The 288,358-nt window shown below is 42.0% G+C and overlaps 1 protein-coding gene across 10 annotated transcripts; it reads left to right on the top strand.

The window, feature by feature from the left end:
• Nucleotides 1–83,935: 83,935 nt before the first annotated feature.
• On the top strand, nt 83,936–206,241 carry LOC125451869 (DNA endonuclease RBBP8-like). Of its 10 annotated transcripts, XM_048529551.2 has the most exons (23): nt 83,938–84,210; nt 84,329–84,460; nt 122,977–123,114; nt 132,649–132,728; nt 138,098–138,284; nt 158,598–158,640; nt 167,909–168,004; nt 176,935–177,047; nt 177,154–177,229; nt 177,313–177,491; nt 178,004–178,111; nt 179,963–180,063; nt 180,723–180,847; nt 188,563–188,662; nt 188,787–189,380; nt 192,801–192,933; nt 195,013–195,092; nt 195,781–195,889; nt 199,775–199,888; nt 201,106–201,175; nt 202,195–202,291; nt 204,084–204,225; nt 205,798–206,241. In XM_048529551.2, exons 5-23 carry the CDS (start codon nt 138,164–138,166, stop codon nt 205,896–205,898), a joined length of 2,502 nt encoding a protein of 833 aa, XP_048385508.2. In that variant the 5' UTR covers nt 83,938–84,210; nt 84,329–84,460; nt 122,977–123,114; nt 132,649–132,728; nt 138,098–138,163; the 3' UTR covers nt 205,899–206,241. The 10 variants fall into 10 exon arrangements, with proteins under 10 accessions (XP_048385514.2, XP_048385508.2, XP_048385507.2 ...); XM_048529550.2 differs by lacking the exon at nt 132,649–132,728 and having other exon boundaries at nt 83,938–84,085; XM_048529549.2 differs by lacking the exon at nt 132,649–132,728.
• Nucleotides 206,242–288,358: the final 82,117 nt, after the last annotated feature.

Raw genomic sequence — 288,358 nt, 5'->3', positions numbered from 1 at the left:
CACCTTCCCCAGAATGTGCTCCAACTATCTACACGTAGGAAGCCCTCCCTCCTACACCAGCCCTGTAGCCAAGTGTTTGGCTGCACTCTGTCCTTATTTCTTATCTCGTTATCACGTGGCACTGCTAGTAATCCAGAGATAACTATCCTGTTTGTCCTGGGCTTCAGCTTCCAACCTAACTCCTTCAACTCTTTTTTCACATTCTCAGTCCTTTTTCTAACTATGTCATTGGTACCGATGTGTACCATGACCGCTGGTTGCTCACCCTCCCACTTAAGGATCTTGAAGACACGATCTGAGGCATCACAGGCCCTGGCACCTGGGAGGCAATGTAACATCCGTTCATCTCGCTCGCGTCCACAGAACCGCCTGTCTGTGCTGCTTACTATTGAATCACTCACTACAATTGCTCTCCTATTCTCCCCCTTCCCTTCTGTGCCACAGGGCCAGGATCAGTGCCAGAGACCTGTCCGCTATAGCCTTCCCCTGGTAGGTTGTCCCCCACAACAGTATCCAAAACGCTATACTTATTATTGAGGGGAACGACCACAGGGGATCCCTGCACTGTCTGCCTATTCCCTTTCCCCACCCTGACAGTCATCCAGCTACCTTTTTCCTGTACCTTGTGTGTGACCACTTCCTTATAACTCTTCTCTATCATCCCCTCAGCCTCCTGAATGATCTGGAATTCATCCAGCTCCTGCTCCAGTTCCAGTTCCCTAGTACGGTTTTTGAGGAGCTGGAACGGGTGCACTTCTCGCAGGTGAAGTCAGAGGGGACACCAGCAGTGACCCTGACCTCCCACATCTTGCAAGAGGAGCATGTAACTGCCCGAGCTTTCATTCCCTCTCCTCTAGATTTCCAGAAGAATAAGAAAGACCTTACCTTACTGACCCTCCACACAGTCTTTTTTCTGGCTAGATGAGGAGGATGGATGGGAGACACTACACGTGTAGTGCTTCGGGTTTAGCCAGTTCCCTGATATATCAGATCCTTCCTGGCTTGCGTTCTCTCCACACATCTGACACTGAAAACAAGAAGGCCGCTGCCGTGTGAGGTGGGTTTTTATACAGGCAAAATGAAAATAAAACAACCTTACCTTCCCATCGGCACCCTGACTTGCGCTGTTGCCGCTGGAAGCAACAAGGATACCTATCAATCTCACTCAAGTGTGATGGGGGTGGGTTTCAGTTTGCACATCTGTGCTTCATACAGTCTACAAGTGATAGCGTACAGCTGTTTTCAGTCTCAGGTCCAGTTATCATTATTGATATGCCTAAAACTTTTCAGAAAATGAGCTCAATCAGCCACAGAAAAACAAAATCCTGAATAAGGGAATAGAGGACCCAACAAGATCTCACATGATCTTACTTCATAGCAGAGAAGGCTTTAGAAGGCAAAGCCCTATTTCTGTTCTCACATAAGTATTTTATCTCACCCTACACAGAAAGGTAAAATGACATGGAACAGCTTCTAGTAGAAGATAAACCTAAAGTTTTCCTCAGGAGATCAGTGACCTGGGATAAATGTTTTGTCATGTTGTTAGTTACATTGTTTGGCATTCCATGACTATCAAGTTAGTCACAGGGGTGAGTATCACAGTACCATAAGGTAAACAGCCATGGTTGACAAAACATTACTTACTGACAACAAAAATAATGCGACATGTTTCAGGGCACATCCCATTTAACACTGAAGGTATGTTGCAAGTAAGTCTGCAAAACAGGGTAATACCACTTTCTAGAAAATCTTTAGATACTGCACAACAACAAAATAAAATACTCTTTCCTGAGTAGAAGGGCATGTACTTAACTCGATCTTATACAAACATCAGAAGTCACACAACACCAGGTTATTGTCGAACATGTTTATTTGAAATCACAAGCTTTCAAACCTCTGCCCCTTCATCAGGTGAAGTACAGAGAGGCGCAGATTTCATAGCAGAGAGAATAAAAGATCATATGAACACTATGAGTGGAGTATTGAAATACATTTCTTTCAGCGATCAAAAGTGTCAGACGGTGTGAGTAAAGTGTCAGCAGCTGAGTAGCAAGTGAAGGGATGATTTATTATTTGACTTATTGAGGTAGAGCGATAATTACAAAACTTAAAAATATGGTGGTGCTGGAGATAAACCAAACGATGAGAATGACATCAGTGATAATGGGAACTGCAGATGCTGGAGAATCCAAGATAACAAAGTGTGAAGCTGGATGAACACAGCAGGCCCAGCAGCATCTTAGGAGCACAAAAGCACACAGGAGCTTTTGTGCTCCCGAGATGCTGCTTGGCCTGCTGTGTTCATCCAGCTTCACACTGTCAATAAGCAAGTTATTGTTGATGATCCCTTCACTGGTAATCAAGAGTAGACTGACGGGACAAGAAATGTTGATGTTAGATTTGTCCTGCTTTTTAATGTATAAAACATACCTGGCAATTTCCACAATGTCAGACAGTCCATATCGTAGGTGCACTGGAACAGCTTGTTGGAATGTTGTCAGGACATTCCAGTGCACCTACGATATGGACTGTCTGACATTGTGGAAATTGCCAGGTATGTTTTATACATTAAAAAGCAGGACAAATCTAACATCGACATTTACCGACCCGTCAGTCTACTCTTGATCGGTGAAGGGATCATCAACAATAACTTGCTTATTGACAGTGTGAAGCTGGATGAACACAACAGGCCAAGCAGCATCTCGGGAGCACTAAAGCTCCTGTGTGCTTTTGTGCTCCTGAGATGCTTCTTTGCCTGCTGTGTTCATCCAGCTTCACACTTTGTTATCTTGATGAGAATGACATGATAGGTATGAGTCTCATGTCGAAGGTCTAACTAAAGTAAAAAGTAATCCAAAAATGAATAAAACTAATTAATGTGGAACAAGATTAGATTAGATTCCCTACAGTGTGGAAACAGGCCCTTCGGCCCAGCAAGTCCACACCGCCCCTTGAAGCATCCTACCCAGACCCATCCCCCTATAACCTACACACCCCTGAACACTATGGGCAATTTAGCATGGCCAATCCACCTAGCCTGCACATCTTTGGACTGTGTGAGGAAACCGGAGCATGATGGTGTCAAACAGGATAGTAAGGAAGATTTTACAGATACAGAACTGTGTGGTGGGGTTATATGTAGCATGACATGAACACAAGATCACATTTGTGGCCATTATCATTGGTATGGAACTTGGCTGTCAGTTTCTCCTTGGCAATTCTGTGTTGTTGTGTATCTCGAAGACCACCTTGGAGGTTACTTATCTGAAGATTGGAGGCTGAATGTTCTTGACCGGTAAAGTATTCCCCAATTGGGAGGGCACATTCCTCACTGGCAATTGTTACAAGGTGTCCATGCAACCATTCACAAGTTAGAGCAAGACTTCTTTTCGGCACAGGGCCTCCAACCAATGCTACACACCAAATAGTTTGATGACATTTTCTTCCTTTCGACTCATGGCGGGGAATCACTGAAACAACAAAACAACAATATCACCAAGTTTCACCCCACCATCAGACTTAGCATAGATTACTGTTCAGAATCAGTCTTATTCTTGGACATGTACATCTCTATCAAGGATGGACACCTGAGTATCTCACTCTACTGCAAGCCCACAGATAACCCCACGATCAAAAACAGAAGTTGCTGGAAAAGCCCAGCAAGTCTGGCAGCATCTGTGAAGAAAAGATCACAGTTAATGTTTCAGGTCCTGTGACCCAAGGAATGATCACCAGACCTGAAACATTACTCTGATTTTTTCTTCACAGATGCTGCCAGACTTGCTGAACCTTTTTAGCTACTTCTGTTTTTGTCCTTGATTTACAGCATCCGCAGTTCTTTCGGTTTTTATTTTGATAACCTCATAATGATGCACTTCTCTGGCCTCCACCCTAAACATCTTAAAGAAACTATACCCTATCGACAAGCCCTGCGTATACAGAGGATCTGCTCAAATGAGGACAATCGTGACAAACTCCTAAACATACTGAAAGACACCTTCGTAACAAGGGGATACAATGCACAACTCATCAATCACAAGTTCTGATGTGCCACAACAAAAAATTGCAATGACCTCCTCAGAAGACAGACACAGAACACGACTGATAGCATACCGTTTGTTGAACAGTACTTCTCTCAGTGGAGAAACTATGCCATGCTTCCTGCACCCTTCAACAGGTCATTGATGACCTTGAACATCTCGCCAAGATCATCCCTTCTCCTCTACTTCTCGCATTCAAACAACTGCCAAACCTTAAACAGACCATCGTTCGCAGCAAACTAGCCAGCCTTCAGGACAACATTGACCACAACCCACACTGCCCTGCCATGGGAACCTCTGCAAGACATGCCTGATCATTGACATGGATGCTACCATCACACGTGGGAACCACCCACCACGTACACAGCAGATACTCATGTGACTCAGCCAATGTTGTCTGTCTCATATGCTGCAGGAAAGGATGATCCGAGGCATGGTATATTGGTGAGATCATGCAGACACTACAACAATGGATGAATGGACACCACACAACAATCGCCAGACAGGGATGTTCCCTCCCAGTAGCAGAATATTTCAGTGGTCCAGGATATTCAGCCTCTGATCTTTGGAGAAGCATCCTCCAATGCAGTGTTTGAGATTCACAACAATGCAGAATCACTGAGCAGAAACTGATAGCCAGGTTCCGTACCCATGAAGATGGCCACAACTGTCACATTGGGTTCATGTCGCACTACAGGCAACCCTACCACACTGTCCTGTATCTGTGAAAATCTTCCTTACTGTCCTATCTGGAAACCATCACCTGGATAACTTGTTATGATCTCTCTACCTTAATTAGTTTGTACAGCTTTAGATTACTTTTTACTTTGGTTAGACCTTTAACATGTGACTCTTATACCTATCATGTTATTTCAGTTATTTGGTTTGTCTCCAGAACCACCTTATATTTTTTTTTGTAATTATCTCTTTACCTCATTTGATCAAATTATAAATCATTCCTTCACTAATTATTAAGCTGTTGACATTTTACTCACACCGTCCAACACTTTGATCACCTGCAGAGACTAATGATCCAATCTGTTGACATTTTATTCACACCATTTGTATGATTGTATGATCTCATTGCTATAAATTCTGTGCCTATGTGCTTCTCTGTACCCCATTTAATGAAGGGTCAGCATTTTAAAAGTGATTTCAAATTCATGGTGAATGTGAGGGCCTTAAGGAGTATAATGATACAGAGGGATCTTGAAGATCAGGTGCTTGCTTCTCTGAAAGTGGAGTCACAGGTAGACAGGGCAGTGAAGAAGGCTTTTGGCACACTGGCCTTCATCAGTCAGAGCATTGAGTACAGAAGTTGCGAAGTTAAGTTGCAGTTGAACAGGATGTTGGTGAGGCCGCACTTGGAGTATTGTGTTCAGTGTTGGTCACCTTGCTATAGGAAGGATTTTATTTAACTGGAAAAAGTGCATACAAAATTTGCAAGGATGTTGCCAGGACTCAAGGGCTGAGTTATAGGGAGAGGTTGGACAACTTAAGGCATCTTCTTTAGAGAGTAGGAGACTTAGGGGTGGATCTTATAGAAGGGTATTAGATTATGAGAGGTTTGGATAGGGTGAATGCACTCAGTCTTTTTGCCAGAGTTGATGAATCAAGGACTAGAGGGCATCAGTTTGAGGTAAGAGGAGAAAGAATACATGGGAACCTGGGGGGCCAACTTTTTTACACAGAGGATGGTACGTATATGGAATGAGCTGCCAGTGCAGGTGGCTGAGGTGGGTACACTAACAACACTTAAAAGTCATTTGGACAAATACATGGAATGGAAAGGTTTAGGGGGATGTGAGCCAAGTGCAGGGAAATGGGCTTAGCATGGATGGACATTTTGGGCAGCATGAACCAGGTTGGGCTGAAAGACCTGAATCTGTGCTGTAGGACTCCATGACTCTAAACCTGTTGGGCACTAACCTGGTGTCATGTGACCTCTGACCTTGTCCACTCCAGTCCAATACGGGCACCTCCACGTTATTTAGAAAGTTGGCAGCAGTTAGGAAACAGCTAAAAGAATATCTAAATTTATTCAAAGGTTGAGGAGGGTTAAAAACTGACCACAGTATGACACTGAACAAAGGTGTTAAACACTTCAGTTGTTATGCACCCAGGAAGATCCCTCAATAAAACAATTTGAGAATCAACTTACTGAAATGACAAGAATGGCAATCATTTGTCTAGTCATCGAGCCAACTGAGAGGTCTTTGGGTGTGATTACTGTACCCATGCCTAATGGTACTATTTATATTTATTTTGATCTTTCACAACTCAGTCAGTTGGTGGAGAGAGAAGTTCAGCCTTCATGCGTGATTGACAAAACTGTCCAAGAGCAGAGCTTTCAGAAAACACAATGCACGTAGTGGATTTGGAAAATGTCATTTGACAAGCAGTCAACATTGCTGATCACATGTATAAGTCTACTTGGAAGATCCTGTTCTAACAGATTGTCATTTGAAATTGTGACTACACCAGCAATCTTCCAAAGAACTATGAGAAACATTTCACAAGCCTTTGCAGAATCATATCGCAGATGAACGATATACTGTTCCATGAGGAAACAGTAGAAGAACATGGTCAGAAAATGCAAGTGGTAAGTAAATGTTTTGTAGGATGAAGGTCTCACATGCAATAATATTTGCAAATTCTCCATAAACTCCATTAATGTTTTGGGTCATATCGTTAATAGTAAAGTTATAACGATGGATCATCAGAAGATTGAAGCCATTACAGAATTGGGAGACCAGTCCAGAACTTTCAAAGATTCTTGAGTGTAGTGAGTTTTTTGCCTGAACTAGCAATCATTACAGAATACTTGAGATGTATTCCCAAGAAGTTATAAAAATGATGTTGGAACCCCCAAAAAGAGAAGGAATTTCAGAATTTTAGGAAAGATGTTGATGTCTGCAAAGGTTGCCACAGGTTTTGAAACTTAATTTCCAATTTGTTTTCATCATTCGATGGATGTAGGCTTCACCAGCAGCAATTATTGTCCATCCCTAATTGCTTGAGAGAAGGTGGTGGTGAGCTGCTGTTCTTTTGTGTGAGTATTAAGGTTGATAAGAAGAGAGTTCCCTTGACCCAGTGACATTGAAGGATAGGTAATATCTTTCTCAGTCAGGACGGTGAGTAGTTTGCAGGTGAACATGCATGTGATAACGTTCCTATGTGTAATTCAGAAAAGTAATTAGATTCTATAGATGTTTTAAAGAAATTACAAGCTTTCCCTGCTTCTGAATGAAAGGATATGACAATAGAAAATCATCTTTAAGCTTTCAGAGGGGTTACTTTTCATTGCATTCTGGCTTCAATGGATAGGCTAATAGAGTTCAATGAAGTAGACAGGTACAGGCTCATACAGAGCTTTAACATTAGCTCAGGCCAGATTGGGTGAGTGGTCTGCTCCTGTGCTATACATTTTATGTAACTTAGTTCCTCTTTGTTGTGACCTGTGTAATTGTGTATTGTACAATTCAATTAATTTAGCAAAGCTCAGCATCAAACTGGACTGTTTATGAACCAACTCTGCATGAAAATGTTGCCGCTCAGATTCATTTAAATCTTCCTCACTCAGCATCTTGATGGGTACCTAAAGGGTTTAGAAGGATATGGGCCAACTGCTGGCAAATGGGACTAAACAGTATTTTGTTGCTTTATTTATTTGGGCAGGTCAAGATTCATTCCCCCCAAAAATAGTTTGCATGCATGTGGACAATCCCAGAGTATAATACATTGAGCATAACAAACGTGCAATAAATGCAAAATTTTTCTCTATGAGTGGACTGTGCATGAGTAGGCTTTGTACAATAGTTAAAAGCCATGGAATCCCTTCTCAAATGTGTCTGTGCAACTTATTGCAATCTAAGGCATGAGAATACTTGGATAGGATTGAGTGACTTTTTGACTAAAGAACAGTCCTACTGGCCAGTAATTTGTGCAGTTCAAAGTAAATACCTGTACTTTTTCACAAGTTATAAACCTCTTTTTTTAAGTAAATGCAGCTGCAACTGAGAAGGAATGTCTTAGCTTTTAATATTTTGCAAACTTCGGTTTTCTGTGTTTAAAAACCATGATCCAGTCAACGTCCATTTACAATGTTATAGAGTTGTACAGCGTGGAAACGGCCCCATCAGTCCAACTTATCCATGCTGACCAGGCCTCTTAAACTGATCCCATTTTCTCGCATTTGAGCCCACATCCCTCTCCATCTTTCCTGTACCCATCTGGATGCCAAGTGGGGAACGATTTAAAACAGGCCTGAGGGGCAACATTTTCATGCAGAGTTGATTCATAACGTGTCTAGTTTGATACTGAGCTTTGCTAAATTATTTGAGTTCAGTCAAGATAGTGGACTATGGATGCTGTAACTGGGGTCAGCTTCCAATTGCTATCAGAATTCAGCCTTTTCTTTGATGATTAATGCATATAGGTACTGCTGCAATAGACAATAGACAATAGGTGCAGGAGTCGGCTATTCGGCCCTTCGAGCCAGCGCCACCATTCATTATGATCATGGCTGATCATTCACACTCAGTATCCCGTTCCTGCCTTATCCCCATAGCCCTTGATTCCACTATCTTTGAATTTTACACTGTCTTTGTTGTCCTTAATTTTCACAGATTTTGCATCCTTTCTTCTTGTTGCTAGCAAGAAGTGTTTGTTTTCTGTGATGATTTGAGGCATGGTTGGCTGAGAGCCAGGCATTATGGAGACAAACTGTACTGTGAAGCTCCATCGATTCTCACACCTGATTGCTGCCCAGTTACATCCCTACACAAGTGTGGCCATGAATCTGGCCAAATTAGTTTACTGTGGTGATGCTATCCACAATTGAATAGCCTAGTGAGACGCGCTTGGGCAAGGAACAGCTGAGATATCACAAATCTGTTGGAACTGGTGACAACCAAGGCAACATTCTAGTTTCAAAGAGGAGAGAAAATTCAAAGAAAAGAAAGGCTTCAGTTCTACTATAACACAGAATCAGAAATCTCTGCAGATTGTTATTTGAAAATGACTACTAATTACAATTTCCTTGGCCAACATGTGCAGCATGCCCCGTAGCCTGATATGACCATGCAGGTGGATGAACAGTAGAATTATGCTAAGAGCAAATGGTTTAACCCATCATTTGCACATGCGAAACAAAATAATTGTCTAAGAGCATATCACCACCTGCTGTAATATACGTCTGTTGTAATTTGCTCTGTTTACACTCATCCACCTTTCCCAGCTTCAGGAGCCTGGAGAAATACTTTTATTATTTGCAGTCTGTACTTAGAGGTAGTCATCAAGGTTGATTGTGGGTTGATGTGGAGGTTATTGTTGCTGGCCAAGCTCCCTACACCAACAGGTGCCAGGCACACTGAGCTGCTCTCCTGTAAAACATTGACCCTGTGATATGTGCACAAGCAATGATGGATTCTATTTACATGCACTGAAGACTACCGCTTCCCTTTGCACCCAGGTTGTACTGACAATAAAAATTTATAACTATATGTTACCTTCAGATTTGATCCAATCCTCCCTTCAATGCTAATAGCTTGAAGGTTTATTTAGTTGAAATAGCCTTAGCGTTGTGAATTGGATCACTGCTGGTAAATTAAACCCTGTCTGTAAACCTATCACGCAGCCTATTTATTAAAGGAATGAGTTGGCTGGGTGCCCAGCTCTGGGAATGTTCTTCTCATCCTCTGTAAACCTTGGACATTAGCAAACAAATGTTTCTGAAATATTAAAATAAATTGCAAATGCCAGGCAACCTTGAAAGTAAAATAGACTGAATGTTTTGTCCTGTTGAAAAACATATAACTGTGTTCTCCATAAATGTTTCTTTTTTAGAAAAATAATTGGTAGACAGTGTCCTTATAAAGCAAATATGGACACGTAGAAAGTCTCCGAATATTATGCAAACATTAGAGTGGAGCGGGGGAGGGAGAAAGGAGGGTTCATACTTGTTTGACACAGTTCAGTAGAACAAAGGTGAGGTGACGTTGCAAAAATGTTACGTGGAGTCAGAATAACCAGTTGTGGAAAAATACTAAGGATGATCAGAAATGGCATTCTGCTCCCCAAACACCCCACGCAGCCAAGGCTCAGTGGATTAGTTCACTTCTCAATTTAACATATAGACTATGAGTCCCCAATTCAATTCACTTACCCTGTGCTGAGTTAACTGGGGTGATGTTAGCAATGTTACAGCCAGCATCAACATCTCTGAGCTAGAGACAGCACAAAACAATCAAGATCTTCATGGTTCATCACTCTGGAATGACCTCCATTGGAAAATTTTCACATTGCAGTACAGTGAGAGAGGTATTTGGCTCAACTGTGAACCCCCAATGTTGGATAGCATGTGATAGTATGATTGTACAAGTGGGGCCTGTAGACCTGTATCCTAGCATCTTCAGTAATGGTAGTGGCGAGTAGGGAATAAGAAGAAGGATTAAACAAAGAATACGAGACCCTTTCCCTACATCTGTCATGAATTCATAAAGCACAGAGGAAAGCCATTCAACTGGCTGGGGCTATTTTCCCTGGAGCATCAGAGGCTGAAGTGACCACGTAGAGGCTTATAAGATCATGAGGAGCATCAATAGGATGAATTGCCAAAGTCTTCTTCCCAGGTTAGTGGAGTCCAAAGCTAGATGGTATAGCTTAAGGTGAGAGGGGAAAAGATTTAAAAGGACCTAAGGGGCAACTTTTTCATGCAGAGGGAGATGTGCATATGGAATAAGCTGCTCGAGGAAGTGGTGAAGGCTGGTACAATTTACAACATTTAAAAGGCATCTGGAAGGGTACATGAAGAGGAGGGGTTTAAGAGGGATATGGGCCAAACACTGACAAATGGGGCTAGATTAATTCAGGATATCTGGTTGGTATGGACAATTTGGGTTGGAGGGTCTGTTTCAGGGATTCAGGCTCCAGCATTATTTTCATAAAGGTGGAAAGTCTCTCGGTCTGCACGAAAATTACAGCCTAAGTTTCAGATACATTAACTTAGTTCAATGACATTCTATTTTGCTTGTATGAGTAAATATAGAGTACAAGGATCAATAATTTATATTGAAAAAGCTTAGAAATGCCAGTTACAATGCTCGAGAATCTAAATGGTCTTTATTACTTTATAAATCTTACTTTCAAATGCATGTTCTCTTCTGTTTCCATTCAAACTGGAAAATATATTTTTCTTAAGAGCCCAATTTTAAGATAACTCCAATATATTTTGTGCCAATATCAAATTAGACCTCATGTTGTAGGCTATTACTAGATTGTCAAATGTCATTGGTCAAGATCAAGATCTGCTCAAAATAACTGAGAAGTAGCTCAGCTGAATTAAAAAAAACAAGTCAAATATTACATAACAAGAACAGTTGTGGGAGAACAGATGATTTTCATTTATTCTTTTACAGGATATGGATGTCAATATCCAGGCCAGCAATTGTTGTCTGTTCCTAGCTGTCCCTAAGAGAGTGATAGTGAGCCACCTTTTTGATTTTTTGCAATCAATTTGATGCAACTGAACTCATTGTGCTGTTAGGAAGGGAGTTCCAGGATTCTGACTCAGTGACAATGAAAAAACAGCAACACAGTTCCAGGTCAGGAAGGCGCATGGCTTGGAGGTGGAGTTGAAGATGATATCCCCATGCATCTGCTGTTCTTGTCTCTCCTGGTGATAAAGACAGTGAGGCTGGAATGCACTATCAAAAGAACCATGCTGCTGTGCATTGTATAGATGGTACTGTGTATCATTGTAAAGAAAGTGAATCTTTGAAATGCTGGATAGGGTGCAATTCACATAAATAGTTTTGGCCTAGATGTTATTGTGCTTCTTGAGTGCTGTTGGAGCTACAGCCATCTAGCCAAGTAGAGAATATTCCATCACTCTTCTGATGTGTGCCTTGTAAATGGTGAACAGACTTTGGGGAGCCAGGAGATAAGTTACCTACCTCAGAATTACCAGCTTCTGAACTGTAATTATAATCGCAATATTTATATGACTTTTCCAGTTCAGTTGATGGTAATCACAACAATGTTGACAGTGGCAGAGAATGGTGGGGTGAGTTGGGGGGCAGGGGGAAGATGGGTTGGGACACAATGTTAATGCCATTAAAAGTCAAGGGCAAATGGTTAGATTTTCACATGTTGCAAATCACCAGTCCCCAGCACTGATGTATAATTGTTACATGTTATTTATCAGCCCAAGGTCTTGTTGAATTATGCACTGATTGATTCAGTGTGTAGGGAGTCACAAATGATGCTGAACGTTGCAGACATCCCCACTTCTGAACCTGTGATGGAGGGAAGATCATTGATGAAGCAGCTAAAAATGGTTGGGCCTTGGAAACTAACCTGAGGAACATCTACAGCAGCTTCAACAGCTGCAAACATCTTCATGTGTGCTAGGTATGACTCAAACCAGTGGAGCATTTCCTCTGATTCTCATTGACTTCAGTTTTGCATGGGTCCATGATGCGACACTCTGTCAAGTACAGTTACTCACACTTCATCTCAGAAGTTCAACTCTACTTCCATGTTTTCTTTTTTGTCTATTACAGAGGACGGGGTGGAATGTATTTCTCTAGTGAGTTGTTTAATTGTCCACAACTGTTCATGCCTGAGTGTTACATGATTGCAGAGCTTAGATGTGATCAATTGATTGTGGGAACACTTAACTCTACCTACACAGATCGTGTCCACTGTTTGACAACTAAATAGTCCTGTGTTGTAGCATTTTTAGATCTACATTTAACTTTTAGGCATGCCTGGTTCTGCTTCTGGCATGCCCTCCTGCATTCTTTATTGTCCCAGGCTTAATCTCCCAGTTTGATGCTAGTAGTACAGTGAGAAATATGCTGGGTCATGAAGATACAGATTGTGTTGGAATACAACTCTGCTGCTGCTGACTGCTCACATTGACCCATGGATACCAAGTTTTGAGTTTCTAGAACTGTTCTAAAAGTATTCCATTTCGCACAGTGGTAGAAGATATCCTTGATTTTAAGATGGAACTTCTGACCGATGTCTTTGTGTCCCATGGATTGATGAATAGATCAAGTAGGTTCATCCCTTTTGTTAGTTCCCTTACCAAATGTTGGAACAGTTTTATTGAGTTGTGAAAGCAATTTGATCATCAATAACAGTCAACAAGTGTTAACAAATTACCAAAATTTGTACTTTCAGTGATAAACATGGATCGTTGAAAATGATTCTGCAGCAGATACTTTAACCACATTTTGAATACAAACAAAGTGCCCTGCTACATACAAAGGTCAGTCCTTTGTGTCAGGGAAATGGATAAAGGTTACAATGCATTCATGTCTGTAAATATGTAAATAACAAGGGATTACGTTATCTTCCATCAACCTATTTTGTGTGCTTGTGCCGAGTCAACAATACAATAGCACAGAGACTAACAGAAACTGCTACTAAATTAATCCCAAGAAACCTCAAGACCAATTTTTGGACAATTTTCAACACGTGAAAAATTCTTCAATTTTGCCTTTGTTTCTGTTGTGCAATCTAGATTGGAAGGTCACAATGTCACAATAGGGGTCAATGAGTTAGCACAAAGATGAGGAGAAATTCCTTCAGTTAAATCGTTGTGAATCTTTGGAATTCTTTATGATAGAAAGTTGTAGATGGTCAGTCATTGGGTATATTGTTAGACGTCAATATATTTTTGTGTACTAAAGAGTTAGGTGTAAGGGGATTAGTGCAGGATGGTGATATTGAAGTAGAAGATCAGCAATGCCGTTATTAAACGTTGGAGCAGGCTCAAAGAGGCAGCTGATCCATCCCAGTTCCTAGTTCCTTGTGAATTTGAAGGCATGGCATTAGTTTTCATAAATATACTGATGATATCCACCAAGTACCTCACTAGCACCATCAACCCGTCCATTATTCTTAAATTACAAAGTAGCTGATTTGCCATCCTGCACTCGGTGGGAGACAGTTTCTTCCAATTAAACATTGAGAAGACTGAAGCCATTGTTTTTGGTGAAGGGACCAAAATCCATTCCCCAAGTCTCCACACCCTTTCCCTGTTAATAGTCAGAGTAAGCCACTGCTTTTGCAATTTTGATGTCACATGCCCAAACCCTAACCTTATTGCAAGCTGAGTACCTGATTTCTTATTTATGCCTATATCCATTCCCATAACATTGCTTGACTTCATGCTGTCTATACTCATCTGCTGCTGAGGCACATTTATGCCTTTAGATTAGATTAGATTAGGTTCCCTACAGTGTGGAAACAGGCCCTTCAGCCCAACAAGTCCACACCGCCCCTTGGAGCATCCCACCCAGACCCATCCCCCTATAACCCACACACCCCTGAATACTACAGGCAATTTAGCTTGGCCGATTCACCTAGCCTGCACATCTTTGGATTGTGGGAGGAAACCGGAGCACCCGAAGGAAACCCACACAGACACGGGGAGAATGTGCAAACTCCACACAGACAGTTACCCAAGGCTGGAATCGAACCCGGGTCCCTGGCGCTGTGAGGCTGCAGTGCTAACCACTGAGCCACTGTGCTGCTCAATGTCCCCTAGATCCATTTATTCCAAAGGTTTCCTGTCTAGTGTTCTCACGTTGTACCCTCGATGAACTTGAGTCATTCTAAATTTTTGCATTACGTTCTGCTTGCCTATGACCCCTATGTATGGCACTCAAACAAGCAACATCATGACATTAAAATTCTAATTTTTACTTTCAAATCGCTCTATGCCTTTGTCCGTCCTTATCTCTGAAAGCTCCTACAGCCATTCAAGATGTCTGCACTCCTCCAATTCTTGCCTTTTGTGTGTTGCTGATTATAATTGCTGCACTGTTGATCATCATGTCTTCCATTGTGTAGACCACAAGTTTTAGAATACCCTCTCTTCCCATCTCTGCTTTCTTCCTTTACGAAACTTCTTAAAAACTTTCCTTGTTGATCAGACATTTGCTTCTAATGAGCTAGATTTTAGCCATGAAGGTAGGTTGCTCCAGTTGTGAAAGTTTAACCTGTCTAGTGAGAAAGTAATTTGAATGGTGTGATTTTCATTTCAATGGACCAGGTGTGGGGTAGATTCGGGCCCCACCAAACACAGACTCAGTCAAGAGTTTCTGTAGGGGCTACTGAGTGCCATGAAAGATGGTTAAAAGTTCTGTTCTCTGTACTATTGACTCAGTTGTTTTATAAAATATTAGGCCCTCCAGCCCTCACTCTTCAGATCCCCTAATCCTCCCTTCCCCATCCACTTCCTATGTCTCAACATAGGCTAGTTGGATTGAGTGGCCTACTAAATGTTAGAATTTCTATTGAATGCAATGAACAGCGCAATCTTGTAAGGATTAATGTAATGAAACAGAGACATTTATAAGAATAAACTCTAGTTTATGCTACTATGTTAAAGTAATGGCATCCTTAGAGCCATTTGTTTTCCCAAGGCTTAATAAATAAAAGAGCAAATTTGCCATCAGTCTTACCAGACCAAGGGACTACTCTCCCATTAGAAAGACATGACTGATTTAACCAAAAGGTCTCCACCACAGGTGAGGAGAAGGGTCCTTCATGGTAAAGTCAGCTAGTATGGGAATTGAACCCACCCAGTTAGAAAACTAAAGATAACAAGGTGTGGAGCTGGATGAACACAGCACGCCAAGCAGTATCTTAGGAGCACAAAAGCTGATGTTTCGGGCCTAGACCCTTCGAAACATCAGTTTTTGTGCTTCTAAGATTCTGCTTGGCCTGCTGTGTTCACCCAGCTCCACACTTTGTATTCTCAGATTCTCCAGCATCTGCAGTTCCCATAATCTCTGTTAGTAAACTAGCTGTCAAGTCTACTGAGCTAACCAATCCCCAGTGCCTCGGGACCAGCCCGTGGAAGACCAAGCAAATATTTCTATTTAGTATTACATTCATTTTTGCTGATTTATCCCACATTTGGTGTGTACTGCAATTGGAAAAGACTGTTCTTGGCTCTGTTGCCACACTCATAAAACAGATCTTTGACAAGTACAGAAGAGCTCTCTCTGTAACAACAGGTACTTGAAATGTGTTGCAATTTATGGGTACCGGATTTCAATTTCTATGTGGCCTGAAAGCTCCATGCAACTATATTTATGCAGTTCAGGGGATAAAATTTGGATACACGTACTTTGTGAATTGGATTGTCATCTCCTACTGGTCAATAGTCTCAACACAGAACAGAGTGAGATTGTAGGAACTGGCGATGCTGGAGTATCTGAGATAACACAACGTAGAGCTGGATGAACACAGCAGGCGAAACAGCATCAGAGGAGCAGGAACGCTGACATTTTGGGCCTCGAACCTTCTTTAGAAATTTCTTCAGAAAGATCAGGAAATTTATGAATGGTAAACAAATTGTTTATTTTACATTTAATGACTTGCAAAAATATAAAATAGCGAATAATCACCTGTTTTACATCTTGCCTAACTTTGTTTTTGATTGAACTTAACTTAATTAGTACAATTACAAGCTCTGTTTAGCATTAAATATAAGCAACCTTAATTTTGTTCTCTCTCTCTATACAGCAAATATGGTTTTATGCTGATATCTAGCTTGAATTATAGGCTTGATTGAGAAGTCAGTATAACTAATTAAGTAGAACACACATAGATATTAAACACTTTTAAAGATAACGATTCATGTAGGAGAGAACCATGAAAATCTCCATCACAGCTAGCTAGAAAAGATGCACCGAAAATAGGGAAATTGTAGATGCGCATGTTATTATTTAAATAGTGTTCAACACAGACAACAGGAAACATTGAAAGAAATTTCTTATTACTATGAAGGAAGCCGCATGAGACATATTTGCATATCATACCTGGGTGTGAATGTAAAATATTAATTATTGATGAAATACTTGTGCCATCTAATTTATACTAATGGCAAAGGTCTTTATCACATGAATGCTATTAGAAACTGTGATAGGGCATGAAAAATGAAACATCATCACTGATAACACTTTAATAAAGGATTACTTTCAGATTGAATGAATAATGGAGAGATGAAAATAGTATAAAAATGAGTTAATAAAAGTTTACAACTTCATACAGAAATCTTTGATGTATAAATAAGGAATAACATTAAATGACACAGCAGCACATAAAAGTGGCAGTTGACATCCACATTTGCAAAGCAGGAGGTGTCCAAAAACATTGTTTTTAAAAAGACACTTTTACCAACATTTTATAAGTGTTAGAAATCCTTAGATATTACTTCTTGAAAATATTTTCTCCTGGTGGAGAAGATAACTTGCTCACTTGGGACTTTAAGGTAACACTTGGTTTTAAATATTAATGGATATTGTATTCTTAGATAAGACCATAAGTCATAGGAGCAGAAATTTGGCCATTCAACCCATCAAGTCTGCTCCACCGTTCAATTGTGACTGATTAGTTTCTCAAACAATTCCCCTGTTTTCTCCCTATAACCCTTGATCCCCTTGATAATCAAGAACCTATCTCCATTTTAAATATAGAACATAGAACATTACAGCACAGTACAGGCCCTTCAGCCCTTGATGTTGTGCCGACCTGTCATACCAATCTGAAGCCCATCTAACCAACACTATTCCATGTATGTCCATATGCTTATCCAATGACGACTTAAATGTACCTAAAGTTGGCGAATCTACTACCATCGCAGGCAAAGTGTTCCATTTCCTTACTACTCTCTGAGTAAAGAAGCTACCTCTGACATCTGTCCTATATCTTTCACTCCTCAATTTAAAGCTATGCCCCCTTGTGCTCGCCGTCACCATCCTAGGAAAAAGGCTCTCCCTATCCACCCTATCTAACCCTCTGATTATTTTACATGTTTCAATTAAGTCACCTCTCAACCTTCTTCTCTCTAATGAAAACAGCCTCAAGTCCCTCAGCCTTTCCTCGTAAGACCTTCCCTCCAGACCAGGCAACATCGTAGTAAATCTGCTCTGCACCCTTTCCAAAGCTTCCACATCCGTCTTATAATGCGGTGACCAGAACTGTACACAATACTCCAAGTGCGGCTGCACCAGAGTTTTGTACAGCTTCACCATAACCTCTTGGTTCCGGAACTTGATCCCTCTATTAATAAAAGCTAAAACACTGTATGCCTTCGTAACAGCCCTGTCAACCTGGGTGGCAATTTTCAAGGATCTGTGTACATGGACACTGAGATCTCTCTGCTCATCTACACTACAAAGAATCTTACCATTAGCCTAGTACTTTGCCTTCCGGTTACTCCTACCAAAGTACATCACCTCACTCTTGTCTGCATTAAACTTCATTTGCCACCTCTCAGCCCAGCTCTGCAGCTTATCTACGTCTCTCTGCAACCTACAGCATCCTTCATCACTATCCACAACTCCACCGACCTTAGTGTCATCTGCAAATTTACTAACCTATCCTTCTACACCCTCATCCAGGTTATTTATAAAAATGACAAACAGCAGTGGGCCAACACTGACCCTTGCGGTACACTGACCCTTGCGGTATACTCAATGACCTGGCCTCCACAGCCTTCTGTGGCAGTGAATTCCATAGACTCACTACTCTCTGGCTGAAGAAGTTTCTCCTTATCTCCGTTCTGAAAGGTCTTTCCTTTACTCTAAGGCCGTCCCTTCAGGTCCTAATCTCTCATACCTATGGAAACATCCTCCCTGCATCCACTCTGTCCAGGCCATTCAGTATTCTGTAAGTTCCAATCTGATCCTTCCTCATCTTTCTAAACTCTAGTACAGACCCAGAGTCCTCAAATGCTCCTCAAATGTTAAGCTTTTCATTCCTGGGACCATTCTCGTCAACCTCCTCTGAATCTGCTCCAGGTCTAGTACATCCTTCCTGAGATTTAGGGCCGAAAACTGTGCCATACTCCAAATGTGGCCTGACCAGAGCCTTATAGAGCCTCAGAAGTACATTCCTGTTTTTATATACAAGTCCTCTCAAAATAAATGCCAAAGTTGCATTTGCATTCCTAATTACTGACTCAACCAACAAGTTTACCTTGAGAGAATCCTGGACTAGAACTTCAAAATCTCTTTGCACTTCAGACTTCTGAATTTTCTCCTCATTTAGAAAATTGTCCGTGCTTCTATTCTTCTTCGTAAAGTGCATGACCTTGCACTTTCCCATGTTGCACTCTAGCTGTCACTTCTTTGCCCACTCTCCCAACCTGTCCAAATCCTTCTGCAGCTTCCCTGCATCCTCAATACTACCTGCCTGTCTACTTATCTTTGTATCATCTGCAAACTTAGCCAGAATGCCCTCAGTTCCTTCATGTAGATCATTAATGTAGTAAGTGAAAAATTATGGTCCCAACACTGACCCACGTGGAGCATCACTTATCAGCAGCTGCCATCCTGAGATGGATCTTTATACCCCCACTCTCTGCTTTCTGCCAGACAGCTAATCTTCTATTCATGCTAGTACCTTGCCTGTAACACCATGGGCCCTTATTTTACTCAGAAGCCTCCTGTGTGGTAGCTTGCTAAAAGCCTTCTTAATGTCCATGTAGATAACATCCATTGATTCTCCTTGGTCAAACCTGCTACTTACTTCCTCAAAGAATTCTAACAGATTTGTCATTTTTAGATATTATATTCTAGTCTATTCTTACATATTCCTTTTCAGCTGTTTCAGCCGCGGGAGTCCAGGAGGAAGCATGAGGGCAGCCTGGGAGGGTAAGCTTTTCGATTATAAAAGTCTTACCTCGCATGAATGTGGCGTTTCAGTTGTTTCAGTGGCGGGACCCTGGGGGAAATCACGAGGGCAGCCTGGGAAGGTAAGCTTCCACTCAATAAACTTGGGACTTAACTAATGCCTGACATACTACACGCATAGTGGAGATAACAGGTCAAGTGATGTGTTGTCGCTGTATCTTGTGGGAGCTAGCTGACCGCATTGAGAACGGCAGTGAGCACATCTGCAGCAAGTGTTGGCTGCTTGAGGAGCCCTGGCTCAAAGTTGATGAGCTGGTATCCGATCTCCAAACACTGTGGCACATCCGGGAGGGGGAGAAATACCTGGACGCTGTGTTCCAGGAGGCAGACACACCTGGTAGATTAACTAATGTTAATTCGATTGGCAGGCAGGGACAGCAGTGTGTGGCTGTGAGTGAGGCAGGTAGAGGGACCCTGCGTGGATGAGGAACACAGGAGCCGCAGCCCTTGACATTATCCCACAGGTATGAGGCAATTGCTCCCTGCATGGATGAGGAACAGGGCTGCAGGAAGGATGAGTCAACTGACCATGGCACCAGGAGGACATTCAAGTGAGAGGAGCAAAAAGACAGATTGTACTTGTCAGGGATTCCATCATCAGGGGGATAGACAGTATCCTTTGTGAGCAGGATAGAGAATCCCACATGGTGTGTTGCCTGCCTGGTGCCAGGGTGTGAGACATCTCCGACTGGCTTGAGAGGATACTAGAGATGGAGGGGGAGGATCCAGTTGCTGTGGTCCACGTAGGTACCAACAACATTGGCAGGACTCAGAAAAAGACCTGTTTCGGGATTATGAAAAGCTAGGAACAAAATTTTAAAAAAAACGGAACTTCAAGGGTCATAATCTCTGGATTGCTGCTCGAGCCACGTGCAAATTGGTATAGGGAGGTGAGGATCAGGGAAGTAAACACGTGGCTAAAAGAGTGGTGTGGGAAAGAGGGCTTCCTTTTCGTGGGGCGCTGGCATCAGTTCTGGGACAGCAGGGCTCTATACCACTGGGATGGACGCAACCTGATCAGGGCTGGGTCAAATGTTCTGGCAAAAAGTGTAAATAGGGTGGTTAATAGGATTTTAAACTAGTAAGTAGGGAGGAAGGGAGAAGTGAGCATAGAGGGAGAATAACAATTAACGTAAGTCAAAGCAGCAGGTCAGCAGGTGACAAGGAATCTTCAACTCCACTGAAAATTAGGAAAAGAGTTAAAGGGAAGGAGAACTCAAGAGCTGTTAGTAATGGAGGTAATAGGACCCAAAAGAAGGTGCAAAAACTGGCATAAGGGCACTTCATCTGAATGCTCAGAGCATTCGAAACAAGGTGGATGAGTTGACGGTGCAAATCGTGGCAAATGGTTAGGATGTAGTGGCCATTACAGAGACATGGTTACAGGATGGTCATGACTGGGAGTTAAATATCCAGGGGTATCAAACTGTTCGGAAGGACAGACAAGAAGGTAAGGGAGGTGGTGTTGTTCTGATTTTTAAGGATGATGTCAGGGCGGTAGTGAGAGATAGATTAGATTAGATTCTCTACAGTGTGGAAACAGGCCCTTTAGCCCAACAAGTCCACATTGCCTCTTGGAGCATCCCACCCAGACCCATCCCCCTAAACATGATGGGCAATTTAGCATGGCCAATCCACCTAGCCTGCACATCTTTGGACTTTGGGAGGAAACCGGAGTACGCGGAGAAAACCCACGCAGACACGGGGAGAATGTGCAAACTCCAAACAGACAGTTAACCGAGGCTGGATTTGAACCTGGGTCCCTGGTGCTGTGAGGCTGCAGTGCTAACCACTGAGCCACCGTGCTGCCCTTAATGGTTCTACTGAACAAAACATTGAATCCATTTGGGTGGAATTTAAGAATAGCAGGGAGAAGAAGTCACTGATAGGTATGGTCTACAGGCCGCCAAATAATGACATTGTGGTGGGGCTGGCAATAAACATAGAAATAGCTAATGCATGTAAAAATGGTACAGCAATTATCATGGAGGATTTTAATCGACATATCGATTGGACAAACCAGGTCGGTCATGGCAGCCTTGAGGAGAGGTTCACAGAATGCATCTGTGATAATTTCCTTGAACAATATATAATGGAACCTACGAGGGAGCGAGCAATCCTAGATCTAGTCCTCTGTATTGAGGCAGGAATAATTAATGATCTCACAGTGAGGGATCCTCTCGGAAGGTGCGATCACAGTATGGTCAAATTTAAAATATAGATGGAGCGTGACAAGGTTAAACCCAGTACCTATGTCCTGTGCTTAAACAAAGGAGACTATGAAGGAATGAGGAGGGAGTGAGCTAAGGTAGAATGGAGCAAAAACTTTATGGTGGGTTAATTAAGGAACAGTGGAGGACTTTCAAACAATTTTTCACAGTGTTCAGCAGAAGTATATTCCAGTGATAAGGAAGAACCGTAGGAAAATAGGGAGCCAGCCATGGATGTCTAAGGATATAAAGGAAAGTATCAGATAAAAAAAAAGCAAAGATTAGTGGGTAACTAATAGACTGGGAAATCTTTAAAGGCCAACAGAAAGACACAAAAAATGTTATAAAGAAAAGTAAGATAGATTATGAGAGTATAAAGTGTGAAGCTGGATGAACACAGCAGGCCAAGCAGCATCTCAGGAGCACAAAAACACACGTTTCGGGCCTAGACACTTGATCAGAGAGCTCTCTGATGAAGAGTCTAGGACCGAAACGTCAGCTTTTGTGCTCCTGAGACGCTGCTTGGCCTGCTGTGTTCGTCTAGCTTCACACTTTATTATCTTGGATTCTCCAGCATCAGCTGTTCCCATTATTTCTGATACAATTTTAACCTCACTGCGAAGCCTCTTCCAGGGATGCCTAACCTGAAGAAGTTACCCTCCCTCTCTGATGAAGGGTCTAGGCCTGAAACGTCAGCTTTTGTGCTCCTGAGATGCTGCTTGGCCTGCTGTATTCATCCAGCTCCACACTTTATTATCTTGGATTCTCCAGCATCTGCTGTTCCCATTATCTCTTATCCTAGATTATGAGAGTAAACTTGCTCAGAATATAAAACTGGCAGCAAAAGCTTCTATAAATATGTAAATCGTAAAAGAGCGGCGAAGGTAAACATTGGTCCTTTAGAGGATGAGAAGGCCAATTTAATAACTGGGAATGAGGAAATAGCTGAGGCATTAAACAGTTATTTCATGTCTGTCTTCACAGTGGAAAACACAAAAAACAGGCCAAAAACTAATGGCAAGAAGGTTATAGCAGGTGAGGGCCTAGAAACTATTGTTATCACTCGGGAGGCAGTGCTGGGCAAGCTAATGGGGCTAAAGGTAGACAAGTCTCCTGGCCCTGATGAAATGCATCACAGGGCACTAAAAGAGGTGATAAAGGAAATAGCAAATGCACTAGTAATTATTTACCAAAATTCACTGGGCTCTGGGGTGGTTCCTGCAGATTGGAAAACAGCCAATGTGACGCCACTGTTTAAAAAAGGAAGTAGGCAAAAAACAGGTAGCTCTATGCCATTAGCTTAACTTCGGTAATGGGGAAAATACTTGAATCTATCATTAAGGAAGAAATAGCAAGGCATCTGGATATAAATTGTCCCAATTGGAACACCCAGCATGGATTCATGAAGAGTAGATCATGTTTAACAAATTTGGTAGAATTCTTTGAGGACATTACTTACATGGTGGACATTGGGGAACCTGTGGATGTGGTGTATCTGGATTTCCAGAAGGCAATTGACAAGGTGCCACACCAAAGGCTGCTACATAAGATAAAGTTGCACGGTATTACAGGTAATGTATTGGCATGGATAGAGGATTGGTTGACCAGTAGAAAGCAAAGAGTAGGGGTAAATCAATTTTTTTCTGGTTGGCTGTCAGTGGCTAGTGGTGTGCCTCAGGGATCAGTGTTGGGACCTCAATTGTTTACAATTTACGTAGATGATTTGGAGTTGGAGACTAGGTGTGGTATGTCAAAATTTGCAGATGACTCTCAGGTGAGTGGTAGAGCAAAGTGTGTAGAAGACACTGAAAGTCTGCAGAGGGATATAGGTAGTTTAAGTGAGTGGGGCAAAGGTCTGGCAGATGGAGTACACTGTTGATAAGTGTGAGGTCATCCATTACGGTAGGAATAACAGCAAAATGGACTATGTTTTAAATGGTAAAAAATTGCAGCACACTGCTGTGCAGAGGGACTCAGGTGTCCTGTGCATGAATCGCTAAAAGTAGGATTGCAGGTGCAACAGGTAATTAAAAAGGCAAATGGAATTTTGTCTGCCATTGCAGGAGGGACAGAGTTTAAAATCAGGGAGGCTATGCTGCAGCTGTATAGGGTCCTGGTGAGGCCACACCTGTAGTACTGTGTGCAGTTTTGGTCTCCTTACTTGAGAGGGGATATACTAGCACTGGAGGGGGTGCAGAGGAGATTCACTCAGTTGATTCCAGAGTTGAGAGGGTTAGATTATGAGGAGAAACTGAGTAGACTGGGATTATACTCATTGGAATTTGGAAGAATGAGGGGAGATCTTATAGAAACATATAAAATTATGAAGGGAATAGATAAGGTGGAGGCAGGGAGGTTGTTTCCACTAGCAGGTGAAACTAGGACTAGAGGGCCTCACCTCAAAATAAAGGGAAGCTGATGTAGGACTGAGGTCAGGAGGAACTTCTTCCCCAAAGGGTTGTGAATCTGTGGAATTCCCTGCCCAGTGCAGCGGTTCAAGCTACCTCGCTGAATGTGTTTAAGGCAAGGCCAGATCAATTTTCGAACAGTAAAGGAATTAAGGGTTATGGTGTGTGGGCAGGTATATGGAGCTGAGTCTCAAAAAGATCAGCCATGATCTTATTTAAATGGCGGGGCAGGCTCAAGGAGCGAGATGGCCTACTCCTGCGTCTAGTTCTTATGCTCTTATGTTCTCATTATGTTGTGTGATGTCCCTGAATAGTTTGAAATCACAACAAACTGGATTCTATTATATTTGGTTTTAAATCTTTTGATAGCCTTTTACACAGCCATATTATTGTCCACTTAACTATTTAATTGTATTGTTAATTAATTTCCGCTCATAAAATTGTGAGATTAACAAATCAGACCCTTAAAATATCTGCAGCATTTATTGCATTGCTAAGGCTTAATCAAGTTAAGAGGTTATTTGGAGGATGGATAACACATTTAGGCAGCTTCTTTTCCTCAGGGATGGTTATGTAAATTTTACAGACACTTTGTGAAATTGGCTGAGTGGAACTCAGCAAATAGAAGTCATCCGGGAAATACTCTTTAAGGTGGATTTTAAAAAAAGCTTTAAGCTATAAATCACTTCAATTTGGAGTTGAAACTGAGGAGAAATGTGGGGTAAATCTTATATGCATCTATATCCAGAAGCAGTTCATGTTTAATGCAGTTTATATTGAAATGCCAACACCACCATGGCTAGTCATCAAGCTCCATGAATGAACCTCTCCTCGAATCACAAAGGGTTATTCTTCAGATATTTCAAGTTACTGTTGGAATATCGACCCTGAAATCAGATTTCACATCTGCAATGTATTCAACTTCAAACTCAGAAAGAATCTACTGAAACAATTCAGATTTAATCTTCCACAGGTCAATGTACTCCTCACAGATCATTGTGAATTCCACTTTGACCCTTTGCTACTGTGGTGTAAATTGCAGTTTACATTGTAATTTGGTTTAAACTATTGATCATTCAGTTGATTGAGGGTGATTCTTACCTGTTTTGACGAAATGTTGACGTTTTTAAGGACTTTTTCCCCACGGGATCCAAGGAGTTTTCTCTCTTGACATTATCAGACTCACCTCATTAACCACCCACGTGGCATCTGTCATATCTGCTTCCTGCTCCACTTTACCACATGCTGCTGCCCTAATAACATACCACTCAGCAGCTAACCAAAGAAACACCAACATCTATTGCATCTGCTCCCTCCTTAGAAAGGTGCTGTGCACTCAGGCAAGCTTTGCCACTCCCATAACTCCTCTGCTCAGTCAAGATTGTTTCTATAAGAAGTTGAAGAAGGGGAAGGTGGCACAACAATTCTCTAACAGTGCCTTAGAGGTCCTGGTTGAAGGCTTTGGGTAAATAAAATGAATACTCCTCCTGGAGGTCAGACAGAGGTCACACCACCAAATGCTAAAGCCAGATCTGAGATTGCTACATGATCAGCGTGGTCTCCATGTGTGGAGAAATGGCTGTCAGTGTTGTGAGAAAGTCAATGGCCTTTTTCTTCTGCAACTAGGTTGAGAACCCACCATCTTCTCTCTGCTATCTCACCGTCACTCTATTTCTGCTATTGCAACCACCTCTTGCAAAGGCACATGCTTTGCCACCTTCACTATTGAATGCAACACCCTTCCTTCGCTGCCCACACTCCCCCCCGCCCCACAACCCTCCCAACCTCCCATAGCACTAACGTTGCATGGCTCCTGCATAGCCTTTAAGGTTGCTCAGGGCACCTCAACATTATGGAGGGCCAGCCATTCTCAGTGCCTGTTGTAAAGGCACACACATGCACTTCATTGCCTTAACCATTTGTCCTCAGGACTAATGTTCCCTCTAAGTTACCCATAGTGCTCCAATATTCTGAACACAGTGATGGGGGCTTCAGTTCTGGAAGTTGCTGCCACAGACCAGACTCAGAGGCACATGCAACCCAGGAATGCTACGCAGGACCAAAGGAGTGATGGCAGTGGACAGAAATGTGTGAGCACATCAGGTACCCGTGCCTCACCAGGTCATAGGGTTGTTCAAGGAAGTACCCAGTTGGGAGGAGCAACCACACTCAGCCGTCTCAGAAATCTCCACTCCTGACACTCCAGAGGTGGCTGGGGCTTTCACCTCCACTCTGCCTATGCCCCCTGACCCTTGGATGCTCACACCAAGAAGGATCCCCTTGCCTAGGACAAGCAGATCATTTTCTTAAAATGAACTGTGGATGCTGGAAGTAGCCACATGGCGTGTACAAAAGCAGAAATTCGTGGAGAAACTCAGCCAGTCTGGCAGCATCTGTGGAGAGAAGGCAGAGTTAACGTTTCAGATCCAGTGGCCCTTTTTCAGAACTTTGGTATGTGTAGGCCTTCCAGACGTGGGTACCCCCGGACCATCCAACCAAACCTCCAGGTAAATGATTTTCCTGCCACGCAGAGTCCTTCCATACCAGTTGTGGAACCAAAGGGCACATGAAGTTGTCATGAGAGGATGTAAAGAAGAAAACATATTAAGGGCACTTTGGTGTTATGCGTAAAAATGCTCTATGCACAGTTTAGATTTTACATCTGGTTGTTTGTCTCCCTGTGTAGCTCAGAGTAAACCGTTCCAACATGAAGCATAGCCACACAGGACGTACAATAGATTCACGTCAGTGTTGAGAATCTGCCACAGCATCTGGAAGCCAGAGGAACAAAGTGTACATGAAGCAACAGGTCCAGGTGGCACCATTGGACCTCGTCCTCCGATACCCTTTTGTTTCCAAACGTGTGGCTGTCAATGAGTTGGTCTGCAGCGTCTGAGTCAGGGAGGTGTGCAGCAAGCAGGGACCAACGCATTGAGATGGACAGCGATTCGGGGCCCTGCCGGTCTGTGCTCTGCACCATGCATGGGTCTGTGTGTCACATTCTTTCCCTTTATGTTCCCTTAAAATAGGGGCCTTTATTCCTCCCTCCTTCACAGATCAGGATACTTACCCTGCCAATTCTGTGTGCAGTCACAGCCATTTCTTCCCCAATGTGCAATTTCGATTTCCAGCACAATGGAAGCTCATAGTAAGCATTGCTTGGCCACTGGCTCCAGTCTCTGCCTCTCTCTGCCAGTGATCCTTGAAACATCCAAATCCCTTTATTAGCAGCCATTTCTGTAAATCTATAGGTTTTGCTCATCCCAGATACCCATCCAAGCTGTCTGCGTGAGCCTGCACCTGGCAGGCTATGGCCAATCTTTAGGACTGGTATGGAAGGCTGCCCTTGATTTCCATTCCATGAACCTCTGACTGATGGGTGCATCTGTTGAGGACTAATCCTCTAAGACTTTGAGACATGACTTACAACTCACTGAACATACAGTGTGTTTGCCATTTAAGCTACTGGCTCATGACCCAGGTTGACATCACAGATGTTTGTATAGCAAGATGTCTGCTCCCTTGACTGAGGACTACTGTCCAGCAGTGCAATCAGCCTAGTTGTGTGACCATGCTAGTTGGCATGTCAAGGAAAGGTAAGCAGGGATGCTGCGATCATGCAGGCAGGTGCTAACCCTAAGATACAGCTTAGTCTAAGCCATGAACTGGGTGCTTGTTCCTGCACTTGAAGTGAGTTTAAAAGCCTCTCAATGCTAGCTATAGATGTGCAGATACAGGGTGAGACATATTTATCAAACTTTACACCTGTTTTTGTGTGTGTGTGTTTGATTTAAAATTTTCTTAAAATTCTCAGCATGAGTGAGTAACAAAATCTCCTCTTCTCTCACACAAATAAAGCCTTGTAAATGGCTCCTTAATGTTGACAAATGCTACGTTTTGATTGAAATATGATAACTGAGTATTATGAGTCCTGAAAGATCTTTGTTGCAGCTGACTGAAGAGTTAAAAGAGGGCAGTTGATTCCACCCAACCTACCTGCTCATAACAATGGTATAAACATTGGTACATATTGGTCTGGTAGAAAATCTGTTCCACGTACAATTGTCCATCGCACTGTCTGGGTAGTTTCTGGATTTATGTCCCTTTATCTGTGGACAAGTCTTTGACCTGACACACAGCTTCCTGCAAGGAGAATTGGTCTATGTCAGTAGTGGAATTGGACAAGGGGATGATCGTCACACCAAATGCATAGAGCATAATGACCCTGTTGAATGTCAATTCACTTTTAGCTTGCCAGGGCAATTAAATATACTATTTTTCAGAAATTAGGGACAGAGTGGGTGTTGTGTGGGAATTCAACTCAGGGTCATTCATTCTGCACCTGACATCATATTCAAACAAGTCAATAAGTGGGAGTGGTGTCACCAAGCAAAAGCAACCACATGATGCAAATTTTAGGTACAATTGCACCAGGGCATGAATGGCCTAATTGATAATCATAAAAGGGACTATTGCAAACCGCTCAAGAATCAGCCACATAATGTTTTCAAGTTTTTTTTTGTAGTTTCAGAAAAGAAAGAGTGTGATTTGAGTGCTCCATTTGGCACTACACCCTTTCATTAAACATGATGTCAACACACTAGTTTCCCATAACTTGGGAGGTGCTACATTCGGCAACTTGCCCACCATTTCGAATAAATCATTTGTGGATAATTGAACATTTCAACAATCCCATTAGCTGGAATATTGCACTGCCTATAATGTGGTTGGCATGAGAAAACAGGTGAGAGCGAGGAGTCCACTTTTTCACCTCTTTATTACATCTTATGGGGGGTACTCATGTGCATTGGAGGCAATATATCCCCTGTCCCTTTTCAAGTAGCCAACTTTTTATCTCCCACCTGGCCTCCAAAATGGGCTTTAACTTGTACTCCATTGGGCAATCCCTCCACAACTAAAAGCCGACCTTACCCATATCTAATGTGTATCTTTGATCTCTGTGGCACAAAAAACAGTGTTAACGTTTTGACTCACTTTTCTCCTTCACAGATGCTGCCAGACCTCCTGAACTTTTCCAGCAACTTTGTTTTTGTTCCTAACTTACAGTATCCGCAGTTCTTTTGATTTTTATTTGACCTCCGTGTGTCTGGCTATCAGTAGCATCTATTACTGAGTTCTGCTGCCACTGGGATGAACCACCAGCCAAACAAGTTGGTTGGTAGCTCGCTAGGACAGGCTTTTCACCCTCCAAGCTGTGGGAGTTTAGCTTGCTTTTTGTTTAGTCCACCAGTAGTGTGTTACCAAATCCGGTCAGTTGACGCCCGAACTTTTCTGATTGGGGAGATAATGGAGAGCGGTGTATCTCCCTGTGACATCCAGCCCATGGATCAGCACAGCTCTCACTGTCAACAAAGGTGGGCAGCTCTAACCCACCAGATACAAAGCAAAATTGCACAACTTTTGGATATAAGCCAGTCAGTATATATGAAGTACAATCTCTAGCTAGTAATGATGAAACATCAAGCAATCTGGGCTCTCTTTCTGAAGATCCACAAAACAAGTCCTGCCTCACAACATCTGTAGTCCTTGAATAGGATGACACCTGATGTCATTCATACAATGACAAAATATCACTGCTAACAAAACAGAAAGAATTATTCAATGCAATAATAAAACATCATAAGTATACAATAACTATAGTCCAGCTTTATTGTTTCTTCTGTGATCATCTCCACCCTGAACATGAAGCATGTCAATCTTGAGTGCAATGTGATTAAGATTTTAGGTATTAATGGCTACATTTATGGACATTCCTGATGAATATTTGTGAAAAATATTTTCAATGGTAATAAGATGGCCATTTATAAGATGTTTAATTAAGCTTATTGGCTTGATGGACAAACACTGAACTACCGCTGCTGGCAAAATGCCCCTCTGCTGGAATTGTTATATGAATACATTCAAGTGAAGCTCCTCACTATTTTACCAGCCTTCTTGTCTCTTACTCTGCCTCCTTGATAGTGGGGTTTGGCGTTGGGGCAGTAAAAATCTGTTCAAGGCTAATGTTCAACATTCAGCAATATAAATATAAGGCATGGACGATATAGAGGGCACTTTTGTTGCCTGGGACTTATGTGGTTTGCGTGTTATAGAAAAGGACCCTAGTGGATGGTGGTGAGGCAGTGGTGAGACTGGAGTGGGATCTGGCAGACGGTAGCGAGGATATGGCTGGCAGAGGGACGAGCGCAAGACCTGGTATTCGCTGCTAGATTGGTGGAGGCAATGGCACCTGAAGAGTAGTGACTTTGATGTTGCTTGGGTCTGCCACTGTTAATGGTGGAAGCCTTGTCTTGTCTTTTATTATTCTTCAACTATTGAAAACGACGCTGGAATCATGATGACAATGGAAGCTTTTCACTGCATTTTACTGTACTTTTTACTGTAAAATACACTTGATAATAAAATCATTTATTTATTCATTAAGTTGTTAGCCCTGCTTATTGTCTTAACCCTGTACTTGGATGGTATGCATTGCTTCAATATATAAAGGGTGATGAACAGAACTGTAGAATCATCAATGATCAGCCTCACCTCTGACTTTACACCAGTGAGAATCCCATTGATGACATAGCTGAGGATTGTTTGGCTGAGGGTACTGTTCTCCATAATTTGTAATGTCATGGTTAGACCAACTTTCAAATTTCACAATTCCAAAGAATTCCAAGGTTTATGAGACTTGTCTTTGCTTTACCCTTTATTCCTGGTAAATCTGTATTACAACAAGTTCTGTAGGTTTGTAAGGATTTGAAAGGGTTAATACTGAAGAGTCTGTTAAGCACCATCCAGCTTTATGATGTCACGTGGGAGGACACTTGAGGAGCTTGAAGAAGTAATGCCTATCCTCTAGATTTACTCATAGTCTCCACAGCAATGCCTTAGCACAATACTATAACATGTACATCTTGCGTAACTGTCAAATGTCTTTCCTCAGTCACACGAGACCAAGCATGGCTTGTAGATCCCAAACCTGAGAGAGGGTGGTCGCTTATAATAAGCAACAGTAGACAGAACTCATTCAACATGATGAGCAACAGTATGGATTCCTCATGTAATTTAGCCCTACAAAGGCCAATGTACCTTTTCTCAGAATCAGTGCTGAAAACTGAATTATTTGTGGAGGCAATGTCTGACCAGGCTTCTATACAGCTTCGTCTCTTTTATAATTTAAATCCCTTGAAATAAAAGCCAGCATTCCATTATCCTTTTTAATTACATTTGTGCCTGTGAATTCAGCTCTGAGTGATTTGTATATATGGATGCCTAATATCTTTGTACCTCCACTGCTTCCAGTCTTTCAGCGAAAAGACTATATTCTAATTTGTCTTTATCATATTTACAGTGCATGACCTCACAATGAACTCTATTTGCCAAAGTTTTCCTATGCACAATCTATCTACGTGCTGTTTTGCAACTTCCTGTTCCCATCCACATTTAATTTCTTAATTTCTATTCTGGGATTTAAACACAATTCCTGCGTCGCTACTCCAGTACCATAATCACGAGGCTACCCCTTCCTTTGACTTTATTTGACCCTAAGGCAGGATACTTTGGGACGCTTCTCAAGGTCACACTCAACCAATAGGATATGGATGGCATATTCTCTTCCTTAATGGACTTGAGTAAACCAGTTGAATTGCTACAGTAACACAGAAACATTGTGGATTTATTAAATTCTATTCCACAACTAATTATGGTTGAGTTAACCTCGTAACATTGAAATGTTAATCCAGTGCTGCAATCACTAGACCACTGTACCGCTAATATGAACTCTAGACAGTCAAAGAATGCTGTAGAGTGAAACAATAACTTGCATTTATACAGCACCTTTCAGCAAGCAAAAACATGGCAGCAGGCCACGAAGAAAGAAAAAATGCAGAAAGATCATCTAATATTTATATACAGTTGCTGTCTTCAGGATGTTTCAAAATGCTTTGCAACTCATAATGTACCTTTGATGTATAGTCACTGTTGAAATATAGGGAATGCTACAACTAATTTACAAGACCCTATAAACAACAATGTGATAATGAACAGATATTTTTTTTTTCATTTTGATTGAAAGATATTAGACTTGACACTGGCCTTTTTTCAAACTTCTGCTGAGGTTTCTTTCATATCAACCTGAAAGTACAGACAGGGCTTAAGTTTAACATTGCATCGGAAGGACAACACTTCTGACAAGGTGATATTGGAATGTTAGTCTAAAACAAGCCTAGAGCATACAGTCTTCCTGCTGAGATGGTGACAGTTGTTCCAATTGGATCACACTAATCCTGTATATTAGAACAGATGGCCAAAACCTTGATCAAAGAGGAATATTTTTAGGAGGATTTTCGAGGAGGAGAGAAATGAAACGCTTTAGGAAATTCTATGGCTGAGGATCTAAGGAAAATAACTTTAAGGCTGAAATGATTGAGTGAGAAGTGAAAGAATGCGAGGTTGCCCATGGTGCTACATTTGTGGAAGAAGTGAATAAATATTATTTAAATCAGAGAAGACTGCACAAAGCTACACAACCAAGGGATTTGTGAGTCCTCGTCCATGAATCACAAAATGCTAGCATTCATATTTGCAGGAAATAGAGAAAGTAAATGGAATGTTAGTCCAATTTTCAAACAGAATGGAGTATAAAAATAAGGAAGAGAAAGTGGGAACTGCACATGCTGAAGAATCCAAGATAACAAAGTGTGAAGCTAAATGAACACAGCAGGCTAAGCAGCATATCAGGAGCACAAAAGCTGACGTTTTGGGCCTAGACCCTTCATCAAAGCCTAGGCCCGAAACGTCAGCTTTTGTGCTCCTGAGATGCTGCTTGGCCTGCTATGTTCATCCAGCTTCACACTTTGTTAACAAAAATAAGGAAGGCTTGTTAAGAATATAGAGAAAGTAAGAACTGCCGATGCTGGAATCTGAGATAACACAGTGTGGAGCTGGAGGAATTTAGCAGGCCTGGCGGCATCAGAGGAACAGGAAAGTTGATGTTTCGAGTCGGGAATTTCTGAAGCAGGGTCCCGACCCAAAACATCAGCTTTCCTGCTCCCCTGATGCTGCCTGGCCTACTGTGTTCCTCCAGCTCCTCACTGTGTTATACAAAGCACTAGACAGATCACACCTGAAGTACCGTGAACAGCTTTCATTCCCAATTTGAAAAAAGAATTACTGACATGGGAGGTGGGCAAGAATTTGTTCACTGGGTTGATCCCTGGTATGGTGGGATTGTCTTATGAGGAGAAATTGAACAGTTTGGACCTGTACTCATTCGAGTTTAGAAGAATGTGAGCTTATAGAAATATTCAAGCTGCACAGGATACTTGACAGAATAGATGTGGAGAGGTTGCTTCCCCTTTGGGAGAATCTAGGATCAGAGGATGTGATCCCTGAAAAAGAGGTGCTCACTATTTCAGATATAATAAAAAAAGTTATTCTTTCATAGGTTAATGAATCTGTGGAATTCTTTACCAGAGCAGGATGTTGAGGATGATTCATTCAATATATTTAAGACTGAGACAGGTTTTTAATCAGTAAGGGAATCAAGGCAGGAAAGTGGAGTTGAAGATTATCAAATCAGCCATGAAGGCATAAAATGGCAGAATCAAATCAATGGGCTGAATGGTCTACTTATGCTCTTAATTCCTATATACTTATGATTGCAGTGGGTGTATCATTGCTGTACCAAGTATTTAAAATGAAATAAAGTATTAGTTGAAGAACCCTAAATTGTTTGTTAATTTTTGAAATCTGTTGATTTCAGTTGATTTGCTACAACAAAGTTTTAAAAAGTGAAATCTTGCCCATTGGTTTTCTTTTGGAATCACGAGAATTTCTTTTTGTTTTGAAATGTATTGCTGTGTAAGCGGAATTTGACAGGAGGAATAAAATGAGAAAGGATAGTGATGCTAATCAAGGTTTGAATGAAAATAAGGAATGTTGCAAAATTCAATTAATTTAGTTATGATTAAAAAATAAGAAAAGATCTGTTACTCCATGAGCAGTTTAATTCAAAACATCAAACAGTAGAAATGAGATAGAGGAAGAAATATGTGGATAATTAAATAGATGTGCAGAAAAAGCAAGTTCTAATGATAGATGAATTTACTTATCTAATCTGTGGCTGGGGTAGAAATATTGTAAATGGCAGAAAAGGAAGGTGTTTATATGTTCGTTCAAGTCTACTTTCTATCTCAATGAAGGTGAAATTAATCTTGGACAGCCACATAAAACAAGGATAAAACATTGGCAAGAACATAGTAGGTCTTCACAAAAGTGAGTCTAACGAAGGAATGCTAAAGCCTGGAAAAACCCAAAGAGAAAGTCTCTGAGAGGTAATATGCAGGCACAGCAAACTGTTAAGAAGGTAAGTGGAGTATTAGAAGAGAATTTGGGTACAAAAGTAGTGAAAGTTTGCTTGAATTTTATAAAAGCTTGGTTAAACTGCATCTTCAGTACTGCGTACATTTTTGGTCCCCTTATCTTGGGCAAGATATTATTGCCACTGATGGAGTGTAACAAAGGTTTATCAGACTTGTTCCCAGGATGGCTGGGTTATCCCACGAAGAGAGGTTGGGCAAATTGGAGCTGTATTGTCTCAGGATTCAATGAATCATCTCATTGAAACCTACAAGATATTTAAAGTTATGGACATAGTAAATGCAGATAAGGTGCTTCCCCTGGTTGGGAAGTCTAAAACCAGGGGGCACAGATCAAAAATAAGGGAGCTGCCACTTAGGTCAGAAACGAGGAAAGATCATTTACCCAGAGGGTTGTGAACCTTTGGAATTCCCCACCGTCGAGGGGAATGGAGTCCTTGAGTATATTTAAGGTCAAAATTGATAGATTTCCAATTACCAGTGGCTTACAGAATTATGGAAAAGGGGAGGTAAAGGGCATTGAGGTGTTTAATCAGAGATGATTACATTGAATGGCAGGGCAGGTTTGATGGGATGAATAGCCTATTTCCATTCTTATGTTCCTTGAAGAAAGATCTGTTGTTACATTTCTGAATGTTTCAAAGGACCATCACCAAAAATTTAATCAGTTTTAAACTAAATTGACTGTTTTCTCTTCTTGAGATAATAGGAACTGCTGATGCTGGAGAATCCAAAATGTGGAGCTGGATGAACACAGCAGGCCAAGCAGCATCTCAGGAGCACAAAAGCCGGTGTTTCGGGCCTAGAACCTTCATCAGAAATGGGGGAGGGGAAGAGGGCTCTGAAATAAATAGGGAGAGAGGGGAAGGCGGATCGAAGATGGATAGAGGGGAAGATAGGTGGAGAGGAGACAAACAAGTCAAAGAGACGGGGACTTTCCTTCCCAAGATCGTAAGACATGGTCTTACAGGTACAATCAGATGATATATTTGGCAAAATACCTGGTGTAGTCAAAAAACGATCCCTTATGCAGAAGTCCTGCCAAAAGTGGAGCAGATAGAACATAAACTTGCCTCCTTTTGTTTTGGAACTTAGGATCATGAGAATCTGGAACAATGTCAGTAGGTCTCAATTTTGCTTCACTTCTATGGTCCCTGTATATTTTGAATACCAATATTGAAAAGATAAGAGATAATGGGAACTGCAGATGCTGGAGAATCCAAGATAACAAAGTGTGGAGCTAGATGAACACAGCAGGCCAAGCAGCATCTCAGGAGCACAAAAGCTGATGTTTCGGGCCTAGACCCTTCATCAGAAAAGGGGATGGGGAGAGGGAACTGGAATAAATAGGGAGAGGGGGGAGGCGGACCGAAGATGGATAGAGGAGAAGATAGGTGGAGAGGAGAGTATAGGTGGGGAGGGGATAGGTCAGTCAGGGGAGGATGGACAGGTCAAGGAGGCGGGTTGAAGATGGTAGGTGGGAAATGGAGGTGCAGCTTGAGGTGGAAGGAGGGGTTAGGTGAGAGGAAGAACTGGTTAGGGAGGCGGGGAAGAGATGGGCTGGTTTTGTGATGCAGTGGGAGGAGGTGAGGGGCTGGGCTGGCTTTGGGATGCAGTGGGGGAGGGGGGGATTTTGAAGCTTGTGAAGTCCACATTGAATTTTCGAATGATGACTTGCCCATGAAAACCAACAGTAAATATTTCACTAATTTTGCCCATGGAGTTACAGTGATTTAGTGTGTCAGTCATGGTTTGATTTGCATTTGCGCTAGAATTACAAAATTCTGACTTCAAAGGCATGAGTGCAAGACTTAATGCAGTATGGTATAGAGGGCATGTTGCATGGTTGGTGGTGTTGTCTTTGGATGAGAAATTAAACCAAGACCCCATGTACCCATTCAAGTGAATGTGAAAGATTCAACGGCGCTATTTCCGAGAAGAGCAGGGCATTGTGCTGGTCAATATTTGTCCCTCAATCAGTGCTGCAAACACAGATTCTAGATCATATCATCATACCGTATTTGACCGACTGGGCTCTGGGTACCAATTGTTTGTAGCTGGTATTTGGGCAGTTTGCTGGCACTATCCTCATTTCTGCACTCAAACTAAAAGCCTCTCTAATTATCAGTAATCGAGGAAAGAGCACTAGAGAATCTTAACAAAACGAGGCACTTCTACTAAATAACAAGGTGCAGGTTATTCCTTAATAGCAGTAGGTAGAAATAGGATTAATTAGTTAGATATAATTACAACAATCAGGAGCAAAGTATGTCATATCTACCTCCATTGGAACTCCATATACGCTAACTGTTTCATACCCAAGGACTGTGTGGCATTATCCAGTTGAACACTGCTAATGTAACTTCAGCATTAACTCCTTCAGAAACATTACCTTATCCTACAGGTGTTTGTGTAAGTTTGCTTAGTGCAAACGCTTCTTAAAACAGTGACTACACCTCAGAAAATTATTTATTGGCAACAAAATACTTTGAGATGTCCAGTGAGTATGAAAAAATGTTGCATATTTGTGCGTTTTTGTTAACACGTTTATCACTGATCAGTTTACCTGTATTAATACAAGGTTTATAAATGGAGATTAGTCCAAGCTGTATATAGTATTAGGCAAGATAATAAAATGTGAGGCTGGATGAACACAGCAGGCCAAGCAGCATCTCAGGAGCACAAAAGCTGACGTTTCGGGCCTAGACCCTTCATCAGAGAGGGGGATGGGGGGAGGGAACTGGAATAATGATTTATTCCAGTTCCCTCCCCCCATCCCCCTCTCTGATGAAGGGTCTAGGCCCGAAACGTCAGCTTTTGTGCTCCTGAGATGCTGCTTGGCCTGCTGTGTTCATCCAGCCTCACATTTTATTATCTTGGAATCTCCAGCATCTGCAGTTCCCATTATCTCTTATAGTATTAGGCAATTGTGATTCATTTTCCCACCCTCTAATAAACCCTAGTCCATAATGTTGTCCTTTTAAAATAAATTGCTTATGTTTGCATGAATATAATCTCACAACGTTTTGGTTTTAAATGCAATTACATAAAACTGAATGTATCTGTGACTTTAAATTGAATTACCTGCAACAGTGTTTCATTTCTGTTCTGCCTTTAGTTGTACATTTTTTTGTTCTTCTAGGTGCATCCCAAACATTAGCAAGTACCCCCCACTCACTTGAGCTACTGCCTGAATACATGGTACTGATTGCTTCATTGCATCTCTCTTTACTCCCAGTGGGAAAATCACACCATGTCTACTGATCATCTTGGATAGACAGCATGACTCAACAGCCACAAGAGCACTGTGTGCTGCAATGCCAAGATGATCCATGATCACTCTGCCCACAATACTTAAAATGTTTTAGCATAGTACCTTGACTACATCAGTATATTGGCAACATTAAAAAAGCTTCAAATATAATTTCACATTCTTTCACAAATTGTAAATACAAACATAGCTCGGACATCTAACACAGAGGCACTTGAGACACAGTATAAGTTCCTTAGTGAGATTCCCATTAAAAATATGAGGCAGTGCAGTTGCTGTCAAGATACCTTTTTGAAAGCTAACTTCTCATAAACATTTGGCAGGTTTTGAAACATGCATCAAGCTTTGTGTCAGCCTGTGCTTGGCTCTTAGAGAGTGATTCACTTTAGTTAGATTATGAATAAAAAGGGAGTGTTGTGTGGTTCACTGAGGGAAGGGTTTAGCCACAGCTTTTCTGCAAACACTAGAAGTTCCATCATATATACAAATTACTAGGAGCATTGAAATAATTGTTGCTGTGACATTTCAAAATGTGCCTTTCCTTTCTGCAGAAAATAAAGTATGAGCACTGTGACGCTCTTGCGACACTGACGTGTGTGAAAATTGTTTTCCTCTTGTTGATATCATTTATCATAGATTTATTAGGAGGAATTTTGTGTAAATATTCAGATCTAGAAGTTGGTCTGTGGAACACCTATTTTCAGCTTCTCCTCAGATGATCTAGGCTCCATGGTGTTGTGCAGGACAATGTGCACATTTCCGGCTGGAATTGTACCTCCTGTGATATTAGGAAAGAATGTAATTCCTTTCCCCATCCAAGGAGTAGGAGTTACCCCCTTACAAGTAAGCGATTTGGTGGTCTCCGTACAAAGTTTAGTTTGCTCTGAGACACTCAGTGTAATTGTGTGCTGCTTTCAGTAACACCAGACCAAGCTACAAATAGGATATGTTTGCGTGTCCAGACATAAGCCCTCTTACTCTTGCCAAAAATAAATAAAACGACCTTTCCAATTTCTGTGGTTCTGGATTCCAGATGTTCATGCCTCAAATTTCCATTCCATTGCCTAATGTATTCCCACTGACCTACAGACTTCTGGGCAAACACATAGCTTGACACAAAGATATATGGAGGAGCATGTAATGGTGAGGAAGCAGGGAGGCTGCAGAAGGACTTGGACAGACTGGGACAATAGGCAAAGAAGTGGCAGATGGAAAGCAATGTTGGAAAGTGCGTGGTTATGCACTTTTGTTGGAAGAGTAGAGGCATAGACTATTTCTAAACAGGGGAAGGCTTCAAAAATCTGAAGCACAAAGGGGCTTGTGAGTCCTAGCTCAGAATTCTCTTATGGTTAGAATACAGATTCAGTTCACAGTTAGAAAGGCAAATGCAATGTTAATGTTCATTACAAGAGGACTAGAATATAAGAACAGAGATGTACTGCAGAGGCTGTATTAGGTTCTGGTCAGACTGTACTTGGAATATCGTGAGCAGTTTTGGACCTCATATCTAAAGAACAATGTGCTGGCATTGGAAGGGTCGGTGGTGGGGGGGGATCCATAGGAGTTTCACAAGAACAATTCCAGGGTTGAAAGGCTTGTCATACGAGAAGAGATTGACTACTGCAGATATGCATTCGGTGGAGTTTCAAAGGATCAGAGGGATCTGATTGATACAGAATACTGAGAGGCTTGGGCAAGTGGATGTGCAGAAGATGTTTTCGCCATGACCTGGGGGTGCAGATTGAAAGGTTGACCCTTTAGAACTGAGATTAGGAGGAATTTCTTCAGTCAGAAAATGATGAATCTGTGGAACTCATTGGCACAGAAGGAGGCCTAGTCAGCGAGTTTATTTAGGACAGAGATAAGCATGTTCTTGATTGGTAAAAGAGTCAATGGTTATGGGGAGGAGGCAGAAGAATGAGGTTGAGAAACATATCAACCATGATCGAATGGTAGAGCCGATTGGATGGGCTGAATGTCCAAATAGACCTAATATCTTTTGGTTTTTTAATGAAATCTTGACAATACAAACCTGAACCATTTATATTTAATCAAATCTAGAGGGGTCCTCATGCTTTGCCTGCAAAATTGGCCTGCTCAAGTTCAAATAGCTGACAAATACAAAGTCACCATTGTAAACATAGGCATGCGTCCAAAAATGGTTGTGGCTTAATTTCTTGGCATGCAATAGTGAAGATATTTTATCATGTAATCAGACCATTCACTACCATTTCAATTCCACATTAAGCCTTCTGATCAGAATTCAAAACCCAATTTCTAGACTGATCAGACAAACAAAAACTGCTGTCATCCTACAACTTTCTGTGCGATCTTCCAGCATTGGATTTTTCACATCTGATTCATTGTAGGACCCATCATAAGGAGTGGAGCAGAGAATCTGCTCAAATACATACCTTTTCCTTCAGCACTAGCTACTAACACCAGTAAATATCGTTTGAAATACTCCAGAACTGCTCGATGTGTTCATACAAGTAAATAGGTGAATGTTCAGTTGCTTAAGTTTGCACATGGGTAGAGTGAGACAGCCAAGTGAGTAAAGGGTTAAGGGACAGCTGGGTAGAGTCAGGGTGTTGGCATAGGGTAATAGGATGGCATGGCCTGCGTGTCAAGGTTGGGAGGTTTGACTTGTTAGGTTGGGGGAAGTTGAAATGTCAGGAAAGTTGCAAATCTGTGGGAGGAAGTTAGGGTTCCAGCCAGGGCAGTCAGGAAGGTGTCAGGCATGTCAGTTTTCTAGTCACTGCAGGAGTTAGAGCCAGGTTTAATTATATCAACGGTTGGAGACATTTTTGAAGACTTCTGTAGAAGTTGAATGGTCACTCCAGATCTTCCAGTCAGCCAAGAGTGACAAGTATAGGAATAGGAGCAAGGTCTTTATTCAATGTTTTACTGGCTAATTGTAAAGGAACAAGCCAACAGTAAAATTGATAAGAAGATTTATTTTAAAAATGCCTTCAGAAGAAAATAGCACTGGATGGCTTTCCTTGATAGCTGTTTCCAATATATTTACAATACCCAATTGTAAAAGTACATTACCCAAATCTTTATAATCAGAATTCTGTTTCAGCTCTAATGCATGTTATAATATAAAGCAAACATTATTAAAATATATTTTCTTAAACACACCAGTGATTGCACCAAAAGGTAGTCACCAGGGTCCTAGTGGGCTTCTCATTTATTAGAGCCATAGAATTGTAAAATGTAGGAACAGACCCTTTGGTCAAACTGGTCTGCGCCAGTCAGATGTCCGAAACTGGTTTAGTCCCATTTGCCAGCATTTGGCCCATATCCCTCTAAACCCTTCCTATTCCTATACCTGTTCAGATATCTTTTAAACGTCATAAATGCAGCAGCCTCCACCACTTCCTCTGGCAGCTCATGATGTACACGCACCACCCTCTGCATGAAAAAGTTGCACATCTGGTTATTTTAAATCTTTCCCCCCTCACCTTTATCCTATTCTCTCTAGTCTTAGACACCCCAAGCCCTTGGAAAATGACTATGACTATTCACCCTATCCATGCCCCCCATGATTTTATAAGCCTCTATGAGGTTATTCCTCAGCCTCTGATGCTTCAAGGGAACCACGCCCCAGCCTATTTGGCTTCTTCCTTTTGATCAAACTCTCCAGTTCCAACAACATCCTTGCAAATCTTCTCTGGAAAAAACAACTGGTAGGGAGTTGAAGCTGAGTCTCACTAAACCTCAGGTGAGGGTGTAGATTGAGAAGGCCCCTATCTGCTGACCTCAGCCACTGCAAGAATTGAGCCCATGCTGTTGGCATCACTCTATATGCCACCAGCTGTCCAGCTAATTCAGCTAAGTGACCCTATAATTACATCATGTATCAATTGAACAACTTGATTTTTACCTGACTTTTAAAATTGCAGTGCTAGACCAAACTCCAACAGTCAGGATACCAGCAAAATTGAAAATGTGGGAGAAAGAGATTAACAGAAAAATACTACCAAATCTTCACGTAAAGCTGAAAAATAAATCAATGGAGACTGGTTTGAAAGCAAAAACATATGCTTATTTGCCATTGAGATAACAGAGCCCACTAAAAGGAATAAATATTTTATCTTCCTACCAAATGCTTTATTGCACTTAATTTAGCCACCTCTCCACATACACATACAAAACATTGTCCTCTGTGATATTGTAAAGTGAAAATGGACAGAATGAAGCCAGCTCTTCAGATCTCTGAGATAAGTGTTTTAATGAGCACTTCAGATAAGTGCATCTTGGGTACTTCATCTTTTTCAGTGTAAACATCTTCAGCAGATTAATTGGAGTTAGCATTTGCAAGTTCTCTGAGCAGACAATTTCATAGCTAAGTGAAAGTGATAATTGTTTACCATCAAGTAAATTATGTCAAAACATTGTAACGACAATGTGAAAAGCACTGTAATCACAAGGTCTTCTTTATTTGAAATGTTTGTGTCTGCATACAATAGCACTAATCAAAAGGGTTCTGTGTCTTTGATTTTACATGCATCTAGAAGAATTTGCATTGATGTTCTATGGATTAGGTACAAATGTAAATGTGGTGAAAGCTCACAATGTTGTTGTTGTTGTCCAACAAAGGCATGATAAGAAAAAGAAAATTATTGAAATAAAAGATGATAATGCCCAAACATCTGATGAATCAGTTCAGCACTTTTCCAAAAAGTTTTTGTTATTTAGTTAGTTATCTGCTAAGGTTTACTCTTTAAAACAACCTTGATACATCATGCCCTGTCACAGAAAGGTACAAGATGCTTTGCTCTAAAGTATCCATATGTTGCTTTATTGTAGTGTGGAGAAACAATGAGCAGAAGTTATGTCTTCCTGCAGGAAGACAGGATTAAAATGCCTTAAGTATTCTCACATATCTCACAGCAGGCAGTCAAGAATGAAGTCAGTACAGGAGTGGGAACATGTTTACCATTCATTGGGCATTAGTAAGGGAATAAGTGGGAAGGAAAAGTAATGACAATGTCACACTTTGCTGGACTAGTGTGCTGGAAATTAAGCCTTGCTATTCTCAGATCCACCACAGAAGTTAAATGATTTATCAAGTTTTCAAAATTCCTCACTTCACTTGTCTTTTTAAACCTGGGTTAATAGAAAACACCACATTATCTTTCCCAGAATGTGAATATTCTTCATGTTAAATGGTTGAAACAAAACACTCCGTCAGACTAGAGATAACAAAGTGTGGAATTGGATGAACACAGCAGGCCTAGCAGCATCGTAGGAGCACAAAAGGCGACATTTAGGGTCGAGGCTTGTAGACAAAGCTCCTTGAATGCTCTCATCTACCTTCGTACTTCTTATGCACCTACAGCTGTGCCTACATTCAGTATCTTAATTGTAGTTAGAGCTACCACCTGATTTGTCATTTTGAGTTTCCTTTTCAGGCTCATTCTTATGAGCTTCAAATAGTCCCAATAGTTTCCCGTGCAACTTTCAGCATTCTGAATGTATTTGCCCTACTCTTACACTGGAAGCATCTGGGCTTCTCCTCTGATCTGAGGAGGGGACCCTGAGGCATTTCCAGCTATCCATGACAAAAACCGAAAGAACTGCGGATGCTGTAAATCAGGAACAAAAACAAAGCTGCTGGAAAAGTTCAGCAGGTCTATCATCATCTGTGAAAGAGAAAACAGAGTTAATGTTTCGGGTCTGGTGACCCTTCCTCAGAACTGATGGTGGCTGGGAAAACATCAGTTTCTCTTCCTTTCTTTACCTATTCTTTTCCCTGACTATGTGCCTTCCTGTCACTCTCTTAATTTCTATTCCACTTAAACTTGAAAAAAATATTTTTATGGATTAACTCATAATCATCAGTCATTATTAATGCCTGCCAACCTGCAACCGTTTGGTTCTCAACATGGGTTCTTAGGACAGAAGGTGGTGAGATTGCAAATTTCTCTCGAATAATCTCTTTGAGGGCTTCATTTATGGTTCAGCTTCTGAAACATGCATCTACCTGTCAAAATTATTTTGCTTAACCCTTTGGAATTCAATATAGTTTTGCCCAAGCTGTTTCCTTTAATTTCTTATATGCTTTAGGTACTCACTTCTATTTAGCCATTATAGTTTCATTTTTGTAGGGCCATAATCTTGAGAAAGCTCCTGTGACAGAGAAGCATTATTTTTGTCTGCTTTCCCCGTCAAATTATTCTGTACGAAGAGTGTCCAGACCTCTTTTGTTCACTCATTTGTATTGTTATTTTCTCAAAGGACATGAAGAATCCCTTCACATCCTTTTCCTCAAATTTTGGTATGGTCTGTCCAAACTTAAACACGCCCTTTGTGAACTTCAATTTATGACTCAGCTTTTCCCCATTAGAGAATGTATCAGCATCTGATAACTGTTGTGTCAACTTAAACTGATATTCATATTTTCATGTGCCTCTTCCTCTTTGCAGTTCCAATTCTAGTTTGCTCATTTCTTTTCATTTCCATTGCCATCTCCCTTCTTATATATTTTTGTCTTTTCTTTGTCCCTTTTAAGCAATCCCTAGCTTCCTCATTCCTCCTCAGCTCAAGTTGCTCCAATCATAATGTATATGTCCTGAATTGAATGTATTTCCACAAAGTCTGAGTGCCATGCTAGTACCTCAAATAAATTTGTCTTCCTAACTCTGTCAGGCAATGTTTCCTCCAGTTTAACCAAAAATGCAATCATCCTTTGATTTTTAAAGTTTCTTTTCTAAAGCACAAAGAATATCCTTTGCCGTTTCCAGTTATGTATCTACAATGAAAGTAGAAGAACTTAAGAGTTGGGTCAGGAGTAGGCAGTTCAGCCCCTCAAGTCTGTTGTCCTATTTAATAAAGTCATGGCCAATCTCATTTTGGCCTTAAATCCACTTTCTTGCCCAATCTCCATAGTCCTTTAATCTGTTACTAATTAAATACCTACCTCCTTCCTAATTTCTTTCAGTACCCCAGCATCCCACCACTATTCTCTTCCCAATTCAGACAATGATCAGCTAAATGTAAAAAGATATAGTATTTACAAGAAGGTTATGAAAAGATGCAACAGGAAGGGTGAAAATGGCATTGATGACTTTTCACATACATAATATATGGATTAGCAATATATATTTTCAGATGTAAAGTACCCAGAATTTCCTGAAATGACTTAACTACATGGGATAAGGGGTTGCTGCATTCATCAATCTGACTGGCTTATTAACAGCAGACTAGTTACCATGGCAGTACTTTAGATCCCCATTATATATTATAGTGGTGAAAGACTGAATGCCTAATTGCAGAAAAAGCAATGGCCAAAAAGCCATTGAAATCCTGAAACATGATCCAAGAATCAGCATAAATTAGCTGGGAAATTATATCAGCTAGAGTTGTACAATGAAGGTAATTACCAATAAGTATTGGGAATGTATCATTTATTGTCAGCATTGACATATTTGCCTCTGTATGAGAAGATTGTTTATTCAAGTCCCACTTCAGAAATCTTAGTTTGCCGGCTAGGCTGACACTTCAGAGCAGTAATGGAGAGTATTGCTGCCACTGTTTTGGTGAGGTATTCAACCAAGAACCTATTCTCCTTTCTGATAAACATACATGATCCTTGAAGTATCTAGCCAGTTTTCCAAGGTGTCTCAGCCAAAATTGACCACTCATGCAAAAGCACTAAAACAGATTCTCTGATTATTATTCTATTGCTATTTGGTGAACCTTGTGTAAAATCACCTGTTGCATTTCCTCACTTGGCAGGGTTATTATGTTCTGAAGTATTCAATTCAGCTGTAAAGCCAATGAATATCATGGGGTAATCAGGAGATGTTTCTATAAAGCAGTTTCTTTTGTCTTTGCTATTCATTGGAAGCAGCAATTTATCTAATTATTTTTTATTCTTTGAATGACTTTCCATGACATCAATTCTATGGAAAATTGTAAAATATCTTGGGTTCTTTTATTTTCATCAGTCGAGGACTATTAAAAATCTGTTATCTGTGACTATTCTGTTATTATCCTAACTAGCATTCAACTCAACAAAATGATCATCTGCATGTCAGATCTACTGGAATAATACAAATAAAACAAAGGAGATCATTAAAATGTGGGAACAAACTTCATGCCAGAGACGTATGGTTCACTTAAGTTTCAAAATGATCTATACAATAGAATTGTAGATTTGTTAATAATGGTAAAAAGATTGCATCAGATTGTCCAGGTGCATTCCTCACTATCAGCAGAGCGATATATAAAAGTACAATTTTAATAAACTGTGACAGCGGATGTATGAAAGTTTTATTATTCTTTTTCTCCAGCTTCTCCCTGGAAAAATGTATTGGCTATAGTGGGGAAAACAGTCCTGACTCAAGGAAGGAATAAAAGGGTTAAGTTTGAAGATCAAGCTCTATAACCAGTGTTCCCTTGAGTTTGGAGGTAGCAAGAGCTAAAGATGCTGGTGTCAGAGTCAATATAATGTGGACGCTGAAGGAACACACAGGTCAGGCAGCATCAGAGGAGCTGGAAAGTCAACATTTCGGGCCTAGGCCCTTCATCAGGACTGGGCTGATGAAGGGCCCTGAACAGTCCTGATGAAGGATCTAGGCCTGAAATGTTGACTCTCCTTCTCCTCTGATGCTGCCTGACCTGCCGTGTTCCTCCAGCTCCACACTGTATTGTCTATTCCCTGGAGTTCATAAGGTGAAGCAATGGTTAAAATGTTTACATTCCATCAAAACAAAAGGAAAATGAAAATATAATGACAGATCTGCTGTCACCTACAGAGATGCCTTAGTTCAACTGAGAGGAAGATGCATCTAATTGAAACTGAGGGAGATTTGAAGTGACAAAGGAGGAATTAAATCGCCTGCTGGGCTGGAGACAACTAAATGATTGTACAGAGATAATGGGAACTGCAGATGCTGGAGAATTCCAAGATAATAAAATGTGAGGCTGGATGAACACAGCAGGCCAAGCAGCATCTCAGGAGCACAAAAGCTGACGTTTCGGGCCTAGACCCTTCATCAGAGAGGGGGATGGGGAGAGGGAACTGGAATAAATAGGGAGAGAGGGGGAAGCGGACCGAAGATTCAGAGTAAAGAAGATAGGTGGAGAGAGTATAGGTGGGGAGTTAGGGAGGGGATAGGTCAGTCCAGGGAAGACGGACAGGTCAAGGAGGTGGGATGAGGTTAGTAGGTAGCTGGGGGTGCGGCTTGGGGTGGGAGGAAGGGATGGGTGAGAGGAAGAACCGGTTAGGGAGGCAGAGACAGGTTGGACTGGTTTTGGGATGCAGTGGGTGGGGGGGAAGAGCTGGGCTGGTTGTGTGGTGCAGTGGGGGGAGGGGATGAACTGGGCTGGTTTAGGGATGCAGTAGGGGAAGGGGAGATTTTGAAACTGGTGAAGTCCACATTGATACCATATGGCTGCAGGGTTCCCAGGCGGAATATGAGTTGCTGTTCCTGCAACCTTCGGGTGGCATCATTGTGGCAGTGCAGGAGGCCCATGATTGACATGTCATCTAGAGAATGGGAGGGGGAGTGGAAATGGTTTGCGACTGGGAGGTGCAGTTGTTTGTTGCGAACTGAGTGGAGGTGTTCTGCAAAGCGGTCCCCAAGCCTCCGCTTGGTTTCCCCAATGTAGAGGAAGCCGCACCGGGTACAGTGGATGCAGTATACCACATTGGCAGATGTGCAGGTGAACCTCTGCTTAATGTGGAATGTCATCTTGGGGCCTGGGATAGGGGTGAGGGAGGAGGTGTGGGGACAAGTGTAGCATTTCCTGCGGTTGCAGGGGAAGGTGCTGGGTGTGGTGGGGTTGGAGGGCAGTGTGGAGCGAACAAGGGAGTCACGGAGAGAGTGGTCTCTCCGGAAAGCAGACAGGGGAGGGGATGGAAAAATGTCTTGGGTGGTGGGGTCGGATTGTAAATGGCGGAAGTGTCGGAGGATGATGCGTTGTATCCGGAGGTTGGTAGGGTGGTGTGTGAGAACGAGGGGGATCCTCTTTGGGCGGTTATGGCGGGGGCGGGGTGTGAGGGGTGTGTTGCGGGAAATACGGGAGACGCGGTCAAGGGCGTTCTCGATCACTGTGGGGGGAAAGTTGCGGTCCTTAAAGAACTTGGACATCTGGGATGTGCGGGAGTGGAATGTCTTATCGTGGGAGCAGATGCGGCGGAGGCGGAGGAATTGGGAATAGGGGATGGAATTTTTGCAGGAGGGTGGGTGGGAGGAGGTGTATTCTAGGTAGCTGTGGGAGTCGGTGGGCTTGAAATAGACATCACTTACAAGCTGGTTGCCTGAGATGGAGACTGAGAGGTCCAGGAAGGTGAGGGATGTGCTGGAGTTGGCCCAGGTGAACTGAAGGTTGGGGTGGAAGGTGTTGGTGAAGTGGATGAACTGTTCGAGCTCCTCTGGGGAGCAAGAGGCGGCGCCGATACAGTCATCAATGTACCGGAGGAAGAGGTGGGGTTTGGGGCCTGTGTAGGAGCGGAAGAGGGACTGTTCCATGTAACCTACAAAGAGGCAGGCATAGCTGGGGCCCATGCGGGTGCCCATGGCCACCCCCTTAGTCTGTAGGAAGTGGGAGCAATGGAAAAAGAATCTGTTGAGGGTGAGGACGAGTTCTGCTAGGTGGATGAGAGTGTCGGTGGAGGGGGACTGGTCGGGCCTGCAGGACAGGAAGAAGCGGAGGGCCTTGAGGCCATCTCCATGCGGAATGCAGGTGTACAGGGACTGGACGTCCATGGTGAATATGAGGTGTTGGGGGCCAGGGAATTGGAAGTCCTGGAGGAGGTGGAGGGCGTGGGTGTTGTCACGGACGTAGGTGGGGAGTTCCTGGACCAAAGGGGAGAAAATGGAGTCCAGATAGGTGGAGATGAGTTCGGTGGGGCAGGAGCAGGCTGAAACGATGGGTTGACCAGGGCAGGCAGGTTTGTGGATTTTGGGAAGGAGATAGAAACGGGCCGTGCAGGGTTGGGGAACAATGAGGTTGGAGGCTGTGGGTGGGAGGTCCCCTGAGGTGATGAGGTCGTGAATGGTGTTGGAGATGATGGTTTGGTGCTCGGGTGTGGGGTCATGATCGAGGAGGCGGTAGGAGGTGGTGTCGGAGAGTTGGCGTCTGGCCTCGGCAATGTAGAGGTCAGTGTGCCATACTACCACTGCGCCACCCTTGTCTGCGGGTTTGATGGTGAGGTTGGGGTTAGAGCGGAGGGAGCGGAGGGCTGCCCGTTCTGCAGGGGAGAGGTTGGAGTGGGTGAGAGGAGTGGAGAGGTTGAGGCGGTTAATGTCTCGACGGCAGTTGGAGATGAAGAGGTCGAGGGAGGGTAGGAGGCCTGGGGGTGGTGTCCAGGAGGAGGACTTGTGTTGGAAGCGGGTGAAGGGGTCAGTGGAAGGAGGGTTAGGTTCCCGGTTGAAGAAGTAGGCATGGAGGCGAAGACGGCGGAAAAACTGCTCTATGTCCAACCGTGACTGGTATTCGTTGATGTGTGTTTGTAGGGGGACAAAGGTGAGCCCCTTGCTAAGGACTGACCGTTCGTCCTCAGTCAGTGGGAGGTCTGGGGGGATGGTGAAGATGCGGCAGGGCTCAGTGTGTCTGTCTCCTCTGGGGTTGCTGGCTGTGGAGGTTGTGGGCGGAGGGATGAGGTCGTCGACCGTGGGCAGGGTTCCGTCGGCGGTTGGAGGATCGGGGTGGGCGGCAGCAGCTGCGGTGAGGGTAGTGTGTGGGGTGTTGTACCTGGACGTGGAGGTGGTGACTGCTGCAGCGGTTCCGGAAGTTCTGTGGCCGGCGGAGGCGGATGTGACGTCATCGGTGGGGTCTCTGGCCGTGCCCTCATGGTCAATGACTCTTTGGTCCAGGAACTCCCCACCTACGTCCGTGACACCACCCACGCCCTCCACCTCCTCCAGGACTTCCAATTCCCTGGCCCCCAACACCTCATATTCACCATGGACATCCAGTCCCTGTACACCTGCATTCTGCATGGAGATGGCCTCAAGGCCCTCCGCTTCTTCCTGTCCTGCAGGCCCGACCAGTCCCCCTCCACCGACACTCTCATCCGCCTAGCAGAACTCGTCCTCACCCTCAACAGATTCTCTTTCCATTGCTCCCACTTCCTACAGACTAAGGGGGTGGCCATGGGCACCCGCATGGGCCCCAGCTATGCCTGCCTCTTTGTAGGTTACGTGGAACAGTCCCTCTTCCGCACCTACACAGGCCCCAAACCCCACCTCTTCCTCCGGTACATTGATGACTGTATCGGCGCCGCCTCTTGCTCCCCAGAGGAGCTCGAACAGTTCATCCACTTCACCAACACCTTCCACCCCAACCTTCAGTTCACCTGGGCCATCTCCAGCACATCCCTCACCTTCCTGGACCTCTCAGTCTCCATCTCAGGCAACCAGCTTGTAAGTGATGTCCATTTCAAGCCCACCGACTCCCACAGCTACCTAGAATACACCTCCTCCCACCCACCCTCCTGCAAAAATTCCATCCCCTATTCCCAATTCCTCCGCCTCCGCCGCATCTGCTCCCACGATAAGACATTCCACTCCCGCACATCCCAGATGTCCACGTTCTTTAAGGACCGCAACTTTCCCCCCACAGTGATCGAGAACGCCCTTGACCGCGTCTCCCGTATTTCCCGCAACACACACCTCACACCCCGCCCCCGCCACAACCGCCCCAAGAGGATCCCCCTCGTTCTCACACACCACCCTACCAACCTCCGGATACAACGCATCATCCTCCGACACTTCCGCCATTTACAATCCGACCCCACCACCCAAGACATTTTCCCATCCCCTCCCCTGTCTGCTTTCCGGAGAGACCACTCTCTCCGTGACTCCCTTGTTCGCTCCACACTGCCCTCCAACCCCACCACACCCGGAACCTTCCCCTGCAACCGCAGGAAATGCTACACTTGTCCCCACACCTCCTCCCTCACCCCTATCCCAGGCCCCAAGATGACATTCCACATTAAGCAGAGGTTCACCTGCACATCTGCCAATGTGGTATACTGCATCCACTGTACCCGGTGCGGCTTCCTCTACATTGGGGAAACCAAGCGGAGGCTTGGGGACTGCTTTGCAGAACACCTCCGCTCAGTTCGCAACAAACAACTGCACCTCCCAGTCGCAAACCATTTCCACTCCCCCTCCCATTCTCTTGATGACATGTCCATCATGGGCCTCCTGCACTGCCACAATGATGCCACCCGAAGGTTGCAGGAACAGCAACTCATATTCCGCCTGGGAACCCTGCAGCCATATGGTATCAATGTGGACTTCACCAGTTTCAAAATCTCCCCTTCCCCTACTGCATCCCTAAACCAGCGTAGTTCGTCCCCTCCCCCCACTGCACCACACAACCAGCCCAGCTCTTCCCCCCCACCCACTGCATCCCAAAACCAGTCCAACCTGTCTCTGCCTCCCTAACCGGTTCTTCCTCTCACCCATCCCTTCCTCCCACCCCAAGCCGCACCCCCAGCTACATACTAACCTTATCCCACCTCCTTGACCTGTCCGTCTTCCCTGGACTGACCTATCCCCTCCCTAACTCCCCACCTATACTCTCTCCACCTATCTTCTTAACTCTCCATCTTCGGTCCGCCTCCCCCTCTCTCCCTATTTATTCCAGAACTCTCACCCCATCCCCCTCTCTGATGAAGGGTCTAGGCCCGAAACGTCAGCTTTTGTGCTCCTGAGATGCTGCTTGGCCTGCTGTGTTCATCCAGCCTCACATTTTATTAAATGATTGTACAGTTAACACACTAGATTTTCTGTTCAACATTGATATTGAAGAAATTATTCCAGTTACAAATTAATTGTAAATGTTGATGGAAGCAGATTGCCTGAAAACAGAGATTTCACCTGAAACCTGGGATGGAGTTTGGTGGTGATGGTAATACCCCTGTTAAAATAGTGCACAGTTGAATATTGCATATGTATTTGTTATCTGTTGATCCTATAAAAGTAATTTCAGGGCTATTAGTTTAATGTTAACTATCATGACAGAAGTTAAATCTGTCAAATTTAAAACAATTTTATGAAGGGGAAAGAGTAAGTTTATATTAGAGGCAAGATTTTTTTGAATTAAACTACCACTTGTTCAACGGGTCAAACAGCCACAGTCCTCAACTGTGTGCTCAGACTGCAACACATCACTATGTTTCATACACAGTTATGCCCAGCACTGACACTCATAGGAAATTCTTCACAAAGAGAGGAAATGGTACTCTTTCTTTGGAGAAATGAGTGTTTAAGCTACTTCACTCCCAGCACTGATGCCCCGGAGAGATAAAACATGAGAAAAGACCTTCAGTTCCTCTTTTATATTGTTGTTCTTTGTGGTTTGCCCTCACTCACAGTGCTGTTCACAGCTTCAGTGCTGGCTCTGTCAATGCAACAGAAGTTATTAAAATACAAATGTGTTCATAAATGTTTACAATAGAAAATGTTATGAAGTTTTTGGGGATTTTTTTAACGTCATCATATTTGGACCTTCTGTGTTCTGTCTGCTTAATATATAGTGAGAAGGAAGCTGTGAAACATGATTATTATTGCACTTAGTCTGGTACATCAATCAGTCATTGTGAAAATGAAAACAGCATGGGAAGCAAACATATACCAAATCATAAATTACACCCCCTTTAAGTCATTGTAATTTCAGCCATAGAGTACTAAACTTCCTTTCTTGAATTTATTTTCCTTAATTCTTTGAGCAGGAAATTCTCATCTTGCCAAATATTTAATGGTTGGAAGGATTACTGAACAAGGAACTGTTATTCAACAGCAGTCTTTCAACAGGTTCTACAAGTGGTAAAATTCTCTGCAAAGCAAAATTCTCAGCAAAGTATTTCAGTTTGTTACTTCAGCTCAATATTTCTGTCACTCAGCCACCATTCTACATGTGTATTTTATTTTTCTGGAAATTCTATATTAATAATGCACTTTACATCCTTGAAAATTCTTGAATATCAACTAGTAGAATATGAATTATGTAAGTTGGTATTTTCACGACCTGGATTCAAATGATTATTTACTTTGATTATTGAAGAACTGAATATATTAAAGCCCAAGTGATGGCAAAGATCAGGAATACAGATAGACATACCTCATGATTGTTAATCTGTCCATTTTACAGAACAAGCAATCAAGCAGGTGAGAACCTGAATTTCTGATTTTGAATGTAAGTGGAAATTTTAAATTATCTTTAGTCACTATTTCTTCATTTCATTTCGCTTCCATTTATTCCCACGTTACATGGGGCCACCACAAAACAAGTCAATTATCTTCACATCAGCCATTGGAGTAATTGAATGGTTCTATAGCTGGCTGCCCTTCCTGCTGTTAACCCTTTCCACTTTACCAGGCTGATTGGTATTGACACACACTGGACTGCCTCCACCATGGCCTGGGTGTCTCTGAAGCCAATAATATATGAAATTAGCAGACACTTAGAAATACCTGGGCTAATCATGGACAATTGGTATGGAGTTATAAAAGGTTGGTATGTGACTGATTTAACTAATTGTTCAAATCACAGTAAGTACAATGAAGAAAATTACATAGAAAGCATCACAATCCAAAATATTACAAAGATGGCTTTAATCTTTTGGACTTTGAATAAAGGTATAGGCAAGTATATTGCTTCAAACGAAGTGACCATGGAAGAAAGGTGGCAGTTTTGTAAAACAAAAATTCAGAAGGAGCCATGTGTGATTTGTATCCATTTGAACAATGGGGAGGAAACTGGACATGTGGCATGTCCAGGGCATTTTTGCCCAGTGTGCTGCTTTTGATTTGTTTTTTCAACCAGGATCAGTAGTGTATGTTTTGGAGTATTCAGCATAGCAACACCTTCTTGATTAGCTCTTGACCAAGTGGCTGCAGCTTTGTGTTTGGACACTACACAAGAAACATTCGGTCTATCTTTCTCTCCCTCCTGGGAATTGAGAAAAAAAAAACTCCAAATCATTGGCTGCTTTCTCTCTCTGCAAATTCCCTTCTTGAAGTGGTCGAAAGGCAGACTGTGAAAGGGATACAAACAGTTTAATTAGTCTCCCTACAGTGTGGAAACAGGCCCTTTGGCCCAACAAGCCCACACTACCCCTTGGACCATCCCACCCAGACCCAACCCCTATAACGCACACACCCCTGAGCACTGCGGGCAATTTAGCATGGCCGATCCACCTAGCCTGCATATCTTTGGACTGTGGGAGGAAACCGGAGCACCCAGAGGAAACCCACACAGACACGGGGAGAATGTGCAAACTCTGCACAGACAGTTACCTGGGGCTGGAATCAAACCTGGATCCCTGGCGCCGTGCGGCTGCAGAGCTAACCACTGAGCCACCGTGCCACCCGTTCACAGCGAGATATTGACAGGTTAAGTAAGTGGGAAAAAGTTGGTAAACTAATGTGGGGAAAAATGAAGTCATTCATTTCAGAAGGGAGAACAAAATAACAGCGTATTATTTAAAAGGAGAAAAATCCTAAAAAGCTGCAACACAATGGGTCTTGGGAGTGCTTTTGCACAAAACAGAGAAAGCTAACACACAGGTACAGCAGGTGAACAATAGGGCTAATGGAATGTTAGTCCTTATTTCAACAGGTTTGGAGTGTAAGAGTAGGAAAATCTTACTACAACTGTACAAGGTACTACTAACCGTCCAGATACATCTGAGGTTTTCAGGAATTGAAGATCAATCTCAGGTCTTTGAGTACATTTAAGACTGAGATAGATAGGTTCTTGATTATCAAGAGAATCAAGGATTATGGGGGGAAAGCAGGAGAATGGGTTGAGGAACTTCTCAGTCATGCCTGAATGGCAGAGCAGACTCAATGGGCTGAATGGCCTAATTTCTGCTCCTATGTCTTAAGGTCTCATCTTCAGGATACCGCTGTGTACAATTCTGGACACCATACCTGCAGTACTGTAAGCAGTTTCAGTTCCATTATTCAAGGAAGGATATTATTCATTGGCAGCTGTTAGAGAAGGCCCTTAAAGATGCTCCCTTGTATGGAAGTATTGTCTCATAAGCAAAGGCTGAACAGTTCGGGGGTCTACTCAGGGGAGTTTAGAAGAATGAGGGGATCTCATTGAATCATATAGGATTCTTAAGGGTCCAAACAAGGTGATTTCTGAGAGGTGAATAATATGATAAATATTTTTTGAAGTTATTGCAGTAACATCTCCCAGATGATCTGTCCCTCAATTTACAGCCCCCAAGCCTTATTCATCACAAAGACCTCTGACACAGTTTGTCTAATGCAAAACAGGAATAACTGTTAATTGCTAATGAAACATACCTTACAAGACTCTAAGAATGGCAATGATAACTAACTACCTGCACTATTACCCTAAAGTTCTCTTTTCCCCTGAGCTGGCACTTAAGCCTGACAGACAACACAGAAGATAATAAAATGTGAGGCTGGATGAACACAGCAGGCCAAGCAGCATCCCAGGAGCACAAAAGCTGACGTTTCGGGCCTAGACCCTTCATCAGAGAAATGAAACAGCCTACTTGATCTGTTCTTGTTGTAAACACTTTAGTTTGGACCACAGCATTCCTTTACCTTTTAGTTAAGTACTACTTAACTAAACAAGGGCTATAACCCTGCCCATTCTAACATTTCCTTCCATAACTAACTTCTAATATTATTTTTTAAGACTTACTCAGAAAAGACCAGGGTTCTGTATAATTCTGTCTGATTCAGTCCAGTATCCCCTCACAGGAGGATCAACCTTGGAGACAGTGGGAATCAGCGTAGGTCAGGACTGCCTGCTGATCAGTCACAAAAAGCCAACGAGAAAGGGAGTTTAAACCTATGGCTCTCTGATGAAGGGTCCAGGCCCAAAACGCCAGCTTTTGTGCTCCTGAGATGCTGCTTGGCCTGCTGTGTTCATCCAGCCTCACATTTTATTATCTTGGAATTCTCCAGCATCTGCAGTTCCCATTATCTCTGAGACAACACAGAAGGTTGGTCATGACGGCAAAGATAGAATGAGAAAAATGAGGTAAGCTGTGTGTCTGGATTCAGAACATTTGAACGTCTGGTTAACAGTTCCAACCTTTGAATGTACTAAACCCCTCTGAGCAACTCTATCACAGTTTGGTGATGAAAGAGCTGAAACCTATGAAAGAGGTACTGAGTTGGGTTGGCTCCTCCTTGTGGGCAGTATCTCCCCAATCAGACAGTTGCAAAATGGCTCTTTGTCGGAAGTGACCTTCCAGTCTGACTTTGAGATAGCAAGAACTGCAGATGCTGGAGTCAGAGATAACACACTGTAGAGCTGAAGGAACACAACAGGCCAGGCAGCATCAGAGGAACAGGAAAGTTGATGTTTCATGTTGGTACCCTTCTGTTCCAGTCAGAGTTACCCTCGTTCTTCAAACAATGTCTCTCTGCTTCCCTTCCAGTCACATGATCAACATGAGCCTCCCTCTGCAGATGCTTTACTCCCAGCCTTGAAATGGCTGGTGAGCCCCAGGTGGACAGGAAAAAGTGCTTCAGTGATACCTTCAAGGCCTCATTGGTGAAGTGTGGCATTCCCGCGGCCACCTGGGAATCACTGCACCAAGACTATCCAAAGTGGAGGAGAAGCATCTGAGAAGGGTGAGCACCTTGGGACTCGTCGTCAGGAAAAAGTGAAAACCAGGCAAAAACAGCAAAAAGAATGCGTTGTCACGCCAACGCCCAACCCACTCTTTCCTGTGACCACTTTCTGCCAAAAGTTTAACAGAGCCTGTGGTAGCTGTATTGGTCTGTCCAGCCATCTACGAATTCGCCATGAGAGTGGAAAAGAGACATCCTCCTCTGCGAGGAGCTTCCAATGATGATAATGATGATCAACTGGGCAGTTACTGTGTGCCTCCTCGCTGGGAGCAATCCTTTCTTGGACCTCACTGCTCAAACTCTAGCCCTCAGCTCCTCACATACACTATGGGTTTGGCTTTACAACTCTAGCCCCTCAAGATTGTAACTTTCCTTAATTTTGTTTGCACCAGCTCCGAGGCCATAGGTTTAAACTCCCTTTCTCGTTGGCTTTTTGTGACTGATCAGCAGGCAGTCCTGACCTACGCTGATTCCCACTGTCTCCAAGGTTGATCCTCCTGTGGGGGGATACTGGACTGAATCATACAGAATTATACAGAACCCTGGTCTTTTCTGAGTAAGTCTTAAAAAATAATATTAGAAGTTAGTTATGGAAGGAAATGTTAGAATAGGCAGGGTTATAGCCCTTGTTTAGTTAAGTAGTACTTAACTAAAAGGTAAAGGAATGCTGTGGTCCAAACTAAAGTGTTTACAACAAGAACAGAGCAAGTAGGCTGTTTCATTTCTATGGATCATTTTAAACTCTATTTGTCTTATTTACTGTGTTTACATTTTTATTAAATAATAATTTGTGTTATTGTCAGAACTTAGGAGTATAATTTAGGAGGAGGAGGCCATTCAGCCTTTTGAGTCTGCTCCACCATTTGATAAGATAATGGTTGTTCTCGTCATGATCTCAACTCCAACCTTCTGGCTGCCTCATCGCCCTTGGCTTCCTTGTCTACTGAAAATCTAACGCAGGTTTAATTAAATTCAAAAATCAGCAAAGTCTCAATTTTCATGTGCATTTTATCAAGAGTTTCCCTCTGTGAGACCTAACAAGTTATCTCACAGGTATCTCATACCATTTTTCACTGCTCACCTCATTATGTCTGTGCACACATCATCCTTCATGGCATCACACTCACACCATCCTGCACTTGCCAGTGACAGAAATGCTCGCAAGTCCTGTTAACTTCCTGGATTCCCACTGGTGCCGTATTTAAAATGCAGCTATGCAGCAGATCAATCTCTGCCAGCCAATAACACCCTTCATAGGAAACAAGAAGTGAGAGGGAAATGAAAAAGAACAGCTTCTGAAGGTACATAGGTAGCTGACACGTCATTGCAAATAGAAGTACACATTGGTAAATATATTGTTACCTTACGTCATCAACAGCTGACTGATAGTCATTGTAACTGCAGCCACAGGAATGAAGAGATAACAAGGTGTGGAGCTAGATAAACACAGCAGGCCAAGCAGCATCTTGGGAGCAGGAAAGCTGACATTTCTGGCCTAGACGCTACATTTTATATTATGCCACCAACTTGGAGCAGTGTCTAAGGGTGCATTACTCTCTCTGTTGTGGCCAAGATAGCAGAACATCTTGTCATTGGTCAAAGTAAGAGCATCACTTGTTGGATATAGTTGAAAATTTTAACTTTTATTGAAGAATTAGAAAAGCGAAGAGAAAACACAAAAGAAACAAAAAGATGCATTTACTTCTTGGAGTGAATAGAAGTTGCTTGCCTTTCAAGCAGCAACAAATTTACAATCAATGAATAATCACTGCCTCCAGTTCACATTTCCTCTTACGAGGTATCAGTTTGCCCTATCAGCCGTGCTGTACCCAACGTTGCACAGCTCTATTGTGCTGAATGCAGTGTTCCTCCTGCTCAATGTTCTCACCTTCTATCTCAGAAGACAGTTACTCCTCTCTCAGCTCTTCAGCATTCATCACGTCCCTTCTTTGCCTACTCTAGTTGTGCAGAACACAGGATGCAAAGATTTAATGGTACCGCTCTGTACTACAAGCCTTCTCCCTCACTTCAGTCCATTCCAAGTGTTGGATTCTAACTCTCAAGAGGCCTATCATCTGCTCCATGATTCCTGATAGAAGAATAGGCTGCAATGTATCAACATTTGGCCTCAGTCAGGGGGTTGCACAATGGATTCCTCAACCGTGGTTGCAGAGGGTAGCCCTTGTCTCCTGGTAACCATCCTTGTGAGCAATCTTGAGATGAAGCAGGAGCATGAGATTTCTCAAGGATTTAGGCATTATGGTAGCCTCCAGGGTAATTGGTGCATACCTCTAAGTTGTGTTATCATTGATCATTGAAGACTTGTACATTTGTGGAATGAAAAGCATTTCTTTCGATGAAGCCTGCAGCCTTATGATATAGCCCTCTCAATGCAATGTGTGCGTAGTTTGTAATGCCTAACAACTGGGTGAAGCTGGTTATGTTGGAAAAGCCAACTGTCCAGGCTGCAGCATTGACATCATCATGGGAAAACAAAAAGTGGTGAGATCTGGAACAAATTGCATCAGTAACAGCCTTGATATATTTGTGGGTTGAGGGTTAAGGCACCCTACAGAGTTGATAGTGGATCCTTAGGAAGCACCCGGTTGTCTGAAGATATATTTCAGCCCTGACCTTGACTGCTACTGGGATAGGATGCCCATCACACCTCAGGTCACAGGGCCTGCTCCAGCAGATAGTACAGTTCTGTCACAGTGTCCTGGGACATCCTCAGTCTGTGTCAGCAATGCACCTTATTCATCTGTTCGTCATTAGATTCTATGCATCTTTGTAGTGCCATGGCCACAGCGATGATGACCCCAGCTGTAACTGGATCCATTTGTCATGGTCCCAATGAACTTTGTGCAGAATATCAGAATCAAATTCTTAGTATTGTGAGCAGGTGGCATTCGCACCTCATACAACAAGGAGGGCCGTGGATCTTTAAAATAGCAGACCTTATCATTCAGTATATACCTCGAAAATACAGTCAGAGATTGTGGTGGGATTAACAAAATTTTGTTTGCTTACTCCCTCTTTCACTTTCCAACATCACCCAAGGAAAGCTGTATTGCATTTAAGAGCATGTTAGCAAATGTTCACAGTTCAAAGTGAGAGGGAATCCGTTCCATGCCATCGTATTGCCTATAGGATCTTGGATTATCTATGTGAATTGCAGACCATTGGTGCCATTTTTAAGATTGCTAGTGAGCAATTTTACTTCTCAGGAATGATTATAATTAATCTGTAATGACCAATGACTCTTGGCCAGGACTTTTATCCCACTGTGGTGATTGGAACCAGGGCTGAGCAGATCTCATTAGCTATGAGATCCTTGATTGGAGTTGTTAACCTTGGCCAATCAAGGACCCCTGGCTGACAGACCTAATCAGGAGATTCAAAAGGTCTCCTCAGTATAGGGGCTGACTTTGAGCTGGTTTGTCAGAGCCCCGTATTGTGCACATGTAAATAAAGAGCGACTTGGTTACAGGATACTGGCCTCTGTGCAGTTATTTCACCCACACTGTACTTATCTCACATGCATGGTATTATGATTTCAGATGCCTTCCACCAGTAAATGGAAAGCATCTATTTGATGCAATTGCCTCTGAAGCTCTCATATTGCTCACAGATAGAGCCTGCATTCTCTGACAGGAAGCATATTTAGTCTGCCCACTCCAGGTGTTGTTGTAGCCATTTATTATTTCCATTGAGCATTTGCAATACAGATAATGGAAGGCCATACAGGCTGGGCTTCACAGTATGAGTCACATGCTCGTTCTTTAACCTTAGTAACCTTACAAGGTTCATGATCCTTTCTCCCTCGTACTCTCTGTTAACCCTATCATTTGTTTTAATGTTCCCACATTACCCTTTGAATCCAGTTTAGCCATGTCAACCATTTGAAACACCAACAATCTGAAGTGCATTATTTACGGCAGTGAGAAAACTAGAAAGATAAATATTAATACCTGGAACATAAGCTAGATAATGCATATAAAAGATATACCACTTATCACTCCTTCAATCTGTTATTCAAATATCAATTTAGTGACTGTGAAATTTAAACTAAATTCTTGATCACCGTTGCTGCTGGTGCCAAAATAGAGTTTGGGGAGACATTGGGAATTGAAACTTGTTTATTTAAAGTTTATTTTATTGATGGCTGATAGTTTTTAATTTGCTGATATTTTAGAACCAACTTTAATTTTATTGTTGATATTCCTGTTTTTCAGATTTGGTACAATTGGTATGACGTTTATGCATCATAGGAACATTGTATCAAGGTTGTAAACCTTGCAGCTGAATTCCCCCAGTGCTCCAAGTAACAAGATATAAAATATAGGGGAAAAGTTAGGCCATTTGGCCCATCAAATCTGCTCCACCAATGTATGCAAATGTATGCAACACTGAACTGCATCAGTGAGAATGATGGATTATGGTGTACCAAACACTACTCACGGTTTGTGACAGCATTGTGTTATTGAACAGTGCTAGAATATTGTGAGCCTCACATTTGAAATTGGAAATGGGCCAAATAGTTGAAAATGGGATTGAAACAGTTAGGTGGTTGTTTTTGACTGGCATAGATTCAAAGGGCCATTTTCTGTGCTGTAGACTCCTTGATTCTACAAAAGGGTACAGGAGGATATCAGTGGGGGGGGGGGGGTTGAATTCTGCAAGGTTTTGTGTGTCTTCAATCTCCTCTGCCATAACTGGATTTGAAGCTGTTGGTGGAAAAGAAACAGAATTATTGTTCTTGGTATTCTAGAGCAGTCTGTTATTTTACTGAGCTTCTGTGCGAAGTCTAGTGTTCATGGTAAAAATATTGAATGCATAACAACATTAAATTCAAAAATGCACTGAATGCAGAGACATTTCCCAACCGCCAGGCCAGCGTTAAAGCCAATTATGGCTATTGTTTCCTCTTCATGGGCTGTGAAATGCCGGATGTTGACGTGCTGGTCTCCAGGGGCTTGCTGTTTCCTGGAATTTTGATCGTTTTTCTTCTGCTGGTCGAATGAATAGAGGTAATTGGCTGCTGTTGTTTCCAGATCCAACAGAAACAGTTAGTCAGGATTCATTAAATGGTAGGTGAGAGGGAGCAAGAACATCATTTTTGAGGGTTCAGTGCAGTAGTACATATTACCTGTTTTAAGAAAGCTGACATGAGCACTGTCAATTTATTTTGGGATTAAAACACAGTGGCCTATGATAACTCAAAGTGCAGTGCTGTTTGTCTTGCTTGGAAGTATACAAGTGCTTCTCCATGATTCAGTCACCTGCCCTGTTTTTCATTTGAAAACATTTATTCATCTAAAGAGGTCATTAAACTTCTTTCAATATTTTTGATGCCAAAATGCCTAATTCTTTAATCACAGTTTTGCTTATCTCCATCTTAGCTCCTCTCCATCGTAAACCTTCAGCCGCGTCTTCATTATCTTCATTTTCCATTTTCCCGCCATTATTCCCAACTTCCATCAAGTAAAGTTCATCCTGCTTGTCCTGTTCTGACAAGAACCAAATCTCAGATGAGATTTATCCTGAGATGTACCCTGGTTGAATCAATGTGATGGATGCCTTGTCTGCAGATAAGTGTCCTGGTACAGTATTAGAATGAAAGGTATTGGTGCACTCCAAAATACAGAATTGTATTGTAAATATGAGATTTAAAAATTGGAGATAGGAACAAGCATAGGCCATTCAGTCCATCTAGCCTGCTCCTCCATTCAATACTTTAATGCCTTTTACCAACATTATCTCTATAATTAAACAATTATCAGCCTCTTACTTAAATATACTCAAAGACTAAACTTCTACAACCTTCTGTGAATGAGAATCCTAAAGAATTACCACCCTCTGAGGAAAGGGTTTCTCCTTACCTTGGTCCTAAATGGCTTCTCCCTTCTTATTAAACTTTGCCACCTGGTTGTGAGATTCCTCAAGCAAGGAATACAATAATTTGCTTCTACCCCATCTCTTCCTTTAGGTACTTTGCAGGCTTCAATGAGATTACCTCTTGATCGTCAAAACTCTAGAGAATACAGGCTTATTTGTCCAATCTTTCATCGTAGGACAGTCTTGCCATGCTGGGAACAAGTCTGCTGAACTTGTCTCTGACAAAAATATCTTTCCTGAGATAAGGAAACCAAAACTTCACAGTACTCTAGGTGTTGTCTAACGCAGTTCCTCTAGAACTGAAGACTCCTGTTCTTAAATCCTTTTGCAATAAATGCTCACATTCCATTAGCCTTGCTATTAAATTGTTGCTTATACAGCCAGTCTTCAGATTTACTGACAAAGAAACTCACCATTTAAGAAATATTGTGCACGTCTGTTTCCCCTACTGAAGGGGATAATCTCAGATTTTTCCACATTATCTTCCACTGACCATGTTCTGCACAGCAACTAAGACTGTTCGAATCCTCCTGAAAATGTTTTACATCTTTCACACAACACACATTCTTCTCGGCTTCATACCATCTGTAAATTTACAAGTAAGACATCTGGTCTTCATGTCCAACTCCTATACACATTCACATACATATAAAAGTGAGCAGCTGGGGGCCAAGTACTGATCCCTGTGTATTCTATTGGTCACACATCCGCCAATTAAAGAATGAACAGTTATTCCTACTCTATGTTTTCTGTCTGTTAGCCAATCCTTAATCCAGTAATTTCTATACCATGAGTTTTAATTTTGGTAATCAACCTTATATAGGGACCTTATCAAATATACCACATCACTTGTCTCCCTTTTATCAATTTTCTTGGTAACATCTTCAAATAACGCCAATAAACTTGTCAACCATGTTATTTTTTATTGCCAAATCCATGCTAATGATGCACAATCAGATCACTTTACTCCATGTGTCTGTGACATCCTTTATTGTAGATTGTAGCATTTTCTGTTCTACTACTGATGTAAAACTGAATGAATCTATAGTTTTCTATCTTCTTTATCCCTTGCTCCTTCCTTAAATAGTGGGGTGACATTGGCAAACTTCCAATCTGCAGAAATCATTTCAGAGCTGATGGAATTTTGGAAGATTGATGCCAATGCATCAACTATCCCTAAACCTACCTCCTCCAACAGTCTGTGTTGTAGTCAATCAAGTCTTAGGGAGTTATTAACTTTCAGCCCCATTAAATTCTCTTGTATAACCTTCTTACTAATATTAATTACCTTCAACTCCTCATTCTCCCAAATCAGTTGGACCTCGAATCTGCCTCTGAGACATTTCTTGTATCTTCCTTAGTGAAAACAGACACAAAGTAATCATTTAGCTTCTCTGTTAGCCCAATGTTCCCCATTATAAGTTTTCCTCACTGTTTTATATGGATGAATATTTGTCTTAGCCAAACTTTACATTAATATGCACCTACTAAGATTTTTACGAATATTATTTTGCTAGATTGGATGATTATTCTATTTTTCCTTCTTACATAGAACATAGAACAATACAGCGCAGAACAGGCCCTTTGGCCCTCGATGTTGCGCCAACCTGTGAACTAATCTACGCCCCTCCCCCTGCACTATCCCATCATCATCCATATGCTGATCCTCTTCTTATCTGTTTTCTTGGTCTCCTTTGATATATATTACATAGTTCATAATTTCTGGCAAATTTGTGAGCCGAATCTTTTATACAATCCCTAGTTTCCTTTGTTGGCTGATGTTTTTTGACTTTTTGAACTTGAAGGAATATAGTCATTGTAAGTTATGTTACAGTTCTTTAAAGGCTGTCCACTCCCAATGTACAGTCATTCTTTTTAATGTATTTTCTTCATATAGCTCAGCCAACTCATCCCTCTTGCTTTCATAATTTCCCAAATGTGCCTTGATGATATGGTGAGGCTGCTTTGTGTCTGATGCCAACATCATGGATAAGGGGTGTCAGTGGTCATTGCTTATGGAATATGATCTGAGAACTCAGTTGCTGCAGTCCACAATGGGCATCCAGAGGAGCAAGTGGTGAGCTGGTGTCACCAAGTACCCACTCTGGCTTTCACCTTGGGAACTGTCTAGTTTCTATCTAATGAGTAGGAAAATGGAAATCTGCATAATGATGAGGTAAGATTCGCTAACAATAGGATGTTAATGCACACAGATTAATGCAAATAGGTCTTCTGTTACACACTAGTAAGCTTCTCATCTTGCCATTCAACACTTGGTTGGGGAATTGGGCATTTTTCTCACAATGCTGAGAATCTAATTATTGCCAATCTCATCATATTTTCTCAACTTTCTATCCAATGCCTATGTTGTACAGGGTCTGTGAAGTTTTCTGCCTCATGCACTTAGTTTTCTGGAATTTTTGCCATTTCTCCATCTCACTACCTCTCCTCTTTTAAAACATTCCTTGAAACCTAACTCTTTGACAAGCTTTTATGCACTTTCCCTAAAGTCTCCTTATCTTCCTTGCAGTTAAATTTTATTTAGTTTTATTCCTATGGGAGAGCATTGGGATGTCCTACAATGTTAACAGTGTTGTATAAATTCAAGTTGTTTCCCTGAAGCTTTCTTGGAGTTATGGGGGTCTACCTCAGGCATAGGTCTTTCCACATGGTTCATGGTCCTGAGTGTGATACAAGTGCAAATGATTCTTCATTGCATTCCTCCCTTCCTTAACACATAGCAGCAAAACTTCCAAATCAGCCCTAGAGGAGTTAATTGCTCAACCTTTTGATTCTCAGTGACATTTCGTAGCCTACTTCCAAAAGTAAACTCAATCTTTTAATCACTTACTGCTCATCCTGAATATTCCAGCACTCCCTTAAAATTATCTCCTCATTCCTTCAGGAGGAACTTGCACATTGAACTTCTTGCTTTATATAATCTCAATGACACAATGGGTATCATTTTCCCTTCTCCTTGTTACTGACTTTCTGCTTCCTCTCCTTACCAAAGGGGAGAACACACAACTTCAGGAAGACTCAGAGATTCAGGGGTCCACCTGCAGTCATCACCCATTGACCACTGCAGGGTAGCTGCGCTCAGCATTGTCAGAGTGGCACAGCACATGGGCATTAATGTTGGTGGGTCTCTCATGTACTTAGTGACAGCTTTGGGCACTGACCTGTCAATTGGAACATAAAACTCACTCGGTATGATTTGATGGCACCGCTCACTCAATGACATGACAAACACAATGTAGATAATGAACATTTTCCCCATGCCAGAGTCATAGAGCTGTACACATCTACTCCAAAACTTTAAAGCTGTACAGCATGGAAACAGGCCATTTGGTCCCACATGTCCATGCCAACCAGATATCATAAATTAACCTCGTACCATTTGCCAGCATTCGGCCCATATCCCCCTAAGCCCTTCCTATTCACATATCCAAACAGATGCCTTTCAAATGTTGCCATTGTACCATCCTCCACCACTTCCTCTGACAGTTCATTTCACACACATCTACTCTTTGCATGAAAAAGCTTCCTCTTAGGTCCATTTTAAATCTTTCCCCTATCACCTTGATCCTATGCCCTCTAGTTTTGGTCTCCCTTATCTTGGGAAAAGGACCTTGGCTATTCACCCTATCTATTCCCTCATTTTTTTATAAACTTCTATAAGGTCACACACCGGCCTCCGATTCTCCAGGGAAAATAACTCAGCCTATTCAACCTTTCCTGATAGCTCAAACTCTCCAAACCTGGCAACATTCTTGTAAATCTTTTTGAACCCTTTCAAGTTTCACAACATCCTTCCTATGGCAGGGAGACCAGAATTGTACGCAGTATTCCAAAAGTGGCCAAACCAACACCCTGCATAGCCACAACATGACCTCCCAACTCCTAACTCATAACTGGAATTCATAAGTGTTCTGTATTTTTTTTTATCTGCCATGAATCTCTTAAAAGTGGTAGAGTAGCAGTGAAGGTTGGAGCCCAAGGAGTCCTCTGAGAATGATAAGCGCGCATAATGATTTATGAAGAAACACCTACATTTTCGCATCTCATATCATCTGTGAGAAAGAAGAACTGATAGTAATAGGGACAGCAGTGAAGGTTTGCTTTCAGAAGGTGCAGTGCACTGCTCAGCAACTGAGCTCAGTGCAGGAAATGAGCAGCTTGCTTCCAGTTCTGCTGAAAATCTGAGGTTGTGCTGCTTTGGAGTAGCACAAAGTGGAATGGGAAAGATTTACGCAAGGAAATTCAGTTGTGGGTTAATGTTATTCATGTCATTACATACATTTTTATTGAAATTAATCATTTTATTTGAACTCTTCATTGCCCTACTTTGAAATACTTTAAAACATCCCTGATTTCAAGTAAGTTGCGTGCTCAGTTTGGAGAATGAGGGAAGGTATGAATGTGATGATTGCACATTTGATTGTAATAATAAACTGCATTATATGTAAGAAGGTGTGTGAGACTTGGGTTTTGGGGATTGGATTTGTGACTGTTGTACGAGGGGGAGTAATAAGATTTAAGATTTCAGTGATAGTGTCACATTATCAGGTTAGCTGAAGCATGCTTGTATGAGGTTGTTGCAAATTTCTCTGGCAGTTGGTGAGTGGCTGCAGACATCAGGGTCACATCTCATACATCTTCAGTGCTACACATGAACCTCAAAAGTCTGCACAGATGGAACAAAATTAGCAGGAATGCTGCCTATCTTCCTTGATCATTTCTCAGTCAGCAAGTCAGCAAACTACCAGTCTCACCACATCACCACACCTGATCTCAATCCAACTCATTCAGTCTTTCAACATTTTACTTTGGGACCAAGGGATACCTTTGGCTTGTATGCCTCTGCCAGATTGCTTTGCATGCAGCATATCTGCTCCTATGTGCTTTGAAAGTGAAAGCTTACTTTGACTCCACACCTTTTGTGAGACAACGTTCTCCCAAATGAGGATAATTAAGTCTTGCCATTATATAGATTTAATATGACTAGCAGCCTCAAACCACAATGCAAACCTCAAAGCCCTGGCAGTTAATGCAGAGTCACAGATTTCACACTGGGACTTGCTGAGTTGAGGACAAAATGAATAGTTACATCTACATGACTTAAGCATCATATAGCACTAAAAAAACTGTTTATTCAATATATTCTTTTGGGTAGATCCTACTTTGCATTTAAATTCAAGAAATGATGACAAAACATACAGCTAACTGCTGATGAATCCATTTCATTGGTGATGCACATTACAGAACATTTTTAGGTGTTGATATTATCTCTCTTTGATTCTACAATTTTTGAAAATCCAGAAGATCATTTTGAATGAATTGATATGGATTGGAGTTTTCACTGGTGCGCATTCAAGTCATCTTCAAATATTTGAATAAAACAAACTCATAGAACTATGGATGCTGGAAGAGTCACCAGCTTTACAATTGAAACATTAACACTGTTTTTCTCTTTACAGATGCTGGCGGACCTGCTGTATTTCTCCAGGGCTTGCTATTTCTGTTTCAAACATTTGCACCCTGTTTTCTAACTTGTATGTCAGTAAAAACGGAGATCTAACACAATTCCCCCAGGGGACTCCAGAATGGCCATCTGTTGGCATGGATGAAACCCCATCATGTCCTATTCTGTGGTCCCTGTTGATTTGGCAGTGCCTGATCCAATTTAATAACAACTCTTAATTTCACAGCAGTGAAGGGTGAGGAAGAGCATTACATGAGAAACTTTGCTGGAAACTTTTAAGAAATCCTTATTGTCATGTCAACATTGACTTTAGAAAAAAAATGAGACATCCAGTGGTTGGGAAAAGCATGGTATGAATTTAAATTCTTTCTCTTTTAATAAGGAAGTTAGTAAACATGATAGAATTTTACACCGATCATACTTTCACTGTTGCTGTTACTGATACAATCCTTTTTTCAGACTTATTTAATTGATTGAATTTAAATACCCAGCTGCTATGCTAAGCTCATGTCTCTAACATATTAGCTCAGACCTCTGGGAGATTAAGCCGATAATGTCTTTATTATGCTCTGTGCCCTGCTTGGGTGGCAGCAATCTGATTTATATTCTGCCCAATATTCCTCTACACTGAAGTTAACTTCTATTGGTTCCTCAAACTGCAAGCCCAGATGACAATTTCATGGCTTGCTTTCATAGCTTAAATGTTGAGTAAAGAAACAATCCATGCCTGAATGCTTAAAAATATGCATTTGCTCTGCCTACAACCCCCTCCTTCAGCCAGCCTGCTTCTTTCATCAGTTACCTGATATAATTTAGTTGTTTTAATAACTGAAGCAAATCAGTCACTTGGAGTGACTACATTGGTAGGAACTGAATAGAAGACCCTGATTAAAGCACAGACGTGCCATTTGCTCTGGGAATATTTCATTTATTTTCATGTCTCTGGTTTGAGGCTTTGACCCAGTTTACAATGGGAAGTCTAACACTCTGGACTTGCTCATTATTAATTTTTCGGTGTTTTCTTGCTTATTGCTTAGCTAAGAAAATTGTCTCAGGATTTCTACATTCTTTATCAAATTTGTTCAGCCCTTCACCTCCTGTCCTAAATCAACATAGTTACATGTGACAGATTTGAAAAAGAATAGGCAACTATTTACAATAGTGATATCCATCCAACAGAAATGTATCTGTCTGTATGTTTTTTTTTAATCTTATTCGCTTTTGTCCTGACTGCGGAACAATATAACAAAGAACTATTCAGCTTGATAGCTGGACTGTAGTTCAGGTGCTTCCATAAAACAATGCAGGTTGTGCTTTCTTTGAGATCCATTTTTTAAGCATAAAAACCCCTATCTCCTTAGATATTAATTCTAAAGTTTTCACTTTTAAGAACAATCCCTGGAGTGAAACACTTATGTGTACGGCTGTGCATGCTTGATGCATAAAGAAATTAACCAGATAGTTTATTGATTTGCATTCTCATGTACTGTGAACTTCTGGCTCTTTTCAAAGCAGAGTTGCAACACCTCCTGGTGGATGACATGTTTAATAACATGCTTAAAAGCAGCAACACTTCATTTTGCCAAGCACAAATTTTGTGTTTCACATTTTGTAACATGTGATTCATGGCGGCAAACTAACACTGCACTACAGGGGAGTGTGACCCTCAACCGAACATATGTTAACAAAGTCATATACTAAATGTTACATGGTCAAATGGAAGACCATCTTCATTGCACAACCTATTCATGTGAAATGGCACACCTAAGCTGTACATGTCTGCTTTGCTGAACTGAAAAATTTAAAGTATGTTTGTGTAAGACCATAAGATCATAAGAAATAGAAACAGGACTAGACTGTTCGGCACCTAAAGCCTGCTCTGCCATTCAACAGAATCATGGCTGATCTAACGCTCCTCATGTTGACTTTCCTGCATTTTCCTGAAAGGCCTTGATTCCCCTACTGCTCAAGAAGCTATCTTACCCTTAAATATACACAAGGACTCTGTGTATATACGCAGCTCTCTGTGGTGAGGAGTTCCAAAGACTTAAACCTCTCAGAGAGAATAAATTCCTCCTTGTCTCAGTCTTAAAGTAGCACCCCTTAGTTTTTAATTCTTGTAGCCCTTTAATCAAATACAATTTTTTTTATCAGGTCAATATGTCATTTCTTCTAGTTGCCAAAGGAATTAATTTTGCGGTACACATTCCATTGTTTGTATTAGAAGTGGAGATACTATTTTCTGATCTAATAGTGCCTCAGGGCCGTATTTGCATTTCTGTCCATCTTCATTTAAAGCTTACATCCGAAATACCTTGGTATGCAAGATGAGTCCCATTTTTGTCAGCTCTCCTTCACTGTAGAAGAGTGCACTGCCACCTCTTGCACGTTGCTTCGCAAATCATCTGCTAGTAGCTTTGAAGAACAATATATTATTAGGTGTCTCCAGAACAACTCACCTTTCAGGCTTCCTCATGGGACATCTTCCCAAGAAGGCAATTTGAAGGTTGTGCTTGTATAGAACAAGTGACTGATAACGAAACTTGCCAGCAGAAACACTTTTATCCCAGTGTGAAGGTGAAACCATGTAGAGGATATAAAAAATTAGTTGTCTACCAGGCTTCCCAAGGATCTAAGGCATTATAGAAGGGGCCAACAAACTTCTGCATGTTGACCAAATATATGAATGAATATGAAGAGGTATCACTTTGTAAATGTTCAGACAATCCCTGAACTTAGCTTGGAATCCTGCAGCTTATTCTGGGAGCAACCCATTATTTCATTTTCTGTGAATTTTCACTCTGTGAAACACTAGAGAGACAAGCCTGATAGAAATTTTTTGATAAAGTGATGAAAACAAAGTTTTGGAGATGGAAGATGGAACTGAAGAGTTGGTATTGTGGAGTTAAGTAGAAACCTACAATTTTCATACACTTTATAGAGCAGGGACCACGTATAGAAATGCTGGATGATCACACCCTTCCTTAATATGAGGACCTTGAAGCTGATTGTAAAACTGTCACCCTGCTTGAAATTAGTTCAGTCAGTGCAGATCAGTCATCACAGGACAAGCATTGCATTTTCCAGATCAACATGACTCAGTCTTACAACAAATAATGACAAGGTCATGAGTGTTCAGGCATGTTAGTTTTCTGAGTCATGTTTGTGGAAAGTTATTCAGCAATGTATAGACACTGTCACATTGCTGAAATCCTGGCTAGAATACATCATGGAAGGGAAATCAGTTGGGTCCTCCTGCTGGCTGAAACTCTTCACAACAGACCAATGAAAATTAGCAAGGCGAAACAAAATATTAGTTTTAACAGAGTGTCATCGAGTCATACAGCATGGAAACAGACCTTTTGGTCCAACTGATCTGTCGACCAGATTTCCTAAACTAAACTTGTCTCATTTGCCTGCATTTGGCCCATATCCCTCAAAACCTTTCCTATTCATACTCCGGTCTAAATGTCATTTACATGTTCTAACTGTATCTGCATGTATCACTTCGTCTGGCAGTTTACTTGACATGCAAAAACCCTGTGTGTGACAAGGTTGCCCTCCAGGTCTCTCTTAAATCCTTCTCCTCTCAACTAAAAAAAAATGCCCCCTAGTTTTGAAGTCCCCCACCTTCAGGAAGCAACCTTTGTTATTCACTGTATCTATGGCCCCCCATGGTTTTATAAACCCCTATAAGGTCACCCCCCAACCTCCTAAGCTCCAGTGAAAAAAATCCCAACTTATCCAATCTTTCCTCATAAGTCAAACCCTCCAGTCCCAGCAACATCCTGGTATGTCTTTTCTGAACGCTGTCCAGTTTAATAATATTCTTCCTTTAGCAGAGTGACCAGAACTGCACACAATACAAAAAATGCCTTCAACAGTGTCCTGTACAACCGCAACATGATGTCCCTACTCCTATTAGCAATAGATGAGCAAAGAAGACAAGTGTGCTAAACGCCTTCTTAACAATACTGTCTACTTGTGATGTAACTATCAAAGTACTATGCACCTGAACCTTTAGATTTCTTTGCTCACCAACATTATCTAGGCCCCTACTTTTAATTGTATAAATCCTGCCCTTTTTGTCTAATGACATTTAGACGGGAGTATGAATAGGAAAGGTTTTGAGGGATATGGACTAAAATACAATTCAAATTAAACTTCATCTGACAGATTGACGTTCTGAGGAAGGGTTATTGGACTGGAAATATTAACTCTGATTTCTCTCCATAGATGCTGCCAGGCCTGCTAAGATTTTCATGCAATTTCTGTTTTTGTTTCTGATTTCCAGCATCTACAGTTCTTTTGGTTCTTTATTTATATATTCAGATTTATAATGACATTTACGTTAACAACTAACCCACCACTTGCCAAGGTCTCTGACTTCACAAATAGGGGATTTCACAATTCTTCCAAAATGGGCCCTGCTCTGACTTAGACAATTGGCATGTCTTTTGCTTAAGGACTTCTATTAACTTTTATTCAAATCTCTATTTGATTAACCTTTATTCTAATTTTTCATAAGTCATCTCTCTGCTGCTGAATAACTTTACCTCTCAAATGTCTTTCATGAAGGATGTACTGTGTGAATTCAATAGCTAGTCCATAAAACCATAGGAAATAAGAACAGGAAAGGGCCATTTGGCCCCTCAAGCCTACTCTGCCAATCAAGATTTGTGGCTGATCTGACATTCTTCACATCCACTTTCCTGTGTCAATAAGTTTAAAAGACTCAGAACCCTCTCAGAGATGAAGTTCCTCCTCGTCTCTATTTTATATTGATGTTCCTTTATTCTGACACCATGCCTTCTGGTCCTAGGCTCTCCCATGAGGGGAAACACCTTCTCAAAACATGGGCAGAATCTCTCAAATTCCCTTTGCAAAGGAACTCCTCTCTGCTAAGTCAAGTACTTGCCCTATAACACTCGAAGGATATTTATTCTTGTGCATGTCCATCATAGCAATCGGTTTTTGTTGAAACAAGTGCTTTCTCCCTCGTAATTTTCAGGGTTTTCACGCCATATAATTTTTTTTTAAACATGTCCTGAATCTGTGAGTTGTATGCAGATTACCTCCATTTTGTGCAAGCAATTTATTATTCAAAACTGTTGATACACCAATTTTGAAAAATGTGAGCTCTTCATTTCAACTTGTTGAGTAGGTTGGATGCCTTCATTAACCCTCTGAGAATGTCTTTCTGGTGAATTCAATGTTTTCACATCCTTTATCATGGTAGAGGGCTGCTGCTCACTTTGCATTAGCTCTGACACCGGCACTGAGAAGTCTTCTTCGAAAGACAAATGACTGACGTGTTGCACTCGAATATGTGTCCTCTTATCATTCATCATTTGAAACCGGTAGGATCTCATTGATTAACTAGTACCTCATTTTCTGCATGGGAACCGTGCAGCCCTCTGGACTCATTATTGAGTTTAATAAATTGAGCTCTCTCATGTCCTTACCCCTACCCCCACACTCCAGGCCTTGTTATCACATCGTCGGCTATTACAAAAAACTCATTAGCAGCCACTAACAGACTCTGTTAATAGTTATTCACCCTCATAGTCAGATCATTATCCACTCCTTTGTCTGTCCAATTGTTCTTTCTCTTTAGGCTCTTTCCCTACCTTTCTCCCTTCCCCCAATCTATCTTCTGCATATGAACCGACATTTTCCCAGCTACCATCTGTTCTGAGGAAGGGTCACTTGACCCGAAATGTTGATTCTGATTTCTGTCCACAGATGCTGTCAAATATGCTGAGATTTTCCAGCAAATTTTGTTTTTGTTTCTGATTTACAGCATCCACTGTTCTTTCAGTTTTTATTTAAGGCCCCAATGCTGTTCCTGTGCTTACATCAAATATTTAGCAATTCTACAACATATAAATGTTGATGGCTTTATTGTTTTCAATCTTGCATCAAAACCTGGATATTTTAATTCTCTTAATTCTCTGATCTTAAAAGCCCCTTCAAAATTTAACCTCGTACATTAAGCATGTTGCAGTACTATCTTTGTCAGCGAATCTTCTGAGCTCGGTGTCATTGAGATGCTGTATGATATTCTGACTACTAAAAGCTTTAATGTCAAAAATGGCATTGGCATAGTATTATACTTCTTCTCAGCTTCAAGTTCTATTAAATACAAAAACTGTTTCTTTGCATTGCTTGCTAAGGGTTTCCTGCCATTTTATCACATTGAGTGCAAGTACAATGCTCAATAACATTTTGACTGACTGAACTGGCCAAGTCCTGCAGTACATGCTAGATTAGACCTGCACCTGGTGGTGAGGGAAATAACAAGGGAGGTCAAACATATTTGACCGCATCCTCAATGGATTACCTATGTTAAATATGTCTGTCCACGGCAGTATCAGCAGTAGTGGTCACCACAACATCTTTGTGGATACAAAGCCATATCTTCATATCAAGGATATCCTCCATTTTGTTGGGTGGCATTATCACTGTGCTGAATGAGTCAGACTTCAAACAAATCTAGTAGCTCCAGACTGGACTTACATATTTCACTGTCAACCAGTAGCAGCAATACAACTGTATTCAACCATGATCTGTATTCTTATGGCCCAGTATATCTTTCTCTCTAACCATTACCAACCAGCCAATCAACAGTGGTTCAACAAAGACTGTGCAGGGGTGCACCAGACGCCGTACAAGGTACCTAAAATTGAGATTTCAACTTGGTGAATCTGCAACATAACTATTTGTATTTAAAGGAGTGAGAGCAAATGCAATGGATTTAAGTGATCACTCAATAAACAAAGCAGTGCTAAGCTTTAAAGGCCTGTCATATCCAATCATGAATGGTGGAAGACAATTAATCAATGCACTAGTACAGCAAGTTCCACAAATACCCCAATCCTCAGTGACGGGGGAGCCCTGCACATTCATGCATTCCAAACATTTCCTGTCCTGTTGGGGTTGGTTGGCTCGCCGAGCTGGTTCATCGTTATTCTGCATCGTTATTCTTCATTACCCTAAGCTCCAGCAGGGTAATGAAACATTTGCAGACCGACAATGAACCAGTTTGGTGAGCCAAACAACCATAACACCCACAACCCGAGCTACAAATCTACTCCAAAACCTTAGATTTCCTGTCCTATAAATGTCTGGCCATCATACTGCAGGTGGCAGATCATCCACTAAGCTGTTGAATAACATCAAAATTGAAGAAACACAGGCACTTTTCATTGGAGTTTTGAATGTCTGAACTCTACTGGACAGAATCAACCCAAGACCTGAGAAGAGAATGTCTCTTATTTTCAATGGCCTAGCATGATATTGTATTGATACAGCATGAAGAGTGCGAAAAGTCTCAAGGAAGATGGAGGCAGTTATGCTTTTGTTTTGGAAGGGAGCCATAGAGACAGGTCACAATATACGTGGTGTGGCACTTGAGATGAGATCATCTCTAACGAAAAACATCACTATATTTCTTATCAAGATCAAAAAGTCCCTTAGGAAGCTGCACTTTCCATTGGCTCAAATATGTCATTTGACAATCATCAATGCCTATAAAATAGCTCTGAGCATCCCTGAATAGATTAAAGAGCAAGATATCAGGATTTGGATTGACTCATTAAGTCTATGTTTCTAAATGATAAGTTTATGGCTCTGGGAAACTTCAATGCCCAAATGCGTGAAAGTCAGAACTAAGGGGAAAGCAGTTCTTGGTAAACACAGGGATGGCAAACCCAACAACAAAGACCCTGTCATTCTTGAGCAAAGATGCTAATCACTATTCTTGTGTTACTACAATTATCGGAGATGCTGATGTGCAAGAATACTTTGATGCATCCAAAGAGAAAACAGTAGTGCTTGACTAACTAAAACATGTGGGTCAGCGGGGTCCACAGGATATACAAATCCCAGTGTAATGTGACATACAGAGTATTGGACAGACTACAGACTAATCACAGCAATTTTCAACTTCTGAATTACTCTAATTCAGCTGTTTGAACAGACTGCTGGATGAACCAATTGCTTTGTTCATACCATTATGAACAGATTTATCACCTTGGCAGAAACAAAGCTTTCTCTGCTCATTGTGGGCTTTCCCTAGGGTATAGCACTATCCACAAAGATCAAGGTGTAGGATGCTCTTTTTACCACCTCCGTCCTTTATGACTGTGAGCACTCGAGTGATATGTTAAATTTGACTCTTTAATGTTCACAACACACAAATGTCAAGCATTGTGATCATTTTGAGCAAGAAAGAACCTAACAAATGCTGTTGATGCTTCAAGGTATTGCTACCACTAAATCTCCCACTATCAACATCCTGGGAGTACTATTGATCAGAAACTGAACTGGACCACTTATATATACTCTGTGTCTAAGAGGTGGCTAAAGGCTGGGAATTCTGAGGTACACAATTCACTGTCTATCTCCCTAAAACTTGTCCACTAGAGCACAAGTCAAAAATATGATGGACCACTCTTCACTTGCTGGGATGACTACTGCTTGAATAACATGAATGGCACCCCAACTGAAACTTTCAACAGTCGCTCCCTTTACTATCAACGCATAGTGGCAGAAGTGTGCACCATCTACCAGATGGCCTGCATCAACTCATCAAGACATCCTCAACAGTAACTTCCAAACCCATGCCCACTTCAACCGAGAAGGTAAAGGACAGCAGATACATGGGAACACTACCACCTACAAGTTCATCTGCAAGCCCATCACCATTCTGACTTGGAGCTCTATCATCGTTCCTTCAATGTCACTTAGTCACAATCCTGGAATTTCCTTTCTAACAGCACAAGGGGCATCCCTATACTCTTAAAGAATGAAACAGTTTGAGAAGACCACTCAATGCCACCTTCTCAAGGGCAATGAGGCGTTGGCAATGAGCTTTGGCCTTGCCAGCATCTCCCACATACCATGAACAAATTTTTAAAAAAGACCAACCTATAAATACAGTTGGAAAAATTTCACAGGCGTGTTCTTCAATCTTCAGTACCCTCTGGCAAAACTGATTATAACTCTAGAAAGTGTAGGCTAAGACCAGTCAACAAGTACTGAGGAAATGCTCCTGAAAACCCAGCCACACTGGGTAGGACATGGTATCAACATGGAAGATGAGTATATTCCAAGAGAACTGCTGCATGAAGAACTAGCCACTGGTAAAATAAACCAAGGTTGGCCCTGCAAGTGCCATAAAGTCATGTTTAAGGGAAATCTGATGTGGTGCAGCTTCAAGGTTAATGGGCTGAAAAAAATCTGCATGAGAAGGAGCTAATTGGAGAACTTTGGCCTATGGGCATTTGTCACTTTTGAAGAGGATTGATGCCAATATCTCATTGCTGTACCTGATCAATGTCCTTAAATAGCATTGCTCCATGTTGCAACATATTGAATTGAATAAGCTTTATTGTCACAATACTCGAATGGGTACAGTAAATATTTACAAGTTATCACTTACAGTGTTATCTGAGGCACAAGTTAGCTAGGTATAGATACTCAAGCACTTGGTATAAAATAGAAAAAAAAATGAACAAAATGTCAAGCTTAAGGACTACATGACCACCTCTGTGTTCATTGCTGATAAGCTAGCACATACACTGTCTTTCTCAAGTTTGACGTGCAACCATCTGAGGAATATGTTATACCTGAGAAGATAAATGGAACGGAATGAAATTCCACAGCATATGACACAGAGTGGGATTCACCAGACTTGTTCCTGGGATGGTAGTACTATGAAGAGAGATTGGGTAAATGGATTTGTATTCTCTAGAGTTTCAAGAATTGAGGCCTCATTGAAATCTACAAAAGACTAAAGGGATGGAAAGTATAGATGCAGTTAAGACATTTTCTCTGACTGGAGAATCTAAAGCCAGTGCACAATGCAAGAAGAAGGAGAATGGCAATTAATTTCAAGATGAAGCAAATTTCTTCTAATTAGAGCACTGCGAATCTTTGGAGTTCTCTATCACAGAGGTCTATGAAAACTTGCTTCTGGTATATTTATGGTAGACATTTATTGCTGACTTAGAAAGGCATTTGGAAAGGCAAGGACTGATTAGGAATAGTCAGTATGGCTTTGCGTGTGGGAAATTGTGTCTCACAAACTTGATTGAGTTTTTTTGAAGAGCTGTGCAAGAAGATAGATGAAGGCAGGGCTTTGGATGTTATCTACATGGACTTCAGCAAGGCCTTCACACAATTTCACATGATACACTGGTTAGTAAGGATAGCTCACGTGGGATTCAGGGAGAGGCAACAATTGGATACAAAATCGGCTTGGCAGTAGGAGACAGAGGGTGATGGTAGAGGGTTGTTGTTCAGACTGGAGGCCTGTGACCAGCAGTGTGCCGCAAGAAGTGGTGCTGGGTCCCCTGTTGTTCATCATTTATAAGATCGATTTGGATGAGAATAGAGGAGGCATGGTTAGAAATTTTGCGGATGACATCAAAATTGAAAGTGTGGTCGGCAGTAAAGAATGTTAACTAAGAGTTAATGGGATCTTGATCAAGTGGGCCAGAGGGCCAAGGAATGGCAGATGGAGTTTAAAGCAGATAAATGTGGAGTGTTACATTTTGGAAAGACAAACCAGGGCAGGACTTCCACAGTGGCATTGCCCTGGACAGTGTTGTTGAACAGAGACCGAGGGCTTCAGGTGGTGTCACGGGTAGACAGGGTGGTGAAGGAAGTGTTTGACACGCTTGCCTTCACTGGTCAGAGCATTGAATACCAGAGTTGGAATGTCATATTATGACTGTACAAGACAATGGTAAGACCACATTTGGAGTACTACATACAATTTTGGTTGCCCTGCAGTGGGAAGGCTGTTATTAAATTGGACAGGGTACAAAAAAGATTCACAAAGATGTTACCGAAACTGGAAGCTTTGAGTTATAAGAAGAGGCTGGATAAGTTGGGACTTTTTTTTTCCCTGGAACATAGAAGGCTGAGGGATGACTTTATACAGGTTTATAAAATCATGAAGGGCATGGATATGGTGAATAGCGAAAGCTTTTTCCACAAGGTAGGGGAATCTAAAACTAGAGGCCTATAGGTTTAAGGTGAGGGGGGAAGATTTAAAAGAGACCTGAGGGGCAACTTTTGCAAACAGAGGGTGGTGCATATATGGAACAAACTGCTAGAGGAAGTAATAGAGGCGAGTACAATTACAACATTTGAAAGTCTTTTGAACAAGTACTTGACGAAGAAATGTTTAGAGGGACTTGGGTCAAATGCTGGCATCATTCATGTGAGCATGGAGTCAATAAAAGGTATTGAATAGTTTGATCAGCAATCATCACATTGAATGGTGGGGCAAGTTCGACAGGCTGAATGACCTACTTCTGTTTTCTTATGACACGATTCCAGCATTGACACCGGGTTTAAGTCCAACAGCAACTTACCCTGTTCAAGTGATATTCATAAAGTCAGGAAGCGTCTATTTAGGATCCCTGTAGCTGAGATGCCTGACCTTCCAACAACAACAGCTGTCTTCCCAAGCGTCAGGTCTGACTGCAAACAGTGGAAAATTTGCCGATTGATTTAAGCTTTGCTACAGCTCCTTGATACCACACTCCACCAAATGCAGCCTTGATGTCAAGGGCTGTCACTCTCCGTTCACCTCTGGAATTCAGCTCTTTTGTCCATGTTTGAACCAATCTTGTAATGAGGGCAGGAACTGAGTGGCCCTGGTGGAACTCAAACAGTGTGTCACTGAGCAGATGCTGCTTGATGGTACTATGAGTGATACTTTCCGTTGCTTTACTGATGATCAAAAGTAGGTTAATGGGATGGTAATTGGCTGGTTGAATTTGATCTGCTTTTTGTGTACCATACACATCTGCACACTTTTCTACATTTTCAGGTCGGTGCCAATGTTGTAGCTGTACTTGAAGAGCTAAGTAGGGAAGTGTTAATTTTAGAGCACAAGTATTATAGCCGGAACGTTATCAAGGCCTGAAGCCTTTGCAGTATCCAGTGCCTCCAACTGTTTCTTGATATTATGTGGAGTGAAGTGAATTGGCTGAAGACTAGTATCTGCGCTGATGTGGACCCCAAGAGGAGGCTGAGATGGATCATCCACTCAGCACTGCTGGCTGAAGATTGCTGCAATTGTTTTAGCCTTATCTCTTGCACTGATGAACTGGTGTCTTCCATCATTAAGGATGGGAATATTTGTGGAGTCTCCTCCTCCAGTCAGTTTTTAATTCACCATCATCATTGGTGGACTGCCGAGCTTAGATCTGGTCCATCTGTTGTGGGACGGCTTACCTCATTTGCTGCTAATATAGTCCGGCCTGCATATAATCCTGTTTGGTAGGTTCACCAGGTTGACACCTCATTTTTAGGTATGCCTGGTGTTGCTCTTGTCATGGCTTCCTACACTCTCCATTGAGCCAGGGTTGATACCCTGGCTGAATGCTAATGATTGAGTGGGGCATATGCCAAGCCATAAGATTGCAGATTATGCTGGAATACAATTATTTTGCTGTTGATGGCCCACATATTCTCAAAGGTGCCCAGTCTTAAGTTGCCAGACTGGTCCCACTTATAACAGTGATAATGCCACACAACATGATAGAGGGTAAGCAGGACCTCATAGGACTATGTGGTGGTCAGTCTTACCAATACTGTCATGGACAGATGCATTTGCAGCCAATCGATCGGAAAGAATGACGTCATGTATCTTTTCCCTCACCACCTGTGGCAGACTCATTCTAGCAGTTACATTATTTTGGATGTGACCAGCTCAATCAGTAGTGTTGCTGCTGAATCCTTAGTGACGGAGGGCAGTATGTGGTAACTAGCTGCAAGTTTCCTTGCCCATGTTTTACCTGCTGCCCTAAGACTTCATGATATCCAGAGTCAATGTTGAGGGCTCCGAGGTCAACTCTATCCCAACTGTATACCACTGCGCCACCACCTCTGTTGGGTCTGTCCTGCTGGTGAAACAGGACATATGTGATGATATTGCCTGGGACATTTACCACATATGACTATGTCAGGCTGTTGCTTGACTAGTTTGTGAGACAGCTCTCCCACTTTTGGTACTTGTCCCAGCTGTTAGTCATTGGAACTTTGCAGTGGCACTAAGGCTTGGTTTTGCTGTTATCGGTGCCTGGGCCAGTGCCAGATGGCCCGTCCCTTTTTACTTCATGGTTGAGAATTCATAACAATTGTTACAACCGAGTGGCTTGTTAGGCCATTTCAGAGGGCAGTTGAGAGTCAACCACATTTCCACAGTTCTGGAGTCACAAGTAGGCCAGACCAGGTGAGAATGACAGAATTCCTTCCCTGAATGTGATTACTGAGCCAGACGGGTTATTTTTCAACAATTGGCAGTGGGTTCATAGACATCAAAAGATTCTTAAAGTTTCAGGTTTTTGTTTATAACATTCAAATTCTGCTGTCTGCCGTGGTAGGATCTGAACCTGTTCTTCAGTACATTAGCTGTGTTTCTGGATTAATTATCTCGTAGTAATATCACTCATTGCCTCACATCCATCAGGTCACTTCAATTTTCCTGAGAGAAAGGATGTAGTCCAACATATTTTTTCTAACATGTAATGTCCAATATCCTGGTCCAATAAGGGCTTTGGATAGCAGATTAACATAACTGCATAATTTACTCCGCTTTATGTATGAGTTACATAGCAGTCCTCACTTTTAAATATGCCGCCATCACAATGAACAACTGTCCTACAGCTGCCAAACAAACCATCATCTCATGTCAGAGTCTACTCTGCAGGACTGTTTACTGTAACACAATGATAATTGATTTTATTGATCTACACTGCTACCTAATTACAACTTTCCATCTCAGATTAATATGAGGTTGCTTCAAAGCACAAGGAACACATTCTAATTTTGTTTTCTTTTACTTCATCAGCTGTTGAGTTAGGGACCTGTCAGCAAATATTCGCATTTACATTTGTGTCTCCCATGGTTCAAATCTTATCATACTCGGCTGTGGAATCATAGGCTGTACCAGAGAGTTAGTCAGAGCCCTTGGCTAAGCTTTCATAACAGAAATGAAGGGTTGGTGCACTTTTAGAGATCTGTGTTACAGATAAGGTGTTAAAATTAGTCCTTGTCTATCATTATGAGCGAGCTTAAAATATTCCACATTGTTATTTCAAAAAACAGCAGATTTTATATACTGGCTAGCGGTTACCTCTTAAACCAACATGTAATAATGGGAAAGGTTATCATTTTGCTTCGGGAAATTGCTGTGTTCAAATTGTGTGCAACGTTCATTACATTTCTATGCTTCAAAAGTGCTCAGTTGGCTGTAAAATGGAATTGGGATGATGTTGCGAAAGATGGAACCCATGATGTGGAGGTGCTGGTGTTGGAGAGGGGTGGGCAACGTCAGAAGTCACACTACATCGGGTCATCAGACTGCACCTGACGAAGAGGCCGAGCTCCAAAAACATGTGGGATTCCAAATAAACCTGTTGGCCTATACCTGCTGTCATGTGACTTCTGATGTTGTGAAAGATATTATAGAAATTGAAGTAATTTCCTTTTTTCTTTGAATTCATTTGCTTAAACAAACTGAAATTTGAATAGGAATGTAGTTATCTATCTGCCAAGATTTTCTATTTAGTAAAATATGGTTTTTGCTACAGTCATTTGTTGTTGAGGATTATTAATCATTTCCATAGAAATACACTAATTACGAGGAAAGAGAAAACCATGTCAAGTTGTGAGTTGATGCATGATGTTATAACTAGTTTTCGCCAGGAGGTGGTGCTGATTCAGCTTTGATTTTACAGAACTGCAAATTTCTCCAAGTTGTGCAAGTGCTCGTGTTAGACTGGGTTGGAGAAAATCAAGAGTCACACAACACTAGGTTACAGTACAACAGGTTTGTTTGAAATCACAAACTTTCAAAGCTCAGCCACTTCATCAGAAGTGGGAGAGAAGAGCACGCAAACACAGAATTTATAGGCAGATGCATCAAGGGCAGAGAGATCAAAAGATCATACAACTGGTATGCGTGAAGTTTTGAGTAAGAGGTCCTGCAGGAGACCATGAGTGTTGGGTGACAGGAGTGAAGTGCCAACTGCTGAATAGCAAGTGAAAGGATAACCCAAAACCTGATTAAATGGGGTGGAGAGATAATTTCAAAACATTAAAAATAAGCCAAGCTGAAACTGATAGCCAAGGTCTGTACCCATGAAGACAACGTCAACTGTGATCTTGGGTTCATGTTGTGTCACATGCGACCCCATCACACAGCTCAGCATCTGTAAAAACCTTCCTTACTGTGCTGTTTTGACACCATCACCTTAATAACTTATTATGATCGCTCTACCTTGATTAGTTTGTTCAGTTTTGATTTACTTATTACTTTGGTCAGACCATTGGCGTGCGATTCTTACACCTCTCATGCTGTTCCAGTCATTTAGTTTGTCTCCCGTACCACCTTATTTTTAATTTGTTTAAAAATTCCAGTCATTTTCGATATCATTTTGTTTATACAACGTTATGTAACATTCGATCGGCCTTGGACTAGCATAACGTTTCCAGAACATGTTTGACTACGTTAGATAATCTGATGTTGGAAGGAGGGTTGACCATTTGTCAAGCTCTGATAGGCGGGCCCTCCCATATTGGGGCGGGGACCCAGCAGATAGGCGGGGTCAATTCCAAATAAGCCGGGCATGTGGGCGGGCCTCTCGATGGGCTGATCACCCCACACTAATTGGCGGGGCCTTATAGCGGGGCGTTGCCTTTCCTACCGACGGGCGGTGACTTCAGTCACGTGCTGGTCCTTATTGATTGACAGCTCCCTGCCATTGGGGCGGGGCCACGTCGACGTGCGGCGTTTTCCGTACGGACGGGCGGCGCCCTAAATGGGTGGAACCGCGCCCACTGCTTCTTCGCAATGGTTGAGATCGATGTCACTCACGGGGATTTTTTTCCCCCCCACCCATTTCCGGCAGCGCAGCCTGCCGTTGGGCTTATTCCCGCGTCATTTCGAAGTTTGTGTTTGAATCGGGAGTTGATCCTGGCTCGAGCTGCGGAGTCGCTCGCTCAGTGACGGCCGAGTTCCTCTCCTGTGCGGCGAGACTGAGGTGACGAGCACTGTCGTGAGTGTGAGAATACGGGGGCGGATACAGGAGAGGGCGGCCTAGAATTCTCCAGAAAACCTGGAGAAGGGAAAAGGTGGAGAAGTTGCTGGTTAAAACGGAGGCAATAAGTGAGTGAATCAGGAATGAAGAGAGTGAGGGGTGGGAACACGCAGATAGCTTTTCCAATAAGCTCCTTTACGGTGTGTTTACATCGGTGTCTAATCGGTGGTCTGGTACATTCTTCAGGTTTACCGTGAGTGCTGCCGGTCCTCACCGGACGCCTCAGAACTGTCCTGGTGCGGGAGGCGGCCATTCAGTCCATCGTGCCACGGCTGGCCCAATGAGTTGCTGCAGCGGGGCCTAGGATTCAGGCAAGACGTTCGTACTTGATTTCATAAGATCCACGTTTATTGTCGCCGTTTGCACTTTCCTCCAGTGCTCAGCTGAAGTGTTTAGAGCAATATTGAAAGCCTGGGTTTATTTTTGGAGGATGAATTCAATTTGTAAAGTCAAGTGCAATCTAACTGCATTGCATTACTGGTTTTATTGCGGAACGTGCATCTATAAGCATGATGCTCAAAAATGTGTGCTACTTAGTGGTTTTGTTTTGGAGTAAAATTTTGTTCCATCAGAATGAACATTGCAGGGAGGCAGTGCTCTGCATTAGATCATGCAGCTGTGATTTCTGCTTTGCCACCAGTGTTCTAATGAGGCTACTTCTATACAGCAAGCAATCTTTGGTAGTTTCCACAATGGACTCACTTTGCCTCTGTTCTTGAACACAGTAGTGATGGCAGCATCGCTACGATTGGCAGGGGTTTCTTCTTTGTCCCAGATTTTTGATGGAGATGACAGGTAAGCTCTGCCCCTCCCAAGTCAAAAAATTCTGTTCGAATCCCATCTACTACTGCAGCTTTTCCATTCTTCATATGTCTCATGACCACTTTAATTTCTTCCACATTAGGTGGGAGTCCAGGACCGTCTTTGGGGAGTTTGTGGGATTTCCTCAAACACATCCTCCTTGATTGTATCGAAGTTTATATGTTCTTTGAACTATTCTGTCTGTCGGAGGCTTATGTATTTTGTGTCTCAGAAGTGTTCCATCTGTACTTCGTAGCAGTTTGACACCTTGGTGTACAGTCATTACATTGTTGTAGTGGCACTGAAGAAACCTGGGTGCTGTGCTTGTCAGCAAGGAGTTGCATTTACTTAGCTTTCTCAATCCTCCATTGGTGGTTCTTTGTAATTCTGTCTTTTGCTGTTTGAGATCCCTTCTTTGCCTTGCTGGTGATGTTTTGCCAGGCATAGAGAGCTTACCCCTTGATGATGAGATCTTGGATGATGTGGTTACTCTCATCAAACTATTCTTGACGTTTCCTGATCTTGCAGCCGATAGTTTATTTCACAACATGAGGTGATAGCTGTCTTCAGCTCTTTCTAGATTTCCACAATTCCATTGAAATGAGCTCTTTGGTGATTTTTGTTGAAGACATTATTGGAAATTTGCTAGTCTGTTTGGCTGTTGAAGGCTTACAATGTTAAATATTTTAATAAACTGTTTCTTTGTCTTCAGCTGTTTTCTGGTGGCTTATGATGGATGTGGAGGAATGTATAAGCCGGTGGTGCAGATGGCTGCTTGAAGGACCAATCATCAGCTTGGTAATGACGATGTCCCGTTGTCATCATTCAGTCCCAAGACCATAGTCGATCGTAAGCCAGCACTTTAATTGCGTATCCTTCAAGAGGCTTCGAAATTGTCTTTTTGGAGGAACAGTGCATTGATGAATAACAGCTGGTGTTCTGCATTTTTAATGAGTCGGAGAGTCCCCCTGGAATGGCACTCCTCGACTTCTTCCTTTTTGAGTGGTCTCTTTCCAGAGCTCAGGGTCCTTTTTACAATTCTGGTATTGAAGTCTCCAAGCAAAGTAACTTAATATTCCTTTTAGATGTTGCTGAGTATGGTGTTCAGGGTAGAGTAGAACCTGCCTTTAGATTCCTCTATGGCATCAAGGTTTGGAGTAGAGACACTCAGTTGCTTGCTAGTTCTTGGCAAGTTGGAGACAGTCATGAGGTGATTGATGCCAACGGTGAGCTCTTAGAGTTGATTGACAAGTCGTACTTGATTGTGAATCCAATTCCATGTGTCCTGCATTGATCCTTGGGTTTCCTTTCCAGAAGAAGCTGTAACCTTTTCTGTCAGCTGCCCTTCACCTGCTTTTTGAATTTCCTGCAGGGCAGCAATATCAATGTTGAAGTGCCGTTCATACATTCCAGATTCCAAGATTGAAGTTGACTTTGGTTCTTCAGGCTGCAGGTAGATGAACCCACTGGATGTCGTTTTCCAGCCGGGTTGATGATGAAGCAAACTATGTTTCAGGCACTTTATCTAGCCCCCCCTCTACGCAGGGTGAGCAAAATAAATGCGAACAGAGCTGCTCACTTGTGAAGAAAACTGCCAAAATGCCCTTCTATTCCTGGCCCATATGTCGGACTGTGCCGTCTGAAGCTGGGAACTTCAAGATTTCTCAGTCCTGTCCCCATCGTGTCTCACCGATCGCGGAGGTTTGTCTGTGTGTCCTAGATAGATGCCCTGTGTAGGACATCTTTTAACATGGGAATGCCATTGCATTATCAGCAGACACGTGGCCCTTGACAGAGGGTAGATCCAGCACTCGTGGCACAGGGACCTCAGTCAACCCGGTCTGCTCCATGAGCAAATAATTCATGGTTAACAGAAGCAACACCTCCACTTACACTGCTTCCTTGCTGTTAGACATTTTGCTGCTTTCCACATCTATGCTACAGCATAAAACTATTCTGTGAACTGTTTTGTGAGGTAATTTTTGAAAATCTGTCTGTCCCATGCACTGCTTTTTCACACTTCAATTGCTGCTTAAAACAAAATTTATATTTGTTCAAACATGATTACTTGCATTTTGTCACCTGACCACTGGATGTCTCAAAGCAATTGCTGTTAATGAAGCACTTTTGGAATGGGCATTTCCTACTTACATTTGCACAATTTGAAAGCAGCAAACATTTACATGTAATGATGTGATAAATGTCCACCTTTCCAAATATTCATTTGAGTGATGGATATTAGCCAAGACACCTAGTTTGGAAAAATGCCATGGGATCTTTTACCTTAGAATGCAGATGGGGCTTTGGTTTCACAGCACCTATATTAAAATTGCAATTGGTGTTGCAATGAAGATTCAGTCATGATTTTTGTTAGTGCTGAGAGGGTGGAACCTTATGACTAGCAGTTGAGATGAGTGCTGCCCACAAAGCTAAAACTCACATACAATCACGTGCATGTTGGCTATTCTTCACTAAACAATGCATTTGTAGTTAGTCATTAATTTTATCCTAACTTCTATGAATTGATACGATTTTTGTATAATTAATTTACATTTGCTAACTTTGCTAAATTTGGGGCTGTAAGCTGGGGAGACTAGGATTGGCAGGTTTACATGAATGGTTCTTATAGCTTCCAAAACTTCTGATGGCAGCTGTACAGACACTAAATGTTGTAAGACTATAAAAAGTTCTTCTTTTATCCTGAGTGTGGTTCAGGGGAGCTGCTTTTCTAAATTTGTCTTGTAATCTTAAATCACAGTGGCAGTGAAGTACATTCCTGGTTTCGACCATGCTGCTAAAAATTCAAGACAAGGGTCCCATGCAAATGAGACTTTCAGTAGGCTCACACAATTAACAAAGTCAATATGAATTTAACCAATCTTTCTTTGCTTAAAAACATGAATAAAAATCAAAGGAAGCTGTGCTGAAACTGCACAGAATCCTGCTCAAACCGCATCTTTACCTCAATTTTATATCCCTGTGACACAAAGGGGTTTTTTACATATTTGACACGTGACATATTAACCCCTACACTTGCTATCTATCAGTCAAGAAGTTATAGGGTGATATATTTGAAAGGAGTTACCCATGAGGTGACTTTGACCAAAAATAAATTTATGCAATTGGTTACTTGTAAGGACTGAACATTGACTGTATGATTACTGTGCAGTAGCTATTAATGAAGGTCATGCTGCTTTTGATACAGTCTATACTGTCACAGTTGAATCTTAGACACCAGCTTTGACCAAGAGAAAATTGGTCTTCCTGACTGCCATATATTATCTTTACCTTTATCTGAATGCAGAGAGAATTCTGAATCAGTTGAATTGTAATAAGGCTATTCAATTGTTTCAAAAGTAGCTGATAACAAAATATGGAAACATTCGGGTCTGGAATTATCTGTGGAGAGAGAAGCAATTAACATTTCAAGTTTGTAACTTTGTCAGAGTATGATAGTAACGTTTTTAGGACTATTGTATCTCAGAAAGAAACACGATTTTTTTTGTCTTCAAATGAACAAGCAAGCTGGCCAACAGCTGCTCAGACCAGTTCTCAGTTTGGCAGGAGATGGGGGAAATAAAGATAGAGTTTGAAAAATGAGAATTAAAAGTTTCTTGTAATGTGAAGATTTATTTCACAACTATTTGTGTAAAGTTAGCAGTATTGTTGAAAATGGATTAAACATCAGCAGAACATGAGATATGAAGCAAGTAAAAACAACTGGAGAAACGCTGACGTTTCAGGTCTAGACCCTTCATCAGAAAAGGGGGCTGGGGAGAGGATTCTGAAATAAATAGGGAGAGGGGAGGAGGTGGATCCAAGGTGGATAAAGGAGATGAATCTCTCCTAAACCAAATTAATGTTTTGAGTCTAGTGAATCTTCAGAACTGAAGAAGTGGAGAGGACTTCTGACGGAGGTTGAGGTGTATGATTGATGAGATGCTGTAGCTGAAGATTGTTGTAAATGCTTCAGCCTAATCTTTAGCATTTGTATGATGGGCTCACTACTCTATCACCCGTCCATTGAAAATGAAGGATATTTGTGGAGCCTCTCCCAGTGCGTCGTTTACACCACTATTCATGACTGTGGCAGGATTGCACAACTTAGATCTGACCTATTTGTATGGAATCAATTTTTGGTTTGCTATCACCTGCTGCTTACGCTCTTGACTACAGAAGTAGTCTTGTGTTGTAGCTTCACCAGATTTTTTATCTATGCCTGGTGCTGCTACTGGACACAATCCTGCACTCTTGAACCAATTTTGACCCCATGACTGGATGGTGATGGTAGTTTGGAGGGTTTGGGATTGCTCAGGTCTTGAAGTTATAGATTGTGTTTGTGTAACTTCTGAAGCCGGTGGCTGCAACACAGTATGGATGCCCTGTTCTGAGTTGCTAGATGTGTTCAAAATCTATCACTTCTAGCATCCTGTTTTGTCACTTCGCTCAGCACCTGTACAGACCCAGTCTTGCAGCTATATCTTTTATGGCCTTGACCACCTTGGTAGGAAATGGTGCTACCAAGCCATTCTTACTATTAAATTGAAGTTCTCCACATTCTCCACACACTCTGCTCCCTTGCCACCCACAGTGTTTCCTCCAAATGGTGTTCATTGTGGAGGAGCACTGATTTGTAAGCTGAGGGTGATATTTCTTTATTCCAGATACTCTGTAACAAAAGCTAACATTGTTTACCTTCTCATTTGCTTGCTATATGTTAACTTATTTATTTACAAAGACAGGTAAACTTTCCGAAATGCGCTCTGCCTTTTTGATTTTGATGCTTTTTCTGTCTGTCTGCTGACTTTCAATGATTTGATATTGGGCTCCCAAATTTTCTTTAGCCATATAAAGTGCCTAGGTTATCACTATTTCTAGAAAGACTTTTACTTGACTCCTAGATAGCCTAACTCCAGCAAGTGTGAGGCTGACTGCCTTAACCTGCCTGCATCCCTATTGCACAACTTGTTCTTTCTCCTAACTTTTCTATTCTTTCAGAGTGTGGATTTTACTGGGAAGGCTAACATTTGTTTCCCATTTGTAATTGCTTCTGAGAAAATGCTGATAAACTACCATCTTCAGCTGATGCAGTCCATATCATTTGGCTTTTCCATCGTATTAGGAATGGAGTTCCAGAATTTTGATTCTGTCTGAAAGAATGATTGCAGAACTTAGTCAGATAGTGTGTGCCATGGATGTGAATTTGCACACTATGATGTTTCCAAGTGTCTGCTGACTTTTTCTTTCTAGGTCTCTGAGTTTATAGTTTAGAAGACACTGCCCAAGCAGCCTTGTGAGTTATGTAGTGCAATTTGTAAGGTACACACATCCTGTACTGGTGGTGATTGAGGTGCTGAATAAGAGGGCTGGTTTGTCATGGATAGTGTTTAGCTGTTTGAGCTGCAGTCATCAAGAAAAGCAGAGAATATTTTCTTCTAATCCTGTCTTGGGCCTTGTAGATGGTGGACAGGCTTTGATGCATCAGGAGGTCAGGTACTCTCCTCAGAATTCCCACTCTCTAACCTGTTCTTGCAGCCACAGTATTTATGTGATTGGTAGGGTTTTGTTCAATAATAACCCATAAAGTGGTGATAGTGGGGATTCACTGGTGATACCATTGAATATGAAGGGATGATAGTAAGATTCTCTCTTGGAGATTATCTGGCACATGTGCAGCATGGATGTTATTTGCCCATACTAACACAAGTCCGAATGCTCTCTGGGTGTTGCTGCAGATGGATATAGACTGCGTCGGTATCTGAGGAGTTACTGATAATATTGAAATTTTGCATTCATCAGCACACACTTCCACTCTTGACTTCATGGTGGCGGAATGTTATTGATTAAGCTGAAGACAGTTGAGCCAGACCCTAAGGAGCTCCTGCAGTGAATTCCTTGGGCTGTGAAAATTCACTTGCAAACACTACAACCATTTTGTTTTCTTTGCTAGTTATGACTAACCAGTGAGAGTTTTCCCTTAATTTGCATGGACTTTAGCCCAGGCTCCTTAATGTCAAGAACAGTCATTTGCATCTCACTTCTTGAGTTTAGCCCTTTTTTATTTGTATTTGGAATAAGTTTTAATAGGGTCAGAAGGTGCGCGGCCCTGGTGGGATCCAAAATGAGTGAGTAAATCCCTTTTGGTTGCACTCTCGACTGGTATTTGAGCGGCAGGTGATTGGATTGTCCCACTTGTGGATAGAATGTACCTGAAACGTTTTCCACAATCCTGAATATATGCCAGTATTGAAAAATACAGGGGAAGCTTGTTCAGGCGTGCAGCTAATTCTGAAGCACAGTACTAAGTTTCATTCTGCAATATTGTCACGGCCTGTTCCTTTGGGTATTGCAGGACTGAGGAGTTTAGCTGTTGGTTGTGGGATCACTTAGCTCTGTTCATTGCCTGCTGACCTTTTGTAACCCCGTGTTCTTGCTTTGCCAGGTTGACAAGTTGGTTTTTTTAGTGTGCCTGGTGCTGCTCATGGCATGCCCTTCTGCACTTGCCCTTGAACCAGGGCATATCCATTGGCTTAATAGTAATGGTAAAATGGTTAAAGTGGATACTCGGGGCCACAAGGTTGTAGGTTGTGGTTAAGTTTGTCTTCTCAATGCTCAGTTTTGAGTCATTATGTTTGTCTGAATCTACAGAATTTAGCCTGGTGGTCGTGTACGTACTGTCCTTTTGTGTCATTCTCGACAATGCTGGAGGGTGTCAATGTGACTTTGTCTTCAAAAGAACAGTGTGGTGCTTACTCCTACTGCTACTGTCTTGGACAGATTAATTTGTGGCAGCTAAATATGTGTTAATTTTATATGCTGCTGAAAAATAGATGGGAGGGAGAAGTGGGTAGGACAGAGGGCATGATGGAGAGGGCTAATGGGATGAAGGGGAGATTTAAGGGGCAAGTGGGAAGAAGCTGGAGTGAGGAAGGGGTCGTGAGGTGGCACAGGATGTGAGCAGAAGGGAAAGCATGGGGAGGAGAGAGGGTGTACTTGCTGGGGTATAGAGGTTGAAGTAGAAGAGAGCAAGTATACAAGAGCAAGGAGGCAGGCAGGAGGGTGGGAGCGGTGTATGTGAAGAGAGCATACAAGTGAATCCCTCAGAATGAGGGTGATTATTTGTTCATGACGAAAACTTTCACATAGAGTTCTTTAATATGGAGAGGTTGTTGTGATCTGGCTCAGTTGCTCAGTTCTGGCTGACTATAAAACAGTCCCCTTTTAAAAAATAATTCAGTCGCAGCATGATATCATTGCTGGATAGATCATCATTTATTGCCCATCCCTAACTGACCAAAAGGCAGTTAAGAGTCAACCCCATTGCTGTGGGCTTGGAGTCAGATGTCGGCCAGAGAAGATAAGGACGGCCGTTTCCCTCCCTAAAAGACACTTCTGAACCAGATGGCATTTTCCTGACAACTGATAATGGCTTGATGGTCATCATTAGACTGTTAATTCCAGATTTTTTTTTTTTTTGAATTCACATTACCTCATCTAACACGGTGTGCTTCAGATCTGGGTTCCCAGAACATTACCTGGGTCTCTGGGTTAACTGTTTAATGATAATGCCACTAGGCCATCACCTCCCCTTGCCACTAGTCAAAGATGCTACCCACTTTGGTACAAGGTCTTTTCTTGGAGAATGACATGCCCACTTCATGGACAGAATAAAATCTAACAATAGAAGGGGATTTTTGGTTGATCTAAATGGGGATACCTTTGTTTATGTAGTCTAACTACAGAATAGTGTTTACTCACTGTTGCTTTTGGCTTGTTTGTTACTGTAAAAGTCTTAACTGATCATGTGATCGTCTCAGTCACTGGAAATTCAAATGTTTTCCAGTTATTAATCGTATGGGGATCATAACAATTTACCTTGCAATCAAACTATTCAACTATCTTTGAATAGTATGTTCCTGTGTTGTGGACAACTTTATCTTATTTTTAAAAAATTACATTAACATAAATGTTCTCTGGAAAAATATTTTTAAATGGGTGTAAATTTAACTGAAGATCCAATCTTAAAATTTGCTTTGTCTGTATTGCATATTATTTGAGTGTGCCATAATCAAATGTTTTTCTCATTCTGATTGCTTCTGGTCAGGCTTAAACTTGTAAATATTGACATCATACATCACTTTCGTTGCTACCATAATTTTTTTTAAAATTACCTTCTTTGTAGAGCACAATTAATTTTGGCCTTACAAGAACCTCGCACTTTGACACCCAGGAACATTTGTGTGTGCCTCAAAGTTGATTGTCAGTGTGGCAAAAATAATTTACATTCTGCTGTCTTGTTCTAATGTAGAAGAGGTGAGTTTTCAAACTAAATTGAAAGGTGCTGACTCTGGTCAAACATTGCATGGACATTTTTACACTAAAAAATTTCAAAGTTTAGTAGAAAATGATGGTAAGCACATGCTTCCAATTATTTTGAATTTGAGAGTTGCTTGGAAATTGGAAATGACATTGCAACTTCTTATTTTGAAAAAAGAAGCTTTTCTGATTTTCTGCAAACATGTTACATTGTTAAATTATTAAACCAACCAGCAGATATTTTATAGCAAAGCTCAAAGTTATTTATCTCCTCGTCTGATCTTTGTGTTTTTCCCAATATATTGTGTCAAATTATTGCTGTTCATTTTTGCTTAGTGTGTCTTTCTTCTGTGTATCATATCCACAAGCCCACTACATTTATTCTGGAAGTAGGCACATCCACGTTGTACTTGGATCAGGTTTCATGTTCACATGTTTTCTAATATGCTGGATTGTTTCCTTCCATCCCCAACCATATGGTTTCCCTTGATAACTTGCAATTACTTGAAGCTTTGTTTTGATCTGATAGACATTTGCAGTGAATATCTTGAAGAAAACATTTGTATTTCAACCATTTTTTGATATACCTGTCTCTCATTTCTTATTACACCTCTTCAAACTCCTATAGCCTTCGTGCTGCTAAATTTTAGAAAGAATAGCCCATGTCATGGGCTAGTGTAGATTACCATCTTCCTTACCATGTATCATTACTGCAACAAATGGTGACACCATTTGGTTTAAAATCAGACTTTCAGCAGCAGCTGCTTGTTGCTTTGCAGCCAATCATGGAAAAATGCCAAGTCTGAGCTATGCAAGTATATCTCTTGTGCAGCATTCAAATAATAGCTTACAGCAACTATTGCTTTTGATATGAATTTCCTGCTTTTTGTTATAAATCATGAACTGTCTTCACTACATAGAAGATGCCACACAGTTGGACTAAAGTTTCATTACAGTTGGAGGGAAACAGTATGGTAATGCAACCGAAAAGGCCATGTACCACTTGAGTTCGTCACTGCCCTGGAGCTTGTGTCCCACACGGTATCAAACTAGCTGTCAAAAACACTGTATTTTGAACCAGCTAGATGCTTTTAAATCAAAGTCTACTAGCTTTCAAATGTATTGAGGGTTTGAAAACTCCCATCACACTGCTAAGTCAGTTAACTTTTAAAATTACTCACAATGTTCTCCAGATGTACAGAACTTCCCTGGATAGCAGAGTTGGAGCAAAGTGCTGCATGGCTAGTTGCAAGACTGCAAAATTTGGTCTCTGCTGCAAAAGTAGATTACTTACTGATTAAGGACCAAATTTTCAACTTCGGTTTGGGAAATACCTGTTGAGGCATTTCTCCACTTCACTAAACTAAACCCTTCAGGTCCTCCCATATTTTCATTTTCCAAATATATGTACAGACAAAGTTTTTGGGTCTATTGGCTCCTACGCAGACCCAGGGCGGCATTAAAGAAGTGTGGCTGTCTGAATGGGCTGGCTAGAAGGCTCATCTCAGCTCTTCTGTTATGTAAGATAACAAAGTGTGGGGCTGGATGAACACAGCAGGCCAAGCAGCATCTTGAGAGCATAAAAGCTGACGTTTTGGGCCTAGACCCTTCATCAGAATCAGTCCACCTCCCCCCGCTCCCTATTCAATAAATAGGGAGCGGGGGGAGGTGGACTGAAGATGGATAGAGGGGAAGATATCTTCAGTCCACCCCCCCCCCTTATTTATTTCAGAATCCTCTCCCCATCCCCCTTTTCTGATGAAGGGTCTAGGCCCGCAATGTCAGCTTTTGTGCTCCTGAGATGCTGCTTGGCCTGCTGTGTTCATCCAGCCCCACACTTTATCTTGGATTTTCCGGCATCTGCACTTGTTTTGATTTATTGTGATCACGTGAACCTAAGTACAGTGATAAGCTTTGTTTGCGAGCCGTACAGGCAGATCACAGTAAGCAGGGATATACAGTGCATAGGGTGCTTAGACAGAGTGAGACATACAGATTACACAGGAGGTGTACAAAGCAAGATCAACATTATTTGAAGTTAGACAGTCCATCTATGAGTCTAATGTGGCAGGGAAGAAGCTGTTCTTGAACCTGTTGGTGATTGTGTTCAAGTGTCTGTGTCTTCTGGCTGATGGAAGAGGTTGTCAGAGAACCTTAGGAGAGCATTATTGGTTTGTTAGGGGTCTTTGATGTTGGCAGCCTGTCTGTGGCAACGAGAAGTGAAAACTGAGTCCATGGTTGAAAGGTTGTCTTCCAAGATGGTCTGGGCTGTGCAGGCAACCTTCTGTCGTTTCTTTATGGTCCTAGGCAGAACAGTTGCCATACCAGGGTATTATGCACCTGGAAAATGTGCTTTCTATGGTGTATTTGTAAAAGTTGCTGAGGGTCTTTAGGGACATGCCAGATTTCCTAAGCTGCCTGACGAAGAAGAGGCATTGCTGTGCTTTCTTGACTGTTGCAGCTACATGGGAAATCCAGGAGAGGCTATTGGGTATTGTCACTCAGCGGAACTTGACAGTGTCAACCCTCTCAATCTGTTTCATTCTCTTTGAAGTCCATTATCGGTTTTGCTTTGCTGGCATTGAGAGAGAGGTTGTTACCATTGCACCATGACATCAAACCCTCTATCTGCTCTGGATGTGAGTTTCGCTTGTTGAACTCGCATCCAGAACCTCAACCTGAGCTACAAATCTTCTCAAAACTCGCTACCCTCTATCTGCTTTCTATATTCTGACTCATTGCTATTTGATATCGGTTCTTTATAGATTTTGTCTATTTTCTGGCAATCTCAGGAATCTACCAGAGAACTGGACTTCAAGGAGTTATTGAACATGAAGTGGGAGGTGGGGGTCTTTGAGCATCAATAGCGTTGCCTTAATCAATCCTCTTTGGTACTCCATCTCAAACATCAAGCAAGTTTATTCATCAGGACTTACCTTTGGAATCTGGCTTTCAATGATTAATCTGCATTTATCCAGTTTTCTGTTAAATTATGCTCTGGATTATAGCCTCTCTAGGTTTTAATTTTGAAAATATTTGTGGGATGTACACATTGCTGGCTGGGCCAGCATTTATTACCCCTACTGTGCTTTTTCCAAAACTACCCCAGAGGGCAGTTAAGTGCCAATCATATTGTGGTGGGTCTGGAGTCACATGAGGCCAGAACAGGTAAGGTTAACTGTTTCCTTCCCTAAAGGACATTAGTGAATCAGATCGCTTTTTTTTTAACTCCCCGACAATCGACAATGGTTTCTCACAATCACCATTAGATTCCTAATTCCATATTTTTCAAAATCGAATTTAAATTCTATCACTTGCCATTTCAGGATTCAAACTCGGGTCCCCAGAACATTACCAGGGTCTCTGGATGAATAGTCTAGTAATAATATCACTAGGCCATTGCCTCCTCTCACCAGCAAAGTTTAAACTGACTGCCCAGTTGTCAGGTTTGTCTTTGTACTCCCTTTTTAAAATCAGGAAGTGATGCCTTCTCCTTCATCTACAGAAACTCAAATACACATATTTTACACTAGTTTGAGCAGCATCTTCCTCACATTGCAAAGAACTGGTTCTGTCCATTGATAACTGTTTGCCTCCATTTTTGTCCTCCGCTCAACAAGCAGGTTAGATTGAATGTTTAAGCTTCTTAAAATTTTAAGAAAGAACATCGATTCTCTTTCTATCTCAACTATTTACTGTCCTCATGTGAGAGAAGTTGAGCTGGAGAAAGACTGTAGCAACTTGCTTCGCTACTGAGTATGGATAATCTTGGGCTTCACATGCACTTTCTGGCTTTTATCCATATCCCTTGATTCCCTGAGAGACCAAAAATGTCAGTTAATCTTCGCTTTGTATATGTTGAATGATATTCTGGAGAGATTCTAACAATTCACAAATGTTGTGAATGAAGAAAATTCTCATCTCTGTCCAAATAATCAGCCTGTTATCCTGGACCTGTGATCTCTGCTAGATTCCCCAGCCCAGAAACTCTTTCACAGTGTTGAATGTTTCAATTGATTGTGTCTCTTTCCATTGTTACGACTGAAATGGGAGGAGCACACTTTTTCTCTGTGGACGAGAGTGGGGACTTCAGGGAGAATGAGCGAACTGATCATGGCATTGTGATACAGGGAAGTATTAAAGTGGGGAGAGGAATTAAAAATGTAAGAGACAGTATAGTTGGGAAGTTGGGCAGACGTTGTTACCTGCATCTGTGAATGCAAGTCTCAAATGGTGTATTGTCTTCCTAGTGCGAGGCTTAGGGATATTTTCACAGGGTTGGAGACAAATGTGGAGTGTGAGGGGGAGGAATCCAGTTGTTGTTTGCCGCGATGGTACTTATGACATTGATAGACCAGAAAGCAAATTCTGCTGAAAGAATTTGAACAGTTTGAAGTTAAATTGAAAAGATGTACTCAAAAATTATAAACTCAGGGCTACTACCGGACATGGGCAAACTGGCTTAGGGTGAATAAAATCAAGGAGTTAAATGTGAGGTTTAAATATGTGTGTGGGAGAAATGAATTTAAGTTCGTTAGCCATTGGCAAGAGTGATGAGAGGTTTCAGAGATTGGACCTCTATTCACTTGGAGTTCAGAAGAATAGGAAGTGACCTTACTGAAACATACAAAATTATTTGGGCCATGACCAGGCTGATGCGCTGAGGTTGCTTCCCTTGTCAGAGAGTCTAGGATCAGAGAACATAATCTCAACCCTATTTAAGAAGAGGAGAAATTTCTGCTTTGATAGTAATTGTATGAAAACCTTTACTGCAGAAGTCTGTAGAGACAGTCAAGTATACTTAGTTTCGAGACTGACTGTCTGTCTGATTTTGACTTCGTAAGGGAATTCAGAATTAAGGCAGCCCTGATCCCCTTGAATGGGAGAGCAGACTTGATAGACTAAAAAGTCTGTTCCTGTTCCTGTGTCTTATGCTTACTACTGAACATATCACAACGTAAATTTAATTGTTCTGCATTCTTTCTGATATGACCAATCGTATGTTTTTGTATATTAGTTGTGAAAATAAAGTTCCATCAACATAATTGTTTAAAATACTGTAATATTTTTGTAGGTTATGCTGATTTTCAGTGAATTGCACCAAAAAGCAGTGTAGTTAAGAGGAACCTACCCCAACTGTTTCAATTTCAGTGTGAAATTGAGGAAGGTAAATTTTTCTCTTGTGCCCTGACACCACTTTCACGGTTACTCCCTTGATGATCTTAAAGTTATGTGGTAACTCATGGCAGTAACCTTCAGCCCACACATTCTGTCCCAAGGGCCATCCTCAGGTATATTTAAAATATCTTGGTAGACTTAGTTGTGGATTCATGGAACCCTTAGTGTGGAAGCAGGCTATTCAGCTCATCAAGCCCACACTGATGCTTGGACAAGCATCCCACCCAGACCCATTCCCCCTACTCTAACTCTACATTTACCATAGCTAATCCACCTAGCCTGCAAATCCCTGGACACTAGGAGTAATTTAGTAAGGCCAATCCACCCTAACCTGCACATCTTTGAATTGTGGGAGGAAATCCACACAGACACGGAGAATGTGCAAACTCCCCACAGACGGGTTGTCTTTGGCTGGAATTGAACTCGGTTCCCTGGTGCTGTGAGGCAGCAGTGCTTAACCTACTGCGCCACCACACCACCCTTGATAAACTATTTTTTAGAATTTCACTAACAGTGATGAAGTTGGATATTACAATTCTGAAGGTTTTGTTTTAGCAGCTGACTGGCAGGAAATACATCTGATGGCCTATTTGTGTGTGTTGAAAAATGTAGAGTGCTGGCCTGAACGTGTTCGAGATAATGGTTAATATGCTATGCTACTTGTCTCAGCTGTTTCGGACATTACCGTTAACCTTATGACATTCTTCTACTTTGTTTGCTTAGGAAGAGGTCTTTGATTTTGAAAATATGGGATTTTAGTATGCAGTTGTGGCACCGAGCAACTTTATTGTAGGACTGCTTACAATGTTAGAATTTATTACGTTGTAAGCGTTTGATCTGCATCATTCTTCCTCAGTATACTACTTAATCTGTTTTCAGTTTTGGATTTGGGCTTATGCAATGAATGCCATTGTAATAATAAAACATGTGGAAATGCTTGCAATGCGGTAAGTGTTACTTTGGTTGAACTCTCAACCACAAAGTAAGGATAACCATATTGTGGAATGAAATGTACATGCTGAGTTTTCTTTCTGTTATTTTTAATGGAGCATGACAAGGCCAGTATTTTTTGTCAATCCCTAATTGTCCTTCAGAAAGTGGTGAACTGTTTCCTTGAACAGCTGCAACTTCAGGCATGGATACATCCACCGCTGTTAAAAGTTCCAGAAATTTCTCCAGGACGTTGATAGAACAATGCTTTACTTCCAAATCAGAGAGGACTTGCAGATGGTAGTTTTCCCATGCATGCAGTCTTTGCCCTTCTGAGTGGTAGAAGTCACAGATTTGCAAGATGCTAAATAAGCAGTTTTGGTGAGGGTGTCATAGAGAGCTATGACTGTCATAGCTCCCTGTGGAGGGAGTGAATGTTTTAAGGTTGTCGATGAGGTACTCATCAAGTGGGCTGCAATGTCGTTGATAATGTTGAATTTCTTCAGTGTAGCTGGTGTTGCATTCATCCAGTCAAGTGGGGAGTATTCCATCATATTCCTGACATTAGCCTGCAGATGGTGTACAGGCTTTGAGGGATTATGAAGAGAATTCCTAGCTGTGACCTGTTCTTGTATCCACGATACTTACTCGGCTGGTGTAGTTCAGTTTCGGATCAAGATAACTTCAAGGATAATGGTTGTAAACAAATTAGCAATGATTGTGCCATTTTAGTGATGAGGAAAGGGTTAAATTCTGAGGAAATAGTTACTTTTATTCACTCTTGAGATACGGACTGTGCTGGCTGGCTAGAATTTATTGCCTGTCCCTGCTTAGTGTTGAACTGGTGGTGAGCCGCTTTCTTGAAGTGTTGTAGTCCACGTGTTCTAAGTTGGCTCAGTGCTCTTGGGGAGGGAGTTCCAGATTTTGACCCAGTGTCAGTGATATCTTCTAAAGTCAAAATGCTGACTGGCTTGGAGGGAAACCTGCAAGTGGTGGTATTCCCATGTATCAGCTGCCCTAGTAATTCTAGAGGGAAGTGGTTGTGGGTTTGTAAGGTGCTGTCCAAGAATGCTCGGTGAATTCCTGCAGTACATTTTGTAGGAAGTCACACTGCTGCTTCTCAATGTCAGTAGTGGAAGGTGTGATTGCTTGTCTGCTATTTGTGTTGTGTCAATATTGCTTACAGTTTACTAGTTCAAGGCTGATTATTTTCAAAATTGCTGGATGTTTTCTAGGTTTTGCTACGTGCCGTTATTATTGCATCCTTTTTTGAGTCATTGGGAATGAAACAGGAATAAACATCAGCAAATATTCTCACTTTTGACCTTTAAAATTGTGAATATTCTGTGCTAACCCAACAATATCCTGTTTTTTTTACTGTCTCATCTGTCAGCTTACAGTCCTCCCATGTCTGATATCATCCATAAATTTGAAATTGTGCCCTATGCACCGAGGTCTAGATAATTAACGTTAGGCAGAGCCAAGATCCCAGTACTGACTCCGGGGAACTAAACAACACCACTTCCTACAGTTGATAGGTTGCAGAGAAATGGTTATTTGATACTTATCATTCAGCCAATTTTGTGTCCAAGTCACTAGTGTCTCTTTAATGCCACGTGCTGTAACTTTCCTCAGAGGTATGTTGTATACCACTGTACCAGATGACTTTTGAAAGTCCAGATAAACCGTGGCCTTGCCCTTATCAACCTTCTTAGCTTGCTCTTCAAAAAAATCTCCAGTACGTTAGCTAAATGGTCTTTGTTGCCTTAGGATATCCATGCTGACTCTCCTTAATTAACCTCCATTTGTTCATGTGACTATTAATTCAATCTGAATGATTGTTTCAACAAGTTTTTCCAATGTGGTGTTTAAACTAACATGCCTATAATTGCTGGGTTTATCCTTGCACGCATTTTGAACAAGGACATAATGTTTTAAATACTCCAGTTCTCTGGCACCACCCCTGAATTGAAGAGGAGGAAAAAAATCTGCGTAGTGCCTCTTCAATTTCCATTCTGTCTCCTATGAGTATCTGGTCCTGTTGCTTTGCCAACTTTAAGAACAGACAATCTGTCGAATATCTGCTTGCCAATTTTGAATCCTTCTACTGACTGTCGTCCTCATCCTCCTCCTATCACTGTCACTGAGGTAGTATCTACTTACTTGGGAAGGACAGCTGCAAATTACTTATTTAATGGGTCATCCATGCTTTCCTGATTTATAGTCACATGGACAAATGTAGGTAAATTAAGGAGAGTCAGCATGGAATTCATAATCTAATAGAGTGTTGAACAAATCTTCAGCATATTAGTTAAAGAACAAGCAGAGAAGGTTGATGAGGGCATGGCTGTGGTTTATCAGGACTTCCAAAGGACATTTGATACACTGGCACACCTCACATCAGTGAGGAAAATTAGTACATAGCATGAAGAGGGCAGTAGCAATTTAGATACAAAATTAGCTGATGAAAGGAAGCAGAGAAATGGTTCGACTGCGGGGAGGTTTCAATATGTATTTTGACTACAGCTCATTTTTCATGTGCAGCTTCATCTGCCAGCCTTTAGCTCCCAGTTATCTGGCCCAGCTGTACTCTTGCCCAATTTTTAAAGTCAGCCCTCAGCCCAGTTAATTATTCATAATCTGATTTTGTTTTATTTCCACTGTCCATTAAAACCTTATGGTAAAATGATCAATTTTCCTAAACGCTGCCACAGTTACATTTGATCTGCTTGGCTGAACCCATTCCCAAGAACCAGGTTTTGCACTGTCTCATAGTGGGCATCAATGTGGACTTCACAAGCTTCAAAATCTCCCATTCGCATCCCAAAACCAGCCCAGTTTGTCTCCGCCTCCCTAACCTATCCTTCTCCCTAATCCATCCCCTCCTCCTCCTCCCACCTCAAGCCCCACCCCCATCTTCCTACCTACCTGACCTATCCCCTCCCTAACTCCCCACCTACACTGTCACCTTTCCTGGCTCCACCCTGCCTCTTTGACCTGTCTGCCTCCTTTCCACCTATCTTCTCCTATATCCATCTTCTATCTGCCTCTCCCCCCTCCCTATTTATTTCAGAATCCCCTTGCCCCACCCCCCCATTCGGGTCTAGGCCCGAAACGTCAGCTTTCTTGCTCCTCTGCTGCTTGGCCTGCTGAGTTCATCCAGCTCTACACTTTTTCCACTGTCTCCTTTTTTTAATTAGTCTGGACATTTACATACCTCTGTAGAACATTCTCCTGATTCTAATTTAGAAATGCTGCTCCTCTCTGTCCTATATATTACCACTATCCCAGACTACATTTGGTTAATTTAAGTACCCAATTATACTGACCCTGAAACTTGCGCTTTTCTACTATTACCTTGCAGATTGTTTCCTCTGCATCCTTCCCATGAGCTGGCACCCTACACCAAGCAATATAATTGCTTTTTTTTCCTGCTTTGTTCCAGCCAAAACAATATTTGAATTCTGCCTTAAGTATTGCATGTCCTCCTTAAACAATACCTCCATCTCTGCTTTTTTTGTTCCCATATCTTGCTTGAATTCTTTGTATCGGGAAAGTTTTTAACATCCAATCCTGTTCTTCCTTTTGCCAGTCTTCTGTTTTTGTGACAACATTATGGCAATCTGACATGCACATGGCAATCTGCACCACTACTCTTGTTCTCACATACTATAACCCTTAGTTGACAATATTTTAATTTCTCTCATTTCGATTCCACATTAATTTACTATTCTCTATCCTAGTTCTGACCTTCCCTCACCGGTATTTGATGTTCCCTGGCACTTCCTTCATATTCTTTCCGGGTTCCCACACCCCTATAAATTTTATTTAAATCATCCCAAACAGGGATTCGTAAAACCACCTGCAAGGAACTCCATCATAACTGTGTTCGGGTGCAACCCATCTGACTTGTACAACCACTGACATTCCCTCCACCCTCTCCCCTCTAGCCATACCCTAAAGCCAACACTAGTGCCCTAAGAATCAAATCTAGAGCCTCCTTTCCTCCAGCACTATCTTGCCAGCTGCACAATCATCTGTAATATCCTACTCAAAGAATTGTTTACTTAAGACATCTGTCTGAAATAAGTTAACCATATGCAAAGAGAAGAGAATTGAACTTGATTTTCTGGTTGGTCACTGATTGCTAGACCAGGATTTTTGTGCGTTCAACCATTAAGAAAGCTGTTTTTGTGATTGTAAATGCTGTAGAATCTGACTTGAAGCATGAATAAGATTGATTTGTATATGCTAGGAGCTGAATTTGTGATACAGCTCTTGGTGGAATTGTATTTCACATAGGAAGACTTGAGTTATCTCGGGAAAGAAGAAAAGTGTGAGCAGTAGAAGAACTGAATATTCTGGATTGTATTACATGATTGACAGAAATACAACAAATTCCTTAAATTTTGACAACAATTGTACTTCTGAATATTACAGAAGAGAACAAATCTTCACACTTAGATTATATAGCAATAATGTTTACCTCCAGCTTAAAGTAATAACGCTAAAGAAAATAGACCACTCCATTTACCTTCTAGTAAGATAATGAGTTGGAACTAGCCTTATTATCATGTGTACAGAAGTACAGTGAAAAGTGTACAAAGTCACTATTCCTGATGCCATTTTAGGTACAAAGAAAGCTAGCTGCAAAATCTTAGATACAAAATAGTAAAATAAAGGAACAAGTTAAAAGTTCACCATTACAGTTGTTCTTAGTATAAAGTAGAAAAATGAAGAAATGCAGTTAAAAATTAAGAATAAAGAAATACAGTTTTAAATATAATGTGACAATACTAAAAATGGAAAAGGGATGTCAGTTGAATTAGGAAAAGTTACTACTTTTAACAGACTGGCGAAATTTCAAAAATCCCTTTTACCTTCAAAACAAAAAGCAGGGTTCACTCAGTAGCGCCCTATCACGTGGCACTGAAACATTTTTTTTAAAAAAAGGATAGATAGCAGAATTAAAAATGTTCTTTATACCATAAAATCTTGTATCATGATCTGTGCCGAATTAGGGACTTTTCTTTTTGCTCTTAACCCTTAAAGGCGCACTCCATGAAGTGGTGCCCGCTGATGTGGCCTTGACTTCTTGACTATTTTCATTGTATTCTGTTTTAAAGCACTGAAAATCGCATTATTTACATGATGACAAAATAAATTTTGCTTCATTAACCAAAAAAATTGGTGGTATTTTGACTACCATTTTAAGCCATGCTTACTCTATGCAGTGCAGGTGAATGGCAACAGTATGCTGCCTGCTTATTTGAATGATTGATTGCTGTTTGCAATCAGTGCTAACCATGCTGCCCATTGGCTGCATACATCAGGAGGTTCACACCATAAAAGACCAATTAAACTAGTGGAGAGCACTGCTTAAAACTAGCCTTTAATGGCGAGGTGCAATGTACCTAGATCAAGTACTAGTAGTTGCACAAAAATGCATCTTGCCTGAGAAATATCTGAGGAGAGGCAATGGCCCAGTGGTATCATTGCAGAACTGTTAATCCAGATGCTGAGGTAATTATCTGGGGACCAGGGTTTGAATCCCACCTCAGTAGATGGTGGAATTTGTGTTCAGTGAACATCTGGAGTTAAGAGTCTAATGAACATGAAATCATTGAGGCAAAAACTCATCAGGTTCACTAATTCTGATGAAGGGTCTAGGCCGGAAACATCAGCTTTTGCACTCCTAAGATGCTGCTTGGCCTGCTGTGTTCATCCAGCTCCATACTTTTGTTATCTCTGGTTCACTAATGTACCTGACGTGTTTTGGTCTGCATGTGACTCTGGACTCTCAGCAATGTTGGTTGACTCTCAACTGCCCTCTGGACAGTTAAGGATGGGAGTAAGTGCTGGCCTAGTCAGTGTTGCCCTCATCCTATGAGTAAATTTTAAAAAAGGTAAACAATACTGAACAATGCCAAAAAGCATCCTGCTGAATTCGCTACTTAACCTTCGTACTGCTCAAGTCACTACTGTGTCTTCCTTACCGACCAATGAATGATCTTAGTTCAGGACTCATACCTTGTTCAGTTATGTACTGCTAATGTGCCAAAGTACTTTTACGGACATATTCATGGCGTTGCCATCATATGTGACTTAATGGTCGAACTCTCTGTCTCCATCTTAGTGAACTGTGGTCTCTTGCAGCATGACACGCTGAGAAGTGTGCAGCAATTCATCCAAATTGTTCAGACCCACAAGTGTCTTTGATTGTTGTGTATGTGACACAATTGCCAAGATCTGTAATAAAAGTTCCTTGAATTCTACACCGTGTTGTGTGAGTTGTCACAAGTATGATACTTGTAAATTCATCAGCTAACATGCCTTTCTATCACATCTTTCAACCATTCACAATCTTCGTCTCTCCTTTACATACTTAACACTACTCCAAGATCCATAATGTCAACTATTTGACCACAGCAGAAGGCGATGGCAGATAACCAGAGGCAGCAGGTGCTAACTGGAGGAGGCCTGGCACATTTTCACATGTTAATTGCCATGGGGGATACACCGCTGGCTGTTAGAGATGCCATTGTTAAAGCTATGGCCAATGCAGCTGAAATGATCAAATGGCACCTTCTCACCTAAAATCGAAAGAGAAAATGCTAGGAATATTAGCACGCCAGGCAGCATCCGTGGATAGTGAAACATTTATTGTGGTTGTGGCCACAGCAGGTGACAAATTTATGTGGACATATACCTTTCCAGAAATAGATGTATTCTGTATTGTTTATCACCTGAGAAGAATTGCTCCTTGAATAACCTGGGCAGATGTGACCTTGTCCTCCTGCTCCTACCTCCTTTCCAGTAATTTGTGCTACCTGTATGACTGCTGTTTTGTTCTTCATGTCATCACTTGTTCCAAAGCGAGTACGTACTAGTTTACTTGTGTGTGAAATTAACTCATGTGTTGGACCTTGTTAGCATAAGCCTTTTTATGTTTACCACACATTCCCTGGAGGAAAGAGCTAGTGAAAGCCCCATGTAATGTAGATTTGTAGCACCTGGCAGAAGAAGTCGACCATCAGCAAGGTAGTTCATACCCTTAAACGCACTGATAAGCCTCTAATATAGCTTGGCTTTAAATTGACATTAGTTACTCATTGACACATTGATGTGATTGTTCTGTATAATGTCTGGTTGACATTCACTGTGCATGCACTGATACCTGCAACATTCAATGTATATTTTTTCTACTGTGTGGGCAATTTATTTAACTGCATGACCATTTCAAATATTTGGCTCAGCTATGCATATGTAATGATCTTAAAAGGACTAACATATACCTGGATTATAAAGTGTGGAGCTGGATGAACATGGCCTGCTGTGTTCATCCAGCTCCACACTTTACTACCTTGGATTCTCCAGCATCTGCAGTTCCTATTATCTCTAATACAGCATATAGATAGCCTGGCATTGTACCTTTTTGAGATCATTGCCCAGACCATATATAATGTACAGACTTATTTGCATCCCAGGTCTGAATATGCAGCATGGATAACATTTTGAAATGTTATTCTAAAAAAAATTTTAGAACTTTAAAGGCACTTTGATGCATTCAGATGATGGGTTCCAGTGGTCCCTTTCTCCCTGGCAAATTAAAGATACTGTGTGTTTGTTTTTTTTATCACCCTAAAAAGTAATTCAACTTTGAAATATAGAGTATCTGTGTTTCCTAAATTTTTTCCATTTACTGTAAGACTCATTACTGTGCCAGTACAAACACTGAAGCACCAAGAACAACCATGCAAGCCATTCTTGAAATTAAAGCTGACAAGGCAGCTTGCCAAAAAAAGGGTGGAATGAAAAGATTGGTGCTGGCCTCAATTGTCTACAATGTGATGCAACCCATAATGGCTATAGCTGTTTAACTACTGTAAGAGTAAGAGAAGGCCGCAGGCAAAAGTCTGAAATTTGGGTTTGCGTCGATAAGATTTCCTTTTGAAGTGAGCTCAAATGCCAAAAATAAGCTGCAAGATAGGGAACAATAAGCTTTGTTTAAATGGATCTTTTCTGTATCCCAAGGCTATTTTTAAACAATGGGAACAAATCACTTAGCTGTTTGTGGTGCAGAGTAATGCAATCAATGATCAAAGAAGCAATCATGCATGTCTTAACCTTTTTTGAATAACAAAGCAAGCAACTAACCGTATTTAGCTTCTCTGCAGCTCATGATTTTAAAAGCAATGACTTTCGAGGAAACATGATCCGTATTTAAAGCTTTAGTAAGATAAAAGCTTTCCTTTTTCTATTATTGCATACTTTTTCACAGTGGATGTTTCTTGGATGATACATTTTATATATGTGACCCTTTTTATTCCCTCTGATACTAGGCTTATCCATAAATGTGCTTATCCTTTCCACGTTTACCCTTTCCAGTCCATAAGAATCTTCAGTGATTACGAGGTTACTTGACCTCCAATTTAGTCCCTCAATACCTGGTATCTGCCTTTCCTCGACAGCTTCCAGTGCCAGTATATATTTCCTTAGATAAGGTCCAAAACTATTCACAGTATTCCAGCTATGATCTGACTAATATCTGTATAGTTTTGGTACAACCTCCCCTATTTTTGTGCTGGATTCCTTTTGAAATTAGGGCCAACGTTCCATTTGTCTTTCTTATTACCTGCTGAACTTGTACACTAACTTCTGTGATTTGTGGATGAGCTCCCCCAAATCTCTCTCTCGGGTAGATTTCAGAATTCTTTCTCCTTTCAAATAATATTCACTTCCTCTATTCTTCCAGTACATTTATATTTCATCTGCTTAACTTGCCTATATCCCTGTGCAAACTCTGTCAATTTTATCACTTGCCTTTTCATCTATTTTTGACATCTGCAAACATGGCTGTATTGTATTCACTTTCTTCATCTAAATCATGAATATATGTTGTAAGTAATTGTATCCCTAGCATTGATGTCTGTGGCACTTTACCAGTTACAGGTTCACATCCTGAAAATTCACCCTACCCCCATTATTCCCAACTCCCTTTGTTTTCTATTAGTTAGCCAATCCTCTATCAATACTAATAAACAACCTCTAACACATTGGTAATAAAATGTGAGGCTGGATGAACACAGCAGGCCCAGCAGCGCATCAGGAGCACAAAAGCTGACGTTTCGGGCCTAGACCCTTCATCAGCAAGGGGGATGGGGTGAGGATTCTAGAATAAATAGGGAGAGAGGGGGAGGCGGACCAAAGATGGAGAGAAAAGAAGATAGGTGGAGAGGAGAGTATAGGTAGGGAGGGGATAGGTCCGTCCAGGAGAGACGGACAGGTCGAGGAGGTGGAATGAGGTTAGTAGGTAGGAGATGGAGGTGTGGCTTGGGGTGGGAGGAAGGGATGGGTGAGAGGAAGAACAGGTTAGGGAGGTAGTGGGTGGAGGGGAAGAGCTGGGCTGGTTGTGTGGTGCAGTTGGGGGAGGGGATGAACTGGGCTGGTTTTGGGATGCGGTGGGGGAAGGGGAGATTTTGAAGCGTGAAATCCACATTGATACCATTGGGCTGCAGGGTTCCCAAGCGGAATATGAGTTGCTGTTCCTGCAACCTTCGGGTGGCTTCATTGTGGCACTGCAGGAGGCCCATGATCGACATGTCATCTAAAGATGGGAGGGGGAGTGGTCTCTCCATAAAGCAGACGGGGTGGGGATGGAAAAATGTCTTGGGTAGTGGGGTCTGATTGTAGATGGCGGAAGTGTCGGAGGATGATGCGTTGTATCTGGAGGTTGGTGGTGTGGTGTGTGAGAACGAGGGGGATCCTCTTTGGGCGGTTGTGGCGGGGGCGGGGTATAAGGAATGTGTTGCGGGAAACGCGGGAGACATGGTCAAGGACGTTCTCGACCACTGTGGGGGGAAAGTTGCGGTCCTTGAAGAACTTGGACATCTGGGATATGCGGGAATAGAATGCCTCATCGTGGGAGCAGATGTGGCGGAGGCGGAGGAATTGGGAATAGGGGATGGAATTTTTTGGAGGAATCGACACTTACTCCATCTACAATCCGACCCCACCACCCAAGACATTTTTCCATCCCCACCCCTGTCTGCTTTCCGGAGAGGCCACTCTCTCCGTGACTCCCTCGTTCGCTCCACACTGCCCTCCAACCCCACCACACCCGGCACCTTACCCTGCAACCGCAGGAAATGCGACACTTTCCCCCACACCACCTCCCGCACCCCTGTCCCAGGCCCCAAGATGACTTTCCACATTGGCAGATGTGCAGGTGAACCTCTGCTTAATGTGGTATACTGCATCCACTGTACCCGGTGTGGCTTCCTCAACATTGGGGAAACCAAGCGGAGGCTTGGGGACCGCTTTGCAGAACACCTCCGCTCGTTTTGCAATAAACCACTGCACCTCCCAGTTGCAAACCACTTCCACTCCCCCTCCCATTCTTTAGATGACATGTCCATCATGGGCCTCCTGCAGTGCCACAATGATGCCACCCGAAGGTTGCAGGAACAGCAACTCATATTCCGCTTGGGAACCCTGCAGCCCAATGGTATCAATGTGGACTTCACCAGCTTCAAAATCTCCCCTTCGCCCACCGCATCCCAAAACCAGCCCAGTTGTCCCCTCCCCCAACTGCACCACACAACCAGCCCAGCTCTTCCCCTCCACCCACTGCATCCCAAAACCAGTCCAACCTGTCTCTGCCTCCCTAACCTGTTCTTCCTCTCACCCATCCCTTCCTCCCACCCCAAGCCGCACCGCCATCTCCTACCTACTATCCTCATCCCGCCTCCTTGACCTGTCCGTCTTCCCTGGACTGACCTATCCCCTCTCTACCTCCCCTCCTATACTCTCCTCTCCACCTATCTTCTTTCCATCTTCGGTCCACCTCCCCCTCCCTCCCTATTTATTCCAGAACCCTCACCCCATCCCCCTCTCTGAAGGGTCTAGGCCTGAAACGTCAGCTTTTGTGCTCCTGAGATGCTGCTGGGCCTGCTGTGTTCATCCAGCCTCACCTTTTATTATCTTGGATTCTCCAGCATCTGCAGTTCCCATTATCACTCTAACACAGTGGACTCTTTTTCTTATTAAGTAGCCTAACATGTGGAATCTTTATCAAATACCTTTATTCTGAAAATCCAGATATTTTGCATCCATGGTTTCACCTTTATCCCTCCTTGTTATCTTCTAAAGAATTCCAATAATTTTGTCGGGCCTGATTTCCTTTCATTATTATGTACTTCTAAATGGTATGCTATTTCCTTTTTATAATCAACTGTAACATTTTACCAATAGCTTTTTAAACTACCTTCACTCACTTCCGACTCTGAACTGTTGAAAATTGAAATGGCTTTTATCAAATGTTTTTGAATCGTGAACCAATATGTGAATGCTTGAATGACTACAATGTTTGGATGATAGCTCAGCAGTTCAGAATTGTAAAATTACTATCCGCAGATGCTGACAGATCTGCTGAGATTCTCCAGCATTCTGTGTTTAAGAGATTTTTTTTGTTTGCAGAGATTTGTTACACAAAATAAGGTATGGAAGGAGCTTGGCTTATTATCTTAAAATTGGTTGTTTACAGTTAATGCACTCAGGATTGTTTGGCAGGTACTACCTAATTGTAGAATCTGATTTAATGGCAGAAATTTAATTTTTGCATCATTTTCATTGAGTATTGATGCGGCCCACCTATTTTGAAGAACTGAGCAACATGCTGTTAGCCGTATGTCTAGGCAATTGGTTAACTGAGGCAATGTTGTTGGCGTCACAACAACGCTGATATTTATACATATTTTCGAAACAAAAGCTGCTGATGTTAGTTCAAACAATATGTTCTTCCTGCCATACAAACAAGCAACATTATGAATGAATTCCTCTGCTGATATGATGCCATGTGTATGGGTTGTACGCTTCAGCAATTGGTGATTGGATCAAATTTGTCCCTACCACTGTTCAAAATAAGCATAGTACAGACCATCTTTAACCAGTCTATGCTTGTAAAACTTAAAGCACTTTTTTTCAGTTAAATTTTTTATTTCATAATTGCTTGGCAAATTCTGATCAATCTTGAGTGTGCTGATAACTACACTAACAAGCAATTTGAGATCTTTTTAGATGGCAATGCTCATTCATATACATTCTGTACAAACAAAAAGGAATATATTCAAGCCTGGCATGTTTTTTTGTAAATTACTTAGCAGCTTGGGGAGCCTAAAGTTCCTATGTTTAATCTCCCTTCATAAGAAAAATAGTTTATTTGGGCACAAACTATATGTACACTCAAAGTTCAAAAACCAAAATAAATGATATTAAAATGCACGTAAGTCATGCACTTGCATCACCATGGAAAGAGCGTTTTTGGGTGTTGGAATACTGGAATATTTTGGGGGAGAAAAGGAATGTGGGACTAATGAGAATAATTGGTGGGTGGGCACATGGGGTCACTGTAGCAACTGGATCTTAGTTGTTTAGCCTATCTGCATCTCTCACCTGCATTGAAGTGTTGCAACCCTGAAAACTGAAGTAAGCTAAACTGCTGAAGAAATGTGTATAGGGGATGTAGGATGACTAAATTCAGTCAGATTTCTGGTCGTGTTCATGGAATTGCAATAAATGGCGTAGGTTCATCAAGAGAGCACAGAATGCAAGACATGGTAATAAAGGGTGAAGCTGGATGAACACAGCAGGCCAAGCAGCATCTCAGGAGCACAACAGCTGACGTTTTGGGCCTTGACCCTTCATCAGAGAGGGGGATGGGGTGAGGGTTCTGGAGTAAATAGGGAGAGAGGGGGAGGCGGACCGAAGATGGAGAGAAAAGAAGATAGGTGGAGAGGAGAGTATAGGTGGGGAGGGGATAGTTCAGTCCAGGGAAGACGGACAGGCCAAGGAGGTGGGATGAGGTTAGTAGGTAGAAAATGGAGGTGCGGCTTGAGGTGGGAGGAAGGGATGGGTGAGAGGAAGAACGGGTTAGGGAGGCAGAGACAGGCTGGGCTGGTTTTGGGATGCAGTTGGGGGAAGGGGAGATTTTGAAGCTGGTGAAGTCCACATTGATACCATTGGGCTGGAGGGTTCCCAAGCGGAATATGAGTTGCTGTTCCTGCAACCTTCGGGTGGCATCATTGTGGCATTGCAGGAGGCCCATGATGGAAATGTCATCTAAAGAATGGGAGGGTTGGGGACCGCTTTGCAGAACACCTCCACTCGGTTCACACTAAACAACTGCACCTCCCAGTCGCGAACCATTTCAACTCCCCCTCCCATTCTTTAGATGACATGTCTATCATGGGCCTCCTGCAATGCCGCAATGATGCCACCCGAAGGTTGCAGGAACAGCAACTCATATTCCGCTTGGGAACCCTGCAGCCCAAGTGTATCAATGTGGACTTCAGCTTCAAATCTCCCCTTCCCCCACTGCATCCCAAAACCAGCCCAGCCTGTCTCTGCCTCCCTAACCTGTTCTTCCTCTCACCCATCCCTTCCTCCCACCCCAAGCCGGACCTCCATTTCCTATCTACTAACCTCAACCCACCTCCTTGACCTGTCCGTCTTCCCTGGACTGACCTATCCCCTCCCTACCTCCCCACCTATACTCTCCTCTCCACCTATCTTCTTTTCTCTCCATCTTCGGTCCGCCTCCCCCCTCTCTCCCTGTTTATTCCAGAACCCTCACCCCATCCCCCTCTCTGATGGGTCTAGGCCCAAAACGTCAGCTTTTGTGCTCCTGAGATGCTGTGTTCATCCAGCTTCACACTTCTTATTATCTTGGATTCTCCAGCATCCGCAGTTCCCATTATATCTGATGCAAGACATGGTCTCTGTTTGTTATTGCAGGAACAAGAGAAAAATGTGGGCAAAAGATCAAGCTACACAAAACCAGTTGGAACCGATGCTCTAGAGAGTAGGAAAACCTAATCCATGGTTAAACAACATGAAGACTATTAGAATACAGTTGTGCATTCCTTGCTATATGCACTTATGCCCTGTCATCTACATATTGCACTGAATGAATAGTGATCGACAGTAGGGACATGAGTTCATTGTTTATCCCTTATTTACTTGTTACTTATCTCCTTTTTTAATCTAAAAAATCTGATGAGATCAGCTATTCTGGCCCCAGGTATTGCCTCATTGATAATTGTACTTGTGACCTCTAAGGTGTAATACTACACTGGTACTTCACCGCCAGGCCATTGAAGGAGCCAACTTTTCATCTCGTAAACACATGCTGATACTTATTCAGTTCTATTAATTGATGTGGGAAATAAGAGTTCTAAGCAATGAAGGTCTAAATAGTATGTTGTGTTTCAGAAAAAATCTAACATGTAAATCTACAGCTACAAACTGATAACTGTGAAAGGTCAATTTTCCATTATGTAGATTGATGAAGTTCCTTTCTGAAGAAGACTTGTGTACAAAAGATGTGTGTTTCTCTCAATTGTATTTCCTCTTTATGCAATCAGTTGAACAGTTGCAGTAGATCGAATAATGTCAAGCAATATCATTGCAATGATTCTCAAGAGCAAGCATACAACAAAAAAAAGTGCTCTTGTGGTGCAGTGATAGAGTCCCTGTCCCGAGTGGCAGGGCAAGAAAATGTGGTTTCAAATCCCTTCTGCCTGGATGTGCGTCATACTGTCAGAACAGCTTAATTAAGAATATCTGCAAGGAAAAAAAAAGGTAGATTCTTGTGCTGCATGGATGATGCCCCTGTCTCTGAGCCAGAGGCCCTGGGTTCAAGTCCTACCTGCTCTAAAGGTGTATCATAACACATATGATAAAATGTGAGGCTGGATGAACACAGCAGGCCAAGCAGCATCTCAGGAGCACAAAAGCTGACGTTTCGGGCCTAGACCCGTCATCAGAGACCCTCTCTGATGAAGGGTCTAGGCCCGAAACGTCAGCTTTTGTGCTCCTGAGATGCTGCTTGGCCTGCTGTGTTCATCCAGCCTCACATTTTATTATCTTGGAATCTCCAGCATCTGCAGTTCCCATTATCTCTCATAACCCATATGAACAGTTTGATTAAAAAATACCTACACAAAAAAAGGCATCTCTTTGTGGTGCAGTGGCATGTTCCTACCTCCAAGCCTGGATAGCCTAGATTCAAGTCCCACCTGTTCCAAAGATGAATAGTAACATGTCTGAACAGGATGAATAGACAACATTTACAACAAAGATTCTGAACAACCTTTTGTCAGCAAGTAGTTTCCACTCTTATATCTTTCAGAGCCTGAATTATGTGGGGAGTCACAAGCGCAATTTGCCATTTTACCATTTTGAGGAAACACATTGAAATTCTGTGAAACACTTGGCTTTACATAACCATTCAAAATAATGATTGAGAACTCGAAGTGATTTATTGATGCTGTGTAGTTTATATGTTATGCAAAAACAAATGAAGTATGAAAGTCACAATATGGTATCCGCATTAATTTAACAGTTCCCCAAAAACCACCAGAACAAATCTTTGTGGTTGGAACTGCCATGTAAAGCATGTGCTGATGTTATATTCGTAGAATTGCTGTCTCATACCCACTGACCTTATTTGATAAATGCTAATTTATCTCTCATGATATTGCTCATTAAATAATGCAACATCAATTTTCTCCAAAGAACAGCAATTTGAGAATTAACTTATTATTCAAAGTTCTTTTTCAATTACTGAATAAAAATATTTGACATAGTATGCAATAGTGTAGCAATAATTAGTTGATTTCTTTTTTAAAAAATACATTTTTGCTCCAATTGTATGAAGTACGTTCTGAATTTGTAACGAGCAAAATTAGTTATTTTCGTTTTGTGAATAACTGATTCTCTATTTTCATAAGAGGAGAAATAAATTAATGGTAGATACAAGACTGACAACTTTCCTTCTGAGAAGTAGAGAATGCTGAGATCATTTTGCATTTTCCTGGACAAATTTGGTGGAAGTCTTGTGGATAGCACACTGAGGCAAGACATTGCACCTGAGAAACTACTATTAGTGGTATTCATAGATAAAAATTTAACTTCTTACAAATGTGAAATGGAAGCTGAAGTAGGTCATTAGACCTCTCGAGCCACTTCTGCCATTCTGTAAAATCGTGGCTGATCTGTCAGTGTTTTCAATTCCATGTTTGCATCTATCCGTGAAAACCTTTGATTGCCTTGCCCTTTGAGAATCTATCTATCTTTGCCGTAAAATATTTAATAACACTGCCTCCATTGCCTTCTGGGGAAAAGAGTTTCAAAGTATCTCAACCATGTGAAAGAGAAAATCTTATCTGCCCTACAAGGCTACACTTAATTTTAAAAGTAGTGCTGACTGTTTCTGGACTGGCCCAAAACACGCAGCATCCTATCTACATTACATCTTGTCAAAACCATTCTGAATCTTATGCACTTGCCTCAAACAATTTCTTATTCTTCTAAACTACAGTGAAAGCAATCCTAGCTTGTCAAACATTATCTACATAAGATGACCCAGTCAATGCAGCTATCAGCGCAGTTGGTAAACCTACACTGAATGGCCTCTGACGTATGTTAAGTAATGAGTCCCAACAGCTCCCATTCCATTTTGACTATTATTCCTCACTCCCACAGTGTCTTGCTTGCATAGTTTTGCTGGCAGCAGAGCTAATTTACTTTATGCTATTAACACTTTTACCATTCACATCTATTGTTCATCTTCATCTCTTCACTATTACATTTACACTACCTTTGCATTTTGTTTGGCTTTTGCCATCTGTTCCACTTGTTCCTCCCCATTCTACTGCATAAAATGTTCCATTTTTGCCGCCTATTTAAGTTTCAAAGAAGAGTCCTATTAGAGTGGCAATGTTAATGCTAGATGCTGCTAGACTTGCTGAGTTTTTCTCGCGCTTAATGTAGATGCAGGAGATCTGAAATAAACTTTCCTTTTACATAATACTCATGTTTTGCTCTCACCAAGGATCTTTATAACTGAGGGATAGCATCATTGCTTTTAGCGTTCAGTTCCTCTTAATGGATAGCATTTACCCCTTAACAACTTATGTATTGTCTATTGTGCTTGCATACTAACTACTTGTGACTCAAAACATCCTTCTGTACCTTGGAGTTCTGCAGTCACTTTCTATTCAAGTAATGCTCCTTTTTTAAAAATTGTTTCTGCCAGTGTGAGTGGTCTTGTATTTTCCCACATTAGACTCTTGAGCGCCAGATTTTTGGCAACACATTTCAACCTGTCTATATCCATCTGCAATAGTGATAATGGGAACTGCAGATGCTGGAGAATCCGAGATAACAAAGTGTGGAGCTGGATGAACACAGCAGGCCAAGCAGCATCTCAGGAGCACAAAAGCTGACGTTTTGGGCCTAGATGAAGGGTCTAGGCCCGAAACGTCAGCTTTTGTGCTCCTGAGATGCTGCTTGGCCTGCTGTGTTCATCCAGCTCCACACTTTGTTATATTATATCCATCTGCAACCTTCTGGTGTCATCTTCACAACACTTTTCTACCTATCCTTATTCCACTGCACATTTAGCCACATTGCCTCTACTCCCCTCATCTAAGTCATTGATGTAAATTGTAAAAATGTTAAGGCCTCAGCACAGACTCCTGCAGAACTCCACTCATCAATCAGAAAAAGACTAATATATGCATTGTTTTTCTGCAAGTCTAAATATCTATTGTAATATTGCCTTCTGTACATTTCCTACAATAACATTAGATATGCCACCTTTAAAATGGTTTCTGGTAATCCAGTCATAGCCTTTCTATCCATAGCACATTTTACTACTTAAAAGTCTAATAAATCAGTTAAAGATTACTGCTCTTTGAAAACACCCCTGTTGATTCTTTCTGATTACCTTGAATTCTTCTAAATTTTAAGTTGTAATCACTTCAGCGATTGTTGTGGGGAAGGTATTGGAAACAGATATCAAGCTAACTGATTTTCCAGTTTTCTGCCTCCCTTCTTAAATAGAGGGATTGTATTTACTACCTTTTTCCAGCCCGATGAAACCTTTCCTGAAACAATGCATTTTTGGGAAATTAGTACCTTTGTATCTACCCCTTTATCTGAATAGAGAAGCCGGTTGGCCCAGAGTACCATCAGTTTGTTTAGCACTGCTTCTCTTTATAATATTGTTTAAATTTTTCTCTCTTTTGCTTCCATCTTCTGATCTGCAACTATTACTGTAATGTATCTGCATTCTCTGTAAGGAGGACGGTGGCAGAATATTTGTTAATTTCTCCAGTAGTTTCCTTCTTGTATACTCTTAATCCCTGTTCTCACACTTTTGCCCAGTCTTTACTCTTTGGATGTATCACATCTTTTTACATTTTATCCTTTGCCTCACTCTTCATTTCAAAATTTCTGCCTACTTCCTTTTATTATGTGGTTCACAAGAACACTGGCCCCAGCACAGTTCAGGCTGTTTTTAAAATACGGCCCTCCCTGAATATCCAGTGCTGCATGAACTGGAATCCAGTTCTCCCTCACCAGTATTTGAGACATGTGTTTGTTTCTCTAATTCTATGTACCAGATGTCAAATTGCATGCATTTCAGGTAATAATCCCAGAGAATATAACAGTCGATGTTCTGCTTCATAGTTTTGTAAACAGCAAGTCCAGTTCCTCTCATTTTCTTAACACTGTTTTAACAAGTATGGAAGGGGAGTACCTTCATTGAAGTAATGAAGAAATGGACGAAGACTATTACCTTTTTATGTTAACTGACAAAAGCTAAAATTGGGTGGTTTTAGTTGAGACAAATGGTATAAAATGTAGAGAAAATAGAAGCAGGAGTAGACTGTTCAGCCCTTTGAGCCTGTTGTGCCATTCAGTATGATCATGGCTGATCAACTATTTCTGTGTCCTCTTGTGCTTTCTCTCCATGACCTTTGATCCCTCTAGTCCTAAGAACTAAATCAACTCCTTGAAAGCATTGAATGTTTTGGCTTCATCTGCTTTTTGTGGCAGAGAATTCCACAGGCTTATCACTGTCTAGATGAAGAAATGTCTCCTCAGCTTTGTACTTTATGATGCACCCTGTGTATCCTTGAACTGTGAACCCTAGATTCCCTGGTCATTAGAAACATTCTTCCTGTGTTGACCCTGTTTAATCCTGTTAACTTTTTCTTTGGATTTATCTGAGATCCCTCCCTTTTCCATTCTGCTGAACTCCTCCAGCAAAAATAGCCTTAACCGATCCAGTGATAGCAGGAACTGTCAATTGCTGGAAATTCTGAGATAAGGTGTCGAGCTGGATGAGCACAACAGGCCAAGCAGCATCAGAGGAGCAGGAAGGCTGACGTTTCAGGCCTAGACCCTCCTTCAGACAGTCTCTCTTCGTACATCAGTCCTGTCACTTCTTTGCACATCCTCACTATAGAGAACATTCCTCCTTGGACAAGGAGACCACACTGCACACAATATCTATTGTGGCCTCACCATAGCCCTGTACAATTGCACCAATTGTATCTGCTTTAAATAAAACAAAGAACTGTGGATTTTTGGAACAAAATCAGAAATTGCTGGAGAAACGCTGCAGATTTGGTAGCGTCTGTTGGAAGAAAGCAGAGTTAACATTTTGAGTCTGGTGAGTCCCCATCTGATGTACCTACTTTGACTCCATGATTCTATTCATTCAGCACAGAAACAGATCCTATTTTTCTGGTTAAGTCTGTAAAATGAGTTACTGCTATCTGGCATTTGACCATGTGACCTAGACAAGATGCAACAGATGAAGAGAAAGTAGGAACTGCAGATGCTGGAGAATCTGAGATAACAAGGTGTAAAGCTGGATGAACACAGCAGGCCAAGCAGCGTCCGAGGAGTAGGAAAGCTGATGTTTCGGGCCTAGACCGAAGTGTTGAGCACTTCATTATGTTTGTGATTTTGAACAGTTCAATCAGAAGGCTTTTGGTTTTGCAAACACTTGAGTTACAACAGTAGTTTAAATAGTTTCCAAATGTAGTGTTCATTCAGAATTAAAGGAGCATTTGTGTACATTTTGAATTTGATCTATGCTACCCAAATTTGAAACAAAGATCTGGTTTTAATGCGTTAGAGGCAAGAAAGGTGAATTTTTTTTTAGTAAACCATAAGTAACCCATTCATGTGAGAATGGGTTTCAGTAGTAGCTCCATGAAAGTACTGTGCTATTGACAAAAAAAACAAATGGACATGTTTAAACAAACCCTACACATGACTAACGTTTTTGCAGGATGCCATATAGGGATGGGCTATGTTGTGAATTTCTGTTCGGAATTCGTGTATTGAAATATTTAGACTTGCATGTAATTGCTTCATAAGCAAGCCTGTGCTTGTGCTATCTTGCAGAGCTTTGGTTATGTTTTTCTAAAAATACGTTGTTAAAATGTTATTTAGAAAATCCAATGCTTCAGTAAGGATTTTTTAAGGAGCAAATATCTTATGTACCAACTACTGATGTCAGAATGCTTGTGTTTTTAAAAGCCAAAACATTTATGTGGGTCAGATTTTCAAAATAGGATTCCTTGTAAGGAGATTTAAGACAAATGAGCTGAAAATGCAATGCCTTTTACCAAGTGAGGCAATGGGCAGAGTATTCTTGTTGGAAAAGTACAGTTGAATTTTATTATTGCACAAGCATTATAACACAGCAAAGAACAAAGTCATTTTAAGCCTTTCATAAAGCCTTTTTTTGACTCTTTTTGAAATACCTAGCCAAATAGTCCCACTTTTGCTTTTTCTTTATAACCCTGCATTTTTTTCTGTATATCTCCAATTTCATTTACAGTTGAATCTATTTCTACATTTTTCAGCCAGTGCTTTCAAGATTATTGTACCTGGCTATGTACAATCAAACTCTTCTCCACTTCCATTTTTTATTTGGTAATTACCTTTCATTTGCACATCAGGTTACTGACTAGCTACCAGTCAGTTATTTCCCCCTGTTTACTCTTCTCAAAACTCTCCATACTTTTTAGCATCTCTTAAAACTTTCCATAACCTCTTTGGCTTGGAAGAGAACAATTCTTGCTTCTCTATCCCCTTGACAGAGCTGAAGTCTTAAGAGCAGAATACAAATCCAGTTATCAGAGTGACTGTAAAGTACATTGATAATTTCATTTTAAAATAAGTAAAATATGGCTAGACAAGTAGTGGTAAGGATTTATGGAGCTGGTATATAATTTGCAACAAATTTTACACTTTTTTTGCCTTCACTAGCAGCACTGTCACTTACTAATTAGTACCTTCTAGATTATATTACGTTCCAAGACACATCAAAGTTGAGGAAATGTTAAATTAAAAACTGAAAGAACTGTGGATGCTGTAAATCAGGAATTAAAAAAAAAAGTTGCTGGAAAAGCTCAACAGGTCTGGCAGCATCTGTGGAGGAAAAAATCCGAGTTAACTCAGTAGGCCTAAAGGAAGAGTGCTAAAGTGTGGGAAGGCCAACTATAGCAAGACTCGGCAGGAGCTGGGGCATGTGGATTAGGAGTAGCTGTTTGAGGGTAAATCCACATTTGATATGTGGGAGGCTTTTAAAGAGATCTTGATAAGAGTGCAGGTCACACATCCCCCTGAGAAAGTGGGGGATAAAAAGGGCAAGATTAGGGAACCATGGATGACAGGTGAAATTGTGAGACCAGCAAACAGGAAAAAGGAAGCACGCATAAGGTCGAGGCGACTGAAAACAGATGAAGTTTTGGAAGAATATTGGGCATGTAGGACCAATCTGAAATGAGGAATTAAGAGGGCTAAAAGGGGTCATGAAATAACTTTAGCAAACAGGATTTAGGAAAATCCCAAAGCCTTTTATTTTTTACATAAGGAGCAAGAGGGTAACTAGAGAAGGGTTGGCCCACTCAAGGGCAAAGGAGGGAAGTTATGCATGGAGTCAGAAAATGAGTGAGATTCTTAGAGTACATTGCGTAGGTATTCACCAAGGAGAGGGACATGATGAACATTGAGGTTAGGGTAGATGTTTGATTACTCTAGGTGGCTTAAGGTTGGGGGGGGGGGGAGGGGGGGTGAGGAGGAAAGTGCTGGGTATTCCAAAAGACATTAGTGTGGACAAGTCCCCAGGTCTGGTTGGGATCTATCCCAGGTTACTGAGGGAAGGGAGATAGGAAATAGCCGGGGCTTTAACAGATATTGTTGCAGCATCTTTGAGCACAGGTGAGGTCCTGGAGGACTGCAGATTTGCTAACGTTGTCCCCTTGTTTAAGAAGGGTAGCAAGGATAATCCAGGTAATTATAGACTGGTGAGCCTGATGTCAGTGGTGGGGAAGCTGCTGGAGTAGATACTGAGGGATAGGATCTCTTCCCATTTGGAAGAGAATGGGCTTATTGGTGATAGGCAGCATAGTTTTGTGCAGGGAAGGTTATGCCTTACTAACTTGATAGAATTCTTTGAGGAAGTGACAAAGTTGATACGAGAGGAAAGGGCTGTGGAGGTCATATACATGGACTTCAGTAAGGTGCTTGATAAGGTTCCCCATGGTAGGCTGATGGAGAAAGTGAAGTTGCTTGGGGTCCAGGGTGTACTAGCTAAATGGATGGAGAACTGGCTGGGCAACAGGAGACAGTTGTAGTGGAAGGGACTTTATCAAAATGGAGAACTGTGACCAGTGGTGTTCCACACGGATCTGTATTGAGACCACTGTTGTTTGTGATATACATAAATCATCTGGAGGAAGGTATAGATGTTCTGATTAGCAAGTTTGCAGATGACGCTAAGATTGGTGGAGTAGCAGATAGTGAAGGGAACTGTCGGAGAATGCAGCAGAATATAGATAGGTTGGAGAGTTGGGTGGAGAAATGGCAGATGGAGTTCAATCCGGGCAAATGTGAGGTGATGCATTTTGGAAGATCCAATTCAAGAGTGAACTATATGGTAAATGGAAAAGCCCTGTGGAAAATTGATGCACAGAGAGATGTGGGTGATCAGGTCCATTGTACCCTGAAGGTTGCAATGCCGGCCGATTGAGTGGCCAAGAAGGATATGGCATGCTTTCATTCATCGGATAGGGTATTGAGTACAAGAGTTGGCAGGTCATGTTACAGTTGTGTAGGACTTTGGCTTGACCACATTCGCAATACTGCGTACAGTTCTGGTCGTCACATTATCAGAAGGATGTGGATGCTTTGGAGAGAGTGCAGAGGAGGTTCACCAGGATGTTGCCTGGTATGGAGGATGCTAGCTATGAAGAGAGGTTGAGTAGATTAGGATTATTTACATTAGAAAGACTGAGGTTGAGGGGGGGACCTGATTGAGGTCGACCAAAATTGAGAGGTGGACAGGGTGGATAGCAAAAGCTTTTTCCCAGAGTGGTGGGCTCAATTACTAGGGGGTCACCTCTTCAAGGTGAGAGGGGAAATGTTTAAGGGAGATATGTACAGAAAGTTGTTTATGCAGAGTGTGGTGAGTGCCTGGAACACATTGCCAGCGGAGGTGGTAGAGGTGGCCACATTAGTGTCATTTAAGATGTGTCTAGAATACATGAATGGGCAGGGAACAGAGGGATACAGATCCTTGGAAAATAGGTGACTGATTTAGATAGAGGATCCGGATGGGCACAGGCTTGGAGGGCCAAAGGGCCTGTTCCTGCACTATAATTTTCTTTGTTCTTTTAATTTTCTTTGTTAATGTTAACTTGTAACGTTAACTCTGATTTTTTTTTTCTTCTCCATAGATGCTGCCAGACCTGCTGAACTTTTGCAGCAACGCCTGTTTTTGTGTTGAAGAACTGTTAAACTGAAGTCCTATCTGCCTGCTCAGATGTAATTGATTCCATGGCATTGTTTTGAAGAAGAGCATGGAAAATATTCAGGTGTCTAGCTCCTTTAATCGTTTGTCAGTATTACAGCAAACGTATTATCTGATTGTTATCATCTTAAATTATTTGAGACTTTGATCTGTGTAATTTGGTTACAATGTTTCCTACATTGCCACAATAGCTAATCTTAATTGATATACGTTTTCAAAATCCTGAGAGGTGTATGTAGTTCAGATCGTCTACCTCTAAGTAACAATGTGCAACTGGAATGGAAAATAAGCGAAGAAACCTGACTGTGATTGCATAATGCATTGGTGAGTGCACAGCTGGAGCAACACTTGCAGTTGTGATCTCATTACCTAAGAAAGCACATATATAGTCTTGAGGGAGTGCAGTTCAGCTTCAGTAGACTTTGGATTAAGTCCTGGTATAAAGGGATTTTGCTATAAGATTGAATAAATCAGGACTGGAGTTTGACCAAATGTGAGTTAATCTGTTTGAAACACGCAAGGTGCCAACAGGATGGGTGTTGTGAAAATATTGAGAATTGGACGTAATAGCACTTTTCCTTTTTCTGATATTAAATGTCTTCTGTGATTCATTGTTCATCTATTTGTGCCAATGGCTCTATCTATAAAGTTTTAGAGGCTAAATTTACTCAAGCATTTTGCCAGATCTCTGTTGGAAACCAACAGAACCCCCAACTAAATGAAGATGTGCCATATTTTTGTAACTTCCTGCAGCTTTCTGTAGGGCAAATGTCTTTGGAATTGCTTTAGGTGGTCTTTCAATGGAGTCACAAGGATATACTGAAAACTGAATTCAAAATGTAATGAAGATCATGAGATTTGTGAGACGCAAAACATTCCTGTAGAAGTTTCTGTAACCTAAGCCACAAAAGCCATGGGCCCAAATAAAACTCATCGTTCATTACAATTGAATGAAGGCCTGCTGTCTGATATCTTGGAATAAAAATGAGGGGAAACTTTGTATCCACATACTATGCTTCACAAGCTTGGGCCCTTTAAATAGCTTTACATCTAATTAATGACTATTAAAGTTAGGTGATCCAACAGTTTGGTTGGTACCATCTGGGTATTCCTCCTAAGTTTTCTTCAAATGGCTGAAACGCCTAGGTTTTAATCGCCACTGTGCCTCTGCTGTTGTATCCATATGCCTTGTTCAATTAAAACTGCGCTGAATTGCATCCTGAGATTCAGCCAGCCCATTCCATGTCTGCTTCCTTTAAAATCCTCTGGGCCCTCATGTCAGATATAAGATCATATTTAATGAACCTGACTCATCCAATATGCTGGTTTTTAGAAAATCCCCCAAGGTAACCCAGCTCTTTTTTTTTTGTTGGAGCTAGCCTACACTCAACAGTCGGGCAGACAACAGCTAATCCAGTGGTTAAGTGGCAGGTGGATTGATCCAATCAGAAAGGAGCTCAAGGGAGAGAATGTGATATTTGCAACAATTGGTGTTGCTACCAACTAGCAGGTATCTGATTAGGTGATTTTTGCCAATGAGGAAGGCTTCGGGATCTCATATTTGGTCCATGGCATTGACTGGGTGGCGACAGTCCAATAGAATTATACAGGAGAGAAGAGGTGCTTCGGCCAATGAGTCTGCATTGGCAAATATCTACTCTCAGTCGACATGAGTGAAACTTTCCAACACTTAAGTGCTCAGTTAAGTACTTTTCAGAGGTTGTGAGGATTCTTGCCTCAACTGTTCTTTCAGGCAATTCAGGATTCCTATGCCCTTTGGGTGAAAACAAGTTCTTCCTCAAATCTCCTGTAAGCCACCTACCTTTTCACCTTAAAATTATGCCCCCTTGTTATTGACCCTCGACAAAGGGGAACAATTGTTTTCTATCCACCTTGTTCACGCTGTTGTAATCTTGTACACTTCTATCAGATCCCCTCTGCCTTCTCTGCTCTAAAGAAACGAACCTCTGCTTATCCAACATATCCATATAGCTGAGCTGCTTCATTCCAGGCAACATCCTGGTGGATAATCTCTCTAGTATAATCCCATACTTTATATAGTATAGAGTCCAGTAGTTAGCACTGCTGCCTCACAGCGTTAGGGACCTGGCTTTGATTCCAGCCTTGGGTACTGTCTGTGTGGACTTTGCTATTCTGGTGCTGATTTCCTTCCGCAGTCTGAAGACGTGCTGCATAGGTGGTTTGGCTGTGCTAAATTGGCCTGTAGTATCCAGGATGGACAGGCTAGTTGGATTAGTCATGGTAAATGCACGGTTATAGGGGTGAGGTGGTGGGTTTGTGTGAGATGCTCTACCGAAGGTTAGTGTAGATTCGATGGGCCTCTTTCTGCACTGTAGGGTGATTCTGCTGTGTGGTGACTAGAACTGCACACAGTGTTCCAGCTCTGGCCTAACCAAAGTCAGCTCCAACATAATCTCTCTTATAATCTTAGTTGTGACTGATAAAGATAAATGTCCCATATGTTGCCTTAACTATACAATTAGCCTGTCTGTTACCTTTAGGGATCTAGGGATAAGCACCCCAAGATCCCTCTGTTGCTCTTCCTGGTGTCCAAACATTCATTGAATACTCCCTTGTCTTGTTACTTCATCCAAAGTAAATCTCTCCATACTTGTCTGGGTTAAATCCCATCTGCCACTGATCTATCCACCAAATCAATCCATCTGTATCTTCCTGTAACCAAAGACCCTGCTCACCAGTGTCAACTATCTTCTCATCTGCAAGCCTACCTATTGTTGTCTTCCTGTCCTGTCACCACCCCTTCCACGTTATAGATGAACTATAAGGGACCTAGCACTGAGCCTTGTTGTACTCCAGTGGGCACTGAGTTCCAGTTACACACCAACCTTCTACCATCACGCTTTGTCTCCTACCACAAGCTGATTTTGGGTTGAACTTTCCAAATTACCCTGGATACCATGTGCTTTCATCTTTTTCATCACTATCACATGTGGATCCTTGGCAAAGGCTTTGTTGAAGTACTTACGCACTGTACCCACTGCAATACCTTCATATTTATACATCTCATCACCTCTATGAAAAATTCAGTAAAATTTGTTTGGCATGATCTCCCTTTGACAAAGTCTTACTGACTATTCTTGACCAAACCTTGTCTCTCCAAATGGAAATTAATACTTTGTTTCAGAATTTTCTCAAGTGGTTTCCCTAACACTGCATCCTGGCATACAACTCATTCCAACTTGGGTTTATTCATTTTTAAGCCTGCTGAAATCGTCAATACCTCTTTACTCCCTGTGACAAACTGCTCAAAAACTTCACAATCTCTGTAATAAAAACCAAAAGAACTGCGGATTCTCTCTCTTTGGGTTCTATGCTATCGCTCACACCCTACCCCACCCACCTCCCTATTTTCTGCATATAAACTGACGTTTTCCCAGCCACCATCGGTTCTAAGCAAGGGTCACCGGACCCGAAACGTTAACTCTGTTTTCTCCTCCACAGATGTTGCCAGACCTGCTGAGCTTTTCCAGCAACTTTGTTTTTGCTCACAATCTCTGTTCCTGAATTATGTACTGTACCTGCATATCTTCTCCTACAAAATGAAGAACGATGTGAAGTATGGGTAGTTCTCCTATAACACAGTAGTTGCATTCTTATGTGACCTCGTGTTACAGAAAATCATGTTATGTTGAAATTGCTATAGAAAATAGCTATACTGTACAGTAGAAAGTAAACATTATCTTTCCAGGGGCCACTTATCCATCAATTTAAGCCATTTCGCATTAACAAAACACATGTATCAATAATCATGGAGTCCCACTTTTCCGAGGTTTTTAATGGTGTCTCGGTTTTGATTTCTGGAAATAAGATCACTGCACTTGAAGTGTGATCACTATTGCAGGAAAATGTAGCTGCCAGTTCATAATGGGAATGTCCCAAAACAACAATGAAATCAATAACTGAACAGTCTCTGTTATTGGTGTTGACTGAAGTTTAAACATTGTCTGGAGCAGCATGCGACTGTCATCAACCAGAAGTGTTTACTCGTATCATATTATACTGAAGAAATTGAGGTATTGCATATATCTTCAAACCTCTACCAATCCCAGATGTCTTGCCAGTGCCCCCTTGGTGAGCATGTTCCAATGTGCAGTACAAATGGGAGAAAGTGACAGCAGTTGTATGTCTTTACTTTGCAGTTTGTTACTGCATGCCTGCCCAGATATGGTAGGTGGAGGTTTTCAGGTTGTGTCTGGCCTGCAGCAAGCTCTGGAGATAAGCAAAGTATATCCCATGTTTGCTTTTCATGTCCAAATTTCCAAACTCTAGATTTTAATGTTTACCTACTAGAAGGATCTTTGTTCTTATGTATAGTTACTTCTAATTTCCATTGTATTTGCTTTCTTAATGTTTAGATTTGTTGTTGGGAAAATTTAATTCAAACAACGATGACCGAAACTCGCGCTCTATGCATTTTAGGACGTAAGCACTCCAACCAACAAGTGGAGACTTGGGCTAGTGTTTTAAATTTTACCTTTGTCTGCCTGTCTTATTTAATTATCATTCATGTATCAAAATAAAAACATTTTGGTACATTAAAATCAATGGCAACATTTGAATATTATTTTAAAACCAGATCACAATTTTATTTAGTGAGAGCACTTTGACTGGAAACAGGGAGTCCCAAGTTTGTTTTCGAAGTTGATAGTTGATAGTGTGGCCTGTTTTTGTATATTGAATCGCCTTTGTAGCTTGAACGTTTCTTTGCAGTCTAGTTCAACCAGTTTCTAGTTGAGTGCAAAACCAGTTTGGCTAGGCTATTATGCCAACAAATTCTAGTTTGATTCCCAGTCGCAGAGAGTGCACAAACCTGCTCAACCAGTTGTGAAAAGCATGTTGGGTTATCCATTGTGCATTTACATATATGCTCTGGCAGAAACGGACAGCTTGAACTGAGCAGCAGTCTTGTAAGTGACTGAAGTTGGTCCATGCATATTGCCTTCTGTAGTACACATGAGGACTGCAGAAGTAGGAAATGCCAAGATTAATTTTCACAGTATAATTTTAAAGGTATGTTATGTATAATTGAATTTTAAGTTTAAACTTTGTATATCTTAAGCCTGTATTATAAAAACTATTGTTCTAATATGAAGTAGGATGAGATGATGCCTCTAAATTTTGAAAATGAATAACTTGCCACTTTGTTGTGTTGGAAAGGTTTTTTTCCCCCAAAAGAACAGTGATGATCTCTTTATTTTATTTGGATTGGAATCTAGTGGGCAGAAAATTAACTTGCTGCAGTGAATGAGGGTCTAATTATTTTTGTTTGTGTGAGATTTAAATATATACATATATAGGATACTTCGTGTTTGAAAACAGAAAACCAGCACTCTGAACTTTCATTTGGTAATTGATTAACTAGTCGTAGCCCAGTAGTACGTGAGAAGCTGAAGAGAAAGGAATGAGGGCATGTTTTGTCATGCCTAACAATACTTGAAATTGCCAGCTTTAAAATAAATTCTTTTCATCGTGGTCACTGAATTCCAATTCAATTTCGGTCAATAGTTTCGGTCCCTTGTAGTTGGACACCATCGCAGTGCAGTAGCTCTTAGTGCTATGCAGTTCTAATGACTAGTCATTGCCAAGTTTGCAACAGCCTTGGCTATGCAATTGGGAGTTAAAGAAGTGTTTGATACTACGATAATGCATTGTAGAAATAGTAATACCAATAAATCTCTAAATGCCTGCGACAGATCCAAGTATTGTGCAACGAAGTCTCCAGTGGTGCAGAACATAAGGAATCATTGCTCTGAAGTTCTCTCTTCCTTACAGGCATGCTATATATACCAAAAATCTCTCAAATATTTTTTGAAAACATCTGATTTACATTCTACAGTGAACCATATTTGGAAGGAACTTTCAAATTTGTTTTGCAGCCAGCAGGTGGCCTCACCAAAAAATGTCTGTTTTCTGGATGAATTGGCAGCATATACCCAATGCTGTGCCACCTGAATCTGTCTGACCCTAAGCAAAGCTCACCTTAAAGCAAAATACATAGCTTGTTAACCAAGATAATAAAATGTGAGGCTGGATGAACACAGCAGGCCAAGCAGCATCTCCAGGAGCACAAAAGCTGACGTTTCGGACCTAGACCCTTCATCAGGTTAACCAGATTGCTTCTGGCTGAACTTGTTACTTTTGTAGCCAAAATCCACTTTGCACTTCTCACTTCCGATGTTGTCCTTGCTAGAATTTCAAAATCCATCTAAATTCACCTAGAATTTTGCTATTTTGTTTGTTATTGTACACCAACACCTGTACACCTGTTCACCTGTCTTCCTACCTATATAATGAGCATCACCAGGTTTTTGCCACTATTAGGATGCTGCCTTAAAGATGTTCTGCATAAAACAAAAATGGGTAGTGTGGTACAGGAATTGTGAATGTCCCTACGCTGTGAATGTGTCCCATTCTGGTCATAGGTCGTACCTACTACTGGTACCCACCTATTACCACCATTCTGCTACCACCCCGCCAGGTCTTTATCAATGGCTGTCCCTACCCCCACATTCAGACCTAAAGAAAGGTAATACCCAAAACGGTGACTTCTCCTCCAGATGCTGCTGGGCTTGCTGTGTTTTTCCAGCCTCCTATTTGACTGCTTCCCATTCTGGAGTCTGTTTGCAAGCCAGGACACAAGTAGGACACTATAAGGGAGCAGCTTGAAATTAGAGGAATACTTACATGTCAGATCTTTAAAATTGCACCACTGTATGAGATTACATTTGAAAGTACAATGTCTGTAAATCAGACATTTTAGTACTGGTGGGATCATTAAAATTGTGGAATCCCTACTGTTTGGAAACAGGCCCAACAAATCCACACTGACTTTGGAGCATCCCCACCCAGACTCTCACCCCTATAAACTCACCTAACCTATGCATCCCTGAACAATACGGGGCAATTCAGCATGGCCAATCCACTTAACCTGCACATCTTTGGACTGTGGGAGGAAACAGGAGGAAACCCATGCAAACTTGACACAGACAGTCACCCGAGGGTGGAATTGAACCCGGGTCCCTGGTGCTGTGAAGCAAAGTGCTAACCATTGAACCACTGTGCTCCGTGGGATGCTAGGTGCTAAGACCATATGTGCTATTAACTGGCAAATTGGATCAAAACAGCATATCCCTTTGGCTGCTCAAGCAACACTAGTACTGACCATACTGAAACAACTTGCACTTCAAAATCAACAAACATTAAAGGTGATTCTGCAATTGGGTAATATTTGCTGGATAATCTGAGTATGCAAAGAACTAACATCCCAGTTTGGGATTGCCCATTGAATTTGGAAAGTGTTGTAATGAGAGCTGCAAGTACTAATACATTGGGTCTTGTTCTTTGCAGAAGAGCAACTACACACACTGTCTTTTCAATGGAAAAAAATTGGTGATAAACATTGAGTCATTTGAGGGCAATGTCAAGACCAATCAGTCAGTCTGCTCTGTTTAATTTTTAAATAAAGCTTACCAGTTAATTATTAGTCATCATTAACTGGTGTATTGTTCATGGAAAACCTTTCACAATCTTGCTGTCTTTGTCAACTTATAATGACTATCCCCTTGTATAGTATGGATGTTGTTTTCCCTTTACTTTGTATTTCATGCAAACACACTGCTGAGTGCAAAATGAAAAGCTCTGACAAGATGTGTTTTTATTAGCAATACTCGAACACATACTAGCATCTTTTGTAAGGCATCCTGTGATGTATTGTTATTTTGTAGGTACCAAACTATTTAACTGCTGTAGAATAAATATCTTGTTTGTAGTGAAATATCATAAGATGTTTAGACTCATGCGACAAAGTTTATGTTGCCTCTGACATCGAGTATTCAGACAATTTGTGTCATGACATTGGTTTAGAACCCCAATGGAAACTGTTAATTTTCACTCCAAGGTTTTGTTTTTAAGAGAAGGTTACTCCAGTCACAAAATAACAGCAGATGTAGCTAATGTTAATGGCCTGTATTTGTAGCTGATGATAATGATTCCCCCTTTACTGGGTTGGAATTTAATATTCTGGCTCTGAAGCTAATGTTAATGATCCTTGTAACTACATGCGGTGGTGGGGTGGTTTGGTGGCTCAGTGGTTAGCACTGCTGCCTGTCCGTGCCAAAGACCTAGGTTTGATTCCACCCTTGGGTGACTGTATGGAGTTTGCATGTTCTCCCTGTGTCTCTTTGGGTTTCCTCCATGTGCGCTGGTTTCCTTCCACTCTACAAAGATGTGTAGGACAGGTGCCTTAACCATACTAAATTGCCCCAGAGTGTCCAAGGATGTGCAGGTTAGATGGATTAGCCATTAGGAAATACAGGATTATGAAGATAGGGTATCAGGCTGGCTTTGGGAGAGATGCTGTTCAGAAGGTTGGTGTAGACTCAATGGGTTGAATAACCTTTTTCTTCACCCTAAGGATTCTATGATTCAATAAACTCAGTCATTCAAGCAAAGTTCTGTTTAGGATGCATGGAATGTCACATCTGTAGAGTAGCAGGAAATTTCAAATTAATGGAGAATTTTAACATGGTGTGGGGGCTGACTATCATTCACTTAGCAGAGAGCCACATCTTGCAGTTTTTGGACCAGCTAGGAATTAGCAAAAAAAACTGCAACACAACACTAGCCTGTCTGTTAGTGGCCTGATATCCTGGTGTGCTGCCAAAGGTCATAGCTCTGAAAATATCCATATAAACACATCTGCCTTGCAAAAACAAATTCTGTCTCTCACTTTGTGGACTGTCAGTCAGCCACTCCTGAAAGGAATCAAAATAAGAGTTTCAGTCAAGCTTCAAAGCTAGGAATCTTGCAAATGACAGTTCAACAATGTCTGTTAACACTACTGGTAACATCCACTGCAGTGGATGTGACATTCAAATATTCACTCGTCATGTGCAGTTCACAGACTGATCCATGGAACTTGTGTAATATCATAGAATCCTTCTAGTATGGAAACAGGCTATTCAGCCCATCGAGTCCACACCGACACTCTAAGAGCATCCCACCCAGACCCTGCCCCACAATCTGTAATCCTGCATTTCTCATGGCTAACCTGCCTGGCTTGCACATCCCTGGACACTATAGGCCATTTAGCATGTTCAATCCATCTAACCTGCACATCTTTGGACGGTAGGAGGAAACCAGAGCACTCCCTGGAAATCCATGCAGACGCTGGGACAATGTGCAAACTCCTCACAGTCAGTCGCTATAACTTTTTTTATCTTGTTGAATTCACCTAGTGTGTGTGTGTGTGTGTTGCTTCATTACTGCATTAGTGATTAGTAATTGACAAACTTTTTGTAATTCAAGAACATCTGGTTAAATTGGCTACTTTTAGAATATAATTTTATTTGGGTCTGGGAGAAATTTATAAGAAAGAGGTCTCTCAAAATCAACCTCCTTACCACTAACAGAAGTTTCAGTGGTGTCCTCATGTTGTATTATGTTATTGACAGTTACTAAAGGATCTTGGGTGTAATAATTTGAAAATACAGGAAACGTTTATGACATAAAGGAAGCTGACACAGTATGATATTTTTTGTTTATCCTTCCACCACAGACATTAAGATTGTATGAGCAATTTGCAACTACAGAGAATTCCCTAAGGGAGTCCTGAGGGAAGCCCAGCTACATATGAATGTAAGTTAATCAATCTGGATTAAAGTCCTAATGGACAGTACAAAGAAAGGCAAACATCCAGTATGAGGAAAGATAAACTGTAGCTGAGACTCTATACATCTTAACTGGAGAACTTGCAGTGTGGTATGTCCATGCTCTTGGTCAGAGGGATGTGACAGTGCTGTCGCAATTTTTTTTTTCTGTTGAATTGTGCTGGTTACTGTACTACTGAGGACCTACCTGTTTTCTGCTGTCTATCTTGGTGAAGACCAGTGCAGTGAAGCTCAGTGTGGACTTGTCTGCTCAGTCTGCTTTCTCTGCTTTAGAAGATCTGTAATGCTGAACTTTTAACTTTATTTCCATACTTGTCTAATTTATACTGAAGATTTTGTACTTGGGCACCTCTGTACCTAAGATAGTGCCAGAAATAGCAACTTTGTACACTTTTCACTGTACTTGTGTATCCCTGTTGTTGAGCCTAAGACAATAAAGCCTAATTCTAATTCTACCTAAGGGGAGCCGATTCGTTTCTTCTCACTTGCGTACTTAATGGTTTGAAGTGTAGTATCTGGAACTGTAGTAAACTGGAGAACCTTGCCTGGGGACAGGTCATAACATTTCCATTTCCGCTGTTAATAAATGTCTAATACATTTAAATGGGCAGCAATTCAAATGTGTTTTCTTACCTGCGAACAGATTTTCTCTCTGTATTGCACCCACCCGATCCAATAAGCTTAAGTGTAGTGATAGGGAACTCTTGCACATTCTTTTCCCCTCTGCTTTTGGATTCCCCAATTCTAATTGATGTTTATGTCTGCATTTAATTTTCTTACATTCAACGGTGGTTTTGGAGGGGCCGTGGGCACAACTATTGTGAGGAAGACTGACTGATTAATGCATCCAGACAATGGTAGCCGGCTATAGAAGAACAAATATTGCAATTAAATAGGGTCTTGAATGAGGTGCATTTCAGGGAGTGAAAATGTTAGTGCAACTTGTGTTCTACAGTTTTGGCTATATATTTCAGTATCCAGTTGGTTTTCAGTGACATTTTTAGTGTCCTAATACATTCCCATGCAGTTTGGACAAAAGTGACTTTGTTGTGTTTGTATTTATTTGTTACTGTTTGTTTTGGTTGGACTTAGTGAGTCTAGAAAACCTGTTCTTAGTGCTCTTCATCATTGGATAGCTTAAGGTGATTTAAGGTTTATACAGCATAAACTTGATCTGCATAATAAAATGTGAGGCTGGATGAACACAGCAGGCCCAGCAGCATCCCACTGCGAAGCCTCTTCCAGGGATGCCTAACCTGAAGAAGTTACCCTCCTCCCTCCGGACCAACCTCAGCATTTGTGCTCCTGAGATGCTGCTGGGCCTGCTGTGTTCATCCAGCCTCTCATTTTATTAGCTTGGATTATCCAGCATCTGCAGTTCCCATTATCACTCCTAAACTTGATCTGGCTTCTCTTGAGTTTATATGGTTGAGAAGTGCCTCATTAAGGTGTTTAAAATTCCAAGATATACAGTGATGTGAACGCAGAGAAACTATTTCCTCTGGGGAGAAATCTAGAACAACAATATTATTGTTAAAATAGAAGTTAGAACAGGTAAGATTAATTCCTGGTTAATAAAATGAGGCTGGATGAACACAGCAGGCCCAGCAGCATCTCAGGAGCACAAAAGCTGACATTTCGGGCCTAGGCCCTTCATCAGAGAGGGGGATGGGGTGAGCGTTCTGGATAAATAGGGTGAGAGGGGGAGGCGGACCGAAGATGGAGAGAAAAGAAGATAGGTAGAGAGGAGAGTATAGGTGGGGAGGGGATAGGTCAGTCCAGGGAAGACGGACAGGTCAAGGAGGTGGGATGAGGTTAGTAGGTAGCAGATGGAGGTGCGGCTTGGGGTGAGAGGAAGAACAGGTTAGGGAGGCAGAGACAGGTTGGACTGGTTTTGGGATGCAGTGGGTGGAGGGGAAGAGCTGGGCTGGTTGTGTGGTGCAGTGGGGGGAGGGGACAAACTGGACTGGTTTTGGGATGCGCTGGGGGAAGGAGAGATTTTGAAGCTGGTAAAGTCCACGTTGATACCATTGGGCTGCAGGGTTCCCAAGCGGAATATGAGTTGCTGTTCCTGCAACCTTCGGGTGGCATCATTGTGGCACTGCAGGAGGCCCATGATGGACATGTCATCTAAAGAATTGGAGGGGGAGTGGAAATGGTTTGCGACTGGGAGGTGCAGTGGTTTATTGCGAACCGAGCAGAGGTGTTCCGCAAAGCGGTCCCCAAGCCTCCGCTTGGTTTCCCCAATGTAGAGGAAGCCACACCAGGTACAATGGATACAGTATACCACATTGGCAGATGTGCAGGTGAACCTCTGCTTCATATGGAAAGTCATCGCAACTCATATTCCGCTTGGGAACCCTGCAGCCCAATGGTATCAATGTGGACTTCACCAGCTTCAAAATCTCCCCTTCCCCCACCGCATCCCAAAACCAGCCCAGTTCGTCCCCTCCCCCCACTGCACCACACAACCACCCCAGCTCTTCCCCTCCCCCCACTGCATCCCAAAACCAGTCCAACCTGTCTCTGCCTCCCTAACCTGTTCTTCCTCTCACCCATCCCTTCCTCCCACCCCAAGCCGCACCTCCATCTCCTACCTAATAACCTCATCCCACCTCCTTGACCTGTCCGTCTCTTCCCTGGACTGACCTATCCCCTCCCTACCTCCCCACCTATACACTCCTCTCCCCGTATCTTCTCTCCATCTTTGGTCTGCCTCCCCCTCTCTCCCTATTTATTCCAGAACCCTCTCCCCATCCCCCTCTCTGATGAAGGGTCTAGGCCCGAAACATCAGCTTTTGTGCTCCTGAGATGCTGCTGGGCCTGCTGTGTTCGTCCAACCTCACATTTTATTATCTTGGATTCTCCAGCATCTGCAGTTCCCATTATCACAGGATTAATTTCTGAAAATGTTTTTCCTCACAAATTGCAAAGGTCATCTACAATGATGTGCATAAAAGCCTGTGTATGTTCCATACCATCCACTGCCATGAGCATTATTCTACGTCGGATCTTTCCTCATTTAGGCTGCTAGACCTGAGATTTTCCAGCGACTGCTGTTTTTGTTCCTGATATCTTTCCAGATTTTCATATTGAAAAGTGAAGTTATTCAGAGGTGAGTTGTTTTGACCCTTGGTGTACAATTTTGAGATTTTAGCTCTGTGCTGTCCTGTCTCCGAGAGATTCCATGGCTCTGGTGTTGACTTATCTGTTTTACCGTAATCTGAATCAATTTCGATCCACCTCCCCCTCTTTTTCCTTATTTGTTTTAGAACACTCTCCCTGTCCCCCTTTTCTGATGAAGGGTCTAGGCCCGAAACGTCAGAGCTTATGCTCCTAAAATGTTGCTTGGCTTGCTATGTTCATCCAGCTCCACACTTTGTTACCTTGGATTTTCCAGCATCTGCAGTTCCCATTATCTCCAATAATCATTCACTGTTCTGTTTCACTTTATCCTCCTGATGCGCGCTCGCGCTCTCGCGCTTCCTCTCGCGTGCGTGCGCTCTGCAATGATCTTGGAATGTTACGCTGGTTGTTTCCTCATGAATTTTTGTAGTTTATTTTGTTTATTTTGACTTCTGTTATCACTTTCCAAATGCGGTTTCTACTGCTACCCATGTTTGACTGGTTGTGGGAAGAGAAATCAAAAGCTGTGTGCCATGAGGAGATTACAGAAATAACGAATGAGGGGTTGCTCTCATAGAGACTTAAAATTCTAACAGGACCAGACAGGGTAGATGCGTAGAGGATGTTCCTGACAGTGTGTCCAGAACCAGGGTTCATGGCGTGAGGATTTGGATTAGACCATTTAGGATGGGATGAGGAGGCATTTCTTCACCTGAAGAGCAGTAAGCCTGTTGAATTTATTCCCAGAGGAAGTAGTTAATGCCAAAACATTGATCCCAATGCCTGAAGTTCTTTATCCAGCTGCCTCTTGGACCCATTCAAAGGTTATGGGGAGAAAGCAGGATTATGCTATCGAGTTGGATGATCAGCCATGATCGTGATGAATGGTGGAGCAGGCTGTAAGGGCCAAATGGCCGCCTTCTGCTCTTATCTTCTGTTTCTTTTCTCTGTTATTCAAGTTTGATTCATTAATATGCTCGATTCATGCAATTTTCTTTCATCAACACTCAATAATTTATATTGTTGAATTACACAAATTATCCAAGTCTTATCACACATGCTGTATCTACAATTTTCCCTGTTGTTATGTCATAAGCAAATTTCACAAGCTTACATTTAGTTCTGACATAATTACACATTTGAGCCCATTTGTGTTCCGCCTGGAGGTGATAGTAATGTAGTGGTAACTTAATGGAAATGATAGTTTAGCCGCCCAAGATAATGCTCTGGGGAAGAGGTTCATGTTCATGTTCCACAAAGGCTGTTGGCAGGGTTTCAATTTAAACAATAAAATCTGAAATCCAAAGATATTCGTCGTAATAGTTGCCATGAAACCACCAACAATTGTTATAATAATGAACTTGACTCATGAGTGTTCTTTTAACAAATGAAATCTGCCATCATTACCTGATGCGGCCTGCAGTCCATAACTCCAGACCCACAATAATATAGTTGACTTGCAGCTATCCTGAATGAATTGGCAATGGATAGCATATGCTGACATTGCCAGTGGTGCCAGATCCTGTGAAATAATAAATTTAAGAATCCTTGGCTAGATAATTATCTGGGGTACTACTGGAAAAGTTCCTCGAAGGCTGCTGAGCTAAATTCCAGCATAAATTCAGGGATTACTCTTGAGGGCACTTGTATACAAGGAGGATGATCGTCATCCAACCGAGTTGCTAGGATGACTATTTTGTAGCCAGTGTGTTACTATACATAGACTTACAATATTCGTATGTATACTACATACAGTAAAATTCACTTTATCTGGCACTCACTAAGGGTACCACCAAATCAAAAATACTGCCTAATCCATTGCCGTCAATGGTAATAGTAAGGATCAAATGGAAAAAAAAAATGACTTGCATATACTGCAACTTGCAGAGGCTTCATGCCTTGCCCTCTTGGACTCTCTTCACTGTAAACAACAAGGGAATATACTTCAGTCTTCTGTTTTTTTTTAAACTTCAGTCTGACAAAATTGGTCTTTATGGGAGGATTATCAGAGATTCTGGTGTGGAGGGTTGTGTTTTTTAATTGTATTGTGTTGGAATGTGTAGGGTTTTCCTAGAGTGCCTGATATCCAAAGAGTTAGAGTCTCGGTCTGAATCTGGTTGCTTACTTTTTTGGAGAAGAGAGGAATGTAGGTTGGGAAGAGGAATTTTTTTTTTAATCTCTAAGATCAGTTTTAACTAATCTGTTTTACAGGTGAAAATTGATTTGAGGATTTTTAACTAAGTATGTAGCTTTGAAGATTGGCATATAATCCATACCATGAATAGTTCCAGTGCAAACTGTGGGAGCCCAAGCACTGGAAGTACAGCTGAAGCTGCCGTAGACGTATTTAAGGAGATTTGGACTAAACTGAAAGAATGCCATGACAACGAAGTACAAGGTACGTGATCATTGTATATTGTCTTTAAAATTGCACATAAAACCCAGTAATGTAAAGTCTATGAAAGGTTTGTTTTTGTCCCAATCAAGACTGGTTTACTTGCAAGACTCTGCACTCTCTCTTTCTTGTGAACGTTTGTTGGAACTTGAGTTTTTTCTATGGTGACAAATCCCAATTGCGGCATTGTTGTCAATCAGCATGTTTCATCACTTGCAAGATACCAAATTTCCGATCAGAGATAATGGGAACTGCAGATGCTGGAGAATCCAAGATAACAAAGTGTGAAGCTGGATGAACACAACAGGCCAAGCAGCATCCCAGGAGCACAAAATCTGACGTTTCAGGCCTAGACCCTTCATCAGAGGGTCTAGGCCCGAAACATCAGGTTTTGTGCTCCTGAGATGCATCTTGGCCTGCTGTGTTCATCCAGCTTCACACTTTGTTATCTTGTTTACGCAGAATTTCTGCTTGTTTTACTACTTTTCTAATGATCCAGCTTCTGGCTGGGATAAAGCTCTGACTCTGGATTCTCTTTTGGATTCTGCTCTTTCTCAAAGGGTGGTCAGTGACTATTATCCGTTTGATCCTTAAAAAAAAAGCCAACCATCTTCTTTTATTTGATTTTAAGTGTGTAAACACATTTAATCATAATAATCATAAATCACTGAACGCCAACCACGTGGAAGTACAGGCTGACTTTCATTCTGTTTTTTCTTTTCTACTTCTCAAACTTGAAGAATTTAAGTTCACAAAAGTACCCCTATCCTATCTGATATCCACGAATAGTGTTTGCAATATTTCTAGTTTCTATAGATCACTTCTTTGCGAGGGAATCATAGAGGAGAGATTGAGAAGAATTGTGGAAATCCATGAAACTCCATCAGATTCACTGGAAGAAGTAATTCTAATGCTAATTTTGTTTAATGACAAATTGTTCAGAAAAGTCAGGAAAGGCAATGCAACATGATGATTACATTCTTCTAGAGAAGACTAATGACTCGGTTCCTAAGGAGTAAGTCTGGTGATGTGCTAGAATTCATGGTGTGCTTGAAAGGTATGTATGGCTGTTATAGAGCTTTTACACAGAGTGCCAGAGAAGAGTATGAAACACTGGAAGTGAATGACAGTTTCAAAGGGAAGGTTGGATAGCAATAAGAATTAGCACTGAACTCATTCCCCTCCTGGTTTTTATGGATACCCTAACTGAACAAATGAGATGGGCAATGCAATGTTCAGTAATGTTTGCAGCAGATAGTGGTGAAAATGATAAGAACGTGACCACGTTCTGGAGAACTGTAGCACAGAGCCTCAAGGTAGAGTCATGAAGATCACTAGACCAAAGATCCAGCCTATGCAGTGTCAGATTTAGCCTAGGGAAGAGGATCAGAGTGAAAGTGGAAGGTCGCAGGTGAAGACTTAAATAGAGTAATTTGTTTTAAGTGCCTGCAATCACTGATGGAAGAAGGAAGAAGGCAGTTGACCAACAGGTTAACTGGTTGAAATTATTGGAAGAAATGTAAAAAATAAAAGCGGTCTGCTAAGGTGTCAACTTCTGGCAATTCATAGAAATGATTTGATTGAAGAGAAAGAAGAGAGTTGCTAAATTTGCTGATGAAACAAAGATGGATAGTGATGTAAATTGTGAAGAAGGTGCTACAAAGGGATATGTGCATCTTTAATGAGCGTGTAAACATCTGACAAATATAATGTGGGAAAATGTGAAATTATCTATTTTGCCAGGAAGATCAATGATGAAGCATGCTACCTAAATGTGAGAGATTGGAGAGCTACGAGATACAGAGGGATCTGGGTATCCTACTATATAAACCATAAAAGCTGTGCAGGTACAGCAGATAATTGATAAAGCTTTACAGAATGTTATTGTTTATTCTAAGTGAAATTGCATATAAAAGTAGGGAGGTTACGCTTCAGTTATAAAGGACACTGAGGACAGATCAGGAGTGCTGTGTATAATATTGATCACCCAATTTTAAGGCAGGTTTCAATATATTGGAAGCAGTTCAGAGAAACTTTTACTAGACTATTGACTGGAATGGGCAGGTTGGCCTATGAAAAATGTTAGGCAAGCTTATCTAGTATCAGCTAGAATTTATCAGAGTAAAAGGTGACTTGTTTGAAATATAGAAGATTCTGTGGGGGCTGAACAGGGTAGATGTTAAAAGGATGTTTCCTCTTGTGGGAAAATTGAGAGCTTGGGGGTCACTGTTTAAAAGTATGGGATCTCCCATTTAAGACACAAGTGATGGCATTTCTTTTGCATGTCTTTAACCTTTGTAATTCTCCTGAAAAGACAGTGGAAGCAGAAATTCTAATTATTTTAAAGGCAGAAATGGATAGAGTCTTGATGTGGTGAATGTTACAAGGAATACATGCGAATGTAGTTTTGGATTACAGTCAGCTGTGATCTTATTAAATGACGGAGCAAGTTTGAGGAACCAAATGGCCGCCGCCTGTTTCTAACTCCTATATTGTAAATATGTTTTAAGAAGTTCAGTGGAATGTCGTGCTAGGTAGTATGGCTGAAACTGAGATGATCTACCAGAGATTATACAATTTTTGTCCAGATTTCTGCACTGTATAATAACAAAGGAGGAGCAGCAATGTGTACCACTGAGATACAGATATGTAGGCGGGATATATGGAGTAATGAGATGAGACAAAATTAGGGTCTTACACATTGTGGGTCAGTCTAGATCAAAGAAAATGGCTGAGAAGAGATTGAAATGATATGAGCATCTATTGCAGCGACATGAAATCCAGCAAGAAAAATAATAGAGAAGGGAATGCCAATAAGAACGAGATCTCGGAGTGGTTACAGCATAGCAATAGTCGTGGTACTTTAGGACACCACAAATCAACAATTTAGAGGCTCATAAAGCAAGGGGAATGCAGAATGTGCTCCATCCAAACACAATTTAGGAGTTCTTCCTCTACAACACTGTGCTTATAACACTCATTTAAATCTATATGTAGACTGAAGTTACCCGTGATTGCTGTATTCCCCTTGCTATATGGGCCTCTAAATTCTTGATTTGCACGGTGTCCTAAAGTACCACTACTATTTGCTATACTGTAACCACTCAGATCTAATATTTTTTGGCATTCCCTTCTTTATTGCTCTTGCCAAATTTCATTGTCTGCAATAGATCGACATATAGATTAAAATGAATGTTATAAGCACAGTGTTGTAAGGGAAGAATTCCTAGAGTGTGCTTTGAGTAGAACATAGGCTATTTTATATCTATTGTTACACAATGGGAAAGAGTTAATTAAATGTTGTAAATGAACCCTTGAGATTAATGAACATAGTAGGATAGAATGTGAGGCTGGATGAACACAGCAGGCCAAGCAGCATCTCAGGAGCACAAAAGCTGACGTTTCGGGCCTAGAAGGATCTAGGCCCGAAACGTCAGCTTTTGTGCTCCTGAGATGCTGCTTGGCCTGCTGTGTTCATCCAGCCTCACATTTTATTATCTTGGAATTCTCCAGCATCTGCAGTTCCCATTATCACTCATAGTAGGATAGAATGTTAGATTTAGTTTGAAAGTGATGTAGTTCCCCTTGCCTACTGTATCATGGACTTTCTGTGGGAAAAACACAGTGAAAGTTCTCCAGACTGATTTTTCGGATAGCAGGACTGTTCTGTGTGGAAGGATCAAGAGACTGGGCCTATATTTCCTGGAGTTTAGAACAATGAGAACTGAATGAAAATAAACTTTCAAAATTCTTCAAGGTGCAGAAACCATATTTCCCCTGGTTATGGCGTTGAGAGCCGGGGAAACATTCTCAGAATAAAAGCCAATCCATTTAGGACTGAGATGAGGAAGAACTTCACTTAGCTGGTGTTGAAGCTTTGGAACCTGTGGAATTTCAGCCATTTACATAATTTCATGTCAAGAGGTTGTACAATTTCTACTTATGATATCAGGGAATATGATGTTGAGCTAGATAATCGGTCGTGATCTAAAATGGCAGAGCAGACTCAAAGGATCTTCTACTTCTGTGTTTCTACATAAAACCAGATTTAAATATGCAGATCTGAGAAAGTTAAATGCAGTGGGATTTGAAGAGGAATAGATCATTCACAAGAGGAGACTGAGAAAATTGATCAACCAGCATTATAGTAACTCCAATAAAAGTGGTAGAAGCAGAAAGAAGGCAGTGAATCAGTTCTACATTCAGCAGTACTGTTGACGGTATACTATTGAGTGCCTTCTAATTTATACTATTTTTAATTGAATACTGAACTTTGTGGCATAAAGGTTTTATTTTAATCTGTTATTTTATCATTGAAGATACTTTTCAGTGCAAGAATGCTATTTCAACAGTTTCAAATTCTCCCTTGGAAATTCATGTTCAAGAAATTTATTTGCATTTTGATATATAAAAAAGCAGGTCTGTGAATCTACATCGTTATGATTCCCTACTCTTGCAATGTAAATGTGATGCACTTAATTCCTTGAGTTCACATTCTTGCAAAATCAAGTCCCTGTATCAAACAGAACAATAATGGCCAACATCATGGAATCATAGAATCCCTACAGTGTGGAAACAGGCCATTTGGTACATCACGTCCTCTGAGCCCCTCTGAAGAACATTCCATCCAAACCCATTCACTACCCCTGCATTTCCCTCATCTAACCCACCTAACTTAAACATCCTTGGACACAATGGACAATTTAGCATCCATCTACTTTGTACATCTTTGGATTGTGGGAGGAAACTGGAGCACCTGAAGGAAACCCACACAAATGCGGAGACAATGTACAAACCCTACGCAGCCCAAGGGCAGAATTGAGCCAGGTATCTGGTGCTGTGAGACAGCAGTGCTAACCACTCTGCCACTGCACTGGCCTAGTACTCAATTGCAAGTTAAAAATATAGGTAAAAGCACATGCTTTTATGAAACACATCTATTTCTAAGAGCCTAAGGAGGTAATGATTAAATTATTTAACTGTTTTAGTTTCTTTATTTGCTGATTGAGTTGGAATGGATAATTTCATGAATTTTGTGTGGCATTTTCCTGTACATCTGTAAAAGTTATGGAAATCCTGGAAAAATAACACTTGCACTGCTAGTTAGACTTTCTGCAGTACTCTCATTGTTTTAGAGCAAGGTATGTGAATTCTAATGGAAAATCTACTGTGTTTTGTTTAAGCTTTTCCCTGTTGGCCTATCAAACCCACAAGTTAAAAATGGATTTTTGAAAACATGCAGCAGTTCAGATCTGATCTAGTTGTCATTGTACCTTAAATGAGCAATATTTTTCACAGTGCATCGTTGGCACACCACGAGATGCTGCCCTCCAGCAAAATTTGGACTGAAATTTCATTATTCTTTTAAATTGAGACATATTCTGTGTCCCTTTTTTGGGAACATCATTGAATGACAGTCCCTTTCTCTCTCAAATATTGTGGGGGAAAAAATACAACACATAATACTTGAATTCAGTTTCAGTTGACAGGTGCAATCAGAAAATTAAATCTTTAGGCATTTGTCGAAATCATTCGTCATGCATATATTTTTATGGTGTGGATACTGAGGCAGACTCATTGCCAGTTGCTGGGCAAGAATTTTTTTAAAGAGTCTTAACCTGTCAATAAACTATTATTTCCCAATTGTATTCCCTAGCAGATTAGTACAACCAAGATGACTGAGAAGTCTAAAATAAACAAAAATTAACGAGCTTTGCGGAAAGCCCTTAGTTTGAAATGTTAGTTGTTTCATTCTCCATGTACTGGCTGACTTGAATATTTCTGGCAGCCATAATACTTTGCTTTTGAAAATAAAAATATTAGCTTCATTGCCATTCTTTTGATTTTTAATTTAATGTCATAATAGTTTAGTTGCTCCTATGTTGGCGATTTTAAAAAAAACTGGTTTCTATAATATGCTAACAATCGCTTTTATGTGGCATTACTCACCTGTAGGGCAAGCATGTACTGTTTTTATTCAGTATAACCTGTTGTAAAATCATTATTATGTGCATTTCCTTTTGAAGGTTGGCCGAGATGACCTTATTTTATGTTTGCGTAGTGTTTACCCGAGGTACCAGTTTGAAATTTCCTTAAAGCAACACAGAATTGCAACTCAAATAGCATTTAATCTGTGCTCCCATCTTTTATTCTTTCTACCTTTTTTCACCATCACTCTCCTCTAGCCTCTAGTTAGAGATGCCTTTGACTAAGTGCTTCTGTTCTGGCATTGAGACTTTGATCTCAAATTAAATCTGTCATACTTCATACATACTGCCATCATCATTTTAGTTTTTATTTCAAGTATTTTTAATCCTAGTTGAAATTTTACAGGGAAATTCCCCAGTGGGAAGTTAAATAAGGTTTCAAAACTTAGATAACAAAGTGTGGAGCTGGATGAACACAGTAGGCCAAGCAGTGTCTTAGGAGCACAAAAGCTGACGTTTCGGGCCTAGACCCTTCAGAAAAAAGGGTTTCAAAACTTGTCTGCCTGGAAACCTTTTGAAACACTGCTTGGCCTAGGCTTTCACCTGGGAATGTTGTTTCGGACCCCATCACAGTAGAATTTGAATTCAGTTTATAGATCTGAAATACTAAGCAAAACTTAGCAATGGAGCCAGTGGAAACTTTTGCAGATTGCCATGAAAGCCTTTTAGGGAAGGAAACCTACCATTCTACCATTATCTAATTTGCATGTGGCATGAGATCCACACTAGTGTGGTTGACCTTTAACTGCACCCTGAACTGGTTTGGCAAGCTGTTCAGTCCAAGCTCAAATTTCTAGCTGCAAACTGACTAAGCCAGTCTGCGCAATCCCATGAAAAAACATTTTTTTAAAAAAAAGTGAAGTCTAACATTAATAAAATGTGAGGCTGGATGAACACAGCAGGCCCAGCAGCATCTCGGGAGCACAAAAGATGCTGCTGGGCCTGCTGTGTTCATCCAGCCTCACATTTTATTATCTTGGATTCTCCAGCATCTGCAGTTCCCATTATCACTGAAGTCTAACATTCTTGTCTTTTGTCGATTAACCTGGTGAGTTATTCATTTTCAAGAATCTAATATTGTTTAGAGAAAACTCTCTTCAGGGAGAGTTTTGTGGATTCTAACAACTGAATGAGAAATAAAAAAGCTCCTTTTCTGTAGATCTTTTGTCAATTAATTTAAATTGATCTCCTTTCACCCCATTCATCAGATGAAGTAGTGTTTTTCTACCTCTAATAGATGTTTTGTTAAGCTCTTGTCTAAGGAGAAGAACCCTATCCTTTCCTCCTACTTCTGGTAACTGAAGCTTTTAATCTCTGGTGACCCCACTCCCTGGTATTCCCCTCTGCATCTTTTGAAGACCTTTACATTGTTGAATTGTGGTACCCAGAATTTTCCACAACACTCCAGCTGAGGTCCAACCAACAATTTATAAAATCTTTCGCATAATCTTGTTGCTTTTACATTCCCCAAATCTATTTAACCACCTTATCAATTTGTCCCGTCATCTTTCTTTGAGCATCCATTAAATTAAGCTTGTTGTGACCAGCTATGGAACAAGGTGAATAAAGAAGGGGAGCCAGTTCACTTCTTCTCACCCAGGGACCGTACTGATGTGGCACCGCCTTGGGAAACCATAACAAATTTGGAGAGCATCACTCCAACTAAGAAGGTAGATGAAGTCAGTGTGGTGGACTTTGTCTATATGGACTTTAGCAAGGCCTTTGGCAAGGTTCTGCTTGTAGCCTGGTTAGATTTCATGGGATCCATGAGAGCTAGCAAATTAGATATACAATTGGTTTGACCGTAGGAGACAGAGTGGTGGTTGAAGGTTGTTCAGACTGGAGGCCTGTAACCAGCCATGTGTGCGAGGATGAGTGCTAGGTACACTGTTGTTCATATCTTATAAAAAAGATTTGGATGAGAATATAGAAAGCAAGGTTAGTATGTTTGAAGATGACACCAAAATTGGTGTGGTGGACAAGGTTATCTAAAGTACAACAGGATCTTGATCAACTGGGCCAGTGAGCTGAGGAATGGCAGATGGAGTCTAAATTAGGTAAATGTAAGGCGTTGAATTTTTAAGATAATCCAGAGCAGGGCTTACATAATTAATGGTAGAGCCCTGAGGAATGTTGTCGCACAAAGGGACCTAGGGTGCAGGTGCACAGTTCCTGAAAGTGGCATCCTAGGTGGGCATTGTGGTTAAGAATGTGTTTGACACACTTGTACTCAATGGTCTGACTGATGAAGGCAAGAGTTGGGACATCATGTTATGGCTGTAAAATATAGTGGTTAAGGCCACATTTGCAATACTGCAAACGATTCTGTTCAGTCTGCAATAGGAAGGATGTTATTAAACTGGAAAGGGTGCAAAAAGGATTTACAAGAATATTACTGAGACTGTAGAGTTTGTTATCAGGAAAGGCTGGATAGACTGGGATTGCTTTTCCTGCAGAGTAGGAGGCTGATGGATGACTTTATTAAGATTTGTAAAATCATGAGGTGACTAGCCAAGATCTTCTCCCCAGGATAGAGGAGTCCAAAACTAGAAAATTTAGGTTGAAGGTGAGAGGGAAAAGATTTAAAAGGGACCTGAGGTGCAAGTTCTTTACACAGTGTTTGTATGGAACGAACTGTTAGTGAAGTGGTGGAGGCGAGTACAGTTACAACATTTTTAAAAAACATTTGGACAGGTACATGAACAGGAAACATTGGAGAGGTGTGGACCAAATGCAGGCAAATTGAATTATTTTTATTTAGGATACCTTTTTGACATGAATGAGCTCAGCTGAAGGGTCTGTTTCAGTGCTTAGCAATTCTATAACTCAGAGTTTGGGAGTTAAGCAGCTTTTGAAACTCGGCCACTGTTTTAAAAGGAACTTGGAAATGGCAAACATATGCTTTCCTAAGGTCCGTGAGATGCCATTTATATAAATGGTTTGGATGTGAATATTAAAAGCATGGTTAGTGGATTTGCGGACGACGCCAAAATTGGTGGCCTTGTAAACACCGAACAAGGTTTTCTAAGATTACAAAGGGATCTTGATCAAATGGGTCAATAGGCTCAAAAATGGCAGATGGAGTTCAATCTGGATAAATGCAGGGTATTGCATTTTGGTACAGCAAACAAGGGTAGGGTTTATACAATTAATGGGACGGCCTTGGGTAGTGCTCTAGAACAGAGGGACCTAGGGGAACAGGTACATAATCCTCTAAAGTTTGTGTCACATATAGACAGGATGTTTAAAAAGATAGTTGGCATGTTTGCCTTCATTGCTCAGTCCTTCAAGTATAGGAGTTGGGACATTATGCTGAGATTGTACAGGGCACTGGTGATGCCTGTTGTAGAATACTGTGTCCAGTTCTGGTTGCTCAGTTATAGGAAGGATATTATTAAGCTGTAGAGAGTTCAGAAGAGATTTACCAGGATGTTGCCACGTATGGAAGGTTTGTGTTATATGGAAAGGATGAATAGGCTGGGACTTGTGTCACTGGAATGTAGGAGGTTGAGAGGTGACCTGATAGAAGGTTATAAAATAATGAGATGTAGAGATAGAGTTGGTGGTAATTGTCTTTTCTCTAAGATGGTGAATTTCAAGACTAGGGGACGCATTTTTAAGGTGAGAAGAGAGATTTTGTTTTAAAAAAGGCTGAGGCAATTTGTTTTTACAGTGGGTGGTTTGTGTGTGGAATGAACTTCCTGATGAAGTGATGGATGCAGCTACAACTACAATGCTTAAGAGACATTTGGATAGATATGACTAGGAAAGGTTTCGCGCAATGTAGGCCAGGAGCAGGTGGGACTAGTTTAGTTTGGAATTGTATTTGGCATGGACTGGTTGGACTGAAGGGTCTTCTCCCATGCTGTATGACTTTATGCCTCTGTGTGTCCTGTAAATGAAGGCAATCTAGGAGCAAATGGTAGTTTTCTTCTTCTAGTAGAAAACTGCAGAGCAACTTTGTTTTCAAGCATAAAGAACTGTAGATATTTAAATCACTGTCAATCATGGCTAGATTTCTCAACAGCTATTTTCTTCAGTTTTGAACTTACAATAACACTTTTCCAAATGGAAAAGTTATTCAAATGCATCTTAACAATTATGCAATACTGATCAATGTAGTTTACCTGTGCAGGGCAGAGCCCTAAAATTAATCATTTACAGTATAATTACATCTACATTTTAATGCAGCATCTTTCTTTAATTTGAAACTGTCTAATCATTTAGTACTTGCTTGTCATGATGGCCTTTGCTGAACCATCCCTGTTGTAACAAAATCATGTCATACTCATTCAATGTCTTGTGCTTGAGGTTAACCAACAGATGGTGTTAAATTTAAATGTTTATTAGTGCCCTTGGTGTAAGTAATAAAGGAGGTTAACCAATTTTATTACTTGCAGTAAGGCCACTAAGTGTCAAGGCAAATCCCAGAACTTTCTTTTTTAATTGACTGATTTTTGTTCTACCTCTCTGCCCTCTGATCTTATTTCTCATCCTTTTAGATGTTATCCAGTTCCATTTTCCCCCTGCAGATTCGTTTAATGTCTCCCAAAACAATACCTTCCCCAACTCCCACATTTTTTTCAGAGAAATAACTTCAAATGCTGGCAAACCTTTAAGTCTGACCCCTGTGACATGCCTTTGGGCATTTTTCATGTTAATGGCATTAAATAAATGTAAGTTAAATAACTAATATTCCCTCTCTCTGTCGAGGTAAAATATTGATATTTAGAATCTTCAGGAAATAATGAAAGGATTTCTTTCATGTGTGTTGAGATATAAGTAATGGGTAACTTTGATTGTTTTTCCACTATCAGGTTTCTTGAGGGAGATGGAATTCTGTATTTTCATTCTGAAATATGCACAAATGTAGTGTATCTATCGACTTCTTCTGATAATATTTGTAGTTAGTACTGGAGTGTCATATAACCAACCTTCCAAGATTGAACCATCGTGGTGCCAAATGTGAAGTACTAAAGCATTGGGACAAATTTAGTCTCCATAGAGTTTTTAACTGTTCTTAATCAAGAGACAATTTCACATTTTGTGTTGTCAAATGGCACCTGGTAAACAGAGAAAGAAAGGTCATTAATTCTCCCCAAAAACATCCACATTTCCTCCGTAGCTTTTCTGTTTGTGTCTACGTAAGGCATGCTGATGCCAATGAAGTGGGAATGAATGTTCGAGAGCTGTTGTCACTGGCACTGCATTCGCAATCATTTTCTCTGTCCACCACTGGGTAGCGGTAACATGTACCATTGAAAAGATGTAGTGCAGAAATTCACCAAGCCTTCTTAGACCGTATCTTCCAAACCCACAAGTGCTACCATCTTGAAGAACAAGGGCAATAAATAAATGGGAGCACTACCTACTGCACATTCTCCAAGCCACTCACTGACTTTGAAATATATCACTGTTCCTTCATTGCTGCTGTTCCAAATCCTGGGGCACTTTCCCTAATGGTGGGTGTACCGACACCAAATAGATTGCAATGATTCGAAGTCCGTTCACCACCACATTCCAAGGAACTACGGATAGGCAAGGAATTCTGGCCCAACCAGCATCACCTAAACTGCATGACTAAACAAAAAAATAAGCTGGTCTTAGGGTGCATGCTGCCCTGAGAACCAGATATTGTCAAAAGGAGCTTTTATTTTTGGATGAAAAGTTATTTCGCTATTTCAACATTTGTTACATGTGATTACATCCGAACTTTGTACACAGATGAAAGCAAAGGTGTCTTTCATTCCTTTTCACTCCTCCAATTTTTTGAAAAAAGGAACAGTGACATGGATCTTCTGATGGTCAAGTAGTGAATTTGAAATGGTCACTGCTGTTGCATGTCAGGACCTGGAGGAAGGTCCCTATGCAGATGTGTAGAATCTATTGAGAAAGTTTCAGTTTTCAGTGGATAGTAATACATTGCCTGAGCATCTAAGATTGTTTGTACGCGTGTCAGAGACTTGGGACTTGATGCACTGTATATTTTTCTTGTTAGTTACACAGTCCTCCTTGTATTCTGCCGTGGCAGAAGAGAGATTTAACAATGGGAGCTATATAGCAAAAATAGCTTCAAAACATGTGTTCATGTTCACCCATGACCAGGACCCCCCTCCACCCTGGATGATGATCTGCTTGTCTCCCATGCCAACTTCCTGCTTTCCTACACATGCTCACCCCCTCTCTTGTGACTTTGTATAAGTTGCTACAGACATGTATGTCCATGCGTGCACCCATACACCCTCACCATAAACTCTCAAAGCAACAATTAATTCTGCTAAATATTAATTTTTTTAAAAATTCTTTAGTTTTACAAACCTGATCTTCCCAGGAGTTGTGGACTTTTGCCTCCAGCACAAGCAGTTGAATGGGAAGACTGCAGCAGTTTGGTAACTGGTGATATGTAGCCTTCAGTTGGACCAGTGCAAACCTTTCCTGTTCTACAACGCAAAAATTTCTCCTCTCCAAATATGCAAGCTTATTTTGGAGTAAGCGTGAAACACCCCACCTTGCTGTTTTTGTGTCATCAGTCTTCATACCTGTGTACTTACCTGTTCTTCTTTAGGCAGGCATCTAGCCACTGCCCTCTTATCAAGCTACATCCAAGCCAGACTGCAGGAATATCCTACCTACTCGATGGAGGATTGCAGCCATGGAATGTAACATGAAGATATTCAAAGCTTTTGACCCAACTCACTGCAGAAGGCCACACAAATGTGTCCGGGTCAAATATTCCCAAGGCCTGAATTATGTGGTCATGGCAAGAAATCTGGGAGAATCGTGTGAGAAGTTGAGCAAACTGTTCCTTTGTCATCAGGAGCAACGAGTCACATTTACCAGCAAAGTTGCAGCCATCAAGAGGAGTTATTCAATAGTGAGTAGTGAGAGGCCAATTTATGGGGATTACTGCTCATTACAGTCCTAACTATTACCTTATCTCACCTTATTAATATGCAAGTTCTCATTTTACTGCTCACCAGATAGAAAGCCGACACGGAGAAAGGGGCCTGGGTAGGTGGTGAGCTGCCTGACATTTGACACCAAGACTTCAAAATTCCTGTCGGCAGATCAAGGGTGCCAATATGCCTGTATCTGCCAAGCCCTGGACAATGTGTGTAACTGTGCAGGGCAGCGCTGGTTTATCAGCACTTAGCTAGGTGTGCCATAGCCTTTTAAGTTTGGTTCTGGCACCCTGGATATCCCAAAGTGTTAAGTACGACTGGCTACAGCAAGTGGGAGAATCTGTTCAGCATTAAAGAGGCAGCATAGTAGCAGAGTAGATTCTTAATGATAATAAAATGTGAGGCTGGATGAACACAGCAGGCCAAGCAGCATCTCAGGAGCACAAAAGCTGACGTTTCGGGCCTAGACCCTTCATCAGAGAGGGGGATGGGGGGAGGGAACTGGAATAAATAGGGAGAGAGGGGGAGGCGGACCGAAGATGGAGAGTAAAGAAGATAGGTGGAGAGGGTGTAGGTGGGGAGGTAGGGAGGGGATAGGTCAGTCCAGGGAAGACGGACAGGTCAAGGAGGTGGGATGAGGTTAGTAGGTAGCTGGGGGTGCGGCTTGGGGTGGGAGGAAGGGATGGGTGAGAGGAAGAACCGGTTAGGGAGGCAGAGACAGGTTGGACTGGTTTTGGGATGCAGTGGGTGGGGGGGGGGGAAGAGCTGGGCTGGTTGTGTGGTGCAGTGGGGGGAGGGGATGAACTGGGCTGGTTTAGGGATGCAGTGGGGGAAGGGGAGATTTTGAAACTGGTGAAGTCCACATTGATACCATATGGCTGCAGGGTTCCCAGGCGGAATATGAGTTGCTGTTCCTGCAACCTTCGGGTGGCATCATTGTGGCAGTGCAGGAGGCCCATGATGGACATGTCATCAAGAGAATGGGAGGGGGAGTGGAAATGGTTTGCGACTGGGAGGTGCAGTTGTTTGTTGCGAACTGAGCGGAGGTGTTCTGCAAAGCGGTCCCCAAGCCTCCGCTTGGTTTCCCCAATGTAGAGAAAGCCGCACCGGGTACAGTGGATGCAGTGTACCACATTGGCAGATGTGCAGGTGAACCTCTGCTTAATGTGGAATGTCATCTTGGGGCCTGGGATGGGGGTGAGGGAGGAGGTGTGGGGACAAGTGTAGCATTTCCTGCGGTTGCAGGGGAAGGTGCCGGGTGTGGTGGGGTTGGAGGGCAGTGTGGAGCGAACAAGGGAGTCACGGAGAGAGTGGTCTCTCCGGAAAGCAGACAGGGGAGGGGATGGAAAAATGTCTTGGGTGGTGGGGTCGGATTGTAAATGGCGGAAGTGTCGGAGGATAATGCGTTGTATCCGGAGGTTGGTAGGGTGGTGTGAGAACGAGGGGGATCCTCTTGGGGCGGTTGTGGCGGGGGCGGGGTGTGAGGGATGTGTCGCGGGAAATGCGGGAGACGCGGTCAAGGGCGTTCTCAATCACCGTGGGGGGGAAGTTGCGGTCCTTAAAGAACTTGGACATCTGGGATGTGCGGGAGTGGAATGTCTTATCGTGGGAGCAGATGCGGCGGAGGCGGAGGAATTGGGAATTGGGAATAGGGGATGGAATTTTTGCAGGAGGGTGGGTGGGAGGAGGTGGGCTTGAAATGGACATCAGTTACAAGCTGGTTGCCTGAGATGGAGACTGAGAGGTCCAGGAAGGTGAGGGATGTGCTGGAGATGGCCCAGGTGAACTGAAGGTTGGGGTGGAAGGTGTTGGTGAAGTGGATGAACTGTTCGAGCTCCTCTGGGGAGCAAGAGGCGGCGCCGATACAGTCATCAATGTACCGGAGGAAGAGGTGGGGTTTGGGGCCTGTGTAGGTGCGGAAGATGGACTGTTCCACGTAACCTACAAAGAGGCAGGCATAGCTGGGGCCCATGCGGGTGCCCATGGCCACCCCCTTAGTCTGTAGGAAGTGGGAGGAGTCAAAAGAGAAGTTGTTGAGTGTGAGGACGAGTTCCGCTAGGCGGATGAGAGTGACACTCTCATCCGCCTAGCGGAACTCGTCCTCACACTCAACAACTTCTCTTTTGACTCCTCCCACTTCCTACAGACTAAGGGGGTGGCCATGGGCACCCGCATGGGCCCCAGCTATGCCTGCCTCTTTGTAGGTTACGTGGAACAGTCCATCTTCCGCACCTACACAGGCCCCAAACCCCACCTCTTCCTCCGGTACATTGATGACTGTATCGGCGCCGCCTCTTGCTCCCCAGAGGAGCTCGAACAGTTCATCCACTTCACCAACACCTTCCACCCCAACCTTCAGTTCACCTGGGCCATCTCCAGCACATCCCTCACCTTCCTGGACCTCTCAGTCTCCATCTCAGGCAACCAGCTTGTAACTGATGTCCATTTCAAGCCCACCGACTCCCACAGCTACCTAGAATACACCTCCTCCCACCCACCCTCCTGCAAAAATTCCATCCCCTATTCCCAATTCCTCCGCCTCCGCCGCATCTGCTCCCACGATAAGACATTCCACTCCCGCACATCCCAGATGTCCAAGTTCTTTAAGGACCGCAACTTCCCCCCCACGGTGATTGAGAACGCCCTTGACCGCGTCTCCCGCATTTCCCGCGACACATCCCTCACACCCCGCCCCCGCCACAACCGCCCCAAGAGGATCCCCCTCGTTCTCACACACCACCCTACCAACCTCCGGATACAACGCATTATCCTCCGACACTTCCGCCATTTACAATCCGACCCCACCACCCAAGACATTTTTCCATCCCCACCCCTGTCTGCTTTCCGGAGAGACCACTCTCTCCGTGACTCCCTTGTTCGCTCCACACTGCCCTCCAACCCCACCACACCCGGCACCTTCCCCTGCAACCGCAGGAAATGCTACACTTGTCCCCACACCTCCTCCCTCACCCCCATCCCAGGCCCCAAGATGACATTCCACATTAAGCAGAGGTTCACCTGCACATCTGCCAATGTGGTACACTGCATCCACTGTACCCGGTGCGGCTTTCTCTACATTGGGGAAACCAAGCGGAGGCTTGGGGACCGCTTTGCAGAACACCTCCGCTCAGTTCGCAACAAACAACTGCACCTCCCAGTCGCAAACCATTTCCACTCCCCCTCCCATTCTCTTGATGACATGTCCATCATGGGCCTCCTGCACTGCCACAATGATGCCACCCGAAGGTTGCAGGAACAGCAACTCATATTCCGCCTGGGAACCCTGCAGCCATATGGTATCAATGTGGACTTCACCAGTTTCAAAATCTCCCCTTCCCCCACTGCATCCCTAAACCAGCCCAGTTCATCCCCTCCCCCCACTGCACCACACAACCAGCCCAGCTCTTCCCCCCCCCCCCCCCACCCACTGCATCCCAAAACCAGTCCAACCTGTCTCTGCCTCCCTAACCGGTTCTTCCTCTCACCCATCCCTTCCTCCCACCCCAAGCCGCACCCCCAGCTACCTACTAACCTCATCCCACCTCCTTGACCTGTCCGTCTTCCCTGGACTGACCTATCCCCTCCCTACCTCCCCACCTACACCCTCTCCACCTATCTTCTTTACTCTCCATCTTCGGTCCGCCTCCCCCTCTCTCCCTATTTATTCCAGTTCCCTCCCCCCATCCCCCTCTCTGATGAAGGGTCTAGGCCCGAAACGTCAGCTTTTGTGCTCCTGAGATGCTGCTTGGCCTGCTGTGTTCATCCAGCCTCACATTTTATTATCTTGGAATCTCCAGCATCTGCAGTTCCCATTATCTCTAGATTCTTAATGAGGCAAGTTTAGGACACCAGCACATGAAAACTTGCTACACCTTGTGAAGAGAAACCTTCCATTGAACTTTCTGAAAATGACGCTTCTCCAAAATATGGTAAGATTCAGCCCCACATTTTTGGTGGCTATGACTAATCTCAATTCTTGCCAATGCTCACCTGCAGTTGCCCCAGTTTATATTTCATGTCCTATGTGCAAACGTTTCCTCTTTACCTGGAAAAGCAGCCTTCAAGGTAAAGGATATATTGAGGTCTCGTTATCTCGTCATAGCTGTATTATTAGTGAGCTTTAGTCAGGCTTGAACTTCAAAATCTTAGCAGTGTATATATTTGATTCATACCAGTTGTTTTCAGACATCACTGACAGGGAGAAGTCAACTCCTTGTAACATGGAAAGCTAGAAATATTGATAATTGAGAGCTACAAACACTTGCATTTAAGGTATTTAAACTTGCTTCCTTGACCCTGGATTAAACATGACACAAGGTTTAAATTTTTGAAAAATTTGGACTTTGTAAAGATATTCACTTTTTAGGTGAATTTTATTATTTAAAATCATCTACATCTTAGGAAAGTGTTAAGTTCTCTCTCTCTCCTTTTACAATAGATGTGTTTTAATTTTTTTTGTTTTGGTTCAGAAGATTTTTATATTTGATTTGTACGCAGTGCAGTACTTGACTGCTCGAGTTACTGCTTCCCTTTTATTAGTGGCTCAGGTTGCAGTAGTTTCAATATGGAATGCTTTGTTGAACAAGTTGCCTGTTCATACAGGAGCCGTATTGTTGGGCAGTCTCATACCTTTGGTTGGGTGTGGATCAGGATTCAATGCACTTTATATGGTTTTAATTGCAGTTGTCTGTTTGACCCAGTGGAATAGAAAGTGCTTTCTTTACCCCCTTTCAGTCCCAAACCACAGGTGGTGAATGCTTAGAAATAAACAGTATCCACTTAAGTATGTATTTTTTTAAGCCTAGCGAGTAATGGTGCAGTTTGATTTTCTTTTAAAATGTAAAATAAACATGTGGGCTATGAATATTAATTTTGGATTATGCATCTATTTGATCACTGCATGCCCTGTAGCTTTTAGTGCTTGACCAAACCTGGTCTTTGCTTTGATAAAGCTTTTGCTGAAGAACAATGAGTACTGTGGTATGCACAGCATTAACATGGTATCAAATTCAAACTCTCCCAATTCTTCTGCTTGCAGCAAGATGCACTTTCAGTAAACAAAGGCACAGATGTTATGATCACAAGCTTGCACCCTTGTGCATGTTGTTGTGCTCGTGAATAGAATATAATTATTAATTGTTTTACTGAATACTTTTACATCTGAAGTTCCATGGGCTGCTTACAGCAAACAATGTACTATCATTGTTATTAATGAATGGTTTTGTGACTGGAGACTACCGTTCCATGAGTGATACTGTTGGGTCTCCTGTTATTCTTGGTACATATTAAGTACCTTTATCTTGGTGTGTGGACATAATGTCAAGATTTGGTGATTATCCAAAACTTGGAACTGAAATGCTATGTAGATATGTAGATCTTCAAAAGGAATTAGGCAGTTTGACAAAAAGAGCAGACAAGTGGCACATGAAATTTGATACAGAAAAATGTGATTCGTTTTAGGAAGACATGGAGAGAGAAGTTATAAAGTGTACAGTTTATAATAATTGGAAGCGGCAGGACAGATTGAGAAAGTATGGCTAGTAAAACACCCAGCACCCTATTCATAGGGAAATAAAGCACAAAAGCAATGAACTTATTTTAAACTTGTGGAGAACACTGCCCTTGGCCCTAACTATAGTATTGTGTACAATTCTGTGTGTTACACTTTAGGAAGGATGTGAAGGCATTGGAGAGGGTGTAGAAAGGAATCAAGAGAATAGTCCTGGATGAGTGATATCAGTTATGTAGAAAAAAATTTGGAACATTTTGCTTGTTTTCTCTTGGAGAAGAGAAGTTCACAAAGAATTTTGAAATGAATATTCAAAACCATAAGTGGCCCAAAAAAGCAGAAGAGGACACGGTGATTTGCAAGAGCTAAAAAGATTTTTCCTGATAAGTGACTTATTAACGTGTGGAATGCCATGCCTGACAGTTTGGTCAAGGCAGGTTCAATCAACATGTTGAAGAGGGAAATGCATTACTATCTGGAAAGAATGAATGTGCAGGGCACTGGAAAGAAAGTAGATGAATGGCAGTGGGTGAATTGTTTCTGCGGAGAGCTGGCACAGTTTTGATAGGCCAAATAGCCTCTTCTGCACAAACCATTCTGTGATCACACCCTTTTTGTAAATCATATTGATATATTACATTGAAACAAAATGAAACAGCAAAATAACAACTAATACAAATGCTTCCATTAAGAACCAGTTTAAACTATCTTATCTCAAAAGAGTATGAAATGCTATTATTTTCCAATGTCTTTAAACTAACTTGTGTTGCAGGCTGCTCAGTGCTCTCTGCCTGCCAAGATAGAAGTTGAGTTATGTACGCAGGCAATTTCGCTCCGGGGGGGTACTCATTTGACTGATATAAGCTACCCACCTAAGGCTCTTGTACCTTAAACACCCAACACCCTATTCGTAGGGAAATAAATAAACAAACATTTGTGATAGACACAAACCTGCAACTTGTGCAAATGCTCAACATTGCAATTTGATTCAATTACTCAGCTAACCAATTACTTAATATGGACTCTTGCAATAAAAGTTAGAAAGGAGGGCTCTTTTGGAGCACTTAGTGTACCTGCCTCTGGTCCAGGAGGCCCACATCTCATCTGCTGCAGAGGCATGTGACAACATGTCTGAACAGTTTGATTAGAAACTATCTAAAAATTGCTAATTTCATCCCTGCGTAGGGAGACCAGCAGTTTGTGGACTCAGGTATATTAGTGGTTAAAAAAGCCATTGCAATAGATTAATAATTGTCCCTTTTCACTTCCACTGATCCATGTTTATAGTCATTCTAGTGTAGGATTGTTCACACGATGACTAGATAAGTACAGCTAATATGACCGATTTGACTTTGAGCTATCTACCAACAGCAGGTTTTTACCAGAACAAAATGAAAGTTTCATTTACAGTGCTGATTATGTATTTGTTTCTAGCTTTTCAAGATGTTTACTTTATGCTATTGGCATCACATACAATGTAGACCCTGTTACCTAGTTGTAAAATTACTCAATCAATGACTAGATTTGTTATAATTTTAAAATTGTAAACAGTTGACAATTGAGCAAAGCTGAAGAGAAAGCAGAAGAAAAATACTTCAGGCTAGCCAATGTTCTTGGAGACTACAAACAAGTTAAGGTTTGTTCAAAACATTTTGAAGAGCCAGATCATTAACTTGTCTGTTTTTGTCATGGACACTGACTAAACCTGCTGCTTTACTCCAGCATTTTCCAGTTTTGTTCATGCTTTTGGGTTTCCCCTCACCTTTCAGATAATGAAGGAACAGAATAGTGTTTCAACAATTGCTAGGATTGGAGTATTTTTGCTTCCAGTACATCTGCTAACTTGATCTTGATTTCAGTAGTTTATAATGCTGTTTTCCATGTGTATCATTTTGAAATCTATTTCTTTTAAATGCAGTGCTGCAAATTAAAGTAAGCAAGTTAAAGAAGGAGAGATGCTTGTAAGTATCCACATTTTAAGAATTTCTCATTATTATAATGAACTGCCGAGAGTGAAAGTGTCTATTTGTAGAATATTTAAAGAAAGTTGTATTTATTGATAAGGCAATGAATATAAAGATAATATCATTTGGACAATTAACTTGAAGTACATATTATAAAATAATCTACACGGAATAGTAATGTCAACCTTAAAAGCCTGTCAAGAGCTAATTTTTTAAAAATAAAACTCGTTTAATTATCATTCAGAATCATTGTAGTTGACTACACCAAAGGCAGAAAAGTGAGTATTTCAGCTTCACTCTTTTCCACCATGAATATTCTTTCAGTGACCAACTTACACTGCCACAGTCAATAGTTTTTTTTAAAAAAAGAACTGGATGTTGGAAACCTGAAACAAAAAACAGAAATTGCTGTAGAAACTCAGCAGGTCGAGCTGCATCTGTGGAGACAAGTCAGAATCGATATGTTGGGCCCAGTGACCCTTCAGAACTGGAGTTTAATTCTTCCTGTTATAAACAGGAAGAAAATTTTAGATTTCTGTACAGTCACTTCTAAAATTCCTCAAGTCATTCTGCATGCTATATGGGCTAAATTACGTGTTTGCAATGCTGGACTGCTGTAGTTTTACCCATGGATAAAATCCAGCGAGACTGGTTGGGATCGTGATGCTGACTTTGTCACTTTGGCCTGCCATAATACTGTGGGTGGGTGCTGAATTTGGCAGCTCGCCTATTAGTTTTAAAATACATAACCAACAAAGGATTAATGATGCTCAGAATTCATTTGACTGGAATGAAACATGGCACATGCCAAAATGAAGTGGGGTGCAATATAAATATGGCCAGGGTGATTTTTTTTCCCCCAGTTTCTTTCATGGATTTTTGAAAACATAGATAAAATCCTGCATGTGGGGTAATGTCTGACTTGAACAAGTGTCTGCTGAGACCTACATATTCATGCAAATGTTTACTTCTGGATCAGGAAAGGTTTTTGGCGAAGGGAGCAAAAACCAAGTGCGCTAAGTTGGTGTCTGATATGCGAATTCACAGTTCTGTGGGAGGCACCTCCTGCAGTGCTGTGGAGAAAGAGGAGACCAGCTGGCGAAGGATGTGTGTGCCATGAAGTGCAGTAAAGTTCGCCACATGCAGAGGTGTAATGGCTGAGGAGGGGATGCAAAAGGGGACAGGCAGATGTATGCGGAGAAGTTCTGCTAACTCCATGTATAGGGTCAGACATCTTACCTTCCGGTGGAACAACAAAGACTTGTCTCCTAAAACTTACCAAAAGAGTCTTGTGACTGTGTGTGATATGCTGCTGGATGAGAGAACCTTGAATTGCATGAGTGGCAAACCAGAGCCTGTAGCCTCCAAAAGAAGTGATTTTGAACTTGTCTTCAAGCTCTTCCAGGCAACACGTGAATACCTTAGTAGGATCACCCAGTCTGCAGCAAATCATTGCATTAAGGTCTTCGTTGATGCCATGTTTGGGCATATCTGTCATTAGCTATCTGTTACACCTGACAATGCAAGGGTAGTGGAAGTAGCTAGCAACTTTATCAGCTGGTTTCCAAAAGTACAAGAGATAATTAATTATACCCATGCAGTTACAAAAGTGCCAGCTGACAGCTGGAGATGTTAATTAACCATAAATGATACCAGAGTCCTACATGTTTGTGCATGGTGTTGACATCCTTAAACCCTCCTAAATACCAAGCATACTTCTTGTCCCAGAATCTTTGGATAGCTGGCTGCTCAGTGACAAAATGTAATTTTTTAGAAAACTGGTTTGATAACTCCAGTAAGATGTTAATGGTGGATCCTAAGTGTAGGTACAATGATAGCCAAGTGTTGATCAGATCATTGTTTTGCTTAGAATGCAGTCGGATATTAGCATAGACCAGATAGCACACGCCAACATACACCAGTCATACAACACTCATTTGCAGTGCATTGCACATCCTGGTCCTTCAGAAAGGGGAGCTTCCTCTACTGGAGGATTGGATGTAGACAGCTAGTTTGTCTGTTGAGGAGTTCAGGTAAGAGCCTTAGAAACTGGGCTACAGGAGAGTCTAGATCCTAAGAAGATTCCAAAAGATTGTAATCGCTGAATGTTTCCTGTTCAGTACCACTTAGTGAGGTGCTTGTCTACAGGGCTACATTTAGGACACCAGCTGTAGTCCTGTTCCTGTCTACAGCAGCTAAAGATGGAAATTGTTTCAGTGAACCTGTGCTTCATTCATACTTTGAAACATGTACTTTGTCAGCAAAAAGGTATTGCTGAATGAGGGGGGTGGGGTGGGGCAGGGCACAGGCAAATAGAACTAGTTTAGTTTTGGGAACTCTTGTTGGCATAGACTGAAGGGTCTGTTTCCATGCTGTATTACTCTGACTTCGTCTGGTTCATTAATTCCTTTTTAGAGAAGAAAGTCAATAGACAATAGGTGCAGGAGTAGGCCATTCGGCCCCTCGAGCCAGCACCACCATTCATTACGATCATGGCTGATGATCCAAAATCAGTATCTTGTTCCTGCCTTATCCCCATAATCCTTGCATCCACTATCTTTAAGAGCTCTATCTATCTCTTTCTTGAAAGTATCCAGAGAGTTGGCCTCCACTGCGTTCTGGTGCAGACCATTCCATGTATCCACCACTCTCTGGGTGAAGTTTTTCCTTAACTCTGTTCTAAATGGCCTACCCCTTATTTTTAAATAAAGTCTTGACTGCTCGACTCATGGCTTTAGACCAGAAAGGGGAAAAAACAAACTTGACTTTAACTTTGCCAAGAGCCCGTACTACCGTCTAGGGGGTTTGTGCCAACATTGGAAGAGATGTCCTATACCGTGTCAAGCAACAACCTGATATTGTCTGTAAGATATGAAGCCACGAATATTACTGTGCTCCAATCCCTCCACCACCACAGGTGGCACAGTGGTACTCAATTGGGAGACAGTTGCCCTGTGAGTCCTTAGTCTTGGCTCAATATCATAAACCTCATGATGCCTGTTAGCATTAAGTAAAACATTTACTAGGGAACAGCTTGCTGGTTAGCACGTGCCCCTGTCTCCCCTAAACGCCCATCCTTACCACCTTCTGCCCCCATCGCTGCTTGGTGGAAACTCTCAGGGTGGGTGTGGAATAGAATGTACTTTGGATGGCTGGGCCGCTCAGTGATAGTGCTCCTGCCCAAGCTGGCCAACTTGTAAAGGATGTAGCTGCTAGTATGGCTTTGTGGCTTATGATAAGAGAACTGGCAAAAAAGATGGAGAAACTTACTTGACCTCATTTTTACCAATCTACCTGTTGTAGTTGCGTCTGTCCATGAGAATAACAATTGGATTGACCACTACACAGTCATTGTGGAATCATAATCTGTTCTTCTTATGAAGAAAATTCTTTATTATAGCATATTTCACACCAGAGGTAGCGATAGTCATTTCTAAAAATGAAGTTTTAACTTGGTGTAGCTAAAACATGGGACAACTTGTGTGGCAAAAAGCATAAGTGGCAAGTGATGGAGAGGACTCAGGGATCTGACAACCAATGGATCAAGACCGTAAGACATAGGAGTGGAAGTAAGGCCGTTCAGCCCATCAAGTCCACCCCGCCATTTAAATCATGGCTGATGGGCATTTCAACTCTACTTCCCTGCACTCTCCCCGTAGCCCTTGATTCCTTGTGAGATCAAGAATTTATCGATCTTTGCCTTGAAAGCATCTAACGTCCCGGCCTCCACTGCACTCTGTGGCAATGAATTCCACAAGCCAACCGTTCTCTGGCTGAAAAAAATGTCTCCTCATTTCCATTTTAAATTCACCCCCTCTAATTCTGAGGCTGTGCCCACAGGTCCTAGTCTCCTCACCTAATGGAAACAGCTTCCCAGCGACCACCCTTTCTAAGCCATAATGTAAGCTCTGTTCACCTCACATCCAGTTGATTGGCATTGGCCAGTTGAACAACTCCTTGGAGCTAAAAGGTTCACTGATATCCTATCCTGGATGATGATTGAGCTTAGCAGTTCAGTGCAAAAGTAGATACTGTAGCATTTGACTCTGTCTTCAGCCAGAAATGCCAAGTGGATGATCCAAAACCACATCCTCCTTAGATCTACATCATCCTATTTCAGTGGCAGTTTTGTATTAGCTCAATTCACTTTGTGATACCCTTAAACTTCTGTAAGTAAAGGTAAAGTTGTGTGTGTGTGTGAGAGAGAGGGGAAAAAGAAGACTGGGGGGTTGATTCATGGAATTAAACCCAAAACTGTTGGCACCGCTCTACATCACAAACCAGCCATCCGGTCAACTGAACTAACTAACCAACCCTCTTTCTGAAAGTACTGGATACTGCAAAAGCCGTGTTCTGACAACACCGTTCCTGCTATACCAAGATTTTTGCCAAATCCCCAACCAAGCTGCTCCAGTACTGCCATCTACCTGGCAATGTGGAAATTTTCCATGTATGCCATGTGCACAAAAAGCACCAATAATCCCACCTGGCTAATTACCAAAATCAGAAGCAAAACAATGCCAGTATTCATTGACAATACTAACCACACTTGCGAAGGAATAGCTTGCTCACTGACACTCGAGTTGAGTTCTGCTTAGTCTACTCAGCTCCTGACTCACTTCAATCTTGGTACAAACATAGTCAAAAGAACTGACCTCCAAAAGTGAAATAGGAGTGACTACCCTCGACTTCAATGCTACAGCAGATGTAATATGGTAGACTCCAGCAACAGGAGGGAGCAGGAAATGACAGAACGCTTATTTTCACAAGGTTGTTGCTTGCCATTTTATAACTGCTTGTTAATGGAAGCCCTTTGCCTGTGTTTATGACTGTTAGTATCTAACTTCTGCTTTGGATATTAGTTGGAATAATTGGAAAGAAGCCTGGTGAGAGAATCTCAGCTCCCCCTTTTCTGGAAATTATCTTGTTGGCCAAGTGGAGGGTACCTGGAACTCCACTGCAGCTATTGCATGGGAAGCCTTTAAAGGGCTTGCTGGTAATTCCTGAATGACTGCATCTACAAAAATCTCCATTGACATCTGTGTCAGAACATCAGTGTTAGATGTTTTAACAGCTTAAACTTTGTCATCATTGTATTCAAGTATTAAGGCTTTTGGACTGAGAGTTTTTTTCCCCTAATCTCTGCACAGTGTAGACCCTTTTAATCAACCTGTTCAAATGTGTTATTTATATACCTGAAAAACAAGTGGGACTTGAATTTAGACCTCTTGGGTCCAGACATAGGGACACTACCACTGAATTATGGGAACCTGTCTGCATTATCTGTTTTCACCCCTCCTTAATCTGTTGTGTGTATTTTGGGTTATTTAGCAGAGTTTAGCATCTTTATTATCATAAGCTGATTGTGATGATCAATATTACATTTTTATTGAACAGGTTTTCTCTTTCATAATAATTTGATACCTTTGTATTCATTAAAGTACATGGTTAATTTTTAAAATCCAAGTCCAATGTAGAAAAAGATATGATTGGCCGTATCAAAAATTAGACAAAGTAGATGATAGGAATAAAATAGAAGTTGTTGGAAAAGCTCAGCAGCATCTGTGAAGAACAATCAGAGTTACTGTTTTGGGTCCTGGTGACCCTTCCTTAGATTTGATGATAGCTAGGAAAATGTTAATTTGTATGCAGAAGATAGGGTGAGATGGGAGGTGGGGAGGATAAGGAGTAAATGACAGGTGGGGATGGACTCCAAAAAGAGGGAAGAACAGTTTGTCAGACAAAGGAGTTGATTAACAATCTGGCTAGGACGGTGACTCATTAACGGAGACTGCTGGTGGCTAACAGAAGGCAGTATGTAATGGCAGGCTATGTGATAACAAGTCCTGGTGTGTGAGAAAGGAGACTAGGACATGGGAGAGCTCAGGCTGTAAAATTATTGAACTCTATGTTGAGTCTGGAGGGCTGCAGGTCCCCAACTAAAAGTGAAATCTTGCTCTTCCAGCTTCTGCTGAAGTTCGCTGGAACACTGCAGCAAGCCTGACACACAGATGTTGGCCAAGGAACTTGGTGGTGTATTAAAGTGCTAGGCAACTGGGCGGTCGGGGTCTACGCTTCGTTTCTACAATGTAGAGGAGAAATAGATGACCGCTTCGCAGAAGATCTACGTTATGCCCACAAAACAAAAATCCCAGATCATTAACAACTCCTTTGTCTGTCCAACTGTTCATCTCTCTTTGGGCTCTACACCCACTTATTGTTTACTTGTTACACCCTCCCCCATCATTATCTTCTGCATGTAAATTGACATTTTCCTAGCTACCATCAGTTCTGAGGAAGGGTCGTCAGATGCGAAATGTTAACTCTGATTTGGCTAGGTAGATGCTGTCAGACCTGCTGAGCTTTTCCAGCAACTTCTGTTTTTCTTCCTGATTTACAGCATCTGTAAATCTTCCAGTTTTATTAAGGTAGACACCAATGTTGTAACTGTACTGGAAGTGATTGGCTAGGGGAGTAGCAAATTCTGGAGCACAAATCTTCAGTACAGTTGCTGAAATGTTGTCAGGGCCCATAGCCTTTGTGGTGTCCACTGCCTCCAAGTTTCTTGAACATGTGGAATAAATCAAACTGGTTGAAGACTGGTATCTGTGATGCCGGGAACCACTGAAGAAGGCAGAGATAGACTATTCACTTGGAACTTCTGGCTGAAGGTTGCCGTGAATGCTTCCACCTGGATGTGGCAGGCCTGCAGAGCTTGGATCTGATCCTTGGGTATCAATTAGCTCTGTCAATCACATGTTGCTTATATTGTTTGGCGTACAAGTAGTTCCGTTTGGAAGCTTCACTAAATTGACACTTTATTTTTCGGTATCTCTGGTGCTGCTCCTGGTATGCTCTCCTGCACTCTCCACTGAACTAGGGTTAATCCCCTGCCTAATGGTAATGGTTGAGTGGGGGATTTGCTGTGCCATGAGGTTGTGATTTGTACTTGTAGATTGTGCTGGAGTACAGTCGTATTGCTGTTGATGGTCTACAACACCTCATGGACACCCAGTGTTGAGTTGCGAGATCAGTTTGAAGTCTGTCCCATTTAACACTGGTGATAGTGAAGGCGGGACTTTGTCTCCGCAAGGACTGTGTGGTTGTTGCTGTTACTAATACTGTAATGGACAGATGCATCTGCAATCAGCAGATTGGTGAGAATGAGGTCAAATATGTCTCTTCCTTTTATTGGTTCCCCCACCACCTGCTGCAGACCCAGTCTAGTAGTTACGTCCTCTTGGACCCAACCAGCTGAATCAGTTGTGCTGTTGTTATAAATGAGTCCTTAGAGGTGTGACTAATAAATGAAGCTGTTTGGTGTTTTTGGGTCGCTTTAGCTGGCTAAATGGCCTTCTGAGGGCAATTGTCCAGTTTTCAGAACTTCTCAGGGCTCCACTTTAAATTGCTTCTCAGTTTAAGAAAACTGTTCATTCATGGTCTCTGCATCAGAAATTGTTCGTTATTCTTGCTGTCTGCTACGGTCCTGGTGGCGTTTCAACATGTAGAAGTTAAGGTTGGACAGCTAATTGTTCGTTTACAACAAAGCAGCTTATAGAAAATTATTTGCTTCTCAACAGGAACCATACTGCTAGATTTTGCACTGTCTGAGTAACTTTCAGTGTGTGAAGGAGGACTAAAGGTTGTTTTGTTCTGTGAATGGTAGGTCGGTCTTTCTGTCAATTGCACGCCACCACCTCTTGACCATCTTTTCAGAACTTGCTAGGGTCTGATTTTTGGTTTCTTAGAATCTTTATTGTGTACTTGATACAAGATCATTTTGGAGTTTTCTTATGTAGAGTATGGGAAAGGAAATTGTGTATAACAGTCTATCACAAGAGGACAAGAAAAAGCAGTTTGGGCATAAAGCTTGCATGTGTTCCTGTGCCTGTTAGATGATTGATCTTTTGATGTTTCTCTATGATGTTATTGTTGAATACATCTACTTTTGTGGAATTTCAAATTAACTTTGTATAACTTGAATTGTTTTTAAGCTTGAAATGAATTTGTTGTTTTTCTTAACAATTTTAAATACAACTTAAAAATAGACAAATCCAGCAGATTCATTGAATAGTTTGTTGTGATTCATACATTCCTTGCAAAATGACTAATCATGATACAAGTATCTCATTGTCAATGTAATGGTCCTCAACTAGAGTCACTTACTGACTCCCCAAATTCCTGAAGTTTAATATTTCTGTGAGATAACAGGCATGACAATGGGACTCTTATGTTGAGCTTTGCTGATCGTTACAGCTAACTATTCTCAAGATACTGGGGCAAAGGCCAGGCAAGTCTGAACTGCTAAGGCAACCTGTTAATCTCATTTGTTGAAAAAAACTAAATATCTCTTAGTTTGTTTTTTTAGTTTGTTTTATTTTTAATTTTACTTTTGATACTTTTTTTTTTAAAAGGCTTTAAAATAGCAAACAACATTTGGAAAATTCCAACAAGTATATTTTCACATCCGTAAAAATGGGTCAGATGAATAAAACTGATGATGGAAAGGATCCATTTAAACCTGAGTTTGGGTTACACTCACTGCGCGAGTAAACATGTCATAGCTTGAAAAGGTTCTAAAGTATTGTCAAGCACAGCTGCTGAATATTTTACAAATTAATGGCAGACAATTTCAGAATATTTGGTCTGTTGTTAACACCAAAACAAAATGTTATTTTTCATTTAATTGTCTGCAATATTCTGTGTTTTGTGGATTTTAGTCTTTTCTTGTAAAATCCATGATAGAACTTTAACATCAGAAGACCCTGGGGAACGAAATTTAATTTTAATTGAATGTTCATATTTGGAACAAATAATCATGATATTCCACCAGGTGCAACTGAGAAATGCTGAAGAGCCTGCTGTTTATATACAATGAAATAGAGAGGAATACAAATTAAATCTGGCTAGTTGTTTATTTAGTCTCAGTTCCCAATTTAAAATAAACTAATTAATCGGTATAATGCTTGCACAACTTTGAAGTGTTGATATCTGTATCTCTTTTACGAATTTGTGTACATTCTTGAACATTCACTCAGATTGAACTATCGATGTGCACTAGATTTACATGTATTGACATGCTGCATACATAGACAAGCATATATTGTCTATCAGACTACTTGTAAACTAGATGGAGATCAGTGCAGAACTGGGATAATCAAAATTCCATTTTGACATTCGCATAAGAGTGGAATGCAAGTTTCAATTTTAATAATTGATCCCTGAGTTTTGGATCTGATGTTGATATACAATTCTGTATTTACAGAGATGCCCAGAGACTTGAAGAATACTATAACAAAAACCAGCAGTTAAGAGAACAACAGAAAGCATTACATGACAACATTAAAGTTTTAGAGGACAGGTAAGATGTGATGTAATTTACAAAATAATTGCTCTGTAGCTCAGATTGAGAGGGGTAACATTGCAAATTCATAGAATCATTACAGTTCGGCAAGAGATCAGTCTACCCTTCTGACATGCACCAGCTCTACAAATAAGCATTTCACTCTGTCATTCTCCCTGTCTTTTCTATAACCCTGATACCATTTTGAACCTGCCTACATTGTCATTTCAGGCAGTGCATTCCAGATCTTAATCACTTACTGCATGAAAAGATTTTGCTTATTGCTTTTGAAAATTACTTTAAATCAGTGTCCTCTCATTCTCCATCCTTTCATGTGTCATGAGCTTCTTCCAAGCTATTCTGTCCAGAGCGCTCATGATTTTTTGAGTACCCCGTAAGATATCCTCTCAGCCTTCTCCAAGAATAACTGTCCAAACTTTTCCAGTTACCATAAGTGAAGTAAATTAAATCGTAACAGGGATGCAATAAAAAAGAAATTTCACTGGTGAAATCGTATTTGAATGATGAGACCCTAAATTTTCCAAGTGACAATGTTAGATGAATGGGTTACACCAAGTGCATTTATGAGCAAAAGGGCATGGTGGTCCAACCTGATGGACGTACAGTGTTAGGTAAATGCATGTTAGAGGCAAATAAGGGCCTAATTAAACTTTTAAAATCACTGCCCAATGACTGCATCAATGCCACAATGTACACTTTTCACATTAATGCCTGTCTTGTTGGTTTAGGAAGGGAGGCTTTCCTTAATTTATTTAAATAACGCTTTGGAGATAAAGCGTAGTACAGGCTTCAGAGGATCGCTACAGTATCTACCACACCATTCCTCTGATCGAAATCAAGGCACAATTCCCATTGTATGATATCTGCTACTTTATTAGTAAGTGTAGTTGACATTGTGAAGTTTGTAAACCAACTAACACTGTTGATTGCATGAATTGCTCTTAAAACTTGTACTAAATACAACAAGGAGAACTGAAAAAGAAAAAGTGGATAATGCTGCAAAGATCCTGAATGATTATCCATGTTGCAATATGACCAGCATTGATATGCAGATGTGGCCAGTCTAGAAACGCCTTTGCACGCACCAATGACATCGTCGTGTTCCATGCATGGTGTTGTCATCATCAACACATTAAGTTGCTGATGTGGGGTCAGCAAAGTGATGCAGAGGCTGGGGCCCTGGAACTAGTGTGGGACAGAGGCCTGCAGCAAGAGCAGCTAGAGGTAAGATTGTCTGCACCGGGTGCATGTAGCCAGTTTCCTTTGGCCCAAAAATAATAAGGCTGGGAGTTTGGGACTCTGAAGGGGGAGTGTGAGTGTGAGAGTGAGGGAGGGAGCATCCTTGGAGGAAAGAAAATAAACTAATTTGACTCTGTTGAGCAGGCTACTTCATTTTACATTCTGCAGTACCATTTTTAGATAGGCAGATAGTTCCCATTATTGGAGAGTGACATCAGTTTTCCTTATGTGAACAAGAGGAAGCACTTATAGGAAAATAAGTTGTGAAGATTAGCAGTAAATCTGTTTGTTTTATCTGGAAACCTGCATCTGCCAGGTGCATTTCTTCTGTCAGTGATAAAATGAAGAGCTAGTCTAAATTCATGTGCTAAGGTCTCACTGATCATGAACATTTTACCACTGAGTTTTGCCTTTGTGGCCCAAGTCATTACTGAGACATGACTTTAGGATAGTTGGGACTGGGATCTAAATATACCAGGCCCTAATGTTTACAGGATGGACAGAAAAAATGGCAGGTGTTGTAGAGTATCGTTACTGAATAGAAGCAGAACCACTGATGGTGAGGATATAATGAGTGGAAAGCATCCAGTTGAGAACGTGTAGGTGGAGCTGAGGAACAGAAAGAGGCGGCATGGTGGCTCAGTGGTTAGCACTGCAGCTTCTCAGCGCCAGGGACCCGGGTTGGATTCCAGCATCAGGCAACTGTCTGTGTGGAGTTTGCACATTTTCCCCGTGTCTGCGTGGATTTCCTCCGGGTGCCCTGGTTTTCTTCCACAGTCCAAAGATGTACAGACTAGGTGGATTGGCCATGCTAAATTGCCCGTAGTGTTCAGGGATCTGTGGGTTATAGGGGGATGGATCTGCGTGGGATGCTTCAAGGCGTGGTGTAGACTTGTTGGGCCGAAGGGCCTGTTTCCACACTGTAGGTAATCTAATCTAAAATTGTAATAGGTGTTGTATGTAGGCCCTCTTGTAGAAGATCTGAAGTGCCAAATTATGTAAATTCACAAATTAGGTAATTGTGTAGCAAAAACAGTGTAGTATTATTGGAAAAGTTTAACTTTGACAGGTTGCAAGAGACAGACAAGCGCCTGCCAGAAAGGTAGTGAGTTTCTGCAGTGCGTCCAGGTAACCACCTATGGTAATATGTCCTGGATGCAACACTGGAGCAAGTAATATTAGATGTAGTAATGAGTAATGAGCTGGATCTAATTAGGAATTTAATTGTGTATGAACATCTGTCATGTTGTGATCGTAACATGATTGAGCTCAATGTAGTATTTGAAAGTGATAAAATATTCACTGTTCTTCAGTGGTTTTCGATATTAACAAAATCTAGGGCCACTTCATACCCCCAAGGAAAAAACAGTCATGAACAATTAAAGGGATGAGGGACAGCATAAAACTAAAAGAAAGGGTTTACAAAATTTCAAAAACGCAGCACAGATCTTAAACTGCAGAATGCGACAGGACTTGGGGGTAACTTTGCAAGAAGGTGGCGGCGGCTGACACACAGGTGCTGCAGGTAATCACGAAGACCATGGAACATTAGCCCTTATTTTAAAGGAGTTGGAATATAAGAGTAGTGAAATCTTACTGCAGCTGTACAAGCTGCTGGTGAGACAACATCTGGAGTATTATGAACAGTTTTTGTTCCCTTTATTTAATAAAAGATATTATTTCATGAGAAGAGCATGTTCACTAGATGATCCCTGATATGAAGGGATTGTCTTACGAGTAAAGGTGAAACAGATTGGGATTTTATGCATTGGAGTTTAGAAGAGTGAGGAGTAACCTCATTGAAACACAGAATTCTTAGAAAGGTTTTTCAGGGCGTTTCCATACATGGGAGTGTCCAGAACTAGAGGCCATAGTCTCAGAATAAAGGGGCATCAATTTAAGACGGAAGAAAGGAGGAATTTTGTTGGTCAGCAGATTGAGAGTCTTTGAAACTGCTTGCCACAAAGAGCAGTAGGGTCAGAGTCCTTGAGTGTGCTTGAATGTTTCTGTAAATTTGGAGTGAATTGTACTTCTGATCTTTGATTGTGGTAGTAGCCAACTTGCATAGCGTAAGGAATAGCCTATTCAGCCCTTCAAGCCTGTTTTGCCATTCAATGAGATGATGGCTGATCTGTGGCCTAATTCCACATACGTGCCTCTTGCCCATATCCCTTTATATCTTTGCTTAACAAAATTTTGTCCATCTTGGATTTAAAATTTACAAGTGATCTAGCATTACCTACCATTTATGGAAGAGAGGTCCAAACATCTACAAACTTTTTGTTTGTAGAACGCTTCCTAGCAATTCTCCTGTCTGGAACCTATCTTTTTGACAATAACTTCTACCTCTAGATTCTCCAACCAGTGGAAGTAGCTCATCTTTATCTGCCCTTTCTTTTCCTGTCATTATCTTGAAGCTTTGATCAGAACACCCCTTAACCTTCTAAACTGCAGAAAACAAGCCTAATTTGTATGATCCTTCCACATACCTGGGCTTGAGGGCTTATGTTATTACTTTTCTAAGTCTATGTTATACTCTGTCCAAGGCCAGTACACCCATCCCACTACTACCAGAGATAAATGGAAATTTGAGTAAATAAGGTGCTGCTTGTCTTTCTCCCTGGCCCTTCCCCCAGTCTTGCAAGTAACTTCTGGGTGTCTGCCTGTAAAGAGGACTATCATAAAATTACCTGAAAATAAATGCCTGTCTGAGAGATCAGGATGTAACGGAGAAGGGGATGTTAAATGAAAGAAAATTCCTGATATTCACTCCCTAAGTAACAAGGAACAATTCATTTATTTAACCCTAACAGACAAATCAACAGAATTGCTAGCAAACTGAGCAATTCCCCCTTAACTACTAACTATTTCTTAACTGAACCAAATTCTACTACTATGCTGCTTCAATAAACAGAAGTCTTACTTGTATAAACCCAAGCAATCAAATTAAAATAAATTAAAACTTGGTCTCACAAAGCCTACACCCCTTTCTTCTGCTGTCCTCAAATCATAAATACCTTTCTTCTGTTGATCCAGCTGTCAGGGATGTTTTCCTCTGTACAGTCTTCTGTGAGGACTCTTAGCCAGAAGTTATGGATAGGTGTGCTTTCTGAGAGGTAGATTCTTATTTCTCAAATGCTGGTTCATTCTCTCACCGATTCTCAAAAACCCTCTCCTTGTATACCTTGGGTGACATATATATCAATTTTCTGACAATAGTGGCGGTCCGAGACAATCAAAGCCATGAGATTTAAATTCACTTAGCTTTCAATTGCTAAGTACTTGGTGTAAATTAATTGGCTGATTCCAGCTAGTTGCTAAAACTTTAAAACAAGCCTAAAGTTTCCAATCACACTGCCAATTGATGCATGTTTCAATTTCAGAACTAGCTGTACATCTTCAGCTACGTACAGATGCATTTTTTGTATAAATCACTAAGCTTAGAAAAGCATTTTACCTCTTACAGGAACCACGCACTCTTCTCCCTTACCTTTTCTACAGACGAATTCTGTCTTCCTGCCTTCCAATTCACGATTACTCTGCACAACTTCTTAACAGGCACCACACAGCTTCTCTTACATGAGTCCCACATCTTTTGTAGATGAAAGAACATACCCAATGTGCCTGCATTGGCATTGTACAAAAGGAGAATCAGGGTAGCGGAACTACAACGCTTGTAAATTCCTGTTCCCTGAATAACCAAAAAAAGGTATTTTAAACTTAGGCAGAGTTTTCACTGAACAAAACTATCCTGGGAACATTAGTTAGGATCTTACACCCAGCAGAAGTCTGCTAGAGTTGGCATAATTTTTTGGGTCCTTGCACCTAGTTGGTTGAAGATCTGTGGTTTTTTTTAAATTGTAGCTTTTAAGTAATTTCAATATTTTTGTTGTGTATGACAGAACTGGAGTATTGCTGAAAACAAGACACATTTTGTTCAAATTTTTTGACTCTCCCCTTCAAGACAATTTGCAACAATACTAATTTAAGGGAAAACTAACATTTGAGTGGACAGTGCAGATTGGTTAGGAATTGAATGCTGATGGATGCATTGCTATTGAAAACGTACATCTTAATGATGATTAAGAGTTAACTGCCGGGTTTTGTTTCAGTTCCGAAATGGATAGGTTGACGCTGTTTAGCCAAGGCTTACCTTGAGAAATGAACGAGTGAATGGCTATCACTTAGAGTCCTAGAGATGTACAGCACAGAAACAGACCCTTCAGTCCAACTTGTCCATGCTTATTAGATATCCCATATAAATCTAATCGCACTTGCTAGCATTTAGCTTGTATGTGTCTCAACCCTTCCTATTCATGTGCCCATCCAGATGCCTTTTAAATGGACTAATTGTATCAGCCTCCTCCACTTCCTCGGCAGCTTGTTCTATGCATGTACTACTCTTTGTGGAAAAAGTTGCCCTTAGGTCCAATTTAAATCTTTCCTCTCTCACCTTAATCCTATGCCCTCTAATTTTGGATTCATTTCCCTGAGGGAAAGGACCTTTCCTGTTTATCTTAGCCATGTCCCTTACGATTTTATAAACCTCTATAAGGTCACCCCTCAGCCCCTGACATTCCAGGGAAAATAACCCCAGTCTATTCAATGTCCCCTATGGCTCAGACCCTGTAACCCTGGCAGTGTCTTATTTTATTGAGTAAAATTGGCACAGTTGCATGTACAGGCTTTTTCTGTCTGCAGTTAACAGACTCATGTTTTAATAGCTGCAGCTTGCAGTGCATGCAAGTGTACCACACTGCAAGCTCACCTGACAACCCTGAATTGATTGGGCTTGATCTTGTATGATCCACCAGTCTTTGAAATGCAGAATCGGGAGAATAAGCCATTCAGTCTGGCAAGCCTGCTCCATTATCCAATATGATTGTAGATGTTTATTACTCCTTTGTTCGACAGTCAAAGCTTCTTTTTAGCTTGATGGCAGCATCCTATTGGTGGCAAATACCACTCGTGTTGCTAAAGTATAGTTGCAATGTGAATTGGGTCACTTTACCTTTTGGTGAAGGTTGCTCAACCTTTTAAGTATCTCTCCCTATCGGGATAATTTGAGAGAAACTGTATTTTTCAGGTGCAAAAGTGATTACCTACATGTCATCCATGTGTTTGTTTCTGAAATTCATTTGAAATCTTGTAATTATATGTGAAGTAGAACAGCCGGGCATACCTCGAAGATTTCATTGTCCTTCATGGACACTGCTTTGTATTGGCATGGTTAGGTTTGGAGGAAGTCAAACACAGCAAATACCTGTTCCATTTGCTGTGGGAAGAAAACATGCCAAAATTGAACCTATGTGCAAGGTGAATCTGCTAGCTTTCAGGCAGTACATGGTCAGAGAGATCTATTATTGGTTTCGTGCCGTCATTGATTGCTATGCCAAACAACTGCCACTTAAGTGCATTTAACGTGTGGTTGTGTTTTAGAAAGAAACTCTTCATGGAGCAGTCCTATATTTAAGCCAAATAGGATATAAAGTAATAAAATGGTGGTGAAGAACACTTGCCTTCATTGGTCAGAACATTGAGTAGAGGAGTTGGGTTACGACGCTGTAGCTGTACAGGACATTGGAGAGGCCACTTTTTTAGAACTACTGTATACAATTCTGGTTGTCCTTGTATAGGGAGGATGTTGTTAAGCTTGAGACGGTGCAGATAAGACTTACAAGGATGTTGTTGGGACTGGAGGGTTAAAGTTATAGGGAAAGGCTGAATAGGCTGGAGCTTTTTTTCTTTGGGGCGTCACAGACTGACATGTGACTTAGAGATTTATAAAATCATGAGAGGCATGGATAGGGTAAATAGTCAGGTCTATTGCCCAACATGGGGGAATCCAAAACTAGAGGGCACAAGTTTAAGATGAGACGGATAAGATTTGAAAAGGGAGTGAGGGTTAAGTTTTTCAGAGCATGGTGCATGTATGGGATGAGTTGCCTGAGTAGCGGTGGAGACACATACAATTGCAACAATTAAAAGACACCTGGATGGGTATATGAAAAAAGGATTTAGACAGATATGGGCCAAATGTTGGCAAATGGGACTAGGTCAAATTGGAATATCTAATTGACACTGATGAGTTGGGCTGAAGGGACTGTTTGTGTTGTATGACTCATCATAAATAAAAAAAAAATACATTGTGCACTTCAGAGCAGGTGTAGCATAGGACATGGTGTAAATTACCACTCTGTTCAGTCATCGTACAAATGTCCATCCAATTGTGAGACCGTCTGACATTAAGTAAAGTACTTTAAAATTCAAGAATGATAATAACAAGTGACTGTAAACTCCATTCCCATGCTTACCATTTTTTAAAAACGCCGTAACAACACTTAGTGTCTGCACCGAGGTACTCTGTACCTAAGATAGCTCTGAGGTGACAGTACAAATGAGTGCATGTGACAATAAAAGCTATTCTATTCCCATCCTTTTCTATTCTATTCCCATCCTTTTCTATTCTATTCCCATCCTTTTCTATTCTATTCCCATCCTTTTCTATTCTATTCCCATCCTTTTCTATTCTATTCCCATCCTTTTCTATTCTATTCCCATTCCTTTCTATTCTATTCCCATTCCATGCTACTTTGGATTTGGATTTAATATCCTCGTGAAAACATGCAATAGATAGTTTGAGTGTTCTTAAATGCCCGTAGGTTGAACTATGCTATTGATAGCCCAAATTTGGTTTTGTTTTGGGATAATTAACTGTTGCATTCTCCATGGCAACACCTTTACCAATCAATCAGCACTATTCCTATACAGTATAAATGTTGGCTTTCCTCTTAAGTTGATATTCTTGCAAATTGTCCTTACGAGTGTAAGACAGAACACTTAAACAAAATATCTGTCTTTTCCCCAGCAACAACTTCTTTTGTTTTTCCTCTGTTTTTGAAGTCAACAATTACAGCCTGAGAGCTTTGGTAGATTGTTCAGCAGTGAATAGGCTACATTAATCGCAAGTAATTTGCTAACATTAAGTTTATAACTCTACCATGACAATTTTTACAGACAGGAATGGCAGTTTCTCTCTACAAACTTGTAAAAGCTGGATATTAGGCCATAAACACAGTGCGTGGCAAGCTACTCTGATTTTCCTGGGAAGAGGTGGCATGGAGGGGGAGCAGGCAAGTAACAGTCAGAATTTAAGCGTGCTGTCCACTTTCAGATGACAAGTGGACTCCTGTAGATGGAGGGTGATTATAGGCTTTCCAGCTTGAAAGCATGCTGCACTGGAATGCACGTAAGAAAGGTTGCTTCAATAGGGAAGTGCCCTGTCTCTAACCTTTACAAGTAGAAGCTGAGAAATAGTTTTTGCAGTCAGTCTGTAGTCTGAGATGAGCATTTAAGATGGTGCCTGACTTCTTTGTAAGTCCATTGGCATTAGCCTACCATCAGGAATAATCTAAATCAGAAATCAAGTATACAAACTCTTGTCTTATGTATCATATAACACCTTGAAGTGCCAGTGTAATGCAAGTTATTTAGACTACTATTAAGTCTAGAATCTTCCAAGCTACTCTTAGTGCTCCGTGGAATTTATGGCTACATTAAAATTGATCAAAGAAACTAAATGCCGTGTTCAATTGACTATACTATTATTGTTGAATTCATTCTCAACAAATTTGCTATCACTTCTCATTATCCAGTTTGTTGATACTCGGGACCCATATCTGTTGCAGGTTGCGAGCTGGCTTGTGTGACAGATGTGCAGTTACTGAAGAGCACATGAAGAAGAAGCAGCTGGAATTTGAAAATATTCGACAGCAGAATCTAAAGCTTATTACTGAACTTAGTGAGTGGATGTTTAGGAGAGGATTTGTCTTCTGACAGTTTTTTTTCAAATAAGAAAGCTTTTTCTTATCTTTCTACCAACCTCCATTGTTGTCTTTAATCAACAGTGAATGAGAAGATTAACCTTCAGGAAGAAAACAAAAAGCTTAGTGATCAGCTTGAATCACTAGAACATCAACTGAAGTAAGTCATATGTCCATTTGCTCATCTTGTGTCCCTTCATTTTTAAACTTTGTGGCATAGCTAATTTTTATTTCTAATGTCAGGGAGCAACAGCAGGAAGTGACCGGAGCAGCAGATCATGATGATGGAATAATCCCGGATTCTCCAATTTTATCTCTTTCCACCTCTATAGTTAGCAGAATGCGAAGGAGAAAGGAAAATTGTCGTATTCGCTACACAGAGCATGCTCATGCTGAACCTTCAGGGCTACAGTGTGATGATGGTATTAATAAGATTTGTGATACATTAACATTACTGTATATTGTAAAACTCAATATAATCCTTGGTTACTGCCAGAAGTGTATACATTTCAAAATACTGCTGATTTATTACACAATTACAAACATTAAAATACTTATACCAGTTGCATTCTGGGAACCAATATAACACCTTAAGTCATATGACCATTGCAGAAAGTGGGTAATTTGTATTAGTGGAGAAAAATTGCATTGAGTACTATAAATTGATCCAGTTATTCGTAATATTTGAAGTTTAATAATGTCCATCAGTTTCTTCAAATTTGGTATTGCCAATAAAGCACCTCAAGAATATTCAAATAGATACTTTCAATCCTATTTCTATTTTATTTTTTAGTATTTCAAGGGCATCGAGGATTGGTAACAAATGTTGGCCAGCCAATGAACACTCACATCCCACAAAAAAATTTTTAGAATGTTACAAACTGGGTCCTGTAATGTTTATTTATTGTAACTGATGTTTTGTAATTGTGTATAGAGACATGTAAAATGCTACTGGCACGCTTCTCTGGTATAATTCCACCAATACAGGATGAAGAAGTCCTAGTTGCAGACTCCTGTGACCTTGAACAATCCCCACAAAAGAGTAAGTCTGAAAATTTGGCTGTATATATGAGTGAGTTGTTTTGGTACTTGTCATGAGTGGCAGATATGTTGCGAGTTGATAGCTTTGGCAGTAGTGGTCCTTGTTAGTTGAATGCATGGACCCACTATCATTGTGCAGTTTGCTATTTTATATTGTAACTGACTGTTTCTTTCAGTTGTAATATAGTTACAATGTCAACGTGTCCTTGCATTCAGAGCAATATTTTAATCCTCAACCCTGCAATCCCCAACCTTGAAAAATAATTGAAGTGTAATGTACACCATCTTTAAATCTCAATTTTAAAATTCTGAAATTTCCTGAGAACCAAACTGCATTTTCTCTTTGTGACCTTTATTCAAATATAGTCCTTTTTTTTGTTGTTGCTGACTAAAGGACCTGCAAAAATGGTGTTGAGCAAGTACTGTAAGATACCTGCTGTAAAATTGAATTTACTATAAAAGGACTTCTTTTCTATCATTTTGGCTAGCCCATCCCAAGATCTACACTATCACATTCACCTTTAGTTTGAGTGACCCACCTTCCAAATACCCATGCTCCCATAGCCTGGAGACTTTTGGTTTATATTTTGTCTGATTTCCTTCCATCGTTCCTTTCTTTCTTTCATTAGACCACAGAAAATCAAATTTGCTACTCATGAACTCACCAGCCAGGCTACTACTTGTCTTTGGACTGTTTGTTTTTTTTTGAAGTTCTCTATCCGTCTGAGTATTATGTTCGGTCAATCTTCAAGATTGCTTTCAGTAATTTACTCATGACTGGCTTATGTTCAATGACCAAAAGTTCGGCTAATCCGTTCCAAGGCATGTCTTAAAGATTGCATGAATTGGACTGAAGGGTCTGTTTCCGTGCTGTGCATTTCTATGACTCCATTTCGGGTTTTGGGTAAACCTGACCTGTGCACATTTAAAGCTTGCAAAGCTGCACACCTGCTTTAGGTTCACAAGCTAAGTTTGTATATTTTATACTGGGAAAGGACAGGGAAATTACATCCAACACAGTTTTTGTTTAGAAAACCAGTGCAGGCGCAATAATTGAATGGCCACGATGTGTGCTGTAAAATTGGAGAACTCATTCCAGAATCTTGGCGTAATGCCACTCAGGATACTTCTGCCAGCTACCTTTTGACTTCTGCCTGGAGAAATCATGCTGTAAATTTTGGTACTAATGGCATTGTGCTTTTTATGTCGTATTAAATGCATATCATAATGCTAGGACTTGTTGGAAGTGCTTGACAAAATCTAGCAGCTGCTGTGGAAAGAAAGCAGAGTTAATGTTTCAAGTATAGTAACCCTTTGTCAGAATTCATGAAATGAAAGCTGCTCATTGAGTCAGTCGATATCCCTTAAGAAAAGGAACCAGTCACCCATGCAGAATAGCCCACGTGTGGTTCCTGTCCCACACTTGGTTCATTCCGACTTGGTTATACATTTTAAGACCTCTGGGAAAGGACAGGAAATGCAGCCTTACCTTCATTTGGCACATCTTAAAATGAAATAGAAGAAACGTACAATAAAATATACAGCATTGATATATCTGCAGATAAATGTGATGTGTTGGTAAATGAAGTTTTCCAGTAAAATCTAACTTTCATTTGTCAAAAGTAAACACAAAACATTTTTAATCTTGTTATTTAGAAATTCACAAAAATGTAATAAGTGCTTGATTTGATGTAAATTTTCAAATATATGATATAATTAAACTTTGGATATAATTTGTGTTCTGTAAAGTGTGCACTGTGGCCTCAATTTAAATATTTTAATTCAGTTGTGTACCTGTTTTAACAAGAAACAGTTTTATTATGTGTTTTTTTATTTCTCTTTGCCTCTTCAGCCACTCAGAAGCTAAAGGAACATTTATCCGTAGAGAAAAACAGCTTTAATCTAGCTGCTGTTGTGGCAGAAACTTTAGGACTCGGCATTTCTGAGGAACATGTAAGTACTTCATTATTTTAAAAAGTAAATGTTACAATCTGGTACTCTTGAACTCGCAAAATTCATCTTTCTGGCTCCTGCCCTAACCTGTAATGAAACGTTTATCTGCAATAGTGCAAGCTCATCAAACTTTATAAAAAAAGTGAAAATATTTGTTTTTGAAATTCTTCCCAACTCTGACCTGCCCTGGCATCCAGCCAAGTGATCTGACACCACATAGCTGCTGAAGTCTGGGTTGTCACATGGAAATCTTTTTTAAAAAGACCTACTGGGGTTATGTTCTTAATGTGCTCCGAAGGAAATAAATTAGGTCCTTAATATAAGCAAGCCTGTCTCAAGGCCTGCTTTCTCTCCTCCCCTCAAAAATATGGGGGATGGCAGAAATGGAGGCAGGACTTGGAGCCCTGCAGTTTGCAACCACTTTCTTCTTGGCCCTGCATCCATTTACCTGGGAAAATCCAGCACTAGAACTTAGCCTGACCAGGGTCCTAGACAAAAATAACTATTTCGCTACCTTTAAATACTGTATCACATTGTCTTGGTTAAATTTGCAGAGCTTTGCTAATACAGTTTAATCTAAAGATTTTTGTTTAGTTGCTGGGATGTTATCTTCAAAAAAAAGTTTCACCATTTGAAATATTGCTCTTTCTCTGTTTAAGGACTTGCAAAGTCTTCTGAAATCGCAAAGAGATATCACCATGAGCACACAAATTCCACATAATGTGTTGAAAAAAGTTATCAGTAAAGCAGTGAATTCAGAACTTTTGGAGGATAGTGCCACTGGGTATGTGCATGTTAATTACTCAGTGATTATATAAAAACAGAGCATATTAGAAAATTGTAACATCATCAAGGAAATTCAATATGGATTTAGAAAGCAAAATCATGTGACAATTCAGTTTTGAGGATGTAACTAGCAGGATGTATGTGCAGGATCTCGAGTGTGCAATTCATCTGGATTTTGGGAAAGTGGTGGTGAGGATGCGTTAGGAGTGATGGAGCAGCGCAGCAGGGTGTCATAGGGGAAATAAATTCTGTGGAATGCTGACAAGGGAGGGAAAGATGCGTTTGGTGGTATCCTGTTAGGTGGTGGTAGAATTGGTGGAAAATGATCCTTTTGAAGACTAAGACTGTCAAGGTGAAAATGAGCTAAAAGGTCACCCTATCGTTGCTTTGGGTGGGGTGTGGGCAGAAGGGTTGAGGGTAGAAGCCCAGGAACTTAGTGAGGCACTTAACAACTCCTAACCATCACAGTAAAAGGGAGACTGGGCATTCCTTGGTTGAGGAAAGAGAACACGTTAGAGACATCATTGTGAAAGGTTGCATCATTAGACAGTTGCAACAGAGAGGGATAAACTACAGGAATGGAGTGAAAGAGTCCTAACCAGAACTGGCGTGTGATGAAGTGTAGTCAAGATAACAGAGTTGGTGGGTTTGTAATAGATATTGATAGCCATTTCAGAAATGGAAACCCAGAACTCAAGGGAGGGGAAGAGATAGACCAGATTGAGGTGAGGGTGGCGGCTGGTTGGGATGGTGTTGCAAATGGAAGACAAACTGATAAAAACATTTTCCAATTCCAGATGAGAAGAGGAAGCAAACCCAATTATCTCTTCTATTTACCAGGGCCCTGACTAGGGACCCCACATACCCCACAAAAGGGCAGGCATAAATGGGACCCCCCCACTGTTAACTATTGTCACACCTTTGACGTGGAGAAAGTGAGACAATTTAGTGTAGAAATTGTTCAAAGTGAGAATGAGCTCAGCCAGGCACAGGAGTGAGATGGTGATTGGGGACCATTTATGTATCCTGTTAAGAAAGAAGTAGAGAGCCTTCATTCTATACTGATGGGGGTACAGACTGGTAAAGGGATCTTTGTGGTGAGGAGGTGGCTGCCGTACCCAGGAACCTGAAATTGTGGGACCAAGGTGAAGTGTCAGAGGAATGATGAATATAGCTGCAAAGAGATTGGATGAGAGAGGAAGAAAATAGAATCAAGATAGGAAGAAATAATTAAGCTAGGCTAAACAGGCTAAAATGATGGGTCTGCCAGGGCTGTCCTGTATGTGTAATATATCCAAGTTTGCTGATGTTACAAAGCAAGATGCCAGTAGGCCACGAGGCTGCAAAGGGATACCAACAAATTGAATGAGTGGGCAAGAAACAATGGCAGTAGTGGAGAAATGGGAAGTGAGGCATTTTGGAAATTAAAAAGAAAATGCAGATTTTGCTTTAAACTGGAGAAAGATTAGGTAATATTGATTTTCAAAGGACCTTAGGCACCATACATGAATGAAAGAAAGTTGACATGCAAGTTCAAACTGTAATTGTTAGCTTTCATTTGTCATTGCTGCTGATGTGCCAACTCAGCCTTTACCAATTTAGAAAACGACTAAGGACCAGGATCTCTAACTCCAGCCAAAGGTTATAGATAACCAGGCAAGCTTTCTTCCCCACACTCTATATACTTTGAAAACTCACTGCAGGAACCTCAAAGCACTGGAGAAATGCCACCAGGAGGGCCTTCACAAAATCCTTCAAATTTAGTGGCAAGAAAAGTAATCCAGGAGCAGGGTCCTGTCTGTATTGTCAATATAATACTTTAGTTTTATTTTTGCTTAGCAGCCCAAATCCTCCTTGACATGTCCAAACTGGCTATGCCATACACGTCACATTGAAGTTTTCACAAAAATTGTCATGGCTTTGGAAATTGCAATCTTATGCTCTAGTACTACAGCCATATGGCAGTTCTTCATTTGCAGTCATGGCTGCAATTCAGAAAATTGTGGCATTTAGGAAAAGATTTTAAGTGAATTGCCTTTCCAAAACAAAACAGTTAAAAATGGGATTTCTGAAGAAGGGTCCCGACCCGAAACTTCAACTTTCCTGCTCCTCTAATGCTGCCTGGCCTGTTATACTCATCCAGCTCCACACTGTTATCACTATTAAAATGAACCTAGATTCCTTTGGACATAACAAAAAATGCACATGTTGAAATGCTTCATCTGTACCTGCAGTTTGTATGTGCAATATTGTGCACTCCTAGCTGAAGTAACTTGCGAAATAAAAAACAAATATAAAAATATGTACAGCCAAGTACTTGGCACCTTTATAAGCCAAAATACATTAAAACATAAGCTGAAATGCATTCTAGAAACTTACAATTATTCACAAATAAAATGATTTTCAAAATAAATTTAAAAATAAATACATATATCAATGTAAAATGTTGTGAATAATTTTGAAAAAAAATAAACACTCTCCAAATGTAGTTTGCGTGTTCAGGCTCTACCTAGTAGCAAGGGTTGCTCAAAGCAGCTATCAGTGGAAGTTCTATGACTACCTGCACTGACTAGCGTCTGCCAATAGATGGAGCCCCAAGACTTCAATGAGATTGCAGAGTGGGAGTAAGAGGACCAGTGAAAAGGATGGGAGTCAGTGCAGACCAGTTAAAAATTCCTAGTGATGACAGTGTGCACTGTGGATAGGGATTGGGGAACAGGAATTGAGTGGGATTGGGAAACAGTTTTCAGGACTGAGGGTTGGAGGAATGAGGTAAAGATCTATGAAAATGAGGTCTATGACAAACATTAAAATCAAAGTTTGGAACATTGAATGGATACACTGACAGTATTTTCTTAATAACAATAAAGTAAAACCTGTTTAAGAGGGTTAACATTAAGCTGGAACTTACTGAACATTACGTGGGCTTTACTATTCACAGCCCATTTTTAGCAATTTCATTTGTATTACGGTCAGACTAATTGGCTTACAGTTTCCTGTGTTCTCTCTCCCACCTCGCATGAATATTGGGGTCTTGTGGCTATTTTGCATATTGGGATCTATTCCCAAATGTGGGGATTCTGGAAAAGTATTGGCGTCAAATATGTAGGAGGTAATAGCAGAACATTTGGAAAATCATAATCTAAGCAGGCAGAGCCAGCATGGCTGAGAACTGTCTCATAGACTAATCAAGCAACAGCTTGACATAGTTATACTGACGGAATCATACCTTACTGGCAATATCCCAGATGTCACCATCACCATCCCCGGATATGTCCAGTCTCACCAGCAGGACAGACCTGGCAGAGGTGGCGGTACACTGCTGTGCAGTCGAGAGGGATTTATCTGGGAGTCCTCAACATTGACTCCAGACCCATGAAGGTTTGTGGCTTCAAGTTAAACATGGGCAAACAAACCTCCTGCTCGTTACCCCATACTGTCCTATCTCAGCTGATGAATCAATACTCCTCCATGTTGAACAATGCTTAAAGGAAGCACTGAGAATGTCGAGTGCACAAAATGTATTCTGGGTGGGGGAATTCCAATGACCACTACCAAGAGTGGTTTGATGTTAGTACTACAAATTGAACTGGCCAGGACCTAAAGCACATAGCTGCTAGACTGGGTCTGCAGCAGGTGGTGAAGGAACCAACAAGAGGGAAAAAATGTACTTGATGTCATCCTTACCAATCTGACAGCTGCAGATGGATCTATCCATGACACTATCGGTCAGAGTGACCACTGCACAGTCCTTGGAGACAAAGTCCTGCCTTCACATTGAGAATAACCTCCATTGTGTTGTATGGTACTATCATCATGCTAAATGTCACAGACTTAGAACAGATCTAACCGCTCAAGACTGGGCGTTCGTGAGGTGTTTTGGGCCATCAACAGCAGCAGAATTGTACTCCAGCACAATCTGTAACCTCATGGCCTGGCATATACCCCACTCAGCCGTAGTCACCAAGCCAAGGGATGAACCCTGGTTCAATGGAGAGTGCAGGATGGCATGCTTGGAGCAGCCCACCACATCCACCAAACAGGACTACTTGCATGCCAAACAGCGTAAGTAGCAAATGATAGAGCTAAGCGGTCCCACAACCAACAGATCAGATCTAAGCTCTGCAGTCCTGCCACATCCAGCTATGAATGGTGGTGGACATTAAATAACTCATTGGAGGAGGATGCTCTGCAGGTATCCCCATCCTCAATGATGGAAGAGCCCGGCACATCAGTGCAAAAGATAAGGCTGAAGCATTCGCAGCAATCTTCAGCCAGCAGTGCCGAATGGATGATCCATCTCGGCCTCCTCCAATGGTCCCCAGCATTACAGGTACCAGCATTCATGTGATATCAAGAAACAGTTGAAGACCCTAGATACTGTAAAGGCTACAGGCCCTGACAACTTGCCAGCAATAGTACTGAATACCTGTACTCCAGAACTTGCTGCTTCCCCAGTCAAGCTGTTCCAGCCAGTTACAACACTGGTATCTACCTGACAATGTGGAAAATTGCCCAGGTGTATGCTTTACATAAAAAGCAGAACAAATTCAACCCGGCCAGTTATTGCCCCATCAATCTCCTCTTGATCATTAGTAAAGCGATGGAAGGTGTTATCAACAGCGCTATCAAGCAGCACCTGCTCAGCGATAACCTGTTCAGTGATGCCTAGTTTGGGTTCTGCCAGGGCCACTTAGCTCCTGATCTCATTACAGCCTTTTATCCGAACATGGATAAAAGAGTTGAATTCCAGAGGCGAGGTGAGAATGACAGCCGTTGACATCAAGGCTGCATTTGATCAAATGTGACAAAAAGGAGCTCTTACAAAACTAAGATCAGTGGGAATCCAGAGACAAACTCTCTGGTGTTTGGAGTCACACCTGACACATAGGAAGCTGTTTAAAGGAGAGGCGATGGCCTAGTAGTATTATCGCTGGACTGTTAATTCAGAGACTGGGATAATGTCCTGGCGACCTGGCTTCAAATCCCACCATGGCAGATGGTGGAATTTGAATTCAATAAATATCTGAGATCAAGAGTCGAATGATGACCACGAAACCATTGTTGATTGCTGGAAAAACCCACCAGGTTCACTATGCCCTTTTAGGGACTAAAAGTACCATCCTTACCTAATCTGGCCTACATGTGACTCCAGACCCACAACAATGTGGTTGACTCTAACTGCCTTATGGACAACTAGGGATGGAAAATAAATGCTGCCTAGCCAGCAATGCCCCTCATCCAGTGGATGAATCATAAGTGTTCATGGTTGTTGAAGGTCAGTCATTGTAGCTCCAGGACATCGCTGCAGGAGATTCTCAGGGTAGTGTCCTAGGTCCGACCATCATCATCAGCTGCCTCATTAATGATCTTCCCTACATCAAAAGATCAGATGTGGGGATACTTGCTGATGATTGCACAATGTTCAGCACTATTCATGACTCCTCAGATACTGCAGCAGTCTGTTCAAGTGCAACAAGATCTGGACAGTATCCAGGCTTGGACTGACTAGTGACAGGTAACATTTGTGCCACTCGAATGCCAGGCTATGACCACCACAAATAAGAGACAGTCTAACCACTGTCAGTTGGCATTCAATGGTGTTACCATCACTGAATCCCCCACTATCGACCTCCTGGGTGTTATCATTGACCGGAGACTCCACTGGACTCGCCACATAAGCACAGTGGCTACAAGAGCAGGTCAGAAGCTGGGAATATTTTGGCAAATAACTCACCTCCTGATTCCTCAAAGCCTGTCCACTACCTAAAAGGCATAAGTCAGGAGTATGATGGAACAGTCCTGACTTGCCTGGATGAGTGCAGCCCCAACAACACTCAAGAAGCTTGTCATCATCCAAGACAAAGCAGCCAGCTTGTTTGGCACTGCATCCACTCCTACCATCACTGACGCTTAGTACACACTTACGGCTATCTACAAGATGTGCGGCAGAAATACACTGAAGAACCTCAGACAGCACCTTCTAAACCCATGGACACTTGCATCTAGAAGGACAAGGGCAGTAAATATATGGGAACACCATCACCTTTAAATGTTTACACACACACACACACACACACACACACACACACACACACACGTGTCATGCAACATCCTGTCTTGGGAATACATCACCATTGCTGAGTCAAAATCCTGGAATTCCATCCCTAATGGCATTTTTTATCAATCCACAGTAGGTGGACTGCAGTAGTTCAAGAAGGTAGCTCACTTCCAAGGGCAATAAATGCTGGACAACCAGCGATGCCCACATTCCCCAAATGAATTTCTTTTACAAAAGGGGGAATTATGCCTGACCTATTTATTAGAGATTTTTTGAGGAAGTATTAACTAGAGTGGATGAAGGGGATAGAAGGTGTTCGATAAGGTACCTCACAAAAGATTGTCTTAAGGTAAGAGCCCACAGTGTTGGAGGTGGTATGTTGGCATAGATGGGGAACTGGCTAGTGATCAGGGAACAGCGACTGTGGATAAAGGCTTCTTTTTCAGATTGGCTAGTAGGATTCCGGAGAGATCAGTGCTGGATCCCAAATGTTTACAATATATATAAATGACTTGAAGGGAAAAAAAGTGTGCGTACTGTAGTCAAATGTATAGACGACATGAAAATAGGTGGAAAGGCAGACTGTGAGAGTACCACGACAGTTTAGAGAGAGATATTGGTAGGTTAAGTAAGTGGGCAAAAAGTTAGGAATTTGAGTATAATATAGGAAAATGTGAAGTTGTTTATCTTAGTAGGAAGAACAAAAGAGCAGAATATTATTTAAATGGAGAAGAGCTGCAACCCAAAGGGTCCTGATGGTACTTGTGCAATGGAACAAAGAAATCCTAGTGCACAGGTACAGCAGGTAACCACAAAGGCTAATGGAATGCTGATCTTTATTTCAAGAAGGCTTGAGTATAGGTGTAGTGCAATCTTTTACAAGGTACTAGTGTAACCATATCTGGAGTGCTGTGAGCAGTTTTGGTCCCTTTATTTAAGAAAAGATATTTAATTGGAGGTAGTTCAGAGAATGTCCACCAGGATGCTGACTGGTATGGAGGGATTGTCTTAAACCCACTACAGTTTAGAAGAATGAGAGGTGATCTCATTGAAACATATATGTAGTTCTTAAGGAGCTCGACAAGGTCTCATGGGAGACCCTCAGACAAGAAGGCATTGTCTCAGAATGTATGGTTGCCAATTTAATACTAAGAGAAGAAATTCCTCTTCATCTGTTTGAGTGGTCGGGAATTCCTTTCCACAGAATGCTGTAGGGTCAGAGTCCTTGTGCATATTTAAGGTTGAGATAGATTAATTTTGATTACTAGGAAAATTGAGAGTTTCGCCAAAAGAATGGGAAAACAGACATGACGACTGTTGGATCAGCAGTAATCGTATTGAATGGTGGTGTAGGTTTGAGGGGCCGAAAGGCCTGCTTCTCCCTTTTATTTTTGTGGTCTTATGAAATATCTAAATCAAACATGCATCATCTGTGTAGCCATTGTATAATCTGTGTGTGCATCTCCTTTTGCCCAATTTCTCTCAATCCAAATGTAATAAATTAATTATTTTGAAATATGCAGGTTTATTTCTAAAATAGATCATAGTTAAACATAGCTGGAATATTCATGTCTGTCAAATGCTGTGATTTATTTTTATCTATTGCCCAATTGAGGGAAGACAACTGAAAAAGTTTTAAAATATTCTTTCAGGTTTACTTGTGCAGCAGAAGCAAATGAACAAAGTGGAAACTGGATTTCTCAGTGTAAATCTCCTGTATTTGGAGCGTCAGCTGATTTCACTGATCAAGAAGTAAGCCAGTCATCTTTGTTTGACAAACATTTCCCTTTGAAAAATTGGAATTTCTTGGACATGTTTAAATATGAAATCTTAAAAATTCAAAACGCTGCTCTTATTTCCCCTTTTGATTTACCAGATGAAATTGTTCCAGTTTATTGAAGAATCTAAGCCAGGTGAACAAAGGATTGCGAAAAATCACATCGAAATTAAGTCTGATACAGCTGGGAACACTTCATGCCTGCCTACATCTAACAGGTCGACAAAAAGAAAAAAAATGGAAGATGAAAGGGATTTGCTCACTAATTATGAAAAGCCTTCATTTAATAAAGAAAATCTTCCTTCAAAATCAGAGAAAGCTGTTTCTGTAAACAGTGATAATCTTGACAAGCCATTGGACTTGTCTGATCATGTTTCCAGTGGCCGGTTAGGAGATAGAAGCCATGGGAAAGATTCAGTGTGTAGTAAACTAATGCAAGTTAACCCACTGGAATCCCTGAAACAAAGTATAAAGACTGCAAATTTCAGAAGAGCCTATAATGGACTTAATAAGGATCCACAAGATGATGTTTATGTGCAAGAAACCATTGGAAGATCACGTAGTGAAATATGCCAAGAAGTTAAAGTTAAAAGTGAGAAAAATGATGAGCATGGTAATTCATCAATTTGCAGATACTCTCACCAACAATCTGGTGACTTTTCTCAGAATGAGCAGCTTCCCAGTGACCGACAGGTATGTTTACAGTATATAAATAAGGTAGTTTGCTTTCCCACATTTGTTCAAAGTGAGAATACTTGTGTACCATCTCTTCATTGCAAATGAATGGAAAATGAAAAGGTAATAAGACCCGTGAGATTATAGTTGGAGCTACAGCATTGGGAACAGCACCTTGAACTTAGTTTGTCATTCAGCTAGGTAATGGCTGATCTGAACCTTAATTCTATTTGCCTCTAATAGTTTCATATCTTTTGACACCCTTACCCAAACAAAAATGTCAGCCGTAGTCATGAAAGCTGCAGTAGTCCCAATATCTAGTTTTTTACTATCACTTGTGTAAAAATTGCCACCATAAAAGCTCATAGGATTCTTCCACTCAACTGAGCTTCTGAAATATCAACCTTTGAGTTTACAGAGAGTTAGCCTTGTCCCAGGAAAACTGCAGGAAAATCATAGCATTTCCATCAGACTGCAGTTGGTCGCAATGAACATGATATAGCAGTAGGGAAGTTATGCTACTTGACTCATTCCCCATCCCATGCAACTGGGAGCTTTGGCCAAAAATAAATGAGGAGAAAAATGTGTTTTCATTCAGGTGCTCAGAGGGAAGATTGATATGAATTTGAAATTTTTAGCAATAATTTATATATCATTTTACATATGAATGCACTCGTATATATTCTACAGAATAATAACCAGATGAGGTAGGTAACAGGAATAAGGGAATGAGGTTCTTTCAGTGTGTGTGCAGGACTTATTTTTAACTGAGTAGGTTTAAAAAAAAGACAGACATTTGTTAAGGGAAGACTCATTGCCAGATTTGGCAATAGTGGATGAACCAAAGTTGAGAGGGAAAATATCAGCAATAGCAACAAACAAAAAAACAAAGGAACTGCAGATGCTGGAAATTGAAACAAAAGCAGTAATTGCTGTAAAAACTCAGCAGGTCTGGCGACATATGTGGAGAAAAATCAGAGTTAATGTTTCCTTCTTTAGAGGATAAATAACAATAGCAATGAAGTTCTGGGCAATAGATGACACCAAATCTCACTTTGAGGGACTTTGGATTGAGATATGTACTAAGTATAAGGAAAACAGCAGAGATTGTGACAGGAACAAATATATAGAGACCGTGAGAGAATTCAGAACAGTTAGGAAGGTAAGAAGGAATCATGAAACAATCAAGGAGCTTTAAGCAAAATAAAAAGCAAATATTTTACAAACAAAAAGAAATGCCAGGTTGAGAACGGATCACTAAAAATGAGCAGGAGAAAATCGAAATCTACAAAAATGAAATGGCACAAAGGTTAAATAATTACTTTGCTTCAATATTTACTTGGGAGATGGTGAATAATCTCAAGATTAAACAGCACACCAGAATCCTTTCTGGAGAAGGGTGTCAACCCAAAATGTCAGCTTTCCTGCTCCTTTGATGCTGCTTAGCCTGCTGTGCTCATCCAGCTCTACACCTAGTTATCTCAGATTTTCCAGCATTGGCAGTTCCTACTATCTCGAAAACCAGAATTGTGTACGTGCTTTGCAGGGAAATGTATTTTGAGAGGCTCAATTTAGTTTGGACCTTTTTATACGTTGACGAAGTTTTTGTCTCTTTCCTTCTACTACCCAGATTACCATTATGTTGTGAAATTAATAGACCCATGTCTTCAGTATTTTTATTTTGTTGAAAATCTGAAAGCTGGCATTATGGTTGTACATTGTGTGTTTGAAAATTCGATTTTAGCCCGCAATGTCGGGGAAATTTGATAATTACCCTGATTTTAAATATGCTTGGAGGTGCTAAACTAGAAACTAGCAGAATACCACTGAAGTGCTGTTTAGAAGCAATTTTCATGCTGTGGTGTGTTGCTTTTACACCACCAAATTCATTGATAGTGTGTTGAGTATACTGACTGGCACACAGTTTGATATTTCAGGTTGATTTGGACAATGGGGAGAGGTCACGTGCTCAAGATGTTGCTGTCAAGTTTCATAGGATAAGATAGTGTATACCCACAAGGATGTAGAATTATGCTTCATCCTCTGGCAACAGCTGGTACTCTTGTGTCCTCACCTTTTCCTTCATTACTTATGTAGACTGTGAACCTGTAGCAAGACTCCCTACTGAAGCAATCTTGCTACTGTCCTCTCCAACCTTCACACTGACCGACCACACAAACCCCCTACCAGCTTCCACCTATCTCCTAATTCACCTTGAATGCTGTCTGACTGGCTGTGTTTTTATTGACTGTAGCTTCTAGCATCAATAGCCCTTACTATCTCCAGGTCGCTGGAAACCATACTGTGAAGTCTGCTCTATGGATGCTCACCTTGAAGAGATTTTCCTCCTCCCTCCAAAGGGAAATCAGTGAGTCTCTCTCCCACTGAAACCCCTGGTTATCTGTTCTACCATGAAACTGTTCAACCACATTCTGAAACAATCCCACTACTATCTGCTCCACCTGCCCACTGACCAACCGTAATAACCCTCTACCTGTATCCACTTGTCTCCATCGCACCTACCCTCCCCCCAGCCCCACACCACGCCCCCCCACCCCACATTTACTTCTGGGTCCCCCTCCCCCTCACTAGTTCTAACAAAGGGTTTCAGCCTGAAAAGTTGACTTCCCTGCTCCTCTGATACAGTCTGACCGGCTGTGCTTTTCCAGCTCCACATTTATTGATACCCCAACTTGACTAAGTACTCCCTTTCCCCTTGTCACTTTATATGGTCTCCAGCAAAGTGAACTGGCATAGCACTGGCTCTGCTTATGTAAACACTCCAAGAATTTCAGAGAAAATGTTGCTAGAGCTTTAAAGCCTTTTTGAAGATCCTGGAGAGTTTCCTATTGTGTCTCCAAAATTCAGTTCAAATGCAATCTATCTCCAGCAGTAAATGAACAGTAAAAGTTGAGCATGTTTTTGAATTCTTAAAAACTCTCACTGCTGATTATTTCCTTTCGCTTAACCGGGCACCGTTGAAAGAGGCCATGAAGGGCTGCCCATCAAAATAATATGTGGTAAAAACCAAAAGAACTGCGGATGCTGTAAATCAGGAACAGAAGCAAAGTTGCTGGAAAAGCCCAGCAGGTCTGGCAGCATCGGTGAAGGAAAAAAAGAGTTAACGCTTCAGGTCCGGTGACCCTTACTCAGAAAATAATAATGTGAATTTGGAGAAAATATTATGTAGCCTCTTTAATGTCAGCTGGCTTGCAATTTAGTTGTCAATCAGACCCTTAATTAGCCTCAAACTGCTATTCCTACAATCTGCTTCAGCTTGTTGACAAAGGTAGCATCTTGCACAAAAGATGGACTAAACTGCTAAAGACCCCAATTTGACCTCACTGAAAGTTCTCCGGTGCCAAAGGAAAACATATGGAAATCAACCCTATTTTGCATTATTCTATTCGTAAAAAGCATTTCAAATTCTTGTCTCAGGGCCTTGAAGTCGAAGTTCCAACAAGGAAAGTTGCAAAAACAGATTCCTCAGAATCAGAGCCCACCTCAGTACTTCAACCAAACCCAAACCCTTCTGCAACAGTTGCAAAGTGTGGAAACACTGATAATGATGGTAAGTTTGCAATTCAAATAGCACAGTAGCATTCAAATAATTGAATTGAAATTTGGCCTTTGGTAATGTTCCATAATTCTGGTTTTGTTTTCAGAAATGTTGAGACTGTTGTCGTTATTTTGAGTTCCCTCTCCCACTCTGCTCCATTACAGCTTTGATCGATGGAAAATCATCAGTTTAAGGCCCAGACATTTTTTGTGTTCTATACCAGAAGAAATTTACCCAGCTTCTTTTTTTGATTTTTCAGATTAATTATTCTGAGTGCTCTTTTTTCGAACGTTTTAAGCACCTAAAGATACTTCATTTCTTCTACTCTTCCTGTTTTGAATTGAAATAGAAATCAGTCCGTGCACTACATACTGCCTTTCTGTTTTGTGTTTTATTCTTTTCAACTTGGACAGGACTTTTCAATTATTTTAGTTGACTTTGTTCTATGCTATTATTTGGCTTTGGAATCTGTACCATAGATCATTTTAAATTCTCTCTACCATCATCTGCTCCAGGCTTGGTATACAGTCCTAATCCAGCTTGGAGTTGTTAAACTTGTACAGAACTTTAATAAGTTGTCACTTGTGATCTGTTTACAACCCTTGTCTTCTTGTAGAACAGTATGGAGGCAGTGAAGAAAGTAAAGTGAAAAAACAGATTCCTGAGAATGATAGAATTAAAAGATTATAGATATAGAATTAAGTAACAGGGTTCTTTTAAAGTGTCAAAGTAATTTGAAAGACTCGACACTGGAGTGATAGAATAGAGGTCTAGAAGCCATAAATCTAAGATAGTCGCTGATTAATTCAATATGGAATTCAGGAGGAGTTTTTTTACACCGTGATTACGGAGAGAACTTTCCGCTAATTGAAGTGAATAGCATATATTTATTTAAGGAATAATTAGACGAATTCATAAGGGAGAAGGCAATGAAGGGATTAGGACTTAGAAATGAGACAAAATAAGGTAGGAAGAGGCTGCTCTGGTAAATGAACATTAACATGGACCAGATCATGTGTTGTTTCTAAAATACAAATTCAATCCAATTGGATTAGAATTCTCATGTCCAAGATTAACGTACTCCCAACCTATGGATGTTTAATGTGTTAAGTTCACTGTATAAACACAAGTTATTGTTCATGCAGATCAGCCAAACAAACCCAATTACTAGGACAGACTGGCAACAGAGTATAAATAGGCTGGTTTCCATATTGCTGTTTCTAAATTTATCTCGTAGCTTACTTTTCCCATTTCTGACCAGTATTATTGACTATTCAAGCATAGCAGATTCCCTTTAGTACTTTTTCTAATTATGCGTCATTCATATGTGACTCTGTATGCTGCTGGCAATCTAGCTGTGACGGATAATGAGCTAACACTAATCCAGTTTCATCTGCCATAGATTCGTATACAGTTGCAGGAGGACAGAGTCGCTGCCCTTTCCTAACCCATAGGTACTGCAGCCTATTGTAGCGACTTCACTGTAAGGTTAACAAACCACCAAATAAATCATATTTTGGCTTTCCTTCAAGTTAAATTTTAAGTACACTTGAAAGTCTTCTGTAGCCTTAAGCATCACCGATTAATATCGGCACCAGCAAGCATTTTGCTTCACTTTATAAACCTGTTCATACCAGATGACAGGAGTTTCAACTTTTTCCAAAGACTCCAATACGTTTTAACATATTAGATAGTTTTGGTTATAAAACAAACCAGTAGCTGCAACTAGATGACCTTTCTTTCATCTTTCTCTCTCCCTTATGTTGTTTCATTCTCTCTTTTCTTTGTGTCTCTTTCTCTCCTGTTCCTGCTGCTTCCTCTCTGCCCTCTTACTTATTTCATTCTTTCTAGACTGCTCTTTTCCTTTTATTTGCTTGCTTCAAGCAAACAGGACCTTATGGATTTTATCCTGTTTGTACCCTATGTTTATATTCCTTTGTCAGTAGCAAATGCAATTTCATCTTTTCCACAATGCAATCATTTCAGTTTGTTGCAAAACAAAAATAAATCACCCTATCTGTGTGGTTAGATGAAGTCTATAGAACAATTGACATGACACACCCATTGACTTTAAAATGTCAATAATTTCAGGAACAAAATCAGAAAGCATTCAGTGGAGCATGGACCCAGGAGCAGACTGCACAATGGTCGCTTCAGAAGTGAACTCAAAGGTATCCAGTCATACAAATGTTTGTATTATTTCAGGATCACTTCCTCATTCTTATTTGAAATCATGCACGATCTCAACAGAAAATGAAGCCATTCACCTCATGAATTCTATGACTCTGACATCAATTCAAAACTAATTCCTACCACAATGTTCATTCCCCACTTTCTTAATCAATCTACACGTGCATTGAAACAGGAGGATAGAAGCAGGATGCAGTTGGGGTGGAGGGAGGGGAGCTGGAGAGAATTGGATGCAGTGCGGTGCGGGTGGGTGGGTGGGAGTGGTTTAAGGTGGAGTGGTGGTGGAGATTGAGACATGGGAGAGGGTATGGTTTCTGGGTTCCCGATTTAGTCCATCTGGGAAGGTCCCAGGCTTCATACCCTAAAACTGTTTAAATGCATGATTTAAAATAGTGTGAGCAAATGTAGACAATTTTAATTCAGTTTAAATGACACTCTGAAAGTTAGAGCAATCCAACTGGACTCATGCTGCAATGATGTCATAAATTACCATCTATATGCTTTATTTTGTGGTGAACAAATCACTAAATTAAGATTGGTGAATTATGCATTAGGAATGGAGAAAAAAAAAAGCCATTCCTAGAATATTATTCATATGTAATGCCTTTATTCAATTGTAGAATAAAAAGCTGTAGATTAAGGAATTGATAGTATTTTGTCTTCTTCTAGAAATCCATCAGGCAACCAGGGATGAATAGCTTGGACATGGATTGTACTTATGTGAGTGAAAGTATGTTGCTAAAACCAAAAGAATCAAGAATCAACAAGCCTATCCTCGGTAAATAAACAAAAAGAATCTTTGTATTAAACTCGTAAGCTCACACAATATAATATACCAGTTTAAAAATGTTGAAAATGTAAAATTTGTGGTTGATTGGCCCGTTGAGGTGGTTCATTGTTCCACGGATGTTTCATCACCTTGCTGGGTAACGTCATCTGTGCAGCCTTTGATCAAGTGACTGGTATTTAAACTGTGGAGTCCATTGAGCTGGATTACCCCACTTCCAATTTTCCTTCACAGTGGAATGTATATGGGGTGAAGTTGTATGTGTTTGTTGATGGCTTTCTTTGTTGAGTACCAGGCTTCTAGGAACTCCTGTGCTTGTCTCCGCTTAGCTTGTCCTAGAATCTTGGTGTCATCCCAATCAAATTGGTGGTTCTCCTTAACCATGTGGATAGACATGAGTGAGTTTTGGTCATGTCTTTTTGTAGCCAATTAATGTTCGTGTACCCTTCTTGTTAATTTCCTTCCTGTTTGTCTGATTTAGTGTTTGTCATAGCCTCTGTTGGAAATCTTGTATATGATAATGGTCCTGCCCATCGTGTGTAGTGAGTCTTTGGTTCGAGTGAGCAGTTGTCTTAGGGCTGATGAGGGTTAGTGCATTATTCTGATGCCCAGTGGTCGTAGGAATCTTGTGGTTAGTTCTGATGTAGCATGATGAACGTGTTGGGGGTGTGTGGTATCTTCCTGGTGTCGTTCATTTAGTAGGCATCTTCTGACCTAGCTTTTCAGATATCCATTGTCTTTGAACACCTGGAAGAGGTGGTACTCTTCTCGGTGTAGCTCTGTGCTGCTGCAGTGTGTTGTTGTCCGTTTAAATAATAATCTCACGCAGCTTCATTTGTGTGTGTTAGGATGGTTGCTGTTGAAGTTCACTACTTGGTCAGTGTGTGTGACTTTCCTGCTTACCTGCGTACCTTCGTTAGGAATTCCCCATTTTGTCCTGCGCTCTACCATGATATTCAGGAGTGGGAGCTGATTGTTCTTCCCTGGTGAATTTGATTCCAGTGAGGATTTTTTTTTTCATTAGTTTGTGTCTCCTCTAGTTTGGTCCGTTTGATGACAAAGGTGTCATCTACGTAGTGTATCCATAGTTTCGGTTGGATTAGTGGAAGGGCTATATTTTCCAGCCTTTGCATCACAGCCTCAGTTGTTAGTCTGGAGATAGGTGATCCCATGGGTGTCCCGTTGATCTGTTTGTATGTTTGGCCATTGGAGGTGCAGTGTGTGGTGAGGCATAGGTCCAGTAGCTTCAGCATGTTCAGCAAATACAAAATTAATATTTCACTTACAAACCTTTTGAAAGTCTAATGTCATCAAACAAATTATGTAAATGCTGTCGACTTCTAGCGTGGAATTGAATCTCTTCCCAAGCACATGTGGGTAAATGCAGGTGGAGAGTCTATCATTTTTTGCCTTAACCCGATTAAGATGTAGAAAAGTTGTGCCTTATCATCTCCATGCCAAGTGAAGCCCTAAAGTGGCCAGTTAGGCCTTCTCAAGAGCCTCCTATTACTCATCCCATTAGTGCAATTCTACTGGTATTCAGAAGTTCGATGTTAATATCAGATACCCTGCTACTACTAAATATTGCAGTTTTTACTAGTCGAAGACATATTAATCACTAATGGCCTTCTGCAATTACACTGAGGACTGATTAAAGCTTAAGTTCTGTTCAAGAACAAAAACAGAAGTTGCTCCAAAAGCTCAGCAGGTCTGGCAGTATCTGTGAAGAAAACAGACTCCATTTAATGGTAGAAGTTGGTTGGTGGAGCTCAAATCCCAGAACTACTTGCATTCTCATATTCCGCCTGGGAACCCTGCTACGCAATGGTCTCAATGTGGACTTTAGAAGCTTCAATCTCCCCACCCTGACCTCATCCCAAGACCAGCCCCCTTCCTCATCCCTGGCTCCTTGACTTGCCCATCTTTTCTCCCACCTATCCACTCCTCCCACCTCACTGACCAACCCCCATCCCAACTCCCTACCTACACTCACCTGTACTGGCCTCGCTGCACCTCCTTGACCTGTCTATCATCTCTCCACCTATCTGCTCCACTATCTCCCTTCTGTCATCACCTTCCCCTCTCTGTATTCATTTCAGAGCCCCCTTCCCTTCCCTCATTTCTGAACAAGGCACCAGACCCAAAACGTCAGTTTTCCTGCTCCTCTGATGCTGCTTGGCCTGCTGCTTTCATCCAGCTCCATACCTTGTTATTCTCAGACTCCAAATCAACAGTTCCTACTTTGTCTACTTGCATTGACTGACTTCTGCCACTAAATGGAAGCCATGATCTCAATTTGAATTCGAGAATGAAGGGAAGACCAGACCTGGAACCGGAAGGTTAGAACAAGGAAGCAAGACTGGGACAAAGCAAAGCCCATCATCAGGAATACAGGGCGACTGCATCTGGAATGCTGGTAGCATCAGACACTCACCTGTGTTATTGGAGTGCAGTTCTGATGCCAGTGCTTAACTTGAGTGTTGTCAACTCATGGAAATGGCATTAAAATGAAAATGGCATTACACATACATGTTGAAGTGCTTGGAGATAAGGATTCATGTTCTTAATGAGGAAAAGTTGACCAATAGCTTAGAAATAATTTCTTCTGGCAAAGAGTAGTTTAAAGGTGGAATAATTTCAGAAATCTGTGTGAGATAGAGAACGTATTAAATTTCAGAAAGACAATGAATACCTTTATTAGAAGCCAGGTAATTGAAGAGTTAGAGATAATGCTTGCACTGTCTCCGTGAATCAATGGATATGTTATTACTAGACCTGTACAAAGATTTGTTTTGAAGTGTTATGATCCCAATTATTGCTATTACTGGACAGATCGAAGACTTAAATCTGGCTTGATAGATCATCATTTTTGGTTTTAACAACGGCCCTGATCTGAAACACAAGCATGCAAAATTCCAATTGTTTGATTTTAATAATGATACAGAATTTATCAGACAAATGAAATGAGAAAATAGAACGTATCAAACAATTTACACATGATGCAAATCTAAAGATTTCAAAGCATTTGGTAAAATGCAATCTTAATAATCCAGACAGCACTACTTTTTAGTACTCTCACCAGAGAGAATTCCTTTCCCCGTCACATCAATAAGGCTTCATTTAACCGTGTTTCAGTTTCGTTGTCATGAGAATCTGATTGTTTGTTTCTTAGATCTTACATAACTGAGCTTAGATATTCTCAGCTTCAAAATTCCCTTCAGGAAATGAACTAAAAATGACGTCTGGAACCTTAGAACTAAACTCTGTTCACAAAATTCATCTATTTTGTAAGTCTTGAACTATCTTCCTCCTTTAGGAGGAACTATTTTTCTCATTCAGCTTCAAACTAAACGTCTGCAAATTTAGCAAACTGACACTAAAAAACTTTGGCTAAGTGCATAATTCTTCAGCCTTCTAGCTGAAGCCAAGTGCGCAAACTTGCTCTGTTCACTCAAGACTCACCCAATGAAATCAAAACCCTGTTACTCTCTAGGAAGTCTCCTTCTCACACTGTGCTTCATAAAAGATCTCTTTAGCTACAAAAATATTTGCAAGTTAATGATTAAACATTCTTACACAGATACACTCCACTAGTTGAAAATCCAGAAGATAAGATAAATGGTATAGAAATATGTATAAAACCACATACTTTACATTGCAATAAAGTACTGACAGAGAGCTTAAGTTAAATGAATCAAAGCATTTTTCTCGGGTACTTGTGCTTAGTTTATTTAGCACAAATGTATCACTGACTCCATAGGATAGTTTATTACTTAGGAATAGTAACTCCGTAGTGTAGCTATGCATCTCAACATTCTCAAAATAATCAATAATCAATTCCTTTGTCATTTTGTGATTGCTTTATTTTTGCTACAGGAAGCAGACATATAATGGATGATAGTCTTGCTGAAGCTTTTGATCGTACTGCCTATGGAGAATATGAATCATATCCCGAAGAAATGAAGAGTCCACATAACGTTTACGACAGCGGTAATCTGCGTTTTGGGATCATCTCATTCTTTCTGTCCTGGTTACTTAGTAGGCAGTGATACAGTGTAGCACCAGCCTATCCTGACCTGAAGTCCCCTTTTTTATTACAAATGTTTGCGTAATTTGCCTCATTACGTCAGCTGTAGGGATGGTAGAATTAGCTGTGATAACTAGTGAAGGACCAGTAAAAGACAGTCAAACTTTCTGCTTGTGATTTCTGTCCAACAATGTCAATGGAAAATGTTCTTGGTCTTTGGATTAAAAAGTCAGGGCCCTTTTGATTAAACAGCCCATCAGCAGTGAAGAATAACTACCTGGACTAAGTAGGGTGACTAGTACATGTGGAATACTGGCATGGCAAGCGTCTGTGTGCACAGGAAATGAAAGGAAATAGTTAAAGTATTGTTCTCAGGACCTGATCTACATTCCATTTCACATCTCAGCTTCAATTTAATTTTGGCTTTTAATTATTGAATTTTGAGAAGTGTATGTTCTGAGTGACCAGTTATCATTCTCCACTCAAATGCACACAAGTTCTTTTCTAGAACGTCTTGGTTAAGTGGAGATTGTGGTTCATGTATTTAGACCCAGGACTGTGAAAATATTACATAGCATACAGAGAATAATGCTAAAGATAAGGGACACAGTTTCAAAAATTGTAGGTGACTGAAAACACTATTCTGCAGAGTTGTGCTCAAATCACTCTGAAACAGTTTCACACGAAGGTCATCAACTCTATGGTGGACAATTTTGAACACCCGGCTTTAAGACAGATGTTAAAACTGGATGTCGAGGATGAATAAAGTTTCAAAAGATTTGCATAAAGTACTGTATTTAGAGAGAAACTGATTACCATGTTGGTAACTGGAAGGCATAAATTTAATATGATCAGGAGCACAGTAGAATTGATTAGTGGATAGATATGTGGACATGAACTATCCTATCTGAAACAGTAGAAATTGATATTTTAGCAGATAAGTGGAGTAACAAATGTAATAAAAGGAGAAACCGGTAAATGGAAATAAGTCATCAATGTAGACATGACACATTCAGTGGCTGCCTCTTGTACTGTCAAGTTTGTATTTTTCCTGTTTTATCAATGTTTGATCAATCTACATGATCAAAGGTTTTGGTCATTTCAGCATAGCAATTTTTATAAAAATGTGAATGATAGCAGAATTTACATTTTATGCAATCACTTGACTCTTGTTTTACAGTATTCCAAGAAGAGCCAGAAAAAATAAAAAATGAATCTTTCGCACAGCCTTATTTAAACTCTGGGAAAAGGTAACAAGTATTCAGCAAGATTAATCTTGGAGTCTAGATGTAATATATGCTGATGCATCTAATGGCTAATTTTCATACTTCAACTTTTGATCTGATAACTTGGTTTAAGAAAAATGGGCTGCTGGTCTTATTGTGGGTAAAGTTGACTATGTATCTGTGATCTGGATGGTCACAGCCTATGGTCACAGTATCCTTTCAAAGTCATATTAATATTTCCTTTACATAACACCAGCGTAGTACTGTCCAGTCAGTAATACGATGATTTAGAGCATGCAAATTCCACCCACCCAGGAGAATACAGGACTGAGATTTTCATTAGCACTGCAGTGTAAACAAGAATTCTCCATCCTACTTGCTGTCCATCAGACCCAATCAGGGATCCCACTGCCTGAAGCAAAACTCAGAAAATGACTCTCATGGCCATCAGTTTTTCATGTCAGGGCTGCTGTTTTATCATTCAAAACCCTTTATTTTTGTTTTGAAGAAGTGTTTAGGTATTTGCCAACCACATTGTTAGCTAACTTACAATGTTTAACAGGATACTCTTTCATATAGTGTGGTTCTTTGTATAGATTTCATCCTTTGGTTCCTGAAAGATCTTTCATCTTCCAAAAAGTAAATACACTTTATTTCATTAACATCTACAACAAAAGAAAGTAATGTCATCTCATTGAATATTGTGAACTGATATATTTGTGGAAAAAAAATTAAACATTTCAGAACTCGTGGAACATTTTTTCCAAAAGTATTCATCTGTTTTGACTTTCGGGAATCTTGAAAAGCATAAAAGTTGGGGAGGAAGGTGTATTGCGTACCTCCTTAATCCCAACCAGGTGTATCTTGCATTTTGTTGTTTTCATGATTAGTTTATGAAATTATTGCATTTATTTCTGTTTTTAATGTGCCCAATTATCTTGAAACCACCATGATATGGTGTTTACTATTTCACAATGTTACATATTTGTAAGAACTCAAAGTATTTTATTAAATATTGTGCCTTTGCATTATTTATTGTACAGGAAGAATACGGTTGTAAACTTCCCACATGTTGAGATCGTCCGTAACAAAGAAGAAAGAAAAAAATTGTATGGGCATACATGCAAGGAATGTGAAGTAGTAAGTACTGGTTAAGCATATTATAAGACCTGTTCGGGGGCTCTAGTTCATCTAGTTTGTTTTATGCTTATGGCTCAAAAATCGCCTTCTTGTAAGTGAAGATGATTCTTTCATTCTTCCTTTCTATTTGTTTGTAATAAATGATACCAGAACTAAATACAAGAACTTTCAGGTTTTAGTTTAGATCTAAACTTTTTTAAAAGACATGGATGGTAAATGAAAGTAAGTCTTCAATTAATATGGGACTCTATTTGCTCAGGCTTTGATAATTAGAATTCCGTGTTAGGACAGGGAAAGATAAAAGTCATAGGTGGAATTTGTCAGATCCCTGTGATTCTCCCCACCCATCTAAATCAGTTGACGAACCTTATGCCTTTAGCAGTACTTGGGCAGTAAAAATCCCAGCTCCTTCGTATTACTATGCATTAGAGATGATTACTTTTGTTGAAGGACAATGTCTCTTCATTACGGTTTGTCAATGTGAACCTGGTCTGTTGCAAATAATTCATTAAGTTTTTGAGGATATGTTTTCAGTAATTCATGTTGTGGCTGATTCTTGTCAAATTTCGTGATTGAGTGACTAGTTACTGTAGCACTAACTTAGACACAATCCATTTTATGTAAATTGCCTGGTACTGAAAATTCTAACAAAGTCATTGACACCTTTAGGTTAATGTGTGGAAGTCCATAACCACCATGGATTTATCAGTCCTGCAAACCTTAGGAAATTTTAGGCTAAAGTCTTCACTATAATTTTCTTAAAAATTTCTATATTGATGGTAACAACCCTGCTTAAGGATGGATTTCAAGATCAAGATCAACATCGTCACCCTCCATCTTCTGCCTGTAAGCTAACTTCATACTAATAGTTTTGTTATTCAGTACTTATCTTTACCTGATACAGATTTAGGGTGCATGGTGTTATTTCTCTAAAAACTGCGCACAAATTTTATAAGAAAGTTGTGATTAGATCACAAACAAGATTCTTTTCTGATGTGGTAATGGAATTTCTACAGAGGATTCTTGTCTAATACTGCTCTCCCTGTTCCTGATGGCTTGTTTAGAAGTAGATGAACCTATTTGAACATTGGTGTTAGTACTTTGAACCACATAGGTGTATGCAAATAGCTGGAGATACACTTGGTTGCTGCTCACCAAGATTTGCTAATCAAAGGTAGATCTACAAGACTTCTTAAAAAAAGGCACAGAAGAGTTAAATACTCATGTTTTCTTCAAGTATGAACATATTTTACTGATAAAAGAGGCTAGTAGGCTACAATTTCTCCTTCCCCTTGCCTCCCAGAATGGAGAGTTGTGCTATTCACTATTTTCTTTCTACAATCGAACAGTTTTAAAAATCCAGGTTTGTGTCATTATAATCATTGCTAGTCGTGTGTAATTTCAAACCCATTTTCTGTCCTTGATAGTATTGTGTAATTCAGGGCTCAGTGATTCAATGCATTTTCTCAATAGGACTGTCATAACTCAGCCACTAACCCTGGGAAAGGGACATCAAGTCTAGCAGTCATTGAAAGCATTTTGTTAGTAGAAGGTTGAATGATAAGTGATTCTTTTTGACAAGATGAAAATATTTTCCCTTTTATCCCACCATCTATTGTTTCAATGACTATGTATTCTCAATTAAGTTTTAATGTTAAGAGCTATTTGAGGACCTTCTAAAATGATAATGGAAGGAAGGAGTTGTTGTTATTGTTCTGCTTTACAGTTTACAATTCTCAGTGCAAGATTGCAGTCTTTGTTGTATATTTTAATTCATTTGCCTTTATTTAAGTATTATGCAGACCTTCCAGAAGAAGAGAGATTGAAAAAGTTGGCAAACTGTTCAAGGCATAGATTCCGGTACATCCCGCCAAATACGCCTGAGAATTTCTGGGAGGTAGGGTTCCCGTCAACACAGACCTGTGTTGATCGAGGTGAGAAAATACAGGCTCACTTGGTGGGTCAAGATTTGTTTTGCTATTTTTAGTGATAACTACATTCCTACATTTTAACTATGTTAGATTTTTACAGTGTTCACTTCATGTTTTTTATTTTTAAATTCATCTGGGGTGACCATTTCAATATTTTTCTTCCTGTTTTGTGACTTCAGACAATGCTACATCACGAAAACCTGATGTGATGTGTCTCATTGACATTGTTATTCTTACAGAATAACACAAGCGCACAATTTGGAAATGCTAATAGTGCAGAGTGCTAGTAATAATGCCAGACTTAGCTCTTAATAGATTAAGTATAATATAATAATGACCACACTGAAGAAAGCCAAGCAGTATGTCAAGCCAGTCTCGGATCTCCCTTATAGATTTAACTAGTCCCATTTTTGGGTTGTACCCTATAGTCCAATAATTTCTTTCCATCCAGGGGTTTATTCAATTCCTGTCTGGAGCTTTTGCAGAATAGAGTGTTTAAAGATGCCAGTATTGTTTGTAAAGTTTCCTTCACTTTGCACTATTTATTAATCCACCAGAAGGGGGCTGGGTCACTCATTAAAATATAAGACAATGCAGTCAAAATATTTAAACCAATCAGACATTTATACAAGCATGTGCGACCAAGTCAGAACAACTATGATACAGATTTAAAATGTGAATTAAAATACGTTCTTGTAACAAGAGCTCAAAATGTAGAATAAGATGCCTTAACAGGAACTTTGTTATTCATAGTGGTCACATAGCAGGATGGGAAGCATAAAGTAAGATCTGCCACTTTCTCACAATGTGCAGCCTTGCAGAGATATTTGGGAGAATTTACACTTATGGAGTTCACAATATAATGAGGTTGGATATATTTGCTTTCATGTCTATGGTCCAGCATCCTTAATACTATGGAAAAATAAGTTTGGTGTTCCAACAATTCAATCTAATTGCTCTTGCACTATTTGAACTTGCCATAACTATCTTAATATGAACTGTTGGAGATTGTTGTACAGTTAATTTGCTGATTTTTTTTTTTATTCTGGGAGTACAGCAATTAGTTTGACACTCCAGATAAGCTTTTGGAAAAGAGAGCGCGATGAAGTAGAGATAGTCAGACCATAAATGGCAGTGATGACAGAACACAGGAGATGGGCTTGGGGAATTATTATGAAGTCATGCAAGGCAATCTGCTTGAAATGAGGAGTAAAGTGTGGTAATTACTTTTTACCCTCTACAAGCCCAAGTTGTAACAGGTGAATTCAGCAAAACTGAGCACAGTAATTGTGCTGTCTTAATGTTACTATAAAATAAAGATCTTGGATAGAATGAAGAAATAAATGTCATAAGTATTAAGCCAAGGTCACAAGTAGATCATCAGACAGAATATAAATTGACACTTTTTTCTATGGTAAAATCTATTTATTTTGATGAACTTAAATCGAACACCGTTTCTAGTTTCCTTTTTCATAGACAAATGACGTTGCACCATCTAGAGCATTTAAATTAAATTGCAACTTGAAGTAATCAATTGCCTCAAATTCACAAACAACTTCAAATATGTCTGCTCAGGTTACATCAAAGAAGAAAGCACACCTTGTCAGCGCCCAAGACGGAGGCGTCCTTACAATCCAACATTTTCACCAAAGGGCAAAGAACAGAATATAACCTAGGTATTTCAGTTAGAGATGGCAGCAAGGCAAAAGGTCTAAGCTGAAGAATATAGGAAAAAAAACGTTTTTACTCAAGTCTTATTGTGAGATTGTAATCCAATGCTTTCATAGCAGCTTGTCAATCTAGTCTTTTTTTTCCTATTGTATTTAAATTATGACTACTTTTCATCTGCATATAAGATGGAAATGTTGGCATTTGCACATCCTCATAAGATATGGTGCTATTTGTTGCACTGGATATGTATACAGTTAATAAGTGTGTATAAATACAACTTGAAGTTTTGAATGTATGTTAAAATTGTAGTGATCATTTGATAAAATTTGTAATAAATAGCACATCAGTACAAACTAATAACGAAAAGTTGTCTTTAATCACAAGTGTACTCATTGAATGATCTTAATGCAACAAGAAAAGTATGCAAGTTACTGGAAGTGCTGATCATTGTGCAACTGGCCAATGAGGAGCAGTGCAGTCTTTTCTGAATTGGTGATAGCCCTATAGCTGTTGTCACTGCACTCCAATGATCTGAAAGCTTCTCACTCAAATCATCTCCAAATGGAAGATTAGGGCTTAATCTAGAGTTCCGCTCAGTCCCACTTGCTTAAAATTACGCATTTCTGGAAGAAAAAATGAGCCTGTTTGTGATGAATGTCCTGCCAGCCTTTATCGTTAAGACTAACAAATGAACAGTGCCAACTCTTGAGAGATACTAGGGGCTGGCTGGCATTTTGAGAACCATGTTCCAGCTGTCCAGTGCAAGCATGAGTGTGGAGATTTAAAAAGAAAACCAATTAATTCTGACAGAGGGCACGAAATACACCCTGACTTGTGAAGTCTTCCAGTCTCTCTTATTCAGGAATACTACTTCTAACACGTAAACTCTCATGCCCTGAAAGATGTAGTGACCAGATTGGGCCAGTAACAGGGGGAAATTGTAGTGATAAGAAACCTTGTTCATAGAGAAGATATCCTCCAACCCTCCACGGTGTTGTTTTTCTTTACTAAATGGGATAGATTTGCAACAAATCTTCAATCTCAAAACTAGGCATCAATGAGTCAAATTTTATAAAGTCATGGTTTGTCATTTCCCACACTGTGCCAACGTCAGCAAGTCTGTCCTGTTTCAATGTGTGCAGAAGAACGCACCAAAAGCAGAACTTGGTGTATCTCACAAACAAGGTGCCAACTTGGCAAAGTTACAGCACAAAATTACCTACGTGCCACACCGTGTGCGATGGAGCTAAATGACCGCAAATCCAGTGGATCTAGCCCTTCTATAATCAGTGGTGAGTCATGGTGAATATAAGAAATAGCAGCAGGACTAGACTGTTGTGACCTTTCACGCCTGCTCTGCCATTCAATCTGATTGTTGTTGATCTTGGATAAACACAACTTTCTCACTTGTTCCTGATATTTCTTGAGAGTCCCTGCACGTTGGAGGGTGGCTAATGTCACTCCACTGTTCAAAAAGTGTAGAAAAGAGAAAACGGGAAATTGTAGACCCGTGGGCCTAACATTGGTAGTGGGGAAAAGTCTTGTGTCCATTGTCAAGGCTTTTATAGCAGAGCATTTAGAAAGCAGTGGTAGGATCAGATAGAATCAGCATGGATCTATGATCGGAAAATCATGCTTGACAAATCTGTTGTAACCCTATGAAGGTGCAACTAGTAGAATTGACAACGGGGAGCCAGTCAAAGTCCCATATAAGATTAAAGCGCATGGGATGAGGGAAAATGTATTGAGATGGCTAGGAAATTGGTTGGCAGGGAGTAAGTAAAGAGTAGGAATTAAAGGGTCCTTTTAAAATTGGCAGGTAGCAACTAGTGAGATGTCACAGGGATTGGTACTGAGACCAGTTAATGATCTGGATGAGGGAACAAAATGTAACATCTCCAATTTGACGATGATACCAAGTTGGGTGGGAGGTGAACTGACAAGGATGCAGAGATCTTTCAGCGTGATAGAACATTACAGCACAGTACAGGCTCTTTGGCCCTCGATGATCTTGACAAGTTGGGTGAGTGGGCAAATCAATGGCAGATGCATGATAATTTGTATAAATGTGAGGTTATTCATTTCGAAAGCAAAAACAAGAAGGCAAATTACTACCTGAACAGCTGTAATTTGGGAGAGGGGAGTGTGCAGCGGGACCTGAATGTCCTTGTACGCCAGTAACTGAAGGTAAGCATGCAGGTGCACCAGGCAGTAAGGAAGGCAAATGGTATGATGGCCTTCATCGTGAGAGATTTTGAGTACAGGAGCAGTGATTTGTTGTTGCAGTCGTACATAGCCTTGATGAGACCACATCTGGAAAATGGTGTGCGATTTTGGTCTCCTTTTCTGGAAAGGATGCTCTTGCTCTTGAGAGAGTACAGTGAAGATTTACCAAGCTGATTCCAGGGTCGGGAGTCTGATGCATGAGGAGAGATTGACTAATTTGGGATTGTCTTCACTAGAATTTGGACCAATGAGAGGAGAATCTCAGAGACTTAGGAAATTCTAACAGGGCAGGAGAGGGTGGATGCAGGGAAGTTGTTTCTAATGGTGGGTGCATCCAGAACGAAGGGTCACTGTGTGAGGATTCAGGCTAGACCATTTAGGATGGAGATAAGGAGATATTTCTTCATCCAGAGAGTGGTGAGCCTGTGGAATTCATTACAACAGGAAATAGTTGATGCCAAAACATTGAATGAGTTCAAGAGGCAGCTAACTATAGCACTTGGGGAAAGTGGTATCAAAAGTTATCAGGAGAGAACCGGAATAGGCTATTGATTTGGATGATCAGCCGATATTGTGACAAATGGTAGAGCAGGTTCAAAAGGTGTTTCTGTTTATCATCAGTTTATTTCAGCCTTGAATGCACTCAATCGTGGAGCAGTTGCAACATTCCAGTAGAGGGAGTTCCAAAGTGTCTCAATCTTCCTGAAAAGGGTTTTGCTTTTCTCAGATGTAATGATTGATGGATCATCCTAAAGCTTTTGTTTCCATTTTCTCGAAACAGCCTTCCATTTAGAATCTTGAAAGTTTCAATGAAATCAACTTCATTTTTCTAAACCACAGAGAACATAGGCCCAGTTTGCGCAGCATTTAATCGTAGAATAACCACCTGCATCCGAGGAATCATTCTAATGAACCTTAGCTGCAACATTTCCAACACAGACCTGTCTATCCTTGACCATAGACGATACAACCACATGAATACTCCAGATCCACTCAAACCATTGCCCTAACCAACATGTTTAGTTTTTGAGGTAGTAGGAACTGCAGATGCTGGAGAATCTGAGATAACAAGTTGTAGAGCGGGATGAACACGAAAGGCCAAACAGCATCAGAGGAGCAGGAAAGCTGACATTTCAGGCCAAGACCCTTTGTCAGAAATGGGGGAGGTGAAGGCCATGCTGAAATAAGTAGGGAGAGAGGGGGAGGCGGATAGAAGATTGGTAGAGGAGAAGATAGATGGAGAGGAGACAGACAGACCAAAGAGGTGGGGATGGAGCCAGTGAAGTTGAGTGTTGGTAGGAATGTACGGAGGGGATAGGTCAGTCCAGGGAGGATGGACAGGCCAAGGGGATGGGGGTGGGACTTGAGATGGGAGGAGGGTATAGGTGGGAGGAAGGACCGGTTAAGGCAGTGGGGACGAGCTGGTATGGTTTTGGGAAGTGGTTGAGGAGGGGAGATTTTGAAGCTTGTGAAGTCTACATTGATACCATTGGGCAACAGGGTTCCCAAGCAGAATGTGAGTTGCTGTTCCTGCAAACTTCAGGTAGCATCGTTGTGGCACAGCAGGAGGGCCAGGATAGACATGTCTCTGAGGGATGGAAGGGGGAGTTGAAATGGATCACGACTGGGAGGTGCAGTTGTTGAGTGTGAACTGAGTGTACGTGTTTTGCAAAGCAGTCCGCAAACCTCCGCTTGGTTTCCCCAATGTAGAGGAGGCTACAATGAGTACAGCGGATGCAGTATACCACATTAGGAGATTTGCAGGTGAACATCTGCTTGATTTGGAAAGTCTTCTTGGGCCTGGGATGGGGGTGAGGGGACAAGTGTAGGGTCTGGTGTAGCACTTCCTGTGGTTGCAGGAAGAAGTGCCAGGTGCGGTGGGGCTGGAGGGGAATGTGGAGCGGAAGAAGGGAGTCTCAGAAGAGTGGTCCGTCACGAAAGCTGATAAGGGTGGGGAGGGAAAGATGTCTTTAGTGGTGGGGACGGATTGCAAATGGCAGAAGTGTCGAAGGATGATGCATTGGATCCAGAGGTTGGTGAGGTGGTACGTGAGGATGAGGGGAATTCTGTTCTGGTTGTTATTGCAGAGAGGGAGAGAGAGGGATGAGTTGCGGGAAATGCGGGAGACACGTTTGAGGCGTTCTCAACCACTGAGGTGGTGGGAGTTGTGGTCCTTGAAGAACAAGGACATCTGAGATGTACGTGAGTGGAATGCCTCATCCTGGGAGCAGATGCGACAGAGGCAAAGGAATGGGGTATAGGGGATGGCATTTTTGCAGGAAGGCGGCTGGGACGAGGTGTATTCTAGGTAGCTGTAGGAGTTGATGGGCTTGAAATGGTTATCAGTTTCTAGGTGGTTGCTGAAGATGGAGACAGAGAGGTCCAGGCAGGAGAGAGAGGTATTAGAGATGGTCTAGGTGAACTTAAGATTGAGGTGGCAGGTTTTTGTGAAGTGGATGAACTGTTTGAGCTCCTCATGGGAGCACGAGGCGGTGCCGATACAGTCATCAATGTAACAGATGAAGAGGTGGGGTTTAGGGCCAGTGGAAGAGGGATTGTTCCATGTAACCTACAAAGAGGCAGGCATAGCTTGGGCCCATGCGGGTACCCACAGCCACCCCTTTGTCTGTAGGAAGTGGGAGGAATCGAAAGAGAAGTTGTTGAGGGTGAGGACGGGTTTGGCTAAGCGGATGAGGGTGTCAGTGGAGCAGGACTGGTCAGGCCTGCTGGACAGGAAGAAGTGGAGGGCCTTGAGGGCCATCTGCATGGGGAATACAGATGTATAGGGACTGGATGTCCATGGCAAGGATGAGGTGTTCGGGACTGGGGAATTGGAAGTCCTGGAGGAAGTGGAGGGCATGGATGGTGTCATGGACGTAGGTAGGGAGTTCCTGGACCAAGGGGGAGAAAATGGAGTCCAGATAGGTGGAGATGAGTTCGGTGGGGCAGGACCAGGCGGACAGAATGGGTCAACCAGGGCAGTCAGGTTTGTGGATTTTGGGAAGGAGATAGAAGCGGGTGGTACGGGATTGGGGAATGATGAGTTTGGAGGCTGTGGGTGGGAGGTCACCTGAGGTGATGGGATTGTGGGTGGTTTGGGAGATGATGGTTTGGTCCTCGGGGGTGGGGTCATGATCCAGGGGACAGTAGGAGGAGGTGTTGGAGAGTTGGAGTCTGGCCTCAGCAATGTAGAGGTCGGTGCGCCATACCACAACTGCGCCACCCTTGTCCACGGGTTTTATGATGAGTTGGAATTGGAGCGGAGGGAGTGGAGGGCTGCACATTCTGCGGGGGAGAGGTTAGAGTCGGTGAGCGGGGTGGAGAGGTTGAGGCTTTTGATGTCACAATGGCAGTTTGAGATTAAGAGGTTGAGGGAGGGTAGGAAGCCTTGGAGTGGGTGTCCAGGAGCAGGGGGTGTGTTTCAGCCTGGTGAAGGGGTCACTAGAGGAAGGGTTAGGCTTACGTGGCCTACATTTTTCAGAGCTCTTATTTAGTATCAGAGAATGGTAGGAGCGCAATAAAAGGCCAATTGCCCTCCTGCTGCATGCCCGTTCTCTAAAAGCAACTCTATTAGTTCCATTCTCCCATCCTGTCCCTGTAATATGCAATATTTTTGTCTGCAGTTATGCAATTTCCTTTTAAAAGATGCACTTGCATCTGCCTGCTCCACTCAGTAGAGTGTTCCAGATTCTCTTTTGTTGCCTAAGGAAGTTTTTCTTTCTATCAACTTTGATTATTTTGGCATTAGTCTTAAATGCCTATCTTCTGGCTCTCCATTGGTTTCACCAATGGAAAAGGTTGATCCCTATCTATTGTGTCAAGACTTACATGATTTTGAACACCTCTGTCAAATCTCATATTAATATTCTCCCTTAGAACATGGCCAGCCTCTCCCATCTACTCATGTAACTGTAGTCCCTCATCCCTGGAACTTTTTTCATAATCCTCTTCGTTATTATCATCCTTCCTAAAGTGCGGTGCATTGAAATGAATGAAGAAAACCAGATAAGGCTGAATCATTGTTTATAAAGATGCAACATAATTCCCTGGCTGTTGTTTTCCAAGCCTTGACTTATAAAGACCCGGAAGTTCCAAACAAATGATCTGTGCCCATGATCTACATGCAACAGAGGCTGAACAACATTTGCGTTTGGTGAGATATATGCTAAGTAACGTACAGCGTTGTGACAAATGCAAGGAAAGTGTGTATACGTTAACATAAATCATTCACATGAATGAACACAAGGTGAGAGGAGGATCTGAGATGGGCAGGCAAAAACATTGAGTAATAAAGTATAATGTGGAAAAATGTGGGAACTTATTTACTTTGACAAATAAGTTAAGAGAAAAGCAGTGTTCTAATTAAAAAGACAGTGATTACAGAACTCAGTGGTACAAAGTGATCAGGGTCCATGAATTACATAAAGGTTCAAGGGTAATGGGATACAAGAGTAGGGAAATGATACAACTTACACAGAGCCTTCTTCTGGAGTGCTGTGCACAGTTTTGGTCTCCGTCTTTGATAAAGTATAAAAATAACTTTAGATGTAAACATTCTAGCTTTGACTGTGCATTGGAAGCAGAAGTTTGCAATAAATACAACAGAATTTCAAATGCAAGATTGTTAGCATGAGTAAAGATGAAAGTGAGTTAAAGCAGAATTCGAAATAAAGCAATAAGGTGCAAGTGTTTTGAATGATAATAACAGCTTGAAAGCATTTTTACATTTTCTTAGGCATTTCAAGGCATTACGGATGGTGAGTAATGATGAAATGACCTTCAATTTCAGATTCCAGAATGAATCCCTTTGTGAAATACGCAAGAAAAATATCTATTTTGTCATTTGAAATGATGGATAATTTTCATACCATTTTGTGGACGAATTTAAGCCATTTTACTCTTCTTGTAATGCAAACTGTAGCATTTCTCTAAAGCTATGTTGGAGCAGCGAGTTTTGAGAAGATTTGTAGCTCAGGTTGAGGTTCTGGATGTGAGTTTGCTCGCTGAGCCGGAAGGTTAGTTTTCAGACGTTTCGTCGCCTTATTTTTTTAATTTGAAAAAATATACTTTTTATTCATAAGATGTGCAAAAAAAAAACATTTATACACCTACCCAGTCATGCAAGCCGCTCCGGGTTACCCAGGGGGTACGTACACCAACTAAAGGACCAAAACAAACAAAGAAGAAAAGAAAACAAAGCAAAGAAAACACCCCGGCAGTCGTCACCCCGCACAGTCCCAGTTGGCCCCCTGACCAATTGGGGAAGGCGCCAGCTGGGCCCATTTACCAGATAGGGTTCTTTTTTCTATTCTGGATGAGGGGTTTCATACCGTGGTCTTTCCCCACCGCGCCTTGGCGGCAGCTGCCCCAAGCTTTAGCGCGTCCCTCAGCACGTAGTCCTGGACCTTGGAGTGCGCCAATCTGCAACATTCGGTCGGGGTCAGTTCTTTCAGCTCGCAGACCAGCAAGTTGCAGGCAGACCAAAGAGCGTCTTTCACCGCATTGATGGTCCTCCAGGCGCAGTTGATGTTGGTCTCGGTGTGCGTCCCGGGAAACATCCCTTAGAGCACGGTGTCCCACGTCATGGAGCTGCTCGGGACGAACCTCGACAAATACCACTGCATCCCCCTCCAGACCTCCTGCGCATAGGCACACTCCAGAAGGAGGTGATCGACAGTCTCGTCCCCGCCGCAGCCACCTCGAGGGCAGCGCGCGGTGGCGCAGAGATTCCGGGCATGCATAAAGGACCTCACTGGCAGAGCCCCTCTCACCGCCAGCCAAGCAATGTCCTTGTGCTTGTTTGAAAGTTCTGGCGATGAGGCATTCTGCCAAACGACTTTGGCAGTCTGCATGGGGAACCACACGACGGGATCCACCCTCTCCTTTTCCCGAAGGGTCTCGAGGATACTATGTGCTGACCACTGCCTGACAGCCTTGTGGTCAAAGGTGTTTCCTTTCAAAAATTTCTCCACGAAGGACAGGTGGTACGGAACGATCCAACTACTCGGAGCGTTCCGCGGCAACGAGGCCAGGCCCATCCTTCGCAACACCGGGGACAGGTAGAACCTCAGTAAGTAGTGACACTTGGTGTTTGCGTATTGAGGATCTACGCACAGCTTGATGCAGCCGCACACAAAGATAGCCGTCAGGGCGAGGGTGGCGTTCGGTACGCCCTTTCCCCCATTTTCCAGGTTTTTGTACATGGTGTCCCTGCGGACCCGGTCCATCCTCGACCCCCAAATGAAGTGGAAGATGGCCCGGGTGACCGCAGCGGCGCAGGTGCAGGGAATAGGCCAGGCCTGCACCACATACAACCGTACTGAAAGCCCCTCGCATCTGACAACCAGGTTCTTACCCGCAATGGAAAGGGACTGGAGCGTCCACCTGCCCAGCTTCTGCTTCAGTTTGGTGATACGCTCCTCCCAAGTCTTAGTGCACGCCCCAGCTCCACCAAACCGAACACCCAGCACCTTCAGGTAGTCTGTCCTGACGGTGAAGGGGATGAAGGAGCAGTCGTCCCAGTCCCCAAAGAACATGACCTCGCTCTTACCCCTATTGACTTTGGCACCCGAGGCCAGTTCAAACTGGCCGCAGATGTCCAATAGTCTACTCATCGACCGACGATCGGTGCAGAAGACGGCGACATCGTCCATGTACAGGGAGGTCTTGACCTGAAGGCCTCCGCTGCCTGGGATAGTCACGCCCTTCAGGCTCACGTCCTTCCTGATGGATGCGGCGAAGGGCTTCACACAGCACACGAACAAGGCAGGAGAGAGCGGGCAGCCCTGCCTGACTCCAGATCTGACAGGAAAACTGTCCGATTCCCATCCGTTGATCGAGACTGCACTAACAATGTTGGTGTAGAGCAGCCAGACCCAATTGCGGATGCCCTCCCCAAACCCCAATTTGGAGAGGACGTCCCTCATGTAAGCATGACAGACCCTGTCGAAGGCCTTCTCCTGGTCCAGGCTGACGAGGCAGGTGTCCACCCGCCTGTCCTGTACGTAGGCGATCGTATCCCTGATGAGCGCGAGGCTCTCAGCGATCTTCCTGCCCGGCACAGCACAGTTTCGGTCAGGGTGAATCACCGACTCCAGGACAGACCTGACCCAGTTGGCTATGACCTTGGCCAGGATTTTGTAGTCCACGTTCAATAGTGAAATGGGATGCCAATTCTTAATTTCTTCCCTCTCCCCCTTCCTCTTGTAAATGAGGGTGATGATGCCCTTTCTCATGGACTTGCACATTTCCCCTGCCCGAAGCGCACTATCGTACACCTCCAGCAGGTCCTGGCCGACCAGGTCCCACAGAGCGGAATACAGCTCGACCGGTAAGCTGTCGCTCCCGGGAGTCCTATTCCTCTCCAAGGACTTGAGGGCTCTGGTCAGCTCGTCCAGGGATATCGGCCGGTCCAGCCACTCCCTTGTGCCGTCATCTAAGACCTCCGTGATAGACGACAGGAACGACTTGGAGGCCATGCTGTCCATGGGCTTCATGTCATACAGTCCGGCATAGAAGGATCTGCTGATCCTCAAAATGTTGGGCCGAGACGACATCACCGAGCCATCGTCCTCCTTCAGCCGGCTAAGCACAGAGCTCTCTTTGTGCACCTTCTGAAAGAAGAAACACGAGCACGCCTCGTCCTGCTCCACGGAGTGGACCCTGGACCGGAAGATTATCCTGGAGGCCTCCGCGGTGAAGAGCGAGGCCTGCTGGCCCCTCACCTCACGGAGGTCCTCCGTGACATCGACCCCCATCAACTGCAGAAGGAGCAGGTTCTGCACCCTTTTCTGGAGTCGCGACAGCTTTCCCCGCCTCTCTCTCACCTTCCGAACACCCTTGAGGACAAAGAACCTCTTGATGTTCTCCTTCACGGTCTCCCACCAGTCGCCCGGAGACTCAAAGAGGGGTTTCACGGTTCTCCAACCAGCGTACTCCCTCTTAAGCTCCTCGACGTTTTCTGGGGTCAACAGAGTCGTGTTGAGCTTCCACGTCCCCTTTCCGGCCGGCTGGTCGTCCTGTAAGTGACAGTCGGCCAGCAGGAGGCAGTGGTCAGAGAAGAACACCGGCTCGATGCCGGTGGACCTGACCGAGAACGCCCGTGACACAAACAGGAAGTCTATCCTTGAGCGAATAGACCCGTCTGGCCGCGACCAGGTGTACCTCCGCTGCGCTCCGTCTGCAGGGGTGCTGAAGACATCGAGCAGCTTGGCGTCCTTCACCGTGCCCATCAGGAATCTGGACGTGACGTCCAGTTGACTCCCCCCACCCGCTGTCCCCATGCCGGATCTTCCATCTGCATCGATGATGCAGTTGAAGTCTCCGCCTAGGATGACTGGCCTGGACGTAGCCAGCAGGGGTGGAAGCCGTTGCAGGACGGCCAAACGCTCACTCCGTACCGCTGGGGCGTACACGTTGATCAGCCTCAGGGGAGCGTCCCTGTAGGTGACGTCAGCCACTAGGAGGCGCCCCTCACCACCTCCTGAACTTGAGAGATGGTGAAGTCGCGCCCCTACAGCAGAATAGCCAGGCCTGAGGAGCGACAGTCTTTTCCCCCCGGCCAGATCAAAGGCCCACAGGTCCAGGCGTCGGACCATTTCCCGTACCTGCTGAGGTGCGGTATCCCGCATTCCTGCAGAAACAGGAGGTCCACTCCGACGGTGGTCAGGTAGGCCAACGTGGATACACATCTTGCGGCGGACTTGACGCTGCGCACATTAACGCTCGCAACTCGTACCCCCATTGTGGGCAGTGACCGCAGTACCCTCCCTAAGTCCAAGGTCCAGCCGCTCTATCTGTCCCATCTTGCCCATTGCTCGGGCTAACTGCTGGACGCTCTCCGGGCTCAGGAAACCGTCTGTGCTGCCTTCTGGGTGGCATCCCCCCATCGGGGGTACGGAGGCAGGAGAGTCCGGCTCTGGGTCAGGCTGGGGGCGCGCTGTTTCCTCCTTCCCGCCTGGAAGTTCGGGGGGGGGCCCTCCAGTGCCCCAGCGGCACCTGACTGGGTGTCGGAGGGAGCCTCAGGACGCCTCCCGTCACCTGGAAGCGGGGTGCTGCTTTCCTTCTCCCTTGAGATCTTTAACTTCTGCTTCGGGCAAGCCCTCTCCAAATCCCCCTTGTCAGAGGAGCTCTTCTAGCCCCCCTGTAGCTGCCTCTTCCCGTCTGATGTTTGCGGTTCCTGGGCCTGCCGACGCACCTTCCTCCTCACTTTCTGGACCATTGTCCACTCCCCTGGGTCGCCTGTCGCCACCTCCATCAACTCGGGGTTGTCGGGGTGGGGGGGGGAGGCGCGGAGCCTGCAGGGGCACTTTGCTGGCCTCGGGCCAATCCTGCGGGGCTGGGCCCTCCTGCACGACCTGGCCCTCCTGCACATTAGTGGGGTCCTTGCAGGGCCCTGGTGCCTTCCTCTCCTCCGGGGGGGCTGGCCCTGCATTGCCCCTGCCGGCGAACTGGGTGTAGGTGGTCCCCCGCTGCGGGCATGCCCTATAGAGGTAGCCCGCTTCCCCGCAAAGGTTGCAGCTTCTCTCTCGTGGGCAATCCTTTGCAAGGTGTCCCTCCTCCCTGCAGATGGTGGCTTTGCAGTCGGCCACCACGTGACCTGACCTACCATAGGCTTGGCAGACTTTAGGTTGCCCTGCATAGGTCAGGTAGCCCTTGCTCCCGCCGATCGCGAAGCTGGACGGTGGGTGTACGATGTTCCTGTCTGCGCCCATCCTCAGCGTCACCTTGACCTGCCTCTTACTGGTCCAGATGCCAAAGGGGTCCATGATGTCAGTTAGGTCCCCTTCCACCTTCACGTACCTTCCAAGGAAGGTCAGGACATCAACTGCTGGCACATGTGGGTTGTACATGTGTACAGTCACCATACGGCTCCTCTGCGCTGGCATCACAAACAGTGGGACAGCGGTCAATACAGAGAGGGGGCCCTCACCTCCTTTCTCCTTGAAAACCTCCAGGAAGCGCTCGCAAAGCTTGGCACTCCTGAAGGTCACATCGTAAAAACCTCCTCCAGGGAAATCCTGCAGGCAGTAAATGTCTGCATCAGCGAACCCGCAACAGTCCAACAGGACCCTCTTCATGAAGAAGGTGCGGTCCACAGGTGCACCTTCATCCAACTTCTTCACGGAAACACGGATGGTGTTCTGGACCCCCCGACCTGGGGCACAAGCACTTGCCGCAGCCATCGTTGCAGGTTGGCTGCTCCCCTGAACCAGCATTAGGCCGAAGCCAGCATTAAGATCCACTGGTCGCAAAGGTGCACAGCCAACCTGACGTCTTCCTTTCACCTCCAACACAGCACTCTCCTCCTCTCGGTCCACAAGAGAGTGGGTCTTTATTTTGTTCCAGATGTAATCTGGTTCACTGAGCTTGAAGGTGTGTTCCCAGATGTTTTGTCACCATTCTAGGTAACATCAACAGTGAGCCTCCGACGAAGCGCTGGTGTTATGTCCCGCTTTCTATTTATCTGGTTAGGTTTCCTTGGGTTGGTGATGTCATTTCCTGCGTTGGTGATGTCATTTCCTGTTCTTTTTCTCAGGGGATGGTAGATTGGCTCCAAATCAATGTGTTTGTTGATGGAATTCCGGTTGGAATGCCATGCTTCTAGGAATTCTCATGCATGTCTCTGTTTGGCTTGTCCTAGGATGGATGTGTTGTCCCAATCAAAGTGGTGTCCTTCCTCATCTGTATGTAAGGATACGAGTGATAGGGGGTCATAAAATGATGAGTGGTAATAAAATTGTCTATTCACACATCATTTTCCTTGAAGCCTGGTGTCAGTTGTCACTGAGCAGATCATAGTTTTGACCATCTGCTCACACAAAGTCTCTGACTGTAAGTCACTGCACTGATCTCTCTTCCATCACCCTCACAGTGAGAAAAGATGTTATATTCCATAAATTAATTTGCACTTTAAAAAGGGCTTCTAAAAACATACATATTGTCCACCGATCTGATATGTGAGCAGCATCAGTGACAACAGTCTGAGATGAAATCCCATATCCACTTCCTTTGAGAAGTAGCCGCGGGTGTCCATCAACTGTGGTAGCTCTGAAACATTGAGAACTTTTCTCTGAAAATGATCCAAAATTTCATAACTTAACGAACAGCATTACGTTTCTGATTTTCTGCAGTGTGTGTGTGTGTGTGTGTGTGTGTGTGTGTTTTTGTAGCTTTATTGTATCAGCCAGAGTTAGATTTGCAAAGATACTTCGAGGCATTACCTCTGGTGAGTACTGATGAACAGGCCCCCAATTTCAGATTTCAGAATGAACCCCTTTGTGAAGTATGCAATCAAAATATCAACTCTGCAGTTTGAAATCATCAATAATTTTAATACATTTTAGAGGAACAATCTAAGCCATTTTACAATTCTTGCAATGCTAACGTTGCATTTCTCTGAAGACATGTTGCAGAAATCTGGTCAGGCTGTGCCAGATATTCAGTACCTTTTGTTGCATTGTATTCTGAACATTATTGTTTCTGTTTTCTCCAGAGGATCTCTTGTAGTTTACGGGGAAATTGAAAGGATTGCATTCCAAAGACCAAGCAGATTAAGAATACCTTTCTATTCTTTTGTTTTACATCAGACAAGAAAGCTAAATTTAGCTTAATTTGGCTGACTGTCTTCTAACAAGATCATAAACACATTTCCTAAATTACAATCCATGAATATAGTAACAGAATTGTCTATTGGCACATCATTCTGCTTGAAGCGTGGTGACAGCTGCCAGAGAGCAAATCATAGTTTTGACCACCAGCTTCCAAAAAGTCTCTGACTGTACGTCCCTCAACTGGCCTCTCGTCCGTCACCTGCACAATTAGACAAGATGATAATAAATATTATATTCCGTAAATTAATTTGGACTTGAATAAGAACTTCAAATAGTCATTTATACACACCCTCCACCGATCTGACATGTGAGCAGCATCAGTGACAACAGTCTCAGATGAGATCCCATATCCACTTCCTTTGTGAATTAGCCACTGGTCTCCATCATCTGTGATAACTCTGAAACATTTGTCTGAAAATGATGCAAACCTTCATAAATTAACTAAGAGCATTAAATTAAATTTCTGCTTTTCTGGTGTGTGTGTGTGTGTGTGTGTGTGTGTGTGTGTGTGTGTGTGTGTGTGTGTGTGTGTGTGTGTGTGTGTGTGTGTGTGATTTCTAGCTTTATTGTACCAGCCAGAGTTACACTCACCAGGCCTACTTCAGAAATGGTACATTGTTTTTGCATATCTGGCAGAAATTAAATTTCATTCTTTTTATTAAAATCTGGTCTCAGTGCCTGTGAAATGATTAGATGGTCATAGAAAATGTCTTGTTCAGCAACGTACTTTTAGGAAAGAGACCTGTGGCTCTGCTTCCGTCTGTATGTGACATGGAGTCTGTAAGCTGGGCAGATAGTTTATGAGACAGACTGACGTGAATAGCATGGGCTCAATTCCAGAACCAGCTGAGATTATCATGAAGTTCTCGCCTTCTCCCACCTCTCCGTTTGTCTCAGGCATGGTGGCCCTCACGTTAAAGTCACCACTAGCATGGGCAGCACAGTGCCTCAGTAGTCAGCATTGCTGTTTCATAGCGCCAGGGACCCGGGTTCAATTCCATCCTTGGGTGACTGTCTGTGTAGAGTTTGCACACTCTCCCCATGTCTGCATGGATTTCTTCTCGGTGCTCCGTCCTACACTCCAAGGATATGCAGTCTAGAGGGTTTTGCCATGGGAAATGCAGGGTTACATGGATAGGCTACAGCATGTGTCTGGGTGGAGTGTTCTTTCGAGGGGTCAGTGTGGTCTCAGTGCTTACACACTGCAGGGATTTGATGATTCGATGATCAGACAGGCATTTCTAATGACAGAACAGCCGTATAGTTCTCTGGGACTTCATCTTTCTTCACATGTGACAACAATACTGTTGATTCTTAACTACCCTTTAAAATGACCTGTCTTATACAAACCACAATAGGAAATTCAAACAATAAAGGTATTGGACAACTTGTCAGAAACATTGACACCATGAAACAAAGGCACATTCCACCCAAAGGAAAATCACCCCTTGCCAATAGCTGAGGATTTATGCCAGAACTGGGAAAGCCATGTTACAAACTGTTCAAGCAGAAGTCTGATGTAGTCATATTCACAGATCATCCCTGTCAATCGATGTCCCAGATTCCTCCATCACCTCCCTCGATATGTTCAGTCTCACCATCAGAAGCAGCGTGCTACAGACAGAGCCATGTGATCACACAACTGAAAAACCAGATTAAAGGCCTGAGCTCATGTCACAGCCCGCAGTGAATGGTGTTGGACAGTGAAACAAATAACTGGAGAAGGAGATTTTACAGTCACCACATCATCAATGATGGCAGAGCCCAGCTTGTCTGTTCGAAGGATAAAGCTGAAATGCTCGCAAAGTTCTTCAGTCTCAAGGTGCATTGTCTATCTTGAACTTCTCCTGGAGTCCCAACATCAGAAGCACCTCATAGAATCCCCACAGTGTGTAACGCTGCATGCCCCACAGACAATCCACCTCGCCTGCACATCCTGGGACACTATGGACAATTGGAGCATAGCCAATCTACCTCAGCTCATCAGGAACGAAAAAGACAGCAGAATTTTGGATGAGCTCAATTTTATAGAAGGTAGAAGATGTGAAAGTAGACGGGGGAGGTTTGTAATGTTGAAGGATATGGAAGGTAAAAGGTGAAGGTGCCATTGGGCTGCTGTCCCATTAGAGAGAGATGACTAGTGATGGTGTAACCTGAGGGTCATCATGCCTCAGGCAAGGGGAGAGATTGAGAAGGAGAGTCCTTCACAGCAGCCTCAGCCAGGTTTATTACTTTTTATGAACTTGATCTCTGATGTGACTGTGTATTTATTTGTAAAGCATTAAAGTTACTTCAATGGGATATTCCACCAGCTGTATTTGTTTGACCGTTTAATGCAAAGGTAAGAAGGGCATTTTGTTCCAGATGGAATGTTGATGGTAATTTTTTTCAAGTTTCATGTTTATTTCAAAGATTCGATAATGACATTACATGTCATGTGAACTCTGTACCTCGGAGGTGATGTGTTTGATTCAGGAGCATGGAGGAAGCATCAGAGATGTCAGCTGCATGGGAATATGTGACGGAGTGAAAGTGGTATCGGAGGTAAGGAGACGTGGAATTTTCTCCCTATGTTTTCTTTGCAACCACTTTTGTTGATTTACTGATCTTGATTGGGGGATTAATACGGCCAGGACATCAGCGATAACTCTGCCGGTAGTGCCAGAGGATCTTTTGCAACCTGCTGATTGGCCACGCAAGGCTATGAGAAAACATATCCCACAAAAGACTTTACGTCTGACAGTGCATTACTCCTATCGTATTGTCAGCCTGTAATTTTTGTCTGGGGTTCTGGAGTGGGATTTACATCAACAACCTTCTGAATCAAACGTGGGCTAACATGTGACTAGAAGTCTGAGGGAGGGTCATCCGTATTTAGCTTATACAAAACACGGTGGAAGGTTCCCTTGTATGGCCCAGTTTTACAGTATATCCCAAGTCAAAAACTGAAACTTAGTACAATTGCCTTACCTTACTCCTGAATGTCTTATTCCTAACCAGCCCATATGTGTCAGAGGCCTCTCTACCCTTTCAGCTCTTGTCACTGGGGTGTTGTATAGCCGTGTCAGTTCAGATTGGCTTGTAATATCATGACGAAAATTACCATCTCCACCCGAACTAAAACCTAAGCGATAAAAATCAGAATTATTAATTAACACAGGTGATGGTGTTCCCATTTATCTGTTGCCCCTGTCCTTTTAGCAAGATATGGCTGTGAGCTTGGAAGGGGCTGCCTAAGGAGCCTCGGTGAATTTCTGCAGTGCATCTATAAGATGACACACACTACTGCTACTGAACATTGGTGAAAGTGGAGGGAGAGAACATTCGGAGATTTTGGACCATATAAAGGGTTTCTTTGCCTTGGAAGTGTCAAGCTACTTGTGTGATTTTGGAGCAGTACTCATCCGGACAAGTGGGGAGTTTTCCATCACATTCTGAATTAAACCTTGTAGAAAGTGGCCAGGCATTTGGCAGTGGATATTCATTGCAGACTTTTTAGCTTCTGATCTGCTCTTGCAGCTATAGTATTTATATGTCAAACACTTCGTTGCTCACAGTGTGGCCTCCTCTACTTTGGGGAAATGAAGCGTAAACTGGGTGTCAACTTCACAGAACATTTACATTCTGTTAGCGAGTTTTGAGAAGATTTGTAGCTCAGGTTGAGGTTCTGGATGTGAGTTTGCTCGCTGAGCTGGAAGTTCATTTTCAGACGTTTCGTCACCATTCTAGGTAACATCATCAGTGAGCCTCCGACGAAAACACATTGATTTGGAACCAATCTACCATCCCCTGAGAAAAAGAACAGGAAATGACATCACAAATGCAGGAAATGTCATCACCAACCCAAGGAAACCTAACCAGATAAATAGAAAGTGGGACATAACACCAGCGCTTCATCAGAGGCTCACTGATGATGTTACCTAGAATGGTGACGAAACGTCTGAAAATGAACATTCCAGCGATAAAACTCACATCTAGAATTTACATTCTCTTCTCAAAAAAGGCCCTGAGTTACCTATTGCCTGCCACATTAACACAGAACTCTGTTCCCTGGCCAAGATCTCTGTCTCTGGCTTGCTGCAGTGTTCCAGCGAAGCTAATTGCAAGCTGCAAGAACAACGTCATTTTCCGCTTGGAGATCCCTTAGTCCTCAGGACTCAATATCGAGTTGTTAGTCACTAACAGTTCCCATTAACAGCTATTCGCTCTCCCAGCCAGATTGTTATCAACTCCCCTGTCTATCGAACTGCCCTTCTTTCTCTTTGGGCTCTATCCTATCATTCACTCCCCACGACATCCCCTCCCTATTTCCTCATTTACTGACGTCACAGTTTGTGGAAGTGACCATTTCAACCTGTGTAAACATGACAATTGCTTGGGACATACCAATAAGTACATCTGTTATAATAAATTGAAAAGATTAATGAAACATTAGAAAATTAATTTGTTGCACAGATTCTGCTCATGCATGAAATTACATACACTTTCCATTTTGACATGACTCGTGTGTTTGCTTTATTTATCCAGATAGATGGTTGGGGAGATGCATTCGTGAGTGACGTTATGATCTAAGAGTTTGAAATTGTGCAAACATTGTAAAAGAGGGAATACTTTTCCTGTGTTTTAATTCAAATTCTTTCTTAATCTGACAAACACAATCTAAATTGGGTCAAATCAGGTTGAACCTAGAGAGCCCACTCAACTATTTTGTCTGAAGCTGAGATGAACTAACACCTAGTTGAATCATATAATGTGCTGTGACAGGTTAATCATGGCTCATATCAATTCCAGCCTCCCAGCCTGCCTTGAGTCTTTGCAAATTGCCTACCAGCAGAATAGGTCCATAGCAGATGCCATCTCCCTAAGCCTAGACTTGTCCCTGGAACATGGGGATAATAAGGATACCTATGTCAAGTTTCTATTTATTGACCACATGTGTGCCTTCAACACTATAATCCCAATCAAAGTAATCTCAAAACTCCGGCAGCTAGATCTCTGCTCCACCCTCTGTAGCTGGATCCTTGACTTCCTGACCCACAGATGGCAATCATTGAGGATGGGTAACAGCACCTCCTTCACAGCAATCCTCAACACCAGCACCCTGTAAGGCTGGGTACTCAGCCCCTTATTATACTCCCTGTACTCTCTTGTCTGTGTGGTCAAATTTTATGTGAACTCCATATACAACTTGTTTAATGACACCCCTGTTGTAGGCCCAACAACAAACAATGACGAGACAGAATACAGGAAAGAGATAGAGTGCTTGGTGTTGTGGTGCAAAGATAACAATCTCTCCCTCAACATGAGTGAAACTAAAGATCTGATCATTCACTTCAAGAAGCAACGAGGGCGACAGGCACCAATCTACATCGATGGAGCTGAGGTGGAGATGATTGAGAGCGACAAGTCCCTTGGAGTGATGATCACCAATAATCTGTCCTGGACCACCCACACTGATGGGACTGTCAAGAAGGCACAACAACATCTCTTCTTCCTCAGGAGGCTAAGGAAATTCACATGTCCATAAGGACTCTCACCAACTTTTATCAATGTACCATAGAAGACATTCAATTGGATGCATCACAGCTTGGTACGGTGGCTGCTCTGCCCCGAACCATAAGATACTGCACAGAGTTGTTAAGACAGCCTGGTTCATCATCAAAACCAAACTTCCATCCATTGACTCCATCGTTAACTCCATTGACTTCTCGCTACCTCAGAAATGCAGCCAACATTATCGAAGATCACTCCCACCCAACCTCTTCTGCCAGACAGAAGATAAAATAGCTTAAACACATGTACCATCAGGTTCAAGAACAGCTTCTTCCCTGCTTTTATTAAATCTCTGAATGGAATTGAATTTCAAATCTGATGTTTTTGTTTTGCTTTTTGTACACCTTCTTTGCAGTTGTAAATTTGTATTCTGCACTCTATTCAATCACCATAGGATCTTTGTACAGTTGCAGTACCCTATGATCTTTGTACAGTTGATGTTTTACTGTACATAAAACAAAACTTTTCACTGTACTGAGGTATGTGTGACAATAAAGAATCAAATTCAATCAAACTGAATTGAATCAAGAATCCCTATTGCAAATATACAGCCTATTCAGCTCAGTGTGTTGGCAACTATCCTCTGAATAGCATCCCACTCAGATACACAGATACACCTCTCCACCCTATTCCCATGACCCTGTTTTCGCCATGGCCAATCCACCGAGCCTGCACAGGCCTGGACACAATGGGGAATTTAGCATGGCCAATCCACTCAATCTGCACATCTTTTTTACGGTGGGAGGAAACTGGTGGAAAGCAAGGCAGGCCCCATTTTGCAAAGATATTTTCATAAATAAACAGAATAGTATTAATACCACAAAGTTGTCGACTGAGTGACGGGAGGAGAAAATCAGTGACACCCCCAGTCCCCCGAGCACAGTCTTGCAGACAGCACATTACCTTGCTGCTGCCTGTGCCTTTAGTAGATGGATGTGGACAGCAGCCATTACTTTCGGTGACATTCACTGTCTGCCTGTATCAGCAGGCCTGACACTGCACATGGCCACTGCTATTTAAAGACAACCTGCTCTCCTTACAGGGAAGCTACACTGTGGCTGGGGAAAGTACTGGGAGATTTTTCAAAGGTAATCTGTTCTATGATACTTTGCAAAATGACTGAGCATCGGAGAGAACAAGCTGCAAGGTTTTCATATAATAAACTGGACAGCTTGACGGGAGAGATGAGTTGAAGGAGAACATTTCAGGGGAAAACCAATGCGACTGGCACCTGTGGAAGGGCCGTATATTCTGGTATTTGAGACAAGTAAAACTGGCAGTGACACCAGTAAAACTGGCCATGGTACCAGTCATACTGCCTGTAACACCAGAGATACTGGTCATGCTCCTGTCAGGGTGTAGCATTATGGTACCTGTGTACATGGAGTGTTTATGGTGCAACTTGCAGGTGCTGCATGCCCAGATGGATTTTCTGCATTTTCCCAGATGTGTTGTCGGGGACAAAATCAGAAAATGGATTGTGGCTGTGCAAAATGAGGTATGCATGGCAACATCAAGTACAGTACTTGATCTTGGATACTGGAGCTCATCTTTAACAGTGCTTAGAAATTATGTAGACTAAAGTAACGTGAACTTGTAAATTGTACATATATGGCCGTCACATTTTAGAAACAGATGGCCACTGAGAGAATCCTGTCTTTAACGTCCTTCTTCTACCATGGAAGTTCTTTCCCTTTTGGTCACCTGGTGTAGTAACATCAAAGGTTAGGGAGAAATGAACTCAAGATCACGCGGCCAGGCTTTTAAACCTTATACACAAAGACATGTGAATAAGCCAAGGATTGAGCAGCACAGATTGCTGTGCACTAATGTTCTGAACACTCTCTCCATTTCCTGAAAGACCAGAGTGGGACTTGAACCTTGAGCTTCTGACCAAGGAGAATGGATAGAAACACCAAATCAAATGATCATAAGATTTCAGGTCAATTATAAACATCTTCTGAGAAATGGAACTGTCAAAATGTTTCCACTGAAGATCCCAGACAATTCTATATCTTAAAGTTGTTTCCTTGAAGGTATCCAATCTTTGGTTCTGCACAAGATCAGGGGATTCTGGAGAATTGTGTACAGTTCTTCAGGAAGAATGACAATGCATTGGAAACTCTGTAACTGGAAATCCATTAACACCTCTGAAGAATTACAAATCTAAGTAGGAAGGGACTCAACAAGGAGAGAAAAAAATTGAGTTAAGGTGGGAAGAGATGAGTTCTGTGGGACAGGAGCAGGGAAAAATAATGAGTTTGCCCAGGCAGTCCTGTTTGTGGATTTTGGGAAGGAAGTAGAAGTGGATTGTGCCGAGTTGGGGCAATGTGTTTGGTGGCTGTGGGTTAAGATCACCAGAAGAAATGAGATTAGTGACAGTTGTGAACACAACAGCTTGATGTTTAATAATGGCATCGTAGTCTGGGGGAGAGAGGAAGGTGTGTGTGTGTGTGTGTGTGTGTGTGTGTGTGTGTGTGTGTGTGTGTGTGTATAATGCATGAATGAATGAAGAAATGAATGAATGCACCACCCTTGTTGGCAGGCTTAAGAACAAAGTCAGGGCTGGATCTGAGAGTTGGGAGAGCAGTCATTGCAGACGGAGAGAGGTTCAAATCAGTGGGGGTCACAGAGAAATTAAAGCGATCAATGTGACATCAAAATGGTTTTATCCCCGGCTCTTTGGCCAACGGACATGGTCATAGCCATCTTGAAGAAATCCCAGTGGAAATGTTTCAATTGTATATGGAAAAGCATTGAGTTATAACAGTCTGATAGGAAAGCCCACTTCTGGGATTGTTTTTCCAGTAAGTCTGTATTAGCTTTAACAATCCAACATTCTCATATTCCTGTAAAAAGGCAACTTACTTCCATTCAGTTACCTTGTGGTAATATTGCATAATCTGTTGTTTGACAAATACCTTTTTCCTAAATATGCCAGAAAGTTCGTGTTTCGAAATCTAAGTATCGATAATCTCATGTGATTATGTCAATTTGATTTAAAGCCAAGCCAAACCACAATGTCTTTGTTAATTGAAATGGCATTTTATTCTTCCACATAATACCTTCAAAGGATAAAAATAGCTAGAAAGGAATGTATATTAAATTAGCTTCACCCACCATGTGATAAACCTTCACCAGTTCACTATCCATTCTTTGCAAACAGAAGTATGTATCGAATAAATCTTCTGCAAAAGAATAGTCTCAGCACTTCCAGGTGATGAGAGAGAATGTCTCCTGTTCCAGAAAAGGGACAGCAGCCCTCACCCAGTTTTGGTGCCTGGGGATTATTCACATGAGAGGGGCGAGCTGCTTTTGCTGGTGGGCATCCACTGGCAGTTCCCAGGTGAATCTAATTTGACTGGCAGTGATCCACGGGTAGATGTTAGGAAATGATCGGTTTGGAGAGGGGAGTAATCACTGTAATGGAGGAGGGTAATCACAGGAGGGTAAATATTATTGGAAGAGAACACAGTTCAGGAGTAAAGGGAGAGAAATTGCGAATGGGCCATACAGGAGCTGAAAATGTTCTTTCACACTGCTAAGTTGATTTGTGCTTCAGATTTCGAAAGCCTTTCCTCATTTCAAAAATAGTCTTTGCCTCTACCCTTCCTACTGAAGAGCATTACCTCACACTTACCGACATTGTATTCCATCTGCTACATCTTTGTCCACTCTCTTGGCATGTCCAAACCCTTCTGCAGCCGTCTAGCTTTCAAAATACAATCTGATCCTCCACCTGTCTTTGTGTCATCTGCAAACATAGCAACAATGCTTCAATTCCTTTGCTGAAATCATTAAGGTATAATGTGAATAGTTGTGTTCCCAACACTAATCCCTATGGAACTTCACTAATCACCACTTGCCATCCTGAAAAAGACCCCTTTACCCTCCCTCTCTGCCTTCTGCCAATCAGTCAATCCCCTACTCATGCCAGTAGCTTGCCTTTAACTCCAGAGGCTCTTATCTTATTTAGCAGCATCCTGTGAGATACCTTGTCAAAGATCTCCTCCTCAAAGCATTCGAGCAGATTTTTCAGGCATGACCTCTCCGTGGTAAAATTGTGCTGACTCAGCCCTACTTTACCATGCACTTCCAAGTACACCTCAACTACATCCTTAATAACACACTCCAAAATCTGAATAGCTTGACCAATTGACCTATGGTTTCCTGTCTTCCATCTCCTTGCTTTCTTAAACAGCGGTGTTACACTAACCATTTTCCAGTTCTCTGGAACCCTACCTGACTCCAGTGATTCCTGAAATATTAGGACCAACGCCTCTACAATCTCCTTTGATATCTCCTCCAGAGCACTAGGGTGCTGTCTGGGTGATACTTATCCACATTCACATCTTTCAGTTTCTCAGCATCTTCTCCTTAGTAAAGGCCAATACATTCACCTCTGCTGCCTGACTCTCTTGAAGTTCTGGTCTGCTACTGGCATCCTCCACCAAGATTAATCTTGCAAAGTACCTTTCAGTTCCTGATTACTCCCACTCCAGCTTCATTCACCAACTCTCCATTGTCAACTCCTGCCTCTCCCCTCCCCACTTATATATCTGAAAATAACTCTTGCAATCACCTTTTACAAGACGAGCTAGCTTTCCTTTTTATATTTCTCCTCTACCTTGAGTTTCTACTTTTTAATGCAACCGATCCCCCTAATCTCACACCCACTGTTTAGTTTAAAGCCTTATCCATAGCCTTAGTTATTCACCAGGAACTTAGCCCCAGTATGATTCAGGTGCACCCCTCCTACCAAAAGAGCTCCCTCCTTCCTCAGTATTGGTGTCAATATCTCATGAATTCTAACCTGTTTCTCCCACACAACTCTTTGAGCTACATGTTTCCCTTTTAAATTTTGTTCACCCTTGCGCCAATTAGTTCTTGGCCAGAGATTATTACATTTTAATTGAGCCCCTAGTCTCTCAGATTCCCTCAGCAAAACTTCTTTCCTCTTTCTGTAAATATCATCAATACCTGTGTGGACCATAACAAGTGGATATTTACCTTCCCACTCCAAGTGGATCTAATGTTTCATCACTTGCCAAGTTAAGCAGCCCAGCATTCATCTTTATTAAAACTAAACTCTAAAGAAATCACAAACCTACAGTCCAAACATTTTAAAAGACATGCCCAAATATATTCGACTCAGAGCTAAGTTTAGTACAGTATTGGCTTTTTTTTTTGGCTTTTCCAGCAAATCTTTCAGATTTTTAGTTTCCAAATAACTAATTATTTTCTTTCATCTGTCAAAGTATCGTTGTGCAACAATTATAAAATTATTTGTCTAAAATGATTGCAACAACTTTAGTGATCAAAATACTGAGTTTCCAGTAAAGGTTCAGGTCAGTACTGTTTTGTATTGCATAATGAATTATTGGGAAGTGCCTTTTTAATTGATTTTGAGGTCACTGTTATCAACATATTGAGAGTCTCATGTAGATTTGGCTAAAAGTTGATAAACAGTTGCTAAATTCCAACATCTTAAATTTAAATTGCATTTGATTTTTCTAATGCTAAAAACATAGGGCCACAGAATTGCCATGATGCTGAAGGAGTTCATTCAGTACATTGTGACTGAGCAATTCAAATTAGTGCAAAAGACAATAGACAATAAGTGCATGAGCAGGCCATTCGACCCTTTGAGCCAGGACCACCAGTTATTATGATCACGGTTGCTCATCCACAGTCAGTATCCTGTTCCTGCCTTTTCCCCATAACGCTTGATTCCACTATCTTTAAGAGCTTTATCCATCTCTTTCTTGAAAGTATCCAGAGAGTTGGCCTCAGCTGCCTTCTGGGGCAGAGCATTCCATATATCCACCACTCTCTGGGTGAAGATGTTTTTCCTCAACTCTGTTCTCAATGGCCTACCCTTATTCTTAAGCTATGTCCTCTGGTTCTGGACTCAGCCATCAGCGGAAACATGCTTCCTGCCTCCAGAATGTCCAATCCCTTAATCATCTTATACGTCTCAATCAGATCCCTGATCATCCTTCGAAACTCAAGAGTATACAAGCCCAGTCGCTCCAATCTTTCAACATATGATACTCCCGCCATTCCGGGAATTGACCTCGTGAACCTACGCTGCATTCCCTCAATAGCAAAAATGTCCTTCCTCAAATTTGGAGACCAAAACTGCACACAATACTCCAGGTACGGTCTCACCAGGGCCCTGTACAGCTGCAGAAGGAGTTATTTGCTCCGATACTCAATTCCTCTTGTTATGAAGGCCAGCATGCCATTAGCTTTCTTCGCTGCCTGCTGTACCTGCATGCTTGCTTTCATTGACTGATGTACAAGAACACCTAGATCTCATTGTACTTCCCCTTTACCGAACTTGACTCCATTTAGATAGTAATCTGCCTCCCTGTTCTTGCCACCAAAGTGGATAACCACACATTTATCCACATTAAACTGCATCTGCCATGCATCCGTCCACTCACCTAGCCTGTCCCAGTCATCTGTATTCTCATAACATCCTCCTCACATTTCATACTGCCCCCCAGTTTGTGTCATCAGCAAATTTGCTAATATTACTTTTAATGCCTTCATCGATATCATTAATGTGTAGTGTATACAGCTGCAGTCCCAGCACCGAACCCTGAGGAACCCCACTGGTCACCGCCTGCCATTCCAAAGGGGACCCGTTTATCACTGCTCTTTGCTTCCTGCCAGCCAGCCAATTTTCAATCCAAGTCAGTATTTTGGCCCCAATACCATGTGCCCTAATTTTGCTCACTAATCTCCTATGTGGGACTATATCAAAGGCTTTCTGAAAGTCCAGGTATACCACATCCACTGGCTCTCCCTTGTCCATCGTCATAGTTACATCCTCAAAAAATACCAGAATATTAGTCAAGCACGATTTTCCCTTCATAAATCCATGCTGACTCTGTCCTATCCTGTTACTGCTATCCAAATGAGTCGTAATTTCATCTTTTACAATTGACTCCAGCATCTTTCCCACTACTGATATCAGGCTAACTGGTCGATAATTCCCTGTTTTCTCTCTCTCTCCTTTCTTGAAAAGTGGGACAACATTAGCCACCCTCCCATCTGTAGGAACTGATCCTGAATCTATAGAACATTAAAAAATGATTACCAATGCGTCCACGATTTCTAGAGCCACCTCCTTAAGTTCCCTGGCATGCAGACCATCAGGTCCCAGGGACTTATCAGCCTTTAGACCTAACAGCTTATCCAACACCACTTCCTGCCTAAGAGAAATTCCCTTCAGTTCGTCTATTACCTTAGATCCTTCAGCCACTATTACATCTGGGAGACTGTTTGTGTCTTCCCTAATGTAGACAGATCCAAAGTGCCAATTCAACTCTTCTGCCATTTCCTTGTTCCCCACAATAAATTCACCCGTTTCTGTCTTCAAGGGCCCAATTTTAGTCTGAACCATTTTTTTTCATTTCAAATACCTAAAAAAGCTTTTACTGTCCTCCTTCATATTTTTGGCCAGTTTGCTTTAATACCTCATTTTTTCTCTGCATATTGCCTTTTTAGTTATCGTCTATAATGAAATCATTTCCAATTTCTCCAAACTTTCCTTAACAATACTGGTTCTCAACCTTGGAGCCATTCTTGTGAAACCTCTACTGCACTGTCTGCAATGTCTCTCTTCTTTTAGGTCAGAAGTTCAAGGTTCAAGTCTCACTCGGGTCTTTCAGGAAATGGAGAGACAGTTCAGAACATTGGTACACAGAAACCTGTGCTGCTCATGCCTTGGGATAGTTCAAAGGACTTTACGCATGGGGTTTAGAAATCTGGCCTCATGAACTCGAGTTCATTTCTCCTTAACCTATGGTGTCACTGCACCAAGTGACCAAAAGCAAACTCACTTCCAGTAAGTTAGGAGTTGGGTGTTAAAGACAGGGATACTCCCAGTGATCATCCAGTTGCAAAACATAACATTTGCGCGTCTGTAATTTTGCATTGTTTCATTGTTAGCTCGAAGACAAATTTGCCAAAATGCTGGCTGTATGGATCGTGGACGCACTCTGTGACAAATTGGAGTTTGTTCTGTCACATGCTCAGTCATTTTGCAAAGTATCATAAAACATATTAACTTTGAAAAAATCTCCCAGCACGTTTCCCTGTAAGGAGAGCAGGTTGTCTTTAAATAGCAGTGGCCATGTGCAGTGTCAGGCCTGCTGATACAGGCAGACAGTGAATGTCACCGAAAGTAATGGCTGCTGTCCACATCCATCTACTAAAGGCACAGGCAACAGCAAGGTAATGTGCTGTCTGCAAGACTGTGCTCGGGGGACTGGGGGTGTCACTGATTTTCTCCTCCCGTCACTCAGTCGACAACTTTGTGGTATTAATACTATTCTGTTTATTTATGAAAATATCTTTGCAAAATGGGGCCTGCCTTGCTTTCCACCAGTATCCTCCCACCGTAAAAAAGATGTGCAGATTGAGTGGATTGGCCATGCTAAATTCCCCATTGTGTCCAGGCATGTGCAGGCTCGGTGGATTGGCCATGGCGAAAACAGGGTCATGGGAATAGGGTGGAGAGGTGTATCTGTGTATCTGAGTGGGATGCTATTCAGAGGATAATTGCCAACACACTGAGCTGAATAGGCTGTATATTTGCAATAGGGATTCTTGATTCAATTCAGTTTGATTGAATTTGATTCTTTATTGTCACACATACCTCAGCACAGTGCAATGTTTTGTTTTATGTGCAGAATGGGAACATCAAACTGTACAAAGATCACAGAGTGATTAAACAGAGTGCAGAATACAAAGTTACAACTGCGAGGAAGGTGTGGACAAAGCAAAATGAAAACTTCAGATTTGAATCAGTGATAATGGGAACTGCAGATACTGGAGAATCCAAGATAACATAGTGTGGAGCTGGATGAACACAGCAGGCCAAGCAGCATCTTAGGAGCACAAAAGCTGACGTTTCGGGCCAATAACTTAATCAGAAACGGTGAGGTGGAGACGTTTCTGAAATAAATAGGGAGAGAGGGGGAGGCGGATCGAAGATAGAGAGAGGAGAAGGTAGGTGGAGAGGAGACAGACAAGTTAAAGGGGCGGGGATGGAGCCAGTAAAGGTGAGTGTAGGTGCGGAGGTAGGAAGGGGATAGGTCAGTCTGGAGAGGACGAACAGGTCAAGGGGGTGCAATGAGGTTAGTAGGTAGGGAATGGAGGTGCAGCGTGAGGTGGGAGGAGGGGATAGGTGAGACGAAGAACAGGTTAGGGATGCCGGGACAAGCTGGGCTGGTTTTGTGATGCAGTGGGAGGAAGGGAGATTTTGAAGCTTGTGAAATCCACATTGATACCATTGGGCTGCAGGGTTCCCAAGTGGAATATGAGTTGCTGTCCCTGCAACTTTTGGGTGGCATTGTTGTGGCACTGCAGGAGGCCCAGGATGGACATGCTGTCTGAGGAATGGGAGGGAGAGATGAAATGGTTCGTGACTGGGAGGTGCAGTTGTTTATTGTGAACCGAGATGGGTGTTCTGCAAAGCGGTCCACAAGCCTCCACTTGGTTTCCCCGATGTAGAGGAGGCCACACCAGGTACAATGGATACAGTATACCACATTGGCAGATGTGCAGGTGAACATCTGCTTAATATGGAAAGTCTTCTTGGGACCTGGGATGGGGGTGAGGGATGCGGTGTTGGGGAGAAGAGCAGCACTTCTTGTGGTTGCTGGGGAAAGTGACGGGTGCGGTGAGATTGGATGGGAGTGTGGAGCGGACAAGGGAGTCACAGAGAGAGTGGTCCCTCTGGAAAGCAGACAAGGTTGGGGATGGAAAAATGTCTTTTGTGGTGGGGTCGGATTACAGATGGCAGAAGTGTCGGAGGATGATGCGTTGGATCCGGAGGGTGGTGGGGTGGTATGTGAAGAAGTAGGCTGCCTCCGGGTTCGAACTTGAAATTGGATCATAGTGCTCAGGAACTAGCATACTAACCATTACACCACAATAACCAGAGCTTGAAATAGGCTGCCTCCAGATCCGAACGTGGATCATAGTGCTCGGGAACCAGAATGCTAACTGGTACCTTCACATCCCACCTCACCAACCTCTGGATCCAACACATCATTCTCCAACACTTCCTCCTCTATCCTTCTTCGATCTGCCTACACTTCTCTCCCTATTTCAGAATCCTCTCCCCCTCCCCCTTTTCTAATGAAGAGCCTGGGCCTGAAACATCAGCGTTTGTGCTCCTAAGATGCTGCTTGGCCTGCTGTGTTCAACCAGCCCCACACTTTGTTACATCAGATTTGAAACTTGACAGGTCCATTCAGAAGTCTAATAAAAGAAGGGAAGAAGTTGTATTTGGACCTGATGGTACATGTGTTTAAGCTACTTTATTTTCTGTCTGGCAGAAGAGGTTGGGTGGGAGTGGTCTTTGATCATGTTGGCTGCATTTCTGAGGTAGCGAGAAGTCAATGGAGTTAACGATGGAGTCAATGGATGGAAGTTTTTTCTTGATGATGGACCGGGCTGTTTTTACAACTCTTGTGCAGTATCTTACGGTCTGGGACACGCCAGTTGCTGTACCAAGCTGTGATGCATCCAGATCTAATGTTTTCGTTGGTACATCGATAAACTTTGGTGAGAGTCCTTATGGACATGTGAATTTCCTTAGCCTCCTGAGGAAGAAGAGATGTTGTTGTGCCTTCTTGACAGTCCCACCAGTGTGGGTGGTCCAGGACAGATTATTGGTGATCATCACTCCAAGGGACTTGTCGCTCTCAATCATCTCCACCTCAGCTCCATCGATGTAGATTGGGGCCTGTCGCCCTCCTTGCTTCTTGAAGTGAATGATCAGATCTTTAGTTTCACTCATGTTGAGGGAGAGATTGTTATCTTTGCACCACAGCTCCAAGCACTCTGTCTCTTTCCTGTATTCTGTCTCTTCATTGTTTGATGCCTGGCCTACAGCAGTGGTGTCATTAAACAAGTTGGAGATGGAGTTCACATAAAATTTGACCACACAGACAAGAAAGTACAAGGACTATAGTAAGGGACTGAGTTCCCAGCCTTACAGGGTGCTGGTGTTGAGGATTGCTGTGAAGGAGGTGCTGTTACCCATCCTCACTGATTGCCATCTGTGGGTCAGGAAGTCAAGGATCCAGTTGCAGAGGGTGTAGAGATCCAGCTGCCGGAGTTTTAAGATTACTTTGGTTGGGATTATAGAATTGAAGGTGCAGATGTGGTCAATAAATATAAGCTTGATATAGGTATCCTTATTGTTCCCATGTTCCAGGGACAAGTCTAGACTTAGGGAGGTGGCATCTGCTATGGACCTATTCTGCTGGTAGGCAATTTGCAAAGAGTCAAGGCAGGCTGGGAGGCTGGAATTGATATGAGCCATGATTAACCTGTCACAGCACATTATATAATTCAACTAGGTGTTAGTGCATCTTAGCTTCAGACAAAATAGTTGAGTGGGCTCTCTAGGTTCACCCTGATTTGACCCAATTTAGATTGTGTTTGTCAGATTAGGGCAGAATTTGAATTAACACACAGGAAAAGTATTCCCTCTTTTACAATGTTTGTACAATTTCAAACTCTTAGATCATAACGTCACTCACGAATGCATCTCCCCAACCATCTATCTGGATAAATAAAGCAAACACACGAGTCATGTCAAAATGGAAAGTGTATGTAATTTCATGCATGAGCAGAATCTGTGCAACAAATTAATTTTCTAATGTTTCATTAATCTTTTCAATTTATTATAACAGATGTACTTATTGGTATGTCCCAAGCAATTGTCATGTTTACACAGGTTGAAATGGTCACTTCCACAAACTGTGACGTCAGTAAATGAGTTCTTTAAATTCAGGGTCACAGAGTGTCCTACGACAGACAGGGATCAGAAACAAGATCAAAGAAAATCCAGAGAAACAGGACTTTTGTTCTTCTAAGCCTCAGGTAAATTGAGTGTTTAAAGGAATATAGAAATAAAAGAACAACAATTATGAATTTTTGAATAACTTGAGAACTAAATCACACGCTGTGTGACTTGTTTTATTTTACAATCAGAAATGTGGGGAGGGGAATGTTAGTATTTTACTGGTACAACTATTTATTTTGGTGCACGGTTTTTTTCTGCCCAAAAGAAATCAAAGTGATAACTCTGGACAAAATGCAAAGAATTTGTTCTGTTTAATCTTTCATTTCCACTGCATGTCAAATCTATTATTTAATTTTCTACTCTGCAGGCACTTACACTGCGGGGACCATGATCCTGGTGATTCTTGCAATTTGTTCCTGCGCTGTTACTGCAGCTCCAAGTGAGTATTTAAGCATTTACCTATTTATCAGTACTCTAGGTCTGCTAATTAATTAAATAAGTGTATATCTTTCAACCCCCAATACAACTGACAAAAGTGAAGACCATATTGAGGCATTTTAGACGTAAGTCCTGCAGACCATAAAACAAAGTGCCCTGTGCACACATCATAATGCAGAGGCGTATCCTCAGTCTGATGTTCCTCTTGCATTAAAACATGACTGGCCAGTCTGTAGCATGATGGAAATTTTGACATAAATACTGCAGTAGGTTGATCCATGATTTAGAATGACCGTAAATTACAACTGCAGCCTTAAAACTATTGTTTAAGACAAAAACAGAGTGCTGAAGAAACTCAGCAGATCTGGCAGCATCTGCAAAGAGAAAACAGCATCAGCAAAAAAAAAAACAGCATCTCTAAAGAGAACACTTTCATGTTTCAAGTCCAATGATCCTTTGTGAGAACCTGCCTGTCTGTTTTGGTTCCAGATTGCCATCATCTGCGGTTCTCGGTGTCTATTTACCTGATTAATACAGTAGGTATAATACTTGCAAACAAATGGGCCATGCTTAACACAGTTTCTGTGTAGTTTGAGCAATGAGCCCGAGAATGTTAGTCTTTCCTAAAAAGGGGTGTTTGCCTCTTTCCCTACTGTGAAATGGAGCTTGGATAAGATATGGAGATCAGAAGTCCCATGGGGCTGAGAGCATATGAAATCCCAGCACATTCCATGGGTGCTCTGACCACCACACGGCTTACAATCCAACGGTGCTCTGAATTTTCCAGAAACTAGAGACCATCCCACATCCTTTCAGACATCCTGCCTGCAGGTTCTCCTGGTCTGCTCTGAGCTCCATAGTAGTGTTTCCCCTCCTGAACAGAGTGTCCAGTATAACCTCATACGGTGGTGTGCAGCTGGCTGCAACACAATGCAAAGATCCTGTACAGGACGCTGGAATGATCCTGAGGGGTGTAGGTCACTGATAACAGGTACTTTCAATAGGTACAGGTGCATGCCCCTGACCAGAGGTTGGATGCCATCTCAGCACCTATCACTCCATGGATACAACTGACTGCCTGACTTCAATGGCAGAAACGTCACCTGCACTGAGCATCCGTCACGTCCGGCTTTTATTTTATTTCTCCATGGGATATGTTCATCACTTGCTGGTCCAGCATTTATTATCCCTCCTAAAATGCCCTGCAGAAAGTGATCATGAGACACTTTGTAGAACTGCAGCCATCCTGGGTGGGGTCCACCCACAAGGTTTTCGGGAAAAGTGACAATGAAGGAATAGTGATAAAGTGCTGAGACAGGAGGTTTTGTGGCAATGTGATACTGATGCAGGTATTTACCAGCCTGCTCCTCCTTTGTGGCAGAGGACTCAGACATGTAAGATGGTTAGATCTTCCTTGATAGATTCACCCAACGAGGTGCCAGTAGCTCTCGTAGACATCACTGCGTCGCAGGCTTTCGACCCTGTCAGGGTACACTGCTCACTTTTGTGGGGTGAATAATTATTGTGTGTATTATTGAACACTTCTCACAGTGTTAGAGCTGGTGTATAATAACAAATTGACTCTTTAATGATAGCTGAAAGGGTTAAATAATTACTTTTATGACTAAAGTAAAAACCATATTGATTGAGTATGAGTGAGAAGAGATATATTTCGGCAAAGCTTTTCCACTTGTATTGACCAGGACAATTTGTACAAATTACTGAAGTAAAAGGGAAAACAGCAATTCAACATTTATACTGCATGAGAGGAGAGCCTGTCTCTGCCTCCCTAACCTGTTCTTCTTCTCACCCATCCCTTCCTCCCATCTCAAGCCACACCTCCATTTCCGACCTACTAACCCTATCCCAGCTCCTTGACCTGTCCGTCTTCCCTGGACTGACCTATCCCCTCCCTACCTCCCCACCTATACTCTCCTCTCCACCTATCTTCTTTTCTCTCCATCTTCGGTCCGCCTCCACCTCTCTCCCTATTTATTCCAGAACCTCTCCCCATCCTCTTCTCTGATGAAGGGTCTAGGCCCGAAACGTCAGCTTTTGTGCTCCTGAGATGCTGCTTGGCTGCTGTGTTCATCCAGCTCCACACTTTGTTACCTTAGAGAGGAGAGGACTGATTGGTTATCAGGTGGGTCCAGGTTAGTAGCAATGGTACAGTGAGGAATTCATCAGTTTGTGATCAACAGGATGCTGCTGATAGGCCTGAGATGCTTTCAGCCTATTATTCAAATGGGTGATGTGGTATATGAACTTCAATGCCGATGTGATGCTAAGTATGTGGGCTGTATATCCCAAAGGCTCGCAGGGCATACCAAATAACACATCCCTTTGAAAACCAAAAGAACTGCAGATGCTGCAAATCAGGAACTGAAACAGAAATTGCTGGAAAATCTCAGCAGGTCTGGCAGCATCTGTGAAGAAAAAATCTGAGTTAAATTTTGGGCCCAGTGACCCTTCCTTAGAACTGATGGCAACTGGGAAATTATCGATTTATATGCAGTAAAAAGGGGTGCGGTGGCGTAGGGAGTGAACGATAGGATAGAGCTCAAAAAGAAAGAAGAACAGTTCGATAGACAAGGGAGTTGATAACAAACTGGCTGGGAGAGCGAATAGCTGTTAATGGGAACTGTTAGTGACTTAACTACTCGATATTGAGGCCGGAGGGCTGAGCAGTCTCTAAGCAGAAAATGAAGTTAGTTCTTCCAGCATGCATTGAGCTTCGCTGGAACACTGCAGCAAGCCAGAGAAAGAGATGTTGGCCAGCGAACAGAGTTCTGTGTTAATGTAGCAGGCAATAGGTAGCTCAGGGCCTTTTTTGTGAGCAGAATGAAAATGTTCTGTGAAGTGGACACCCAGTTTAAGCTTCATTTCCCCAAAGTAGAGGAGGCCACATTGTGAGCAACGAAGCGTTTGACATATAAATACTATAGCTGCAAGAGCAGATCAGAGCTAAAAAGTCCAAAATGAATATCCACTGCTAAATGCCTGGCCACTTTCTACAAGAAATGTGATCAGAATGTGATGGAAAACTCCCCACTTGTCCGGATGAGTACTGCTCCAACAACACACAAGTAGCTTGACACTTCCAAGGCAAAGAAACCCTTTATGTGGTCCAAAATCTCCGAATGTTCACTCCCTCCACCATCACCAATGTTCAGTAGCAGTAGTGTGTGTCGTCTTATCGATGCACTGCAGAAAATCACCGAGGCTCCTTAGACAGCCCCTTCCAAGCTCACAACTATTTCCAGCTAAAAGGACAGGGGCAACAGATAAATGTGAACGCCATCACCTGTGTTAATTAATAATTCTGATTTTTATTATTTAGGTTTTGGTTCGGGTGGAGATGGTACTTTTCCTCATGATATTACAAGCCAATCTGAACTGACACGGCTATACAACACCCCAGTGACAAGAGCTGAAAGGGTAGAGAGGCCTCTGAAATATTTGGGCTGGTTAGGAATAAGACATTCAGGAGTAAGGTAAGGCAATTGTACTAAGTTTCAGTTTTTGACTTGGGCCATACAAGGGATCCTTCCACTGTGTTTTGTACATAGTAAATACGGATGGAAAAGCGGAACAAAAACAGAAGTTGCTGGAAAAGCTCAGCAGGTCTGGCAGCATCTGTGAAGACAAAAGCAGAGTTAATGTTTCAGGTTCGGTGACCCTTCCTCAGACTTCTAATTACGTTTGCCCACATTTGATTCAGAAGGTTGTTGATTTAAATCCCACCCCTGAAACCCAAACAAAAATTACAGGCTGACAATACTAAAGGAGTAATAGATTGTCGGATGTAAAGTCTTTTGGAGGAGATGTTTTCTCATAGTCATGGGGCGGCACGGTGGACCAGTGGTTAGTCCTGCAGCCTCACAGCGCCATGGACCCGAGTTCAATTCCACCCTCGGGCAACCCTTTGTGAGGAGTTTGCACATTCTCCTCATATCTGCGTGGGTTTCCTCCCACAGTCCAAAGATGTGTGGTGCAGGTGCATTGGCCATGCTAAATTGCCCATAGTGTTGAGGAGTGTGTGGGTTATAGGGGTATAGGCAGACAGGTCTGGGTGGTATGCTCCAAGGGTCAGTGTGGACTTGCTGGGCCGAAGTGTTTCGACACTGTAGGGATTCTAGTTTAGCGTGACCAACCAACAGGTTGCAAAAGATCCCCTGGCACTAATTTGAAGGACACCAGCAGAGTTATCACTGATGTCCTGGCCATATTATTCCCCCAATCAAGATCAGGAAATCAACAAAAGTGGTTGTAAACTAAACATAGGGAGAAAACTCCACGTCTCCTTAGCTCCGATACCACTTTCATTCCGTCATATATTGCCATGCATGTCACATCTCTAATGCTTCCTCCATGCTCTTGTATCAAACACAACACCGCCTAGTTACAGAGTTTACAAGACATGTAATGACATTATCGAATCTTTGAAATAAGCATGAAACTTTGAAAAAAATTACCATCAACGTTCCATCTGGAACAAAATGCCCTTCTTACCTTTGCATTAAACTGTCAAACAAATACAGCTGGTGGAATATCCCATTGAAGTAACTTTAATGTTTTACAAATAAATACACAGGCATTGATAAGTCAAATCAAACAGAGATCAAGTTCATAAAAAGTAATAAACCTGGCTGAGGCTGCTGTGAAGGACTCTCCTTCTCAATCTCTCCCCTTGCCTGAGGCATGATGACCCTCAGGTTACACCATCACTAGTCATCTCTCTCTAATGGGACAGCAGCCCGATGGCACCTTCAACTTTTACCTTCCATACCCTTCAACATTACAAACCTCCCCCGTCTACTCTCACATCTTCTACCTTCTATAAAATTGAGCTCATCCAAAATTCTGCTGTCTTTTTCGTTCCTGATTAGCTGAGGTAGATTGGCTATGCTCAAATTGTCCATAGTGTCCCAGGATGTGCAGGCGAGGTGGATTGTCTGTGGGGCATGCAGCGTTACACACTGTGGGGATTCTATGAGGTGCTTCTGACGTTGGGACTCCAGGAGAAGTTCAAGATAGACAACACACCTTGAGACTGAAGAACTTTGCGAGCATTTCAGTTTTATCCTTCGAACAGACGAGCTGGGCTCTGCCATCATTGATGATGTGGTGACTGTAAAATCTGCTTCTCCAGTTATTTGTTTCACTGTCCAACACCATTCACTGCGGGCTGTGACATGAGCTCAGGCCTTTAATCTGGTTTTTCAGTTGTGTGATCACATGGCTCTGTCTGCAGCACGCTGCTTCTGATGGTGAGACTGAACGTATCGAGGGAGATAATGGAGGAATCTGGGACATCGATTGACAGGGATGATCTGTGAATATGACTACATCAGACTTCTGCTTGAACAGTTTGTAACATGGCTTTCCCAGTTCTGGCAAATATCCTCAGCTATTGGCAAGGGGTGATTTTCCTTTGGGTGGAATGTGCCTTTGTTTAAATGGTGTTGATGGTCCTGACAAGTTGTGCAACTTTTTTTATTTGAGTTTCTTATTGTGATTTATACAAGTCAGATCTGAAGTTTTAGATTATTTTCAGACAAATATGCTCAATGTTTCAGAGTTACCACAGATGATGGAGAACAGTGGCTAATTCACAAAGGAAGAGGATATGGGATCTCATCTGAGACTGTTGTCACTGATGCTGCTCACATGTCAGATCGGTGGAGGGTGTGTATAAATGTCTATTGGAAGTCAAAGTCCAAATTAATTTACAGAATATATTATGTATAAACATCTTGTCTCATTGTGCAGGTGACGGCCGAGAGGCCAGTTGAGGGACGTACAGTCGGAGATTTTGTGGAAGCTGGTGGTCAAAACTATGATTTGCTCACTGACAACTGTCACCATGCTTCAAGCAGAATGATGTGCCAATAGACAATTCTTTTACCACACTTCATGGATTGTAATTTAGGAAATGTGTTTATGATCTTGTTAGAAGTCAGTCAGCCAAATTAAGCTAAATTGAGCTTTCTTGTCTGATGTAATATAAAAGAATAGAAAGGTATCCTTAATCTGCTTGGTCCTTAGAATGCAATCCTTTCAATTTCCCTGGAAACTACAAGAGATCCTCTGGAGAAAACAGAAACAATAATGCTCAGAATACAATGCAACAAAAGGTACTGAATATCTGGCACAGCCTGACCAGATTTCTGCAACATGTCTTCAGAGGAATGCAACTTCATGCATTGCAAGAATTGTAAAATGGCTTAAATTGTTCCTCTAAAATGTATTGAAATTATTAATGATTTCAAACTGCAGAGTGGATATTTTGATTGCATACTTCACAAAGGGATTCATTCTGAAATCTGAAACTGGGGGCTTGCTCATCATTACACACCAGAGATCATGCCTTGAAATGTCTTTGCAAATGTAAAATTGCTTTTAACCTGTTACTATGATACAAAAGTCTTGCATCTTATTGTCTGATTCTTGCTTTTCAGAGTAAACCATTTTCATCTTTATTAACGCTGACATTCTTCCTGTGAAATTTTGTTGTTTTCTGTTGCAAACCTCTGCTTCCATTGCATGTACTCAAAGCTGGAATATTTAACAAAGTGTGGAGCTAGATGAACGCAGCAGGCCAAGCAGCATCTCAGGAGCACAAAAGCTGACATTTCGGGCCTAGCCCCTTCATCAGAGGGTCTAGGCCCTTCTTTGAGCTCCTGAGATGCTGCTTGGCCTGCTGTGTTCATCCAGCTCCACACTTTGTTATCCTGGATTCTCCAGCATCTGCAGTTCCCATTATCACTGATACATTTTATTGGCTCACCCTAGATCCCATTTTTTGAGCCGTGGTGAGCTGCTTCCTTGAACTGCGGCAATCCATGGTAGTGGGTAAACCCACAATGCCATTAGTGAGGGAAATCCAGGATTTTGATCTAACAACAGCGATGGAACAGCAATATATTTCCAATTTGGGATGGTGACTAACCAGGAGGGTACGCTACAGGTGGTGGTGGCTCTCATGCATGTGCTGCCCCTAACCTTCTAGATGGAAGTGGTCATGGCTTTGGAAGAAGCTATGTAAGGATCTTTGATGTAATTTTGCTGTGCATCTTGTAAACAAGATGGGCTGTCAATGGTTTCGGAGATCGTAGGAACAGCAGATGCTTGAGAATCTGAGATAACAAGGTGTCGAGCTGGATGAACTCAGCAGGCCAAGCAGCATCAGAGGAGCAGGAAGGCTGAAGTTTTGGGCCTCGGAATGCGTTACTGAAGGATAGTCTAGGCCCGCAACGTCAGCCTTCCTGTTCCTCTGATGCTGCTTGGCCTGCTGTGCTCTTCCAGCTCTCTACCTTTTTATCCCATGCTGTCAATGGTGAATGCTTGCAGATATGATGCTAATCAAGTGGGCTGCTTTGTTCGGGAAGGTGTTAAGCTTCGTTAGTGTTGTTGAAGCTGTACCTATTCAGGCAGGTGAAAGTATTCCATTATATTGCTGACTTGTGCCTCGTCAATGGTGGACAAGCTTTGGGGAGTCAGAGTTGAGTTACTTGCTGCAGTATTCCTCACCTCTGACCTGTTTTTTCACTTCTGTATTTAAGAGGCAAGTCCATTTGGGTTTCTGGTCATTGGTAACCCCAACGATGTTGATAGTGTACGATTCAGTGATGGAAGTAATCTTCTCACTGCAGATCAGGTATCAATCTCACATTGATGCAACATTAATTACAATAAAAATACATGAAATCTTCCCCATATAGTAACACCTGAACAGATGCAGCCTAAAGCTAGTTCCTATCCGAGCATTCACACAACCCAGTCTGACCATCTCTCACTGACCTGACCCAACTGACCTCCCCCATGATCAGACTACACTCTGACAAGGCAACTCACAGAACCCAACTACACACCCTGATACATCCCAAATAACCGCCTGACCCATTTACCTACCCAGGAGGGAAGCATCGAACGGCATACATGTTTCTGCAGCACTATGTCTCAATGGCAACAAAAAGAAAATTACAGAGGACAATGGAATATCGGTTTTGGGAGCAGAGGTTGGCTATTCATCTTTGAGCCTGTTCTGTAACTTCATGGCCATTTGGTTGTAGTTGAAACTCCATTGTTTAAGCTGTTATTACAATGGGCGAACCCTTCCGATAATTAAACTGAAACAAAAGCCCCAATCCATTATGACAGGAGCAGGGGCTTCCCTCCAATAATTGCCCCCAAAAATGCACAGACAAGTTTGTCTTTCGCCTTGTAGTCGATTAAAACTGTGGTTATAAAAAAGAAAATCTTTGATCTAAACTTTACAAGAAACAAGAAACTAGAAACTATATATTTATTTAAGCCAATAATGAACAAATTAACAAAATTATGAACAGGCCGACAATTTCCCCTTAGACAATTAATTGCACCCTGACTGGTCTAAATTCTACTGGAATGCTGTTTAATTAAAAGTAATAGTCTCACTGATGTCAACTCAATTAATAAGGAACAATGAAGTGTAACTTTATCTCACCAAGTTCACTCAGACTGTCTTCTGGAATTTTCTGTCACCTCTGAACTCTTCACAAAGGCCTTTCTTCCGTTATCTGTGCTGTCAGGGATGTTTTGTCTCTATAATTTCATCAGTGAAGAATTTGAGCTAAAATACCATGGCCCTTGTGATAAATTAGACAGGCTTTCCCTGAGAGCTGAATGGTGCTGACTCTGCCAGGTTGTGAATGGCTCTCCCTTTCAGATGGCCATAATGACATGATCCAACCATTATAATGTGATTGGCCGCAGTTTGTCAACACCATCAGATTTAAATTCAACTGTCTCTCTGTATCTCGGTGCTTTGTTTCAATAAATTGGCCAAATTCAAAGTCATTTTTACAGCATGAAAACAAGACTGCTGTTCCATTAATAGCTACAGGCCGCGGGCAGTGGAGGGGGTCATTGTGGCCAGCTGACGGCCCCTTTTCTGTGGCTGCGTTCATGCCGCGTGTCTCTGGAGAAGGAGCACGTGGTGTACACCAATACCACCCATGTCTTTTGCGTGATGTGGGCACCGCAGGGTGTGGAGTGCCTTATCGCCCCCTCAATTCCATTTTGATTTGATCCCTACTTTCCCCCTCACTTATTCGTTCACATAGGCTTTGCTACCAGGGGCTCTGCTTGGTTCTAATTCTACAATCACATGGGTGTTTTTATCCCTGGTGTGCGGTGTATTAATAAATTTATTTGCACTCTGTCTGACACCAGCACAGGCACAGCAAGGGTACGGGCGAAAATAAGCATTATGGCTGTGCTGTCGTAATGTAGGGTCTTCATGAAGAAACCATAACCAGGAGATTTACAGTAAAAATAAACAAGACTGCTGTTTTACCTGCTATATATAAGGCTTTTTTGACACAGTTGTTCCACTTTTTGAAACTCTCCGTACTGACAACTTCAGATGCTGTTCACGGACATACATTTGTTCAAAGAACTAGTAAGTACAGAAAAACACAGATCTCTTAAAGAAACCACACATTTTAGCTTCCTGCCTTCCAGGATGGTCTTGGAAATTCTTTGAAGGCATTTATGTTTCTTTATGTTCCTCAGAGTCATCCCACCATGTCCAATGTTATGTCTCAAGAATGTCCCTTCTGCTTTCACAATTTCAGTTTTTGCTAAGTTTATAACCAGTTTTGCTTCCTGGAGTCTCTCAAAGAGCTCCACCAAATGCACCATGTGATCTTTCCATGAAAGGTTAAAGGGCACGATTAGTCAATTCTGCCACAATATGAGTTCTTCATACCAAAGGCATTACTTTAAATTGATACAGCCCATTTGGGGTTACAAACGCAGAATTTTCTTTTGTGATCTCTGACAAAGGCACTTGCCTGTAACCGCAGAGTGAATCCAAGCTGGTGATAAATGTGGCTTCTCCAACGTTTTCCACACAGTCCTCCAGCTTTGGAATTGGGTATGAGTCTGGTTTAGTTACGACAATGACCTTCCGATAATCCAGGTAGAACCATTGAGTACCATTAGGCTTCAGAACCAGTAGGACCTGTATAGTCCTCTCACTTTGATTTAGCTCGAAGACATCTTTCTGCAGCATCCCTTCCACTTCCTTCTGCACCTGCGCGGCTTTAAGAAGGTTAAGCCTGCAGTGGTGATGTTTTATTGGAACAGCATTCCCTGCTTCACCCTCAAGCATTAGAGCACTAGTCCTGTCCATTCTATTCCCACATATGCCCTCATATTTCTGCAACAAGCCTTCCGATTCAGTGCTCTGTTCCTGAGACAAGCAGCTCATTATCCTATCCCATTCTCGAATAGCTTGCACATTATTTCTCTTGCTTTGAGGCACATCAAAATCAAATGATTTGGATTTTGATCCCTCTCTCTGAATGGCAGTAACTAATACCTGCTTCTCTGGTACACTGTCCCTGTCATAATGGGGTTTCAACATATTCACATGACATACCCGATAAAGCTTCTTTCTATGTGGAATCTTTACCAGATAACTCACCTGACTCAACTTCATCTCAATCTGATTGAGACCACTATACCTTGCTTTGAAGGCGTCTCCAAACACTGGTCACAGCACCAAGACTTTATTCCCACTGGCAAACCTCTTGCTTCATTAGATGTTGTGCCACCTCCAGATGTTGCCTAGCTAATTCACCTACTCTGCTTAATCTTTCTGTCAACTCAGGGACATAATCCAATTCTGAAATATCTAATTTTGGATCTATCAACTTTTTCTTACTTAATTTTAAAGACCCTGCCACTTCGTGTCCGAATATCAACTCAAAAGGAGGAAACTGGGTCAAATCATTTGCAGCATCTCTCGTGGCACACAATATAAGTAGGGTACCCATATCCTGATCATTTGGGTAATCCTGGCAGAGACCCCTCTGCATGGCTTTTCGGGTCGGATGCCACCATTCCAATGCTCCCTTTGATCCAGGATGGTATGCACTTGATTTAAAGTGTTTGATGCCTAAATTATCGGTAACATCCTTAAATGATATAGTGTGAAGCTGGATGAATACAGCAGGCCAAGCAGCATCTCAGGAGCACAAAGGCTGACGTTTCGGGCCTAGACCCTTCATCAGAGAGGGGGATGGGGAGAGGGTTCTGGAATACATAGGGAGAGAGGTGGTTGCGGACCGAAGATGGAGAGAAAAGAAGATAGGTGCAGAGGAGAGTATAGGTGGGGAGGTAGGGATGGGATAGGTCAGTCCAGGGAAGACGGACAAGTCAAGGAGGTGGGATGAGGTTAGTAGGTTGGAAATGGAGGTGCAGCTGGAGGTGGGAGGAAGGGATGGGTGAGAGGAAGAACAGGTCAGGGAGGCAGAAACAGGCTGGGCTAGTAGTTTGATGCAGTGGGGGGATGTTACGAACTGGGCTGGTTTTGGGATGCGGTGGGGGAAGGGGAGATTTTGAAGCTGGTGAAGTCCAAATTGATACCATTGGGCTGCAGGGTTCCCAAGTGGAATATGAGTTGCTTGTTCCTGCAAACTTCAGGTGGCATCATTGTGGCATTGCAGGAGCCCCAGGATGGACATGTCATCTGAGGAATGGGAGGGGGAGCTAAAATGGCTCGAGACTGGGAGGTGCAGTTGTTTATTGCGAACCGAGCGGAGGTGTCCTGCAAAGCGGTCCCCAAGCCTCCACTTGGTTTCCCCAATGCAGAGGAAGGCACAACGGGTACAACGGATACAGTATACCACATTGGCAGATGTGCAGGTGAACCTCTGTTTAATATGGAAAATCATCTGGTGGCCTGGGATGGGGGTGAGGGAGGAGGTGTGGGGGCAAGTGTAGCAATTCCTGTGGTTGCAGGGGAAGGTGCCAGGTGTGGTGGGGTTGGAGGGGAGTGTGGAACGAGTAAAGGAGTCATGGAGAGAGTGGTCTCTCTGGAAGGCAGACAAGGGTGGGGATGGAAAAATGTCATGGGTGGTGGGGTCTGATTGTAGATGGCGGAAGTGTGGAGGATGATGCGTTGTATCCGGAGGTTGGTGGGGTGGTATGTGAGAACGAGGGTGATCCTCTGGGGCCGGCTGTGGCGGGGGCGGGGTGTGAGGGTTGTGTTGCGGGAAATGCGGGAGACACGGCCAAGGGCGTTCTCGACCACTGTGGGGGGAAAGTTGTGGTCCTTGAAGAACTTGGACATCTGGAATGTGCAGGAGTGGAATGCCTCATCCTGTGAGCAGATGCAGCGGAGGCGGAGCAATTGGGAATAGGGGGTCGAATTTTTGCTGGAGCGTGGGTGGGAGGTGGTGTATTCTAGGTAGCTGTGGGAGTCAGTGGGCTTGAAATGGACCTCAGGTTCTAGCTGGTTACCTGAGATGGAGACTGAGAGGTCCAGAAAAGTGAGGGATGTGTTGGAGATTGCCCAGGTGAACTTGAGGTTGGGGTGGAAGGTGTTGGTGAAGTGGATGAACTGTTCGAACTCTTGTGGGGAACAAGAGGCGGCGCCGATACAGTCATCAATGTAACGGCGGAAGAGGTGGGGTTTGGGGCCTGTGTAGGTGCGGAATAGGGACTGTTCCACGTAACCTACAAAGAGGCAGGCATAGCTTGGGCCCATGTGGGTACCCATGGCCACCCCCTTTGTCTGTCGGAAGTGGGAGGAATCGAAAGAGAAGTTGTTGAGGGTGAGGACGAGTTCGGCTCGGCGGATGAGGGTGTCGGTGGAGGGGGACTGGTCGGGCCTGCGGGACAGGAAGAAGCGGAGGGCCTTGAGGCCATCTGCATGTAGAATACAGGTGTATAGGGACTGGACGTCCATGGTGAAAATGGGGTGTTGGGGGCCAGGGAATTGGAAGTTCTGGAGGAGGTGGAGGGCGTGGGTGGTGTCACGGACGTAGGTAGGGAGTTCCTGGGCCAAAGGGGAGAAAATGGTGTCCAGATAGGTGGAGATGATTTCGGTGGGGCAGGGACAGGCTGAGACAATGGGTTGACCAGGGCAGGTAGGTTTGTGGATTTTGGGAAGGAGATAGAAATGGACCGTGCGGGGTTGGGGAATAATAAGGTTGGAGGCTGTAGGTGGGAGGTCCCCTGAGGTGATGAGGTCATGGATGGTATTGGAGATGATGTTTTTACTGCTCGGGGGTGGGTCATGATCAAGGGGGCGGTAGGAGGAGGTGTCAGATAGTTGGCATGAAGCCTCGGCGATGTAGAGGTCGTTGCGCCATACTACCACTGCGCCTTCCTTATCTGCGGGTGTGATGGTGAGGTTGCGGTTGGAGCGGTGGGAGCGGAGGACTGCCCATACCTCCCTTTCCCCACCACATCCCAAAACCAGCCCAGCCTTTCTCCACCTCCCTGACCGGTTCTTCCTCTCACCCATCCCTTCCTCCCACCTCAAGTCGCACCTCCATCTCCTACCTGCTACCTCATCCCGCCTCCTTGACCTGTCCGTCTTCCCTGGACTGACCTATCCCCTTCCTACCACCCCACCTATACTCTCCTCTGCATCTATCTTCTTCGGTCCACCTCCCCCTCTCTCCCAATTTATTTCAGAGCCCTCTCCCCATCCCCCTTTTCTGATGAAGGGTCTAGGCCCGAAACGTCAGCTTTTGTGCTCCTGAGATGCTGCTTGGCCTGCTGTGTTCATCCAGCTTCACACTTTATTATCTTGGATTCTCCAGCATCTGCAGTTCCCATTATCTCTGATACATCCTTAAATAGTTGGGCAGTAAAATTGGACCCTTGGTCTGACTGAGTTTCCCTCGGTCGGCCTTAACATGTAGTGAAAGCTACCAACTCTTCCACACCTCTTTTTGACACTGCATAACGGAATTGTCTCCAGAAATCTGGTGGACACATCCGTTATGGTTAGCAAATACTCTTGGTCGCTTGTGGTTTTGGGGACGGGACCTGGACAATCCATTATAACCCGTGTAAAAGGTTCTTCAAATGTGGGAATTGGCATCAAAGTGGCTAGTTTTTTTTTAACTTCCTGAGGCTTTCCTACCATATGACATGAATGACAGGAACGGGCAAAATTCAAGCACATCCTTCTGCAATCCAGGCCAGTAGAAATGCTTTTGCATTTTAACCTGAGTCTTCCTCACTCCTGAACGCCCTCCTACCAGTCATTCATGTGCTACCCACACTTCCTGTCCATATACCACCGGCAACACAATCTGGTCCACTTCGACCCATGTCCCCTCTGCACTAACCTGTCGAGACTTCTCTTTCTCGCTTCGGGGTCTACCCTCAAGGAAATGTCACCTGGGAATACATTCTGATTCCTTTTCCGGATAAGTTTTGTGAAATAGATCTTTTACTGTCTCAACGTGTTGTTGTAACTCTGGTAATTTTTCAGAACTTAACACCTCTGCCTGATCCTCTACCTGTTTAGGTTCTCCTTGAGCATTTTGTCATCGGGGTGTCAGCTAACTGGACCTCAACTTCTTCAACTTTCTCTTTGCTATTCCTCTCTTGCATTAACCTTTGACTGTGGGGTCTTGACACCACACAGTCCGAAAAAATTCCAGGGCACTTTTCTTTGAACTGCTCAGTTCCCTGGTTTTCCTTTGGCTTCTTCCCTACATGGGGTGTCACTCCCACTTTTGTTCCTGCCAAGACATTTCCAAGAGCAAACTGTATTCCTGGAATTGACACTTTTTCAATCACCGCCACTTTCACTACCCTAGCCTTGATTGGACTTTCCAACCTGATCTTACACAGGGGAACGCTAAATCTCAGTCCATCTATTCCACAGAATACCGCTCTCTTGGGTAACATTTCAGAAGGAGTGCAAATTCCTTCATCTCTTACCATTAGCTCCTGTGTCCCTCAAAATTGTAATTTCTTTACCTTCTCCCTCTGTTCCTACTGAGTAAATCGTGCACACAGAGGTTAAGTCTTTGTAAGGATCAGACACTGTTTCGCTATCCAGCCAGAGACTCGGCTGTGCAGTCTCCTGCAGCTCCTCGACTCCTTTTGGGATTTCCTTCATTACGTCAACCAACCCCACTGAATTAGCATCTTTTACCATGTTGTTTTTCCTCGTGCGTTTCTTAAACCACCAGCAAAGTGACTTTGTGTGTCCCACCTTACTGTGGCCAAATCAGCTGGGGCCTCTTGCCTCCTTTACAGTCTCTTCCGTTTCTTTTTTGACGTGTGGTAAACTGCTCCCAGTGTGATCTACTTTGTGTTTTTCGTAAAAGGATCTCCCTTTTTCCCAATTTCAATACCTTATGGACTGAAATTGCTGTTCGAAGAGAGATTTCAGTTTATGCACAAATACATATTCATCCACCATCTCTGCAGCTCCTCTCACTTTGGGAACTTTCTGTCCCTCAATGAGCTCTTATTATCTCTGGAAGTGTGTTTTTAAACTCCTCCAGCGGACTAACCTCTCAAAGATCCTTACATGTCTTTTCTATCTCTAATACTCTCACCCTTCTATCGTAGTTGCTCTGTTTAATTGTTTTGTGCTCAACATAACTCTGACCTGGTTCATTCTTATGAACTGTTGTCTCAGTGCGCCTGGTGCCAATTAATATGCATTTAAAATAGCCTGTTTAACCTCTTCATAATCTGTTAAAACCTCCTCTGACAGCAATGCAAATGCCTCACTAGCCCTGCCTACCAACTTCATCTGAATTAACATCGTACACACTCCGGCGAGTTCAAATGTTTAGCCAATTTTTCACAGATGAAAAACGCTTCCACGTCTTCTTCATCGATGTCTGGTAATGTTTTGGTGTATTTGTATATATCCCCACTATGTCGTTAGCTACTATGAGTTTGCTCATCCTTACTTCTATCTTGTACTTTTCCTTCTGCCATTTGAAACGTTTTTGCTACAAGTTGCAACTTCATCTTTTCCAACTCAAACATTATTTCCCTTTCTTCTGTCTCTCTTTCTCTGTCTCTGTCAATCTCTTCTCTCTCCCTTTCTCGTTCCTCTGCCTGTAACCATAATTCAAACTATCTTGCCTTCCTTTCATTCTCTAACTCCATTTGTATCACTTGCAATTTAAGTTTTTCAAACTGCACTGCACTTGCCTGTTTCTCTAATATACCTAAGTGCGTGACTAAACCCATCATAATTTCAGCTTTCCTTTTCTCCCTTGTTTATCCCAAATTTAACCTGCTTGCTAACTCTAAAAGTATATCCTTCCTCTGTCTTTCAATGTTAGATTCTTACATGATCTGAAACAGGAGAATAGAAAGATATCCTTCATCTGCTTATTTCCATTTCCCCTTAAACTACATGGGGTCATCTGGATTAAACAGAGAGATAAATGTTCGGAAGGAAGGGCGCTGAATACATGGTGCCATCGGACCAGATTGCTCCATGAGAGAAATGTTACATTGTGCATTGCAAGAATTGTAATTTCAATTAAATTGTTCCACTAAAATGTATTAAAATTATCGATGATTTCAAACTACAAAGTGATGATTTGATTGTAGATTTCATAAAGTAATTCATTCTGGAATTTGAAATTGGGGGCTCTTTCATCATTACTTGCCATCTGTTGTGGCTTGCAGTGTCTTTGAAAATGTGAAATGGGAAGTTATTTTCAGAAAATGAGAATAAAGCCTTACAGTGATTTGCCAATCATTCGGATTGAGAAAAGGAGAACCATTCTCTGGTGGGTTGTGAATCTTTGGAACTCCCTATATTTGCTCCTTGGTCGTGTGAATTCAAGATGGAAATACATTGATGATCTCTCAGTAATTGAGAGATAGGAGAAACAAGTGAGAAAGTAGAGTGGAGCCAAGATCCACCATGATCATATTAAATGTTTGAACAGGCCTGAAAGGTCACACCAGTCTAGTCCTGCTGCTATTCCTTATGTTTACCACAATTCACCACTGAACTATTAGCACGAATGAGCACTTTGCCTGGCTTTGTGAACCTGTTAGAACCAGGCAACAGTAGCTTCAACTTTTTCCAAAGACACCAATACGTTTTATTGTATTAAATATTTTTGGTTACAAAACAAGCCAATACTGCAACAAGATGATCTTTCGTTCATCTTTCTTTCCCTTGTGCAGTTTCATGCTCTCTTTTCCTTATGACTCTTTTCCTTCAGTTCCTTCTGCTTCCTCTCTCTTTCCTCTCACCTCTTTCATTCTCTTTCAGGCTCCTCTTCCCATTTTCCCCTGTAACCCCCCTTGCTTCACGCAAACAGGACATTTTGGACTTTTTACCTGTTATACACTTTTCTTATGTTCCTTTGTCAGTAGCAAATGTAATTTCATCTTTTCAACAGCACAATCATTTTGATTTGTTGCAAAACAAAAATAAATCACACTATGTCCATGAGCATGTATCCAGGAGCAGATTGCACGATGAACACTTCAGAATTGGGCTCAAAGGTGACTGATCATATAAATGTGAGACTGTTCATATTATATCAGGATCACTTGTTCATTCTTATTTGAAATCATGGAAGATTGAAACATAGAATGAGGCCTTTCCAATCATTGAATCAATTATAGATCTTTGAGAGGTAGAAGATGGGAGTACGATTGTTCTGAGCTTGTTTTTGACTGACATGGACGCAATGGGCTGAAGGGCTTTAGTGTAGATCTCGACAGCCCTGAAATCAATTCAAAGCTAATTTCTGCTGCTCTGTTCATTCCCCATAACTTTTATCACTCTGCATGAGAATTGAAGCGGGAGGAAAGAAATCAAGGTGGGGTGGGGTGGGGTGGAGGCGGGGAGAGTGTGAATAGGAGAGAATTGGATGTGCAGCAGGATTGGAGAATGAGGAGTGGGTGATGGTATGATTCTTGTGTACCAGATTTTGTTCTCCCTGAAATCCCTGTGTGCTTTAAACCTGTGTCAGCAAATGCGAAAAATTTTAATTCAGTTTAATTGAAGTACTGTGCCAACGACACTCTGTAAATTTGAGTAATCCAACTTGGCTTGTTCTGAAGAAATAACGTAAATTACTATTAATCTGATTTTTTGGTGTTGAATAAATTACTAAATAAAGTCCGGTGAATTATGCATTCAGTGTGCAAACAAAAAATGCCAGTATTAAAATATTATCTTGTTTAAAGTCTTCATTCAATTGTAGAATAAAAGCTGTTTGTAAAATAATTTAAATTTTCTTTTTTCCTTCTAGAAATTCGTCAGGAAACCAGGGAAGAATAGCCTGGACATAGATTGCAGTAATGGGAGTGAAAGTATGTTGCTGAAACCAGAAGAATCAAGAATCAGCCAGTCGAAACTTAGTAAGTTAACAAAAAGAATATTTTAACTCATAAGCCATTTTATGCAAACTTCAAGAGCACAATTTAATGCAAAAACACAAAACACTAATTAGTGATGTTGAAAATTTAAAATTAATGTTGCAGTTACAAATCTTTGAAAGTGCAAAATGTCTTCAAAGATGTGAAAGCTGTCGACTCCTAGCATGAAATTTAGTTCCCTTCCCAAGCATGTGTGGCTGAATGCAACTGGAGAGTCTATCATTTTCTAACCCTCCCCCATTAAGTTGTAGAAAAGCCTATTTTGTGCCTATCACCTCCGTGCCATTTGAAGGCCTAAAGTGGCCAATTAGACCCACTCAAGAACCTCATATGACTAATCCCATTAGTGCTATTCTGCTGGTATTCAGGAGTTCGATGTTAATATCAGATACCCTGCTACTCCTAAATGTTGCAGGTTTCACCAACTGAATAGACATAGACATCAGAACACGGCCTTAAACTAATGACCCTCTGTAATTACACTGAGGGCTGATTAAACAGCTCACGTTTTGTCCAGCCCAGGAGTAACTGATGTTTTTATGGGACGGTAGGTCTTAGTTACTGCTGATCAGCTGCTGACTGGATGCATGAAATTGAGTAGAGTAATTTCTGTGGTATTGGACAAAATTTCTCATTCATTAATACACATTAATGAAAACCAAGCAGAACGCTGATCTTGATTCCACAAAAAGAAATCAAAGTGAAAGCCAGAGTAGGATCCTGTGGGTAGTTTTGGTTTGGGAAACAAAGGGGAAAGTTAATACAAAAGAAATGCAATACAATACTGAAAAATAACTACACTTCCTTTCACTGTACAGCGCAAACCAGTAAGGTTGACCAAATTCCATTTAATGGTAGAAGTTGGTTGGTGGAACTGGACTCCCAGAACTAATTGCACTGACTGACCACTGCCACTAGATGATCACAATTTGAATTTATGAATGAAGAGAAGACCAGACCTGGAGCTGGAAGATTACAACAAGGAAGTAAGACTGGGGCAAGGCAAAGCCCATCATCAGGAATACAGAGAGAGTGCACGGAATGCAGGCAGCATCAGACCCTCATCTATGTTATTGGAGTACAATGCTGATGCCAAGCTCAACTCAGATGCTGTCAACTCATGAAACAGCTTTAAAATCAAAATAGCAATGCAAAGCAGGAAAGAACAGGCCCCAATGAATGAACAATTTTCAGACGAAATGACATTAAGTAGGTCAGCTGAAAGCACTGATGTAGTCTGTATGTTGAAGTGCATGGAGATAAGCAGTCATGTGTTAGATGAGGCTAAATTGCCAGATAGCCTAGATATAATTGCTTCCTGCAAAGAACAGTTTAAAGGTGGAATAATTTGCTGAGGAAACCTGTGTGAGACAGAGAAAGCATTGCCTTTCAGAAAGACAATGAATACCTTTATGGGAAACCAGGTAATTGAAGAGTGAGAGGTAATGTTTGGATTGTTTACATGCGTGAATGGATTGGCCATCCCTGGGGTGGTACAACGTTTTGTTTTGAAGTGTTATGATCCCAATTAATGCTACGACTGGACAGATCCAAGACTAATCTGGCTTGATAAATCAGTTTTCATTTTAACAAGGGGGTCTTTTCTTCTGGATTACAAGCAAGCAAAGCTGCAATTAATTGAATTTAATAGTAATACAGAATTTATTACACAAATGAAAACAGAATAGATAATAAACCCAACTATTTATGTATGACACAAATTTAAAGGTTTTGAAGCACTCGGTAAAGTGCAAGCCTATTAATCCAAACAACACTACTTTGTCACATTCACACCAGCGAGCATTCTCTTCCCTGTCATATCCAGAGAGCTTAATATAACTGTACCCGCATTTCCTAGTCATGAGAAGCTGATTGTCTTTTCCTGGGATCTTCACATAACTGAGCTTAGCCTTTCTCAGCCTCAAGTATCTCTTCAGGATTTTAATGTAAAACATCTGGTGTGGAAATTTAAAACTAAACTACATGCCTGGAAGTTATCTATTTTGGACCAGTTCTGAACTTCCTTCCTTCTTTAGGAGTAAACGTTTTCCAAGGAAGACTTCTGTTCATCTACCAAACTGACATTTTTTTAAAAAATTGCAAGCGGTGAGAGATAGGACAGTTTATTACTTATGAATATGAGCGAAATAGTGTAGCTGTGCATCTCAACATTGTCAAAATAGCAAATACTGACAAACTTTAATTCCTTTGTCATTTTGTGATCGATCGTTTTGGTTTATTTTTGATAAAGGAAGCAGTCACATAGTGCATAACAGTCTTACTGAGCTGTTTGACGGTACTGCTTATAGAAAATATGAATCATATGCTGAAGAAACAAAGAGTCCACATCACATATATGACAATGGTAATTGAATTTTGGGATCAGCTCGTTCTTTCTGTCCTGGTGACTTAGTAAGCAATGGTGCAGTGTAGCACTAGCCCATTCAGACCTGAAAGTACCTTTTTTCTTACAAATAATTCCTAAATTTGTCTGTTGCATCAGCAGCAGGGATGGGAGAATTGACTACTATAACTAGTGAAGTACCAGTAAAATTAGTCAGACTCTCTGCTTGTCATTTCATTCCAGCAATGCCTATTGAAAATGTTGCTGGTCTTTGGATAAAAACTCAGGTCCGTTTTGAAGAAATAACCCATGAGCAGACATTGTGTTTAGTCAGCAGGAAAGAATGACTACCTGGATGAAGTAGGGTTACCAGTGCCTGTAGAATACTGGCATCGCAGGCCTCTCTCTGCACAGAAAATGAAAGGAAATAGTCACAAAATATTGTTCTCAATTGCTGACCTAAATTCCATTTTAAACCTCTGTTTCAATTTGATTTAGATCTTTCATTACTGAATTTTAAGAAGTATGTTCAGATCGACCAGTCATCATCCTCCACTGAAATGTAAACAAATTCTTTTCTGAAACATGTTGGTCCAAGAAAGAAATTGGAGATTTCCATATCGCCCCACGTAGCACCTCTGGACTTGGTCACCGGCCCCACCTAAATTCCTCGGGGCACAATTCAAGGAGTTAGACGAGATTTGCAGACACCACTGATCTCCTCACTGGGGTTTTCAGGGGTCTATATGTGAGCTGAGGTTATCACAGCACCATCTCGAGGGCCGATCTGCATCCTGCAACTTACAGACCTGGTACCATCATCCCTAGTGGCAGGTTTCCTGGGCTTTCCGACTCTTCCATCCACATTTATCCTTCGCCATGTGTCCATTGGTCCCCTATCTAATGTGGATAATGAGTTCTTACTGTGGGGATAAAGAACCAAATCTGCCTCGTGGGCATTCCATTTGAGTCAGTTTAGCAGGAACTCCCAGCATATTGCAAAACTCCACACTGACTTCATTTGTTGGCAGCATCTGACTTGTCTTGTTTTTGCAGATACATAGGTCAAAGTTCCACCACAATCCGGTGTCTGCCTTTTCCCAAAAGGTTCTAATGGAATTTTGGCAACTGGCAGAACGCCTGAATCGAGGAATTTAGGCGGGGCCGGTGACCGAGTCCAGAGGTGCTACGTGGGGCGATACGGAAATCTCCAATTTCTTTATTGGACCAACATGTTTCAGGGAAGAATTTGTTTACATTTCAGTGGAGGATGATGACTGGTCAATCAGAACATACTTCGTAAAATTCAGTAATGAAAGATCTAAATCAAATTGAAATAGAGGTTTAAAATGGAATTTAGGTCAGCAATTGAGAATAATATTTTGTAACTATTGGCAACTGGCAGAACACCTGAATATTTTCTTTCCTGAGCTATATTAATGATCGGGACTGGAAGATAAGAGGCACAGTTTCAAAGTTTGTAGGGGACTTAAAATGGTCTTCTGGTGAGTTGCCCATAGATTGCTCTCAGACAACTTCATGAAAGGTTTATCAAATTTCTGGTGTACAATTTTGACCATCCGACTTGAAGAAGGATGTTTAAGTCATGCAAAGAATGGAAAATGTTTCAAAGGATTTTCATGATGTATGGTATTCAGGGAGAAACAGAAGGTATACATTTAATATGATCAGGAAAACAGTAGAAATGGTTAGTGGATAGATATGTGAATATGAACCATCCTATACAAAGCAGTAGAAATTGATATATTAACAGGTAAACGGAGTGAAAATGAAATAATAAATGGAGGAACAGAAGGTAAATGGAAATGAAAGTTATCGCGATAAAATTGACAGATCTAGTGCTGCCACTTGTTCTGTAAATTGATAATTTCAGCACATCAATTTGTATAAAATGTGAATGATTGTGGAGTTGACATTCAATGTAAACATTGACATTTTTGTTTTACAGTATTTCAAAAAGAGCCATAGAAAATGAAAAAGAATGAATCTTTTGCCGACCATTTTTTAAAATCCGGGCAAAGGTAACAAATAATCAACAAGGTTAACCTTGGAGCTTGGACACAGAATACTCTGATACAAGTATATACTTAAGTTTCATACTTGAACTTTTGATCATTCTACTTGGTGTAAGAAAAATGTGCTGCTGGTCTTATTGTGGGTAAAGGTGACTGTGTATGTATCTGCGATCTGGATGGTCACAGCCCGTCTCATGTCAATGTCATATTAACATTTACTTCAGGTATCACAAGCGTGGAGCTGTCCAGTCAGTAACACGAAGCTTTGGAGAATGAAAATCCCACCCATCCAGGAAAACGCAGGACTGAGATTTTCATTCGCACTGCTGTTGACTGCAGTGTAAACATGAATTCTCCATCCTAGTTGCTGTTCATCAGACCCAATCAGAGATCCCACTGCCTGAAGCAAACTCAGAAAATGACTGTCATGGCCATCAGTTTTCATTTCAGTGCTGTTGTTCTATCATTGAATGTCTTTTCTTTTAGAAAACGTCTTCAGGAATTGCTAACCATATTGTTAGCTAAATTACAATATTGTAGTGCAGTTCTTTGTGTGGATTTCATCCGTTGGTTCCTGAAAGATCTTTCATCTTCCAAAAAGGAATGCACTTTATTTAAATTAACATTTACAAAAAAGGTGGGTAAGCGGCTCAAGGCATAGAGTCTGGTACATCCCACCAAACACAGCAGGCCTTACAGCGCCAGGGCCTGGGTTTGATCCCCCGCTCTCAGGCGACTGTCTGTGTGGAGTTTGCACATTCTCTCTTTTGTCTGCATGGGTTTCTTCCCACATCCAAAAGATCTGCTGGCTCGGTGGATTGGCCATGATAAGTTGCCGTAGCATTCAGGGATGTTTAGATGAAGTGGGTTTATTGGCTGATGGGTTTGGGTGGGATGCTCTGAGTGTCAGGGTGGACTTGTTGGGCCAAAGAGCCTGTTTCCACACTGTAGGGATTCTATGAAATGCCTGAGAATTTTGGGGAGGTAGGGCACCCCTCAACACAAACCTGCATTGATCGAGGTGAGTAAGTACAGGCTGACTCTCTGAATCAAGTTAGTTTTGCTATTTTTAGCGAAAACTACATTCCTAGATATAACTCTATTTGCTTTTGACAGTGTTCACTTCATGCTTCATTTCTAAATTAATCTGGAGAGACCGTTTTAATATTGCTCTCCCTGTTTTGGGACTTCAGACAATGCTGTCGCAGGGAAACCAGATGTGACGTGTCTGATTGACTTTATTATTCTTACGGAGTAACACAATGGCACAATTTGGAAGTGCTCATCGTGAAGAGAGTTACTACTAATGTCAAGATGAACTCTTATTCCATTAAGTCTTACAATGGGCTTACCATACAGAGGAAAGCCATATAGTGTGTCAAGCTGGTATCGAGGTTCTGTAGTAGAGTTTGGACAGTCCCACCTCTCAGGTGTACCCCAACGTCCAACAATTTCATTCCATTTTGGTCTTTATTCAATTCACCTGTGAAACTCCTGCAGTAGAGTTTTTAAAGGTTGTGCTCCTAAGGTGCTGCTTGACCTGCTGTGTTCATCCAGCTCCACGCTTTGTTATCTTGAATATCCTGGTTATTTGGTTTGTAGAATTTCCTTCAAATTGGTTGGGATTGAAAACAAAATGTTGAGTTTCAGAATGATTTTGATTGGACCTTGTGTTTCCTTAGACTTGCGGTCGTCCAAAAGAAGCTGTTGTAGTCGCCCTTGTTTAGTGATCTGCCCTATTTACTGGTCCACCAGAAGGGGTCTGGGTCACTCATTGAACTATAAAACAATGCAGTCAAAATATTTAAACCAATCAGACATTTACACTGATAGCCAAGCACGTGCGACCAAGTCAGAACAACTATGATACAGATTTAAAATGTGAATTAAAATATGTTCTTGTAACAAGAGCTCAAAATGTAGAATGAGATGCCCTGACAGGAACTTTGTTATTCATAGTGGTCACACAGCAGGACGGGATGCACAAAGTAAAATCTGCTGCTTTCTCAGCATATGCAGCCACTCCCTGGTGTGCAGCCTTGCAGAGATATTTAGGAGAATTTACACTTGTATACTAACGGAGTTCAGAGTACAGGAAGACTCAATATATTTGCTTTCATGTCTATAGGAGTACCTTTAACAATATGAAAATCACAGTTCACTCGAATTGGTCGAGGAAATATTATAACTTGCCATATTCGTTTGAACTCTTGGAGATCATTGTAGTTAGTTTGGTGTAATTTATTCTGGGAGTGCAACAGGTTGTTTGACACTCCAGGTAAGCTATTGGAAACGAGAGCGCAAAGAAATAGGGAGAGAGTCAGACCACAAACGGCAGTCAGGAGAGTGGAACGCAGGAGCTGGGCTTGGGGAATTACTGTGAAGTCATGCAAAGCAATCTGCTTGAAATGTGGAGTAAAGCATGGGAATTACTTGCTATCTACCCTACTGAACGTGACCAGCCCAAATTGTAATAAGTGAACTCAGAAAAAGTGATCACGGTAATTGTACCTTCTTCACAGTACTGTCAGGTAAAAATCTTGGTCAGAATGAAGAAGTAAATGTCATGAGTATTAAGTCAAGCTTGCATGAGATTGTAATCAGATATAATGCATAATGACACATTTCTATGGTGAAATGCATTTATTTTGACAAACTTCCATTGAACATCATTTCTGAAGAAGGGTCCATGCCTGAAATGTCAGATTTCCTGCTCCTCTGACGCTGCCTGGCCTGCTGCGTTCATCCAGCTCTCCACTTTGTTGATACCATTTCTAGTTTCCTTTTCCACAGACAACTGACATTGCACCATCTAGTCCAAGATGACAAAGTGTGAAGCTGGCTGAACACAGCAGGCCAAGCAGCATCTCAGGAGCACAAAAGCTGACGTTGCGGGCTTTGTGCTCCTGAGATGCTGCTTGGCCTGCTGTGTTCATCCAGCTTCACACTTTGTTACCTTGGATTCTCCAGCATCTGCAGTTCCCATTATCTCTTGCACCATCTAGTCGTGTTTACATTAAATTGCAACCTAAAGTGATCAAATGTCTCAAATTCACAGAGATAATGGATCGACCCGAAACGTGAGCCTTCCTGCTCCTCTGATGCTGCTTGGCCTGCTGTGTTCATCCAGCGCTACACCTTGTGATCTCAAATTCACAAACAACTTCAAATATTTCTGCCATTAATCCTCAGGTTACATCAAAGAAGAAAGCACACCTTGTCAGTGCCCAGGACGGAGGCTTCCTTTTAATCCAAGACTTTGACCAGTGGTCAAAGAACAGAACGTAGCCTCGTGATTTCAGTAAGAGCTGGCAGCAAAAAAAGGTGTGTGTTGAAGAATACAAAAAAATTGTTTCACTTTAAATCTCATTTTGAGAGACTGTTATCCAAAGCTTTTAGTAGCATATTGTCAATGTAGCCTTTTTTCTGTGGTGTTTAAATTATTATTTCTTTTCATCTATATGTGAGGTGGAAAAATGTTGGCATTTGCAGATCTGCATAAGATATGCTGCTATTTGTTGCACTGGATAAGCACACAGTTAATAAGTGTGTAATAATACAACTTGAATTTTTGAATGTATGTCAAAAAATGTAAAAATCATTTGACAAAATTTGTAAAAAAAAAAGCTCACCTTTTCCAACTAATACTGAAAAATAATGGCTTTGAACCAAGCTTGTGCATCGAATAACCTACAGTTAGTGAGTATCTGTAAATACAACTTGAATTTTTGAAAGTATGTTAAAGTGTTGTGACCAGAGGAGGATTGGAACCTTGAGCTTGTGACCCAGAATTATGGACCGTAACACCAAATCAAGTGATTGCAACAATGCAAGTGCATTATAAATATCTTTTGAGAAACGTAATTGTCAAAACTTTTCCTCAGAATATCAGAGACAATTCTATATCTTAAAGTTGCGTCCTCCAAGATGCCCAAATTTTGGTGCTATCCAAGATCAGGGGATTTACACAGATCTTATATAAGGTACAGGTTGGACCTCAGCTGGAGAATTGTGTACAGTTCTTCAGGAAGAATGACAATGCATTGGAAACTCTGTAACTGGAAATCCTTTAACACCTCTGAAGAATTACAAATCTAAGAAAGAAGGGACTCGACAAGGAGAGAAAAAAATTGAGTTGAGGTGGGAAGAGATGAGTTCTGTGAGACAGGAGCAGGGAAAAATAATGAGTTTACACAGGCAGACCTGTTTGTGGATTTTGGGAAGAAGGTAGAAGTGGATTGTGCAGAGTTGGGGCATTGTGTTAGGTGCCTGTGGGTTGAGATCACCAGATGAAATGAGATTAGTGACTGTTGTGAACACAATAGCTTGATGTTTAATCATGGCATCACAGTCTGGGGGAAAGAGGAAGGTGTGTGTGTGTGTGTGTGTGTGTGTGTGTAATGCATGAATGAATGAATGCACCACCCTTGTTGGCAGGCTTAATAACAAAAGTCAGGGCTGGATCTGAGAATTGGGAGAGCAGTCAATGCACACAGAGAAAGGTTCAAATCAGTGGGGGTCGCAGAGAAATTAAAGCGACCAATGTGACATCAAGTTGTTTTTCTCCCCGGCTCTTTGGCCAAAGGACATGGTCACAGCCATCTTGACGAAATCCCAGTGGAAATGTTTCAAGTGTATATGGAAAAGCATTGAGTTATAACTGTCTGATACGAAAGCATACTTCTGGGATTGTTTTTCCAGTAAGTCTGTATCAGCTTTCACAATCCAACATTCTCATATTCCTGTAAAAAGGCAACTTACTTACCTTCAGTTACCTTGTGGTAATATTGCATAATCTGTTGTTATCAAATACCTTTTTCCTAAATATGCCAGAAAGTTTGTGTTTCGAAATCTAAGTATCAATAATGTCACGTGAATATGTCAATTTGATTTAAAAGCAAGCCAAACCACAATGTCTTTGTTAATTTAAATGGCATTTTATTCTTCCACATAATACCTTCAAAGGATACAAATAGCTAGAAAGGAATGTATATTAAATTAGCTTCACCCGCCATGTGATAAACCTCAACCAGTTCACTATCCATTCTTTGCAAACAGAAGTATGTATCGAATAAATCTTCTGCAAAAGAATAGTCTCAGCACTTCCAGGTGATGAGAGCGAATGTCTCCTGTTCCAGAAAAGGGACAGCAGCCCTCACCCAGTTTTGGTGCCTGGGGATTATTCACATGAGACGGGCGAGCTGCTTGTGCTGGTGGGCACCCACTGGCAGTTCCCAGGTGAATCTAATTTGACTGGCAGTGATCCATGGGTAGATCTTAGGAAAGGATCGGTTTGGAGAAGGGAGTAATCACTGTAATGGAGGAGGGTAATCACAGGAGGGTAAATATTATTGGAAGAGAACACTGTTCAGGAGTAAAGGGAGAGAAATTGCGAATGGGCCACACAGTATGGGCAGATTAGAAATGTGGAGCTTGTTCAAGGAAAAGCTCCTGTGTGTCCTAGATAAGTATGTACCTGTCAGGCAGGGAGGAAGCTGCAGAGCGCAGGAGCCATGGTTTACGAAAGAGGTGGAATCTCTCTTCAAGAGGAAGAAGAAAGCTTATGTTAGGATGAGATGTGAAGGCTCAGTTAGGGCGCTTGAGGACTACGAGGTAGCCAGGAAAGACCTAAAGAGAGAGGTCAGAAAAGCCAGGAGGAGACATGAGAAGTTGTTGGTGGATAGGATCAAGGTAAACCTTAAGGCTTTCTATAGGTATTTAAGGAATAAAAGAATGATGAAAGTAAGATTAGGGCTAATCAAGGATAGCTGTGGTAAGTTGTGCGTGGAGTCAGAGGAGATAGGGGAAGCGCAAAATGAATATTTGGCAACAGTATTCACTCTAGAAAATGACAATGTTGTCAAGGAGAATACCGAGATACAGGCTACGAGACTAAGTGGGATTGAGGTTCACAAGGAAGAGGCATGAGAAACCCCACAGAGGTTGAAGATAGAAAAGTCCCCTGGGCCGGATGGCATTTATCCTAGGATCCTCTGGGAAGCCAGGGAGATGATTGCCGAGACTTTGACATTGATCTTTAACTCATCTTTGTCCACATGAATAGCGCCAGATGACTGGAGGATAGCAAATGTGGTTCCCTTGTTCAAGAAGGGGAGTAGAGACAACTGTGGTAATTATAGACCTGTGAGCCTTAACTCAGTTGTGGGTAAATTGTTGGAAAAGGTTATAAGGGATAGGATTTATAATCATCTAGAAAAGAATAAATTGATCAGGCATAGTCAGCACGGTTTTGTGAAGGGAAGGTCGTGCCTCACGAACCTTATTGAGTTCTTTGAGAAGGTGACCAAACAGGTAGATGAGAGTAAACCAGTTGATGTGGTGTATATGGATTTCAGCAAGGCGTTCGATAAGATTCCCCACAGTAGGCTATTGCACAAAATGCGGAGGAATGCAATTGTGGGAGATACAGCAGTTTGGATGGGAAATGGGCTTGCTGAAAGAAGACAGAGGGTGGTAGTTGATGGGAAATATTCATCCTGGAGACCAGTTACTAGTGGTGTACCGCAAGGGTCGGTGTTGGTTCCACTAATGCTCGTCATTATTATAAATGACCTGGATGAGGGCGGAGAAGGATGGGTTAGTAAATTTGAAGACGACACTAAGTTCGGTGGAGTTATGGATAGTACACAGGATGCTGTAGGTTGCAGAGGGGCGTAGATAAGTTGCAGAGGTGGGCTGAGAGGTGGCAAATGGAGTTTAATGCGGGCAAGTGTGAGGTGATGCACTTTGGTAGGAGTAACCAGAAGGCAATGTACTGGGCTAATGGTAAGATTCTTAGTAGTGCAGAGGAGCAGAGAGATCTCGGTGTCCATGTACACAGATCATTGAAAGTTGCCACCCAGGTTGGCAGGGCTGTTAAGAAGGCATACAGTGTTTTAGCTTTTATTAATAGAGAGATCGAGTTCCGGAATCAAGAGGTTATGCTGCAGCTGTACAAAACTCTGGTGCGGCCGCACTTGGAGTATTGTGTGCAGTTCTGGTCACCGCATTATAAGAAGGATGTGGAAGCTTTGGAAAGGGTGCAGAGGAGATTTACTTGGATGTTGCCTGGTATGGAGGGAAGGTCTTTGAGGAAAGCCTGGGGACTTGAGGCTGTTTTCATTAGAGAGAAGGTGGTTGAGAGGTGACTTAATTGAAAAATATAAAATAATCAGAGGATTAGATAGGGCGGATAAGAGAGCCTTTTTCCTGGGATGGTGATGGCGAGCACGAGGGGGCATAGCTTCACATTGAGGGGTGAAAGATACAGGACAGCTGTCAGAGGTAGTTTCTTTACTCAGCGAGTAGGAAGGGAATGGAACGCTTTGCCTGCAACGGTAGTAGATTCGCCAACTTTAGGTACATTTAAGTCTTCATTGGATAAGCATATGGACAGACATGGAATAGTGTAGGTTAGATGGGCTTCAGATCGGTATGACAGGTCAGCACAACATCGAGGGGCCTGTACTGTGTTGTTATGTTCTATGTTCTATGTGCAGGAGCTGAAAATGTTCCTTCACACTGCTCAGTTGATTTGTGCTTCAGATTTCCGAAGCCTTTCCTCATTTCGACAACAGTCTTTGCCTCTGCCCTTCCTACTGATGAGCATTACCTCACACTTTCCCACATTGTATTCCATCTGCTACATCTTTGTCCACTCTCTTGGCATGTCCAAACCCTTCTGCAGCCGTCTAGCTTTCAAAATACAATCTGACCCTCCACCTGTCTTTGTGTCATCTGCAAACAAAGCAACAATGCTTCAATTCCTTTGTTGAAATCATGAATGTATAATGTGAATAGTTGTTCCCAACATTAATCCCTGTGGGACTTCACTAATCACCACTTGCCATCCTGAAAAAGACCCCTTTACCCTCCCTCTCTGCCTTCTGCCAATCAGTCAATCCCCTACTCATGCCAGTACCTTGCCTTTAACTCCAGAGGCTCTAATCTTATTTAGCAGCATCCTGTGAGATACCTTGTCAAAGATCTCCTCCTCAAAGCATTTGAGCAGATTTTTCAGGCATGACCTCTCCGTGGTAAAATTGTGCTGACTCAGCCCTACTTGACCATGCACTTCCAAGTACACCTCAACTACATCCTTAATAACACACTCCAAAATCTGAATAGCTTGCAGCCCAGCATTCATCTTCATTAAAACTAAAATCTAAAGAAATCATAAACCTCCAGTCCAAACATTTTAAAAGACTTACCCAAATATATTTGACTGAGAGCAAAGTTGAGTAAAGTGTTGACTTTTTTGGCTTTTCCAGCAAACCTTTCAGATTTTTTTTCCAAATAACTGATTTTTTTCTTTCATCTGTAAAAGTATCATTGTGTAACAATTATAAAATTATTTGTCGAAAATGATTGCAACAACTTTAGTGATCAAAAATACTCGGTTTCCAGTAAAGGTTCAGGTCAATACTGTTTTATGTTGCATAATGAATTTTTGGCAATTGCCTTTTTAATTGATTTTGAAGTCACTGTTATCAACATATTGAGAGTCTCATGTATATATGACGAAAAGTTGATAAACAGTTGCTAAATTCCAAGATCTTTAATTTAAATTCCATTTGATTTTTCTAATGCTAAAAACATGGGGCACAGACTTGCCATGATGCTGATAGAGTTCATTCAGTCCATTGTGATTGAGCAATTCAAATTAGTGCAAAAGACAACAGACAATAGGTGCAGGAGCAGACCATTCGGCACTTTGAGCCAGCACCACCATTCATTATGACCATGGTTGCTCATCCACAATCAGTATCCTGTTCCTGCCTTTTCCCCATAACTCTTGATTCCACTACTTTTAAGAGCTCTATGCTTCTCTTTCTTGAAAATATCCAGAGAGTTGGCCTCCACTGCCTTCTGGGGCAGAGCATTCCATATATCCACCACCCTCTGGGTGAAGAGGTTTTTCCTCTGCTCTGTTCTCAATGGCCTACCCCTTATTCTTAAGCTATGTCCTCTGGTTCTGGACTCAGCCATCAGCGGAAACATGCTTCCTGCCTCCAGAGTATCCAATCCCTAAATAATCTTATACGTCTCAATCAGATCCCCTCTCTTCCTTCTAAACTCAAGTGTATACAAGCCCAGTTGTTCCAATCTTTCAACATATGATAGTCCCGCCATTCCGGGAATTGACCTCGTGAACCTACGCTGCACTCCCTCGATAGCAAGAATGTCCTTCCTCAAATTTGGAGACCAAAACTGCACACAATACTCCAGGTGTGGTCTCACCAGGGCCCTGTACAGCTGCAGAAGGACCCCTTTGCTCCGATACTCAATTCCTCTTGTTATGAAGTCCAGCATACCATTAGCTTTCTTCGCTGCCTGCTGTACCTGCATGCTTGCTTTCATTGACTGATGTACAAGAACACCTAGATCTCGTTGTATTTCCTCTTAACCTAACTTGACTCCATTTAGATCGTATTGTGCCTTCCTGTTCTTGCCACTTAAGTGGATAATCACACATTCATCCACTCATCTAACCTGTCCCAGTCACCCTGTATTCTCATAACATCCTCCTCACATTTCACACTGTCACCCAGCTTTGTGTCATCAGCAAATTTGCTAACATTACTTTTAATGCCTTCATCGATATCATTAATGTGTAGTGTAAACAGCTGCCGTCGCAGCACCGAACCCTGAGGTACCCCACTGGTCACCGCCTGCCATTCTAAAGGGGAGCTGTTTATCACTGCTCTTTGCTTTCTGCCAGCCAGCCAATTTTCAATCCAAGTCAGTATTTTGGCCCGAATACCTATCCAAATGAGTCATAATTTCATCTTTTATAATTGACTCCAGCATCTTTCCCACTACTGATATCAGGCTAACTGGTCGATAATTCCCTGTTTTCTCTCTCTTTCCTTTCTTGAAAAGTGGGACAACTTTAGCCACCCTCCAATCTGTAGGAACTGATCCTGAATCTATAGAACATTAGAAAATGATTACCAAAGCATCCACGATTTCTAGAGCCACCTCCTTAAGTTCCCTGGGATGCAGACCATCAGGCCCCGGGGACTTATCAGCCATCAGACATAACAGTTTATCCAACGTCATTTCCTGCCTCATATAAATTCTCTTCAGATTATGCATTACCCTCGATCCTTCATCCACTATTTCATCTGGGAGATTGTTTCTGTCTTCCCTTATGAAGACAGATCCAAAGTACCTATTCAACTCTTCTGCCATTTCCTTGTTCCGCATAATAAATTCACCCGTTTCTGGCTTCAAGGGCCCAATTTTAGTCTTAACCATATTTTTCTTTTCACATACCTAAAAAAGCTTTTACTGTCCTCCTTTATATTTTTGGCCAGTTTGCTTTGGTACCTGACTTTTTCTCTGCATATTGCCTTTTTAGTTATCTTCTATAATGAAATCATTTCCAATTTTTCCAAACTTTTCTCATCAACACAAGTTCTCAACCTTGGAGAAATTCTTGTTAAACCTCTACTGCACTGTCTGCAATGTCTCTCTACTTTTAGGTCAGAAGTTCAAGGTTCAAGTCTCACTCGGGTCTTTCAGGAAATGGAGAGACAGTTCAGAACATTGGTACACAGAAACCTGTGCTGCTCATGCCTTGGGATAGTTCAAAGGACTTTGCGCATGTGGTTTAGAAATCTGGCCTCATGAACTCGAGTTCATTTCTCCTTAACCGATCGTGTCACTGCACCAAGTGACCAAAAGCAAACTCACTTTCAGTAAGTTAGGAGTTGAATGTTAAAGACAGGGATACTCCCAGTGATCATCCAGTTGCAAAACATAACATTTGCGCGTCTGTAATTTTGCATTGTTTCATTGTTGGCTCAAAGACAAATTTGCCAAAATGCTGGCTGTATGGATCGTGGACACACTCTGTGACAAATTGGAGTTTGTTCTGTCACATGCTCAGTCATTTTGCAAAGTATCATTAAACATATTAACTTTGAAAAAATCTCCCAGCACGTTTCCCTGTAAGGAGAGCAGGTTGTCTTTCAATAGCAGTGGCCATGTGCAGTGTCAGGCCTGCTGATACATGCAGACAGTGAATGTCACCGAAAGTAATGGCTGCTGTCCACATCCATCTACTAAAGGTACAGGCAGCAGCAAGGTAATGTGCTGTCTGCAAGACTGTGCTCGGGGGACTGGGGGTGTCACTGATTTTCTCCTCCCGTCACTCAGTCGACAACTTTGTGGTATTAATACTATTCTGTTTATTTATGAAAATATCTTTGCAAAATGGGGTCTGCCTTGCTTTCCACCAGTTTCCTCCCACCGTAAAAAAGATGTGCAGATTGAGTGGATTGGCCATGCTAAATTCCCCATTGTGTCCAGGTCTGTGCAGGCTCGGTGGATTGGCCATGGCGAAAACAGGGTCATGGGAATAGGGTGGAGAGGTGTATCTGTGTATCTGATTGGGATGCTATTCAGAGGATAATTGCCAACACACTGAGCTGAATAGGCTGTATGTTTGCAGTAGGGACTCTTGATTCAATTCAGTTTGATGGAATTTGAATCTTTCTTGTCACACATACCTCAGCACAGTGCAAAGTTTTGTTTTATGTGCAGAACGGGTACATCAAACTGTACAAAGATCACAGAGTGATTAAACAGAGAGCAGAATACAAAGTTACAACTGCAAAGAAGGTGTGCACAAAGCAAAAAGAAAACTTCAGATTTGAATCAGTGATAATGGGAACTGCAGATACCAGAGAATCCGAGATAACAAAGTGTGGAGCTGGATGAACACAGCAGGCCAAGCAGCACCTTAGGAGCACAAAAGCTGATGTTTCGGGCAGATACCCTTAATCAGGGAAGGGAGAGGAGGAGAGGGTTCTGAAATAGAGTGAGACGGGGAGGTGGGTCGAAGAGGGAGAGAGGAGAAGATAGGTGAAGAGGAGACAGAAAGTTAAAGGGGTGGCGATGGAACCAGGAGAGGTGAGTATAGGTGTGGAGGTAGGGAGGGGATAAGTACGGACCAGGGACGATGTACAGGTCAAGGGGGCGGGATGAGGATAGTAGGTAGGGAATGGAGGTGCAGCCTGGGGTGGGAGGAGGGGATAGGTGAGATGAAGAACAGGTTAGGGAGGCGGGGACGAGCTGGGCTGGTTTTGTGATGCGGTGGGAGGGATGGAGATTTTGAAGCTTGTGAAATCCGCAGCGATACCATTGGGCTGCAGGGCTCCCAAGCAGAATATGAGCTGCTGACCCTGCAACCTTCGTGTGGCATCGTTGTGGCACTGCAGGAGGCCCAGGATGGACATGTCATTTTAGGAATGGAGGGAGAGGGAGTTGAAATGGTTCGCAACTGGGAGGTGCAGTTGTTTATTGCGAACTGAGAGTGGGTGTTCTGTTAAACAATCCACAAGACTGCTTTATTTCCCCGATGTAGAGGAGGCCACAACGGCTACAGCGGATGCAGTATACCACATTGGCAGATGTGCAGGTGAACATCTGCTTGATATGGAAAGTCTTCTTGGGGCCTGGGATGGGGGTGAGGGATAAGGTATGGCAGGGGAAGTGGAGCACTTCCTGCGGTTGCTGAGGAAAGTGACGGGTGTGGTGGGGTTGGATGGGAGTGTGGAGTGGACAAGTGAGTCTCGGAGAGAGTGGTCCCTCCGGAATGCAGGCAAGGTTGGGGATGGAGAAATGACTTTGGTGGTGCAGTTGGATTGCAGATGTCGGAAGTGTCGGAGGATGATGCGTTGGATCCGGAGGGTGGTCGGGTGGTATGTCAAGACGTAGGCTGCTTCCAGGTTCGAAGTTGGATCATATTGGTCAGGAACCAGCGTGCTAACTGTTACCTTCGCATCCCACCTCACCAACCTCTGGATCCAATACATCATCCTCCGACACTGCCTCCTCTAACCTTCTTCGATCCGCCTCCCCCTCTCTCCCTATTTCAGAACCGTCTCCCCATCCTCCTTTTCTGATGAAGAGTTGAGGTCTGAAATGTCAGCTTTTGTGCTCCTAAGATGCCGCTTGTCCTGCTGTGTACATCCAGCCCCACGCTTGTTACATTTCATTTGAAACTTGACAGGTCCATTCAGAAGTCTAATAAAAGCAGGGAAGAAGTTGTAATTGGACCTGATGGTACATGTGTTTAAGCTATTTTATCTTCTGTCTGGCAGAAGAGGTTGGGTGGGAGTGATCTTCGATAATGTTGGCTGCATTTCTGAGGTAGCGAGAAGTCAGTGGAGTTAACGATGGAGTCAATGGATGGAAGTTTGGTTTTGATGATGGAGTGGGCTGTTTTTACAACTCTGTGCAGTATCTTACGGTCCAGGGCAGAGCAGTTACTGTACCAAGCTGTGATGCATCCAAATCGCCTGTTTTCTTTGGTACATCGATAAACTTTGGTGAGAGTCCTTATGGACATGTGAATTTCCTTAGCCTCCTGAGGAAGAAGAGATGTTGTTGTGCCTTCTTGACAGTCCCATCAGTGTGGGTGGTCCAGGACAGATTATTGGTGATCATCACTCCAAGGGACTTGTCGCTCTCAATCATCTCCACCTCAGCTCCATCGATGTCGATTGGGGCCTCTCGCCCTCCTTGCTTCTTGAAGTGAATGATCAGATCTAGAGTTTCACTCATGTTGAGGGACAGATTGTTATCTTTGCACCACGACACCAAGCACTCTATCTCTTTCCTGTATTCTGTCTCGTCTTGTTTGATGTTTGGCCTACAACAAGGGTGTCATTAAACAAGTTGTATATGGAGTTCACATAAAATTTGACCACACAGACAAGGGAGTACAGGGAGTATAGTGAGGGGCTGAGTACCCAGCCTTACAGGGTGCTGGTGTTGAGGATTGCTGTGAAGGAGGTGCTGTTACCCATCCTCACTGATTGCCATCTGTGGGTCTGGAAGTCAAGGATCCAGCTAAAGAGGGTGGAGAGATCCAGCTGCCGGAGTTTTAAAATTACTTTGGTTGGGATTATAGTATAGAAGGTGCAGATGTGGTCAATAAATATAAGCTTGACATAGGTATCCTTATTATCCCCAGGTTCCAGGGACAAGTCTTGTCTTAGGGCGATGGCATCTGCTATGGAACTATTCTGGGAGAAGGCAATTGCAAAGACTCAAGGCAGGCTGCGAGGCTGGAATTGATATGTGCCATGATTAACCTGACACAGCACATTATATGATTCAACTAGGTGTTAGTGCATCTTAGCTTCAGACAAAATAGTTGATTTGGCCGAAATTTAGATTGTGTATGTCAGATTAGGGCAGAATTTGAAATAACACACAGGAAAAGTATTCCCTCTTTTACAATGTTTATACAATTTCAAACTCTTAGATCATAACGTCACCACGAATGCATCTCCCCAACCATCTATCTGGATAAATAAAGCAAACACATGAGTCATGTCAAAATGGAAAGTGGATGTAATTTCATGCATGAGCAGAATCTGTGCAACAAATTGATTTTCTAATGTTTCATTAATCTTTTCAATTTATTATAACAGATGTACTTATTGGTATGTCCCAAGCAATTGTCATGTTTACACAGGTTGAAATGGTCACTTCCACAAACTGTGACGTCAGTAAATGAGTTCTTTAAATTCAGGGTCACAGAGTGTCCTACGACAGACAGGGATCAGAAACAAGATCAAAGAATATCCAGAGAAACACGACTTTTGTTCTTCCAAGCCTCAGGTAAATTGAATGTTTAAAGGAATATAGAAATAAAAGAACAACAATTATGAATTTTTGTATAACTTGAGAACTAAATCACACGCTGTGTGACTGTTGTTTTATTTTACAATCAGAAATGTGGGGAGGGGAATATTAGTATTTCACTGGAACAAATGTTTATTTTGGTGCACAGTTTTTTTCTGCTCAAAAGAAATCAAAGTGATAACTCTGGACAAAATGCAAAGAATTTGTTCTGTTTAATCTTTCATTTCCACTGCATGTCAAATCTATTATTTAATTTTCCACTCTGTAGGCACTTCCTCTGTGGGGACCATGATCCTGGTGATTCTTGCAATTTGTTCCTGCGCTGTTACTGCAGCTCCAAGTGAGTATTTAAGCATTTACCTATTTATCAGTACTCTAGGTCTGCTAATTAATTAAATAAGTGTATAAGCTGCAGAGCTGGGCTGAGAGGTGGCAAATGGAGTTTAATGTGGACAAGTTTGAGGTGATGCACTTTGGTAGGAGTAACCGGAATGCAATGTACAGAGCTAATGGTAAGATCCTTGGTGGTGTAGATAAGCAGAGAGATCTCGGTGTCCGTGTACACAGATCCTTGGAAGTTGCCACCCTGGTTGATAGGGTTGTTAAGAAGGCATACAGTGTTTTAGCTTTTATTAATAGAGGGATCGAGTTCCGGAACCAAGAGGTTATGCTGAAGGTGTACAAAACTCTGAATGCGGCCGCACTTGGGAGTATTGCGTACAGTTCTGGTCACCGCATTATAAGAAGTATGTGGAAGCTTTGGAAAGGGTGCAGTGGAGATTTACTAGGCTGTTGCCTGGTATGGAGGGAAGGTCTTACGAGGAAAGTCTGAGGGACTTGAGGCTGTTTTCGTTCGAGAGAAGAAGGTTGAGAGGTGACTTAATTGAGACATATAAACTAATCAGAGGGTTAGATAGGGTGGATAGGGAGAGCCTTTTTCCTAGGATGGTGACGGCGAGCACGAGGGGGCATAGCTTTAAATTGAGGGGTGAAAGATAAATGACAGATGTCAGAGGTAGTTTCTTTACTCAGAGAGTAGTAAGGGAATGCAACGCTTCGCCTGCAGCGGTAGTAGATTTGCCAACTTTAAGTACATTTAAGTCGTCATTGGGCAAGCATATGGACGTACATGGAATAGTGTAGGTTAGATGGGCTTCAGATTGGTATGACGGGTCGGCGCAACATCGAGGGCCGAAGGGCCTGTACTGTGCTGTAATGTTCTATGTTCTATAACTTTCAACCCCCAAAATGAATGACAAAAATGAAGACCATATTGAGGCATATCAGACGTAAGTCCTGCAGGGCATAAAACAAAGTGCCCAGTGGACACATCATAATGTGGAGACGTATTCTCAGTCTGATGTTCCTCTTGCATTAAAACATGACTGGCCAGTTTGTAGCATGATGGAAATTTTTACATAAATATTATGCTAGGTTGTTCCATGATTTTGAATGACCATAAATGCCTCTATGTTGGCTGACAGGAGGCAGAGAGTGGTTGCAGATGGTTAGGATTCTGCCTGGAGGTCAGTGCTGAGTGGTGTCCCACAGGGCTCTGTTCTTGGGCCTCTGCTCTTTGTAGTTTCTATAAGTGACATGGATGAGGAGGTTGAGGGGTGGGTTAGTATGTTTGCTGATGACACAAATGTTGGGGGTGCCGTTGATCATATCGAGATCTATTGCATGCTTCAGCGAGACATTGACAGTATGCAGAGGTGGGCTGAGAAATGGCAGATGGAGTTCAAGCTGGTAAAATGCGAAGTGAAGCATTTTGGAAGGTCGAATTTAAATGCTGAGTATAGGATTAAAGGCAGGATTCTTGGCAGTGTGAAGGAACAGCGGGATCTTGGTGTTCAAGTGCATAGCTCCCTCAAAGTTGCCACCCAAGTGGATAAGGTTGTTAAGAAAGCATATGGTGTTTTGGCTTTCATTAACAGGGGGATCAAGTTTAAGAGCTGTGAGGTTTTGCTGCAGCTCTACAAAACCCTGGTGAGACCACACTTGGTGTATTGTGTCCGGTTCTGGTTGCCCTATTATAGGAAAGATGTGGAGGCTTTGGAGAGGGTGCAAAGGAGGTTTACCAGGATGTTGCCTGGACTGGAGGGCTTGTCTTAGGAGGAGAGGTTGACTGCCCTCGGGCTTTTCTCTCTGGAGAGAAGGAGGAAGAGAGGTGACCTGATCGAGGTGTACAAGGTAATGAGAGATATGGATAGAGTCGATCGCCAGAGACTTTTCCCCAGGGCAGGTTTGACTGCCACGAGGGGTCATAGTTGTAAGGTGCGAGAAGGAAGATATGGAGGAGACATCAGAGGGAGGTTCTTCAAACAGTGAGTTGTGAGCGCATGAAATAGTTTGCCAGTGGTAGTCGTGGAAACAGAGTCATTAGTGGCATTTAAATGAATGCTGGACATGCCCGTGGACAGCTGTGAATTGAGGGGAATGTAGGTTAGGTTATTCCATGTTTGGATTATGATTATTCCACGGCACAACTTCGTGGGCCGAAGGGCCTGTACTGTGCTGTACTTTTCTAAGTTCTATGTTTAATGTTCGATAAATTACAACTGCAGCTTTAAAACTATTGTTTCAGACAAAAACAGAGTGCTGAAGAAACTCAGCAGATCTGGCAGCATCTACAAAGACAAACTAGCATCAGCAAAGAGAAAACAGCATCTGTAAAGAAAACACTTTAATGTTTCAAGTCCAATGATGCTTTGTCAGAACCTGCCTGTCTGTTTTGGTTCCAGATTGCCATCATCTGCAGGTCTCGGTGTCTATTTACCTGATTAATACAGTAGGTATAGCACTTGCAAACAAATGGGTCAAACTGAACACATTTTCCCAGTTGTTGGAGCAATGAGACCAAGAATGTTAATTTTCCCTAAAAATGGGTCTTTGCCTCCTTCCCTACTGTGAAATGGGGCTCAGTTAAGATTTGGAGAACAGAAGTCCCATGGGGCTGAGAGCGTATGAAATCCCAGCACATTCCATGGGTGCTCTGACCACCACATGGCTTACAATCCAACTGTGCTCTGAATTTTCCAGAAACTAGAGACCATCCCACATCCTCTCAGACATCCTGGCTGCAGGTTCTCCTGGTCTGCTCTGAGCTCCATAGTAGTGTTTCCCCTCCTGAACAGAGTGTCCAGTATAACCTCATACGGTGGTGTGCAGCTGGCTGCAACACAATGCAAAGATCCTGTACAGGACGCTGGAATGATCCTGAGGGGTGTCGGTCACTGATGACAGGTACTTTCAATAGGTACAGGTGCATGCCCCTGACCAGAGGTTGGATGCCATCTCAGCACCTATCACTCCGTGGATACAACTGACTGCCTGACTTCAATGGCAGAAACGTCACCTGCACTGAGCGTCCGTCACATCCGGCTTTCATTTTATTTCTCCATGGGATATGTTCATCACTTGCTGGTCAGGCATTTATTATCCCTCCTAAAATGCCCTGCAAAAAGGGATGATGAGACACTTTGTAGAACTGCAGCCATCCTGGGTGGGGTCCACCCACAAGGTTGTTGGGAAGAGTGACAATGAAGGAATAGTGATAAAGTGCTGAGACAGGGGGTTTTGTGGGAATGTGATACTGATGCAGGTATTTACCAGCCTGCACCTCCTTTGTGGCAGAGGTCTCCAACATGTAAGAAGGTTAGATCTTCCTTGATAGATTCAGCCAACGAGGTACCGGTGGCTCTGCTAGACATCGCTGCATCGCAGGCTTCCGACCCTGCCAGGGTCCACTGCTCACTTTTGTGGGGTGAATAATTATTGTGTGTATTATTGAACACTTCTCACAGTGTTAGAGCTGGTGTATAATGATAGCTGAAAGGGTTAAATAATTACTTTTATTCCTAAAGAAAAACCATATTGATTGAGTACGAGTGAGAAGAGAAATATTTCGCCAAAGGTTTTCCACTTGTACTGATCAGGGCAATTTGTACAAAATACTGAGACTGTATATCCCAAAGACTTGCAGGACATACCCAATAACACATCCCTTTGAAAACCAAACGAACTGCAGATGCTGCAAATCAGGAACTGAAACAGAAATTGCTGGTAAATCTCAGCAGGTCTGGCAACATCTGAGAAGAAAATATCTGAGTTAAATTTTGGGTCTGGTGATTCTCCGAATTGATAGAAACTGGGCAAATGTTGGTTTATATTCAGAAAGTAGGGAGGGGGTTGGATAGCAAGTGAAGGATAGAATAGAGCTCAAAAAGAAAGAAGAGCAGTTCGATAGACAAGGGAGTTGATGACAATCTGCTGGGAGAGCGAATAGCTGTTAATGGGAACTGTTGGTGACTAACAAGAAGTGGTGTGTCATAGCAGGCTATGTGATAATGAGGCCTAGTGTATCAGGCAGGTGGCTAGGACATGAGAGAGATTCGGCCCTAAAATTTTTAAACTTGATATTGAGTCCAGAGGACTGCGGGGTCCCCATGCAGAAAATGAGGTGTAGTTCTTCCAACTTGCATTGATCTTCGCTGGAAGACTGCAGCATCTTGGCCAGGGAACAGAGTGCTGTGTTAATGTGGCAGGCAATAGGTAGCTCAGGGCCTTTTTTGTGAGCAGAGTGTAAATGTTCTGTGAAGTGGACACCCAGTTTAAGCTTCATTTCCCCAAAGTAGAGGAGGCCACATTGTGAGCAACGAAGCGTTTGACATATAAATACTATAGCTGCAAGAGCAGATCAGAAGCTAAAAAGTCCACAATGAATATCCACTGCCAAATGCCTGGCCACTTTCTACAAGGTTTAAGTCAGAAATGTGATGGAAAACTCCCCACTTGTCCGGATGAGTACTGCTCCAACAACACACAAGTAGCTTGACACTTCCAAGGCAAAGAAACCCTTTATATGGTCCAAAATCTCTGAATGTTCACTCCCTCCACCATCACCAATGTTCAGTAGCAGTAGTGTGTGTCATCTTACAGATGCACTGCAGAAAATCGCCGAGGGTCCTTAGACAGCCCCTTCCAAGCTCACAACTGTTTCTAGCTAAAAGGACAGGGGCAACAGATAAATGGGAACGCCATCACCGCCAAGTTCTATCATTCACCGTTCTGACTGGAAATATATTGCTGTTGCTTTTGTATCATTGGGTCAAACTCCTGGAATGCTTTCCCTGAGAGATGTGGCGACACCGAAGGACAGCAATGGTTTGAGAGGGTAGCTCACCTTCACCTTCTCAAGGCACCTACAGATGGACAATAAACCCTGGCCCAACCAACTACTCCCACATCCTGTGAATGGCTTTTTCACAAAAAAGTGTTCTTGAACATTCTCCTAATAAATGAACCTGCAGTGATCCTAACACAAAAGTTTTTCTCAGAGATATTCAAATTCTCTTCCACCAAATGACTATTAGCACATTAATTGTGATGTCATTTGCAAGGTTTATAATTTGATGCAAGCAGTAATGGGGTTTGTGTTAATAAATAATTCTGACTTTTATTGTTTAGGTTTTAGTTCGGGTGGAGATGGTACTTTTCCTCATGATATTACAAGCCAATCTGAACTGACACGGCTATACAACACCCCAGTGGTAACAGCTGAAAGGGTAGAGAGGCCTATGAAATTTTTCGGCCGGTTCGGAATAACACATTCAGGAGTAAGGTAAGGCAATTGTAATAAGTTTCAGTTTTTGACTTGGGGTATACTGTAAAACTGGGCCATACAAGGGATCCTTCAACTGTGTTTTGTATATGCTAAATACGGATGACCCTCCCTCAGACTTCTAGTCACATGTTAGCCCACGTTTGATTCAGAAGGTTGTTGATTTAAATCCCACTCCAGAACCCCAAACAAAAATTACAGGCTGACAATACTATAGGAGTAATGCACTGTCAGACGTAAAGTCTTTTGTGGGATATGTTGTCACATAGTCTTGCGTGGCCAATCAGCAGGTTGCAAAAGATCCTCTGGCATGACCGGCAGAGTTATCGCTGATGCCCTGGCCGTATTAATCCCCCAATCATGATCAGTAAATCAACAAAAGTGGTTGCAAACAAAACATTGGGAGAAAACTCCATGTCTCCTTAGCTCCGATACCACTTTCATTCCGTCTCATATTCCCATGCACGTCACATCTCTGATGCTTCCTCCATGCTCTTGTATCAAACACATCACCTCCGAGGCACAGAGTTCACATGACATGTAATGACATTATCGAATCTTTGAAATAAGCATGAAACTTTGAAAAAAATTACCATCAACATTCCATCTGGAACAAAATGCCCTTCTTACCTTTGCATTAAACTGTCAAACAAATACAGCTGGTGGAATATCCCATTGAAGTAACTTTAATGCTTCACAAATAAATACACAGGCATTAATAAGTCACATCAAACAGAGATCAAGTTCATAAAAGGTAATAAACCTGGCTGAGGCTGCTGTGAAGGACTCTCCTTCTCAATCTCTCCCCTTGCCTGAGGCATGATGACCCTCAGGTTACACCATCACTAGTCATCTCTCTCTAATGGGACAGCAGCCCAATGGCACCTTCACCTTTTACCTCGCATACCCTTCAACATTACAAACCTCCCCCGTCTACTCTCACATCTTCTACCTTCTATAAAATTGAGCTCATCCAAAATTCTGCTGTCTTTTTCGTTCCTGATGAGCTGAGGTAGATTGGCTACGCTCAAATTGTCCATAGTGTCCCAGGATGTGCAGGCGAGGTGGATTGTCTGTGGGGCATGCAGCGTTACACACTGTGGGGATTCTATGAGGTGCTTCTGATGTTGGGACTCCAGGAGAAGTTCAAGATAGACAATGCACCTTGAGACTGAAGAACTTTGCGAGCATTTCAGTTTTATCCTTCGAACAGACAAGCTGGGCTCTGCCATCATTGATGATGTGGTGACTGTAAAATCTGCTTCTCCAGTTATTTGTTTCACTGTCCAACACCATTCATTGCAGGCTGTGACATGAGCTCTGGCCTTTAATCTGGTTTTTCAGTTGTGTGATCACATGGTTCTGTCTGTAGAATGCTGCTTCCGATGGTGAGACTGAACATATCGAGGGAGGTAATGGAGGAATCTGGGACATCGATTGACAGGGATGATCTGCGAATATGAGTCCATCAGACTTCTGCTTGAACAGTTTGTAACATGGCTTTCCCAGTTCTGGCAAATATCCTCAGCTATTGGCAAGGGGTGAATTTCCTTTGGGTGGAATGTGCCTTTGTTTAAATGGTGTCGATGTTCCTGACAAGTTGTGCAACTTTTTTTATTTGAATATCTTATTGTGATTTATATAAGTCAGGTATGAAGTTTTAGATTATTTTCAGACAAATATGCTCAATGTTTCAGAGTTACCACAGATGATGGAGAACAGTGGCTAATTCACAAAGGAAGACGATATGGGATCTCATCTGATACTGTTGTCACTGATGCTGCTCACATGTCAGATCGGTGGAGGGTGTGTATAAATGCATATTGGAAGTTCTTATTCAAGTCCAAATTAATTTACAGAATATATTATGTATTAACATCTTGTCTCATTGTGCAGGTGACGGACGAGAGGCCAGTTGAGGGACGTACAGTCGGAGATTTTGTGGAAGCTGGTGGTCAAAACTATGCTTTGCGCAATGACAACTGTCACCATGCTTCAAGCAGAATGATGCGCCAATAGACAATTCTTTTACTACACCTCATTGATTGTAATTTAGGAAATGTGTTTATGATCTTGTTAGAAGTCAGTCAGCCAAATTAAGCTAGATTTAGCTTTCATGTCTGATGTAATATAAAAGAATTGAAAGGTATCCTTAATCTGCTTGATCTTGAGAATGCAATCCTTTCAATTTCCCCGTAAACGACAAGAGATCCTCTGGAGAAAACAGAAACAATAATGTTCAGAATACAATGCAACAAAAGGTACTGAATATCTGGCACAGCCTGACCAGATTTCTGCAATGTCTTCAGAGGAACGCAATGTTATGCATTGCAAGAATTGTAAAATTGTTAAATTGTTCCTCTAAAATGTATTAAAATTATTAATGATTTCAAACTGCAGAGTGGATATTTTGATTGCATACTTCACAAAGGGATTCATTCTGAAATCTGAAACTGGGGGCTTGGTCATCATTACACATCAGAGATCATGCCTTGAAATGTCTTTGCAAATGTAAAATTGCTTTTAACCTGTTACTATGATACAAAAGTCTTGCATCTTATTGTCTTATTCCTGCTTTTCAGAGTAAACCATTTTCATCTTTATTAACGCTGACGTTCTTCGCTGTGAAATTTTGTTGTTTTCTGTTGTAAACCTCTGCTTCCATCGCATGTATTCAAAGCTGGAATAATTAACTGGGAACTTTTTAAATTCACTTCTGGGCTGTGCGTGTCAATGCATGGCCAGCATTTTATTGGCTCAGAGAGTAAAAAGTGTGGAGCTGGATGAACACAGCAGGCCAAGCAACATCTCAGGAGCACAAAAGCTGACATTTCGGGCCTCGCCCCTTCATCAGAGGGTCTAGGCCCTTCTTTGAGCTCCTGAGATGCTGCTTGGCCTGTTGTGTTCATCCAGCTCCACACTTTATTATCTTGGATTCTCCAGCATCTGCAGTTCCCATTATCACTGATACATTTTATTGGCTCACCCTAGATCCCATTTTTTGAGCCGTGGTGAGCTGCTTCCTTGAACTGCTGCAATCCATGGTAGTGGGTAAACCCACAATGCCATTAGTGAGGGAAATCCAGGATTTTGATCTAACAACAGCGATGGAACAGCAATATATTTCCAATTTGGGATGGTGACTAACCAGGAGGGTACGCTCCAGGTGGTGGTGGCTCTCATGCATGTGCTGCCCCTAACCTTCAAGATGGAAATGGTCATGGCTTTGGAAGAAGCTATGTAAGGATCTTTGATGTAATTTTGCTGTGCATCTTGTGGACAAGATGGGCTGTCAATGGTTTCAGAGATCGTAGGAACAGCAGATGCTTGAGAATCTGAGATAACAAGGTGTCGAGCTGGATGAACTCAGCAGGCCAAGCAGCATCAAGGAGCAGGAAGGCTGATGTTGCGGGCCTCGGAATGCATGACTGAAGGATAGTCTAGGCCTGCGACGTCAGCCTTCCTTTTCCTCTGATGCTGCTTGGCCTGCTGTGCTCTTCCAGCTCAGTACGTTTTTATCCCATGCTGTCAATGGTGAATGCATGTAGATATGATGCTAATCAAGTGGGCTGCTTTGTTCTGGAAGGTGTTAAGCTTCGTTAGTGTTGTTGAAGCTGTACCTATCCAGGCACGTGAAAGTATTCCATTATATTGCTGACTTGTGCCTCGTCAATGGTGGACAAGCTTTGGGGAGTCAGAGTTGAGTTACTCGCTGCAGTATTCCTCACCTCTGACCTGTTTTTTCACTTCTGTATTTAAGAGGCAAGTCCATTTGGGTTTCTGGTAATTGGTAACCCCAAGGATGTTGATAGTGTAGGATTCAGTGATAGAACTAATCTTCTTACTGTCGATCAGGTATCAATCTCACATTGATGCAACATTAATTACAATAAAAATGCACTAAATCGTCCCCATATAGTAACACCTGAACAGATGCAGCCTAAAGCTAGTTCCTATCCGAGCATTCACACAACACAGGCTGACCATCTCTCACTGACCTGACCCAACTGACCTCCCCAACGATCAGACTACACTCTGACAAGGCAACTCACAGAACCCAACTACACACCCTGGTACATCCCAAATAACCACCTGACCCAATTACCTACCCAGGAGGGAAGCATCGAACAGCACACATGTTTCTGCAGCACTATGTCTCAATGGGCAACAAAAAGAAAGTTACAGAGGACAATGGAATATCGGATTTGGGAGCAGAGGTTGGCTATTCATCTTTGAGACTGATCTGTAACTTCATGGCCAATTTGGTTGTAGTTTAAACTCCATTGTTCAAGCTGTTATTACAATGGGCGAACCCCTCCGATAATTAAACTGAAACAAAAGCCCCAATCCATTATGACAGGAGCAGGGGCTCCCCTCCAATAATTACCCCCCAAAATACACAGACAAGTTCATCTTTGGCCTTGTAATCTATTAAAACTGTGGTTAAAAGATGGAAAATTTTTGATCTATACTTTACAAGAAACAAGAAACAAGAATCTATATATTTATTTCAGCCAATAATGAACAAATTAACAAAATTATGAACAGGCTGACAATGTCCCCTTAGACAATTAATTGCACCCTGACTGGTCTAAATTCTACTGGGATGCTGTTTTATTAAGAGTAATAGTCTCACTAATGTCAACTCAATTAATATGGAGCAATAAATTGTAACTTTATCTCATCAAGTTCACTCAGACTGTCTTTTGGAATTTTCTGTCACCTCTGAACTCTTCACAAAGGCCTTTCTTCCATTATCTGTGCTGTCAGGGATGTTTTGTCTCTATAATTTCGTCAGTGAAGAATTTGAGCTCAAATACCATGGCCCTTGTGATAAATTAGACAGGCTTTCCCTGAGAGCTGAATGGTGCTGACTCTGCCAGGTTGTGAATGGCTCTCCCTTTCAGATGGCCATAATGACATGATCCAACCATTATAATGTGATTGGCCGCAGTTTGTCAACACCATCAGATTTAAATTCAACTGTCTCTCTGTATCTCGGTGCTTTGTTTCAATAAATTGGCCAAATTCAAAGTCATTTTCACAGCATGAAAACAAGACTGCAGTTCTATTAATAGCTACAGGCAGCGGGCAGTGGAGGGGGTCATTGTGGCCAGCTGACGGCCCCTTTTCTGTGGCTGCGTTCATGCCGCGTGTCTCTGGAGAAGGAGCATGTGGTGTACACCAATACCACCCGTGTCTTTTGCGTGATGTGGGCACCGCAGGGTGTGGAGTGCCTTATCACCCCCTCAATTCCATTTTGATTTGATCCCTACTTTCCCCCTCACTTATTCTTTCTCATAGGCTTTGCAACCAGGGGCTCTGCTTGGTTCTAATTCTACAATCACATGGGTGTTTTTATCCCTGGTGTGCGGTGTATTAATAAATTTATTTGCACTGTGTCTGACACCAGCACAGGCACAGCAAGGGTACGGGCGAAAATAAGTATTTTGGCTGTGCTGCCGTAATGTAGGGTCTTCATGAAGAAACGATAACCAGGAGATTTACAGAAAAAATAAACAAGACTGCTGTTTTACCTGCTATATATAAGGCTTTTTTGACACAGTTGTTCCACTTTATGAAGCTCTCCGTACTGACAACTTCAGATGTTGTTCACGGACATACATTTGTTTCAAGAATGACTACGTACAGAAAAACACAAATCTCTTAAAGGAACCACACATCTTGGCTTCCTGCCTTCCACTTGACAATGACTCTAGCCAACTTCATAACACCTGCCCTCTGAAGAAGAAAGTGAGCCATCATTATGAAAAAGATAACAGGGTGTAGAGCCGAATGAACACAGCAGGCCAAGCAGCATCAGAGGAACAGGAAAGCTGATGTTTCAGGCCGAGATTCTTCTGCAGAAAATCTGAAGGCCTGAACCATCAGCCTTCCTGCTCCTCTGATGCTGCTTGACCTGCTGTGTTCATCCAGCTCAACACCTTGTTATCTCAGATTCTCCAGCATCTGCAGTTCTTACTATCTCTGAAACATCACTCTGAAAAGATGGTTTTTAAAACAAAAACCTTGACACTATGACCACAAAATACAGACTTCATTACTCTAAAGTTATGCCTTTGTTACTAATTCAAATACATATAATATGAGGTCGTACCGCTTCTATCTTATTTACGCATTTTCTTTAAACCCGTGATAACGCACCTGCAACAACATTTTTCTGTTTTGCAATGTGTACAGTTCATAAATTAAATGCTTGAAACATAAGACTCCAATGAAACAGACTCATACTTTTGTCCTCAATTTTTTTGTCCTCAAATCAAAGTCCATCTTCCTTCGAAATTCTTTGAAGGCATTTGTCCTCATGTTCCTCAGAGTCATCCCACCATGTCCAAGGTTATGTCTCAAGAACATCACTTCTGCATTCACAAATTCAGTTTTTGCTAAGATAATAACCAACTTTGCTTCCTGGAGTCTCTCAAAGAGCTCCACCAAATGCACCATGTGATCTTTCCATGAAAGGTTGAAGGTCACGATTTATCTATGTAGACGGCACAATTAGTCAATTCTGCCACAATATGAGTTCTTCATACCAAAGGCATTACTTTAAATTGATACAGCCCATTTGGGGTTACAAACACAGAATTTTCTTTTGTTCTCTCTGACAAAGGCACTTGCCTGTAACCGCGGAGTGAATCCAAGCTGGTGATAAATGTGGCTTCTCCAACTTCTTCCACACAGTCCTCCAGCTTTGGAATTTGGTATGAGTCTGGTTTAGTTCCGACAATGACCTTCCGATAATCCAGGTAGAACCATTGAGTACCATCAGGCTTCAGAACCAGTACGACCTGCATAGTCCTCTGACTTTGATTTAGCTCGAAGACATCTTCTTGCAGCATCCCTCCCACTTCCTTCTGCACCTGCGCAGCTTTAAGAAGGTTAAGCCTGCAGTGGTGTTGTTTTATTGGAACAGCATTCCCTGCTTACCCTCAAGATTTAGAGCACTAGTCCATTCCATTCTATTCCCACATATGTCCTCATATTTCTGCAACAAGCCTTCTGATTCAGTGCTCTGTTCCTGAGACAAGTAGCTCATTATCCTATCCCATTCTCGAATAGCTTGCACATTATTTAACTTGCTTTGAGGCACATCAAAATCAAATGATTTGGATTTTGATTCCTCTCTCTGAATGACAGTAACTAATACCTGCTTCTCTTGTTCACTGTCCCTATCATAATAGGGTTTCAACATATTCACATGACATACCCGATAAAGCTTCTTTCTATCTGGAATCTTTACCAGATAACTCACCTGACTCAACTTCATCTCAATCTGATTGAGACCACTATACTTTGCTTTGAAGGGGTCTCCAAACACTGGTAACAGCACCAAGACTTTATTCCCACTGACAAACATCTTGCTTCATTAGATGTTGTGCCACCTCCAGATGTTGCCTAGCTAATTCACCTACTCTGCTTAAACTTTCTGTCAACTCAGAAACATAATCCAACTCTGAAATATCTAATTTTGGATTGATCAACTTTTTCTTACTGAATTTTAAAGACCCTTCTACTTCATGTCCGAATATCAAGACAAATGGAGGAAACTAGATCAAATCATTTGCAGCATCTCTAGTGGCACACAATATAAATGGGGTTCCCATATCCTGATCATTTGGGTAACCCTGGCAGTGAGCCCTCTGGATGGATTTTAGGGTAGGATGCCACCATTGCAATGTTCCTTTTCATCCAGGATGGTATGCACTTGATTTAAAGTGTTTGATGCCTAAATTATCCATAACATCCTCAAATGACATAGTGTGAAGCTGGATGAATACAGCAGGCCAAGCAGCATCTCAGGAGCACAAAAGCTGATGTTTCGCTCCAAGACGCTTCATCAGAGAGGGGGATGTGGTGAGGGTTCTGGAATAAATAGGGAGAGAGGGGGAGGTGGACCGTAGATGGAGAGAAAAGAAGACAGGTGCAGAGGAGAGT

Source organism: Stegostoma tigrinum, chromosome 5 (assembly GCF_030684315.1).
Source record: "Stegostoma tigrinum isolate sSteTig4 chromosome 5, sSteTig4.hap1, whole genome shotgun sequence".
NCBI lineage: Eukaryota > Metazoa > Chordata > Chondrichthyes > Orectolobiformes > Stegostomatidae > Stegostoma > Stegostoma tigrinum.
This window is presented reverse-complemented; position numbering and strand designations above follow the sequence as displayed.

What these genes read in the sequence shown, in the direction of transcription:
- LOC125451869 (XM_048529554.2), top strand. Translation starts at nt 138,164, where the DNA reads ATGAATAGTTCCAGTGCAAACTGTGGGAGCCCAAGCACTGGAAGTACA. An exon ending in CCATGACAACGAAGTACAAG is followed by an intron (nt 138,285 to 158,597) that starts GTACGTGATCAT and finishes TTTTAAATGCAG; the next exon opens with TGCTGCAAATTAAAGTAAGC. An exon ending in TGAACAATCCCCACAAAAGA is followed by an intron (nt 178,112 to 179,962) that starts GTAAGTCTGAAA and finishes TTGCCTCTTCAG; the next exon opens with CCACTCAGAAGCTAAAGGAA.